Genomic DNA, 288,358 nt, shown 5'->3' on the forward strand with positions numbered 1-288,358 from the left:
AGATGAGATGCCTAAATTATGTGGTGGAGTTGGGGAGGTGGAGGGATATCGAAACAACTGTTGTCAGAGCAGGGTGAGTAGCTGCTTATATGCTTTGGATGTAATTGAAAGATTGGGGTTCCCTCCTCGAGATTATATTTGAGTTTCACTAATTGAAAGATTAATGGGTTCACTCCTCCCGAAATTACGTTGTGAACTTCACTAAATTACACAAATATACTTTATGTATTTAATCTTACTTTATTAACCATTGTCTTTACTGCTGACCTTCAATGATCTAATTCAACCATACTAATAAGCAGAAATAAAAGTTTTGAACTTTCTTCTCCTGTATACTATTCTTCTTTGATCCAGAATGTCAGCAGAGCTGAAAGGTTTGTTTGAGCTGCGCCCTCTACTGTACAGGCGTAAATATGCATTTCCTTCAACCTGTGACTTATTCATTTCACTTTTGGTGTGAAAGGGCCTTTACATTTGACAAAAATAGAACTTTTTGTTGTTATTAAAAAAACAAACAAGCAAGCCCAGCCCAGGTGAGAAAAAGTAACACAAAAGTAACGTAACACATTACTTGTCATAAAAAGTAACACAATTACTTTTTAGGGACTAATGCAATATTGTAATGCATTACTTTTAGTAACGTTCCCCACACTGACAATAAGTGTCTACACTTACAAAACGTACCAGGGTAACCAAAGGGATCAACATCAACCAGGTATCAACAGTTATAATATTTAACATTCATACATAGTCTACATGTTCATTAATCAGTGTCACAGTGGACTTTATGTTGTACCTGTGCAATTATTTTAGCAGCTCGCATTAATCAGTTCAAATAAGAGAGACGATTGTAGAATTTCATCTGTTTTATTGTCAAGGCTAAACAGCCTTCAGTCAAATTGAGAAAATGACAATAGTTGTGTACAGTACATTACAGCAAGCGAGAAGTCGTGAGGCACTGGAGTAAATATTGAGATGTGCAATGGAAGCTATGAGCAGATTCCTCTCTGATTGGCTAATGCCTCTGACATCATAAATGGATGGATCCGAACTGGAAATAAACAGTTTGATCAGACATTGAAAGTTTAAGTCAGTAATCAATGAGAAAGAACAGCTCTGGAGAAGCGATGATTAAAAGTGTTCTGAGAACGCGGAGATCTTTCAGTGGTTAGTGAGTTGTGTCGGCTGGTGTGCTTATCATGCATTTCATCTACCTGCGAAATTCCCCTCTGGAACAAAGAACAAACAAAATAAATATTGTTATGATTACAATCGAAACTGCTGTATAATCATGACATTTCATTTTACAATACATTTAACAAGATTAAATTAGTCTATGGCTGCATCCAAAATCACATACAGTACTTCCTTAACATATACTGTAGTAGGCGAAAAACGGTATGTGACAAAATAAATAGGTCCAAATTCACAGTACTCATAAAAGAGTAGGCAAAAAGTACTCGATGGACACTTAAAGGGTTCACACAAAAATGGAAATTCTGTAATTAATTACTCACCCTCATGTTGTTCCACACCCATAAGACATTGTTAAATAAAGTCGACGAGACTACAGTGGTTCAACCTTAATTTTATGAAGCGACGAGAATACTTTTTGTGCGCAAAAAAACAAAAACAAAAATAACAACTTTATCTTCTCTTCTATGTCAGTCTTGTACACTCTTTATGTTCTGCGCTTTCAGGTTCCACGTCCTACCTTTCTGGATCTTGAAATTGGTTGTTAAATTGCTGTCTATGGAGGAGTCATATACCTCTCGGATTTCATCAAAATAGATCTTAATGTGTGTTCTGAAGATTAACGAAGGTCTTACGGGTGTGTAACGACATGAGGGTGAGTATGGCAGAATTTTCATTTTTGGGTGAACTAACCCTTTAATTGATGCTGTAATGACATCATGGCGAATGTAGTACGTATTCGCCAGTATTGCATTTGTACTATTTAGAACATGCGCGGTCGTTATGGCTGTTTCTCAATTCCAAGAACGCAGAGAACGGACTTGCGTTCTCGTGGAGTGCGGTCTTGCCAGGCGACCTTGAAAGAACGATCTCGGAAGGACGCGAGGACAGAGAACGCATCATTTGAGAATTGAGATGTGCTGCGATCTGCTCAACTGACCAACTGACCGTTCCAGCATATTATAAGTGGCTAATGCAGAGTAAATACAACATAACATCACAAACAAATGTCATAACCTGTTCAAAAAAATATTTCATATAATTATAGACATTGTTTTCATATAATTATCTTTTTATTTCACCGCGTGTATTTATGAAAATGAGTTGGCTGTTATGCTTTGTCAATGTCAATAAAAATACTGCAGGCTTTCTTCAGGTTATCATTTTATTAAAATTAAGCAAAACAAACGGTTTACTTTCACGAGATGTCACGTATTTGCGAACTTGTAGCTGGAATCTCACGAGAACTTCAAAGCTTAAAGGCTTCCGTACGTCGACCGCCGCAGCGTCTTCTGGGATTTTTAACGGTTCGATTCCCTCAAGTTTGCATTCGATGCATCCTCGATATCAAGAACACATCCGGGTACTTTCATGCGTCCTCCGTTCTTGCGTTCTTGCGTTCTTGAGTATTGGAATGAACTTCGACGGTTGATGATGACGTAAAGCAAGAACACAAGGACGCAAGATCGCTGAAGAACGTATATTGAGAAACAGCCATTATGTAATTTCTTATTCAAAATAAGTACCTACTCAAGTGAGTAGGGGATTTCTGACGCAGCCAATAATTGATCTAGTACCTGTTTGTCGGGGCGTGGTCAAAAGCGGAGTCTATCCTCGGCTATTGGGAAGACGACCCACGCCAATCCGGTCAATCGGAACGCTGACTCGTCGTCGCGGCAATTCAACCGCCTTCCTGCAGACATAACGAAAATAACCGACATTTCCTTCAGATTACTGACTATTTGGTCACTCACAGTCGTGGATTGCCGTTTTCTTCCCGTTTTCTTCACATAGGCTACTGCCGAGTTGAAACACACATCAGCCTTTAGAAATGAAGCTAAGGTGAGTATCGTAATGAATGGAAATTACGGAAGCCTATTTCCGCAAAATAAGAAAAAAAAAAACATGATTTGGTAAATCATAAAGTTGAGACATACCAAGTGATAGGTCACCGTGATTTTGCCAAGTAAGACATCCTGGATGAACATATTTTGTTGATCCTGGAACAACATTCCAGTCTGAAAATTTAGTCTTAACCCTATTCCTACCCATAACTTATCCCTAAAATCAGAGGGGAAAGATAGGTGAATTACATTGATGTAGAAGCACCTAACCCTGGTTGTAAACCTAAACTTGACATAAACAGTAAACTTGTCCCTCAAATCTGATTGGTTGATTGGAATATTGTTCCAGGATCAACAAAGATGTCCATGAGCGCGGAAAGACCATGGTAAAGAGTTTCCATTAACTTACAGATTTGCGCAAATCTTTTGCGATATTTTCTAAATATTGATAAAAAACCTTATGAAATGAAGGTGTTTTCATTAACCCATGTTATGCGACTAAAACGTCTTTTTTCCCTCTTGTGATAAGTCATTCCAAAAACCATGGCAACCGATGTTGGTAGGTAGCCAATATTTTTAATCAAAGGAGACATGCATGTTATCCAACCATTTTTGGCAAGGAAAGCTCCTTATAAGTACTTGGGAGCAGCCACCTATCAGGTATTTCTGGGTGTTTCTCCCTCCTATTTGCTTCGAGGTCTTGATAAATTCAAATTGTGGCATTTCTTTGTTGTTTAAATCCAGTAGTCCTGTAAGACTTTTGTCTTTTATGAGCTTAATGAAGAACTCTTGTCTTTTGTCCAAACATACCGCTTTCTTTAAAGAATAATTGACTTTTACATACAACAGGTGACCTGTGCATGCGAATTGCCTGAGAACCCACCTCATGGGAGTGTAAAACCTTTTTTGCAATATTTGGGAGTTTTTGCGAAATTGACATGTTTCCATTGGGCATATTTTCAATTCGCAATTTCAATTTGCGCAATTTAAAGGGTAATGGATGTTTTTGTTGATCCTGGAACAACATTCCTATCCAAAAAAATAGTCCTAACCCTATCCTCAACTTTACCCTAAAATCAGAGGGGAATGATAGGTGTGTAGAAGCACCTAACCTGGGGTGCGTTTCCCAAAGCGAACTATGGTCGCAAGTTCCATCGTTACCAATAGAGTTTAATGGGACTTACGACCATAGTTCACCAGTGATACTTTGACATAAACGGTAAACTTGTCCTCAAATCTGGTTAGTTGATTGGAATGTTGTTCCAGGATCAACAAAGATATTGATACAGGAACTTATTGTACATGGTGAAATCATGTTCGCCCTATTAAGTCATAGTGACTTAGTATGTCATAATTATGATTTACTAGAGCATTTTTTTTCTTATGTGGCAGAAATGGGCTTCCATACAAAATAGAAATTTTACAAGTTGTATGTTAATATGCTGTGGTATATAAAATGTACACTATGCACATTTTACAAATGTTCTGTACACCGGAATGACCTAGCCTACTACATTACATTTGCTAAAATGAGAATTGGGCCTATATGACTGCATGAAATACTGTATCACACACAAAGCAATGGACAACTTAAAATGCACTCATGCACTCAACTTGACTTTCCATTTCCAATGTGATGAATGAACTGGAATTTCTGGGATGATTTTTAACATCTTTTTTCACCATTATTTCTATGGAGGACCAGGGGTGCCACTTAAAAATAAAAAGAAGAATCAATTAATTAATTTAATAATTCAAACATAAAAATGTATATAAATGATTCACTTTTTATATCGGCAAATTAATAGACATATTTAAAGTTGTTTATTTAATTCCTGTTTTTAAATGTAGTTTAATAAAACAATACATTTTAAAAATCTTTTTTGAATGTATAAATAAATAGACAAATTTGAAATGGGATATTTAATTCAGTTTTTAAAACGTAGATCAATAAAACAATAAAAAGTTCATTAGTAAATCATTTTAAATGCGCATTTAAATCGCTTTTTTAAAAAGAATTTGGCAAACGCTTTTCTTTCTCTATTTGTCAATCGAGTTGTAAAATGCCATTGGACCGTACACACGTGGGAGCAACCAATCAAATTTCACCTCAATTTGAAGAGCCAATCCTCTCTCACTTGTAACACTCACTGTCATTGGACAGTTAGTACGGTGACCGGGAGGGGACATGTTCGGTTCATTTAGCTTTGTCGTGGCCGCAACATATAAATTCGTGGAAACGTGATAATATGTCGTGGGTTACTTAATTAATTAATATTATTTTTATTGAATTAATTAATATTAATTCGTGGGAACGGCCACGAGATCGTTTTGTCGAGGAAACGACATCCTTATGTGGTATCACGCCATATAAAGTCGTGGCCTCGATATCATAGGTGAGGGAACGATTTATTTTTCTCATGGCCACGAGTTAAATGTGTAAACAACCTGCGTGACCATCGCAACCTGGAATTATCACAAATGGACAATGCCATAATATTTTTAATTAAGAAAAAGAACGGAATTAAGAAATTATATTAACGTGCATATTATTATTATATGAAGTTTATAAATCAATGTTTAAATGTTGTACATTTTAATCCCACCGAACAGTGTTTTAAATCCATTCACTTATCGTTTATTTTTTATTTAATATTTGTATATTATTAGTTACATCTGTATATTCAGGCTGCGATGTGTGAAAAAAAAACACCTTTTTTTTTGTTTTTTTGTTCGTTCGTTAAAAACCACAGTAGAGCTAAACTATTTTTGGCAGCTGTTACAGAAGCATTTTTACAAAAAAAATCTGATTTAACTTTGAGATTTGAAGTATTAGATGGCCTATAGCTTAGATATTTGCAGCACTACAATGATTTCTTTAGATGGAATATAAGCAGTCATGTTAATTTTTCTGAGTTTTAACAACAACGAAGTCGGAACGCTCGTCTGTGTTTTTTTACTGGTTGAGTTGAATGATGTTAGTAAAACTCAGAAAAATTAACACGACTGTCCAATCAGCCGTTATACTGTGCTCGTGGCGCGCACTAAAGAATTGCATGAGCAAATGCGCCGGCGCACGCTGCATAATTACTTTATTATAGCTTAAATAAAGCGCAAAAGAAACTATGAGCAATGACCTTCGGTGTTCTGTTAAGTCATGAAATTACCAAACATGCGATTAAAGCTGTCTCAAAACTGTGCATGCATGTATTTGTTGACATGGTTTTAAAGCTATTATCCAATTTGTTGGCCTTTAAACGTCTTAAAAATGTACACCAGGGAAATCTAAATTTTCTCGGTCGAGCATGCCCGACATCCTTATGTGATACCACATAAGGATGTCGTTTCCTCGACAAAACGATCTCGTGGCCGTTCCCACGAATTAATATCTTGTGGCCACGACATATTATCACGTTTCCACGAGTTTATATGTTGCGGCCACGACAAAGCTAAATGAACCGAACATGTCCCCTCCCGGTCACCGTACTAACTGTCCAATGACAGTGAGTGTTACAAGTGAGAGAGGATTGGCTCTTCAAATTGAGGCGAAAGTTGATTGGTTGCTCACACGTGTGTACTGTCCAATGGCATTTTACCACTCGATTGACAAATCGATAAAGAAAAGCGTTTGGCAAACCGACAAAGAAAAGCAACTGGTAAATAGAGAAAGAAAAGCATTTGCCAAATTCTTTTTAAAAAAGCGATTTAAATGCGCATTTAAAATGATTTACTAATGAACTTTTTTATTGATCTACGTTTTAAAAACTGAATTGAATATCCCATTTCAAATTTGTCTATTTATTTATACATTCAAAAAAGATTTTTAAAATGTATTGTTTTATTGTTTTATTAAACTACATTTAAAAACAGGAATTAAATAAACAACTTTAAATATGTCTATTAATTTGCCCATATAAAAAGTGAATCATTTATATACATTTTATGTTTGAATTATTAAAGTAATTAATTGATTCTTCTTTTTATTTTTAAGTGACACCCCTGGTCCTCCATATATTTCATCTGACTGATGATTATGACAAAAATAAAAAGTTGGAAATTTTTACACCGCAATGAAATGATGAGGTGTAGCATTCTACTGTTTCACTTACTATTTAAAAAAAAAACACTGAATACAGAGTATACTGAAGTATTCAGTAAGCTAGTTTTTCAGCACTATTAGTAATAGCTTATTACTCATAAGGTCAATCTATGTTTGATCAATGGATATTATCTCAAATTTCGCAGCTTATGATTTTCCTGTAAAATGGAATCATACTGTATGATCTCACACTTTCTTTAGAAAATGTCAAAGTCTAGTTACAGAATCCAACATTTGCTTTCAAGATGAATATCTTTACTGAGGATCCATGGAACAGTCACATTATGGAGGGCTTTGTGAGATTTCATCGTGTTTATCAGGCTCATGAGAGATGGATTCGGGTGTAGAGATTTGATAATGCATGGTGTGGTGCTTTCTCTGCTGTTCTTGGCTTCTGTCCTGATCTTATCAAGTGCTGAAGATCATTTAGATAGAGCCTTGTCAGAGCCTCAGGCCATGCTGAGTTACACTGCGTGTTCCGTCCGGCAGGAAGATCAAATCATTCACAGAGATAAAACAGTTTTGATCATTGACTGGAAGTCCGATGCTACAGTCATCAGCACAGTTGGACTGTCCGTTCCCGTAAGCCAGTATCAGGCACTTATTATGTCATACAAAACCTCAATCCACCACACTACAGTGACTCCACCCAAGAAATAGAAGTAACTTTAACTGTGGGCTACAGACAAAACATTAATTGCACTTAGTGAACTGTTAAAACACAAACACGCTCACACAAAACTATCAAGCTGTGAATGACAGACTTCAGCCAATAAAAACTGTACGTGTTTGAGTCATGGCCAATCAAAGCTACTTATGGTTCATCATCTGTTCGGGATCACAGCAAAAAATCTAAACTGTGTTTTGTACATTTTTCAGACTTAAAATCACAAAAATTCAGTGATTTAGTTCATTTAGACAATGATATGATGATAATATTAAAAAACAACAATTTTTACCAAACACCAATAAAGAATCAAGGTGTCAGTTTACAAATGTATTTGAAAATGTTATTTCTATTATTATAAAAATAAAATTCATTTGAAATATTTTAATCATAATATTTTATTATTTATTCCTCTTATAAAAGTTTACTCTTGTTCCCTACCTTTGCTTGTTGCTTTTGGGATCCATGGTGCTGATTGACAGGCGGTCAAGAGGCGTGTTGGATCCGGGGAAGCTCCGTTTCCTCTTGGTCTCGATGACATCGTTCTCCAGTCGGACCAGCTGGTCGTGCAGGAGGTGTTTAGCGTTCACGGCTCCTGAGGTCTTCTGCTCGGTTTGGCCTTGCTGGACACCGCGGCCCTCCACCACAGATGATTCCACATACTAGATCAAAAAAGGTGAAAATACATAGTAATATTCAGTTTTCAAAATTGTCAGTAAAATCACTGTCTCACCAAAAAAATGTTCTTTTCCAACTCATTTAACACCATTTTAAGGTGGTAAAGAGCTTGTACACCTTAGAGACCAACTCAAAACTTTTAAGATGCAACTTGGTTCCTTCTATGTCATATTGAGAAACGGGCAGAGTGCCAGACTGGGTGACCCAGTGGTTCAGGCCTCAGACGGGCAGACAGGTAGCTCATGTTCATAAGGAGCCTCCTGTGGTGGCTCTCTAGGGGAAACCCCACTGTATTTATAGAGCACTCAGACTGATGACAGTTTATCATCTGTCACTTGTACCAGTTAATCACATCATGCTGTGTGTGTCTGAAGACAGGCAAGAGTGAAGTTCCCTCACAAAACACATACTGTAATCTAACCTTATTCTCTCTCTCTCTCTCTCTCTCTCTCTCTCTCTTTATATCAGCGAGCGCGACCTGGACTTACCTCTGGTCTTTCTTGGGGTATGTGAAGACTTTCCACACTGCAGTGGAACAAGGTCAGTGTCAGCAGACCAGAGAGCAGCACACATCCACAGCCTAGCATCTACAATACAATATTAACAATTTGATTACTGACAATCATATACAGTACATGTATACTCCCATTTAAATGTTTGGGAAAGGTCAGATTTTTTTTATGTTGAAAAGAAGTCACCAAGGTTGCATTTATTTAATTAAAAATACAGTAAAACACTGATATTGTGAAATAGTATTACGATTTAAAATAACAGTTTTTAATATATTTTAAAATGTAATTTATTCCTGTGATTCAAAGCTGAATTTTCAGCATCGTTACTCCAGTCTTCAGTGTCACATGATCCTTCAGAAATCATTCTAATATTATGATTTGCTGCTCAATAAAAAATCATTTTTATTATCAATTTTGAAAACAGCTGCTTAATATTTGTGTGGAAATCAGGATACATTTATTTTTAGGATTATTTGATTAAATAACAGCATTTATCTGAAATAGATATATTTTGTAACATTATAAATGTCTTTACTATTTATTTTTGATAAATGTAATGCATCTTTGCTGAATACTAATTTAGTATTAAAGTATTGATTTCTTTTTCAAAAAAACTGACTGACTCCAAACTTTTGAACGATAGCGTATATGTATAGAAAAATGCATAGTAAATAATCTATAATTTAATAGGTCCTTTTCATCGACATTAAAGTGAAATAACATACGAGCTTGATAAAAATGCTCATTTTAGAAGAAAATTTCAGATGGCACTTAGAGGCTTTTGCATCTGAAGTCTTCATATAGCAACATAATTGCAGTGATTAAAGATTTTATGTCAGTGCATTGTCAGTTGAGCGTGCACACACACACTCCAGCTTCAGCACCGTGTTGAATTACTGTGATACAGGGCGGTGTTTACATTCATCCAGACTCCATCTGTGAAAATACACTCTGACTGGGCGGTCCAGCAGCCGCGAGAGTGTGAGAATGCTTCTAACACACACCCTCTACACAAACACATGAACTCAGCCCAAACACACACTCTGACCTGCACCCCTACCTGTGTGTCCCCAAAACACACTCTTAACCAAACTCGCAAAAAAAAAAAAACCATCCTCATGACGGGATTTCACATTACTGTCATTTCGTATTACTTGAGCAAATGTTTTATAGTGCTGATAAATTTTTACAGTAAATATTATATTTAAGAGAACACCATTATGTTATCTCTTTCTTGTTTTTTTTATTATTTTTCCAAAACCACCTTATTCAGATTATGATGATGCACTGTATCCTACATTTTGACTGCCGTCTGCTGGCAGTTGTGTTGAATTGCAGTGCACCAGCACCATTAGAAATTGCATTAATCTTTATGAAACTTTCTTTTAAACATAATTTATTTTTAAAGTACCTTTAAAAATATATAAATTAAATAAATGCCACTGACTGATAAAAAAAAAAAAAAAACCTCTATCACAGCTCTACCATAAACAGGTTACAGATAGATAGAGAAAAATATAAACAAAGCTAGATGTTACATGTGAAATTCTGACATTGAATCATATAATCCATTATTTTATTTTGCCCTTTTATTTATTGTCAGATGTCATTTTTAAAGGAGTATAACACATTTTCTCACCAAATATGAACACCTGACGCTTTTCTTCCTAGACATTATTCAAAACTTTTTGGCAGGATTGTATAGTATCTTTCTGAAATGCAAAAATAATGCATTTTCACTTCTTATTTGACCCAGAGTGTCCCGTCCTCAGTGTTTCAGGTCTGGTGCACTGAGCAATGGACCAGATGCGGCGCCTCTCCTGCCCCACGACTGGGGAAATGCATTGTCCAGCAACATGGGCTAACTTTAGCATTTTCCGTCCCCAAAAATAAACAACTCCAGCCATCTCCCATTGCCCACCCTGCATGCACACACACACTCACTCTCTCAAAGACACTCTCAACGGTTCTCTGGTATCAAACATGATTTCACACCTCTGTGTCACAATTGCAGCAATGCAACATCAACAGGATGTTTCCGATACTGGTTCATCTATAACCCTGGAGCTCAAACAAATTCACAGTTGCTTATCAAACAGCAGATTCTCTACCAACTAACCAGCATTATTCTACAGCAACCCCTAACAAATGTCTTTAAATACATCTTCGACACCTGTCTGCTCACCTTTCCACCCACACACACACACACACACAGCCCTGTAGGAACATGAAGCTTGGTCTTTCTCCAAGGCTCCTTACCCTTAATCTGATTTGGTTTCAGTCACACAGGGACGGACAGATGGACACTGTGCAGTTCCTGGAATTTCTCACGTTCTCTGCCTTTGCTGGTTCCTGCTGTTGTCTTTCCCGGTTTTATAGGCTCTCGTCGGGAATCTCCACTCCAATCGGTGGTCGCGATTGCTGTGACATCATTTCTGCAGGTTTTCCACTGTGGCTCGCCCTGAAGCCGCTCTCCCCAACTCTCTCATCCTCATTACGATTACAAACTAATAGCAACCCAAGGGAGCAGCTGGACACGTATGAATGTGCATGTACGTGCCACTTCTGTCTCTTTCTGTCCTTCTTTCTTGGCTTACACGCTCATATGACGGCCAAAAGTGCCTGGAAGGTCAGCTTCTAACTGAGAACCTGCTGTGTTTCCACAGGTTTCAAAGTGTGTGTGTGTTGTAGTTCAGTATGTGTAGGTGGTTTATCTCTCTCTGGCGTACAATCTAATCTCTTGTGTATAAACTATACTGTATCTGGCCACATGAGTGTATTGTGTCTTGATGGTCGTTGATGACCTGCATCTTGTAATTTACTCACCTAGTCTTAACTGGGGAAAAGTGCTCAGATCTCTCTCGGTCTGAGAAAGTTAGGTGGCGTTAGGTTGTGAAGAGTTCCCCAGCAGACTGCCTGTTCTCACACTATATTTATCTGCACTCACAGAGCTCATCTCTCTTTACTCCCACTGTTAAATAAAGAGCAGACCAGGCAGGCCTGTCTACCACACCAAAATTTCCACAGAGACCCTACAACGATCCCCCTCTCTCTTTCTCACTCTCTCCCTCACTAAGATGTTTTGGAAAATCAGAGGACACCAAAGAGGGAAAGCCAGGAGACGTGTGTGTGTGTGTGTGTGTGTGTGTGTGTACAGATAGAATCAGAAGGTCTGTGCCTGTACCGGAGAATAATTGTATTTCTCTTTCATAGCTCAAGGGACTCAATAAGTTAAGCCTTTTTTCCCCAATAATTCCTTATGATGTAATTAGACAATAGACAAATGAACAACAATTGTCATTTGACAACATACAGTACAGAGCTAAAATGAAAGTGGATTGCATGGCTATGATTATTTGGGCTTGGAATAATTTGGTGAAAAATGCTTGAGCTGGCACTGAAATTGACTTTTGATTGCAGACTTGTATCAAATCTGTGCATACTTTGAATAAAATCTGAAGGAGGTACTTTTGAGATTATTGGGAAAAATCTGAGAAGCAGCAGGCTTAAAGTTGCAATGTAAGGGAAGGAGCAACAAATCTTTTGATCCGTATTTTGCCATACATCCAAAATGGGATATCGAAAATAATATAAAAATGACGGTTGTTGATTGGGTGGAGGCAGATCTGTATACGAGTCGATTGTAAGAAAAGGCAGAGGTTTAAGTCGACTAAATGGTTGCAGAAGTCCAGCAAAAAAATCAACAGAGAGAAGTCTGTCATTTTCACTGGGAGATCCGGACATTTTGATGAAAAATTCCAAGGTAATTAAAAAAAAAAAACATATGCATGGATGAATCATTTACAATAAGATCAATAAAATGAATTTAGAAAATAGAGGATTTTCCATTTCATGCTAACTTTAGGCAAATGTGTACATTAGGAATCAGATCTTGAATCACTTGATTCATGATGATTCATTTGTGATCTGGTTTCAGGGTGTAACAGCTCACTGGTGGTGAAGATTTTCAGGTAGTAAACAACTTCAATTCTGGTATGTTCACATCACAAAGCTATATCATACGGCTTTATTATTTTTATGATAATTTCATAGTGCTTTTTGAAAGCTCCTATCTCCAACAGCAATTGAAAGAGCAAACACCACATTATTCAAAATGTTTCCTTTTGTGTTTTACAGAAGTAAAAAAGTCTTGGAATGCTTTTTTGAATAACATGGCGGTGAGTAAAAGAATACATTATTTTCATTATGGGCGAACTGTTCCATTAAGATCTCATTTATTTATTTTTGTCCAATAGGCATTAAACAGAAAATGAACAAGATGAAGAGCAAAATGCATTATGGCATGAGAAAAGCAAGAGATTGAATGAAAGAAACTGGATGAAATGAGAGAACGAGAGAGAGGAAACCTGTTTCTACACTTATTGAGATGTGGATCTGCAGTGTTCCGTTACCCAAAATCCTTAGGGTGAGCCCAGATCTGTGTGTATAGCGACCAGACTCAACACAACCCCATTTAACTATAATCAGACATGAAGATATGTGTGTGCGTGAGATCGTATCTGTGTTTTTGATCACTTATCTTTAAGTCCATCGATTGGCAAGCTTCTGTCCGGGATTCTTACATCCAGGTGGATGTGAAATGAACAACATCTCTTTAATTGCACGCATTTGCTGTTGCGTGTGTGTGTGCAACCGAATATCTCTTGCAACTCTGCCATTTAACGTTGTGTGGTGTCGGAAGCGTCTCCATGACGATGCTCTTTTAAAAGAGGAAGACCGTCATGTCTGGCCCAAGCTCTCAGGATCCCCATGCTCTCTTGAACATGATAGCTTTCACAGTGATCCAGGCGTCGCATGAGAGTGCAAGTCATTTTGGGAGTTTTGAAAGATAATTCTTGGGTGCGCAAATGTACGCAAGCGTTCATTTCGTCAATTAAGTTACTAACAAAAATGTTAAGATGAGAGATGAGACTGAAAATGTGCATCATGACCTTAATGAAAACATACCTTTGACGAAAATAAGAAAAAAATAATAATAACAATGTCTTTTGAAGAAGAAACATCTAAAAAGAATATGACTGTTTCATATAATCCAATGAGAGTTAATAAAGGATTTTGTTGTATCTTGATACATGTTTAAAAAGTTTGAATATTTGATTTAATTTTGCACTTTTTGTCAACTAAATTTGACTAAGAATGAATGAATATGACATTGACTATATAAAGGATGATTAAATATAAAGGAGATCAAAAATGTATACACATTATGTGTCATAATGAAGAAGAGACCAAAAAAAAATAGTGAAAACACACTCAAAAAAATAACTCTTTGAACGAACATAAAAAAATCATGGAAAGGATTTCCACATGATTAAGTTGCTTTATTTCAGCATTATGCAATTCTGTTATTCCAATTTAATATACTTATGTTGGGTCAACTTAATTTATTTACCATTTACCATGTTTACCATGGTTGGGCACAGCTTAATTTAATAGTGTCAGCCCAACTAATTTGCAATGTTTTGGAAAATAAATAAAAAACAATAAATAAATAAATAATAAATTGTTTTACTATACATTGATTTTTACAATTAATTCTTCGTTTAATTTTGTGATTTATATAACTTTTGTGATGTTCTGTGTTAGAAATCTAGACGTGATACTGGATTCATCCTAAATTGTCTTAACCAAAAACATTGTAAAGCCTAAATTGATCATCCTAAATTGAAGTCCATTGGTAGCAATGGTTATATAATTAACATAGGCTTACAATGTTTTTGGAAAATGCAACCCAGAGCATTACCACAGTGATGATTTACTTATTAAAGTCATTTGAAAGTTTGTTAGCAGGTCCTCAACCCAAGCACAAGTGCAACAATTCACCACAATGGTAACCTTAAAACTATCAATTAACAGAAACTTTTAAATACCAACATAATAGAACAGTAAACATTAAAAAGTTTTTCATTTTCTCATCTTCCTAAAAACTGCTTAAAATAACACTTTATTTCAACATTTACACTCCCAGTTCAGCCCCTTTGCAAAGCATGATGGGAAGTGAAAATCCTGTTTGAGTCCTGGTTGGGTTTACTTGATTGAAACATGTTATTCCAATATGAAAACATCAAGTTAAGTCAAAGAGTAATCGTTTCAAGTCAATTTAACATGAATCAATCACATTTAAACCAGAAACCTGATACAATGGTGTTGAATCAAAATAAATTTTAAAATCTTTTTTTTGGGTGCATACTGTTGATGAATATGAATATGAAGAGTATGATTGTTTCATATTATTCAATCATAGTCAATAAGGTTTAGACTTTGTTACATGTTGATACGTGTTTAAAATAATATGAAATTGTATGAATATTTGGTTTAATTTTGGGGATTATCATTAACTAAAGTTTACTAAAACATATCAAATATTATTATTATTATTACATATCACAAAGACTATGACTAAAACACAAAATTGTTTGAAAATGCAAATTTTTTGTCTGTGTATTTTAGATGTTGCATTCATGAACTCAGTTTGACTTTTGTAGGTTCATGGCACGTGTGCGTGTGAGAAGACTCTCGTGTCGGCTATCCGGCGCCCTGTCCCATCTCAATCTTGGCCCACATAGTGTCTATTCAGAGCAACAGAGGGTTTGCTCACTGTAAAAACACACCTGGCCTAATAATGACACTACTAATACAACAATAATGTGGGAGTAATGTCAGAATAATGTCGGAAAAAACAGCCAATCCCCCTGCTCGTCATTAATGGGACCCTCTACGCTGGTGATGTCATCTGTCCCACCTGCCGTAGCGAAGGAAGCACTTCTATGTGCTCCAAGGAAACGGGGGTCACAGGGTCAATCACTTAGCAATCGCGTGAAAGGAAGGCTAAGAGTAGCCAAGCTAGTCGCCGGAGTGACGTTCCCGCACACAAACACACTCACGGTAGCCCGAACTGGAAAAAGTGAGCGTGTGCCTGTGTGTTGCTAAGCGTGTAAAGGTGGCTTTCTCTCTCAGCTTCTGCCTCCCGGCTCTTTGCTGTGTTGTTTTAGTGGTCTGATCCTAATCTCCTTTGAAATGTCAATTTTCACGTAATCAAAACACCATCTATATTTAGTTTCCTGCAGGCGGGCCATTATGTTTTATGTGCTATGCTTGATAGCCTAGCCGGACACACTCATTCTGACATAACCTCAGCTTTAAAAACTATTAAGAGCCCGTCACTTGGATGCACTCTTTAGCGACCTTGTAAGAAAGGCCTCAGTGGTATATTTGAGTCACTTTCAGGGTGAATTTCTTTCAAAGTTCACTCTGTAATTGTAGAAACTGACAGGATGTTAGTGCTAATGCAACTAACTAGTTTCTATGGTTATTCCGCCCAAGTGTTTACAATCACAGAGATTTTTTTCCCTTGACTTCAATTGGTGTTTTTTTTTTTTAAATCCTAAATCTTTCTTAAATATGCACCATGTTTTCCTGGCGATTGTTTAAAATACAGATGATAGAGGTGTGTGTGCGAAAGAGACTGAGCGAGAGGTGGATTAAAAGAAGTGTGCAGCTGTGCGGAGCGTCTCTGGGAGGGAAACCTGATCGGATGAGAAGTCCGGACAGAAGACGAAACAGGGTGTAAGGGTGCCGAAAATGAGAGAAAGAAGGCTCTTTTTTCAGTCCGCAGATACAGCGAGATAGTTTTCTCAGGCTGTTGTTTTAGCCACTGAGAGAAAAACCATGTGTGTGTTTTTCCATTTTTGTGTGAGAAGACCCTGAGAAGCAAAGAAATTCCCACTCTCTACTTAATACCTTTGTATGATGGGACTTGTCATTTGGCCGGCTGCAAAGTTCAGTGCACCTGTCAGAAGCTTAAGATATAAGAAAACGTCATGCTGTAGAGCAATTGTTCTCAACTGGTGGCACGCAGGTCTCTTGTGAAAGGGTCATGGACAGAAGAATAAAAACAATGTTCAACTATATATATTAAACATGACATCAAATTAAAAGTGGGGAGAATACATTTATCATTTCGTTTGTTGACATTAAAGGTGTTGCTTCCAATCATCAAACTCTATTCAAAATCATTCAACTCATCTGTCACTTACTAGCTAAAATTAAGCATTTGCCAATTTGGACAGGCTGTGTGTGGCTTGTACTCCTCCTCAAAAACCATGAACAAAACTATACAAGATAAAAGAAAATACAACCCAGATTAAATATGCCTTCACCTGAAGTGAAGTTAAACATATTTTGTGCCAAAGGCAATGTATTTTCTGCTGTCAATTATTTGGTTGACGAGAGCAAAAAACAACAACAAAAAAAAAATAAAAAAAATAAAATAAAAAAAATGGAATTCAAGGAACATTTAGAAAGCAAATAATGCAAAATAAACAAAAAAGAAACAAAAAACAAAACAACAATAACTATTTTCTTATTCATTTTGCATTATACAAAAAAATCTGTGATAATGTTTAATGTGTTAATATATGATACCATTTAAAAGTTTCAGGCCAGTAAGTTTTTTCTTTCTTTAAATTAACACTTAGGCTATATACAAAAGGATGCATTAAGTTGATATGTGACAGTAAAGAGATATATAATATTACAAAAGCTCCGAATAAGATTTCTTTCAAAAACTAGAAAAAAAAATCTTACCGACCCCAAAACTTTGAACGCTAGAGTAGATCTAGGAACGGAAATACAATTTTATTTACAGTGGGTACGGAAAGTATTCAGACCCCCTTAAATGTTTCACTCTTTGTTATATTGCAGCCATTTGCTAAAATCATTTAAGTTAATTTTTTTTTCCTCATTAATGTACACACAGCACCCCATATTGACAGAAAAACAGAATTGTTGACATTTTTGCAGATTTATTAAAAAAGAAAAACTGAAATATCACATGGTCCTAAGTATTCATACCCTTTTCTCAGTATTTAGTAGAAGCACCCTTTTGATCTAATACAGCCATGAGTCTTTTTGGGAAAGATGCAACAAGTTTTCCACACCTGGATTTGGGGATCCTCTGCCATTCCTCCTTGCAGATCCTCTCCATTTCTTTCAGGTTGGATGGTAAACGTTGGTGGACAGCCATTTTTAGGTCTCTCCAGAGATGCTCAATTGGGTTTAAGTCAGGGCTCTGGCTGGGCCATTCAAGAACAGTTGTTGTGAAGCCACTCCTTCGTTATTTTAGCTGTGTGCTTAGGGTCATTGTCTTGTTGGAAAGGTAAACCTTCGGCCCAGTCTGAGGTCCTGAGCACTTTGGAGAAGGTTTTCCTCCAGGATATCCCTGTACTTGGTCGCATTCATCTTTCTCTCGATTGCAACCAGTCGTCCTGTCCCTGCAGCTGAAAAACACCCCCACATCATGATGCTGCCACCACCATGCTTCACTGTTGGGTTATTGGACAGGTGATGACCAGTGCCTGGTTTTCTCCACACATACCGCTTAGAATTAAGGCCAAAAACTTCTATTTTGGTCTCATCAGACCAGAGAATCTTATTTCTCACCATCTTGGCAAACTACATGCGGGCTTTCATGTGTCCTGCACTGAGGATAGGCTTCCGTCGGGTCACTCTGCCATAAAGCCCCGACTGGTGGAGGGCTGCAGTGCTGGTTGACTTTCTACAACTTTCTCCCATCTCCTGACTGCATCTCTGGAGCTCAGCCACAGTGATCTTTGGGTTCTTCTTTACCTCTCTCACCAAGGCTCTTCTCCCTGATAGCTCAGTTTGGCCGGACGGCCAGTTCTAGGAAGGGTTTTGGTCGTCCCAAACATCTCTCGTTTAAAGGATTATGGTGGCCACTGTGGTCTTAGGAACCTTAAGTGCAGCAGAAATTTTTTTGTAAGCTTGGCCAGATCTGTGCCTTGCCACAATTCTGTCTCTGAGCTCTTCAGGCAGTTCCTTTGACCTCATGATTCTCATTTGCTCTGACATGCAAGCTGCAAGGTCTTATATAGACATGTGTGTGGCTTTCCTAATCAAGTCCAATCAGTATAATCAAACACAGCTCAAATGAAGGTGTAGAACCATCTCAAGGATGATCAGAAGAAATGGACAGCACCTGAGTTAAATATATGAGTGTCACAGCAAAGGGTCTGAATACTTAGGACCATGTGATATTTCAGTTTTTCTTTTTTAATAAATCTGCAAAAATGTCAACAATTCTGTGTTTTTCTGTCAATATGGGGTGCTTTGTGTACATTAATGAGGAAAAAAATGAACAAATGATTTCAGCAAATGGCTGCAATATAACAAAAAGTGAAAATTTTAAGGGGGTCTGAATACTTTCTGTACCCTCTGTATTTATTTTTTTTGCATATTATTGGATTTCCAGCTCAATATTAATAAAAATGACAATTATCGAGAACATTTTGGTTTACTTTATGACTAACACTATATCGCCTTGCTACTTGATTTCCAATGTATATATCTGACTTCTAAAGCAAAATCGATTAGTGTTAGTATGTAGATCAAGATGCTTGGAAAAAATATATAAATACATAGTACAGTCATGAAACTCTAGATGGCATATGCTGATGGGTCCTTAAACCAAGCTGATGATAATTACAGCTTTAACTACTTGGCTCAAGCTCAAGCATGTCACATCTGCAGCCAATGAGCTTGTTGCTCATACATTTAAACAGCTGGTTACATTCAATTTAGCAGTTTGCAGCGCGCTTCAGAGTTCATTTAAAACCCTTCCCCTTCCCCAGCTCCACCTGTATAGGTCTGCTATGGGTTATTGATATATGCTATTTGTGCAGCAGCACTATGTCTTTCTCGTAGCAGCGTGTCAGCATATGTATTGGCAGTAGCAAGTTCCTGTACTTGCTCTGCAGCAGCAGAAATAATCTACAACAACATCAATAATCTACAGCAGCAGCAATTCAGCGGCAGCGTAGCAGATCAAATACATTAACATTGTCATATCCAGCATGCTAAAAATCTTCATAGAGCTGTGAATTGAAATCACATTACCATCATTTAGGCATATTGATGTCTACACTAATTGGTTTTGCTTTAGGAGCCAGGTTTTACATTGGAAATCAATCTAAATTGGAAAGCTGCAGATCAATCATTTAGCATTATTTATTGCACAGGAGAAATACCGATACTGATGCGTGTCTTGTTACTATTATAAAGGACAGAAAAAGGAAAATAGAGAGTTGAGACAATGTCATCAATAAGGCAGAAAGCAGCAGAAAGAGAAGGTTTGTCATACCATTTCAGAAGGATAGACGAAGTAAGGGAGAAGCCATGTGACATTGCTAGAAAGGGAGAAAAAAAAGCAAGCGATTACCGTGACACACTTTTTCCCAATCTGAACTCATAATCACTTGCTCCATACCACTGGGGACTAAGTCCACCTCACAGACAGAGAGAAACAGAATGAAAGAGCAAGAGAAATGATGATGACGCTCATCACCCTGGAAACGGGCAGTGGTTACCCCAGTTTAAGGTAAACTTCCCATCCACCCACCTCCCAGCTCCATCTCTCTGCTTCTCTGGGAGGAAATTGGGGTTACGCTCTTACCAGAGGGCCAAATCTAAAGTTTCCCCACATTTATTCTGAGGGGAAACAAAGCCAGAACAGTGCCTCGGGTTACGGCCCAGACTGAGAGAAAGACACACACAGAGAGGTAATGATGGAGTGAAGGGTGTCAAAGGGTGAAGAAGGGATAGAAAGAGGATGGAAAAATGTGAGGGTTGTTCTATAAAACGTATGCCATTTGTGTCCTTCATATAAATATGGGTAAAAATTATATTAACAATAATTAGTTTTGCAATTTATTCATAGAGACATTTCTCTTGTCTTGAAAATGCCTATTCTTCCAAGTTTTGATGAAAGCAAAATCTGGAAATTAAATGTAAATGCATGTCCGTTCAAAAGTTTGGGGTTGATGCTTTTAATGTTTTTTTTTTTGTTTTTTTTTTTTAAAGAAGTCTCTTATGCTCACCAAAGCTGCATTTATTTGACCAAAAATAAAGTAAAACATCAATATTGTGAAATATCATAACTATTTAAATGTGCTATCGAACGTTTTTTTTTTTTACAAGATGTAATATGTCTAAGGTGGCCCCTGAATGTGTCTGTGAAGTTGCAGATCAAAATACCCCATAGATTTTTTTAAATCAATTTTTTAACTGCCTATTTTGAGGCATAATTAGAAATGCGCTGATTCAGGCTGTGGCCCCTTTAATTGCTTGCGCTCTCCGCCCCCTCCCGAGCTCTCGACTCTATCACTGTATAAACAAAGTTCACACAGCTAATATAACCCTCAAAATGGATCTTTACAAAGTGTTCGTCATGCAGCATGTCTAATCGCGTAAGTGTAGTATTTATTTGGATGTTTACTTTTGATTCTGAATGAGTTTGAGGCTATGCTCCATGGCTAACGGCTAATGCTACACTGTTGGAGAGATTTATAAAAAATTAAGATGTGTTTATGCATTATACAGACTGCAAGTGTTTAATAATGAAAATAGCGATGGGTCTTGTCTCCGTGAATACAGTAAGAAACGATGGTAACTTTAACCACATTTAACAGTACATTAGCAACATGCTAATGAAATATTTAGAAAGACAATTTACAAATATCACTAAAAATATCATGATATCATGGATCATGTCAGTTATTATTGCTCCATCTGCCATTTTTCACTATTGTCCTTGCTTGCTTACCTAGTCTGATGATTCAGCTGTGCACATGGGCTCCTGCCCTTGTCTAATGCCTTGAACATGGGCTGGCATATGCAAATATTTGGAGCGTACATATTAATGATCCCGACTGTTACGTAACAGTCGGTGTTATGTTGAGATTTGCCTGTTCTTCTGAGGTCTTTTAAACAAATGAGATTTATATAAAAGGAGGAAACAATGGAGTTTGAGACTCAATGTATGTCATTTCCATGTACTGAACTCTTGTTATTCAACTATGCCGAGGTAAATTCAATTTTCAGTTCAATGGCACCTTTTAAAATAACTATTTCTATGTGAATATATTTTAAAATGTAATTTATTCCTGTGAAGCTAAGATGAATTTTCATCTCCAGTCTTCAGTGTCACGTGATGCTTCACAAAACATTCTAATATGATGATTTGCTGCTCAATAAACATTTCTTATTATTATCATTGTTGAAAACAGTTGTGCTGCTTAATATTTTTGTGGAAACCGTAATAATTGTTTTTCGGGATTCTTTGATGAATAGAAAGTTCATATGAACAGCATTTATTTGAAACAGAAATCTTTTGTAACATCCCAGTATATATTAAAATACATTACTTTAGCTTGAGGTGTCAAAATGCAGTTTGTTACTTATCTGACAGAATGTTTAAACTCTTACAGATTAAAATCAACTTGAAAAGTACTCTTTTATAATTGAAAGAAATGAGAAAGAGAGGGGGCTAAAGGTACAGTCAAGGTCCTGAGGTTCGTAGAGCCACTGAGGCATGTGATTGCGCTCGTTGAGTAAACATCGGCTGACAAGGAAAACAGTAATGCTTCCTCTTTCCCAGAAACCCACTAGGACTCCTCAAAAACACTGATGGACCACAGCGTGTGGCTAGAGCCAATCAGATAACTCCCAATGTGTGAGGGGAATTTTGAGTAGAATTTCAGTATTAAGATGTGCACATGATTGACGGTGGGCCTGAGTAAGAAGAAAAAACAAAATCCCACAAGAGGTGGGAAAGAAGCCTCTCCTAAAGCCCAGGCACAAAAAAGCCCATCTAGAGTTTGCCAGGGCCCATGATGACAAAGATGAAGACTACTGGGTCTCTATACTCTGGAGTGATGACACCAAGATAAATGTTATTGGTACTGATGGCTTCAAAACTGTATGGTGTCACAAGGGTGAAGAATACAAAGAAAAATGCATGGTGCCTACAGTGAAACATGGTGGTGTCAGTGTCCTTATGTGGGGCTGCATGAATGCTGCTGGTGTCGGGAGCTGCATTTCATTGATGGCATCATGAATTCACAGATGTACTGCTCTATACTGAAAGAGAAGATGCTACCATCACTCCGTGCCCTTGGTCGTCATGCACTTTTCCAACATGACAATGATCCTAAATGCACATCTAAGATCCTAAACGCACATCTAAGGCCACTGTTGGATTTCTGAAGAAGAACAGGGTGAAAGTGATTCAGTGGCTCCTGATCTGATCCCATTCGAACACCTATGGGGAATTCTGAAGAGAAAAGTTGAGCATCACTCTCCATCCAGCATCCAGTCTCTAAAAGAGCTCATTCTTGAAGAATGGAAAAAGATAGATGTTGCAAAATGTTGCCAACTTGTTCATTCCATGCCTAGAAGATTCGGTGCTGTCATTAAAAATCATGGAGGCCATACAAAGTACTACATGTAGAAATTTTTGTTGTGGGGTGTACTCATTTTTGCATCACCCTAATTTGAGTAAAACTGAAAAATGTGTAATCTAAGTTATATTATTAACCTTACTTTCATGTTATAAGTTAAACAGATGTTATATTAAACTTAGTCTTGTCAACATTTTGGAAATTGTTTTTGTGTTCATTGAGATATTGTTTAAAATGTTTTTTAAAGAGGGTGTACTCATTTACGCTGAGCACTGTATCATAGAAAGCTGAGGGATCTTTTAACTTTGGCCAGTTAACTATCACCCAAAACACCCTAACAACAAACTAGCATTCACCTAAAATGTCCAAATTGCATATAAATGAGCTAAAACAAAAACGCAGAACACCTTTGCAGCCACACATCAATACTACATCCATATATTACATGGCAACCATATATTACATTCTATATTGTGGGCATTTTATTTAACAAATGTAAAAGATTAGTTTTGTGAATGTGACTATGAGTGTGCCTCTGTCTAAAGGCCAGGCAGGAGTTTATATGTGTGTGTGTTCATTAGCATGTGCCTTAAATCAACATGTGCATCAGCTTTAGATTAGCCGGCTATTTAGCCGGCTTCCTGTTGGCTTTTTACTGGTGGGACTGATTTGCATTGCAAACAGTAAGAGGCTGCAGGGCAGCTCTCTGAATCACAGCCACAATCAGTTGTAAACAGCTTTACTGACACACGTTATAATTTATGAAGTGTGTTCAAACCCTCAGCGCTGCCAATCATTCTTACAGAGTCTCACTCACACGCAAGACACACTAAAATACATGTCCAAATACACCTTTACATTGCTGTTTTGTTCAATATGTTCAATAGGAGTTGTTTAGAGACCTATTTTAACCAGATTTTGTGGTAAATTCATTACAAAAAGAAAAAGAACATAAGCACACCAAGAAGGTTATTGCTGCAAGTCAACAGCAATGTCCTGAATGTCCTAAAGTTTTCGATTAGTTAATTACAAATCATTATGAAACAAGCAGGTTTGTAAATATAACCTAGGGGTGTCCAATCCTGCTCATGGAGGGCAGAGTTTAGCTTCAACTTGCCTCAACACACCTGTCTGGAAACAATAATAAAAAAACCAAAACAATAGAACTTCATCACAGAAGTTCTAATGATTTCCTCTAAATACTTTACAAACCATCAAGCATTAACCATTAAAACCATCACAAAATGGTTTCAGTAGCAGTGTTGCCAATTTTGCGGCTTTCCTGCAGAATTTTAAATACTTGTAAACTTTTGCTTTGTGTTGTTCTCAAGATTCATAAAGGTACTAAAAACATATTTAAATCGGTTCATTTGAGTACAGTGGTTCAATATTAATATTATAAAGCCAATATATAATATTAATATTTTTTTGGAGCAGCAAAAAAAACGAAATAACGAGTTATTTAGTGATGGCCGACTTCAGGAAGCATCGGAGCACAAATGAATCAGTGTATCGAATCTGCTGTTCGGAGCGCCAAAGTCACGTGATTTCAGCCGTTGGCAGTTTGACACGCGATCTGAATCATGATTCGATACACTGATTCATTTGTGCTCCGAATCTTCATGAAGCAGTGTTTTGAAATCGGCCATCACTAAATAAATAGATATTTTGTTTTCTTTTGGCGCACCAAAAATATTCTCGTCGCTTTATAATATTAATATTGAACCACTGTACTCACATGAACCGATTTAAATATGTTTTTAGTACATTAATGGATCTTAAGAGAGGAAGTGTCATTGTTCCCTATGGAGGCCTCACGGGGCCATCGGATTTCAACAAAAATATCTTAATTTCTGTTTCGAAGATGAACGAAGGTCTTACGGGTGTGAAACGGAATGAGGGTGAGTAATAAATGACAGAATTTTAATTTTTGGGTGAACTAACCCTTTAAAGGTTTGACAGATAATTGTAATTCACTGAAATGCATGTATTGAAATATTGTACATTCTACCAATGATAAAATTGTGCTAGATTATGAGTTTTGTGAGAAAGGGACCTTTGAGCTCCATTATGAAAACGGACTGTTTTACCAGTGATTACCAGTGATGTTCAAGATGAAATTATGTATACTGCTGCAAAGTGACTGTAAAATATGTATTTTAGGTATGAGAGTGGCATGTGTTGAGTTTTTATATTTGTATAGAGACACTGGGCTTGTTTTGGACTATTTTTGATTTGGTTTTGTTCCACAGACCTGGCAACCCTGTCCTGTATTGTGTTTTTGGGCAATATTCCATTAGAATTTTATGGTTTTAACATGCCACCAATAGAAGGCAACAAATTACCAGTCGAGACCCATAGGGACCATTACAGTTTCCCTTAAAACCATTAGAAATTATATAAGGGTTTCTATTGTTTTTTCCCCAGCAGGGTCTAGTATGCCTTGTAAGACCTTGATAAGCTGGTTCAGGGGCCAGTTACATAAACATAGACATTATATTAAGACAGTGTCTTAAAATTTCGTATGACCTTCTAGTGTGTCTGGTATGTTTAATTGGAGCTGGAGCTAAACTCTGCAGGACTGTGGCCCTCCAAGAGTAGGACTGGACACCCCTGACCTAAACGCACTGCAATTCATTGGTCATGTTAGAAAATGGCTTTGGCGCCCTCTAATGGTTACAACTATAACACAGTTTATATATTCAGGGGATTGAAATTTGTCAAAATGTGTGAATTATTGTGGCAAAAATCAACCTAACTCAATCTAAATCTTATTAAATAAAGAAAATATTTTTCCATATGTAGGTATACAACAATGTGATGAATAGTACTTTTGTTAGGTTGGTGTCCAATAGAGATCCCAAGTGCTCGAGCACCCTTGAGGTTACTTAGGTGAACATGACTTCTGTTCGCTGGATCTTTGTAGTGTGCTCTTACTAGTTAGCCTATATTAATTTCTTACTTATGAAACATACAGCTAAGTTGTAAAAAAATTTGACAGCCCAACATGCATGAGGGTTTAAACTTAAACTAGGGGGTTTATATCCCACAAACCTATGGCGTTATTTTAATGACTTAAGTCAAGAGTGACGCGAGAGCACATCCATGTAATGCTCAAGTGTGAATCTCTCCGGTTGAAATTTAAAATACAGCTGTTCGTTACTTCACAGTGCATTAACTAATGTTAACAAATACAACTTCTAATTTTAATAATATATTAGTAAATGCTGAAATGAAATTAACATTAAAAAAGATTAATAAATGCTGTAGAAGCAGTTCATTATCAGTTCATGTTAACGTTAACTAATGAAACCATATTGTAAAAATATCTGATTTAAGACAGAACTAGATCAGGGTCAGATCATCATTCCCTAAATGCATAAAATGTGGATATCAAATATACCAGTGAATTTCTTTTGAGGTCTGGTATAAAAAATGTTGTGATCTTAGTCAAATGACAACGATTCGTTATGTCTATTAAACCTTTGAAATTACGATCATACCAGAATATTTAAATCTGCTTTTGCATTGCCGCTTGTAAGCTATATGTAAACAGCTTCACAAAGTGTTTTCAACAGCACACTATTGCTACTTCTGTGTTGCAAACATTTAATAATAACGCAAGTATTGCAATAACAATTTATAGTCCTAATGTACACCAATGTTGTGACAGCATTCAAAACGAGTAAACGACCTTTGAAACTAATGTTATTACACTGTTCTGCCAGTAGGTGGTGACCAGTGGCTGTTAAAATGTATTTTATTAAAAAAAATCATTCATTTTAGAGATTTGTTCAAAAACACTGGATGAAAAAAGTCTTCATTGATTTCAAACGATTTTGTAAGGAATTAATTTAATTCATGTGCAGTTCACTCTCAGCCAATAAGATTCCATGTAGCATTTTCATGGATCAGTCGTTTATTCTGATTGGTTGATAACTTTTTAATCCAGAAGTTGATTTTTTTTTTTTTTTTTTTTTTTGTGAAAGAGAACGGAGAGATTTGCGAGCACGCAGGACACAGTTTAAACGCCAGCATGCAATATCTGAGTGAGAGGAGAGGCAGTTGATAAGAGAGCACTGTATATTTGAGAGCGGGCCTCCAGTTTTGTGCGATCGAGAGCAAAGGAAATCCACACGCGAGAGGAGAGATTCGTGCTCGCGCATTACATGGATGTGCTCTCGCGTCACAATAATGTGCTCTCGACTTTGTCATTAAAATAACGCCATACAAATTCGTTAATTAAAATACATACTACTGAAATGTGGCAACCGCATGAGGAAAGTATTCTCTTTCTATGCTAACATATATTGGCACAATCTATTGATATCCTCGATATAAGGACTACTAAACTGCAACAGACATTTATTGAAGTAGGCTATTCTCTTATTTTGTCAGGTATTTGGCTGCAGAACCTTTTCCCACCAGCAGATGGCGCCATATCATTGCTACCTCATATTAATGGCATTTCATTCATGTTAGGTAAGTGAGTGTACTCGTGCATGTGTCGGGAACGTTTCCCATAAGGTTTGTAAAAGGCTTGTAATTTCTGGATTGGTTCCTTTTTCCTCCTTTGAATCTTTTTTGTCCTTCTCTTTCTCATTTCACCCCTTCAGGCTTGGCCCCTGTCCAGATCTAACCCTTTTAAAATGCACACACACACACACACACACACACACACACACACACACACACACACACAAATGTTAGGGTCCAAGCCCTGTAAAAACAAACATACACACAAACACACTATAAGGTTAAAATTCTAGCACATAACGTACACATACATAGGCTACTATTGTTCAAGTTCGACTACACAAATACATACAAACACACACTTTGTCACTTGCACATTTGTGAAACTACCATTATAGTGTATATAGTGTATAAGTTGAAACAATAAAGCAGAGTAAGCCACTGTAATTGAACTAACTACTCTGAAAACTATGCTATGTGAATGTTAAACTAAATTTAAGATATTTAAGATGTTATTATTGCAAGTTTAGGCCTGATTGTTTTAAAGATGTTGCGAATTGGGACTCATCATGGCAGATTTGAGGAAGCCCAACAGCGTAAAGCTCTAATCTTCATTTGGAAGAGGGATGGTTGAGATTTGGACTGGTTTTGGGTTTCATTATGGACTGGAGAGGGGGTTATTTCTTGGTGTAATGGGGGTGTACCTGGGGTCCATGCCAGGGCCCCCTCAAAGAAAGAAGTGCACAACAATCAGGAGCTCTGATTGGACAATAGAGTCATCATCCGAGCAAAGCTTACAACCGGCGAAGAGCCACATGCAAACTCTTTCTTTCTTTCTTTCTTTCTTTCTTTCTTTCTTTCTTTCTTTCTTTCTTTCTTTCTTTCTTTCTTTCTTTCAATCATAAACAAGATTTATTTAACTGCACATTTCCATACGCAATATAAATTTGCTTAAAACGTATTACATAGCTGAGAATTAAAAACATTGTTTTTATTTTATCTGTGTAAGGACATTTAGGATTCTTCAAGAGATAAATTCTCGCTCTCTCTCTCTCTCGCTCTCTCTCACACACACACACACACACACATACACATTTATGTTGGGTTTCCATGTTTTATGGGGACATTCCATAGACGTAAGGGTTTTTATGCTGCACAAACTGAATATTCTATCCTGTTACACTAACACTACCCCTGAACCATCACAGAAAACTTTATACTATTTTAGATTTTCAAGAAAGATTATTCTGTATTATTTATAAGCTTGTTTCCTCAAGGGGACCAAAAAAAAATGTCCTCTCAAGGTCCAAATTTACTATGCTAGTGGGGACATAATGTAGGGCAGGGTTTCCGCGGGGTCTTAAAAAGTCTTAAAAAGTCTAAAATTCTGAACTTTAAATTTAAGGCCTTAAAAAGTCTTAAAAACGGCCAGATTTTCATCAGAGGTCTTAAATTTCATTTAGTCAGGTCTTAAATTTCTTTACCCATTTCCAGAAACGCTACCTGCTGAAAGTTATTACAAAGTAGCAAAAAAGTAGCGAGTCGTAGTTCTTTCTGGGGTATATTGGTGTTGGTATACGCGGTGATAAAACTACAAATCCCGTGATAAATGTAATACCTGCCCGCGAAATACGTCTGCGTCTCCTCAGAGTTTGTTAAAGTTCGGCTACGTGTGGAAAATGGGAAAGTGTACTTTCAACGAGACATGGCTAGATCACAGCGATTTCTGCTGTTGGTTACAAGCGGTACCCAGCTCCAGGTACGAGGCTCACTGCAAACTTTGCAAAAAAAAAAAAAAAAACATCAGTTAGAGAGTCTGGGTGTGAAGCGGTGTAAAGGCGCTGGAGTCACACGACAGAGCGGAGAAACACAAGCTAGCCGCAAAATCCCTTCAGCGGACTCAGCCAATTAGCCTCACCACTGCCGTCGTCCTCCTCAATGCCTGGTCCCTCCGGTCTCCAGCGCAATATCATCACAGCTCCGTCGAACAACCTTCGGGGTACTTTTGGAGCGACTGACACATCGAAAGCCGAGGTGCTTTGGATACTACACACGGTGACTAAACAAACACCACTCATTTAATAGCAACAGTGAGATTAGCGATCTCTTCCAAGTGATGTTCCCCAATTCAGTAATCGCGAAGCCGTTCTCTTGCGGGCCCAACAAGATCGCTTACGGCGAGATTTGGATTGGGGGAGTTTATAAAGAGGGAATTGATTCGTACTCTTACCGGGCCGTATGTCGTAACGTTCAATGAAAGCCAAAATCAGACCAACAGGACCATTGTTCTGGAACAATGAAATAGTTTAGTCGAGGTACCTGGGCTCACAGTTCATGGGACAGTGCGGGACACACACACATACATACATATATCAGATAATCCATGTTAGATAGATACTCTAATTATCCCGAGGTAAGTATCTATCTATCTAAAATAGATTATCTGGTGTGTGTGTGTGTGCTACATTGGTTGTTACATGGGTTGGAGTAGCCTGTTCAATCTTTATTAGGCTATTAATATGCTGTTTTGTAATGTAAATAAATAATGAAATGAAATCTATTCTATTTGAGGGCAAGTTTGTTTTAGCCTATTTTCATTTTGGGCCTAAGGTTTTGGGCATTTGGCACATTGATGTGTGTGGAAGGTTACTAATGTGATTGCTTTATCTGTAAATTAAATAAATGCTTTTTCAATGACTGAATTCATTGAAATAAAATGATTTTTTCAGAATTTCTTTGATTTGAATATTTTTTGGTAATGCGTCATGTAGGTCTTAAATTTCAGTCTTTATGGTCTTAAAATGTCTTAAAAAGGTCTTAAATTTGACTTACTGAAACCTGCATAAACCCTGGTAGGGAATACAAGGACCACTCACACACTAGAAACAAAAAATAGAAATAAGAAATTTTAGGGAAAACCATAATCACAACTACATAGGGTGACCAGACGTCCCAATTTCCCTGAGACAGTTCCGTATTTCAGCTCTATTTTTAGTGTCACGTTTTCCATCTTTTCTAAAATTTCGTTGCTAATTAGGTGATCATCGAACGAGTAGTAGTAGGCCTATTAGTGTTCTGTCATGCAAGAACAGCCCAATCAATTCATTGTACAAACCCGATTCCAAAAAAGTTGGGACACTACAAATTGTGAATAAAAAAGGAATGCAATAATTTACAAATCTCATAAACTTATATTTTATTCACAATAGAATATAGATAACATATCAGATGTTGAAAGTGAGACATTTTGAAATGTCATGCCAAATATTGGCTCATTTTGGATTTCATGACAGCTACACATTCCAAAAAATTTGGGACAGGTAGCAATAAGAGGCCGGAAACGTTAAATGTACATATAAATTGGAGGACCAATTTGCAACTTATTAGGTCAATTGGCAACATGATTGGGTATAAAAAAGAGCCTCTTAGAGTGGTAGTGTCTCTCAGAAGTTAAGATGGGCAGAGGATCACCAATTCCCCCAATGCTGCGGCAAAAAATAGTGGAGCAATTTTAGAAAGGAGTTTCTCAGATAAAAAATTGCAAAGAGTTTGAAGTTATCTACAGCGCATAACATCATCCAAAGATTCAGAGAATCTGGAACAATCTCTGTGCGTAAGGGTCAAGGCCGGAAAACCATAGTGGATGCCCGTGATCTTCGGGCCCTTAGACGGCACTGCATCACATACAGGAATGCTACTGTAATGGTAATCACAACATGGGCTCAGGAATGCTTTCAGAAAACATTGTCGGTGAACACAATCCACCGTGCCATTTGCCACTGCCGGCTAAAACTCTATAGGTCAAAAAAGAAGCCATATCTAAACATTTCCTTGCATTTCCTTAAAAGACCTTGCATTTTCCAACATGACAATGTCAGACCACATACTGCATCAATTACAACATCATGACTGCGTAGAAGAAGGATCCGGGTACTGAAATGGCCAGCCTGCAGTCCAGATCTTTCACCCATAGAAAACATTTGGTGCATCATAAAGAGGAAGATGCGACAAAGAAGACCTAAGACAGTTGAGCAACTAGAAGCCTGTATTAGACAAGAATGGGACAATATTCCTATTCCTAAACTTGAGCAACTTGTCTACTCAGTCCCCAGATGTTTGTAGACTGTTTTAAAAAGAAGAGGGGATGCCACACAGTGGTAAACATGGCCGTGTCCCAACTTTTTTGAGATGTGTTGATGCCATGAAATTTAAAATCAACTCATTTTTCCCTTAAAATGGTACATTTTCTCAGTTTAAACATTTGATATGTCAACTATGTTGTATTCTGAATAAAATATTAAAATTTGAAACTTCCACATCATTGCATTCTGTTTTTATTCACAATTTGTACAGTGTCCCAACTTTTTTGGAATTGAGTTTGTAGAACAAAATTACCATCCATTCACAATTCGTTATTGATTAGTAAAGGCGGGATAGGTGGAATAACGCTGAATGACACTGAATGAAGCGCTACCTCTCTCGCGCACTCTCTTTCATTGCGCGCGATCAGTTCTCCTTGCACCTGAATGGTAAAATGCAAGTTGTCAAAATGTCCATCGTGACAGATACTCCTCACGTAAATACAGTCGGTTATCTCTTAAGTGGACATAAACAGGTGTGTGAAAACAGGATATTTTTTCATGAATTTGGTCTTAAAGGGACAGTAGCCTAATTAAATATTTTCCTGCCATTAATGTTAATAAAACTGAATCTGAAAAACATGTTTATTTAATTTGCAACGTATTTGTTGTATTGTTTGTTAATTTCTTTTTTATATAACAAAATTTATATACATATATCAAAAAAAAACGTGGTCGTATTGCCCACCCCTTGCTCAAACTTGTAGGGTGACCAGATTTCTCATGGTGGAATACATCCCATATTCCACCATGAGAAATCTGGTCACCCTACAAATACAAAATTTCTGTTTGTGTGTTTTCAGACAAAAGGGGTATAACCTCCTCAAAAGACCCCCAAAAGATTGAACTCTCTCAGCTTTCCTTTTTACTTTCTAACACACACACATTCGGTTTTCATGTTTTATGGGGACATTCCATAGACAGAAAACTTTCTGCATTTTTACATTTTCAAAAAACAACTTAGTATGGTTTATTAGCTGTTTTCCTTATGGGGGAAAAATCCCCACCAGGACATGTATTCTGAATATTGCTATTGGCTATATTCAAAATACTTGCCATCTTAATGGGGACGTTTTGTCCCCATAGGGTATACCTGAACAACACACACACACACACACACACACACACACACACACACACACACACACACAAACAACTATAACGTGAGGTCACCTGAGGTCAGTAGAGCAGAAATGATCCATCCACATCCAACAGAGCAACTACTAACACACATAACAATCATATATGAACATACTTTAAGTAAAAATGGCATAATTTAATAGTGAATAATAGTGTATATATAAATGTGACGTCACATGGCAATGCTGTGCCTCAATTGAGTTCCTTAATTATATTATTATATGTACAATACATTTTAAAATTTATATTCATTAAAGAATCCTGAAAAACTTTCTTAAACATTAAATCATCATATTAGAATGATTACTGAAGGATCATGTGACATTGAAGACTGGAGTAATGATGTTGAAAATACAGCTTTGCCATCACAAGAATAAATTACATTTTAAAATACGTTAGAAAAGAAAAGAGTAATTGTAAATTGTAATAATACTGTTTTTATTAAATTTTGATCAAATAAATGCAGAGATGTTTTTCAAAACATCAGAGATGTTTTTCAAAAGTGTTTATAGTAATATAACTAGCGTACAATTATGAATTGTATTTCATGTGTTCAGAATGCATGTGTATTTCATGTGTTCTATTCAGATGCAGTTAAATTCTAAAGGGAAGATATTCAATGGTTAGAAAAGAGGCTTATGTCCCTACAATACCTCACCTACATGAACTTTATCTTTCTCTCTCAATAAAAGAGGCCACTATTCATTATAAGTCATCTGAATTCTCAAGTTAGTCTGATATTACATCTCATGTTTGAGCAAAACTAGTTAAACTAAAGTCTATTAAACTTAGAACCATTTAGAACATAATTTAGATAACTTTTGAAACAATATTAATCCTGTGCTTTGTTTCAAACCTTTTGCATCTCAAAACATTATTATGTTATGTCAACAAATCATTGAAACATATGATCCATAAAAGGTGTAACCTAACACGTGAGAATTAGTTTTATATTTCAAACATCAGGGTGGAGTCCTTACAGAATTATAGAGTTGACGTTGTTCGAAAGCCAAGTGTGAAACCTCAGTTCCAGTTCTCCAGCATAGCATTTAGCATTCAGAGGGTTCAGAGTTTAGAAGAGGATGGAGAAGAGAGAGAAAGAGGGTCAGGTGAGCCAAGAGGGATGCTGATGGAAGATTAGAAAGATGAGACAGTTAAACCCTCATCCTCCCCCTGTCAAGACACATTCTGCATCATTTGTTTTGCTTTAATGTTCAGTGTAAAGTACGAGTCCAGTGTTGTGTGTGGGATTTACAAGCTATCAATTATGTGATCATGTTTTCTCCAAGACTTTCAATACATGCAGTCTGAAATCTTTTGTTATGTCAGATTATCTGATTGAAAGTTTTCTCTGTCATTAGGTCTAGGAGACACTCCTAGCGATCAGATAAATGACAGGAGATCAAATGCATCTCAAGTGCTCACATCCCAAATGTGTATGACCATTCAGGAAAAACAGACTCTTCAACAAGTTGTTCAAATGGCAAGGGTTGTTAAAAGGATAACTGCAATAAAACAAACCTCAGCACCAGTGCAAGTCCTTCCCATTGGGGTGAAAAGGTTATTCTTTTAAGTTGAGACAGTTTATTGCTTATCTGACATTGCTGATAAAAATAAAAGGGAGCCTGAATCTCAAAGTCATTTTATTCAAGCCACAGACATATTTGCAGACTAAAATAATCAATAAAAATCAGACTCTTAGACAAAAAGACAAGCCCATACCGAAAGCGTGAATTCTGAACCAGTTATGCTATTTTTTGAACTAATAAGTAACTAGATAAGATGGTTTGGGGTGTGAGTGTGTGCAATTTACATGTAGAACAAAATGTCAAAGTATCGTCAAGTTATGTTTACTACAGGCTTTATTTTACACATAAATTGAAAACCCCCATTATAAAACCCTATAGGAAAATCTTGAAGGAACCAGCGGCAAATTAGGCTGTGTCCGAAAACTTAGGCAGGTGACTTGTTACCTCACTTCCTTATCAGGCGATAACTTTTTAGGCTGCGTTTCGCACGAAGGTACCTCACAAAACTGGTTTACAGTTTAAAAATCCAGAGCCAAACAGAATACGCTTTGGTGATACACTCTAAAAAATGCTGGGTTAAAAACAACCCAAGTTGGGTTGAAAATGGACAAACCCAGCAATTGGGTTGTTTTAACCCAGCGGTAGGGTTAAATGTTTGCCCAACCTGCTGGGTAGTTTTATTTAACTCAACTATTGTTTAAAAATTACTGTATTGCTTAATTAAAATTAACCCAGAGTATGTTGGAAATTAACATTTATTAATGTTCAATGAATAATTATTAAACAAACATTTATTAAATTTCTTATTAATAAATTCATATTAATAAACTATTAAATTTATATTAATAAAATATTAAAGCTTATTAATAAACATTCACCTTTTGTCTATTATTGTTGTCTCTAATTGCATCTGGTTTTTTAATTTCCCAACTATTTTGGGTTCATTTTAAGCTAGCCATATAGCAATTTTTAAACAATAGTTGGTTTAAATAAAACTACCCAGCAGGTTGGGCAAACATTTATCCCAACCACTGGGTTAAAACAACCCAATTGCTGGGTTTGTCCATTTTCAACCCAACTTGGGTTGTTTTTAACCCAGCATTGTGTAACTAAGCAAATTACTACAATAGTATTTAATTACTACAGTAGTAATTTCTCACTAGAAATGGCATCAGTGATCATCTATGATGCCTTCAAAAATTGATCAGATGAAGGTATCTCAGGAGACAGGAAGTGAAGCTAACATTGGATTTGGACTTGCCTTTTTCCTTCCTACCTTGGAATGCATCCTCCGAAGGCAGTATTTTTAAGGTTTCGGATGCAGCATTAAGGCCAATTTATACTTCTGCGCCGAGTGTATGCCATAGTTTACATTGTAGGCTATGCACGTATAGTAGCTGACACTGTCATGGGCATTTATACTTCTGTGTTCTGTCTGCGCTTACACCGCCGAAACGCTAGTTGGCAGTGGGGTTTCTATGTTCCACTGAGTTGTTTCTTCACTACTGTTTTGAGTTTAGGCTACTACAAACAATGGCAACTGAAACTGAGTAGATCATGTTGGAGTTAGAGCTGATCTATGTTGAAAAACAGTTACTTTTAGTTTACAGTTACTCAAATTACTAAAACTAAAATGCAGAAACGACAGAATGTGATAGTAGGAGATGATATGTACAACCTGTGAACTGGTTGAGGCAGAAGGAGGCTGAATTTTCTGTGCTTGTCCGGCCACTGAGAGACATGGACAAGAAAATGCATTTCAGATATGCCGGAAATGCATAGGAGGAAATGTGATGCTACCATTCCGACCAATCATAGATCTTGCGGTCTGCGACTTGTAGTTACATTTCTGGGGAGGTGTGCATCAGGGTGCAGCATATATACAGCAACTATGTGTAGGCTACACCATACCTACCGCGTACACGCAACGCAGAAGTATAAATTGGGTTTTAGTTTTCTGGCTTCTGATGTCATATCTGCACCCCTCTATTACTTTAGTCAGAATAGCGGATACAAAACACGTGAGATGTCAGAACGTTGCTATGATTACAGTGTCAATCATTGCAGTTTCAAGAGTGAATTCTGTTCCTTACATGGAATGATAACTTGAAATTTTACAGTGTGTATGTGGCCATTGTCTTCAGCTTTGTGTAGGAAACTTTATTGTGTTTGAATTATTGGAACATTTATTCAAATAATCACAAGCTTCTGCCTAAATAGGTGTATTTTGTTGGCATGGTGATCTAACAGCTAGGTCATAGCCTGACCTGTTGTCGGTTGCAACGACAAACTCATTGTCTTGTTCAGCATCACTCTATGCTCAACCCTAAAGTGAGCAACTGTTGTTTCACTTTTGTCTTTCTTGTGTCAAACATTCACCTCTGTTCTGGTCTCAGTACAGTTCACCTCAGTAGAACTTAAGGTGTTTGATAAACAACTAAAAAAATAAGATTTTTTTAAATGTTTTTGAAAAAAGTCTCTTTATAAAAATACATTTTAATGCATTTTAAAATGTAGTTTATTCCTGTGATGGCAAAACTGTATTTTCAGCAGCCATTACTCCAGTCTTCAGTGTCATGTGATCCTTTAGAATCAATGAAATCAATGTTGAAAAGAGTGTTGCTTAATATTCTGTGATATATATATATTTAAGGGTTCTTTGATGAATAAAAAGTTCAAAAGAACAGCCTTTATTTGAAATACAAATCTCTTGTAACATTATAAATGTCTTTACCTTCACGTCTGATCAATTTAATGCATGCTTGCTGAAATATATTCATTTCTTTGAGAAAAACTGTACTGACTTTTGTAGTATTTTACAAGGTAGTATTGTGATGTATTTGGGGTCAACTTTACATGAACATCCAGACAGAACTACTACATCAACTTAGGACATCTCAAAATACAGCCAGTTGTGTTTGATAATTTGACTTTCTTGGATCTGTAAATCACTAAGTCAACTCAGGTTTACTAAAAATATCTTAAGACCACTAAATAATAAGAGATTTGTGCGCAGATTTATACGTTTTTTAGATTCTTTTTGGGATTAGAGTAGCATGATTTTTATGAAGCCCTACAGAGAACCAGAACAACTGAGATAATAAATCAATAAAAACATAAAACCTTAAATCTGGCGAATTACGTGGTCTGCCATACAAATGCATACTGTATGTCATGCATTTAACTGCACTGAATTCAGCTGTATGCCCTTTCTGCGAAATAAAACATTGTCTAACATTGTCTCGTCAAAAAAAAAAGTCTCATCATCATTACAGCTGTTTTGTTTTTACGATAATAAACTGCCATGAAAAAATCATTTTAATTTTTTTGGCCTAGATGTTTATCTTATGTTAGAGGTTTTCAGCTTTGCTTGGCATTCTGATACAGTTTCCACAGGTGCACCTACATAAAGTATAACAATGACTCTGCTATCACATCTTATAAATAAAGCATATAGAACTGTCCTACTCCAGTCGTGATTGCGAATCATTTCCTGGTTGATCCACTAATTGAAGGCCTCAATTGAACAGGCATGTTAAAGGGTTAGTTCACCCATAAATCAAGCCATCCTAGGTGTGTATGACTTCTTCTTTCAGATTAACACATTCAGAGAAATATTAATAAATATCCTGGCTCTTCCAAGCTTTACAATGGCATTGAAAAGGGGCTCCGATTTTGAAGCAAAAAAAAGTGCACCCATCCATCCATCCATCAGAAAAGTACTCCACACGGCTCTGGGGGATTCATAAAGGCCTTCAAAAGCGAAGTCAATTTGCACAGCATGCATACAGTCGTCTGCCGTAAGCTAGTTCTTTTATATTATACAGTTTTAAATATGGATATTTTACTAACAAAAACCCATCGGTTCACTCCAGAAGGCCTTTATTAACCCTCTGGAGCCGTGTGGAGTACTCTTACAATAGATGGATGTACAGTACAGTCCAAAAGTTTGGAACCACTAAGATTTTTAATGTTTTTAAAAGAAGTTTGGTCTGCTCACCAAGGCTACATTTATTTAATTAAAAATACAGTAAAAAAACAGTAATATTGTGAAATATTATTACAATTTAAAATAACTGTGTACTATTTAAATATATTTGACAAAGTAATTTATTTCTGTGATGGTAAACCTGTATTTTCAGCATCATTACTCCAGTCTTCAGTGTCACATGATCCTTCAGAAATCATTCTAATATGCTGATTTGCTGCTCAGGAAACATTTATGATTATTTTCAATGTTGAAAACAGTTGTGTACTTTTTTTTTTTTTTCAGGATTCCTCGATGAATAGAAAGTTCAAAAGAACAGTATTTATCTGAAATACAAAGCTTCTGTAGCATTTTACACTACCGTTCAAAAGTTTGGGGTCAGTAAGAATTTTTTATTTTTATTTTTTTGAAAAGAAATTAAAGAAATGAATACTTTTATTATGCAAGGATGCATTAAATCAATCAAAAGTGGCAGTAAAGACATTTATAATGTTACAAAAGATTAGATTTCAGATAAACACTGTTCTTTTGAACTTTCTGTTCATCAAATAATCCTGAAAAAAAATATTGTACAATTGTACAATTGTACACATTAAATGTTTCTTGAGCAGCAAATCAGCATATTAGAATGATTTCTGAAGGATCATGTGACACTGAAGACTGGAATAATGATGCTGAAAATTCAGCTTTGATCACAGGAATAAATTACTTTGTGAAATATATTCAAATAGAAAACCTTGAGGGTGAGTAAATCATGGTAATTTTCATTAGGGTTAGTGTGATTTTCAGTTTTGGGTGAACCATCCCTTTACATAACATGCAAGTTCCACTGAGGCTTTCAGCACCTAATAAACTGCAGTGTGTTTGCAGCTGAAGTGATATCAGCTGAATGTGTGATATCGCTCATATTTCAAACTGACCTGCCAGTCAGTTTTCCTCCGGTGTTTTTAAACAGTGAGAACATTATGCCCCTTCTTTTTTTCGTATTATATCTTTGGCTGACTTACATCCACATATTTTTTACTAAATGCCCAGGCAAATGACCCTAGAAGAGGAACACCGTAACCTAAACGCACACACACTGAACACACCCTCAGCAGTGTATTAAAGACAAAGACATCACTCCGGTCGTGCTCTGCTGCCTTTTAAGTCCTCCAGGAACTTTTCAATTCCTCACGCTCTGCTGCTCCTGTAGAACACTTCGTCTAGCAAAAAATTCAACCTGCAACTTTCCTCTCTTTACTACATCATATGATCTGCCCAGCAGCCAATCAGAGGCCTAGGAGGGGATTAGGTTATGGTTAGGCGGCCGGTCCATTGTGTTCGAGGGGAACTAAGTGGGCGAGTGGAGGTGTTGTCAGGCGCTGAGTGTCACCTGAGATCAGGTGTGTTCTCTGTGAAGTTTATGTTGTAGGTGCCAAACTGGGGGAAGGTATTAGGCATTCCACCGTAATCTGTCTTTTCATTGATCATATAATAGTTTCATTCGAATAAAGAGAAGAAATGAAACACAAGCACATAATCAGAGGCAGTGCACAGGGGCGGATTGCGTTTCGGTAATGCTCACATTCCACACTTAAACACCCTGTCTACACACATCTATACCTGCCAGAGGCCAACAGCAATTGCGTTATGCAAGAAAGAAAGGTGAAGTGAGTTGTTAAAAGTGGGTTAGAAATATATATTTTTTAAGTTTACCAGAGACATGCTCTGAGAAAAAAAAATGCTTTTGATTGTACATTGCATTATGTCTATACAGTACGGTTCAAAATTTAAGATACGTTCAAAAGGAAAGATTTCTTAATATTTTATAGATGTCTCGGTAGCACTTTATTTTACAGTCCTGTTCCCCATGTACATACTGTGTACTTATTATAGTAAGTGCAATAACTGGGTAATAACTAGGTACTAACCCTGAACCTACCCTTAAATTAACCCTAACGCAGGTAGTTACCTTATATTACCCAGTACTTTCTTAGATAGATGTAAGTGCACGTACTGTAAAATAAAGTGCAACCGATGTCTCTTATGCTTAACAGTAATATTGTGAAATATTATTACAATTTAAAATAAATTTAAAAAAATTAAATAGTGTATATCTTGTTTGAGATTAGTAATTTGACTCTTTAAGGCTAAACGTGTTTAATTGACATGCTTCGACCTCATTGTCTGTATAATGCGTTTAACCTTTTGTAAATGCATTGTACAAGTCAATATATTATTCGGCACCAGCAAAACAAGTTTGTCTGTTGAAATGGATTGGTTACTCAGATAGAATAAAGATTCCAGATTCCAATTTATGAATAATTTTATTTCAGATGTTATGTCAAAAGACAGTTATGCAAAAGTGGCACAAGGTTTCTAACATACCCTTAGAAATTACATAATGGCATTTTTCAGTTATAAGCTTTAATTTTAAGAGATGATATGAAAATGAAAATTTAACCTGATATATATGGTGCATTAGATACTGTACTTTTGCAGAGATTTACACAAAAAATCCAGAAAATGCACAGAATAAATAGAAAACTAACACTAACAACAAGTAACTCTGGTATTGTGGTTTAAATTCAAAAAGTAACATTACTTTTCTTGTTACTACAGTACTTTTGCAACTTCATGGAAGCTACATTGGAGCTTTTATAAATGGGATTTCTGCTCATCTTCTGGACTGGTTAAAACAATTAAACTGGCACCAACTTCGGCACAAATCTAAGAGGCACTTAATAATGGAAGGAGGTGCAAGTGACTGGAAATACTAAAGATGAAATCAGGCCTGGCAGTGGGAAAAGAGGGGGGACCATTAAACGGATGTTAGCGAGGCAAAGGGACGCTGCAGCACAGACACCGTCGGCGGTACTTTCATCTGTGCTGCGTCAGGTTCGGCCTGTGAGGGGGTCTGTATATATCCTGCCGAAACCAATATGGCTTTGCTCATGCCACACAAAAGGACCCCTGCTTAGGGCTGTCCTACATGTGCCTGTAGTGAAGAAAGGGGCGTTCGAGATCGGGCCGGAACATGGGCAGCCGCGGCGGGCGGGGATGCAGGAGAGAGCCCTGGGCTTAATTGGCAGCGTGTGCTCTGCTGGAGACCATTGTTCAGGTAAAAGAGGCTTAGCATCGCAGCACGCTAACAGTGCACAGAGTCTGCTTTGACACGTGTATGGAGCTTAATCTCATTGGAAGGGGGGCAATTTTCTCGATGGAGGGGGCTGGTAATAATGAGATAGGGTGAAGCAGGGAGGGGATGGAGGACCCCCATGAAGAAGTCAATGGCTCTGTTGACTTTGTTTTGACTTTACATCGACATGTGATTCTCAGTTAATTGGCCCGTCAGTGTTCCAGAGGCACTGCTCTTACTTACTGTGCAGCGAGTTTTATATCACAACACTACTTTACAAACTAGTTGATTTCGATCTCATTGGAAAGAAAAATTGTGAAACCTTTTAAATGTCTCAATTGTTTCTTCTAGACAGCAATGAGATTAAATAGAGTGCAAATGGAGATCTGTTAAACTGCTTCCTGTTTCATAGTTATTCTTCTGAAAACATAAAAGCACAGATATATCTTATCTAGAGTTCAAAAAAACATCTCAATGATATCATAAACAAAAGAAAGATGTTAGAACTGTTTTCAACATTGATAATATTGAGAAATGTTTCTTGCGCAGCAAATCAGTGCAACAGTCTTAGTCTGTTTAATTTCATTGTGTTCTCTGTCTTTATCCAGTTCTGTTTGCTACTCTGATCCCTTGGTTACTGATTACCTTCACCTGTTGTTCACTTAGTTACCTTTGTTATCTCTGTATATTTAAGCCGTCAGTTTCTTATATGCTATATTCTCAGATCGTTGTGTGCTCATTACAGCCACCACACATTACAGAACGCAGAACTTTTTTTGCTGCATTTTTCTTTTCTTTTTTGCCCACAATGTACTTACCAGCTGTCCAGTTGCTCTGTTTGGAGCAAGTAGATCGCTCACTTGAGGACCACACAAGGGACTTTTTATATCTGGCATGCCTCACTTACTATTTGGACTGCTCGATTTACATATTTTTCCACACCAGCCTCAGTGAGCAGTCCAAGGCATGCCTGCCCACGAATGGTCCTCGGGGGGGATTTCGCCACATTTGTGGAGTGGGTGCTGGTGAACAACGGACCAGCGTTTTATTATCTGCCCCACTTCAGATCCAGCCAGCCGCCTCCCACACACTGCATGGAGCCTACGCCAGAGCTCACCCCAGACAAAAAACTTGAGCATGCCGCGATGCCAACACCAGAGTGGATGGCTAAGACTATCATCGCCCCAGAATGAAAAGTCTGACCAGGCATAGGGCGGCGTCTGTCATTTTTGATGAGGATTTGAAAGAAGATTTTCCCCTTAGTCTAGTATCTCTGCTGATCCCACCCAGCTCCAAGTCTCCCCACTTTTCTACCAAAGCAAGCCAGTCCTCTGGTCCCACCTCTGCTGGTTCCCTTCAGTTTCTCGGCTCCTCCACTGTTTACTCCACTCTGCTCTGTGTGGAACTTCCTCAGGTCGTTCTGTCTCCAGTTATGCCTTGGCACTGGGATCACCTGGCTCTACCTCCAGCTTCCAAACTCCGTCACTCTACCTCAGCTCGAGCCTTGAGCCTTGGTCCTCAGTCACGTCGGCTCTACTTCAGTCCTCTGGCACCCTTTCTCCACCTCGTCGCTGTGGCTCCACCTTGGTCTCCAGATCGATCGCCCGGTCTCATCAGCTCTTCGGCTTCACCTGGGTCTTCACCTCCATCAGCTCCATGTCAGTCTGTCACCTGGGTCCACCTGCCAAGTCTCCACAATAGACTTTATTTTATGCCAAGTCTCCACAATAGACTTTATTCTAGCGCCATAACAGGTATGAAGGCGAGGCTGTGAAGGATAGACTTGGTGTGTTTTCAATTGCATCTACTGTAAAAAAGCTGTATAAAGCTACTAGATCACTTATAATTTTCCACAGCTCATGTTGTGTGGAGTTTTATGTCTACTGAAGTTTCTCGGAAAGATGATTTTGCAGTGTTTCGTCAACAGAACAATCCAAAAAACACTAAATAATAGTATAATCCACTGAAGACATGTACTGTATGTCTATCGCTTTCCTCTTTCTATCTATCTATCTATCTATCTATCTATCTATCTATCTATCTATCTATCTATCTATATATCTCTTCCTGCTTTCGTCTCCTTGCACCATTATCACCACCCTGGTTTCGCCCACCAGCCCCTCATCCTCCTCCAAAGCCCCCTCCCACCCTCCCTCCCTCCTCAGTTGGACTCTTATTGGCACGAGGATGTGTCTCTTAGTTCGAATATATACAAATGTCATTTACATATTTTAGTTTGTCGGGAGATTTTAAGCACCGTTTTTGAAGAGTATGCATGTGTGTACGTGCTCGAGAAAAATGAGAATTAGTCATCAGATGCCACGTCCGTAATTTATAGCAAAAAAAAAAAAAAAATGCATTAATTCATGCCCTGAATTAATTTTTTATCAGACAGGTGTTTCGTCCACACGGATCCTGCGTTTTCGAAAGGTGAAACCGCTATTTTTTGAAACCGGGTCCCAGAGTGGATAAATTTGAAAACGCCGTCTTTGCGTTTTTGTGTGGACGGGGCAATCCGTATGTTTTCTGAAACAATGATGTCATCACCCCACGTGTCGACCCTAGTCAGACACGTTAACACCACAAAACAGCACCAAAAACAGCAATAGCAGACTCTACATGCTTGTGTTCATGCTGCAGAAGCTACTGAACCAAAATAAAGTGTTATTTCTAAGCTTTGCTAAAGTTTGTATTCAGCGCGCAAGGTTTATGCGCATGCTCCAAGTCTTCTTCGTTGCTTTAAGTGCATTTCTGTGACAGAATTACAGCGCCACATAATGGTCTGGCATGTATATTACATCATTTTAAGTCGTTTCAGTGGTTTCGTTTTCGCAGATATTGTTTGAGACGGGGAAAAAAAAGATCGGTTTAGGGTAAGCTCCGGCTTCGTGTGGACGTAGCTTTAAACTCAAACAGATTCATTTAAAGAAGTTATTACTCCAGCACCTGCGTGACATCATCAAGTGGCTGAACGACAGGTTTGCGACTGTTTCGGGAAACAGTCATGACTAGCTAGTTGATTTGTTCATTGATGCATGGTACTATGGTAGTGAAGCAGCGAGTTACATTGTTGTATGGGAATGCACCCCAGACCCCTAAGTTACTGGTTACATTCACCTGTTGTTTATTTAGTTATTTTGTTAGTATATTTAAGCCCTCAGTTTCTTGTGTTGATTGTTCCTTGTCATATTAGTATTACGTGGTTGTGTTTTATTATTACTCCTGATTTTCTAAAGTGTGTCCCTTTTGGATTTATTAAAGTCTCTTAAATATTAAAATAGAAAACGAGTTATTGTAGTAATATTTCACATTATTACTGTTTTTACTGTATTTTTAATCAAGATTTGTCTTGGTAAGCATAAGAGACTATAAAAAAAAGATTATGACAAACTTTTGAAAGTTAGAATATACATTTTGAAAATACACAAAGAATGTATCAAAATGTGCTCAGATTAGCCATCTTACCAAAGTTTCCAACCAAATCTCATTATGAATTCAAATATTTCTTATGGATTTCATCCAAGACCAGTTTTAGGAAAAACATCTGAGACAAAGTCTCCTGCATGAAACCAAAACCTGATCAAAAAACTTTTCCTTTGGGATGATATTTTGATGCTTAACATATACATACATAGTTTTATACCATGGTATTTACTTCAAAGACTATGGTACATGTACAAAATACTATGTTTTCTTTACAGATTTATGTCTTGTTATCATCTTGCACACATATAACTGCTTAATGAGCTTTTTATAATTTATCTTGGTGAGTTTCAAGACTTTACCTTCATGTATGTGGGTCCCAACACTCACAAACAAATGCACACACACACACACACACACACACACACACACACACACACACACACACACACACACACAAACATTTAGCCTTTAACTAGTTTAGCGACCGCTTAACATATCTAACAGGTTGCAAGCCCCCATGTGTCCAGTTTGTTGGCCAACAAATCCTGAGCAGCAGTGGCTGGTTATTAGAGCACTCGGTGGGGAGCTGCACAAGAAAAAAGGGCCGGGACTCAGAGACAGCTGGGCCGGGGGCAGAGGGGTTAGACGCCCAGGTATCTCCACCTGTACCATCATCACTGGCCCTGAGAGAAGGCAATTAATTCTCCAACTGCTGAAAGAGGGAGGGAGAGAGTGGTGTCTATGGTGGTGGGGGTCAGATGGTGTGTGTGTGTGAATGAAAAGAGGATGAATTATTATATTTGAGTGTTTAGTGAAGTGCATATCAATTCATACCAGTTCTGTATAAACTTAAGGGACTTGGGATATGTCTAAATGAGCCACAACGGGTTTTGTATGTCGTGGTGAAGACTTTTGATTTCTTAAGCCCCCTGACCCTCCTCTTCACTCCCACTGTCTGTGCTGTGTCAGCAGGGGTCATACACACCCACACACACACACTCTTTGTTCCTATACATTCTCCTCTTATACATTAACATTCATTTAGCCGACACATTTATTCAAAACAATATGAAATGGGAAATGCAACAACAAACATTCAGACAGTATAATCCATCATGGAATCAATACAAACCTCCATAGCTAGTACTTGACATAACAATTTAACATGTCCATCAAAAACCATATTACACCATATTAGTTGACAGATTACATTGTATGTTTGTACTTTCAAAAACAGCAGTTTTTTCTTTTAAGAATAATTCAGATGCTAGTTTGTGAGTTGAGTCAAATGATCATAAGTTTCATATATATATATATATATATATATATATATATATATATATATATATATATATATATATATAATATGAAACTTATGATCATTTGACTCAACTATATAATATATATATATATATATATATATGAGTGTGTGTGTGTGTGTATGTGTGTGTGTATATAGTGATAATTTGTCATAGTTAAATGCAGAAAGTTACTTTTAAAAGTAATGCCTTACAATATTGCATTACTCCCTAAAAAATTAACTAATTGTGTACAGTTGCTTTTTATGAAAAGTAATGCATTACGTTACTTTTGCGTTACTTTTTCTCACATGGGCTGGGCTTGCTTGTTTGTTTTTTAATAACAACAAAAAAGCTATATTTTTTGGCAAATGTTAAGGCCCTTTCACAACAAAAATGAAATGACTTAGCATAAAGTGCAAGGAAATGTACATTTACGCCTGTACAGTAGAGGGCGCAGCTCAAACAATCCTTTCAGCTGTGCTGCCATTCTGGATTATAGAAGAATATGATACAGAAGTAAGTTCAACTCTCTTTTTTCTAAATCTAATTTAAAGTCATTTTTGCTTATTAGTATGGTTGAATTAGATCACTGAAGGTCAGCAGTAAAGACGTTGGTTAATAAAGTGAGATTAAATACATAAAGTATATTTCTGTAATTTAATATAGTTAATTATTACAGGTTTGCGTAAAATTCTGAGTTTGCATTTCACTGTTTTTATTCATTTTGAGGACTACAGGATTTTTTTGTGCAAGTGAGATGAGTAAAAACATGTTCATGTTTAGCCTAGAACTACAATAACCATCATGTTCACACAGCGCACACAACGTCTCTGCACTTTATGTCTCTCAACATGGTGACAGGAGAGCTGTCAGTCAGTTTTTTGTTTAATACTTCATATGCTTTTACACAAGTTACATAAGCCTGATTCACACACTTACAAAAGTGAAAGCATTTTCTCTTTCATTCACTGCTTCAGCATAGTTGATATTTAGCTCATCAGACATAATTCATGCTAAGGAATCAGTGTTCATTCATCTAAAAAAAGATAGCTGTAAAACCAGACCTGTCAACAGACAGAATGTTAGGCCTGCAAATGTCAGCTCTGCCAGCAGACAGATTGATAAACAGTCAAAGCAGCTGACAGCAAAGGACAGAGGCTGTTTAATAGAGGTAGGTGGAGAGTGACAAACTGCCATTCATGTCATAATGAGGCACCTGACAACAGCTCCGCTCTTAATTACCCAAGCTGCCACCTCTGAGTTTAGTTAGCACATAGAGGGGTGCACGAACACACACACCCATTTCACACTCTTCAAAAGCGGGCTTTCTTCAATAGACTCCCGCATTTTCTACCAGACACACTTAAAGTAATATATTCTATGGTTTGTGTTCTTTATATATGTATTGAAGAGTGCCTTTTCCAAGTCATGGGTTCATTAAATACACACACAAAGTGTGTACATTGACTGGACCTCATCACTTTATAGGATGTTACATAACCTCAAAGTTCACGTCCTGAAGCAGCATTCATGTGAAAGATTATCAAAATGATCATCCGTCATTCTGATGAAGCTTCACTGTACTTACAGTACCTAAAGTTTGGGGTTGGTAAGATTTTTTCTATGTTTTTGAAAGTTTCTTATGCTCACCAATGCTGAATTTATTTGAAAATACAGTAAAATTGTGATATATTATTATAATTTTTAAATGTTTTCTATTTAAAATGAAATGTATTCCTGTGATGCAAAGCTGAATTTTCAGCATCATTACTCCAGTCTTCAGTGTCACATGATCCTTCAGAAATCCTTCTAAAATGCTGATTTTGTGCTCAAGAAACATTTCGTATTATTATCAATGTTGAAAACAGTTGTGCTGGTTAATATTTTTGTGGAAACCATGATACATCCAAAGAATTGTATTATTTTCTGACATTATGAATGTGTTTGCTGCCACTTTTGATCAATTTAATGCTGCATCCTTGCTGAATAAAAGTATTAATTTCAAAATAAAAACGTATTAACAGAAATGTATTGCTCGCGTTTGCAGGTTATGACAAGAAACATCAGCAATGTTTCAGAAAAAAAAAAAAAAAGATAAGCTGTGACATCAATATATCACTCAGGTTGCCTGTTACTCATACATAAGATTGGTGAATTGTTTTCCATTTCTCCAATGCTTCATTTGAGTTCACCCCAACTGTTACTGGGTTTCTATATCACTGGAATCAGGTGAGAGAGGACTAGGAGAGAAAGACAGAGAGTGCGAGTGATCCTGGACAGAGGTTTCAGGTGAAATGACCTGTTTAATTGGCAGTTATAGTGTATTTGAATAAACACTATCACCATATCCGTCCTCTCCTACCTCCGCCTCTCAGCTCCTTTCTACAGACAAGCAAAGCTGCTCCCGAAACCTACACAAAGTCATTTTAAAACCCTGCAATTAGTGCCCACAGGCCCCATATATCCAAATTGGGACACATACATACCATAGACTCCATAAAGACACTATAGACTAAACCAAACCCAAATCTCTACTTCTAAAAGAAAACATTTTGCATTTACAGAATTAAATACATTTTTATGAATTATTTTTTACAATTAGACACATTCTCGGACGTCCCAAAATTAAGTTTTGTTATATTTTTGCAAATTAAGACCATTTGTATCCAAATTATAGCATAAAGACAGCAGCAGCCTACCTTCTTTCTAACTGTAAAAGTCCTTAGTTAATCTTCAATGTGTTTTTTAAAAATGCAATTACCCAATAAACACTGCATTTAAATACATTTTGCAACCCAATTACACTAATTTAGTCTAGCAAAATAAGGTTTCACCCTAAAGTCAATCAGTGCTGTGTAACTGAAATGTCAAAATATAAGAATGCTTTCAACTATCAAAGAACTCGTTACTATTCTGTTCAATTAGTTTTTCTTTCTTATTAAACAAAATGTTTAATTTTGACATAATTTTAAGAGAAATATTCACCATTAAAATGAACACTTGCACCAATCACATAGTAAATGAACTTTAAGTTCAAAATATTCTTATAAATCGTCAACATGTCAAAATGTTCTGCTCATCATCACATTAATAATGCCTTTAAAAAGTGAGTCCATGCAGCATTCTGACAGCATGTTAGGAAAAATACCCCCATAGCAGCACTTATATGTATTTATTCACATATCACCCCTTAATTAAGTTAATTTCTGACATCTGACCTGTATAAAGTTAATATTTGGGCTATTTACTTTGATATATCAGCAAGTTTCATCAGCAAATCTATTTCTAGACAGCTGCCTTTGGTGATGTCTTCCAAATGAAGTGCAAAGTACAAAAAGCCAGGTGAGTATTAAAATTACAATCTTTCAGTTCTTTGGGGGAAAAACACAGACTGACAGAAATGACAAAAGTATGTTAATGTGTCACTCTGTGGTATGCACCTTTCATTTAACTCTGAGAGGGGGTCATGAGCATGTCCTTTAGCTCGTTTGGTTAAATTAATTCATCATGCTTCTAAACTATCAGTTGAGGAATTATACATTAACCCACCGGACAGCGCACAGCACCCAGATGCTCAGAGGAACCATCTACCTCTCCATCCTAAAGCGATAAAACCTTGTGCGTGTTGCATTACATACTACAATCACGCCTCTTGAGGTGAACAAATCACGCGCATTGCCTTCTGCTCGAGCACTCGCTCATTGCGCATCTGCGATCCAACAGTTGAAAGTGTCACGTCACTAATCTGACAGCTTCACGCCGAATCAGGTTGCTGCTGCGCTCTGGAGAGCCGCGCTTGAGCGAGCTTCAAAGCAGTTTGAATGAAGTTTAGAGCACTTGCTTCTCTAGGTCTTTGGAGAGCTCGCACCTACCCGTGTCACCCTGCCCCAAGAGTTGGTAAGTGTTTCTAATACTAAATATTCTGATTATTGGGTAACCAAATATTTCTGTCACCTGTTATTTTAAAACATTTTATTACTTGAGGATCCTCATGGTGAGCTGGCTTTACGCGCACCTGTCAGTTGGTGTTTTATCAGGTCTCCATGTGCATCTTGATGTTTAGATGTGTCTGATAAATTGACAGTTATTTGACGTGCTTAATTAGCACACAAAAGCAATGCCAGCGCCAATAATGAAGCAATAGAGTAGCCTAGTTTGTTGCAGTGAGCGCAACACGTGGGTACTGTGAGGGCATAATGATTGTCAATTTCAATAAATTATTGAATGATGGCGCAGAAGATGGAAAGTCTTGCTCTGGTTTAGTTGAGGTTTTTGCCTCTGTTTTTAAGTGCAATGAACTTTTCACTGCAGGCTGTACATTTGGCACCAGTTGAAAGGTATGGTGTAAAAACAAGTAACCTATATGATACATAATAACAGCGTTTTTTTTTTTGGTGTTGGTGTCTTTTTTTAAAGTGGTCGCGACATGATTAAATATGCAAATAAATAATTGTCGTCTCTGTTATGATGGATTTTGTAGAGCACCATGCTGTCCTGCCAAGATCTGAGCTTTGCAGGAGGGCAGCGCTATGAGTACTCCGCCTCGACGTCAGCTGATGGTAATGTTGACGTTTCCACAGCGACGCTCGTCTCCCTCTGGGACGCCGGTCCCCTGGACAACGCTGCCCGCCAGCACGAGCCGCCGCGGCGGGGTAAGTCCTGCAATATGCCGGGATCAGCGGCGCGAGAGGCTTCCCGCCTTGGGAAACTGGAATTTTTCCATCTCGGACCTTTTTTTTTTTTTTTTTTTTTTTTTTTTTTTTGTGCTTTGTTAGAGTAGCAATGGACTGTGGAGTATCTGGCCACCTCCAAAGTGTTAGTTCTTTTGGGATCCTTCTTTTGTTTAAGTTTAAGTATTATTTATTTAATTTATTTTATTTTTTTATTATTATTATTATTTATTTTTTTTTCACTTTTCAGGTTGCAATTATCCCTAGACTATTACTAATCAAGATAATGACATTTATTTCAAATGTACCATAGATTCACTGCCTGTGTCTGAGCATGGATTGGGACATCAACCCACCTGGCCTGATCAACTGTCACCTCAACTTCAACGAAACAAGCAGGTATTTAAAAAGATCATATTCTAATTACTCAACCAAAGCTGTTGACATACTGTTAATGATAGTAAAAACATTCCCCCCTCACCCCACCCCACCATAAAGCTCCAAGACACCCTAATGCAAAGAGAAGAAGAGCTGGCAAGACTTCAAGACGAGAACAACAAGCTCAAAGAGTTTTTAAACTCATCATATGTGAAGTCTTTGGAGGAAAAAACTAAGGTAAGAAATCTCACAACACTGAATTATCACAGTTCAGGGTTGCCAGGTCTGCACAACAAAACCCACCCAAGCATGGCCAAAACTAGTGTTCCGGGAGATAAAAATCTTGTTCTGGGGGGAAAATCGCTTCAACTCATGGACTAAAAAAACAGCACACGGCAACAGTGTAAAAGTGGCCCGTTTTCGTTGGAAAACCGCAGACCTGGCAACACTGTCATAGTTGGATCTGTAAACTAAGGTGATGTGTGTGATTTTTTTTTCCCCATATTGAAATATTTCTCCTAATCCAATTGAAACAAAGAAGGGTCATCTACAAAACTAATATATATATATATATATATATATATATATATATATATATATATATGTTTTCTTTGTGTGCTTAAAGGGTTCGTTCACCCAAAAATAAAAATTCTGTCATTTATTACTCACCCTCATGCTGTTCCACACCCGTAAGACTTTCGTTCATCTTCGGAACACAAATTAAGATTTTTTTTTTTTTTTAAATCCGATAGCTCCGTGAGGCCTCCATAGCCAGCAATGACATTTCCTCTCTCAAGATCCATTAATGTACTAAAAACATATTTAAATCAGTTCATGTGAGTACAGTGGCTCAATATTAATATTATAAAGCGACAAGAATATTTTTGGTGCGGCAAAAAAACAAAATAACGACTTATTTAGTGATAGCCGATTTCAAAACACTGCTTCATAAGCTTGTGAGCGTTATGAATCTTTTGTGTCGAATCATGATTCGGATCGCGTGTCAAACTGCTGAAATCACGTGACTTTGACGCTCCGAACCGCTGATTCGACACGCTGATTCACAATGATCTAAAGCTTCCTGAAGCAGTGTTTTGAAATCGGCTATCACTATATAAGTCGTTATTTAGTTTTTTTTGGTGCACAAAAAATATTCTTGTCGCTTTATAATATTAATATTAACCCAATGTACTCACATGAACTGATTTAAATATGTTTTTAGTACCTTTATGGATCTTGTGAGAGGAAATGTCATTGCTGGCTATGGAGGCCTCACTGAGCTATCGGATTTCAACAAAAATATCTTAATTTGTGTTCTAAAGATTAACGAAGGTCTTACGAGTGTGGAACGTTATGAAGGTGAGTAATAAATGACACTATTTTATTTTTGGATGAACTAACCCTTTAAGTGTCCTTAGGCTATGAAAAGCAAATTAAAAATAAAGCTCAAGCATTTAAAGCGACAAATGAAATAACAATGCATGTTTACAATACGCTTTGGTTTGACTATCTTTATAGTTGTGGCTCTTGGTGTGAATGGCCCTTTACTGTCGCTCATGTCAGATCTTTCCTCAAAATACATGTACAAACAACTTCTTTCACATTAATTTTACCGCTTTCTCCCTTCTTCAAACTGCAGAAACTTATTTCTAACCACAAGGTTCCAGATGGGTCAAGACACCGGAAAAGAACACATGGTGATTTCCAGAACCTGAGCCAGTTGCTTCACAGCGGCGAGGGGAAACGGACCTGCCGCAATCTCTCTTTGGAGTTTTGTTCTGCAGAAGAGCTGGCGGCCACCCCACCTCTAGACTCATGGATACTAGAGACTCTCGGTCTGCAAGACGAGAACACCGTCGACCCAGCCCGAAGTTTCAACACTCCTTCTTTCATCTGTCCGCTTCCTACAGAAGATCATTACAGTACGGCAAATGTTGACATTGGCTTCAGCCCTAATGCAGAGACACGCTGCGACTACAGCAGCATCATAGACTCATCCAGCAACTGCAGTCTTGACACCTCCAGTGGCTATAGCACCTCCCAGAGCTTGGGTTCAGATTATTCAACTGTTGACCCCACAGCTCTGTACACCATCACATCTACAGGGTCGCTAGTCAGCTCTCCACCAGCGATGACCACAGCTCAACACTTCACGCCACCACGAGCTGCCTCCACTCCATATCGGCCCCAGGATATAAGCCCTGGTCCATACTTCAACACACCAGGCTGTGGTTCCTCCAGTCCACCAGGGGGCGACGGTCAACTTTTCTCCACACCTCGTATGTCACGTTGCAGGACAGATTTAGCATTTAGCATGTCACTAAGTCCACAAAACAGTGTAAAGACGCACAGTTTCCCTCAAGGACAAGCTTTCACACGCAGAGATGCACAAGGGGGGTGGAACTTCACCTGGGTGCCTAAACAATGTTCCTAGAGACATTTTTGAGGATTTTGGGAGAACAACAGACTTTTTAGCCATTTTTGAGGACTGATAACCCAATACGCCCCATAAGTGCAACTACTCTTCATTTTTTTTTTTTTTAATTTACGGGTTTTATATATACATATATTTTATCATTTTATAGATTTGTGATTTTATTATGTCATTTATGAATTTGTATATAATGTTTTTATTCATTGTGATTGAAAGACTTTGATGTTAAATGCAGGATCATGACTGAATTCATTAAAATCACATGTTTTTCCGTAATTATTTTTTTTTGTTACTTTCAAATTTTACAAGAAAACATTTAAGATTCGTCCAATTAAATTAAGATTGTCACCACACACCTTGATGTTACAAAGCTAAGTAATACACAAACACAGCATATGTCACTAACTCTAAGACACCTGGAACAAAAACAGTTCACATATGTCTTCCATTGAAAATACTAGCTCACCTTAACAGAACAATTGTCTCTTTAATTGTGAACTGATGCATTGTAAGTATCAATGTTGTGATTCCCAAATTTCCTTGCGCTACACTGTTAGCCCTAACCTGTCATTCTCACAGCTGTCCCGCTTCCCTTCCCTCCTTCCCCTATCACTTTCCCTCCCTCTGTTTCTCTCCGGTACGTCTTCTCCTTTCTCCCGCCTCTGTGAGACAAAAGAGAGGGCCGGCTGGTCTCGAGGGAGACTTCCTCCCCGACCCGCCTTGCAGGTCTGAGACCCCCATGGGGGTCCAACATGGGATACTTACACCCCTCCATCCCTCCCCTCTGCCCAGCCTCTCACTCTCTGCTTTGCCCTAAGGGAGCTGGGGACGGCAGGGAAAGTTTGGGCCTTGAGTTAGCCATGGAGAAGCCAGGGTGAGTGGTCTATCTCTAATGACACGGTTAAGCCCCCTGCAGATGGCCTCCAGATTGAGGGGTTGACAGGAAAGAGCACCTTGAGAGGTACAGGAGTCTGGAAAATAACGGTTACAGGTGAAAGAACAAGGAAAAGGAGATGATACATGGTTGGGGGTGACGGAAAGGGAATTTGTCAGGATGTGTTAAACAATCAACAGGTTAAAAGAATTACAATGACATAATTCAGAGATTGTCAGTCTGCAATTCAATATTTTACTTTCAACTTTAGGTCTTATATATTTGGTCTCAGATTAAATGATAGCCTCCCATTCAACCCGAATGCTCAATTTTTTGAAGTTCAATGGGAAATAAAGCACTGCAGGGATGATGTATTTTTGTAGGCCAAAACCTGCAAACGATTTTTTAGTACTTCTGTTTCCATCCTCTTGAAGGGTTTTTTTGAATGGATTTTTGGTTAATGCCTGAAATCCTTAAACAAACTCTACAGATCAAATGAGTCAGAGACGCGGTCCACGTTCGTGAAGGCGGAGCCTCAGCGCACACCTCCTGTTACGCTATCGTCACTGACCAATGGTAGTACGAAGATGTTTTGGTGCTGGAACGAACTTTTCCTGAAAGTTCGCTTTGGCAAGCCGTTTCGAACTTCCAAAAAGAACACAAAACGAACTTTGTTTTGGCCTGATTTTGTTTGACACATGACATCACATCACATCACATCAGTTCTTTTTTCGATTTCGTTTGAAGTATACCGGGGCCTTAAGGCCTGTGGTGAACACAAGCTCAAGATATTTTTACATTACTTGTCTTGGAAAAGGGGGTTGCTATCAAGTCAAGTGGCAAATTGGGACATTAAACGTCATCAATTGTAAAGGTGAAGTCATCTACTTACTAGTCCGTTTTTACAGCCTCGTTGTGCTCTTGCAAACTCAAACTCTCAATTTGTTTAGCTTTTTACATCTGCCTACTGTGTGTTTATTTGTGAAGATCATCATGATGAACAAAAAGTGTAAAAATCATGAACTTTTATTGGTCACAGAGCTTATTTTATGCAATAATCCAAAAGCCAATGGAAATATTCTGTTGGGTTTTTGTCGAAGGAACCAGGGTGATGCTAACTTCCAAGTTGGGCTACAAAAATAAGTCATCACTGCAGTACTCAATACAATGGATATGAAAAACACTACAAGCCAACTGGTACTGATTGTCTAGGGTCTTGGTAACTTCACAATTTATTTGCAAAGACGGGGTGGATAAAGGTGTGTTTGCGGTTTGAAAAAAATCATTCAAGCATTAGAGTATGGAAACTAAAAGATGGCCTGTTTTTGAATGTCATACAATTTGTAGTTGTTTGGCATCATTTCATTACAACACGATCAGCTCAACCAGGCCAATTAAAGCGTACGTCATTATTAATAGTAATTTTAAATGGATTTTTTAACAAATTCCTGAAGACAGCCTCTGGTTAACTATGTAGACAGAAAAGTGTAACATTAACAGCAGGTCTCCATAAAATTTACACATAAATACAGAAGAACAGGCATTAAAATAAAACACACTAAGACTTGCCCAAACCCTATACCTATATGAAGACTTTCACACTTTTCTGAATAAAACATTATTTTATGATAACTTTATTTGTTATATTTAGCTAACTTCTGGGGGCAATTCAAATACCCCCAAAAGATAGCGAGGTCAACCACACACACGCTGACTATCGATGGTTATTCATTATCTGCAGGCTCCCGGCTGTTCCTTGCACCATTTCTGTTATAACAAGAACACCATTTACACTTCAACAGCCATAATACAAAAAGTACTCAATAATTCTACTTCAGATTATGCTGTCAAACTAATATGAGTTTCCCTGACAGAATAGAACTAAAATGTTCTAAGACTCCTAGAATCACTCAGCTATTGAGAGGCAAACTAATTCAGAAGCAACAGCTATGCTTAAATGTTTGAGCATAGGCAAATAATAAATCATAACTGTATCTATACAATGTTAAAGTAAATGTAGGTGTTAGACATTAGAAGAATACTCAACAGAGATAAAGTTAACGTTTAAACAGGCCGTGTGTGCCTCTCTAATTAAGGAAGCCCTGTTATCTTGATCTCTAATAGGTCTGCAGTAATACATGATGTATAAGGTAGAGAGAGTATGCCGGAATGCCGCTCTGCCTGGTGCGATAGTTAATGTGTGTCTATGACTGTGAAGCTTGAGTAACTGTACACTGTAAACTGTAGCTTCAGCTGTAAAATCTCTTCAAATATTACTGTGATTTTTCTCTCATTAAGGTCTCGTTGGATACGTTTCAAAATTTCCTTAGTAAATACAGGCTTGGCTCTTACTAAGAATAGTAAGTGAAACAGTAGACATCAAGTTAAACAGTTAAATATTACTTCATTGAGATTTATGAAAAATAAAGTTATTCAGATCATTGCAAATTGTAGGACTAGAGTGCAACATTGCCCACCCCCCTTTTTCAGCAGCAGACTGTGAACTTGAGGAAAAGAACTACAGCCCCATGAAGCATTGCAAACAGTGTAATCAAATTAAAAATGGTGGAGAAATATAAAACTACTCATTTACAAAATGTGGATTATATACACCAATCCGGCATAACATTATGACTATTGACTTATTTACTTACGCCTATTATCCCTACTGTGGCATAGGCCGCCGACAAGGGTTCTCCAGGCTTCCAGGTCCTGGGCCAGTCTCTCCAGCTGTCCCCAAGTGCAGGCTGTACTCTTGACATCAGCGTCCAGGTCTTGGCACCAACTGTTTCGAGGTTGGCCACTGACAGGTGAAGTGAATAACACTGATTATCTCATCATCACAGCACCTGTTAGGCAATTGAACATTTTGTCCTCAAAGTTGATGTGTTAGAAGCAGGAAAAATGGGCAAGCATAAGCATTTGAGCGAGTTTGACAAGGGCCAAATTGTGATGGCTAGACAACTGGGTCAGAGCATCTCCAAAACTGCAGCTCTTGTGGGGTGTTCCCGGTCTGCAGTGGTCAGTTTCTATCAAAAGTGGTCCAAGGAAGGAACAGTGCTGAACCGGTGACCGGGTCATGGGCGGCCAAGGCTCAATGATGCACGTGGGGAGCGAAGGCTGGCCCGTGTGGTTCGATCCAACAGACGAGCTACTGTAGCTCAAATTGCTCAAGAAGTTAATGCTGGTTCTGATAGAAAAGTGTCAGATTACACAGTGCATCACAGTATGATGCGTATGGGGCTGCAGAGCAGTCAGGGTGCACATGCTGACCCCTGTCCACCGCCAAAAGCAAAAACAGTGGGCACGTGAGCATCAGAACTGGACCACGGAGCAATAGAAGAAGGTGGCCTGGTCTGATGAATCACATTTTCTTTTACATCACCTGGATGGCTGGGTGTGTGCATCGCTTACCTGGGGAACACATGGCACCAGGATGCACTATGGGAAGAAGGCAAGCCGGCGGAGGCAGTGTGATGCTTTGGGCAATGTTCTGCTGGGAAACCTTGGGTCCTGCCATCCATGTTGATGTTACTTTGACACGTACCACCTACCTAAGCAGACCATGTACATCCTTTCATGGAAACGCTATTCCCTGGTTGCTGTGGCCTCTTTCAGCAGGAGCGCATTATCAAATGCCACAAAGCAGAAATGGATCAGGAATGGCTTAAGGAGAACAAGAACTAGTTTGAGGTGTTGACTTGGCCTCCAAAATTCCCTGTCATGGGTTAAGTTTGACCTAGTCCAGCTCCACCTCTGTGGATCTAAAGGGTGGAGGGATATAGTTATGGGTAAGGTTAGGGTGTGGTTGGACCTTCTAGCTCCACCCATTACACCAAAATTACATCCATAGAGGGGGAGCTGGACTTCAAGCTCCACCCATTTTGGCACGTTGCTTTTTATGACACTCTCATTGGTGTAATTTTCTGTACAGCATCATGGGTATTGTAGATTTTCACCAATTCACAAATCAGTTTCCCTATTGAGAAAATGAATGTAGTCCAGAACCCATTTGCTGCACATTTTCAGTTGTTTGATATATGGAAATTTGTATGTACATGTTATCTGTACATATTTAACATTTGATTGAACTTAGTATTTAATATATATATATATATATATATATATATATATATATATATATATATATATTTTTTTTTTTTTTTTTTGACATTTGTATTGAAAGATGCATATTTTATATTTATGTTCTTATATATGTTCTGCTCATTTCTAACATTTAAGTTTCTATCTTGTTTTGCCTCATTTGTTGTGTATTCATAAATAAATGCTATTAAAATACATACTATATCAGCAATACAATAATATATGACATTCTGAGCATCAAAATTTGAGTGTCCAGCTCAGAACTCCACCTACTGGACACAGCTGCACACATACTATTAGCAAAACAATCTGAAACGACGCGATCCTGATCCAAGTAACTACTACAGAACAGCACTTAGATTAGGAGAGGCCGAGATGAGGAAGTGAGAAATAAAGACATAGCGTTGGTGGAAGATGGAGGCGTTTAGCTGACAACACAAAACAGACAAGAGGTGTAGCTGTAATATAATGAAACGAACAGGGACAGCGTGACAGAGAACAGTTAAACTATTGTGTGTGTCGGGGGGTGTATGTTGTGTTCCGCTCGGAGGATCGTGTTGCTGCTGACGCGTGGCAAGTGAGTCTGGAATGTGATGTGACCACATTACTCAAACCATCACGCTGCTGGAGAGCTTACTCAAATTAACACATATTCACAAATACAAATATTGCAATTGCATGAATATTACATAAAAAAAAGAAGAACAAAAAAGTGGCATTGTGCAACTGAGGCCTTCATCATTGTAGTCAATGATTGGCTGTTGCAGAAAGACATTTGCAGCCTTGATCATCAGTCCTTAACCATTCAGCTGTCAATCAAATCGTTCATCCTTAACTGCCACAGAGTCTATTGCACAATAGTGGCAGCTTATAATATCAACTATCAACCTTAAGCAAACACCACACAGACCACACACACTTACTACATATAGACAAAAACACAAATATGAAAAGATAAACTCACACTTGCACAAGCCCAAATGCACCTTTGATCCTGAGAAAGTCCCTTAAAGGTGCCCTAGATTCAAAAAATGAATTTACCTCGGCATAGTTAAATAAAAAGTGTTCAGTACATGGAAATGACATACAGTGAGTCTCAAACTCCATTGTTTCCTCCTTCTTATATAAATCTCATTTGTTTAAAAGACCTTCGAAGAACAGGCGAATCTCAACATAACACCGACTGTTACGTAACAGTTGGGGTGTACACCCCCAATATTTGCATATGCCAGCCCATGTTCCCAACATTATAAAAAAAATTCACTGAGATATATTTTCATTTTTAAACACTTGCAGTCTGTATAATGCATAAACACAACTTCATTCTTTATAAATCTCTCCAATAGAGCTTGGCAAACTACGTCACTGCGCGTTGCATTCTGGGAAGTCGCCGCCATGTTTTAGGTCACGCTCAGGAGCGTACAATGACAATAAATACAACTCACCAGATAAAAAAACGACTGTAATTACGTTATTTTTTTAAAGAGCTGCTTGTACTTGCTGAGAATAAATGGACTAATATTTGAATCTCTTGTGTTCTTTCGATCGCTCAGTCGTGTGGCCAGGACACGATATAGACACACATAGAAATCATACTGACGCCTTCTATCAGACCACACACAGGACAAAAGAGATTTCTCTATTTCAGTTTTTAATAACTAAGTGTCACCGATATATCTGCCAGATAAAATAATAAACAAAATATAGATTGATCTCAGCCAGCATATCATCATATCGCCCTGATTTCTTCATGTTAAAGCATTAAGGGATAGCATGATCCTCTGTAATGCAGCTCTGAAATGAATTATATTGTGGAGTCGCTACACCAAGTAAGTTTTACTGGACCTAAATGGAATAAATACATGATTTCTTAGCTTAACCATGAATCAAAGATGTGCTGCTTTATGAACACGGAGAGTGATCGCAATGAGCTATTTCACAAATAACATTTCTAAACGTGTTTTCGTACATTATTAATGGTGTGAGCACGTACATATTCAAACAGATCAGAAGTTATGAATCTGTAATAAATACAAATGACAAAGCCACATTTTGGTCAAGTTTATTTTCATTGAGTTTCACTTTCACCATTGTGTCGTTTCTAAGCTGAAAGGCAGAAAATGAGGGACATTATAGCATGCTTAACGTGGCTTAATTTACCAAGACAAACAAAACTTAGTATTCTTTATTAGTTTGGCGTTTACTACAGAAAAGCAGATGAGCCCAGAATATGAACGCAACACATTTAACACAAGCATTTTCCTCTCATAAAGAAAACACTTAATGGACAGTGACTTAACGTGTAATAAGACGGGTTCTGTTCATATTCTGGGCTCATCTGCTTTGCTGTACATGGTTTCTATGGGAGGAGAACGTTTAACGTGAAATTAAACGCGTTGCGTTCAAATTCTGGGCTATTAGTATGATGTTTACTTACATTATGCCAGCATTACGCCACGTTAAGCTTTTTATAATGTCCCGAAAATGGGACAAAATGGCGCTTCATTTCACATCCGTTTTCCACGCTGGTCAGTATATGCAGATAGTTCATAACACAGCCAGCGTTCACCATTCTAATATGTTTTTAACTGTATAATATAAATTTTAACATCTTCCTCCACTATTTCCCAGTCTCTACTGTACTGTCCGTGACCTAAAGTCCCAGAATGCAATGCGTTGTTGACGTCACGTTCCCAGACTCTATAGTGTAGCATTAGCCGTTAGCCACAGAGCATAGTCTCAAACTCATTCAGAATCAATGTAAACATCAAAATAAACACTGTACTTACGCGATTAGACATGCTGCATGACGAACACTTTGTAAAGATCCATTTTGAGGGTTATATTAGCTGTTTGAACTTTTTTATGTTGTTTAAAGCAAACGCCAGCTCTTGGGGCGTGGAGCACCAGATTTAAAGGGCCACACACACTGAATTGGCTCATTTGTAATGATGCCCCAAAATAGGCAGTTAAAAAAATGAATTAAAAAAAAATATATGGGGTATTTTGAGCTGAAACTTCACAGACACATTCAGGGGACACCTTCGACTTATATTACATCTTTTTAAAAAAAGTAAAACTTGAATTTACCTTGGCATAGTTGAATAACAAGAGTTCAGTACATGGAAATGACATACAGTGAGTCTAAAACTCCATTGTTTCCTTCTTCATATGTAAATTTGATTTGTTTAAAAGACCTCCGAAGAACAGGCGAATCTCAACATAACACCGACTGTTACGTAACAGTCGGGATCATTAATATGTACAACCCCAATATTTGCATATGAAAGCCCATGTTCAAAGCATTAGACAAGGGCAGCCAGTATTAATGTCTGGATGTGCACAGCTGAATCATCAGACTAGGCAAGCAAGGACAATAGCAAAAAATGGTAGATGGAGCAATAATAACTGACATGATCCATGATATCATGATATTTTTAGTGAAATTTGTAAATTGTCTTTCTAAATGTTTCGTTAGCATGTTGCTAATGTACTGTTAAATGTGGTTAAAGTTACCATTGTTTCTTACTGTATCCATGGAGACAAGAGCCGTCGCTATTTTCATTATTAAACACTTGCAGTCTGTATAATTAATAAACACAACTTCATTCTTTATAAATCTCTCCAACAGTGTGTAATGTTAGCCTGTTAGCCACAGAGCACTATCAAACTCATTCAGAATGAAATGTAAACATCCAAATAAATACTATACTTACGCGATTAGACATGCTGCATGACGAACACTTTGTGAAGATCCATTTTGAGGGTTATATTAGCTGTGTGAACTTTATGCAATGTATTAGAGTCGTGAGTTTGTGGGCGGGGAGCACAAGGATTTAAAGGGGAAGCAGCCTGAATCGGCGCATATTTAATGATGCCCCAAAATAGGCAGTTAAAAAAATGTATTAAAAAAATCTATGGGGTATTTTGAGCTGAAACTTCACAGGCACATTCAGTGGACACCTTATATATCCATATTACATCTTGTAAAAAAGCATTCTAGGGCACCTTTGACAATTTTAAGATATGCTAAGTTACTTAATCAATCTACAAACAATGTCCAACAGTGGATTTACATTTGCAAGCACAGAAGTCAGCTTTTCTCCCTGGGCTGTTATGAACAAATATCTCAATTAACTTTTCGTTTTGTAGTTGAAATTATATTTTAAACATTTTTTTGAATAATGAATGATCCCTTTTTTTGCTAATGCTAATTTCACTGTTGGCACTTTATGTGTCTAAAATGTGTGTCAGATTTATATGTCTTTATATCACTGTTTGCTTGGATTATCTTTAAAAAAAAGATTGAAAAAAAGGGTGTGGCAATTCTATACATTAAAAAGTAGCAGAAATAAAAGCTTACATAGTAAAAAGTTTCCAAAACTTGTTAATGTGATCTTTAGATAACAAAAAGTGACATACAGTGACTGTAGTTGAAGAAACACAGATACATCTCACTGACATTCAGTGGTTTTATAAATCCTGGATGTTATCTTCTTCAGTGTACCGCTAATAGTTTAGATGAGTCACCGCCATTCATTCAGCCGTCAAATTTTACTGTACCTAAAGGACACGCTCATAAATCTGTACTGAGAGTCCCATGGGATAAATGTTACAGAGATCATGATGGGACAAAGCTGTTGGTATTTGCATAGGCACACACACACACACACACACACACACACACACACACACACACACACACACACACACACAATACCTCAATAAACATTTATAGGTTGTGATTGACAGAGAGGAAGTGGAGGAGAGGAAACGGATGCAAACCAAGAGCCTCAGGAAAAAAAGGCATTTTGAATAATCTGAGCGATGATAAGACATGCATTGATCTAAGTATTTGTGTGTGTGTGTGTGTATTTTGTGACCCTTCCCAGAGTAACCTGACCAATGCCCATACAAAGATATATCTTATAGCACTTTTTGTTTGTTTTGCCAAAAATGTCAGTATTTAAAATCACAAAAACAGAAAGTTGTAGGGTTTTGAAAAATGTAATACAAAGAAATGTTATGACATAATAGAATAAGAAGTATTTTATATTCTGCACTATTTCAAGGTATTAATCAAATTAAGTCATCTTTACACAGCCGAGTTAAGGCTGATCTGCTCAAAATTCTGTCTAAAGACGCAATGCAGTTAATAGCCAGACTAATTTATGCCTGCTCTGACCCACATAAGCTCCTTGTTAAAAAAAAAAAAAAAAAAAAAACTTACACCTGTCATATACAACACGTACTGTATGCATCCCTTCTATCTGCTCATCCTCATTTGGTAACACTTTACAATAACAGTACATGAATAACCATGAACTAATACCTGAGTTAATAGTTACTTCAACATGAACTCATGATTAGTTGAGATATGAACTAATGAAGAGTGATCCTTAACTACGACAGGAGTCATAGGGATTCATGCATGAAAACAGAAGCCTTAACTATGCGTTAATACATGTTTGATAATTAATGCATTAATTAACATTTAGGGTAAACTAAATCAAACAGTCTCTATAAGAAGGAATAATACATATTTGGACTTTGAAATAAATTTAAACAATTTATTATTGTCAGAATTTAAACTACTGACATCAGCAGCTTCATTATAAACATTACTGAAAGGCACAGGATTAGTTTGCCATTATTTTCACTTATCCTCATCAAACATATAAAATACTAAATACACTATTTATCTTAAAAGGTCTTAACATTTTTTTGTGATATTCTTTCCTATCAAACTAAACTACTGTGACTTACATCAGTTCCTGAGGAATCGGTTCCCAAAAAAATAACCAAACAGGAAACATGAACTAAGGTCAGGGAGTGTTTGCTGGGATCAGATTCAGAAGTTCACTCTCCATCCAGACGCAGGCCGTGATCATACTGTACCTCCATTCTCTGACTTTTTGAAAAGTCACACAACATAACTTAACTGGGCTGAATACTTATATAGTTGTGTTAGTACAAGTGTATTTGATAGTAAGTTAATGATAATCATGAGCTGAATTTGGTAAGTTGTTAACAGTGAGTTAATTATGATTGTGCCCCCTCAAGTAAAGTCATGACATAAGTATACATTAACAAACCATTAGTTGATGTTAGTATATGCTTAGTTAATAATGAGTTAATTATGATTGTGCCCCCTCAAGTAAAGTCATGACATGATGCACATATCACACATCATTAACTAATATATGAATTAACACTATAGAGTGCCATCCTTATTCCTTTACACCCCGGTACAAAAAAACTAAAATAAAAAGTATTTGTATTTTATTTTTATTTATATAATTAAACATATATGGACTTGAAAGCAAGCCATAAACATACCTGTAAAGACACACATAAGGCACATTTACATCTAAAATAGCGCGCGTCCACAAGCTAATGCTAATCAAAGCATATACATTTAAACGACAAAAATACAAATACAGTTAATAACTGCACATAACCTCCTGAAAACCCCAATAAAACATACATGTAAATATGTCTTTAATTATTAATTCGGCTTACCAAAGCAGTCAACATTTATTAGTTTAAAATGCCAGCAACACAACAAACGCGCCAAGAGAAGAGAACACCTAGTGTGCGCCACTAATGAGTGTCCCGCCAGAAACAAACCCTACATACTTTAGATCCGGGAATAAACTAGGCCTATGTCTATTTTAGCTATGACTAAATGTAAATGAACTATAAAAATCAGAAAACAGTTTAGATCAAATTAAATTTAATAGTGGTAGTTAGTCTATTTTCCTCATTTGATTAGACAGATCTATGTAATTAATGGCTAAATAATCATGTGCCATTGCAATTATTTGTCACAAAGCTGCAGATGGCAGATTATGATATTACAGTGTAAATTATGACAGTATTAAATCACGTTTAATTCAAATTCAGAGTACTTCTTGTTTACTCTTATGGAGGCTGATTTATTTAGTTTACCCCTAAATGTTAATTAATGCATTAATTATCAAACATGTATTAACGCGTTAAGGCTGCTGTTTTCATGCATGAATCCCTATGACTCCTGTCGTAGTTAAGGATCACTCTTCATTAGTTCATATCTTAACTAATCATGAGTTCATGTTGAAGTAACTATTAATTTATGTATTAGTTCATGGTTATTCATGTACTGTTATTGTAAAGAGTTACCCCTCATTTACACAGCCTATCATCCTGATCCTTTTCAACCAATAAACCTCACAGAGTGTGTTATCCTCAATAATGTCTAATGTTACACCTAGGTTCAAATGACTCCATAATTTACTGAGATCTTAATTAGAAATATCAGCGTCACATATAAATGATTACTAATTGTATAGAACTATCGTCTTTACAGTTTATGGTCAAGTTAGAGTGAGGTTCCTCTTACGTAAGATAGAAGTGAAGCTTTAAAACTCTTAATATTTGATAAACATCTCCCTCTAGTGGAATTATATGTAATTGCTTCAAATTCATTGAATGTCAATGAAATGATACAGACTGCAAAAATGATTAAGGAGTGCCTAAAGAAGTTTGTTTTCTTCAGTATGTGCACCTGTACTGTCTATATGTATTAGAAAAGAGAAATACACAGTCATGTACCGCATAATACATAACACAATAATACAATTCAATTCCCTTTCCTGACATCCCAACTTAATGTAGGTTGTGGACAGTTTAATCTAAGCAGTCTTTAATTTTACGTATGTTTTAATCTTAGGTCGTTTCACTTTCGATTTTCTCAATTTAAAGTGTTGGTTTTTTTTTTTTTTTTTTTTTTTTTTTTTTTTGGAAGGGGTGCGGGGTAGGGGGAACAAAGAGATGAGGTGAAACTTTTCTGACGGGATGTGGCACCAGGTGACAGCAGATATCACTGCACCGTTCCACAGCGGGACTAGAGAAAACTAAGGACATTTAGGCAGCAGGTAAGTATTTTTATTATTATTATTTTTTTTAATTTTTCAAACGTATGTTTGGTTTGTGACGGGTATAATTTTGGGTAGTGTTTAATCATCGTGATTCCATAAAACAATACTTTCGCTACGGTTGCCATTGCCAACTTCTGCCAGGAAAACGTTATCCCGTTTTGCACAAATGCATTTTTTTTTTTTTTTTTTGCCTGTTGACAAACAGCTTTGTTATACATGATCTGTAATGTAAACACCATTACACACATATCAGTTTAGCTTTTACATACACAAATTGATAGCTTGCAATGTAGTTTGTATTTCCAGTAAAGATAGCTATAATAATCCAGAAAAGTAAAAAAATGTAATAATAAAATTTTAATAAACAGTTAAGTGCAGTAATATCTAGCTAGCTACAGTCCTTTCTTGATACATCCTTCCCAATGTGAGGACTCTCATACAACTCGCACCTTGTCCATGTTTCACATCCATCTCCTGATTTGTCTGTGGCTTTGTAGCATGAAGAAGAATGTGGAAATCTGACAGTGTTTAGCCTGAACTACAATCACTGGTGAAAACCAAAGGTGATGATCAGAGTGGAGTCAATTTATCAGTCATACAAAATTAAGCTCAGTGCAAAGATGCATGATCAATGTCTTTACATGTTCATACATGCAAGGATCATTTCAATACAGAAGAATAACAAAAGCTTATTTCTTTAAAAACTGGGTTTCTAACAATGATATGATTAATATTGTAGCGTTTGCAGTTGTAGTTTTTGCAGTGTAAAGTTTGGGTCATCCTTCAGAACAGACAACAGCTGTTTTCCTGAATCTCCGAGGTTGTTCATGTACAGATCCAGCTCTCTCAGGTGTGAGGGGTTTGATCTTAGAGCTGATGCCAGAACAGCACAACTTTCATCTGTGAGACCACAATGTTCCAAACTGCAAATACGAAATAAATAAATAAATAATAAAACCCCTGAAGCTTCAGAATTGATTGTAGTCTAAGTGTTGGTTCACCCAAAAATGAAAATTCTGTCATTAAATACTCACACTCATGGCGTTCTACAACTGTAAGACCTTCTTTTATCTTCAAAACACAAATTAAGATATTTTTGATGAAATCCAATGGCTCAGTGAGTCCTCCATCGCCAGCAAGATCATCAACACTTTCAATGCCCAGAAAGCTACTAAAAACATATTTAAAACAGTTCATGTGACTACAGTGGTTCAACCTTAATGTTACGAAGCGACTAGAATACTTTTTGTGTGTCAAAAAAACAACAACTAAATAATGGCTTTTCAACAATATCTAGTGATGAACAATTTCAAAACACTGCTTTGAATCTTTTGTTTCAAATAAAAGGTTCAGAGCGCCAAAGTCATGTGATTTCAGCAGTTTGACTGGCGAACCACTGATTCAAAACTAAAGATTTAAAGCAGTGTTTTGAAATCAGCCATCAATAGATATTGTTGAAAAGTCATAATTTTGTTTTTTGGTGCACAAAAAGTATCCTCATCGCTTTATAATATTAAGGTTGAACCACTGTAGTCACATGAACTGTTTTAAATATGTTTTTAGTAGCTTTCTGGCCATCTGAATGTGTTAATTATCTTGCTGTCAATAGAGGCCTCACTGAGCCATCGGATTTGATCAAAAATATCTTAATTTGTGTTCCGAAGATGAATGAAGGTCTTACAGGTGTGGAATAACATGGGTGAGTAATAAATGACAGAATTGTAATTTTTGGGTGAACTAACCCTTTAATGAGACACCCTATCTGAGAAGGTGCAGACTAAAAATGTCTTACCGCAGTATCTCCAGATAACAGTCAGGCTTTTCCAGAGCGGTACAGAGCATTTTCACCCCTAAGGTTCTCAGTTTATTTTGAGAAAGATCCAGCTCTCTCAGGTGTGAGGGGTTTGATTTCAGTGTTGAAGCCAGAGCATCACAACCTTCCTCTGCAATGTTGCAATCTCTCAGTCTGTAAAGAATAAAGAACAAAATCCTAATGATGTTGTGAAAAACTATATAAATGTACAGTGGGGACCAATGTCTAGGATGACATTGAAAATCTTGATTGTTTTTTTATTTAAACGTGAAAATGTTTTAAGATTTTAAAAGAATTTAACAAATTGAAATTGTACAAAAGGTCACATTTCTCTTGAATTGTCTTCAGTTGTAATACAAAAAAAAAAAATGCAACTTAATATATTGAATATATAGAAACAATACTATAGAAAAAATGACATGAATTTAAAAGATACCGGTATCTATTCTGAAAACTCAGAAAATAATCAGACTTTTTGTTAATGCGATGACTGGTAGTGAAACCTTACTTACCGCAGAACTTTCAATTTACAGTTTGGATTTTCCAATGCAGCAAAAAGTGGCTGCACACCTGAGTCACCCAGTTTATTCCACCCTAGATCCAGCTCTCTCAGGCTTATAGGATGTGATTTCAAAACTTCGGCCAGAGCAGCGCAGCCCTCACTAGTGACATCACAATTGTTTAACCTGCTGAGAGAATGACACATTCATTTCTGTCCATAGCTTTCTCACACAAAACTTATTTGACAAAAGTGGTGACTGCTGATCTTGCCCGAGTATCTCAAGATTGCAGTCTGAATTTTCCAGTTCATCAGAGAGCCTCTTTACGCCAGTGTTTCTGAGTTTATTCCCAGACAAATCCAGTTCCTTCAGATGTGAGGGGTTTGATCTTAGGGCTGAAGCCAGTGCTACACAACCTTCATCTGTGATACCACAGTCTCTCAACCTGCAGAAAAAAAACAAAAAAAACAATGTTATATAATATTTACTGTGTCATTTATTACTTCTGTGACATACAGTAACCTTACCTCAGTATCTCCAGCTTACAGTGAGGATTCTCTAGTCCATCAGCTAGGTTTTTCATTCCCAAATCTCCCAGTTTATTTCCAGATAGATTCAGTCCTCTTAGATGTGAGGGGTTTGATTTCAGAAACAAAGCCAGGGAATCACAACCTTCTTCTGTGACACCACAAAGTCTCATCCTACAGAGAAAATGGCAGCAGATATAGGTTAAAGGACACACAATTCCTAAATTACAAATAATAAAAAAAAAATCTAAATATAGTATGCATTCCTTAGCTAAAGGTACAGTAGGGTAATATCAAGATGTTTTAGTGAGGATAATTAGAGAAGTAATCTCACCACAGTTTTTCTAGTTTACAGAGAGGATTCTGCAATTCAGCAGAAAGAATCTTCAATCCAGAGTTACTGATTTTATTTCCGCACAGATCCAGCTCTTTCAAATGTGAGGGGTTTGATCTCAGAGCCAAAGCCAGAGAAGTGCAACCTTTATCAGAAACACCACAAGACTCCAGTCTACGTAAAAAAAAAAAGAAGTTTGCTCATTTAATACTTTAAGACTTCTAGTTTTGCAAAACATTCTTTAAGATTATATAGGGGCCTTAAAACAAGCTAAATTGACATGAGATGCAACTTTTTCATAAACTGTATCCTAACTGAATTTTCGTCTAATTTCTAATTTGCTTTAAAGATAAAATACATGTACAACTAAAATATTTCTTTTTTTTTCTATAAACAGATGAATAAACCAAATGTAGTCAAATAAAGAAAGAAAAGAAGAAAATAAAAACAAAAAGATGAATTTACCTCAGCCTCTCCAAATGACATTGAGGATTTCCCAGTCCAGCACAGAGTAGCTTTAGTCCTAAATCATTTACTTTACTCCTAGACAGGTTCAACTCTTTCAGGCATGAAGTCTTTGAGGTGAGAACAGAACCTAAGCTGGTATAACTTTTCCTCGTCAGGTTATGCTCACAAAGCCTGCAAAGAAAAAAAATGTTTTTTTTTCCTTAGCATATGTATGTATAAACATGTGGAATTACACTAATCTTTTAGATTACACTGTTTTCATTAAAATAATCGAAATACTTCAAGATTCATTTAAATAGATTAGTGCAAGAATAATCTTGTGCCATATTTAACACAAGAAAAAAATACAATTCCACTGTATTATATAATTTTTTGAAATTATATATTATTAAAGGGTTAGTTCACCAAAAAATGAAAATAATGTCATTAATTACTTACCCTCATGCCGTTCCACACCCGTAAGACCTTCGTTAATCTTCAGAACACAAATTAAGATATTTTATTTGAAATCCGTTTGAAATTGCTCCATAGGGAGCAATGACATTTCCTCTCTCAATATCTCTCTTCAATATTAATATTATAAAGCGACGAGAATATTTTTGGAGCGCCAAAAAAAAAACAAAATAACGACTTATATAGTGATGGCCGATTTCAAAACACTGCTTCAGGAAGCTCTGGAGCATAAATGTCAAACCGCCAAACTGCAGAAATCACGTGACTTTGGCGCTTTGAACAGCAGATTCAATACACAGATTCACTCTGCTCCGATGCTTCCTGAAGCAGTGTTTTGAAATTGGCTATCACTATATAAGTCGCTATTTAGTTTTTTTTTTGGCCACCAAAAATATTCTCGTCGCTTTATAATATTAATATTGAACCACTGTACGCACATGAACTGATTTAAATATGTTTTTAGTACCTTTATGGATTTTGAGAGAGGAAATGTCATTGCTCCCTATGGAGGCCTCACGGAGCTATCGGATTTCAACAAAAAATCTTACTTTGTGTTCTGAAGATTAATGAAGGTCTTACGGGTGTGGAACGGCATGAGGGTGAGTAATAAATGACAGAATTTTCATTTTTGGTTGAACTAACCCTTTAACTTAATTAGTACTAGCATGACATACATTGCAGTTCTGGATGCTTCAAGCACTGGCTGCAGCCTTTGAAGACATTCATCTGGCAAGACTTGTGTCCCGATGTATTCATTTAAATCAAACACATCTAGCTTTTGTCCTGAGGTCAGCAATACAAAGACCATTGCTGACCACTGCGAGGCTGTCAGTGTGGTTTTTATTCTTGACCCTGATTTTAGATAATGCTGTATTTCCTCCACTAGGGAATTATCATTCAGTTCGTTCAGACAGTGGAACAGATTAATTAATTTCTCTGGAGAAAGATTTTCTTTGATCTTCCCCTTTATGAACGTAACTATTCGTTCTTTGTTGTCAGAGCTGTCTTCCGTCTTTGACAATAGGCCTTGTAAGAGAATCTGATTGGACTCCAGTGATAAGCCCAGAAGGAAGCGAAGGAAGAGGTCCAGATGTCCACTGGTACTCTGCAGAGCTTTCTTCACAGCTTTCTGATGGAGGTCAAATATTGAACTTTGTGCAACACAAAGTGGAACTTTTGGTAGAAGACTTGGTTGGTCTAATTCATTTGTGTTTTGATTCACAAAGGAGAGGTACACATATAAAGCTGCTAGATGTTCCTGAACGCTCAGATGAACAAAAGAGTAAACTTTCTCCTGAAACAGCCCTGATTCTTCTCTGAAGATCTGAGTGCACAATCCTGAGTACACAGCTGCTTCTTGCACGTCAATGCCAAATTCTCTAAGATCTTCCTCATAAAAGATCAGATTCTGTTTCTCCAGCTGCTGAAAAGCCAGTTTCCCCAGTTTGAGAACCATGTCTTTGGCTTTCACTTTCTTCTCATAGTCCTTCTCACGTATGAAGTTAATCTGAAGGATCAGGAAGTGTGTGTACATTTGAGTGAGAGTCTTGGGAATCTCTCCACAATCTTCTCCATGAATCATCTTCTCTAGGACAGTGGCTGAGATCCAGCAGAACACTGGGATGTGGCACATGATGTAGAGGCTCCTCGAGGACTTCAGGTGTGAGATGATTTTATTGGCTAGACTCTGATCTCTGATTCTCTTCCTGAAGTATTCCTCCTTCTGTGGGTCGTTGAAGCCTCGTACCTCTGTCACTCGATCAACACACTCAGAGGGGACAAGATCAGCTGCTGCTGGTCTGGAGGTGATCCAGATGAGAGCAGAGGGAAGCAGATTCCTCACAATGAGGTTCGTCAGCAGTACATCCACTGAAGCTGATTGAGTCACATCACACAACCTCTTGTTGTTCTGAAAATCCAGAGACAGACGACACTCATCCAAACCATCAAAGATGAAAATGATTTTGCATTCATTTGGAGAGATTTCCAGTTGTTTTGTGCCCATGAAAAACTCTAGAAGATCTTTAAGACTGAATGTTTGGTCCTTCAGCAAATTGAGCTCTCTGAAAGGAAGTGGGAATATGAGGTGAACATCCTGATTCGCTTTCCCTTCAGCCCAGTCCAGAATGAACTTCTGCACAGACACTGTTTTTCCGATGCCAGCGACTCCTTTAGTCAGCACAGTTCTGATGGGTTGGTTTTGTCCATGTAAAGGTTTGAAAACGTCATTCAGCTTGATTTGAGTATCTTCTCTCATTCCTCTCCTAAATGCAGTTTCAATCCATCTGATCTCATGTTCATTATTGATCTCTCCACTTCCACCTTCCGTGATGTAGAGCTCAGTGTAGATCTCATTGAGAGGTATGGGGGCACTGTTTGTTGATTTCCCCTCATGAAAACACTGAGAACTGCTCCTCAGATTTGACTGGACTTCTTCTCGAATTTTATCAAGGGGTGAGGCATTACTGAAAATCCAAAATACAACCCGTTATTCTTTAAATACATTTTAAACCATTACTCACAGAACGTCTTTTTTTTTTTTTTTTTTTGGCTCTCATGGTAGAACAAAAGACTGAAAAGTTATATAAAAGAGAGTTTAATCTTTTACCTGGATTCTTTTAAATCCATCGGTTCATCCTTTGAATGATAACTCCTCATTGACTCATGGCTGGGACATGGAGAACATCTCCCCATCTGTACTGAGCTTCATAGGAAAAGAGATATTACACCATTAATTCAGTGGAGTTTCCTCTCATGTGAGAGAAAGAGTCAATATTAATAAAATAAATGTGAAATTGCAATATAAAATTTAAATGTAATAATAATTTAAAAGCTAAAAAGTGAAGGAAGGAGGATTTAATTTTATAACATAAAACTAAAAACCCAAATCTTTAAAACTAGCTAAAATGGGTTTTGATCATGATCATTTATCTGGACTCAAGAAAAGTCTTTTTAACCTTGAGTTGATCCATTAAATGATTACTTTTAATGACCAAATATTAAAGGGTTCACCTAAAAAAGAAAAAATGTCAATTACTCACCCTAATGTCATTCCAAACCTGTAAGACTTTCATCTTTTTGATGAAATCTGAGAGATTTCTGTCGCATTGTTGACAGCTAAGCAACTGACACTCACGCTTCATAAACTTCATAAAGAGATTGTAAAACTAATCCAAATAAATTGAGTGGTTTAGTCCAAATGTTCTAAAGAGACACAATCACTTTATACACTGAATAAATAGTTTTACAATTTCTTTATTAACTTTTTGAGGCATCAAAAGTGGTAGTCGCATAGCTGTCTATGGAGTTTCATCAAAAACATCTAAATTTGTGTTTCAAAGATGAACATAAGTCTTATAGGTAAGTCTTAAGTCTTATAGAATATGTCTGCACATAACATTATCATTTTTGCATGGAACTAAAGACTGAAAAGTTATATAAAGGAGGGTTTAATCTTGCTGATCTTTTACCTGGATTCTTTTAAATCCAATGGTTTATTCATTGACAGATCACTCCTCATGGATTCATGGCTGGGAGTTGGAGATGCTGATCTCCCCATCTGTACTGAGCTTCAGAGAAAAAGAGACATTACAACATTCACTCAGTGGAGCTTCATGTCATCCAAGTATGGCACAATTAAGTAGGTGCAATTGTGAGATAAAGAGTCAATATTAATAAAATAAATGTGCAATTGTGAGATATAAAATAACATAATTTAAAAAATAAAAAGTAAAGGAATTTTCTTTAATTTATTACATAAAACTGAATCATGCTCTTTTACCTGGGCTCAAGAAGAGTCTTTTTAACCTCGAGTTGATCCATTGAATGATTACTCCAAATGATCGGGTCTTGTTAAATCAGATCTCCCCTGTTAGATAGTGCTTCAGTGAAATAGAAATGGTGGTAACATTATATTAAGTTACCAGACATAAAGTAAGAAACAAATTTCGCAGCCTCTATGATAGATTAATAGTGTATTTAGTTGCCAACCTGCGTACAGTAAGCCAAGATTTTATTTTTAGCCAGCAAATAAAGTATCAGTTACCTTTTTTTTAATAATAAAATAAAAACACTTACTAGTTGGCCACAGTATTAGTGGAGCATTTGGTTGCAACATTTTCAGAACTCATTCCAGCTATAATGACTCTGCAAATAAGCCAAACAATAGTCATAGTAATAAGTGAACAATATAAAAATGTGGCTAGAAAGTTACCTAATTCATTTGAGACACTATGAAACACCAAATATAAATGCAAAAAGGCTATAAATGCAATACAAAATACTAGACAGTAGTCACGTAGTGTAAACATTTGTATTGTTTTTTTGTTTTAACCAATCTATTGATCTCTCAAAACAACAGTTGTTTTTGTCACAGTACAAGGCAAACATGTCACCAAACTACTTCATGGTATTTACCTTATTCTTTCAGTCAGGAGAACTGATCATGAGACTGCTTTCAAATTCCAAATTCAAATCTAAAAGTAAAATAAAAAACAACCAAAAATCATTGTATCATTCAAATAAACAAAATTGAATGTACACCTACTTTATAGTGTTAACAAATGTAGTTTGGTTGAACCAACTCTTTTTGCTTTTGTAGGTTTTTGAGGAAATTACAGATGCAAATTATATTCAAAAGAATTTGACAATTAAAAAGCTGATAAGTGAAAAATGTTTCATAACAAGCTAATAATAAAAAAGAACTGCTACAAAAATAATTATTGTAAAAATAATTTAACAATATTATAACATTAACAAGTTTGTTTATACTCACTTTGGCATCTTTGTTAATGAGAGCATTATCTTTAGGAACAGAACTTCATTCTTTACCTTGATTTAGTATAAAACAGATATATTCTCTAGCCCAGATGGCAACAACCCCGCAAATCAGTCACCTACGATTTTTTTAGGCAATTTCTAACTTTCATTTCTGTTCACTGGTCTGACAGCTCTTAGAGCACCACACCCACCCTCATCCCCAAGATCACTAGAGTATGCAGGTCAACAACTGGCAGAAATACAAGACAGACCACTTTCTGGTAGAAACATTGAAAGCCTGGAGTGGTTTGACTGGTCACGGATCGCTTTGATTGGAAGAGGAAAAATACCTGTGGCTCCGCTCAACTCATTCCAGGCCAGCTTTTGTTTGCTTTGCAACAGTTACTGAAACTACTAAAACACAAAACTACAAAACACATTAATAAATGCATAAAACTAAAAAATAACCACAGCCTAAATTTTCTAGACCTTCTTCCTGAGCACAATGTTTTCTTTCTCTCTTTCTTTAACTTTCTGATTGCTATAGATACAGCTTTTCATTCAAATGTCAGCTCAGTGGGCGTACACTATTATACCTGCCACATAAAAGGCAGTACAAACCATAGCAACATTAAAACAAACCAGAGTCCTTGAGAGAAGAATACAAAGTTAATGTTAAAAATGATGGTAAATCTTCTCTTTAATTCACATAATTTGAATTGCCAGAAAAACAGCAGATTTTTTTCCTTCAAAAATGTCTTGTTTATGCACAAATATTTTAATGGTAATATATATATATATATATATATATATATATATATATATATATATATATATATATATATACATATATAATTTAGATAAATTGACAACAATTGGAATTAACTGCACATTGCAGCTTTATACCAATCTGCAACATTTACAATATAATTACAATATAAAATAAGCACAAAACCTATTTTTAATGCATAAATAACTAAATGGTAAAGATCATTTAACCCTCAAGGAAATTTCATAGAGAACATTAATGTTTACATATTTATAATGAGAATATCGCCATCTGCTGGAGAGAATCTAAAACATTCAGAAAATAGTTCCATCACCACCACAATGTGTTGGACAGACTTTATCAAAATAATCATCAAAACCAACTTAATTTCAGCTCAAAATGAATGGGTCTTCATGTACTTTGGAAAGTAAGTTGTGAAAATGAATGAAGAATTAAAACGCTGTGTATCAGTCACTGGTACAGCTTTACTGCAGCAACAAATCCACTTCATCAGTTCACCACTTCTTAGCTGGACTCTTCAAATGAAGCTTAAAAGAAAAAAAAAGTTTTCATTTCGGATAAAAGTATATTTCTCCTGTATGTTGAATACATTATTCTCCCAACGTTTAAAGCAACAATTTTCCCTTAGTTAATGAAAATCGAGTTTAAAAACAAAAACTCAAACTTACTGTAATTTCTCCAGTTTATAGTGTGGATTGAACTTTATTGCAGTGAGCAGGTCAGTGCCTGTCCCTGTGAGTTTATTATTAGTCAGATCCAGCTCTTTCATGTGTGAGGGATTTGATGTCAGAGCTGAAGCCAGAGCAGCACAACCTTCATCTGTTATATCACACTCCCTCAGCCTTAAGACAGAAAAAGTACACAGTATTTACACTCTCATTTCGGATATACACTTCACTTTTCCTTAGTAGGATTACCAATCCTAAATAATGATCTTACCACAATATATCCAGGTTACAAAGAGGATTCCTGAGTCCATCAGAGAGAAATTGTATGCCTGCATCTCCCAATTCATTCTCGGACAGATCCAGCTCTCTCAGGTGTGAGGGGTTTGATCTCAGAGCTGACATCAGAGCTGCACAACCTTCATTTGACAAGTTACACAATCTCAGTCTGCAGAAATAACAATGGGACATTCATTAAAAGATACATAAAATACACAGTTTCGGCCAATCTCATGTTAATCTTGAGTACCTATAGAGTAGTATATCATCCTTCTTATATCCGAAAAGTGATGTAAGTACATAGTAATTAAGGCCGCTTAATATAAAGTGGGACACAAGTTAATGTGCTGATATTCCTGGTAAACCATCAAAACTAAATGGATTTCTCTATATATGCTAATTTCTCTATATATGCTAATGTAATATTACTTTGTTAGCAGACAGTGATGACTCTTAGAACATCTACTTTTTTGACTAGCTTCCTAACTGGACTAATTACATATTTTACCAACATCAGACCATTTAATCGTCTTTTTTTTTTTTTTTTTTTGTAGGTCTTGAAGAACTTACTTCAGTGTCTCCAGTATGCACTGAGGACTTTTTAGTGCATCAGAGAAAAGTTTCATGCCTTGATCTCCTAGGTTATTCTCAGACAGATCCAGCTGTCTCAGATGTGAGGGGTTTGAATTCAGGGCAAAAGCCAGAGCAGCACAACCTTCATCTGTGATATCACACCGCCACAACCTGCGGACAAATAAAGAACACTTCTTAATTCCAGGAATACAGCGCAATATGCAGTATAAAAATACTAATAAAACTTCAAGGATGATTATAAAACTTCAGACAAACATTTTATACTGTGCAGATTGTGTTAGTAGTTCAGATAATATATGAAGGACAGCTGAAGTGTTAGCAATATTGTTTATAATAAGATCTCATGCTATTAAAAAATAAAGAGAGTTAAAATAAGTCTAAAAAAGTTTTACCACAGTGTTTCCAGTTTGCAGTGAGGACTTTGCAGTCCAGCACAAAGTAACTTCATGCCTGAACTCTTCAGATGATTGAAGTTTAAGTTCAGTTCTCTCAAACATGAGAATTCTGAGCCGAGAACTGAAGCCAGATCAGTACAGCAATTCTCTGAGAGACTACAACAACCAAGCCTGAAAATAAAATAAGATCATTTTTGTGCATTCATTATTCAGTTTATGCAAAAATACTCTGAACCTGCAGTTTTTCAATAAAATATCAATACCTTGATGGCACCAGGAAATACAATTTAATGCTTTTATTAATGAGTTCTAGTCAAATGCACACATCTGTACAAACACATATAAGCACAAATAAAAATATGCACAAATCTAAATATGAGATTATACATTATTATTAAAATATAAATTATAAATATGCTTTTAAAATGTCCAAACTTGTTTAAGACAAAGTATAGCAAGTCATTCTGCAGGGCATTACTTCATGTAAACATATACAACCCATATACACGTAGACTGTCAATCACACATCCATGTGGTTTAGAAGCTCTATAAACACTTGACTTCACGTATTTTTAGCACAAAATGCAGATTTACTTCATTATTGTGTTCATAATGTGAAAGAGCCATTCACTTACTGAGCTGATCTGGATGCTTCAACCACAGGCAGTAGATTATGGAGAACTTGATCCTGTGTGATGTTTATTTGGTTGAACTCATCCCTGATGTATTCCTTTAATTCAAACTCTTCCAGCTGCTCTGAAGTAAGCAACACAAAAACTAGAGCTGACCACTGCGACGGAGACAGAATGGCATCTTTTATCGTCCCTGAGCTCAGATACTCTTGGATTTCATTTTCCAGAGTATGATCACCTAGTTCATTCAGACAGTGAAACAGATTGATGGATTTATCTGGATAAAGATTTTCTCTAATCTTCTTCTTGACATACTGTATAATGTCCTCTGTATTGTGAGTCATTCCTCCTGTTTGTGTTAGTAGGCACTTAAAAAGAGTTTGATTGGACTCTAACGAGAGACCCAGAAGGAAGCGAAGGAAGAGGTCAAGATGGCCATTCTTACTTTGCAAAGCCTCTTCAACAGCCCTCTCATAGATTGTGAAGCATGCTGGGGACTGAACATTGTATTTTAAGCACTGGTATTCACTGAGAACATCTACATTTTTCAAACTGAATGAAAACAACACATACAGAGCTGCGAGATGTTCCTGAATGCTGAGGTGAACAAAGCAGTAAACTTTCCTCTGACACAGACCAGACTCCTCTCTGAAGATCTGAGTGCACAATCCAGAGTACACTGATGCTTCTGTCACATCAATGCCACACTCTCTCAGATCTTCTTCATAGAAGATCACATTGTGTTTCAAAAGCTCTTGAAAAGCCAGTTTCCCCAGTTTGAGGATCATATCTTCATCTGTCAATTTCTTCTCATAGTCCTTCTCATGTTTGATGTTGGTCTGAAGGATCATGAAGTGTGTGTACATTTGAGTGAGAGTCTTGGGAATCTCTCCACTCTCTGCTCCACACAACATCTTCTCTAGAACAGTGGCTGAGATCCAGCAGAACACTGGGATGTGGCACATGATGTAGAGGCTCCTCGAAGACTTCAGGTGTGAGATGATTTTATTGGCCAGACTCTGATCTCTGATTCTCTTCCTGAAGTATTCCTCCTTCTGTGGGTCACTGAAGCCTCGTACCTCTGTCACTCGATCAACACACTCAGAGGGGATGAGATCAGCTGCTGCTGGTCTGGAGGTGATCCAGATGAGAGCAGAGGGAAGCAGATTCCCCACAATGAGGTTCGTCAGCAGCATATCCACTGAAGCTGATTCAGTCACATCACACAACCTCATGTTGTTCTGAAAATCCAGAGACAGACGACACTCATCCAAACCATCAAAGATGAAAATGGTTTTACATTTATTTGGAGAGATTTCCAGTTGTTTTGTGCCCATGAAAAACTCTAGAAGACCTTTAAGACTGAATGTTTGGTCCTTCAGCAAATTGAGCTCTCTGAAAGGAAGTGGAAATATGAGGTGGACATCCTGATTCGCTTTCCCTTCAGCCCAGTCCAGAATGAACTTCTGCACAGACACTGTTTTTCCAATGCCAGCGACTCCTTTAGTCAGCACAGTTCTGATGGGTTGGTTTTGTCCATGTAAAGGTTTGAAAACGTCATTCAGCTTGATTGGGGTGTCCTCCGCTGAAGCTTTCCTGGAAGCTTTTTCAACCCAGCTGATCTCATGTTCATTATTGATCTCTCCACCTCCACCTTCTGTGATGTAGAGCTCAGTATAAATCTCATTAAGGAATGTTGGGGTACCTTGCTTTTCTATTCCCTCATAAAAACACTGAAACTTTGTCTTCAGGTATAATTTCAGCTTGTCGCGGACTTCAGCATTTTGACAGTCAGAGCTTCAACATACATTAGAAAACACAATATTAGCAAATAAGCAAGCACAGATTTATACACTCAAATATAACTTGATTTGACTATATCAAAGTAAATGTTATAAAACTTAGCAATATTTATTTGATTTTTTTACAGTGGCTTCAATTTACTTATTTAAATACCTGAACTCTGTACTGATCTCATGTAGTGTTGGGTTTCTCCTCTCCAAACTCTGATCCCGTTTTCTCACATGTGACTGGAGCATTTTACAGACTTCAGCATGTTGACAGTCATTACTATGAGTAATTATGACACAGACAAAGCTTTAATATTCAGGCTTTACATTTTATAAATGCCTCCAATGTTTTCCATCTTCATTTTTAAACATACCCGTGTTCAGAGGTGTATCCATCCTTAAAGAACACTGGATGCTCTATTGACTGGCCACTGTTTATGGACACACAGCTGGGAGCTGGTTAGTCTGGTTTCTTAACCTTCATTGAACTTTAACAAAACAAATTAATGAATATTTTGTTCAGAACTGATTTTATCATGAAATGTTCTTTTATTCAGATAAGACTTTATCAATAAATATGCAATGTTCAAAAGTGACCTCATCTGTCTTTAAATTTACAGATTTCCTAAAGCATTTCTGTTGTACCTGTTATCTTTAAAGCATGAGCCATGTTTGCTTGACCAGCACCTTTTTAGGGACCCACAGCTTGGCTCTGATGACTCAGGTCTCTCTGGCTCCATTGATCTGTAAACGAACTAATAAAGCACTTTGCATGTAAAATTTTCCTTTCAAAGTTGTTATTTTGACAATATTTATATCAAAATTTATAAATGCGTTTCATCTCAATATTGACGTGTGTTCGAGACTACACTGAATTTAAATATCTAATTCTTCGTTTACTTATTCTAATCTTACGATGACTAAATGCAAATAAGTAACTTCTTAGTATTTATTATATGCTGGTGTTACTTGAGAAAAATAAAGTGTCTATTTGTTAGTAGTAAGATTTGTAGACAAGTTTATTTCTATAGCAGCAAAGCAGCTTTACAGAAATATATACATACATACATATATGTATATTTATTATTTATTATCTTGCGATAGATCTGTGCCACTTTTAATAAACAGAACTGCATTAAATTATTTAAATCATGTTTTACTAGCACCGTGTAGTAAACTGATATAGTATACAGTAGCCATTTTGACTAGGCATTACATAGAAAAAAAGTGTAATATAATACACTCTCTCGACAATAACCTGGGCTTCATTCTGTAACCTAAGATCAACACTGTGTTGTGAATGAGGTGGGAGTCGGTCCTGTACAGAATGTTTGTGTGATCGTGCCAGTTTACTTACCTGTGTCAGGTGGATCTCGCTCCGTTTCGATTGTTTGTCTATCCAGCACACCGGCGTCAGTACAGTTCAAGTTAAGTTACAATGTATAGGAGTGGTGAAACAACATCAAACAACTCCATTAAAGACAAAACTTAATTAAAGTTGGCCGCATATTCTTAGATTCGAATTTCCCAGATCAATAACTCGAGTACTAAACGCTGTTGCTACACAAATAACACTTCTTTTCAATCGCAGTAACGTAGAGAAGCAGCTACAACCTAATTTTCCTCAAAATCAGCTTTCCTCCGCAGTGGACAAAATACATGGATCTCTATGCGCAGACGGCTGAGAGACAGATCCGAAGGGACCGTCTGCAAAGTGCAAAACCCGAAAAGCAACAAAACAGTCATCTTAAAGTCCCCTTATTGTAATTTTTTCCACCTTAAAACTCATGATCACCAAAATGACATATTTCTTCATGCCTTAAAATAGCTTGTCTCATTTAATACACGGATCAGTGAATATGTAAATTAGCCCCGCCTCCACTCGCTCAGCCGTTTTCCTCTGTGAACAATGGATGTTTGACAGTTTCGTTGCTTTTAGTTTTCAGATTTAAAAAAAAATTCAGATGAAATCTTGCAGGCGCCCGTGCCTTCTCCTTACATGAAACAAATGCACATCCTTGAATAAGCGCGGATTTCCAGCGTATTTACTTGAACTTATCAGGTAGGCTAATATCTATAGTTTGATCCATTCCAGAGGTGGCCGAAATCAGAATTTATAATGGACTGAATAGCCAAACGTGCGAGGACACACTGACTGAATATGCACACGAATCACAGTCACACGCACACGCTTAGAGCAATATTGTTTTAACTATGTGTAACACAGTTCGTATATACGGGAAGAAGGAGGCGGGAACTGGCGAACATTCAACAAAACTTTAATCTCAAAATAAACAAACAAAACGAAAGTAATGCCGGCAGACCCTCGCGGACGTCTGCCGGCCACACAAACATAATAAAACATAATGTAAAGTCCAGGTCTGGTCCTCTCTCGTCCTTCACTGACGTCGCTCCTCCTTTTATGCTCCCGGAGCTCCTCCGTGAGAGACTCAAGGCCGGTGCGCCTCCCAGGTGTAGCTCGTTAACTCTCGCGCCACCGCGGCTCTCACCCGCCCTGGTCGCCACACTATGTTAGCTATATAGTATTAAAATATTTCGAAGGACAAAATCATGAACTTTATTGGCTTTACTTCAAGTCAGCTGTCACTTTACTTTTTGCGCGAGCCCCTATGCGCTCATACACTTGGTACAGCCCCTGCGACAGTTCTGTCATTCATTAATATGAATTAATATAATTAGCCTTTTGCTTGACTATGTTATCAAACAGCTAATAATGTGTTGCTAATGTTACACAAACCATGTTCCCGTTCTTCATCTCAGACAGGGTCAGACAGCTGCCTTCTAACAATCAGTATCCTTACAAACGCTTTGAACAACTCAGAACATCAGTGGAGAAAGGCATATAGTTCATCATAACATCGTAATAGACTGGCTATATTGCTAAATCTACACAATTGTTCATATCAACAGAAAATTTACCAGGATAATCTGGCTTCTCTCGAGACTTTCCTGCTTCAGAGCGCTCATAGTTAATGATATGCTAAAGCCTGCAGGCACGTTGTTGTGATTGGTTACAAGGTAGACTGTGACGTCACAAACACCACCGATTTCAAACCGCGGGTTTTTGGTTTACTGCAGTTTTAAACATAAAATACTCAGCAATGGTGCTGACTTATGAATTTGCACATGGTTTGTCTTAAAGCATATTAAAAACTACATAGACATATTAACAACATTAAAAACTTGATTTTCACCACAGGGGGTCTTTAAATGTTACACACTGTAGTGTCACCAAATTCAGTTCACACATCAATGCAGTCCTGATAGTTATACTACTACACTTATTTTGGAAAAAATTTGCATAATTTTTATGATTTTTTTATAATAAAAAATATTCAATAACTTATGGTTATTTAAGTTATTTGATTATATTCACTATAAAAAAATCATAAAAATTATACAAAAAGACATTTTTCCAAAATAAGTGTTGTAGCATAACCATCAGGACAGCAGTGATGTGTGAACAATGTTTGGAGACACTACAGTTTTTTAGTAACGCTTTTCGGGTTTTGCACTTTGCAGACGGTCCCTTCGAATCTGTCTCTTAGCCGTCCGCGCATAGAGATCCATGTATTTTGTCCACTGCGGAGGAAAGCTGGTTTTGAGGAAAATGAGGTTGTAGCTGTTTATCTTTACTACGATTGAAAAGAGGTGTTATTGTGTACCAACAGCATTTAGCTCACGAGTTATTGATCCGGGAAATTCGAATCTGTGAATATGCGGCCAGCTTTAATTAAGTTGAAAACTTTCACTATCCCAAGTCTGAAGAAATGCACCTGTGCACTCGATTTCAGGTAGCTTAAGTTACGTAATCAGACTTCACCGGTTCGCCAGTCCTATCTCTAACCTTTAATCTCAATAAAAGACACATTTCTGAAAAGTGCACACCTTGACACACCACAAAGTTAAAGTTTAAATATAATCTGCCTAATGAGGTTTGATAAGTTGAAAAGAACATAACGAATCTGAAAGTAAAATAATAGGTCTGACTTTGAAAATAAGCTAAATAATAACAGCATTCACATTCAGCATGCACTGAGACCATAAACATAAAATAAGTAGTTTTAACAAAATTTGAATGTTTTAACCTGCTCCAAATCTATTTTGTGTATAATGTATTTTAATTAAGAAAAATAGGAAATGGTGCATTTTACTAGCTTACTCCTGTGCAGATACTGGTGGCTTCACTGTTGGCTAGGCACATGGATCTAAAATTGTTTCATTTGCTGAACAAAATTTGAAATTTACCAAATTTTAGTCTACCCTGTAATAAAATAAAACATTTATTGAACATTGACAAACGTATGTGACATAGCTTTTGTAGTATATGAAAAAGTTGAGGTTTGAATGTTAATATTTGTTTCCAGCGGAACATTTTCCCGCAATACAACTATTACTAAAAAGAGAAAATGCAATCTGTATGCAAACATTTGTACCCAAGTTATTGAATACATGAGTAAACAACCCTAGTGAAAAAAAGTATACTTTATTGTATTTTAAATATATTCCCTTTTTCTATAGTACACTGCAAATATACTAACAAAAAATGTACTATCATTAAATATATAAAAAGTATATTGCTATCATATTTTCACAATACAACTTTTAACACACTTTAAAATAATTGTACTTTAGTATATTTTCTAAAAAATATATATTTTAGAAAAATATACTTGAAGTGTAAGTTGTTTATTTTTTAAAAGTGTATTTATTTGGACTTTATAAAATATATATTTGAGGTATATTTTAACTGTGTGCTGAAAATGATCATTGTAACAATGCACTGAAAGTATTTTTAAAAAATACATTATTTAATATCCTGAAGTTGTAGTGTATCTAAAGTTAAATTTTCAGTATATATTTTTAAGTTTACTTATTCATCCTTGGAATTCATTATATTACTTGTGCTTATTTATTTCAGTATGAATGCATTACAAGCCCATTTAGTATATGCAGTGTAGCCTATACAATTTCCAAATATGTGTAAATGTTTATTAAGTTTACACTGGCAGAATCATTTTACAATCGAACACACAAATCTATATTAAACAACACACCAGCAGCACAAGTAACGTTACATGCGAAAACATGTTGAGTGGTTAAACTTATCGGAATTCAAATGTCTCTTCAGCTTGGTCTGTGACCAATCAGATTTTGTTGCTCACTGCCTTTAGCCAATCAGAATTGCTGACGTCACGGTCGTCGTCTGAATCCCCTCGCTCAGTCACTCAGGTGAAGTATAATGTCGCAATGTATAATTTATTTAATAAAACACTGAAAGCGCAATACATCGCTCAATCTTGGGGATTCTGACCAGTTCAATCAAGTGACATCGCAGACTGACCGTGATGGCGACGACAACCGGCTAATCTAATTGCCTACGCGATCCTGAAAGAACCGAAGAAAAGTGCTGCTATTTGGAGGTAAGCTGTAGTCTACCAGTTAACAAACTTTATTTTATTTTCTTTAACAAACGGAGAGCGATATTTCGGCTTGATATCTCCTTTTTGAGTTTTTGTGTGGTGGTTTATGGCACGTATGCAGCACCAAAACATTCATATGATTGGTCAAATCAGCCTGTATTCTGGACGATATTAATTCATAAAGTGTTGAATGCTTGACTGTGTACCGAAAATATCGACATGCCATTCTGATACAGTTCCCTGCTGCTAATCACTTGGGTAGGCTAAAGTTGGTTTTATATTCGCACATTCGGATATCCGTATTCAATAGCCTTGTTAATCACACTACATTGGACATTCAGTGGACATTCACAAGTAAAAATGCCATTAAAACAATACTTGCCTATTTTGATCGACTGTGAAAAATGTTGTAAGTTGACAATCGTTGGTTGTCAATATCATGTCGCTGCTTAAAATTTGCAAACATTAATTTATTGCACATTTATTGGAAAGTCTGAATTTATCAGAAGTCCGAATGTGCGAATATAAAACCAACTTTACCCAAGTCTGCTAATCCTCATTTACTGTTCAAAAATAGTATTGGTTCAATGTAGGATTTAGACAGACTATTGTAAACGTGAATAAAGAGTTGAACATTGTGTTATATCTTTGGCATATTCTGTCAACAGATGCTGTTCTTCACGAGTCTCTGCGGTCATCATTGTGCCATCAGACACAATGAGAAGCTCATCAGAAAATGGAATATAATGTGTAATTTGTATTTGTGTATAGAGGGTCACCATGGTCCAATATTTTTTTTTCTTTAATGAAAAACATGGTAAGTTTTGCTGAATCTTATGTTAAGTTTAAATAAAAACTATTGGATTTGTTAATGGAATATGTGTCAGGGTTGGAAGGAGCGAGGACTCAATTGCAGGGAAGAGGGCTTTTATTAATAATAAAAAAAAATAAAACAAAACACAACAAAAACTACCCCATGGGGAAAAAACAGACTTAACAAAACAGGACTCGACTCGACTCGACTTGCACTCGACTTGCACTTGACTTGCACTTGACTTGCACTTGACTTGCACTTGACTTGCACTTGACTTGCACTTGACTTGACACACAAGGGAAAATACGGCAGAAAATACAACAACGAACCAGCACAGGACTGCAAACACAAGGAGAATAAATAGGAGAGCAAACAAGGCAGGTAATGAGGGAGGACAGGTGGGGCAAATCAACCAATAATCAGGTAACAAGGTGGGCGGGGTCAAGACAATAGACGAGAGCACATGGCACAAAGAAACACGACAAGCCATGTGCTCACACCAAACAAAACAAAGACACAAGCACATGGCCAATGAAGACAAATCACAAGCCATGTGCTTACACAAGACGAGACATGAACACGCAACTATGAGAACTCATAAGAACGCACGCTCCCAACATGAAACAAGGCACGCAGACAAGAGAGCGCACGGCTCGAGAACACTCGAGACCGTACGCTCACACAAAACAGGACAAGAACGGGAGTGTCAGAGCTCTGTCACGAGACCGAGAAATAAACTAGACAGAAGTGACAGAACCCTGACAATATGTCTCTTCATTAGTGATGTTCTTATATTTAATTTAATTTAGTGGCCTTGAAAACAAATGCATTCAACTTTGGGAAAATGTGTTAAACTGTAACTTTAAATAGTAGCACAACTGTATTGTGTGAGATTATGTAATTCAAAGTACAGTAGTCAACATTTGAAGTGGATCAAAAAAGTTAGGACAACTTTATTATACAAAGTATAAGTAATAACAAAGTGTATTGTTATTGACTGCAAAGTGTGTAATGTTTAATATTTGGAATAAGCCAAAGGTACTGAGCATAGTATATACTATAATATATTCAGTGTATATTGCTTGTGTTTTCTGAAGACACTCGTAATTATTTTGTAATGTACTTAAATCACAAATAAAGTGTACTTATAACACAAAGTGTACTCATAACAGAAATAAAGTATACTTATAACACAAATAAAAGTAAACTTATGACAGAAATAAAGTATACTTATAATACAACGTATATTATAACAAAAAAATATACTTATAACACAAATAAAGTACACTTATAACACAAATTAAGTACACTTTAATATCACTAATCAAGCATGTAATTAGTCCCTACACAGACATATACTTAAAGTGTACTAAGTATACTTGAAGTTGTTCCAATTTAGCACACAAAAGTATACTAAATATACTTAAAGTTGTATTTTAATACTGCTTAATTTCAACTTGAATATACTTAGTACAAAATTAGTTGTTTCAAAATAGCACACTTTAAATGAACTAATCATTAACACACTTGAAATATACTAATAATTAGTCTTGCTGCAAGTATACTTAGCATACTTTTTTTTCCACTAGGGAACACTCTGTTCTGCACTGTATGTACAGACCTAAACAGCTCATGAAAGACAAGAATTTAATAAGGTTATTATATTATTGGAAATCATACCAGAACAACAATTCTTCACAAATGTTGACTGTAACTACAACAATAATAATAATAGTAAAATAAATCCAATAAAGTTTAGACAGTGTTAGACTGGTTGGGTATCTTTATCTGAATTAGGTTCTCCATCAGACTCAAGAGACTCCAATCCAGAGCAGATCAAAATGCAGGCAGATCAAAAACATTGAATATCAAGTTGAATGTCAAGTGTCCCCAACTAAGCAAGCCAGAGGCAACCCTGGTGAAAAAATAAGTACTTTATTGTATTTCAAATATATTCCCTTTTCAGTAGTACTTTGCAAATATACTAACAAAAAAGTGTACCGTCTTTAAATATACAAAAAGTATATTAGCATCATACTTTTACCTATTTTCACAATACAACTTTTAACATACTTTAAAATAATAATATATTATCAAAAATATATTTTAGAAAAATATACTTAAAATGAACGTTCTGTGTATTTTTTTAAAGTGTATTTATTTGATCATTACTTTAAAATATATTTTAAACTGTATGCTCAAAATAGTAATTGTAACAATGCACTGAAAGTATATTTAAAAAGTACATTATTTAAAGGCGCTCTAAGCGATCTCACGCATTTTTAGCCCAAAAAATTTTTTTGTCACATACAGCAAACATCTCCTCACTATCCGCTAGCTGCCTGTCCCCTGAACACACTGTAAAAAAACGCGGTCTCTGTAGTCGCCACAAGCTGCAAAAACGGACACAAAAGCAAACTGGTGCAGCCTGGACCACTGAACACAATAAACAGCGCCAAGCAGAGTCAATACACAAGCTACTTACATTTTAAATGCGCGTTCATGACTGTTTCAGGAAGCACGGAGGGGAGGGGCAGGAGGAGTAGGAGGGAGGGTCTAGCTAGCCTCTGTTTTGTTTGACAACACTTCGAACGTCAACAGGAAGTTACTCCGCTCAGGATCGCTTAGAGAACCTTTAATATCCTGAAGTTGTAGTGTATTTAAAGTTAAATTTGAGTATAATTTTTAAGTTTACTTATTCATGCTTGGAATTCATTTCATTACTTGTGCATATTTCTTTCAGAAAGTGTTAAAATGTATGACTGATGTGCTAAATATATGCAGTAGCCTACAATTTTCAAATATGTGTAAATATGTTTAACAAGTTTACACTGGCAGAAAAGAATCATGTTACAATCGTACACACAAATCTATATTAAACAATTCAATTCAATTCACATTTATTTGTATAGCGCTTTTCACGATACATATCATTTCAAAGCAGCTTTACAGAGAATGCATGTCAACATCACAATTTAAAGAATGCAGTTAGCAAATAATGTAATAATTTAGGCAATTAATTTTACAATGACTGTTAGCAGTTTAACTGAACGTAGAAGCAATGAGCTCCTGGAAAAATGAATTACATTAACAATAATTAGGATATAGAAATTGTGCAATGTGCATGTTGATCCAGATGATTGCGTCTTCTGAAATCCTCGCAGGAGTTGGCGCCATCTCTTCATAGGTGTTGGTCATCTGAGGCCTTCTTAAGAGGCTGGATCCAAACTGAAGCTGATGTCCTCTCTAGTCACCTCGGGACGAGTGTCCCGAGGTAAAACAGAAAAGAAAATGGAGAATAATTAGCGTAGCTGCTGTTCATAACATTAAGCAAAGATAGTCATGTGCAATTGATCTGATATGAGATGCATTATGTGAATGCTTGGCTAAAGAGATGCGTCTTTAATCTAGATTTGAACACCAGCAGCACAAGTGCATGCAAGAAAATTGAGTTGAGTGGTTTATTGGAATTTAAACGTCTCTTCAACTTGGTCTGCTGGTGCATTCAAGTCATGTCGGAAAGATCGTATTGTACTGAGTGCACATGAACACCACCACAATGTCGTAAATATGAGTGGGGAGCTCAGGATTTTCTTTAAGCCCCAATCTGAACGAGTTGGGGCGTGTCATTGAGAAAAATTTCGAAATACCACAATACTTATAGGTACATTGTCAGGCTTTTCTATTTACAATGAAGTAAACTGATTCCCAGCAAAAAATATGATAGCATCATAATATAGCAATATAATATGTAACGATAAAGTTTACAATGGCTTCATAAATTAATTAAAAACATAAAAAAGCAACATACAACCAATGCACATTCTTTGCTCTACATTTTCTAGAATTAGAAGTGTTGATATTTTGTGTAATTAATTTAGAGAAGGCACACCACCATCATACTCCAACGAAAGTGACTTGTCTGGGAAGTTCGTATTTACGAGGTGGGAAGTCGTGTTTACGACGGTAGGTGCGTTCAACTTGAACTTGAACGCACCTACCATCATAAACATGACTTCCCACCTCGTAAATACGAACTTCCCAGGAGGACTTGAACGCATCATGTGACCAATCAGATTTTGTTGTTCACTGCCTTCAGCTAATCAGAGCTGCTGACGTCACAGTACTCGACTGAATCCCCCTCGCTCACTCACAGGAGGAGGCTTGCAGGTGAAGTACAATGTCGCAATGCTTTATTTATTTAATAAAACACTGAAAGAGCAATACATCGCTCAATCTTGGGAATTCGGACCAGTTCAATCAACATCACAGCCTGACCTTAATGGCGACGACTACAGCTAGGAAAAAAATGGCCTACGCGATCCCAGAAAGAACTGGAGAAAAAGAGTTAAATTGTAGTCTACCAGTTATTTCTGATCACTAAATTATTCTTCTCAGTCTCACAAACGAAAAACTGACGATGCTTAGTTTTCACTTTAACAAACGGAAAAGGAGGTTTTGGCTTGATAGGCTATCTCCTTTTTGAGTATGTGCTTGGTGGTTTATGGCACATGCATGCAGCACCAAAACGGCCCATTCATATGATTGGTCAAATCATCTCGTATTTTGTACGATATTAATTCATAAAGAGTCATATATTGCTATATACTTGACTATGTACTGGAAACAATATCGACATACCATACTGTTACAGTTCCCTGCTGCTAATCCTCATCTACTGTTCAAAAATAGTATTGGTTCAATGTAGGATTTAGACAGACTATTGTAAACGTGAATAAAAGGTTGAACATGCTGTCTGACCATACATCTTTTGTATATTCTGTTAACAGATGCTGTTCTTCACAAGTTTCTGCAGTCAGCTGCCTCTGTGTAAGCGGCCATCAGACGCAATAATGAAGCTCATCAGAAAATGGAATATAATGTGTCATTTGTATTTGTGTATAGAGGGTCAGTATGGCCATTGGTCCAATAACGTTTTTTTTTCCTTTAATGAAAAACATGGTAATTTTTGCTGAAACCATGTGACGTTTAAATAAAAACCATTGGACTTGTTAATGAAATATGTCTCTTCATTAGTGATGTTGTTACATTTTATTTATTTTAATGGCCTTGAAAACAAATGCTTTCAACTTTAGGAAAATGTTTCCTAAGTAATTCATTAAAACTGTAGTTAAATTGTAGCATGATTATAATACTGTATTGTGTGCGATTATGTAATTCAAAGTACAGTAGTCAACATTTGAAGTGGATCAAAAAAGTTAATCAAAGTTGTCATAAGAAGAAGTTTTGATGAAAAGTTTTGATTCACTTCAAATGTTGACTATATATTGTACAAAGTATAAGTAATAACAAAGTGTATTGTTATTGACTACAAAGTGTGTTTTTAGTATCTGGAATAAGCAAATGAGCATACAGTATACTATTACCTGTGAAATAATATATTCATAGTATATTTCTTGTGTTTTCAGAAGACACTTGTTATTCATTTGTAATGTACTTAAATTACAAATAAAGTCTACTTTTTAACACAAATAAAATGTACTTATAACACAAAGTATATTTATAACACAAAGTATAATAACACAAATTAAGTATGATTATTACACAAATTAAGTACAATTTATTATCACTAATCAAAGCATGCAATTAGCCCCTACAGGTATATACTTAAAGTGTACTAACTTGAAGTTGTTCCAATTTAGCACACAAATGTACAGTAAATATACTTAAAGTTATGTTTCAATACAACTTTATTACAACTAAAATATACTTAGTACAAAATAAGTGCTTCAAAATAGCAAGTTAACTAATCATTAACACATTAAGTATACATTAACACAATATACATTAAGTATATTGATAATTAGTCTGGCTGCAAGTATAATTAGCATACTGTTTTTCACCAAGGAACAGCGGCAAGGAACTCCATCAGGTGAAAAAAAAAAACCTTGGGAGAAACCAGGCTCAGTCTAGTTCAGGGGTTCCCAAACTTTTCAGCCCACAACCCCCAAAATAACGATGCCAGTGACTTGCGACCCCCAATATCCTCGGAGGTGGTTAAAGTATACAAACGTTGTGCGCAATGGCGCACACGTACTAACGCCTGTTTCACACATACTTTGTTTGCAGTGCGATTTTTTTTTCTGTGCCTATATCAACGGATAAAGCCGCGCACACACTTAACGACTGTAAGGCCGATTATGAATGTAAATTGATACTTATGACTGATCGCGCTCAAACACGTCCAGTCAGAGCCAGTTGCGTTCAGTCGGCGATTACAGTCTCGCGATCCCTCCCTCGCTGTCTCGCGACCCCCACTTTGGGAACCACTGGTCTAGTTCATAAAGACATCCTCTGTTTCCTGCCACAATCTCCTCGATCTCCAGCAGTTCTGTGACTTGAGATCCATCACCCCAGTTCTTATTGTTGAGAACATGATTTCTTGTGTCTCTTAACCAGAACCAGTCAAGTTCAACAATCATGTGATCACATATTTTGGGACCATGACAGGGAGCATGCTCCTCCACAGCCCTTCTGTACACTTCAGTGAAAGAAACGTCCACTTGTATGACATTTATTATTTCCTTAGGCTTGTATGTATGCAGTTTAAGCACTTTAATTGTAACTGTTCTATATGTACAGATCTAAACAGGTAATGAAAGATATATAAACTTATTAAATGAAGGAAACTGTTCTTATAATCAGAATGAGAAAAGAAAAGAATCATGCAATAAAGTTTAGACAGTGTTAGACTGCACATGTATCTTCATCTGAGTCAGGTTCTCCATCAAACTCAGGAATAGAGCCAAGAGACTCCACTCCAGAGCTCCTTTTTGAACTTGACATGAAATGCTTCTCTTTAGGTGTTTCTTGTGATCTCTGGGACACACATGCTGAACTGATCCCTGAGGAAGGACTGCATCCTTCAGCAGCTGGAAGGAAATAAATAAACACATCATACAAACGTTTAAATATTGCACAATATGCAAAAAAAAAAAAGGAAAAAAGAACAACTTACGATTTAGTGGATCATCCATGCTCTGCGCTCTTTTAATGGGTACAGCAGCTGTTCTTTCAACTCTCTCTAAAATCTCTTCATCTAGTTTACAAAGACATCCTCTGTTTCCTGCCACCATCTCCTCGATCTTCTCCAGCAGTTCTGTGACCTGGGATCCATCACCCCAGTTCTTATTGTTGAGAACATGATATCTTTTCCCACATTTCTCAATGAGCCACTGCAGAGCATCTCCTTCACTTGCTATGAATAACTCTATAGGAGTGTCTCCTAGTTCATCTCCAACAGCGAACACAACCAGTGAGTGATTCCAGACATTTTCACCAAGAGGCTCCATGATTTTCTCTAGTGCGCACTTCTCTTCATCCGCAAAGGAAGACTCAACACTCCAGACTAAAATGAAAGCATGTATTCCTGAAGAATCTTCTATTACACTTCTCAAAATGTTGAGTTTAGCATCCTCAAGTCCTTTTCCAATAAGATAATCTTTCTCAAAACCTGGAGTATAAACCACGGTGAGATTCCATCCAGACACTTCCCCATTTTCTTTTAAATTCTCTTCTATTCTTCTGTCAAATGCTTTTCTTCCCAAAATTGTGTTCCCTGTTGAACTCTTGCCAGAATAGTGTGGTCCAAGTAACACCAACCTCATTTCAAAAAGTTCAGCACCTCCTTTAAAAAGACAGAGCACAGACCATAAATATTTTCCATTACTTCACCAATAAAATAAAAACTATGTTTCCACTGTTTGCTCACCTGATGTTGAATGTCTCAATTCATTTCTTTTTTGCACTTCATCTCGCATCTGTTTTGCTCTTTTCACTACTTTGCTCCTTCTGTTTTTCACCTCTTTTAAAATCTGCTTGTTTCTCTGAAAACAGCTTCCTTTGTTTCCTGCGACCATCTTATCAATCTTTTCAAACAGCTCAATCACTTGATTATCATCTTCTGTGTTCTTGTTGTTGAAGACATGATATCTGTTTCCACATTTGTCTATTATCCACTGAAGAGCTTCTCCTTCACTCTCAATGAACAGCTCAATGCTTGTGTCTCTCAACCAGTCGCCAAAGGTAAAGAGAACAATCATGTGATTCCAGACATTTACACCAAGATAGGCAATATGTTGCTCTACTGCCCTTCTGCACACTTCAGTGAAAGAAACACCTGAGATCCATCACCCCAATTTTTAATATTTAGCTTATGATACCTGTTCCCACATTTCTCGATGAGCCACTGGAGGGTTTCATTCTCCAACACTTGAGTTGTTTTATCTCCAGGATGATCTGTATAGGTGAACAACACTGTTGTGTGCTTCCATACTTCATCCCCAAAGCATCTAATATTATCACACAGAACATCATTTTGTTGAAATAATGTGTCTACATTTAAGACCAGAAGCAGGACATGAGGTCCTGGAGGACATTTAGTCACACTCAGAACAATTTCCTGTTTGTACAGTTCAGGATTTTCCTCAAAGGGTAAATTTCTCCACCAGCCTGGAGTATCAACCACAGTGATCTTCGTGCCAGCTATTTCACTGTGTATCTTCTTACAGTGCAAAGTCTTCTTCAAGTCAAACTCCTTTTTGCCCAGGATAGTGTTTCCTGCCGAACTTTTCTCAGCTTTTTTGGTCCAAAAAGGACAATCCTCAGCTCTGTTAAGAAAGAATCAGGGCAGAGGTATGAGCATGTACTATAAAAAGTCATAAAACATATAAACTGTTTAATAACATCAAGCTGTTTATGTTAATATTGCATTACTATAGGGTTGGACAATTAATTAACAAAAATGCCATTACAATAATGGCTGCAGCGATTAACTAATCATGAAAAGTGTTGATTATAACATTCTATTTCAATCTACACCAATTGCTTCAATCGTTTTTTTGCAGCAGTGTTGAACATTGTAGCCAATCATAAACATGTCTGTTGAACATATGAATGCAATCGATAACCATAGACTTTTAAGTCACAGGCGCCAAACAAATCCACACAAAACCAAAAAATAAATGCTATAGTTTTCTTCACTAAGTTCTTCACTCTGGTGAATGCTCTCAGTATAAGGTTTGCAGGCATAAATGTAAATATGAGATTCATTGTGCAATAAACTAATCAGTTCTCTGCTTATTTTGGACACGTACCCTATAGCTAAAGTATTTAAACATAATCAAGAGCAATAATCGATTATAAGCGGACAGCCATAATTTCTAGAGTAAAATTTGATTAAAATGACTAAAACAGATCAAAGTGTGCAATAATCAATATTTATCACACTCACCCGAGGAGCTATGTGAACTGCTTGGATTCATGACGACACTCAAATCCCTCTTCTTCCTCTTTTCCAAAATTCTTTATTAAAGGGTAAAAATTAGCTCTAGTCCTTTAAAATAATGCATCAACTGCAGTTATATTCAGTTAGTACTACAAGCATTGTCAGAGACACAGTTGTGTTGCACAGTACAACTTGTTTACAGAGAACAGCAGAACTTTGCACCCTTATTACTGTTTTATTGAGCCATATATTTTACACAAAGGACAAAGATCAGTCAGGTGTGTTGATTCCACAAGAATATATCCATAATAAAGGTATCAATATGCAAAATACAACATGTAATCAACAACTGGTAATAATAATAATTTTTAAAAAATGATTTATTCACTTTATTTTTTACTTACGATTACTTGCCGCTATTTGACTATAAGTTAATGAGAAGAATAAATTGTTGTAAATGGTAAAATATTTAGCACTTCAAACCAGTGTTTAAGATTATGATTTTTTTTTTTAATAAAATGATAATAAGAAAGTTTGCAATATCAAGCAACATGACAGTTTTTGTAGAGCTAAAATAAATGGAAGCGGATAAGACTGGAAATCGTACTTGGTAACGAACGTAACCTCGGTTCCCTGAGATACGGAACCAGTACTGCGTATGGGGAAAAGCTCCTTTTTCCTCGATGCTGAAGCCTTTTTCTATAGCGCAGTGTAACTGCACGGCCATTGGTTCAAACTGGAGAACTTTTTGAACCAATGACGGCGCGGCAGAGCTGCGCGAGCCTATGACGATGCAGCGCGCCAAAGCCCGTCAAAATGGGTGGGGCGTATGGCTATATAAGCGGGCATTTTTCCATATGATTTCAGGTCATTCGACTGAAGCAACGACACTGAAGCTGCAGCCTCGTGGCATGGCACAGAATGCAGTACTTGTTCTGTATCTCAGGGAACCTATGTTACGTTTGTAACTGATTATGTACCCTTTTGATACTTCACTCATACTGCGTATGGGGAACGAATTCAACCGTGCTGTGCACGGCAGGGAACGACTAGACTTTTCTTGGGCGCCTTGGGGCCCAGAGGACAAGTGAGAGGGCCGGAGCCGTCGAACCCTTTATGTTACACTGGAGAGGGAGGTAGCTCCCTAGAAGTGGCATGATGACGGAGCTCGACAGAGGCCGTCGCATCACACCGAGAGGACCCAAGCATGCAAGGTCGGGATGTCCAAGTTATAAGATCTGACAAAAGTGGATGGCAAAGACCAGCCGGCCGCCTCACAGATGTCTTGATAGAGACACACTAGACCAGGCCCATGAAGAGGCCATCCCTCTAGTGAAGTGGGCTCTCACTCCAATGGGGCAATGAAGGCCCATAGAGGAGTAACACAGAGCGATAGCATCGACTATCCAACGTGAGAGTCGTTGCTTTGAGACCGGAGACCCTTTGGTGCGGCCGCCAAAGCAGACAGAAAGCTGGTCAGATTGCCGGATTGGCTGTGACCGTTCAATGTAGGTCCTCAATGCCCTTACTGGGCAGAGTAATTCCAGCTCTGAGGGAGGCAGCGCTGAGAGGAAAATGACCTGTGCTCTGAATGGGGTGAAGAGCACTTAGGGATGTAGCCATGCCTGGGTTTTAAAGTGACCTTTGAGTCATTGGGCCCAAACTCAAGGCATGCAGGGCTCACAGAGAGGGCCTGCAGGTCGCCAATATGCTTGGCCGAAGGTCAGCTGACTCCAGCGGCTCAAAGGGAGGCCCTTTGAGTACTCTGAGGACTGTGGAAAGGTCCCAGGTGGGAAGAGTGAGAGGACGTGGGGATTCAACCGCCTAGAACCTCTCAGGAAACGCACAATGAGGCTGTTTCGTCCCACTGATTGGTCAGCAATGGGAGCGTGGAACGCTGCGATGGCTGCTACGTACACGTTGAGCATGGAGGGGATGAGGCCCTTGTGCAGATGCTCCTGGCGGAATGACAGTATCGGAGATACGTCACAGTTAACAGGGTCTACGTTTCGTGCAGAGCACCAGTCAATGAAGACCGACCACTTCTGGGCGTAGAGGCCTCTCGTAGACGGGGTTCTCGCCTGAGAAATGGTGTGTAGCACGTCCTGGGGAGGCTTAAAGGCTCCCATCGAGGGACCATAGGTGCAGAGCCCAGAGTTCTTGCTGGGCAAGTTCTTGCTAGTTCTTGTCCTGTTCGCCTGAGAGAGGAGGTCCCGTCTCAGGGGGATCTGCCATGGGGCTTCCGTGGAAGGCCTGAATAACTCCGAGGACCAAACTTCGCTCCTGATTTGTCTGATGACCTGAGGGATCAGAGCGATTGGGGGAAAGCGTAAAGGACGAGTTGTGGGCCAGCGCGTCCATATCCTTCAAGAAATAAGTTGGGCAATGAGAGTTGTCTTCTGAAGCGAAGAGGTCGACCTCTGCCTTCCCGAAGATCTCTCAGGTTCTGAGAACCATCTGGGGGTGGAGCATTCACTTGTCCGAGGGAACATTGCTCCGAGATAGCATGTCTGCTCCCAGGTTCGTTCTGCCAGGTATGTGCGTCGCCTTGAGCGATCATAGCCTGGGTAATGCCCATTCCAAAAGGCGCTTTGCCAGTGGACAGAGGCGGCTGGACGAAAGGCCGCCTTGGTGATTTATGTAGGACACCACTGTCAGGCTGTCCGATTGGACTAAGACGTGGCGCCCCTTGAGTGGTTTCATTTTCCGAATAGAAGGAATAATGGCACTCACCATGGGACGAGGAGGTCGTGTAGGGCATGCAGAGATCACATGCCCGGGCGTGCCACAGTACAAACAGAGGTTCAGGGTCAGCCGACGTTGGCGCTCAGAAGGAGTAAGACGGGAGTTTTCTACTTCCATGGGTTCGTTGGCTGGTTCTGGGGAGCTGACGGGTTCGGACCGGCAGAGGAGTGAGTTGGAAAGTGACTGGCCCTGGTGTTCTTGAAGACACGCATGCATACGAGTGGCGCAGCGGATGGAAAGCTGGATGAATTTCTCTAAGCCGATGGAATCCTCGTATGCAGCGAGATGCAGCCGCACCCGAGGCTCCAATCCTTGGCGGTAGGTGGTAATCAAAGCTTGTTCATTCCATCCACTGACAGCAGCAAGCGTTCTGAATTGCAAAGCATAATCATAAATAGACATTGATTCTTGTTTAAGATTATAGAGTTTCTCACCAGCAGACGAATCAGAGATCAGTTTCCCAAATACCTCCCGGAAATGGGAAATAAAGGCAGAATACGACTGAGTGACAGCACCGTGTTGAGACCAGATGGAGTCCGCCCAGGACCAGTTCACACTGCAGGAGAAATCCGCTGCAGTCCTCTGCCGATCCTGAGTAGGACGCTGGCTTGGCCATGGGACTGGTGTAGACAGGTGGAGAAGGGGAGATGACCGTGTTGACGGTGGTAACTGCTGGTGCCGGTGAAGGAGAGGTGACTGTTGGTGACGGTGATGGTGGATTGTCGGTGAGAGTGCGGTGTAGTGCATCCACAAGTGCTTGGAAGGGATCCGGTTGGCTCATACTGGTTTTGCGGTATTGGTCCAGTCTTCTGTTACGTTACAGAGGGGTCGGACACAGAGGATCACAGGTAGGTGTTGTTTATTAAAACCAGTGAGCATAAACAGCAGTGCAGGAGTGAAGGAATGGTAAATATGATGTTTATGATGAAGCGTAGAGATAGTTACAGTCCTTTCTGTTTTCAGATGAATGAGTCTTTGGAATCGCTGGAGCTGGAGATCGCTGGAGACAAAGGAGCACTCACACATAGACGCAGGAACACACGGGGAGAACAGGACACACTGGAGACTGGTAAGTAGAGAGCAGGGAGTCCTTGAGGTAAGCATACACGTAAGTATCTGCGAACGAGACCGGACATGGAGTGCTGTGTGTGAGTGCTCTTTGTAGTGGTGCTGATGAGCGTGTTAATGACGTGCAGGTGGCGGTGATCAGTATTCCGGTGATTGAGTGCGTTGTGATTGGTGGATGGTGGAGCCTGACGTGTCTGTGACACAAAGAGCTACACATATTTTTTGAACAAATAAACAACAAATAAATTTGCTTTAAAAACAATCTGAAACCAGTATCAGAATCGGTCAATTTGCTTCTATTGGCCATGAAAAATCAAAATAGGTGCATCACTAATAATTAAATAAATAAATAAAGGATTATTTAAAAAATCTAATATTTTTTTCTTTGCTGTTTATATGGTTAATATTAATGCAGCTATCAGTGCACTAAGGTTAAATATTAGTATAAACATATTTATACTAGGGATAGTTCACATAAAATGATCATATGTTTTTTCCAAACCTGTAAAATGTGGTGGTGGAGAGATGAAAAGAACTGTAGGAGTCACCTTTGAATATAGGCCTTCTCTCGAGATTATTGGGTAGATCATTTCATTTCATTTCATTTTCTTGATATACATTCTTAATGTTACAAACTTTGTTAATAAAACAATTTAAACCACTGTGTCAATTCGACTCTATACACCTATAAAACAACCTTTATTATTAACAATATTTTATTGTTATTAGTAGAGTATCATATACACTGTGTCAGAATAATGATTTATTACCCTAATTTATGGCTTAATTTATGACCCAAATTTCTGTGTGTTGTCAGTCAAGCTGACTGGACAGTGGATGTCAAATATGTTTTATGAGGGGTGTGAGCCTTGATTGGCAGGTCAGTGGTTGTCAATGGTTATTTTTTATGGCTGAATTTATGGCTGTTGCCCCCTGATTGGCAGGTCAAGAGTGTCAATGAGATATAGGGTGAGTTGGATTTATAGTTAGATATATGGGTAAATTTATGGAGGTTGTATCTCAGCCCAGATTTGGCATTTTTATGACATTTTGGTGAATCCTGGGTATCTGGCTCCTTTCAGTCTGTTGGGAACTGATGGTTGCCATGTTTTTCCTTTGATTGTGGGATGGAAGTCACCCTAGCAAATTTCACACCTCAGTGTTAAAATCAGTGCTGTTTGGGGTCAGTGGTGTATATGTTAATTGAGTCAGAATATCTGAGTCAAGACATTAAGGATGTATTACCCCTACACCACACTGGCTATATTTATTTAAAATTACATGTCTGGGCATGTTCTTTTAGAACAACTGTGTGTGTGTGCGTGTTGGCACCATAGGATGATCAGTAATACCAAAACTATAGATTAATGTTAGTTCCTAAGACAAAGAATCAGGAATATTCATCAAGCCAAAGAGTCCTCATTAACCACACAGCCCCAGAATAGGTGTTGTTTGGAAATGTTCTTTCTGGAGCATCTGTATCTGTGTTTCCAAACTCACCGATATGATCTATGTTAAAAAGACAAAAGAATGAAAAACATTTATTTAACTCACAGTGAAGGTGATTCTGAGTCAACCCGGTGGGGGGATCCTCTGTGTTTGTGTTAATGGTTTTACGACATTGCTTAGATGTCTTCATCAAAACCTTTCTGGTGATTCGCTGGGCTCTCACACAAAAACATCTTATGCTGATTTAGTCTACATAACATTATTCAATTCAATTCACATTTATTTGTATAGTGCTTTTCACAATATGCATTGTTTCAAAGCAGCTTTACAGGGAGTGCATGTCAACGTTTCAATAATCTGGTAACAGAGTGTGCAAGTTGTGCAATTTCAGAAATGTATATACAAATCATCCAGTTAGCTAAAAATTTATTAATTTAAACAATGTATTAAATTATGGCAGAAACAATGTGCTCACTGAAGTTATGAGAATATGTTAACAAATAATTAGGATATATAGAAAAATTTAGCACTGGTGCATGTTGATCCAGAGTTTGGGGGTCCTTGCAGGGGGTTGGGGTCATATATCCACAGGGGTTGAGGCATCTGAAGTCTTCTTCAGATCTGAATGTGTCTTTACTTTTGATACATTTGAAATGTTTTAGTTTTAATAGTTAGTGTGTGTGTGTGTGCGCGCGTCTGTGTGTTGCAAAAGAACAAATACATACAAATACAGTAAAATAAGACACACAATTTTAAACGTTTAAATATTTATACATTTGTTTGCCACAAAAGCAAGACATGTTGTCTATTTTCTTTAAACTTTTTACTTTTATTTTATTCTTTAATTTCTTTTAAAACAGTCTGATGACCAGCATTTTTATAACTAATGTAGCTGAGTGGTTTCCTCACACGAGCAAAAACTAATCTAGGTGTTATCTTTGTGAGGGCAGAACACAGAAGTTTGTGTTGAGTGATCAAGATTCATACTAAAAGAAAACTGAGTATGCTTAAACATGTAATTATACAATATTCTCAATTATACAACATTTTCAATAGGAATATTATGTTTTCATGTTGTCAAGTTTAGTTTGTTTGTTTTTTACTATCACTTTTTTAACTTCAACATACAGCACAAAATTAAAGAGATGAGTGTAGAATGTTTCAACTATTACCATCGTCTTTGACCCCAAATAAACAGGTGTTTTTCTCTATATATATGTGTGTGTGTGTGTGTGTGTGTGTGTGTGTGTGTGTATGTGCGTGCATGCATGCATATGTGCGTGTGTGTGTTGCAAAAGAACAAATACACATTTACTTCAAATTTCTGAGTTAAATAAGACATAAGTGATTTTAATCATTTAAACATTTATACAACTGTTTGTCATTAAAAGCAAGGCATGTTTAAACAAAACTTTTACTTTATTTTATTCTTTAATTTCTTTTAAAACAGTCTGATGACCAGCATTTTTATTACTAATGTAGCCGACTGGTTTCCTCACACGAGTAAAAACTCTTTATATTTGTTTGTGACAAATACATAATTCCCACTTAGAAAACTTTTTTAAATGTATGGATGAACCTTTTTTCTTTTGACAAAACTACATTTAAAATTATTTACCTGAGGTGTTTAACAACCACAAGGGAATCGTGTTGATCATTAAGTTTTAAGCATATAGTACAAACTTGCAAGGCTCAAGAAAACTAATCTAGGTGTGATCTTTTTGAGGTCAGAACACAAAACTTTGTGTTGGGTGATCCAGACAAAGCTTTATACTAAAAGAAAATACTATGGAAGTCATTTTCAAAAAACTGAAAGTATGCTTCAACATGTAATTATATAACTCAATTATACAACATTTTCAATAGGGATATTATGGTTTCATATTGCTTTTAAAGTTTAGTTTGTTTGTTTTTTACTAACACTTTTTAACTTCAACATCCAGCACAAAATAAAGAAAGTAGCTTAGTATGTTTGAGCTATTTCCATTTTCTTTGACCCTCAAATAAACAGGTAATGGAATGTTCAATGAAAGTGACAATATATAGTTAGATATTTTTCTGTGTGTGTAAATAGTTGTGCTAAAATCTATGTGTGTATTTTTACACATGGACATATTTTATCAGGGCTATGTCACACCGCTGTGATGCAAAGTTCCACACTTTTGCAAAAGCTATAGATAATTTTCAAACATAATCTTTATATAGAATTATGTGTATCCAAAACACCAAAAAAGAGGAAATCACTAATACAGGGTACAGCACACATTGAAAAGTATAGTTATAATAAAAATACAAAAACACATTCGTGAGCAGTTGTGAAAATTTGTAAATGTAGTTTTGCAAATTTTTATTACTCTCCTAGTTTTAGTCATCTTGTTCAGATAGCAGATGACACTGTTCACATTATGTTTGTTAGACTGTGTTTTGTTTTTTTGCTGTCAACATTCAGAATAGGAATAAAAATGAAGAATTTAAGTGATAATCTTTCTGCTTGAGAGTGAGAATTAAATTGATGTTTCTTTTAGTGCAACTTTCCAGCTATCTATGATATGGGATCACATGAAGCATCAACACGAAAAGTAAGTCTTGCTGTTTTAAACTTAAGTACACTATCACTTACACTAAGCAACGCCCTGAAATCAAAAATCAAAAACCTGATTTCACACTCTGGTAAAACTCAAAGATAAAATTAAAAAATATATGCACAAATCACCATGTAAATTCAAGTGTCAAATCACTAAGAAAAGGGTACAACATACAAGAGAAGCACCATTTATAATAAATACAGAAAACAGAAAAAGCCAAATGACGTTTTTATTACTCCACTAAATTTAGTCATCTTGTTCAGATAGCAGATGACACTATTCACATTGTATTGGTTGGGATGTGTTTTTGTTTTAGGTGAAGACAAACCAGTGTAAGTGCTTTTCCTCACATGAGAAAGCATGTGTGATGAAACTTTTTAAATATATGACTGAACTTTTTATTTGACAAACCAGCATTTCAAATTATTTTCCTAAGTTGTTTAATGTCTGCAGAATAATTTCTTTCAACATCCCGCTTGAGGTGAAAGATTATAGTATGTTTTCGAGTATTATCACCATCTTCTCTGTCTCAAATAAAGCTATTGTATGTGCTAAAAATCTTTGTACATTTTTGCTCTTCTGTCAAATTTGTTAGAGGGACTATGCTGCAAACACATTAAGAACCATAAAGTCACATGTCCTTGTAAAGGCTATATATAAAATCAAACAATCTTTGTACAGGTATTATATTTGCATAAAAGTACATTCAAGAGACTAATTTACTATGAACTTGTGTAAGGCATATAGGAAAAAAACAATTAGCTATAAAGAATACAGAAATCCTCTCTCCTGGTCTATTGTGAAAGTTTATGTTGTTTTGTAAATGACATTTTTCCACTAGTCGATGATGTTGTTTACATTTTGTTTCTTTGTTTTTGTATGTTTGTACAGTTTGTAAAGACTACTCTCAGAACATGGTCAAACATGTTCACAGGAGTTAATGAAAACACTATCGAATACAGCATAAAGAGAATTAAACGGCTTCTTCTAGTTCTTTGACATGACACTGCTTAAGACTAAACAAATGATATTTCTTTTAGGTCATCTTTCTGGTCTGTCTACGATGTGGGATCACAAGACACAACGCCTCAACATGAAAAGTGAGTCTTGCTGTTTTTCTGTTATACAGCTATTACACTTCAAACTTTTCTAACTATTACACTTAAAGCTGTCAGTTTCATGGCACAGTCATAGATACACCGTTCTTTTGTGTTTGTCTTTAAGTAAATTAATTACACTTGATAAGTAGTAGTTTTAAGTGAAAGGTGGGATAATTCAAGCCCTTTTTTATTCTGTTAACACCAATAATTTGACACACGTGTTTTTTTGGTGTCTGTCCTTTAGATCTGATCCAGAAATCAGACGTTGTGTTCTATGTCTATACCATTTGTTATTCTTTTTACGAAAACGTGATAAGCAGTTTTTGTCCTCAGCACCAAATTACTAAAATGTTCTAACATATCGTAAATGTTAATAGTTATAACTAGCAAATGCAAGTGAACTGTTTTTACTGAGATAATTTACAGTTATATGTGAAACAAACTCAGTCTCAGTCAGTTGGATTCTTGTTTCTGTTGAACATTGTTATTGTACCGCATGTTTAACAATGCTGGTGTTCTCGGCCTCATCAAACTTCACACAAGTCACAAGGTTTTTCCCAGCAGTCAATTGACTCTGAAACCACCTCAAATATTAGGATGTAACAGTTTGGAGACATTTGTGTTTATTATGCTTCTTCAATTTGTTTGCACTTTTCCTGAAACACACTGCTTTCAAAATGGTTTACCAATTTTTAATATCAACATTTTCAGCGTATTGCTGTGTGCTTGTATTGTTTGTGTGTGTGTGTGTGTGTGTGTGTTTGTGTGTGTGTGTGTGTGTGTGTGTGTGTGTCTGCTTTCCTTACACATGGCAAAACAACTTTGAAAAACAATTTTTTTCCTTGAATCTGGTGTAATATTAGTGAACTCTAGGTGTTCTTAGCTTGTTTGTCCATGTACGTTCCCCATGAATTTGCTTGACTTAATAAAATAATGGTTAAATCTTCGTCTTCGTCATCCGAGTTTTTAAATAGCGCTGAAATAGATTTTTTGGGGCGGTATGTGGATACTGAATATAGCACAAGGAACTCTGAAATATGTTATCTTGTAAAACACCTAAGTATTGTTTTTAAAAACGCTGTAAAACAATGGTATGAAGACCTCTTTCTATCAGCGACCCCTGACTGCTGAAGGTGTCACATCCTTGGAGCATTACATCCTTGGATGTTTCACACCTATACAGGCCCTATCTCCTGAATTTGGCATTTAAATAAGGTTTAAGATAAAGTAACTAAAACACAGAGACATTCTACAGCTCTAGCATTACAACGGCTACTCCAAAAACTCTTGAAACATCTGTGATGTCTGTAACACCGACAAGAAGTTCTGTTGAAACGGATCAGTTTCATATAGATGTCCCAATCTCTGTGTTCATTGCTATATGTTTGTTTTTGTTTAATAAAACTGTGATCGGATCTAATGTCCCTGACTTCTAAGAATCTCTGTGTTATAGAAATAATAATGGTTTATTCAGATTGCAGAATACTGTTTAAAAGTGTTTGTATATTTTGAAAAACACTAAAATTACCAATATGTAGTGTTATATTCAATATGTACAGTGCATTTTAATTTTTCTCAAAACAATTTAATATGACAATGTTACTAAAAGTCTTAAACTGAACATCTTACCATTATCTTCAGTATAGATGTTAACTTAAAGTTGCCATAGAATGAAATTCCATCCTATCTACATGTTATGGATCTTATTGTGAACAATTCATAAGCGCTTGTTTTGTTTGTTTTGTTTGTTTTGTTTTGATCATTTTATTTTGTTTTTTAATCAAAATATCATAAGTAGATTGAATGAGTGTGTAAACTTCTCTCTGGTGATGTATGCAGGACTTTTACATTTTGCTATTTCTGTTGCACATTGTGTCGTAAATTTTATATCATTATTTATGACTTCCTGACGACAAACCCCCATACACCCTGCACAACAGGGGGCAAGGGCGGTCCCCAATCGGCTGTCCTGATAAGTTCTACAGAGAGCTCAGTTATCGCAAGAAATCTGGGTTTCCTAACCGATCTGTGTATGGGAGCTGGTTCTGCAACCTATAGACAACTGTACCAACGTGGACTGCTGTGCTACTGCAAACATCTCTTTGAGCAAAATTTGAGGGAACATTGTCTGGTTGTTACATGGACCGCCAAAATCAGTTTCAACATTCCTGCTTGTCTGAGCCTGACGCTTCTTCGACTCACAATTTGGGGGATCAGACCCAAAAACCTAAACTTCAAACTGTGAATGCAGAAGACCTACGTTTAAGGACTGACTCACAGGAAATTCCAGGAACTATTAGAATCTTTCAGCATCGAATAGGGGACAAAGTTTATACCATCCACCAAGTTGAGTTCTGAAAAATCCATCTTCAATGCAGAGGATTTCTGAAATGTCTACGCAAAAGCTGATGGAGAACGACCCACTTTTGAGTTCTGATGAGGCTGTGCACCGACACCCAGCGTGCCAGTGTGCCACGGGCAATGAGTGCCCTCTAAAAGGGATCTTGGACTGTATGTTTAAAGATTATTTCAGAGGACAGATGGTTAGCTTGATGCACCAGATCATCGATGCTGCATTTGATTTGAATAAGGACTGTGAGGGGGATACCAAACGTGTAACAAATCTCAAAAATGAGATGGATGTAGTAAGAGACCTGGCAAATTCATGGTATTCTGATGTGACGAGCATGTGTGTTTACACCAAAGAGCCAATCTGTGTAATAATAAGAAAAGTTCTGGATGTGATGTCTGGATGTACTGAAGAGTTAGGAGTTACTGTGATTCTCTGTATGTGTACAATTGTTACAGATGTTTGTGTCTCACTGCGTTCAGACAATGCTGTTGATACTACCATCGGCGAAATTGTCGAGACGCTGGTCAATTACACCCTAGACCGAAACATGATAGCCTGCCGAGATTTTCTTTTATGGTTAGACCACTTGTAATTTCATGATTACGGTTTTACTTATGTATGTAATGTCATTCTTCAAACTTCAATGTATATTCAACAATGTTGAAATAAAAGTTTGAATCACTTGTTATTTTATGACCATGTCTGAGCTCATTAAAAAAGAGTATTACACAACTTGCAATCCTGATTCTATATGTGGTAAAAAACAAAATAAAATGATCAAAACAAAACAAACAAAACAAGCGCTTATGAATTGTTCACAATAAGATCCATAACATGTAGATAGGATGGAATTTCATTCTATGGCAACTTTAAGTTAACATCTATACTGAAGATAATGGTAAGATGTTCAGTTTAAGACTTTTAGTAACATTGTCATATTAAATTGTTTTGAGAAAAATTAAAATGCACTGTACATATTGAATATAACACTACATATTGGTAATTTTAGTGTTTTTCAAAATATACAAACACTTTTAAACAGTATTCTGCAATCTGAATAAACCATTATTATTTCTATAACACAGAGATTCTTAGAAGTCAGGGACATTAGATCCGATCACAGTTTTATTAAACAAAAACAAACATATAGCAATGAACACAGAGATTGGGACATCTATATGAAACTGATCCGTTTCAACAGAACTTCTTGTCGGTGTTACAGACATCACAGATGTTTCAAGAGTTTTTGGAGTAGCCGTTGTAATGCTAGAGCTGTAGAATGTCTCTGTGTTTTAGTTACTTTATCTTAAACCTTATTTAAATGCCAAATTCAGGAGATAGGGCCTGTATAGGTGTGAAACATCCAAGGATGTAATGCTCCAAGGATGTGACACCTTCAGCAGTCAGGGGTCGCTGATAGAAAGAGGTCTTCATACCATTGTTTTACAGCGTTTTTAAAAACAATACTTAGGTGTTTTACAAGATAACATATTTCAGAGTTCCTTGTGCTATATTCAGTATCCACATACCGCCCCAAAAAATCTATTTCAGCGCTATTTAAAAACTCGGATGACGAAGACGAAGATTTAACCATTATTTTATTAAGTCAAGCAAATTCATGGGGAACGTACATGGACAAACAAGCTAAGAACACCTAGAGTTCACTAATATTACACCAGATTCAAGGAAAAAAATTGTTTTTCAAAGTTGTTTTGCCATGTGTAAGGAAAGCAGACACACACACACACACACACACACACACACAAACACACACACACACACACACACAAACAATACAAGCACACAGCAATACGCTGAAAATGTTGATATTAAAAATTGGTAAACCATTTTGAAAGCAGTGTGTTTCAGGAAAAGTGCAAACAAATTGAAGAAGCATAATAAACACAAATGTCTCCAAACTGTTACATCCTAATATTTGAGGTGGTTTCAGAGTCAATTGACTGCTGGGAAAAACCTTGTGACTTGTGTGAAGTTTGATGAGGCCGAGAACACCAGCATTGTTAAACATGCGGTACAATAACAATGTTCAACAGAAACAAGAATCCAACTGACTGAGACTGAGTTTGTTTCACATATAACTGTAAATTATCTCAGTAAAAACAGTTCACTTGCATTTGCTAGTTATAACTATTAACATTTACGATATGTTAGAACATTTTAGTAATTTGGTGCTGAGGACAAAAACTGCTTATCACGTTTTCGTAAAAAGAATAACAAATGGTATAGACATAGAACACAACGTCTGATTTCTGGATCAGATCTAAAGGACAGACACCAAAAAACACGTGTGTCAAATTATTGGTGTTAACAGAATAAAAAAGGGCTTGAATTATCCCACCTTTCACTTAAAACTACTACTTATCAAGTGTAATTAATTTACTTAAAGACAAACACAAAAGAACGGTGTATCTATGACTGTGCCATGAAACTGACAGCTTTAAGTGTAATAGTTAGAAAAGTTTGAAGTGTAATAGCTGTATAACAGAAAAACAGCAAGACTCACTTTTCATGTTGAGGCGTTGTGTCTTGTGATCCCACATCGTAGACAGACCAGAAAGATGACCTAAAAGAAATATCATTTGTTTAGTCTTAAGCAGTGTCATGTCAAAGAACTAGAAGAAGCCGTTTAATTCTCTTTATGCTGTATTCGATAGTGTTTTCATTAACTCCTGTGAACATGTTTGACCATGTTCTGAGAGTAGTCTTTACAAACTGTACAAACATACAAAAACAAAGAAACAAAATGTAAACAACATCATCGACTAGTGGAAAAATGTCATTTACAAAACAACATAAACTTTCACAATAGACCAGGAGAGAGGATTTCTGTATTCTTTATAGCTAATTGTTTTTTTCCTATATGCCTTACACAAGTTCATAGTAAATTAGTCTCTTGAATGTACTTTTATGCAAATATAATACCTGTACAAAGATTGTTTGATTTTATATATAGCCTTTACAAGGACATGTGACTTTATGGTTCTTAATGTGTTTGCAGCATAGTCCCTCTAACAAATTTGACAGAAGAGCAAAAATGTACAAAGATTTTTAGCACATACAATAGCTTTATTTGAGACAGAGAAGATGGTGATAATACTCGAAAACATACTATAATCTTTCACCTCAAGCGGGATGTTGAAAGAAATTATTCTGCAGACATTAAACAACTTAGGAAAATAATTTGAAATGCTGGTTTGTCAAATAAAAAAGTTCAGTCATATATTTAAAAAGTTTCATCACACATGCTTTCTCATGTGAGGAAAAGCACTTACACTGGTTTGTCTTCACCTAAAACAAAAACACATCCCAACCAATACAATGTGAATAGTGTCATCTGCTATCTGAACAAGATGACTAAATTTAGTGGAGTAATAAAAACGTCATTTGGCTTTTTCTGTTTTCTGTATTTATTATAAATGGTGCTTCTCTTGTATGTTGTACCCTTTTCTTAGTGATTTGACACTTGAATTTACATGGTGATTTGTGCATATATTTTTTAATTTTATCTTTGAGTTTTACCAGAGTGTGAAATCAGGTTTTTGATTTTTGATTTCAGGGCGTTGCTTAGTGTAAGTGATAGTGTACTTAAGTTTAAAACAGCAAGACTTACTTTTCGTGTTGATGCTTCATGTGATCCCATATCATAGATAGCTGGAAAGTTGCACTAAAAGAAACATCAATTTAATTCTCACTCTCAAGCAGAAAGATTATCACTTAAATTCTTCATTTTTATTCCTATTCTGAATGTTGACAGCAAAAAAACAAAACACAGTCTAACAAACATAATGTGAACAGTGTCATCTGCTATCTGAACAAGATGACTAAAACTAGGAGAGTAATAAAAATTTGCAAAACTACATTTACAAATTTTCACAACTGCTCACGAATGTGTTTTTGTATTTTTATTATAACTATACTTTTCAATGTGTGCTGTACCCTGTATTAGTGATTTCCTCTTTTTTGGTGTTTTGGATACACATAATTCTATATAAAGATTATGTTTGAAAATTATCTATAGCTTTTGCAAAAGTGTGGAACTTTGCATCACAGCGGTGTGACATAGCCCTGATAAAATATGTCCATGTGTAAAAATACACACATAGATTTTAGCACAACTATTTACACACACAGAAAAATATCTAACTATATATTGTCACTTTCATTGAACATTCCATTACCTGTTTATTTGAGGGTCAAAGAAAATGGAAATAGCTCAAACATACTAAGCTACTTTCTTTATTTTGTGCTGGATGTTGAAGTTAAAAAGTGTTAGTAAAAAACAAACAAACTAAACTTTAAAAGCAATATGAAACCATAATATCCCTATTGAAAATGTTGTATAATTGAGTTATATAATTACATGTTGAAGCATACTTTCAGTTTTTTGAAAATGACTTCCATAGTATTTTCTTTTAGTATAAAGCTTTGTCTGGATCACCCAACACAAAGTTTTGTGTTCTGACCTCAAAAAGATCACACCTAGATTAGTTTTCTTGAGCCTTGCAAGTTTGTACTATATGCTTAAAACTTAATGATCAACACGATTCCCTTGTGGTTGTTAAACACCTCAGGTAAATAATTTTAAATGTAGTTTTGTCAAAAGAAAAAAGGTTCATCCATACATTTAAAAAAGTTTTCTAAGTGGGAATTATGTATTTGTCACAAACAAATATAAAGAGTTTTTACTCGTGTGAGGAAACCAGTCGGCTACATTAGTAATAAAAATGCTGGTCATCAGACTGTTTTAAAAGAAATTAAAGAATAAAATAAAGTAAAAGTTTTGTTTAAACATGCCTTGCTTTTAATGACAAACAGTTGTATAAATGTTTAAATGATTAAAATCACTTATGTCTTATTTAACTCAGAAATTTGAAGTAAATGTGTATTTGTTCTTTTGCAACACACACACGCACATATGCATGCATGCACGCACATACACACACACACACACACACACACACACACACACACATATATATAGAGAAAAACACCTGTTTATTTGGGGTCAAAGACGATGGTAATAGTTGAAACATTCTACACTCATCTCTTTAATTTTGTGCTGTATGTTGAAGTTAAAAAAGTGATAGTAAAAAACAAACAAACTAAACTTGACAACATGAAAACATAATATTCCTATTGAAAATGTTGTATAATTGAGAATATTGTATAATTACATGTTTAAGCATACTCACAGTTTTCTTTTAGTATGAATCTTGATCACTCAACACAAACTTCTGTGTTCTGCCCTCACAAAGATAACACCTAGATTAGTTTTTGCTCGTGTGAGGAAACCACTCAGCTACATTAGTTATAAAAATGCTGGTCATCAGACTGTTTTAAAAGAAATTAAAGAATAAAATAAAAGTAAAAAGTTTAAAGAAAATAGACAACATGTCTTGCTTTTGTGGCAAACAAATGTATAAATATTTAAACGTTTAAAATTGTGTGTCTTATTTTACTGTATTTGTATGTATTTGTTCTTTTGCAACACACAGACGCGCGCACACACACACACACTAACTATTAAAACTAAAACATTTCAAATGTATCAAAAGTAAAGACACATTCAGATCTGAAGAAGACTTCAGATGCCTCAACCCCTGTGGATATATGACCCCAACCCCCTGCAAGGACCCCCAAACTCTGGATCAACATGCACCAGTGCTAAATTTTTCTATATATCCTAATTATTTGTTAACATATTCTCATAACTTCAGTGAGCACATTGTTTCTGCCATAATTTAATACATTGTTTAAATTAATAAATTTTTAGCTAACTGGATGATTTGTATATACATTTCTGAAATTGCACAACTTGCACACTCTGTTACCAGATTATTGAAACGTTGACATGCACTCCCTGTAAAGCTGCTTTGAAACAATGCATATTGTGAAAAGCACTATACAAATAAATGTGAATTGAATTGAATAATGTTATGTAGACTAAATCAGCATAAGATGTTTTTGTGTGAGAGCCCAGCGAATCACCAGAAAGGTTTTGATGAAGACATCTAAGCAATGTCGTAAAACCATTAACACAAACACAGAGGATCCCCCCACCGGGTTGACTCAGAATCACCTTCACTGTGAGTTAAATAAATGTTTTTCATTCTTTTGTCTTTTTAACATAGATCATATCGGTGAGTTTGGAAACACAGATACAGATGCTCCAGAAAGAACATTTCCAAACAACACCTATTCTGGGGCTGTGTGGTTAATGAGGACTCTTTGGCTTGATGAATATTCCTGATTCTTTGTCTTAGGAACTAACATTAATCTATAGTTTTGGTATTACTGATCATCCTATGGTGCCAACACGCACACACACACAGTTGTTCTAAAAAAGAACATGCCCAGACATGTAATTTTAAATAAATATAGCCAGTGTGGTGTAGGGGTAATACATCCTTAATGTCTTGACTCAGATATTCTGACTCAATTAACATATACACCACTGACCCCAAACAGCACTGATTTTAACACTGAGGTGTGAAATTTGCTAGGGTGACTTCCATCCCACAATCAAAGGAAAAACATGGCAACCATCAGTTCCCAACAGACTGAAAGGAGCCAGATACCCAGGATTCACCAAAATGTCATAAAAATGCCAAATCTGGGCTGAGATACAACCTCCATAAATTTACCCATATATCTAACTATAAATCCAACTCACCCTATATCTCATTGACACTCTTGACCTGCCAATCAGGGGGCAACAGCCATAAATTCAGCCATAAAAAATAACCATTGACAACCACTGACCTGCCAATCAAGGCTCACACCCCTCATAAAACATATTTGACATCCACTGTCCAGTCAGCTTGACTGACAACACACAGAAATTTGGGTCATAAATTAAGCCATAAATTAGGGTAATAAATCATTATTCTGACACAGTGTATATGATACTCTACTAATAACAATAAAATATTGTTAATAATAAAGGTTGTTTTATAGGTGTATAGAGTCGAATTGACACAGTGGTTTAAATTGTTTTATTAACAAAGTTTGTAACATTAAGAATGTATATCAAGAAAATGAAATGAAATGAAATGATCTACCCAATAATCTCGAGAGAAGGCCTATATTCAAAGGTGACTCCTACAGTTCTTTTCATCTCTCCACCACCACATTTTACAGGTTTGGAAAAAACATATGATCATTTTATGTGAACTATCCCTAGTATAAATATGTTTATACTAATATTTAACCTTAGTGCACTGATAGCTGCATTAATATTAACCATATAAACAGCAAAGAAAAAAAATATTAGATTTTTTAAATAATCCTTTATTTATTTATTTAATTATTAGTGATGCACCTATTTTGATTTTTCATGGCCAATAGAAGCAAATTGACCGATTCTGATACTGGTTTCAGATTGTTTTTAAAGCAAATTTATTTGTTGTTTATTTGTTCAAAAAATATGTGTAGCTCTTTGTGTCACAGACACGTCAGGCTCCACCATCCACCAATCACAACGCACTCAATCACCGGAATACTGATCACCGCCACCTGCACGTCATTAACACGCTCATCAGCACCACTACAAAGAGCACTCACACACAGCACTCCATGTCCGGTCTCGTTCGCAGATACTTACGTGTATGCTTACCTCAAGGACTCCCTGCTCTCTACTTACCAGTCTCCAGTGTGTCCTGTTCTCCCCGTGTGTTCCTGCGTCTATGTGTGAGTGCTCCTTTGTCTCCAGCGATCTCCAGCTCCAGCGATTCCAAAGACTCATTCATCTGAAAACAGAAAGGACTGTAACTATCTCTACGCTTCATCATAAACATCATATTTACCATTCCTTCACTCCTGCACTGCTGTTTATGCTCACTGGTTTTAATAAACAACACCTACCTGTGATCCTCTGTGTCCGACCCCTCTGTAACGTAACAGAAGACTGGACCAATACCGCAAAACCAGTATGAGCCAACCGGATCCCTTCCAAGCACTTGTGGATGCACTACACCGCACTCTCACCGACAATCCACCATCACCGTCACCAACAGTCACCTCTCCTTCACCGGCACCAGCAGTTACCACCGTCAACACGGTCATCTCCCCTTCTCCACCTGTCTACACCAGTCCCATGGCCAAGCCAGCGTCCTACTCAGGATCGGCAGAGGACTGCAGCGGATTTCTCCTGCAGTGTGAACTGGTCCTGGGCGGACTCCATCTGGTCTCAACACGGTGCTGTCACTCAGTCGTATTCTGCCTTTATTTCCCATTTCCGGGAGGTATTTGGGAAACTGATCTCTGATTCGTCTGCTGGTGAGAAACTCTATAATCTTAAACAAGAATCAATGTCTATTTATGATTATGCTTTGCAATTCAGAACGCTTGCTGCTGTCAGTGGATGGAATGAACAAGCTTTGATTACCACCTACCGCCAAGGATTGGAGCCTCGGGTGCGGCTGCATCTCGCTGCATACGAGGATTCCATCGGCTTAGAGAAATTCATCCAGCTTTCCATCCGCTGCGCCACTCGTATGCATGCGTGTCTTCAAGAACACCAGGGCCAGTCACTTTCCAACTCACTCCTCTGCCGGTCCGAACCCGTCAGCTCCCCAGAACCAGCCAACGAACCCATGGAAGTAGAAAACTCCCGTCTTACTCCTTCTGAGCGCCAACGTCGGCTGACCCTGAACCTCTGTTTGTACTGTGGCACGCCCGGGCATGTGATCTCTGCATGCCCTACACGACCTCCTCGTCCCATGGTGAGTGCCATTATTCCTTCTATTCGGAAAATGAAACCACTCAAGGGGCGCCACGTCTTAGTCCAATCGGACAGCCTGACAGTGGTGTCCTACATAAATCACCAAGGCGGCCTTTCGTCCAGCCGCCTCTGTCCACTGGCAAAGCGCCTTTTGGAATGGGCATTACCCAGGCTATGATCGCTCAAGGCGACGCACATACCTGGCAGAACGAACCTGGGAGCAGACATGCTATCTCGGAGCAATGTTCCCTCGGACAAGTGAATGCTCCACCCCCAGATGGTTCTCAGAACCTGAGAGATCTTCGGGAAGGCAGAGGTCGACCTCTTCGCTTCAGAAGACAACTCTCATTGCCCAACTTATTTCTTGAAGGATATGGACGCGCTGGCCCACAACTCGTCCTTTACGCTTTCCCCCAATCGCTCTGATCCCTCAGGTCATCAGACAAATCAGGAGCGAAGTTTGGTCCTCGGAGTTATTCAGGCCTTCCACGGAAGCCCCATGGCAGATCCCCCTGAGACGGGACCTCCTCTCTCAGGCGAACAGGACAAGAACTAGCAAGAACTTGCCCAGCAAGAACTCTGGGCTCTGCACCTATGGTCCCTCGATGGGAGCCTTTAAGCCTCCCCAGGACGTGCTACACACCATTTCTCAGGCGAGAACCCCGTCTACGAGAGGCCTCTACGCCCAGAAGTGGTCGGTCTTCATTGACTGGTGCTCTGCACGAAACGTAGACCCTGTTAACTGTGACGTATCTCCGATACTGTCATTCCGCCAGGAGCATCTGCACAAGGGCCTCATCCCCTCCATGCTCAACGTGTACGTAGCAGCCATCGCAGCGTTCCACGCTCCCATTGCTGACCAATCAGTGGGACGAAACAGCCTCATTGTGCGTTTCCTGAGAGGTTCTAGGCGGTTGAATCCCCCACGTCCTCTCACTCTTCCCACCTGGGACCTTTCCACAGTCCTCAGAGTACTCAAAGGGCCTCCCTTTGAGCCGCTGGAGTCAGCTGACCTTCGGCCAAGCATATTGGCGACCTGCAGGCCCTCTCTGTGAGCCCTGCATGCCTTGAGTTTGGGCCCAATGACTCAAAGGTCACTTTAAAACCCAGGCATGGCTACATCCCTAAGTGCTCTTCACCCCATTCAGAGCACAGGTCATTTTCCTCTCAGCGCTGCCTCCCTCAGAGCTGGAATTACTCTGCCCAGTAAGGGCATTGAGGACCTACATTGAACGGTCACAGCCAATCCGGCAATCTGACCAGCTTTCTGTCTGCTTTGGCGGCCGCACCAAAGGGTCTCCGGTCTCAAAGCAACGACTCTCACGTTGGATAGTCGATGCTATCGCTCTGTGTTACTCCTCTATGGGCCTTCATTGCCCCATTGGAGTGAGAGCCCACTTCACTAGAGGGATGGCCTCTTCATGGGCCTGGTCTAGTGTGTCTCTATCAAGACATCTGTGAGGCGGCCGGCTGGTCTTTGCCATCCACTTTTGTCAGATCTTATAACTTGGACATCCCGACCTTGCATGCTTGGGTCCTCTCGGTGTGATGCGACGGCCTCTGTCGAGCTCCGTCATCATGCCACTTCTAGGGAGCTACCTCCCTCTCCAGTGTAACATAAAGGGTTCGACGGCTCCGGCCCTCTCACTTGTCCTCTGGGCCCCAAGGCGCCCAAGAAAAGTCTAGTCGTTCCCTGCCGTGCACAGCACGGTTGAATTCGTTCCCCATACGCAGTATGAGTGAAGTATCGAAAGGGAACATACTCGGTTACGAACGTAACCTCGGTTCCCTGAGATACGGAACGAGTACTGCATTCTATGCCGTGCTACGAGGCTGCAGCTTCAGTGTCGTTGCTTCAGTTGAATGACCTGAAATCCTATGGCGAAATGCCCGCTTATATAGCCATACGCCCCACCCATTTTGACGGGCTTTGGCGCGCTGCATCGTCATAGGCTCGCGCAGCTCTGCCGCGCCGTCATTGGTTCAAAAAGTTCTCCAGTTTGAACCAATGGCCGTGCAGTTACACTGCGCTATAGAAAAAGGCTTCAGCATCGAGGAAAAAGGAGCTTTTCCCCATACGCAGTACTGGTTCCGTATCTCAGGGAACCGAGGTTACGTTCGTTACCAAGTACGATTTCCAGTCTTATCCGCTTCCATTTATTTTAGCTCTACAAAAACTGTCATGTTGCTTGATATTGCAAACTTTCTTATTATCATTTTATTAAAAAAAAAAAAAATCATAATCTTAAACACTGGTTTGAAGTGCTAAATATTTTACCATTTACAACAATTTATTCTTCTCATTAACTTATAGTCAAATAGCGGCAAGTAATCGTAAGTAAAAAATAAAGTGAATAAATCATTTTTTAAAAATTATTATTATTACCAGTTGTTGATTACATGTTGTATTTTGCATATTGATACCTTTATTATGGATATATTCTTGTGGAATCAACACACCTGACTGATCTTTGTCCTTTGTGTAAAATATATGGCTCAATAAAACAGTAATAAGGGTGCAAAGTTCTGCTGTTCTCTGTAAACAAGTTGTACTGTGCAACACAACTGTGTCTCTGACAATGCTTGTAGTACTAACTGAATATAACTGCAGTTGATGCATTATTTTAAAGGACTAGAGCTAATTTTTACCCTTTAATAAAGAATTTTGGAAAAGAGGAAGAAGAGGGATTTGAGTGTCGTCATGAATCCAAGCAGTTCACATAGCTCCTCGGGTGAGTGTGATAAATATTGATTATTGCACACTTTGATCTGTTTTAGTCATTTTAATCAAATTTTACTCTAGAAATTATGGCTGTCCGCTTATAATCGATTATTGCTCTTGATTATGTTTAAATACTTTAGCTATAGGGTACGTGTCCAAAATAAGCAGAGAACTGATTAGTTTATTGCACAATGAATCTCATATTTACATTTATGCCTGCAAACCTTATACTGAGAGCATTCACCAGAGTGAAGAACTTAGTGAAGAAAACTATAGCATTTATTTTTTGGTTTTGTGTGGATTTGTTTGGCGCCTGTGACTTAAAAGTCTATGGTTATCCATTGCATTCATATGCTCAAAAGTCATGTTTGTGATTGGCTACAATGTTCAACACTGCTGCAAAAAAACGATTGAAGCAATTGGTGTAGATTGAAATAGAATGTTATATTCAACACTTTTCGTGATTAGTTAATCGCTGCAGCCATTATTGTAATTGTAATTTTTTTTTTTTTTTTTTATTAATTGTCCAACCCTACTAGTAATTCAATATTAACATAAACAGCTTGATGTTATTAAACAGTTTATATGTTTTATGACTTTTTATAGTACATGCTCATACCTCTGCCCTGATTCTTTCTTAACAGAGCTGAGGATTGTCCTTTTTGGACCAAAAAAAGCTGAGAAAAGTTCGGCAGGAAACACTATCCTGGGCAAAAAGGAGTTTGACTTGAAGAAGACTTTGCACTGTAAGAAGATACACAGTGAAATAGCTGGCACGAAGATCACTGTGGTTGATACTCCAGGCTGGTGGAGAAATTTACCCTTTGAGGAAAATCCTGAACTGTACAAACAGGAAATTGTTCTGAGTGTGACTAAATGTCCTCCAGGACCTCATGTCCTGCTTCTGGTCTTAAATGTAGACACATTATTTCAACAAAATGATGTTCTGTGTGATAATATTAGATGCTTTGGGGATGAAGTATGGAAGCACACAACAGTGTTGTTCACCTATACAGATCATCCTGGAGATAAAACAACTCAAGTGTTGGAGAATGAAACCCTCCAGTGGCTCATCGAGAAATGTGGGAACAGGTATCATAAGCTAAATATTAAAAATTGGGGTGATGGATCTCAGGTGTTTCTTTCACTGAAGTGTGCAGAAGGGCAGTAGAGCAACATATTGCCTATCTTGGTGTAAATGTCTGGAATCACATGATTGTTCTCTTTACCTTTGGCGACTGGTTGAGAGACACAAGCATTGAGCTGTTCATTGAGAGTGAAGGAGAAGCTCTTCAGTGGATAATAGACAAATGTGGAAACAGATATCATGTCTTCAACAACAAGAACACAGAAGATGATAATCAAGTGATTGAGCTGTTTGAAAAGATTGATAAGATGGTCGCAGTAAACAAAGGAATCTGTTTTGAGATAAACAATCAGAATGTAAAAGAGGTGAAAAACAGAAGAAGGAAAGTAGTGGAAAGAGCAAAACAGATGCAAGATGTAGTGCAAAAAATAAATGAATTGAGACATTCAACATCAGGTGAGTAAACAGTGCAAACATTTTATTGGTGAAGTAATGGAAAATATTTATGGTCTGTGATCTGTCTTTTTAAAGGAGGTGCTGAACTTTTTGAAATGAGGTTGGTGTTACTTGGACCACACTATTCTGACACACTATTCCGCTGGATGATGGCCCTCTTGAGATCGTTGAAGTCCAGGAGGCTCCGCACCGGAAGCTGCTGTGCCGCTACCTGGGACTCCCCGGAGAGCAATGGGACCAGGCGCATCGGCTACTGGTCCCGAGGCCATCCACAGATCTCGGCCGATGTCTCAAACAGATCGAGGAATGCCTCCGGGTCGTCCTCAGGCCCCATTTTGTTGAGTGGGATGTGGGCGGGCACAGCGTGTTGGTCCGTGGCTTCCGGCCGAACCTCCCGGTCCATCCAGCTCCGGAACCTCTCGCGGTCTTCCTGCTGGGCTTGGAGGACGGCCTGGAACCACCTCTCCTGATCTTGTCGTAAGTCCAGCAGGGCCTGGTGTTGATCATGTTGCATGACCACGAGGGATGTAATAAGCTCCGCAAATGGCGCAGCGGAGGACTCTGGCATGGCGGCGGCATCCATCTTCCCTCCCGGGTTTCGGCACCAGTGTAACAAAGTTCAGATATAAGGAGGGAAGAGGACAGGGTCGGCAGGTGACTACTGGCTGTTTATTTCACCAAAAACAATAATACAACAGAACAGTGTGCAGGCAGGCACAAAAACAGTCAAAGTAATTCAGAATTAACTCCAACGCGAACAAGCAGACATCCAGGAGTGGGGAACAGCCAGTAGTCCTTCTCTCTCTCGCAGGCTCCTGTTTCTCCTGGCGTTAAATACTCTCTCCACGCCAATTACTGAAACAAGAGACAGGTGTTTATTATTTGTACCTAATCCACTCAGTCACAGCGCGTCTCCTCCTTCTCTCTCCCGTTGCAGATTCCGCTGAACCACGCCCCCCTTGCCACAATAGGTTATGTCTAATAAATTGCAGATATATATTTTGTAACTGATGTTAAAAATACAATTTAGTGGAAAACCAAATCTTGGTGGGTAGAGGTCATTTTTATTTACAGGTTGTAAACTTAAAACATAACATCAAGTTAATATGGTCATTTGTGTTAAGTATTTCAAAGTATTCCAAAGTATTTAGATTAAGTTACTAAACTTGAGTAATGTAACGAAATACGTTACAGATTACTTTTTAAAGCATGTATTTTGTAATCTGTAGTGAAATACATTCTAAAAGTAACCTTCCCAACCCATAGAGAAATTTCATAGAGAACACTCATCTTTATATTTATAATGAGCATGTCGCCATCTATTGGAGAGAATCTAAAACATTCATAAAATAGTTCCATCAATTCCACAATGTGTTGGGCAGACTTTAGATCAAAAGAACCATCAAAGCCAAGTTAATTTCAACACAAAACTAACAGATCATGTACACTGAAAAGTAAATTGTTAAAGTCTCTGGTTCAGCTTTACTGCAGCAACAAATTCACTGAGCTGCCCGTCGGCCACTTCTTAGCTGGACTCTTCAAAGCTTTTTTTTTTTTTTTTTTTAACAAACAAACAAAAACTCAAACTTACTGTAATTTCTCCAGTTTATAGTGTGGATTGAACTTTATTGCAGTGAGCAGGTCAGTGCTCATCTCTGTGAGTTTATTTTTAGTCAGATCCAGCTCTTTCATGTGTGAGGGATTTAGTAAGTACGTAAAGTTTATTTATATAGCACATTTATCACAGCAAAGCTGACCAAAGTGCTGAACAAAGTCAAAGATAAACATAAAATAAAACAAAACAGATGGTACAATAAAACAATGGAACATAGATAAAATCCAATTTACAGTTTTTCTTAAATGCTAAAACACAAAAGCCAATCCTCTAAACCAAATGACCAGTTGTCTAAACACATTTACTAAATCTAGCCATCATTTTCCAATATCATAAACACATTTCACATGAAGACACAATTCACAAAACACAATCCTCCGTTCTCATAAATCTTAACACATTTTTCTTTGCTAAAACACAAGTTGCAAAAGAACTCTGCTCATATTCTCAAATGAAAGCTCGTGTGATGCAAAATGCTTGCCACAGTCAGCAATATTTGAACACAATGAACACACTTAATAAAAGCATTAAAGACACTTGTTGCTAATGCTGTGACCACATGTATAAAAGCAAGTTCAGAGTGCACAGTTTGCTGAAGATTCCAAACAAACACAATGGATGAAGGCAGAGTCAGGGGAAGAGGAATTCGAGTCAGAGGAGGGAGAAGAGCTGGCCATGGAAGAAGAGGAGCAGGCCAACGAGGAAGAGGAGTTCAAATCAGAGGAGGAAGAGGAGCAGGCCAACGAGGAAGAGGAGTTAAAATCAGAGGAGGAAGAGGAGCAGGCCAATGAGGAAGAGGAGTTCAAATCAGAGGAGGAAGAGGAGCAGGCCAACAAGGGAGAGGAGAAGGTCCAGGAGGGAGAGCAAGACAACCTCGCACCATCATTACGGATGAGATGCGAGCAACAGTCATTGACCATGTCATTGTCCATGGCATGACAATGACTGAAGCAGGACTACGAGTCCGTCCAAACCTGAGTAGGTTCACCGTGGCCACCATTATCAGGGCATTCAGACAACACAACAGGTATTGTACTCTATTGCTTTCTTTGTCACAATACAATTTTACAAGCCTGTGAAAGTAGTCTATTGGTTTCAAATCAGTTGTTACTGTATTGTAAAACATGTCAATTGACAACACATGTTTCTTTCTTTAGAGTTGAAAGAATGCCACATAGAGGTGGGAGGGTTGCCATATTTACAGCGGCACAAGAAACCCTCAACCTCATTAGACTCCGGGAGATCAGAGACAAAGTCATTGCCGATAATGTCAACTTTGAGAGCATTGATGATGTCAGCTTGGCCACAATAGACCGAGTTCTCCGGCGCCAAAAGATGCGGATGAAACAGGTCTATAGGGTTCCCTTTGAGTGCAACTCTGCGCGACACAAAGACCTACGTTACGAGTATGTGCAAGTAAGTATACATCCATGTTCACAGTACAGTTAGTGGACATACTGTGTTGCTCAGTGGCCTACATTACTTCTGGACAATACTGTGCTACCTGATTGACTGTTGTTCTGAACACCTGTGCACTTTCACATTTTCACAGAGGATATTACAGTTGGACGCGATGGCCAGACCTCATGAGTACCTCTTCCTGGATGAGGCTGGCTTCAACCTGCAGAAACGAAGGCAAAGAGGCCTCACTGAGGTTCCTGGCCAACGGGGGGGTAATATTACTCTTTGTGCGGCCATGGGTTTGGAGGGGCTTGTCCACCGGCATGCTGTCCTTGGGTCTTACAACACCCAACGTCTCCTCACCTTCCTAGAGGAGCTAAAAGACATCCTCCTGGACCGCCAACAACACCATCCTGGGCCCGCACATCACATTTATGTGATCATTTGACAGACAACCATACACTAGAGAGAACCTCCTAAGGGCAATGGAGCTGGCCTGTGTTGACATCCCAGTGGAGGCCTTCCAAGGATGGATTTGCCATTCCAGGGCGTTTTTCCCGCGGTGCCTGGCAAGAGACAATATAGCCTGCAATGTGGATGAGGTGATGTGGCCCGATGCAGCTCAGCGACATGATGCCGCACAGTGATTGTGGTGTGTGTGTGGTGTGAATAAAGTAAATAAAAAAACTTCACACCCTGATCATGTTTTCAATAGTACTGTTGTGTGCAATAGATTCTGTTTTTGCATTGAGTTGTGTTACAGTAGTGTACATGCAGAATTTACTATAGATTTATACTTTTCATATGAAACTCACAAATCTAAATGCCTAATCCTCTGCAGAGATCTAAGAACATCCATTACTGTAAAGTTTCTAAAAAATATGCATTGGCAGTTATGAAACAAAGAACCTTCTCACAAATTGAGCATTGTGTTTTCAATTGTTTTGCTGTAGTGTGTAATGATGTGTATAGTGTTTACATTTTTGAAAGCTTCGAGCTGCTCTTTTGGTGTGAAAGTTTGAGTTTTGAAGTGAGAAGGTGTGGTTGTGTTTATGTAGCTTTAGAAAAGGGTGTTGTGTTTAGACATTGGGGAACATGGAGGAAACGTTTGTGAAATGTGTTTTAGCATTTGAGAAAAACTGTAAAATACCTGGGAATAAAGATATGTTTTCAACTTGTAAGGCCCGCCCACTCGGTCCAACGGCGGTTTCCCACAGGACGGGGAAGGTTTCTTGCGCGTTCGGTCTTTTCAGTGTGGCAAAGTTTAATTCCAAGTAAACTTTTATCTGACTCCATTTTATTATGACCTTGAATTTAGTTTAGAATGTCTACTGATTATTGGTCATTTGTATAACAATTTAGCTATACATTTGATTATTCTATTTAACTCTTTACTCTTATTGTACTCGTTCATTCGGATTCCTATAACGCTGTGAGTCTTGCACCGGCCGGGCATACAATCTCATACGCACAATCTCGTCAGTCTTGGTCATTAGACAGAGGCGATGACTAATATTCTAGAGGCCATACCCACTTTGCTCATTCTAGAATACGTTTATTTAGTCCCCATAGATCGAAACACATCGAATTAAGGTAAGATTACTTTTAACTAGGGGCCATGACCATTACCATAAAATCAAGCTGACCAATTTAGCTTCCTCTAGTGGTAACTTTACATAATCACGCAGCGGTTTACCCACAGACACTTAGAATAATCTCACCATAACCAGAGGTTGAGGCCCACCCTGTTTAGATTGACCTAGCAACACTCTGTTGCTCTAAAAGGAAAAAACCCATTATTAGCCTACACAGTCTAAGTATACTTAACTAATGCCAATGTGTTAGTCGGAGCTCTAAAATATCAGTTGGTGTGCCCCACTGCTCCACCTAAACTGTACTTTAGTCCGTTACTAACCTGAGCGTAGATTTGTGGGGTTATGGACTTAACGTAATCTACTAGAGCCAATAATTTCAGAGTAAGTCAGAATCAAGTCAAATGTAACAATTTATTAGTCAGGTAAATGTATCATGCCAATTACATAATCATCTCAAAGATGATCAATACAAACATCAAATGCTCAGAAACAGAGTAAAAGATGAATACCTGACATTAGAAAAATGCACATTGCTGAGGTGTGATCGACTCAGTGTGATTGCGTCTTGAATGGGGATGCTAATTTTGCAAGAGAGAGTTCAAATGTTAATTTCTTTTGTTTTCTCAAAGAGTGGCCCTTTCTTGGTCCAGGCACTCTGGCATCAGTCTTACAAACTTCATTTTAAAAGTTGTAACAGAAGGAGCAAGGCGAATGTCCAGTGGAAGTTGGTTCCAGAGACGGGGGGCCGCAATAGAAAAAGCCCTATCAACCTTCGTTTTTAAGCGTGAATGAGGGACAACTAAGAGAGCTCTATCAGAAGATCTTAGAGATCTGGAGGATGAAAAAGGAATAAGATGATCTGAGAGATGGGGCTTGATCATTAAGAGCTTTAAAAACAAACAACAAAAATTTAAATTGAATTCTAAAATAGACAGGAAGCCAATGAAGAGAGGCTAAAATTGGTGTAATGTGATCTGTCCTCTTTGCCCCGGTCAACAGTCTTGCAGCAGCATTATGTACCATCTGTAAGCGTGCAATGGATGACTGGGGAAGACCCAGATATAATGAATTACAGTAGTCAAGGCTGGAGGTAATAAAAGCATGAAGAGTTAAAAGAGAGAATTAAAATAGAGTTAAAATAAGTCTAAAAAAGTCTTACCACAGTGTTTCCAGTTTGCAGTGAGGACTTCGCAGTCCAGCACAAAGTAACTTCACGCCTGAACTCTTCAGATGATTGTAGTTTAAGTTCAGTTCTCTCAAACATAAGAATTCTGAGGCGAGAACTGAAGCCAGATCAGTACAGCAATTCTCCGAGAGACTGCAACAACCAAGCCTGAAAATAAAACAAGATCACTTTTATGCATTCATTATTCAATTTATGCAAAAATACTCTGAACCTGCAGCTTTTCAATAAAATATCAATGCTTTAATGGCACCAGGAAATACAATTTAATGCTTTTATTAATGAATTCTAGTCAAATGCACACATCTGTACAAACACATATAAGCACAAAGAATCTAAACATGAGATTATACATTATTATTAAAATATAAATTATAAATATGCTTTTAAAATGTCCACACTTGTTTTAGACAAAGTATAGCAAGTCATTCTGCAGGGCATTGCTTCATGTAAACATATACAACCCATATACACGTAGACTGTCAATCACACATACATGTGGTTTAAAAGCTCTATAAACACTTGACTTCACGTATTTTTAGCACAAAATGCAGATTTACTTCATTATTGTGTTCATAATGTGAAAGAGCCATTCACTTACTGAGCTGATCTGGATGCTTCAACCACAGGCAGTAGAATATTAAGAACTTGATCCTGTGTGATGTTTATTTGGTTGAACTCATCCCTGATGTATTCCTTTAATTCAAACATTTCCAGCTGCTCTGAAGTAAGCAACACAAAAACCAGAGCTGACCATTGTGACGGAGACAGAATGGCATCTTTTATCGTCCCTGAGCTCAGATAGTCTTGGATTTCATTTTCCAGAGTATGATCACCTAGTTCATTCAGACAGTGAAACAGATTGATTAATTTATCTGGATAAAGATTTTCTCTAATCTTCTTCTTGACATACTGGATAATTTAAATTGAACACAACTTAAAGTTTTTCATGGCAGAATTTTTTTCAAACAGCCGATTTTTCGTTCTGAAATTTTAGACTGCAAATATCCAGTTTTTAAAAATACAGCTTCAAGATGAAGAAGAAATTCAGAACATCAAATTCAATATTGTAAATTCAAAGCACAGAAGTTGCAACCCGATCTCAGGGAAATTCGTACATATTTTACGAGGTGGCTAATTCGTACAAATTCATGCGACCTCACTCCTATGAATTCATACGTTTTTTACTAAATCGTACGTATTTTACAGGTTGACAAATTCGTATGAATTCATATGACCTACCCCAAACCCCGCCCCTAAACCTACCCGTCACTGGGGTTTAGACAAATCGTACGAATTCGTACGAGTGAGGTCGTGTGTATCAAGGTGCGTTCACGCTAGGGTGACCATATTTTGATTACCGAAAACCAGGACACTCGGCCCAGCAATGAGATACTCAAATGATATTCGAAGTTTACTCAATGATGCCTTATAATTTCAATACATATAAAGTATGCCTCCTCTGTATGGATACAAAATTGTTATATTACAAAATACTATAGTTAAATAGTAAAATACTAAAATAAATACAATCTCATTGCCAGGCTGAGTGTCCTGGTTTTCGGTAATCAAAATATGGTCACCCTAATTATGATGGGATAAAAGCCAACATAAATTTATACAAAAAAAAAAAAAAAAAGAATAAGTCTGATGCCTTTTGTTCTGAGGTAGTTTCGTCTGATGCCTATATGGTACGCTAGCACAGCATATGTTTTTAATGATACTGAGTGCAAAACGTCTTGAATGCTTTTATTTTATGTTTCGCTGTAGGCGATATGTTTTTATTTATAGTTTGGGTGTATTTCATTATTTTTATTTGGATTTTTGTTCATGTTCTGCATGTTTTTCAAAATAAATGAATTGAATTCATTTTGAGCTCTACATTCATTGTTCAAAGCTGTTGGAATAGCCTTTAAATTAGTTTGGGCAAATGAGGACATAAATTAGGTTAAACTACTGCATGTCCGCCCATAGAAAAATAAATATAAAAATTACCAACTGATTACCAATACACAACCAATGATACACAACGTTGCCACGACGTCGCAGTTACTAACTGGCAACGTCACAAAGTTACGTTGTGGCAACGTATCCGGGAATTTCACTTTTCCGGTTGCCACAACGTAACTAGTTACGTCGCCACGACGAAAGTTTGGTCACCAAATTACGTTGAAGTTACGTAACAGTCACGTATTTTGGTTAGCTGGGTAGTTGAATGAGACCTGACACCTGACGTAATTTTTCCTGAGACCTGAAGCCTTTCAGTCTAAAGCCCAGGATACACTGCACGATATTTGCAGTCCTTTCAGATCATTACAAATCGCACTCTGCCACATGGATCTATTGAACTTGGGTACGACATGCATGCAGACTGTACGATGATGACACCTATTGACTCGTAGGCTACATTGCAAGTCTTTATAGAAGAATAAAACGTCATCAACATGCGCTAGTGGTAAACAAAACCATGCTGAATCACACTTTGGCAGTTGTAGTTTTTATGTGTACTGAAAATAAAAAGGAAGCGGCAAAATAATAATAAAAAAAGCAGTTTTAAGTTTTAGCACCATGTTGTGTTGATTTCTTGTCACATTTTTATTGGCTGGTCAGTAGACATAGGTCGTAGCAGCAAACACACTGTGCGATGACCATGCTGAATTTCTGACACTGTCAGAAAATGATCGTAGGCTATCTTTGTTCGCAAGACTAGGAAAACGGCTGTCTTTGTATGGAATTACATTTGTTCCAAAAATAATGAACGTAACTTTTCAAAAAAAAACTAATAAATATATAAATTGAAACTGAATAAAATGTCTTTGAAACTTAAAAAAATAAATCACAGGCAAAATGTTTGACTTTGTTTTTAATACACTGCATGTTTTGCTAACAGTTTCTTTTCTTTCTTTCACTGATCTTTACTTACAAAAGCATTTCCAGAGTTTTCATTTATGCTTCTGAAGTTTTCGTTTACGATCCCAGAGTTTTCATTCGTCTTTCTGGCACAAATCTCTCGCGGGGGCGGGGCCAGCAGTGGTGTGTTCTCATTGGCTACTGAGTTTTTGATTGACAGCTTCTACTTGACCTGGAAGTGAAGACGTCAGTGTTGCGTTTACATGTGTGGAGGTGAGCGTCTGTAAGCGGCTTCTTATTTCATTTTAGTGATGTAAAGATAGGCGTTTTTATTATTTTATCTGTAGCTGCTGCTACTATAGTGAGATGATTTCTTAGGCCTAGCACAGACGAATGATATAATCATCATTATCATCAATCATCGTCGTTATCTGGATACTCGCGGTAAGTCAGTATTTTTTACGTTTACAAAATCAATATAAGTAACATTACTTGCTTTTGCTTTTTCAGATGGAGAGGTATTTTAGAGCTCATTTAGAGCCCACTTTATACAGCAGTGTTGTCTTGATTTAACCCAATAATTACAGGATCTGGTTATGTACTGTATACAGCCTTGGATTAGATCATATTTAAAGGGGAAAAGGTAGTCTTTAATAATAATACATATAAAGTACTGTGCAAAAGTCTTAGGACACCATTAGTTGTTGTTTTAGCAATGGTATAGTGACCATATAATTTTTTTTCAGACTTATTAGAATATGACCAGGAAATACTTTAAATTTGTAAGCATTATTAAAAAAAACAGGAAAAAAAAAAAAAAAGACTACAGGCTAAAGTGGCAAGTATTTAGTGACCTCTCCTTACACTTGAGTAATAGTGAGAACCTGGCTCTCTCAAACCTAAATGGAATGGAAAATGACTGGAAGGCCAATAAAACTTTCAAAATCTGTTCAGAAGTTTCTCCTTTGAAAAAAACTGGAAGTCTAGGAGGTCACATTAATACTGATTTTTGCTTATAGAATCCATTTTGTTCTGATTTTTTTGTGTGCATATTTCCTGTATTTTCTGTTTGCATTGTAATAAAGACCAAAAAAATAAACATGGGTGGTCATTAAAACATTGCTAAAACAACAAAGCTAAGACTTTTGCACAGTACTGTATGGCCAAATGCAAAACCTAATACATGAAAGTAATTATGGCTGAAATCATAGGCGTAATTTGCGGGTGGGACATGTCCCCACCACTTTTTGAAAGGGTCGATATTGTCCCCACCACTTTCTGAAACATCTCGCGGCATCTCGCGGATATCAAATACAAAAGAAACACCTCTAGTTGATTATCAATTTGTGTTAATAATAGGCGATCTGGCGCTGGGATGTGTTGTTTTTGAAATCATGTTGAGTGCTCGTTGTCGCTGTTATCAGAGGCGCAACAGTGTTCTCTTGGCGCTCGTGCACGCTGAGCAGTGTTCACACGGACGAGTGCTTCAATCTATCGCTTAACTGTTGCAGAGACTCTCTATTCGTTACGTTGAATCACAAAACAAAATACAAATAAACGTGTCCCTGCTCTTGATATACAATCACTGACGAACATCTTTGGTTTTAATGAGAGAAAAAAAAAATCATACATGGTTGGATTCGAACCCAGAATCTCTTGCATGCTAAACGAAAATATTACCTCCAGTCCATTAGGACAATCTATTTTCAACAGTGGATCCACATATTTATTAACTAATATACATACTTTCGAGACATATTGTATTAGCAGATGTAAGGAAGAAACTATCATATTAATTTTAATATCATATTATTATTATTATTGTAATAATACAATTACCACACCCCCCGCCCCCCCCACATACACATTCCTGTCCCACCCACTTTTTAAAACAAAGTTACGCCACTGGCTGAAATTATATATAATTTGTTTGAAATAAATATTTTAAGTCTGCATAATTTGTTATGTGGGAATTCAAAGCAGTTTGTATTGTTAGATTATAATACATTTCCTCTCTCATTTTCCAGGGAGTGGAGCAACTTTTCCATAAACAAAATTCTGATGCTGACACAGAGGATGGAGTGGTAGCCCCAGAGATCCACTGTCCCCATCAGACAAGAATCTTATTTTGTTCAGACACATCACCTTTGACTGACTGGGATCTTGATCTTCAGACACCTGATATTATGCAAATATTAAATAAATTTTTTTGGAGCTCTAGATTAAAACAAGACACAGTTCACAAACACACAAGAGGTTGTACTTTATTCTTATTAGTCCATACTGATCTTGGATTAGCATACCAACAACATATGAATGTTAAAGTGATTAACATTCTCATATATTTTACTCACCCTCATGCCGTCCAAGATGCATATTACTTTCTTTCTACAGATAAACATGAATTAGGATTTTTAGGAAAATAATACATGTCTTCGAGTCCTAAAGACACAGTAATCCATGCGACCCCAATGTCTTCTAAAGTGAAACAATAGATGAGAAAAATGCTAATAATTTAAATTGTTTTAATTATTAACAATCGTTTCCCACCAACCATCATACATGTATGGGTTACAGTCCACTTATGGGCTCACAGAGATGGACTATTTTCTTAAAGATATTTGTGCTTATGTGGAGAATGAAAGTCATACAGTCAAACCAAAATGTATTCAGACAACATGAACATTTCATTCCATTCATTAATACAGTTTATTCACTATATTTTGAAAAAATGGTAATAAAATGAATTTTATGAATTTTACACATGTATTCTGTAATAGGTGCTTGTGCATTTTTATAGTAATGTTAACAACATAATTGCATCCAACACTTTCACTTTGATACCTGTGTGTATGCTGTAGTGACAATAAAGAATTTAAATTTATTTGAATTGATTCATATTTTCATTTACATTTATTCAACTGTTGTTGTTTTTTTAAGTCACAATTGAAACTGTTGATGATTGGTTGATGATTGTACTTTTATATGTTAGATGATAATGTTAACTAAATAAAATTATTAGAATGATAAAAAATGGCAACAAGATCATTCTTTGTGTGGAGTACTGAAATGCCCTTTGAGGTCTATACCGTCTTACAGCAAGCCACAACTGTTATTTTCATATTGTTTGAATCCTTCAGAATTGAGAGATCATGATGGTGTATGTGCATATGCTAACAATGGGTAGAGTGATGGCCATGGTTGCCAACCTTGATTACCTGGTTGGAGTGAGACTTTCTTGACGGCTGAATATATACATGTATATGATACTAGTATTCTCTTTAAATTGTAACAGCACAACCTAATCAGACCCAACAATAGAGAAGAATCATCAGAAATAATCAAATATTCTCCAAAAACATTGGACATTATGCAATATCTTCAGTATTATAACCTTTAATGTACAATTAAACCTCAAGACATTCATTTTCTCTCGCGTTTGATCTCTCACGCTCCTAAAAGTTTATGTCGACAAAGTAGAAGCCGCAGATAAATACAGATAAAATTCAAAAACAAAACTCATATCTTTAAATGAAATACGAAGCCGCTTACAGACGCTCACCTCCACACATGTAATTGTAAACACAACGCTGACGTCTTCACTTCCAGGTCAAGAAGAAGCTGTCAATCAAAAACTCAGTAGCCAATGAGAACACACCATTGCTGGCCCCGCCCCCGCGAGAGATTTGTGCCAGAAAGACGAACGAAAACTCTGGGATCGTAAACGAAAACTTCAGAAGCATAAATGAAAACTCTGGAAATGCTTTTGTAGGTAAAGATCAGTGAAAGAAAGAAAAGAAACTGTTAGCAAAACATGCAGTGTATTAAAAACAAAGTCAAACATTTTGCCTGTGATTTATTTTTTTAAGTTTCAAAGACATTTTATTCAGTTTCAATTTATATTTTTATTAGTTTTTTTGAAAAGTTACGTTCATTATTTTTGGATCAAATGTAATTCCATAGTCTGCGGCCGGTGTACCGATGCACCCTGTGAAGACTTCTCCTGAGAGAGAGAGACCAGCGAATTAATACCATCATATGAAATTAAAATAAGGACATGCATCAGAAAAATATATAACAGAATATATCATCTTAACAGTAAACTGTTTTTGCAGTGTTGTCTTAGATTAATGTCCATTAAAGCAAGACTTTGTAAACAAAAAACAGCCACTGTGTCTAAAAGTGGCAATTATGGGATAACAGCAAGATCATTATGTTTGTAGCGTGATCCAGGGGATTAAAACATATTTCACCTAGTGGAATTTGCTAGGCCTATTACAATATTACTCCACTAGGTCTGCCTATATGTTTTAATCCCCAGGGTCACGCTACAAACATGATGATCTTAACTTTTTTAATTATTAATTTATTAATTTACTATTAATAGTAAATATGTAAAGTTGCATAAAATGGAAATAATAAATGGCTAACTACGTTACCTCAGATGTGTACGTTAATGGATGGATTCCATCTGATAACAATACAACATTTACTGTAGGTGTCATAAAATGTACTGAATTTGAGAAATTTTCTATTGCGTTTCTGATTTGGATGTGAGATTCACTCATTTTGGGTGTGTATATGTGATGGATTCTATTGTCCAGTTGGCATTTTCACCCAAAAATGGCTGCCACGCTACCGAAGCGCCACTTCGTGGCTGTTACCCAAAAAGCATCAGAGTTTCGCTTCTTGGGTTCTATACTCTTTGACTGAGGTCGGAGGACGTCCTAAAATGAACACCGCACTAGTGGATCTCACTCCGTCTCGACTGTTTGTCTATCCAGGACACCGGCGTCAGTACAGTTCAGGTTAGGTTACAATGTATAGGGGTGGTGAAACAACATCAAGAAACATGTCCATTCTTGTGAAAAGTAATCCCAGATCGACAAGGGAGACACCACGAGACTCTCACTATCTCAAGTCTTAAGAAATGCACCTGCGCACTCGATTTCAGGTTGCCTAAGTTACGTAATCAGACCGGTTCGCCGGCACTGTCCCTAACCTTTAATCTCAATAAAAGATGCCTTTCTTTAAAGTGCAGACTTTCTTTGTGACACACCACAAAGTTAAAGTTTCAATATAATCTGCGAATATGAGGTTTGATAAGTTAAGAACATAAAAAATCTGAAAGGAAAATAATAGGTCTGACTTTGAAAACAGACCACAAACATAAAAAAGTAGTTTTAAAAAAACATTAAGGTAAATAGCACATTTTAATGTTTTAACCTGCTCCAAATCTATTTTGTGTATAATGTATTTTAATTAAGAAGAATAGGAAATGGTGCATTTTACCAGCTTACTCCTGTGCAGATACTGCTACCTTAACTGGTGACTAGACACCTGGCTCTAAAAAATGTTTCATTTGCTGAAGAAAAAATTAAATTGACCAAATTTTAGACTACCCTGTAATAAAATCATTTATTGAATATTGACAAATGTAGTAGACCTAAAGTAACACTATTATTATTTTATTATTATTATTATTATTATTATTATTATTTTTTACAGTGATGGAGCCTTACTACTGAATTTGGAAAAACATCTCAGTAACCGAACAAAGAATTCTTGCAATTTAATGATGGAATGTGGTTAGACGTACAGAGAGCAAAAGAACACTCCCAGTGCAACAGAATAAATAGGCATTAACCTTACAATTGTGTCCATATCCATATATAACTTCTCGTACAGATTCTAAAACAAATTGGGACAGTAACAAACTAAATATATTTAGTCTTACTAACGAAGCAGAATAAGGCATCTTACAATCTGGATAACAGTTTATATATATATATATATATATATATATATATATATATATATATATATATAAAATGATAAATGAAAAGTTTGTAAAAAGATGAAAGTGCATAAACAATTAAATATTCTCAAATATATCATTTTTAGAGTTACACTTAAAGTGCTTAAACTGCATACATACACTACCAAGGAAATAATAAATGAATAAATAAGCAAGTAAATAAATAGCACTGTAACATATTATAATTTCAATTTAATTGTGCAGTTACTATATTGTACACACAGTCGTGCAGCTATACAGGGCATATAAAATTAGAAGGAAAAAAAAAAAACAAAGTTCAGACAGTGTTAGAATTGTTGAGTGTCTTTATCTGATTCAGGTTCTCCATCAGATTCATGAAACTCCAATCCAGAGGTCATTTCTGAACACAATGAAACAGTGAGACGGCTCTCTTCAGGCGCTTCTTGGGATCTCAGGGACACATATGCTGAACTTGTCACCAAGGAAGGATTCTTTCCTTCAGCAACTGCAAAGGAAGCAATTATGATATCAGACAAACCTTTCAATATTGCACAGTTTACAGATAAAAAGGACAACTTACTATTTAATGGAAATTCCATACTTTGTGCTCTCGTAATTGATGCAGGGACTTCTCTTTCAACCCTCTCTAAAGTCTCTTTATCTAGTTCATAAAGACATCCACTGTTTCTTGCCACCATCTCCTCGATCTTCTCCAACAGTTCTGTGACTTGAGATCCATCACCCCAGTTCTTATTGTTGAGAACATGATATCTGTTTCCACATTTCTCAATGAGCCACTGGAGAGCATCACCTTCACTTGCTATGAATAACTCTATGGGTGTGTCTTCTGGTTCATCTCCAACAGTGAACACAACCATTGTGTGATTCCAGACATTTTCACCAAGAGGCTCCATGATTTTCTCTAGTCCACCCTTCTCTTCTTCCGCAAAGGAAGAGTCAACACTCTGGACTAAAATGAAAGCATGTATTCCTGAAGAATCATCTGTTACACTTCTCAAGATGTTGAGTGTAGCATCTTTAAGTCTTTTTCCAATAAGGTAATCTTTCTCAAAACCTGGGGTATAAACCACAGTAAGATTCCTTCCAGACACTTCACCAATTTCTTTTAAATTATCTTCTATTCTTCTGTCAAATGCTTGCCTTCCCAAAATTGTGTTCCCTGTTGAACTCTTGCCAGAATAGTGTGGTCCAAGCAACACCAACCTCATTTGAGAAAGTTCTGTATCTCCTTAAAAGAACAAATTAGAACAAACATTAGTTGATGACCATTCAATGCAATTATGTAAGAAAACAATAATCAATATTTTTACTGTTTACTCACCTGAACGTCTCAATTCATTTATTTTTTGTACTTCATCTTGCATCTGTTTTGCTCTTTCCTCTACTTTCATCCTCCTTTCTTTCACCTCTTGTAAATTCTGATGGTCTATGACAAAACAGCTTCCTTTGTTTCCTGCAACCATCTTATCAATCTTTTCAAACAGCCCAGTCACTTGATTGCCATCATCTGTGTTCTTGTTGTTGAAGACATGATATCTGTTTCCACATTTGTCTATTATCCACTGAAGAGCTTCTCCTTCACTCTCAATGAACAGCTCAATGCTTGTATCTCTCAACCAGTCGCCAAAGGTAAAGAGAACAATCATGTGATTCCAGACATTTACACCAAGATAGGCAACATGTTGCTCTACTGCCCTTCTGTACACTTCAGTGAAAGAAACATCCACTCGTATGACCAGCAGAAAAACATGAGGTCCTGGAGGACAGTGAGATGGACTCAACACAACCTCATCTTTATAGAGTTTGGGGGTGTATTTTGAACAGTAATGTCTTTTTCGGCCTGGAGTGTCAACCACAGTGATGTGTCTTCCAGCAACATCTCCTTCTTGAATCACAGATGTAAGTGATCTTTTGCAATCAAATGCTGATTTGCCCAGGATGATGTTCCCTGCCGATCTCTTCCCAGCACCATGGTAACCCAGCAGCACCATCCTCAGTTCTGAGAGGAGAATTTCATCTCCTGTTGGTCACACATGAACATGAATGTTTTATAATGGTATAATCCCTCTTTCTGTTTGTGCAGTAGCTTTGTGTATATTTATATCCAATAATATAAAGCCATCTCTGTCTGTGTGTGTATACTCAGACATATTTAAGTACATGGTAAAAGAAAATTGGTTCTTTACTACAAATAACACTGAAATGTATTCTAAGACTGATTTAGTTTATACATGTGCATTCTGGAATATACAAAAAAAGACTTTATTAGCTGTTATATTTAAAAGGGACTTCCATTCTTATAGGCGCTGTTATGAGTGTTACAATTTCTCTCATTCATTGTAATATAGTGGTCATGCCCCTTATACTTTCTCTGGTTAAACAATAACAATAGAGTACCAAAAAAAAAAAAAAAAAAAAAAAAAAAAAATTACCAGTTGTGCTTGTCTCGTCTTTCAGTTGCTGATTCTTCATTATTCTTTCCTCTGCTCTCTTTTCCTGTTCTCTCCTCTTCTCTTCCTCATGCTGTAAAGTCTTTGTGTCTATTTCATAATAACCGCCTCCGTTTTCTTCCACCATCTCTTGTATTTTCTTAAGCAGTTCTGTGACCTGAGATCCATCACCCAAGTTTTTAGTATTGAGCTCATGATATCTGTTTCCACATTTCTCAATGAGCCACTGAAGGGTATCATTTTCTTTCTCAATAAACTGTTGTGTTGTTATACCTCCAGGTTGATCTGTACAGGTAAACAACACTATTGTGTGCCTCCATACTTCCTCACCAAAGCATCTAATATTATCACACAGAATGTCTTTTTCATTTTGTTTAAACGGTGTGTCCACATTCAAGACCAGAAGCAGGACATGAGGTCCTGGAGGACATTTAGTCACACTCAGGACAATTTCCTGTTTGTACAGTTTAGGATTTTCTTCAAAGGGTAAATTTCCCCACCAGCCTGGAGTATCAACCACAGTGATCTTCGTGCCAGCTATTTCACTGTGTATCTTCATACAGTGCAAAGTCCTTTTTAAGTCAAACTCCTTTTTGCCCAGGATAGTATTTCCTGCCGAACTTTTCTCAGCATTTTTTGGACCCAAAAGGACAATCCTCAGCTCTGTTAGAGAGAATCAGGAACAGAGGAATGAAGTAATACTTGCTAAGAAACAGTCTACAGGCAAACACCAAGCTGAACACTCTCTCATATTCATCTGATTTTTTTTTTAAATGTTAATAGAGTATTTCTAGAAAACGTCTCAGGTTACGTATGTTACCATAGTTCCCTGAGAACAGGGAACAAGACTCTGCATTTGATCACACTATGGGGAACGTCACACGTGAGCTGATGTCTGAAAGCCAAGTATCAAAAAACTCCAATCCTATTGGCCGGCGACAGCCTATGATGCCAAATGGAGCGACCTAGAAGTATATAAGGAGTGCCTAGAGAAACAGTCAGTATCTTATCGTCTTGAGGGACTGTTCAGGAGGCAGCCCCAAAGCATGGCATGGCAAAGCAGAGTCTCGTTCCCTGTTCTCAGGGAACTATGGTTACATACGTAACCTGAGACGTTCCCTTTCGAAGGGAACTTCAACTCTGCATTTGATCACACTACGGGGAATGATATACCCACGCCGCCATGCTTAAGGAGAGTGCATGCCAAAAATGGCTAAGACAAACGTCAAGCAGTTTCGAAGGAAACTTCAGAAGCAACTCACCCTCGGGTCACACAAGGCTGTCAGTGACAGCATTCCCTATGGCCAACAGCCCAAGCTGAGCCTCAAAGAGGCCTTCTGTAGAAAGCCTACCAAGGCCGCTCAAAGGCTTCTGGGACCAAATCTTCAGAGGAAAGAAGGTTCCTTTAAGGGAATGTGGCCAGGGAACCGAAAAGAACCCCGGCCAGCCACTATAAGGGGAACGTATATCACCTTAATTCCACCAGGGAGGCTGACCTGGTCTGATGAAGGACAAACTTAGTCTTAGCCAACCCTGTCTGAATACAGAATCTCAACAACACATTCTTCAGAGAAGAGAGCAAGTAAGAGGGACTGCAGAAGGGGCAGTAAGCAACTCAAACCCACGTGTAGAGACGGCATCCTGGAGAGCAGAACTCAGCTGAATGCTATAAACCCTCTTATTGAGGGGAGTAAACTCTGCTCAATCCTAGGATTTACTCAGTGCTTAATTATTTGCACTGGGGAGGCTGTGTGCTGAGAAACCCTGCTACAGGGGAGCACAAACCAGCCTGGGGCTGACCCTAAACGGGAGGCCTCATGGGAGCCTTCAACCAATGATCAGTTTAGGCTAATAGAGCTAAGCACTATTACAAAAACAACCCTAGCAGGGGAGTACAAAGCTCAACCTAACAGATAGACCATACTGTAGGCACATAATCATGGAGGCCAGAAAGGGGCCTACAACATGACAAAAGTTCTGCATAGAGAACTACATATCACACTAGTATACTTAGTCATATAGTGGGAAGTCCAAAAGCAGCCTGACAAGGCCGCACACTTGAACATCTAACTTGTTGGAAGCAAGAACAAACCACATGACTTCAGTAACAGCAGATAAGACTGTGAGTGCCCACATAACAGTCCATCCAACACAATCCAGCGAGCAGTGCACTCGGTAAAGAACCTTTTACTCTTTAAAGCAAGAGGAGTACAACATACGCCTCTTGCTTTAAAGCCCCAAAACGGGCCTATAACCTCAGTCAGACATGTGGCGTCAGCCCGTGGCAGTGTTTCAAGCTCAAGGAGGGACAAATAACCGAAATACAAGGAGGTTAATAAGTCACCTGGGGCCCTGGCCAACCAACAACATATTCAGAAAAGCATCTCTAACTGACCTAGGGCCTACTCTTAGTTAGAGATGTGGCCAGTGGCAGTGTACGGTAACCACACAGAGCTGTGCCAACATGTAATATGAAAGGAGGCCTAGTGGGGCCTTCAACTTCAACAACACGTGGCGTCAGCTAGTGGACATTCTGACCCAACCAGCCAGCAAGCCATGTACTCAGTAAAAACACCCTTTACTCTTAAAACAAGAGGAGTACACACTCCGCCACAGTACTCTATGAGAGGCCTGACCTAGGGCCTACTCTTAGAGGATTAGTTCACTTTTAAATAAACTTTTGCTGATAATTTACTCACCCCCATGTCATCCAAGATGTCCATGTCTTTCTTTCTTCAGTCGAAAAGAAATGAAGGTTTTTGATGAAAACATTCCAGGACTTTTCTCCATATAATGGACTTCAATGGGCACCAAACGGTTCAAGGTCCAAATGACAGTTTCAGTGCAGCTTCAAAGGGCTTTAAATGATACCAGACGATGAATAAGGGTCTTATCTAGCGAAACGATCGGTCATTTAAAAAAAAAATAAAAAAATTTGAGTTTTATAAGCACAAATGCTCGCCTTGCTCTGTTCTGCGATGCGTGTTCGTGACGTCACGTGTACGCAATTATGTTGAAAAGGTCACACTTGACGTAGGCGGAAGTACCGAGTCAGTGTTTACGAGTTGAACGTGTAAATACTAAGTCAAACGCCATTTACAAAAAAAAAGGTAAAACAATGTTGGACGATTTTGAACTTCGAGGAGAAGATGAGTTTTTCGCCCTGCCCTACCTTTTTGAACCGGAATACACAGAGGAAGAAATTAGGCAGATGGAAGAGACTGCTACGGCGACACACACCTCTCAAGCATCGGGCAAACAAAGATCTAACGAGACGTGGTGGTGCACATGTGGCAAATGCCAACCACTGCCAACAGAGGAAGAATCTCAATGCTGCCACGACTGGACCATTTCAATCCCGCCATTAGAATCAGTCGGTGAGTCCCTGTTTCCATCTCGCTGCATTACCGGACAAAATGGATTTCCACCGTTACACACAGCGTCGCACACCGGACGTGAAGCTCAGCACCGCGCCACGTCTTTAAAATTCAAACGCATTGTTTTCTATGACTGTACACACACTGGCGGCGACATTTGACGCCTACAAGGGAGGCCTACAAGGCCTACAACCTCAAACAGACATAAGCATAAACCTGTGGCAGTGCTAAACTACTCAATCATATAATCATATACCATATATAATCATATGTAATCATATACCAGCAACGCTTGTAAACAAGCTGCAAACTAGAAGGAGGCTAAATCCAATAGAGCCTACAACTCCTACAGTTATATGCAATATAGCTGTTGTGGCAATGATCAATTAGCGGGAGCTAACAGAGACCAAACTGAAAGTAAGACTCTCTACACTCAACCTGAGTGTGCAATCCAACAGGTGATGCACTCAGTAAAAACACACAAACCCTAACCGGGGAGTACAATAGTCACCACACTCTTAAATAGAGGCTAACACAAGCCTACTATTATGAGAACAGGTGCTAACCTGTGGCAGCACTAGAGTAAAGCTCATATACATGTAGGGCAACAGTTAGAACTCGAAGTAAAAAAGAATACTTTGTAAATACATGCCATCTTAAAGAGGATAAATGCTCTCACCAAACAGAATTATAGATCTGTACTGAACCCTAGAGGACGGAAGCTAAAAAGCTAGCACCGTAACTCAAACTTGAATGTAAATTCAAGGGGCTCAGGGGAAAGACAAATTCATAGCATGAATAAAGTTCTAGATAGTGGGGCCTAGCATACACTGCATACACTTATCTACGCAAAGATAAGGGCCTACCACCTGAGAAAACAGCACCAGGGAGGCTAATAACGGCCTGCTACCTTAGCTGTTAACCTCAGCCATTGCACCTACATAAACAAGGGGGAATGGGCATATGGCCTAACAACTCCCTCAGGAGGAGGCCAGAACTAGGAACTATACAACCTAACAAGGGATAGTAATACAAAGGGTGGTTTATAACAATAAACACCTAAACCTAGTCCTAGCCTGGGCCGCTAAGCTGTGGGCCTATGGGGCCACATGCATAGCAACGCCTGGGCTTCACCTCTGAATCTCCATAGATAAGAGGAAATAAAGTGAAGTTCAACAAGCAAACAATGTCAGGCAGCCGATTAAGGCCGACCTAAACATAGATACTAACTGAAGTGACGAGTGCTAACTCAAACTACTCTAGCAAACAGCAGATGAGAAGCTACTCTAAACAACAGGTGGCTAAGAGGCGGCCATTTTGTGGCCTGCACAATATATCGTTCTAGCCAACCTATCAAACTTCAGTTTGCCCAAAAACCCCTCTTATCTTTTCAGATTACATACTCTGGAAAAATTATACAGGAACACAAGGTCAACATATTTAGACATATAAATAGATCCAGCTCACTTTCCTGCGGCTCGAAGACCAAAGACTCCTCTTTCCCTTTTCTTTAACAAGGAAGGATGGAATCTAGGGTTCTTTAAAGCCTAAAAGAGCCTCTTCCACTATCAAGCCAGAAGGCGGGCCTTTAGAAAAATATTATCAAAGGCCCAGCCTTCAGCCTGACTGTAAAAGAAACGCCTGAGTATGTTAATGAAACCAAAAACCCAGGAGGCGGAGGAAGAAGGGGCGAAGGCAAATGGAAAATCGCAACGAGAGGGAATTGATTACCGATCACCTCCCTTAAAACCTGCCTCCTCCTCGAGTCCAGCCGTCTCTGTGCCTTGCTCCAAAAAGGAGGAGGCACCCGGTGGCCATACTGGACCTCTGGCCCTGTCTCTGAGCCTCAGCTCGAGACGGACTGGCCTCCTGGCTATCTACATGCTCAGAAAAAACTATACAGGAAAAACAAGGTCGTCATATTTTAAAACATAGAGCGCTGCCGGATGCGATGGCGTCGAACACGGATGTCATCGTCATCCAACAACTAAACCTTGTCAGCCCCGGGGGAGCTGAGAGAGAATACAACTCTCTCAAACTTCCCAACGAGCTCACCTGCAAGCCCCATGATTGCAGCCGCCATTTTGCCTCAGCACAAACGGGGCCAGAATCACCAGGCGCAGATGTGGACACCTCTTCCCTCGAGAAGAGTGCCAAACGAGAACAGAGCATCCCGATAGGGAGACGCTCACAGTAAATAACAGAAAACATACAGACAGTGCCCTCAAGCACTGTCCATGCGCGCTCCTCTCCAGACAGAAAACGCCCAGAAATGTGTATATCAAGTGTCAAAACCTGGAAACGGATGAACACACTCTCTTGAAACGTTTGTAAGGCATAATATAGATTCTCTTACCGGATTCGATACAATCGCGATCAGACAGAACAGTCCCAAAAGATGAAAAGATACTGACTGTTTCTCTAGGTGCTCCTTATATACTTCCAAGTCACGCCATATGACGTCATAGGCTGTCGGATTGGCCAATAGGATTGGAGTTTTTTGATACTTGGCTTTCAGACATCAGCTCACGTGTGACATTCCCCATAGCGTGATCAAACGCAGAGTTGAAGTTCCCTTTGAAAGGGAAATAGAATAGCGGATGTAGAAGTCTGGAGACATCACTTAAAGGGACAGTTCACCCAAAAATTCTGTCATCATTTACTCACCCTTGTTCCAGTCAATAGATCAACTGTTTGGTTACCCATATTTTTCAAAATATCTTCTTTTTGAAATAAGAAACTTATACAGGTTTGGAACAACTTGAGGGTGGGCAAATGATGACAGAATTTTCATTTTTGGGTGAACTACCCCTTTAAGCACTATGGGATTAATTTCCTGTCTAAAGTATTGTGGTCACATATCAAAACATAATAAGCGTGAATAAAAACTTTAAAATCACAGGTAAAAATACAGTATCTCACAGAAGTGAGTACACCCCTCACATTTTATTTTATCTTTTCATGTGAAAACAGAGAAGAAATGACACTTTGCTAAAATAGAAAGTAGTGAGTGTACAGCTTGTATAACAGTGTAAATATGCTGTCCCCTCAAAATAACTCAACACACAGCCATTAATGTCTAAAGCGCTGGCCACAAAAGTGAATACACCCTTAAGTGAAAATGTCCAAACTGGGCCCAATTAGCCAATTTCTCTCCCCGGTGTCATGTGACTCGTTAGTGTTACAAGGTCTCAGGTGTGAATGGGGAGCAGGTGTGTTAAATTTGGTGTTATCACTCTCACTCTCTCATACTTGTCATTGGAAGTTCAACATGGCACCTCATGGGAGAGAACTCTCTGAGGATCTGAAAAAAGAATTGTTGCTCTACATAAAGATGGCGTAGGCTATAAGAAGATTGCCAAGACCCTGAAACTGAGCTGCAGCACGGTGGCCATACAGCGGTTTAACAGGACCATACAGCGGTTTAACAGGACAGGTTCCACTCAGAACAGGCCTCGCCATGGTCAACCAAAGAAGTTGAGTGCATGTGCTCAGCATCATATCCACAGGTTGTGTTTTGGAAATAGACTTATGAGTGCTGCCAGCATTGCTGCAGAGGTTGAAGGGGTGGGGGGGTGGAGCCTGTCAGTGCTCAGACCATACGCCGCACACTGTATCAAATTGGTCTGCATGGCTGTCATCCCAGAAGGAAGCCTCCTCAAAAGATGATGCACCAGAAAGCCCACAAACAGTTTGCTGAAGACAAGCAGACTAAGGACATGGATAACTAGAACCATGAGTAATATAACCAAGGAAAATGTTGACATTTTGTGTGTGATTCTGAAAAATTTCCATTCATGTTTCAGTTTTGTGCCATATAAGTTTAAATGTGTTTAAAGTTTTGATTCATGCTTGTTATTTTTTTTAAGATGTTTTTTAATTTTTTTAATTCACACTTATTTTTCATCCGTGAACATGTTTGCTATTATGATAATTTGGCATTCGTTTTTCAATTTTCATTTTCGGAAAACTGGGACGCAGGGCAGTATTGCAACATGATAACGACCCCAAACACACCTCCAAGATGACCACTGCCTTGCTAAAGAAGCTGAGGGTACAGGTGATGGACTGGCCAAGCATGTCTCCAGACCTAAACCCTATTGAGCATCTGTGGGGCATCCTCAAATGGAAGGTGGAGGAGCGCAAGGTCTCTAACATCCACCATGACGACAGCTCTGTGATGTCGTCATGGAGGAGTGGAAGAGGACTCCAGTGGCAACCTGTGAAACTCTGGTGAACTTCATGCTCAAGAGGGTTAAGGCAGTGCTGGAAAATAATGGTGGCCACACAAAATATTGACACTTTGGGCCCAGATTGGACATTTTCACTTAGGGGTGTACCCACTTTTGTGGCCAGCGGTTTAGACTTTAATGGCTGTGTGTTGAGTTATTTTGAGGGGACAGCAAATTTACATTGTTATACAAGCTGTACACTCACTACTTTACATTGTAGCAAAGTGTCATTTCTTCAGTGTTGTCAGATGAAAAGATATAATAAAATATTTACAAAAATTCTGTGAGATACTTTATATTGAATAAAACTGAAAAACGAATGCAAAAGTATCACAATAGCAAACATGTTCATGGATAAAAAAAATAAGCATGAATCAAAACTTTACATTGCGTTCCAAATTATTATGCAAGTGACATATCAGTAAGATTTCAGTAGAATAAACATTTAGATTTTAGTTTTTCTAAGAAAATGTTTGTTTGTTTATTTATCCATGTCTTTTTAGATAACTGGTATCAATCTCAGACAAAATAATTTGCCAGGTCTATGGAAACCCTACTTAGAGGTTGTTCCACATTAATTAAGCAAGTCACAGTTCTCATGCAATATGGGGAGGAAGAAAGATCTTTCTGAAGATGAAAAGCATGAAATGGTGCAATGTTGTGCAAAAGGCATGAAAACAACTAATATTTTGTGAAAACTGAATGGAGATTATCAAATTATCATAAGATTTGTGAGTGATTTAGAGCACAGCAGAACTTGGTCAGATAAAGGCTTATTAATGAAAGTTCCTGTCAAAAAAATTAATTGTATTAAAAGGGCAGTTATAAAAAAGCCAGTGTTGAGCAGCAAACTGGTATTTGAAGCTCCTGGTGTCTCTGGAGACTTGAGAACACCTTCCATGCAGGCTGGCAGTTGTGCGTAAAGATGCATTTGAGACACCACTAACCAAACCTCACAAAGAGAAACATTTACAGTGGATTTAGAAATACATGAAGAATAATTTTTTTTAAATAGTTTTATTCACTGACTAATGCTGTACTACATTAGATGGTCTAAATGGATGGATTTCTGGATGGTTGGTGAATGGCCACCACGTTCCAACAAGACTGCGATGTCAGCAAGGAGCTGGCGGGTGATGATTTGGGCTGGAATATTGGGAAGTGAGATGGAAGGTCCCTTTAGGGTCTTTGAGGGTATTAAAATGACTTTTGCAAGATATGTGAAGTTCATAACTGGCCATTTTCAGCTATGATTTAAAAAGGAGGATACTGCCTTCTGAAATACAATGCACTATGCACTATCCCATGCTGCAAAAAAACCCCACAGCAATAAAACTGTTTGAAAATGTATTTCTACACCCACTGTAATTTTTTTTCTTTGTGAGGTTTGGTTAGTGATGGCTGAAATGCATCTTTACGCACAACTGCCAGCCTGCATAGAGAGCATCTTGAGACTCCAGAGACACCAGCAGCTTCAAATACCTGCTGCTCAACACTGGCTTTTTAATAGCTGCCCTTTTAATACAATTAATTTTTTTGACAGGAACTTTCATTAATAAGCCTTTATCTGACCGAGTTCTGCTGTGCTCTAAATCACTCAGAAATCTTATGATAATTTGATAATCTCCATTCAGTTTCACAAAATATTAGTTGTTTTCATGCCTTTTGCACAACATTGCACCATTTCATGCTTTTCATCTTCAGAAAGATCTTTCTTCCTTTCCATATTGCATGAGAACTGTGACTTGCTTAATAATGTGGAACAACCTCTAAGTAGGGTTTCCATAGACCTAAGTAGACCTGGCAAATTATTTTGTCTGAGATTGATACCAGTTATCTAAAAAGACATGGATAAATAAACAAACATACATTTTCTTAGAAAAACTAAAACCTGAATGTTTATTCTACTGAAATCTTACTGATATGTCACTTGCATAATAATTTGGAACGCGGTGTAAACACATTTAAACTTATATTGCACAAAACTGAAACATGAATGGAGAATTTTGAATTTCTGAATCACACACAAAATGTCAACATTTTCCTTGGTTATATTACTCTGTTTTTTGTATTCTTGGACATTTTATGCTCATATTTTCATCTTTTGTATGCTTATGCTGTTTTTCCAATTGCTCGTTTCCACATTCTGTGCTTGCTTTTCCAAACGTTGCAGTTTCATGTAAATCAGGGCGGGCTTAAGCGTCATCATTGGTCCACTAGTTATAGATTGACAGCTCCTCCTCTAGCCAATCAATCGAAGAGGATAGTTGACATGAGTCCAATGCGACTCATGGCTGCTGATGCTACAGATGTCAAACTATCAGATGGCAAATCCCGAACTGGTGTAAAATCCTTCCATTGCAGGACACTGTTAAGTTAAATTAAGTTTAGAAGAAAGTACCATTGGACCTGTTCAATTGCTTAGGATGTGGACCTGTCACAGTTATATAAGCCTACCTGATGATCCTTTACCATTAAATGAGCCATCCTCGCATCATGAAACCATTAAAACACCACGGCACTAATGATTTTAAATATTAAACATGCATTTTAGTAATACAGGTGCTGGTCATATAATTAGAATATCGTGAAAAAGTTCATTTTTTTATTGTAAATTATTTTTAAAAATGAAACTTTCATATATTCTAGATTCCCTACATGTAAAGTAAAACAATTCAAAAGTTTTTTTTTATTTTTATTTTGATGATTAGAGCATACAGCTCATGAAAGTCCAAAATCCAGTATCTCAAAATATTAGAATATTTCCTAAGATCAATCAAAAAATGGATTTTCAAAACAGAAAAGTTCAAGTTTTTTAAAGTATGTTCATTTGTACACTCAATACTTGGTCGGCAGCACATATTACAGCAAATGACTTGCTCCTAGCACAAATTACAGCATCAGTGAAGTGTGGCATGGAAGTGATCAGCCTGTGGCACTGCTGTGGCACTGCTGAGGCACTATTGAGCCTTCAGATCATCTGTATATTGTTGGATCGACTGTTTCTCATCTTTCTCTTGAAAATATCCCATAGATTCAGGGGTCAGGCATGTTGGCTGGCCAATAAAACACAGTAATATCATGGTCAGCAAACCACTTGGAAGTGGTTTTTGCACTGTGGGCAGGTGCTAAAGTCCTGCTGGAAAAGGAAATCAGCATCTTCATAAAGCTTGTCAGCAGATGGAAGCATAAAATGCTCCAAAATCTCCTGGAAGATGGCTGCATTGACTTTGCACTTGATAAAACACAATGGACCAACACCAGCAGATGTCACGGCCCCCCAAATCATTACTAACTTCAGAAACTTCCCACTAGACTTCAAACAGCTTGGATTCTGTGCCTCTCCAGTCTTCCTTCAGACTCTGGGACCATGATTTCAACATAAAATGCAAAATTTACTTTTATCTGAAAAGAGGACTTTCGACCACTGTTCACTGTCCAGTTCTTTTTCTCCTTAGCCCAGGTAAGATGCTTCTGACGTTGTTTCTGTTTCAGAAGTGGCTTGGTAGTCCTTTTCCTGAAGATGTCTGAGTGTGGTGACTCTTGATGCGCTGCCTCCGGCTTCATTTGACTCATTGTGAAGCTCTCCCAAGTGTCTGAATCGGCTTTACTTGACAGTATTCTCAAGCTTGTGGTCATCCCTGTTGCTTGTGCACCTTTGCCTACCCAATTTCTTCCTTCTAGTCAACTTTGCATTTAATATGCTTTGATACATCACTCTGTAAACAGCCACCCCATTCAGTAATGACCTTCTGTGACTTACTCTCTTTGTGGAGGGTGTCAATGATTGTCTCCTGGACCATTGCCAAGTCAGCAGTCTTCCCCATTAGTGTGGTTTCAAAGAACAAGAGATACCTTGAATTTATACTGTAGGGATGGTCATTTAATGAAACTCAAATGTAAATATTCTAATATTTTGAGATACTGGATTTTGGACTTTCATTAGCTGTACACTCTAATCAATAAATAAAAAAATAAAAAAAATAAAAAACTTTTGAAATGTTTTACTTTACATGTAGCTTTCTGTGAAAAATGTACTTCATTAATGTCTAATTATGTACATTAAATAAAAATTGTCTAAAATCATCATGGCTTCTCTGAATTTAATAAAATATGCTAAGGTACCTCATCCTCCGCAACACCACTCTCACTTACCGCAACAATTTAAGGCCAGTTGCAGTAGAGAGAACTTCTGTTTTGGTAATGAGAATTTGATCATACAGGCTATTTTTAAATATATACAAAGTTCTGGCATGAAACTCTAGATGGCGCAGACTAATAGGTCCTTTAACACAACCTGCTAATTATCACATCATTATCTATAGGTCACAGATGATTGGTTCCTGCTGTATTAGTAGCCAATGAGCTTGCGTGCTTAATCTTTAAATACATGAGTTAGCATTGCTTAGTAGCGCAGCGTGCTTCAGAAACCATCCACCTTCCCCAGCTCCACCTGTTGTGTATGTGTATGTATTGGCAGTAGCAAGTCCTGTACTTGCTCTGCAGCAGCAGCAGCAGCAATAAAGCAGCAGCAGCGTAGCAGATCTATTCCGCCAAGACCAAATATATCTACATTGTCATATCCATTACCATGCCAAACACTCCGAGAGTTGTCATGACAGAAATATTATGAGGTATTAAGTTAAATATTATTTACTAACTGTTGGAAAACTTTTGCAAAGGCTAGGGTGACAAATTTCAGAGAAAAGGTTTACAAAAAAAATCCTACAGCAAGTCAAAACACATCTTACAGACTTCCAGTGTTTTTATATCAGATTAGTGATATTATGTCCTAAGATGACACCTAACCCTCACAGAAAGCTGTGCAAATCATTAGATTTAAATATAAACATGATTTGGCCAATTTATGAGCATTTTAAAGTAGTGAGCAGGTGTGGACTTTAACCAATAAGTGAGGTAAGCGGCTGCTTAGAGCCCCGGGGAATCAGGGGGGCCTTATGATGGCAAAACATTTTTGGCAAATGCTCCAGTGGGTATTTGTGTTTGAGCTTTGGAAAGTATGGCCCTTTCAAGGCCTTTTCACACAGGACGCGACAACGGCACCACTGCGCTATGAAACCCATTTATTTCACTGGCTTGTGCCACGGTTAAAGTTCCGCTGCGCTCTGTGACGATTACCCGCGTGGCCAATAGAAACAGGGCATCAAATAACTAGAAATATAGATCTCCTGCTAACAGTATAAAAAAACTCCACCTACTTTGCTCTGGCCAGCAAAATAGTTTTGCATCTAAAGGCTGGAATACACTACACGACTTTTGCCCCGATTTTCCCCCCGATTTACAGTCTGAACAAGTTGATGCTAGTTGACAAAAGTCAGAGCCAGTCTGCAGATTTGAGCCGACAGATTCCATGGAAAATCGCGTAGTATATGATGGTCACAGACTCCGATTTTTTAGCTTCAGATTTTTATTCCATCCAGTCGGAGGATATCAAACCTGTTTGATATTTTGAGCCGATTTTAGAACACATATCAGTGTACTATATGTGTTGTTGCTAATAAATACAGTAACATTACACGGTACAGTCATACGCTGCCCAAGCAATTCATATCAAGGGTGCAAAGTCACAAAGATTGAGAAAAAAAAATGAGACTATTGTACAAGATCGGGTAATAAGGAAAAACTTACCGTCATTCAGCTCACGAATCACAAGCTTGGCGCTTGATGAGTAATCATGTTGAGACACTAAAATATAACGCTTACAGCCGCTAGATGGAGCCGCGAGCTCGCGCACAACATGCATGAAATAAATGAGAAAACGCAGATTCTGACATTTGTTTAGTAATTGTTTGCAGCAGTTTCGTCACGCAGTCGGGTCAATACAGCTCACGTCGCTCTCAGGTTGAAACATACGGAAATTCTTTCTCATATACAGAAAAAAATCTGACTGACTGTGTCTACCCACCCCTGTCTATCTACAAATGCATTTGGCCCGCATCTTTTACTACTGCGGGTCATCTCATCTCCTTCATTTGTTTCGCCTGTCGATCATGCGTCTCCTAGCAACCAGGCGCGCGTTTCTGTTTGTGTTCGGAGCAATTTTAAAGCAAAGACTATAGAATAACACAAGATGTGTCACTCATATTGTTTTGAATGGGAGAAAGTGTAACGCGCAATATGGCGGAATAAGTCCCGCCTTCTAAACAAGAGCCAATCGCCGACTGGTAAAGTCATCGCGTCACTTCAGCAGCCGTTAGAATCACCGGTTTCTATAGAAACAGTCAGAGGCACGCCTCCGAAGAGACGCGCATTTAGGTCTGCGCATGCGCATTAGCTTGATCCAGCCTGAAAAATACAGTTTTTTTTTGTCATGATTCGAGCATTTAGAAACTAAATTTATGAGCCGGTTGTTGTTAGATTTCATTGGTGATTTCAAATATGAAATTTAGTCGTAAGATTGAAGAACAGTTTTGGAGAATTTGATGTTTCCCCATTCAAAGAGATAGGAGCTGCATGACGCCCAGGATGCCCGAGAGGCGTTTCAAAGATGGCCGCCGAGTGAAATGACTTGTCTTAAAGGGACTTTGTTTAAGGTCTGGTAGTGTATGATCCTCAGTCATGTATGTATGATGCTCTGTAAATATTTACAAAGTCGGCAAGTGTATGATGCCTAGTGTTTTAAAAAATCTGTTTTAGACTTTAAAAGTCGTGTAGTGTATTCCAGCCTTAAAGTGCTGTGCTGAACTCAGCGGTGAGCGCAGCGCATTCCACGTCCTGTGTGAAAGGGCCTTTCACATATCATGTCTTTTGCATGCGCAAATTCGTTATTACAAATGTAGGTGTGCGGCGTCGCTTCTATTATGGGCGCACGTTTTTTCCACTCGCTCATATGCTGTGGCGAGATGAAAACATCTCAACTTTTCAGAATGCCATAAGCGCACCACAGGGCATGTTACAAGAACCAACTGATCAGCTTCGCCCTTTCCACAACATCAAAAGCTCAGCCGAACAGCTGATCATACCTGTACAGGGCCGGTTTTTATTTTTTCATCTCCATAACTGCAAGGGCTAGAAATCAATTAATCCTTTGCTGATACTTCCTCGTCATCATGGAGAGCGCAGTTCATGGTTTGCATAGCAACAACAGATGCCACGGGAGCACAAGTGCTTAAGGAGGAAAAAGACTTGGTTTTACACGCAATATGTGAACAAGCCCCTTACAATGCATTTTGCTGCATTGAGCTCAGTATAGCTACAGACATATCTGTTCCTTTCTTGAGCGCAATGGCCAATCAGAGGTGTTTAAGTTAGAATCCACTCACCACTTGAAAAGCAGGTTTTTTGTTCAGAGTTGAGTTCCGTGTGCTCACGATGTGAAATTTTAACTTAATTCACATTTATTTGTATAGCGCTTGTCACAATACCAATCGTTTCAAATCAGCTTTACAGAAAATGCATGCGTCTACATTACAATTTAATTATTCAGAATTGTAATAAATGCCTTGTTTTTCATGCTGGTGAGAGGATTGATGAGGACTGAATTACATGCTGCAAAGTGTTGGTAATGACATCCCCATATTAATGCGGAATGTTTGAGCTCTTTAAATTTGGTCAAATCTGATTGGTTATCAATGTTTGTTGTTCATCAGCTGGAAGAAAATTGTTTCTGTTATGGGTTTAGATGCCGCAGAGAGGATGCAGAATCGGACATCAGCAAATCAAGGCTTTATTAACAAGGACACAGAACAACTAAACACTAAGGCAAACTATAAAACAGACCAGGAGTGCAGGGAGTGAGTCCATTATAAAGGGAGTGCAGATGATGGAGATCAGGTGCGGGAAATCCGTGATGATGGGGAGTTGATTAGGAAGTGCGTGCAGGTGTGGAACATGGAGGATGCTGGGAAATGGAGTCATGATGGAACAACCGGGGAGGGGGGGGTTGGGCGCCCTGGAGACCTACATGTGGGTGAGGGAGGTGCAGGCAGGTACAGAGGTCTCCAGGGCGGATCTAGGACCTCGGGCGGCCATGGCGGGTCAGGAGTGTCGGGGCTGACACGTGGAGAATTGGAGAGACCGGTTCACTCCAAAAAATCAATGAGCCAGTGGTCCCTGTCGTTCTGTGGCTCTGGTGAGGCAGCAGCCATCCTCCCTGGTGGCCTGGGCTTTGCAGCGGCCATCTTCATGGGAGGTTTGGGCTTTGGGACAGGCAGGACAAAATGGGGAGACCCACTGGGGGGATACGTGGAGGAAACAGGCGGCTGGTGAACTGACCAGGCTGCATGTGTCTCTGATGGGACTGGACGAGGAAGATATGATTTTTCTTGAACCTCTTCAATTTCGAAATCAGAACCATTTAGAAAGAGAATCAGATTAATAGACTCGACTAGGGAAAAGAAACAGGCAGGTTCAATATAACGGATCGTATCCTCATCCAGGCCCTTCAGAAAGCATGCATTATGCGGTGCATCTGGCCAGTTCACCATGCAAGAAAGCTCAACAAATTCCTCCACGTACCTCTCCAGCGGGCGACCGTCCTGCTTGAGGGTCCACAGACGGTCCTCCGTTGAGACTTTGGGTCTGTGGATCCTTGGGGGAATCGGGACCAGAAAAATCCCCATGTAGCTTCTGATGTCCTCACGGTTGTGGTCTGTTCTTCTGTTACGGGTTTAGATGCAGCAGAGAGGATGCGGAATCGGACATCAGCAAATCAAGGCTTTATTAACAAGAACACAGAACAATTAAATACTAAGGCAAACAATAGAACAGACCAGGAGTGCAGGGAGGGAGTCCATTATAAAGGGAGTGCAGATGATGGAGATCAGGTGCGGGAAATCCGTGATGATGGGGAGTTGATTAGGAAGTGTGCAGGTGCAGGTGTGGAACATGGAGGATGCTGGGAAATGGAGTCAGGGACAGAAGGGAACTGTGACAGTTTCGAAAGTGATCCCAGCAATATTGTTTTTCTTTGCCATTATCGTTATAGTGTGGACTCTACCATTCTCTTAAAATTTTTTATAGTATTTTTTAAAACTAATCTAGTAAATGGGTGGTGTATGTGGTATTGTTAAAGCACATTTTTAGCCTATGTAAGCCTATATTTTTGAAGCACTGCAAAATCAAACTGATTAAACTTAAATCCATGATTGTGCCAATATTACCTAATTTCTTTTCTACATTAAAGTTTATTTTTAAACTATTTAAACTATATTTATACCTCATTCTTAGCATAATTATTATCATTACCGAAATCAGCAACCTCATTTCCGTAAGCTATATCATTACCACAACAAGTGTTTCTTTAATATTTATTTAATAGATGGAAAATAATAGTTTGCTTTTAAATGCATGTGCAGAATATATACAATATGTTCTTTCAGGTTTGCCACATCATTTTGAAAATATGTCAGGTTTTATTGAGATATATTATATATATATATATATATATATATATATAATAAAAAGGTTGTAAATTGTGGAAGATGTTGCGGTAATGAGAGAAATCAATCAAAATAAAAAAATAAAAAAATATATTATTTCAGAATTTCAAGTAACTCTCCATGACTGTTAATAATCCATGTTTATAAATGTGAAAATGTATTTGCTTTTCTAACAGTGTTGATGTTTTCAAACTGTTGCGGTAATGAGAAATTTTTAGGACTTGTTTTGGAAATTGTGTTCAAAAAGGTCTTAAATTGTAAGTAAATGTTTTTAAATTTATGTTTACAAATACTCCAGACTTTGTTTCTAATGTCTGAAAAAAGCAGTTAAATAAAGCAGCAAGTTTTTGTGAGAATCACCCAGGTAGCAGCAAGTTACTGTCTTTACGAGTGAGTCATTAAATCATTCATTTAAACTATTTGTTCAAACGGCTGATTCATTCAAGAAATAAGTGAATCATTTCACTCAACCAATTCATTCAAATCGGGGATTAATTTAGTAAGGAACACTCTTCTGCTGTGGCTTTGTTTGCTATTTCTTCGAAATAGAGCAAAGAGAAAATATTCACAGTATTGTGTTTAAAACCCACTCAAAATTAACTTCTTGTTATATTGATTTTATACACAGTTCAATATACATTTAGAATCGTGCTGGTATTCAGGGAAAACAATCTTGATCGTTTAATTAACTGTATCATTTTATAATCTCACAGTAACACAAAATGTGATAAATCTTATAAAACCAACACCTTTGTTATCAATGAAATACTGTATATGAAAGACAAAGCTACAATCTTTGATTTGTAAACAAAATACATGACAAAGTATAAAGACAATTTACAATTTCAGCAGTATACAATGTTCTAAACATAATTATGTCTGTCATATCTTACTCTTAGTTGAACTGTAGTGCATGAGGAAATATAGCAGTGAGCTCGGCTTTATATTGTTTTATATTTATATTCAAAAACGAGGAACTGCAGAGGCAACAAAGCATATTATTATAATGTATGAATACTTTGTAAAAAAAACAAAAAAACAAAAACAAAACAAAAAAAAGACAAGTTGACAAAGACACTCATAGACAAGTTGTTGAACCAATGACGGCGCGGCATAGCTGCGCGGCCTATGGCGAGAAAGCGCGCGAACTTTCCCGCCGAAAGGGGCATGGTAAAGGGCTATATAAGTAGGCGTTTCGCCATAGGATTCAGGTCAATCGACTGAAGCGACGACTCTGAGCCACAGCCTCGTGGCACGGCAAGTAACGCAGTACTCGTTCCGTATCTCAGGGAACCGAGGTTACGTTAGTAACCGAGTACGTTCCCTTTCGATACTTCACTCGTACTGCGTATGGGGAACGAATTCAACCGCGCCGTGCCACGGCAGGGAATGACATGGCTTGTTCTGGACACCGGAAGGGGACCAAGAAAACAAGTAAGAAGGCAAAGCCGCCGTATCCCCTGTTACACTACAACGGAATTAATTCCTGTAATAGCATGAGGCGGAACTCGTGAGAGGCCGCCCATCACACTGAAAGAACCCGAGCTTGCAAGGTCGGGACATCAAGATGATAAAACCTAACAAAAGTGGACGGCGAAGACCAGCCGGCCGCTTCACAGATGTCCTTAATGGAAACTCCATTGGACCAAGCCCATGAGGAAGCCATTCCTCTAGTGGAATGGGCTCTGACTCCTATGGGGCATTCAACGCCCAGAGAGGAGTAACATAGGTTAATGGCGTCGACTATCCAACGTGAGAGACGCTGTTTTGAGACCGGAGACCCTTTGGTGCGGCCGCCAAAACAAACAAAGAGCTGATCTGACTGCCTGAAAGGCTGTGATCGCTGCACATAGGTCCTCAATGCCCTGAAAGGGCAGAGTAACTCCAGCTCTCGATCATCCGTAGAAGGAGGAAGAGCAGAAAGCGAGATGACCTGTGCTCTCAACGGGGTTGAGAGCACTTTGGGAACGTAGCCATGCCTGGGTTTCAGAATGACCTTAGAATCATTAGGCCCTAATTCGAGGCATGCAGGGCTCACAGAGAGAGCCTGCAAGTCGCCAACACGCTTGACCGATGCTAAAGCAAGAAGCAGAGCGGTCTTCAGCGTTAGGGGCCCGAGGTCGGCTGAACGCAGCGGCTCAAAGGGGTTACCCTTTAGGGCCCTAAGGACCAGAGAAAGGTCCCAGGTGGGAACAGTGAGGGGACGAGGTGGATTTAATCGCCTAGAACCCCTCAAGAAACAGACCACAAGGCCGTTCCGACCCACTGATTGGCCAGCAACAGGAGCATGAAACGCTGCGATGGCTACTACATACACTTTAAGCGTAGAAGGGGTACGTCCCATATCTAAACGCTCTTGGAGGAAAGACAGCATGGAAGATACGTCACTCTCCACAGGGTCTATGTTGCGCGAAGAGCACCAATCAACAAAGACCGACCATTTCTGGGCGTAGAGGCGTCTCATGGATGGGGCTCTCGCTTGAGATATGGTATTCAGAACGTCCCCGGGGAGATCAGCCGGCTCCCATCAAGGGACCAGAGGTGTAGAGCCCAGAGTTCTGGCTGTGGGTGCCAAATCGTTCTGTTTGCCTGAGAAAGGAGGTTCCGTCTCAGGGGAATCGGCCAAGGGGCTCTCGTGGAGAGCTTGAACAGCTCCGAGGACCAAACTTGGCTCCTCCAGAGCGGGGCAACCAGAAGGACTCTGTGTTGATCCTCCCTGATGCGCCTGATGACCTGGGGGATCAGTGCGATCGGGGGAAAAGCATAAAGGAGTGTGCTGGGCCATGTGTGGGCCAGAGCATCCACGTCCTTCGAGAAAAATGTTGGGCAATGAGAGTTGTCTTCTGAGGCGAAGAGGTCTACCTCTGCCCTCCCGAAGAGCTCCCAAATCATGAGAACCGTCTGGGGGTGGAGCATCCACTCGTCTAAGGGGATGTTGCTCCGCGACAACATGTCTGCCCCCAGATTGGTCTTGCCAGGAATATGAGTCGCTCTGAGCGACTGAAGTCTCGGCAGAGCCCATTCCAGAAGGCGTTTTGCCAGAGCGCATAAGCGGCTGGACGAAAGACCGCCCTGGTGGTTTATGTACGACACCACTGTCATGCTGTCTGATTGGACTAAGACATGGCGTCCTGTCAAGTGGGCCTGAAAGGATAGAAGGGCTTTCATCACTGCTAGCATCTCGAGGCAGTTGATGTGTAGACGGCTCTCCTCGTGAGTCCACGAGCCGAAGGCCGGTCTGCCCTCGCACACAGCGCCCCAACCTGAGTTGGAGGCGTCCGTTGAGAGCACCGTCCGTCGTGAGACCGCCTGCAGGGGTACTCCAAGACTGAACCAAGCAGGGTTCAACCAAGGTTTCAGGGCCAGAAGACAGGCCTGATTGACCTTGAGATAAAAGCGGCCGTGCCGCCAGGCGCTTGGAGGAACCCGGAACTTCAACCAGTACTGAAGAGGCCGCATTCGAAGAAGGCCGAGCTGCAGCACCGGGGAGGCGGAAGCCATCAACCCTAATAACCTCTGGAAAAGCTTCAGAGGGAGATAGGCTTTGTTCTTGACTGAGGCTGCGAGCTGCTGAATCGCCAGAGCGCGTTCCGGCGAGACTACTGCCGTCATACGGACTGAGTCGAACACTGCTCCCAGAAACGAGATTTTTTGGCTGGGGCACAGCGAGCTCTTGGCTAAGTTGACCCTGAGACCCAGACATTGTAAATGGCTGAGGAGCACGGATCTGTGGTGTTCCAGCTCGGCTCGCGAACAGGCTAGAATCAGCCAGTCGTCGAGATAATTTAGAACCCGGATTCCCATTTGTCTCAGAGCCGCGTTCATGAACTTGGTGAAAGTGTGAGGAGCTAGAGACAGCCCGAAGGGCAGGACCGTATATTGGTACGCCACCCCCTCGAATGCGAATCTCAAGAATCGTCTGTGATGGGGGGCTATCTGGATGTGAAAATACGCATCCTTCAGGTCCAGCGAGCAGAACCAGTCCTCGGGGCAAATGTGCGCGAGGATTTGCTTCAGCGTCAGCATTTTGAACTTCCATCTCATGAGGGAGCGATTCAAAAGCCTGAGATCTAGGATGGGTCTGAGACCGCCATCCTTCTTGGGGACCAGAAAGTAGCGGCTGTAAAAGCCTGACTCGCTCTCTGCAGGGGAAACTATTTCCACAGCTCCCTTCCTTAGCATCGTCATAACTTCGGTTCGGAGGACGTGAGCGTCGTCCGGATTCACTGAAGTTTGCAGCACCCCGCCGAAGCGAGGGGGCCGTCGTGCAAATTGGAGCGAGTAGCCCTGCGTTATGATCCCCAGGATCCAGTCTGACACATCGGGGATGGCTTGCCAAGCCTTGGCCCGAGTGACAAGGGGTTGTATAACGTCGGATGACAGGCCGCCGGTGAGGGGGCCGTACACCGAGAGAGGAGGAAGAGGAAATTTGCTCTCTTTTTGATGAAGTGAAATAGTGTTCGCTGTGAAAACGGCGGTTTGTGTGGGCGCAACAGGTGTGGGCCCAGTTACAACTTGTGGCATGTTTCCCACGCCCGGAATTAAACGAGGCGGAGGGGAAACTGCACGCAGGAGCTTTTGGGGTGGTCCGGTCGCAACGAGACAATCCCCCATCCTCTTCCTTCCTGACAGATCAGGACGTCTTCGGAGTCACCGGGTCCAGCACAATCTTGGGCCGGGGTCCCTGGCGTCTCGGGAAGGATGGGCGCTTCGTAGGGCGCGAGCACTGGCGGTGCCCCTTAGAAGGCGCTGCCTGGGAGGCGGGCGGAGCTGGCTTGTTCTGCTGAGCCGGCGCAGTCCTGGGGCGGCTGGAAGCAGAAGCCGAGCTGGAGCGCTTGGGCAAGAAGTGTCTCATGGCCTGAGACGACTTCTCCGCCGCGGTGAAGCACTCGGTAAAGCCATCCACTGCTGGCCCAAAGAGACCGGAGCGTCCAGGAAGGCCGTCTTGTCCAGGTCCTTAATCTCCGTTAAGTTGAGCCATAGGTGGCGCTCCAAAACGACCAGGCTGGCCATTGAACGACCAATGGCTTGGGCCGTAGCCTTTGTGGCTCGCAGGGCTAGGTCGGTGGCGCTGCGCAGGTCCTTGAAGGCTGGTGCGTCTATTCCAGACTCGTCCAACGAGCGGAGGAGTTTGGCCTGGAAGACCTGGAATATGGCCATTGTATGGAGCGCGGAGGCAGCCTGGCCCGCCGAAATGTAAGCTCGTCCTGCCAGAGTAGATGTAGTCCGGCAGAGTTTGGAAGGAAGGGCCCTCTTAGTTTTCCATCCCACGGCCGCAGGAGGACATAGGTGAGCTGCCACTGCTTCATCCAGGGGCGGCAAATGCTCGTATCCCTTCTCTTCGGCGCCATCAACGGCGGTGAGGGCAGAGCGATGCGTCGTATGGAGGCGGGCGGAGTACGGAGCGCGTAGTCAGCTCTTCGTGGACCTCGGGGAAGAATGGAGCTGAGCGCTGACGAGGCGCTTGGCGGCGGCCTGGCAGGAACCATTCGTCCAGGCGGCTGCGTGATGGCTCCTCTGGAGGGGCCCACTCAAGGTCCAGTTCTTCCACAGCTCTAGACAGGATGCGGAAGAGTTCGGCATCCATGCCTTGGCCGTGTTCTATGGGCTCCAAAGTAGGTGGGGGAGCGGGATCTTCCGGCTCACCAGCCCACGGAGGCTGCTTCGGAGGCCACAAGAGACATGGAGTCATCTGCTTCTTCGTCCGATCCTCCAAACGAGACGAGGTCACTGGCATCGGCGGAGGGACGCTGCTCGGGTCTGGAGAACAGGACGGGAGAGTGTTCCCTTGGAGGAGAGGGCGAGGCATGCGGGGGCTGAGCCGGCGTGAGCTCGCTCAACTCCGGGCGCTGAATCGCTCTACCCCGCTGTCTCTTCCTAGCCGGCTCGCGGGAGGAAGGAGACGGGAGGGCGCGAGCGGTGAGATCGCCCTCCGTGAAGAAGGCGACCCGCGAGCGCAGGGAACCGAGACTCATGCTCTCGCAGTGCGGGCATGAGGCTCCAGCAAGCGCGCCGTCAGCGTGGGACTTGCCCAGGTAAGCGACGCACTCGCTGTGTCCGTCGTCGTCGTGCAGAGGGGCTCTGCACGTGCCACATGAGTGGCGCGGCATTTGCACAAACGCCGCCGCCATGATAACGGCGATTGGGGGGCTCTTTAAGAGCGGCGAGGGCCGCGGAAGCTCTAAGGAGCGGTGAAAACCGCTGTTGTGCTCTTTTAGAGCGGCAATAAGCCGCGAAGAAGCCCTTCAGAAGGCGCGCTGGATGGCGGCAGGAGACACGCTGTGAAACGGCCGGAGCGGGATGCGGGAGGCGGCGACTCGAAGACGGCGTGCAGTCAGCGAGGGCGCCGGCGCTGTCTCAGACCGGCGAGTCCAGCTGAGTCCGCTGCGGGAGCCTCTTCAGACGGCGGCGAGAGCTTCAAGGCGGCGAGCTTCTTCGGCTTCAGGCGGAGATCAGCGAGGAGAAGTAGAAGTCGTCGCTGAAGGAGAAAGAACTGAATCCTATGGCAAAACGCCTGCTTATATAGCCCTTTACCACGCCCCTTTCGGCGGGAAAGTTCGCGCGGTTTCTCGCCATAGGCCACGCAGCTATGCCGCGCCGTCACTGGTTCAACAACTTGTCTATGAGTGAACCAATGACGGTGCAGTTACACTGCGTTATTGAAAAAGGCTTCAGTGACAGGGAAAAAGGGAGACTTTTTTCCCATACGCAGTACGAGTGAAGTATCGAAAGGGAACAGGACTATTGGCAGGTATAGGCGAGCCAGGTACACATAACAGTGATGTCACAAGGCCGGTGCATATGGTGCCAGCTGCCTGTTACAGTCATATGGTGCGATAAGTTGAGTTACGGAAGCCTTTAAAGGGATAGTTCACCCAAAAATGAAAATTTGATGTTTATCTGCTTACCCCCAGGGCATCCAAGATGTAGGTGACTTTGTTTCTTCAGTAGAACACAAATGATGATTTTTAACTCCAACCGTTGCCGTCTGTCAGCCGTATAATGGGTGTCAATGGTAACACAATTTATAAGAGTCAAAAATTATGCATAGACAAATCCAAATTAAACCCTGCGGCTCATGACGGCACATTGATGTCCTAAGACACGAAACGATCGGTTTGTGCGAGAAACCGAACAGTATTTATATATTTTTTTACCTCTAATACACCACTATGTCCAACTGCGTTCAGCACTCGCTTAGTGAGGTCTGATCCTGCTCTGACAACAAAAGTGATCTCTCGCGCTTATACTTCAATGAGTGCTATACATCACTTCTGTTGTCAGAGCAGGATCAGACCACACTAAGCGAATGCTGAACGCAGTTGGACATAGTGGTGTTTTAGAGCTAAAAAATGATATAAATACTGTTCGGTTTCTCGCACAAACCGATCATTTCGTGTCTTAGGACATCAATGTGCCGTCATGTTGTGTTTAGAGTTTTCATTCATCCTTGTTATTTTTTATGTGTTTTTAATTTTTTGATTCACACTTTTTTATTTTTTGATCCATGATAATGTTGTTTGCTATTCTGATAAGTTTTGTGCAATATATTTTTAAAGTTTTGATTTACGGTTACTATTTTTTGATCTGTGACCGCAATACTTTTGATGGGAAATTAATCTCATACACTAGCGTTTTAAAGCAAATTACTTCTGTTGGCCATTCGTTATTATGATATGCCATGCATTTTTTATTTCAATTTAATTTCTATCACGTATGTATGGCAAATTATAAAACATTTACCTCACATAAAACAAACCGTGAAAATAAGTGATAACTTTGGTTTCCACAACGGGATTGAGCTTTTGCTCAATGAGCTGCAGGGTTTAATTTGGATTTGTGTATGCATATTTTTTTGACTCTTATAAATTGTGTTACCATTGACACCCATTATACAGCTGACAGACGGCAACGGTTGGAGTTAAAAATCATCATTTGTGTTCTACTGAAGAAACAAAGTCACCTACATCTTGGATGCCCTGGGGGTAAGCAGATAAACATCAAATTTTCATTTTTGGGTGAACTATCCCTTTAACAGTGACAGGTTGAGTGGTTGGCGTATGTAACAGTGACTGGTTGTGAGGCAGGTGAATATAATGGCAACAGATAGGCAGCACATATAACTCTGACAGGTCACTAGGATGGTACATTTAATGACAACGGATCAGTAGGTAGGCGTATATAGTGAGACAGGTCCAGTGGCAGTCACCTTTAGTGGTGACGGGTTGAGTGGTAGCCTCATATAACGGTGTCCTGCCACAAAAGGATTTTACCCCAGTTTGGGATTTTCCAGCTGATGGTTTTCCGTAGCATCTGCAGCAATGAGTTGCATTGGAGTGACATCAACTCCTATCTTCGATTGACTGGCTAGAGGAAAAGCTGTCAGTCTAGATCTAGTGGGCAATGGTAACGCTTAAAGGTGCAGTGCGCAATTTCTCAAAATCGTTGTTGAGCATTGCTGATATTTGAATTCAGCCCAAACAAATGAGAAATAAATGGCAATGAAGAACAAAAAATGAACATACAATACACAAGAGTATATACAAGCAAGAGTTTGTTGTTAGTCCGCAGCAACAAACCAGTATTACTCACATACGGAGCAGAAACTTCCTCGGTGTCCATTTTCAGGCCTACCCACTTAGGTCTCTACAGAGTGGGAAAGCTTTTCTAATATTAACATGGGTCCTAAAGCTCTTGCCTGATCATTGCCCTCTTGCTCAGCTCACTCTCTCCTATAACCTTGCATCATGAGTGGACACGCCCCCTGCTGATTGGCTACAAGTTTGTTGTGGTGGTGCTCGGTCCAATCCACTTTCAACAGCATTTTTCAAAATTCGCTTAATCACCTTTAAGCCCACACTGATTTACATGATGAAACTCTAACTGCAACGTTTGGAAAAGCAAGCGTAGAACATGCCACAAGGGTGAAGGGGGGAAAAAGTACAAGCGTACAAAAAATGAATGTGCAGCAATATGAGCAGAAAATGTCAGAGAACACAAAAACAACAACAACAACAACAACAACAACAACAGAGAACTATAACCAAGGAAAATGTCATTTTGTGTGTGATTCGGATAATTTTGCATTTATGTTTCAGTTTTGTGCAATATAAGTTTGTGTTTAGAGTTTTAATTTATCCTTGTTATTTTTTATGCGTTTTTAATTTTTTGATTCACACTTTTTTATTTTTTGATCCATGACAATGTTGTTTGCTATTCTGATAATTTTGCATTCGTTTTTCAGTTTTGTACGGAAGCCCTAAACGGCCATGGATTTTTTTTTTTTTTTTCTATCTTGTTTTCTCGTGATCACGACTTATTTTCTCGTGATCTCGAGATAACAAAAGTTGTTTTCTCGTGATCACGACTTATTTTTCTCGTGATCTCAAGATAACAAAAGTTGTTTTCTTGTGATCACGATTTATTTTTCTCGTGATCTCGAGATAACAAAAGTTGTTTTCTCGTGATCACGACTTAATATTTTCTCGTGATCTCGAGATAACAAAAGTTGTTTTTTCGTGATCACGACTTATTTTTCTCGTGATCTCGAGAAAACAAAAGTTGTTTTGTTGTGATCACGACTTAATCTCTGCTCTAAATTACACAAATGTGCCAACAGGTGGCAGTATATTACCAAATATAACTGGTGATGCGCTGTAAATATCCACTTTACTGTATTAGTTCATATTGGCTCAGATTGTGAGTTTCGGACAGAGAGAGTTTTCGTGATCGCTTTATTTTGTGCAGTATTGTGTGCCTTAAACGATTAACTTAACTGTTAAATGACTGATTATAATTATTTTGCTTGAAAGTGTATCTGTTATCGTAGTTGCCTCACCACAGTTTCACGACTGCAATAGTTCGATGTGATACTAAACTTATTGCTTATTAAAACTAATTTTGATGTCACTGTATAGTATTCTGTTTGAACCTTATTGTGTATCTTTAAGACGCTATTTTAATCATCGCAGTTTCAGTGTTCGTTTACCTCACTATGTCACTCAATGTATATAAGAAATATGATTTATAGCCTATGTCATTTAATTCAGTGATAGTGTGTAACCTATTGTATTTTCTACATTTCTTTGTAGGAAACAACACACATACACATAAACACGCTTCTCAAACAGCATCCCAAAATTGTTTTAGCCTATATCAGCTGGATTAAAGTGTAAAATCCTTGGAAATCTGGAGTACTGCACCTCTTTTTAATGGAAGAGGAGGAAGACAGTTAACGCACATCACAGCCTATCCTACATGACGAATAAAAATAACAAACACATTATGTAACACACACATATATATATATATATATATATATATATATATATATTAAATGAGTATGGAAAATAAAGTTGGTTTAATCTAAAAGGTTTTAGAATTATAGAATAATCTGGCATCTTTCCGAATTGCACTCTGCCTGCGCTTGAGATGCTCTGTTAAATATTATGTTAATTACACAAACAAAATGTTAAGCGTACATTTATTGAACAGTGATTGATTAGCCTATATGTATTTATTTATTGTAAACTTTATTATTAAGTGAAGTAAACATTTAGCTGAAATATCCGCAAGATATAAGAGCGCATGATTTATCCATTGATCAGATGCGCGTCAAAATTGTGTTCGTTACTATAGCAACAGTAGAATCCGGGTACAGTGTGTTTCAGAATCAATCACTGTAAAAATAACTTTTATGTCATGATCACGACAAAACAACTTTTGTTATCTCGAGATCACGAGAAAATTAAGTCGTGATCACGAGAAAACAACTTTTGTTATCTCAAGATCACGAGAAAAATAAGTCGCAATACTTTTGATGGGAAATTAATCTCATACACTAGCGTTTTAAAGTAAATTACTTCTGTTGGCCATTCGTTATTATGATATGCCATGCATTTTTTATTTCAATTTAATTTCTATCACGTATGTATGGTAAATTATAAAACATTTACCTCACATAAAACAAACCGTGAAAATGAGTGATAACTTTGGTTTCCACAACGGGATTGAGCTTTTGCTAGAAGCCAAAAATGGGTACGAAATAGAAATGAAATGAATTCAGGCAGGCTACGAATCAGAAATCAGTGAACAGAATGCGACACATCACTGGCAATTGTATCTTGATCTATTGAAGAGGCTTCTCCAGGGCTCTCAAGTCTCACGCATTGGGCGTGAGACACACGCATTTCAACCCGTTCACACGCTCACACGCCACACCTTACATTTCTCACGCAGAGAAATCTCCAGGATAACGCACAACAAGTTGTGCCGCTATTAGAGGAATCAAGCGAGTTCCCCATAGAGTTCAGAAGGCCCTGCCACGCACCAGTTAATCTAATAAAAAATATAGCTACCGAACAGCCAATCAGAAAATAGAATTGCTGTATCCGGGTAAGATTTAGATATTCCCGCCACAACAACGTTTACGTTCTGATTCCAACGACACATTCTGTGATTCACGGGCTCGCTCACTGATTCAGATGCTCGCTGAAGTAGTTAGCTACAGAAGAGGACATCTGTCAGTCACATTTGATTCACATCTGGCTACAGACTGATCGTGATCGATGTGGGATCATATCCTATTACCCCCTTTCCACCAGCACGAACCAGGTGCTAGTTCAGAGCTAGTGCTAGTGCCAGTTCGAAGTTGGTTCAACTGACGAGCCTTCTAAGAACCAGTTTGCCTTTCCACAGGCTAGAGAGCCACCACAGAGCCAGGTCTTGCGTCACTGTATACGTCTCATATTTCACAGCAAAGCTAGCGCCGCAGCACCAAACACAAATACACCAGGCTCGTTTGAGATGCATCGGCTTCTCGCAAAGCGATCGGCGCATGACATCAAAGCTCCGCGAGAACGATCCAAAAGTACAAGGAGTCGTATGCTCTACAAACGCTCCCGCGGACCCGCGGCACCCGCCGAATCAGTCCGCGCTGCTCCAATGCATCTCGAACAAGCCTTCTATCAACAATCGCGGATGTTTCACTATTGTTGATGCTCATGGCTTTGCGAACCTACATCGGCATCCAAACACGGCTCGCCGTAATTTGTATATGGACGGAGATTACGATCGAGCTATTAGCTCGATTAGCTGCTACTTCAAAAATGGCGGTCACAAGTTTCTTGTTGGTCACGGTAACCCCACCCCCAGCCCCTGACGCAAGCGGTTCTTAGTTCTAGCCCAGCAATGTTTTGGTGCTACTTACGAACCACTTTTTCTGGTTCGGAGCTGGTGCTTTGTGTGTCGAAAGACAACCCAGATAGCAACTTTGTGTCGGCCCAAATCCGGCCCACATCTGGCACATGCGGAATGATGATCTGGCCCACATGTGGCGGGAATGATGGCACTTGGGCGGACCGCTCCTGTTTGCCAGATCTGGACCACAAGCAGGCCATAGAAATGCCAAATGTCAGCCAAGAGCAAAGAACTGGACCTTATCTGATCCACAAAATATTTATATATTATTTATAGAGTCATCTCAGCATTAACAATCCTGTTATCAAGCAGAATCACTGAAGGAAAGAAGGAAGCAGAAAAAAAGAGATGAGCAGAAACACAAGAACTACAACTGACTTCAGTCACAGCCTTAGAGGAAATCAACTAAAGATAAAAGACATGAAATCTCTGAAGATCTGATTAAACAACTCCACAAACAGCATTACCAGTTTCACTTATTACTAACCAGACTGACTTTATTTCTGTCACATGTCTACAGAAGTTCCTACTGAGAATTAACTCTCATGTTTGTTTCATTGATGTTTCCATTAGTTGGCCTCTTAACTTTTAACATATATATTTGTTTTCTCTGGCTGCTGTGGTAGTGTTTATGTCAAACACATTAGCAGTAGCAAAGAAAACTGAAGCATGATCATGTGATCATTGTTAAGTCTTGATGATTTTGTAATCATCATGTAACCTGTGAACAACACTGTGTCCAACAATTAGCTATCAAATAGCCTGCTTCACTGAAGTCATAATAATTGAATATAAATGTTACTGCAAAATGAAATCCAGATGTTTTGCAGAAATCAGTTAGAAGATGAAAATAAATAAAAACACAAGAAGGAAAACTATGTTGACAAACACAGATATCAGTAATCAGCATATGAATCTCAATGATGGTGACAATAAACAAAATATTTAGACAATCAGATCAGCTGCATAATGCTCTGATGCATTCTGGGAGTTTTGTACTATAGTACCCAGCATGCATTGCGGCTACATGATGCTTTTGATTGTCACCATAGTTGAGATTCATGTGCTGATTCTTGATGTCTTAGTGTGTCATCTCAAAGTACCTTTTTAAAAAAAAAAAATTATTTCTGCAATACAGCTCAAGCTCATGTCACAGAAACACAGGGTTTGTAATGTTAGTGTATTAATTTTTTTTTTTCATCTAAACAACATCATTGATTAGTTAAATCACCAACGGCTAACAGCCACTACTAATGTGTTTGATAAACACACCATCGCAGCAGTCAGAAAAGACAGTTATATATGTATAAAGTTAAGAGGCCAACTAATGGAAATATCAATCACCATCATGGTAACCTCAAATGAAACAAATGAGTTAAACCTGTTAATTCTCAATAAGAGCTTCTGTAGACGTGTGACAGAAATAAAGTCAGTCTGGTTAGTAATAAGTGAAGCTGGTAATGCTGTTTGTGGAGTTGTTTAATCAGATCTTCAGAGATTTAATGTCTTTTATCTTTAGTTGATTTCCTCTAAGGCTGTGACTGAAGTCAGTTGTAGTTCTTGTGTTTCTGCTCATCTCTTTTTTTCTGTTTCCTTCTTTCCTTCAGTGATTCTGCTTGAAAACAGGCTTGTTAATGTTGAAATGACTCTATAAATAATACATAAGATTTTGTGGATCAGATAAGGTCCAGTTCTTTGCTCTTGGCTGACATTTGGCATTTTTGTGGCCTGCTTGTGGTCCAGATCTGGCAAACAGGAGTGGTCCGCCCAAGTGCCATCATTCCTGCCACATGTGGGCCAGATCATCATTCCGCATGTGCCAGATGTGGGCCGGATTTGGGCCGACACAGTGTTGCTATCTGGGAAAGAACTGATTTGAAACTAGGCTCTGGCTCCGAACCAGCACTCAAACTGCTTTGGTGGAAAAGGGGTATATGAGTACAGTAGGCCTAAGTCATCTTATCAAATTGCTGGGGAATATTTGTGTCCAGGCAGCTGGTAGGTTAGTTAACAGTTTGACCAGAGTACGTTACGTGAACTAGCCTAGCTAGTAGGGATGGGCATTTTTCCAAAATATTGTATTCGAATATTTGGGCTAATAAAAAATCTAATATTCGTGTATAAATGACGTTATTTTGAGAAAATGAGAGAGACGTTTTTTTTTTTTTTTTTTTTCTAGTTGTCGTCACCATTTCTGAACAAACTTATGATTAGGTAATACACAACAAGCTTACGTTTTATCTTAAGGTTTTTATTCAGTTTAAAACATTAAACAATATGTGTAAACAAAAAATATAGGCCTAAAGAACAAAAGCATTATAAGCTCAAGCAGAGAGCGGGAAAAAACACTAGTAAAGCAGAGCGCGCCAGTTATCATGCAGAACGTAACGTACATATCGTACACTAGAGTCGGAATATGGTTACCATGTTTATATTGTTTCACATTATAATTAATGTTGAGGAAAAACAACAATATAATGTGTATGATTATATTACCATTATATCTCTCTCTCTCTCTCTCACACACACACACACACACACTCACTCACATACACACTAAAATGCTGAATTAAATAAATATTTTTTTATTTGTACGAATTTGTGCCATTTTTCATATCAGACCCCCCCTCCCCACCCAAACCCCCGTCGCTGCCGCTGCAGCCGAAATCTCACTCTGAACTCAGTTCAAAACTTGAGAGCCCTGCTTCTCTGACATTTTCGAGACCCGACATTACTTATCAACGATTATTAACTGTGCAATAACATTTAAAATGCAAGGCAGAATTGAATAGACCAGCTGTTAGGTTGTTTTTCCCAGAGCTGAAATCGAAAGTGTAACAGGTCGCGTGACATTACCTACGCTGAATTATCATATATATATATATATATATATATATATATATATATATATATATATATATATATATATCAGTAATTAATATTGTTTTCTCACCTGAGGAGCCGTGTGAACTGCTTAGATTCATAATGACGCAGAACTGGCACTTCTGTTCCAAAACTTCTCTTTACGCCTCCTTGACAGCAAAATCAGAACCTTGATATTTAAGCATAACTTTAGTTATGCAATAGAATTAGTGATTTTGAAGAAGGTGATAATGTTTTTTTTTTAAATAACGTTAGTAGGCTATAAATTGTTTACAAAGCAATAGCCTACCCGGAAGCTAATTAGTAAATTGTGCTGTATTTACAGTCGTGTTTATTGAAAAAACGCATTTATCAACACAATTTTCAACGACAACAACGACAACAACAAAAACTATTTATACTAATAATTATGTAAAGTGAAAAAACACCGAGTGAAAATCAGCCTTACCTGTTGTGCCTCAAAAGTGACGCCTATAAAGCGCTTCCTGATGCAACCATAAAAAATTATTTGACTTTGTACCATCCGATCAGACAGTGACACCCATCGTTCCCTTACTGAACTGCTAGTTTTAGTGAACCTAAGTCAAACACCATGTGTTGATTCAAATAGAATAGATCCCCAGAAACAAATGAATGAATTGAAGATAAATTGATGAATTGAAACACATTCAGAGATTTATTCAATGAATCCTTAGACAATCGTGATGATTGCACTGTTACATGAATATGAATTTTGTATTTAAAATGGTTGAGATTTGATTGTTATGTTACCAGCTAGACATAATACAACTACTAGTGCAAAGAGCATGACACACTTTTGTACCCTAATTATTGAACACAAGTTACCTTTTCATTACTTCTCTGTTCTACATGCACTCTTAGAATAAAAGGTTCTATGTAGAACCCCAAAGAACCTTTTTTTCAAAGAGTGTGTACAGTTCCAAACAGGTAATGAAAGAGATAAGCTTCCCAGCAAGCAATAGCCGTCATTTCACCGTCTCGGTTAACTATAGACCCGATATAGTCCGGCTATGTGTAACCCACATTTAGCCAAAATAATCTTTCATTTGGTTACATGTCGTTTTTGCCAAAATAACTTGCGAGGTGTATGATATTGCATCATGTAAGTGAAGTCAACAGTGATTACAAGGTGTTTGGTTTCACATCTTTGACATGTTATATTGTGTAGGCTGTGCGTAGCCGCGATTTAGCTCGTAGTAAGACCGGCTATTTGTAGCCCCCATATAGTCAATCCTGATTTATTGTAGTTTTTGGACAGGAAGTGCATGAGATGGTTGATATCTCATCATGTTCGCAATGTCAATGATTTCTACAGGATTTAAGTGGCATTTCATGACATGGTCTATATGTAGTCACGATTTAGCTCTGAATTGGATAGGCTATGTGTAGTCTGCTTTTAGTCCACCCGGCGAAATCGAGGCAATTTATAGTCTAGTTTTTACGGCTTGGCTATAGCCCTGATTCAGACCAGCAATGAGTGTAACCAAAATAGTGTTTATTTTCGACCACAAAGCTTGTGGGATTCTTGATATGCTTGCATTTATACATATATATATATATATATATATATATATATATATATATATATATATATATATATATATATATATATATATATATATATATATCAGGGTATAGCCAAACCATAATTTAATTATAATTATATACCACACACATATATGACTGTATTTAATTTTAAGTTAATTAAAAATTTACAATTCTCAACCGCTAGATGGCAACTGTGGCTCTACTGAGACATGACCACTGGCAACGCGAGACTTGAACGTTAGCTCTGGATCACTGTTGCCAGATCTCGCGATAAACATTTCCGCATTTTACAACCGTTGGAGACGGAGAGCAAGCAACAGCAAATGTTAAAGCAAATTCTTTACTGCTTTTGGTCATGTAAGTATCTGTGTTTTTCATTTTGACATGTGTTTATTATTTATGTACATTATGTGTAGGAACCGTGACATTTTAGCGGGTAATAGTGCAGACAGTAAAACGTGGTTAGATTAACATACATACACATGTACTGTAGTGTTTCCTTGTGCCCTGAAACTCTGTAATTATCTAAATACAAGGGGGTAAACATGAAACCTGTGCACCCTACTATTATTTGTTATGGAAGCCTTGTATATCTTTTAATCTTTTGATCATTATGGCATAAAAATATTTGATTTGGCAAGGCAAGTTTATTTTGTATAGCACATTTCAACAACAATGTTCAAGGTAATTCAAAGTGCTTTACATAAAACATGGAATTTATGGAACTAAAAATTAATCAGGTTGTTTTATAAACCAAAAAATATTGTTAACATTTTTTATTTAACTTTTTTTTTTGTCAATGTTTTATATTTTTATTATGTTACACTTTGTAATTTTCTTGTAATGTTTATTTGTATTGTATTTGTAAAATTTAATTTATTATTTTTTTATCATTGTGTATTATCTTGAGTTCTTTTTCTAAATAAAACCTTTTATATTTAATTTGTTTGGACGGATTGTCATTTATGAGAACCTGTTATATTTAAGTGAAAAGAATCCTTTAGCCATTATTTTGTTGTCTATTGTATGTATAGATGTAATCATTCATTAATAGTGTATTTGTTGACTAGTCTATTTTTGGGTTATGGTTAGACGTCTATTAGATTTTCACTGACAGCCAAAATTCAGCCTTATTTTAGCCTAGACCCGTATTAACCGTCTATTAGACATAAATATGTAGTTGTCTAATAATCGTCTAATTGATGACTAGTCTACTCTTGGGTTATGGTTAGACGTCTATTAGATTTTCACTGACAGCCCAAATTCAGCCTTATTTTAGCCTAGACCCATATTCACCGTCTATTAGACATATATATGTAGTCGTCTAATAATCGTCTAATTGATGACTAGTCTATTTTTGGGTTATGGTTAGACGTCTATTAGATTTTCACTGACAGCCCAAATTTTGCCTTGTTTTAGCCTAGACGGCCGGGCTATGTTTTGACGGCTATTAGACGTCTAATAGACATAAAATTGCTTGCTGGGTTATTAAATCTAGGAAACTGATATTAGAATCCAGAATGGAATTTGTTCATCCTTCAGTGTCAATCTGTAACTAGACAGGAAATCAATAAAGTTTAGACAGTTTTAGACTGCACATCTTTATCTGAATCAGGTTCTCCATCAAACTCAGGAATAGAACCAAGAGACTCCACTCCAGAGCTCCTATTTGAACTTGACATGAAATGCTTCTCTTCAGATGCTTCTTGGGATCTCTGGGACAAATAGGCTGAACTGATCCCTGAGGAAGGACTACATTGTTCAGGAACTGGAAGGAAACAAACCTTTAAATATTGCATGATATGCTCAGAATAAAGAACAACTTACGATTTAGTGGATTATCCATGCTCTGCGCTCTTCTAATGGGTACGGCAACTGTTCTTTCAACTCTCTCTAAAATCTCTTTATCTAGTTCATAAAGACATCCTCTGTTTCTTGCCACCATCTCTTCGATCTTCTCCAGCAGTTCTGTGACCTGAGATCCATCACACCAGTTCTTATTGTTGAGAACATGATATCTGTTTCCACATTTCTCAATGAGCCACTGCAGTGCATCACCTTCACTTGCTATGAATAACTCTATGGGAGTGTCTCCTAGTTCATCTCCAACAGTGAACACAACCAGCGAGTGATTCCAGACATTTTCACAGAGAGGCTCCATGATTTTCTCTAGTGTGCACTTCTCTTCATCCGCAAAGGAAGACTCAACACTCCAGACTAAAATGAAAGCATGCATTCCTGAGGACCGTTCTGTTACACATCTTAAGATGTTGAGTTTAGCATTCTCAAGTCCTTTTCCAATAAAGTAATCTTTTTTTAAAACCTGGTGTGTAAACAACAGTGAGATTCCATCTGGACGCTTCCCCGTTTTCTTTTAAATTCCCTTCTATTCTTCTGTCAAATGCTTTTCTTCCCAAAATTGTGTTCCCTGTTGAACTCTTGTCAGAATAGTGTGGTCCAAGTAACACCAACCTCATTTCAAAAAGTTCAGAACCTCCTTAAAAAAAGACAGAGCACAGACCATAAATATTTTTCATTACTTCACCAAAAAACTGTTTCCACTGTTTACTCACCTGATGTTGAATGTCTCAATTCATTTCTTTTTTGCACTTCATCTTGCATCTGTTTTGCTATTTCCTTTACTATCATCCTTCTTTTTTACACCTCTTGTAAATTCCAATGATCTATCACAGAACAGCGTCCTTTGTTTCCTGTGGCCATCTTATCAATCTTTTCAAACAGCCCAGTCATGACTTGATTGCCATCATCTGTGTTCTTGTTGTTGAAGACATGATATCTGTTTCCACATTTGTCTATTATCCACTGAAGAGCTTCTCCTTCAATCTCAATGAACAGCTCAATGCTTGTGTCTCTCAACCAGTCACCAAAGGTAAAGAGAACAATCATGTGATTCCAGACATTTACACCAAGATAGGCAATATGTTGCTCTACTGCCCTTCTGTACACTTCAGTGAAAGAAACATCCGTTCTTATGACCAGGAGAAAGACTGAGTTTCTGTTGAGAAGGAACATCATTGTGTCATAAATAGAGTAGGCTATAAAAAATAAATAAAGAGGTTAAAGTCCCTTGAAGTCAAGTCAGTCCACTTCCGTAGATGGCCATCTTGGTAATGTTTTCAGGCAGCCTAATGAAATAATTTTGTTTAAGCAGATAGCAGCTTTACTTAAATAGTAAATTTAACAATAATATTTCAAATGAGGAAATAACTATGAAAACAATGATAAAATATATAGTTTGAAGTCTGAGTGTTCTAGAGTGAGCTCTATCAGAAAGAGGTCCGTCAACTTAAAAGTGTGACTTTCATTTTTAGAGAGCCATTTTGAGTGTTACAGTTACACTTGTTCATTCATTACAAGGGGCCAAATGCTTTCCCCCCTTAAACTGTCTCTGGTTAAACGCAACATCAATATACATAAAAATCTCACCACTTGCTCTTGTCTTGTCTTTTAGATGCTGATTATTTATCCTTCTTTCCCCTGCTCTCTTTCCTGTTCTCTCTTCTTCTCCTCCACACGGTGCAAAATCTCTCTGTTTATTTCATAATGGCTGCCTCTGTTTTCTTCCACCATCTCCTGTATTTTCTTAAGCAGTTCTGTGACCTGAGATCCATCACCCCAATTTTTAATATTTAGCTTATGATACCTGTTCCCACATTTCTCAATGAGCCACTGGAGGGTTTCATTCTCCAACACTTGAGTTGTTTTATCTCCAGGATGATCTGTACTGGTGAACAACACTATTGTGTGCTTCCATACTTCATCCCCAAAGCATCTAATATTATCACACAGAATGTCTTTTTCATTTTGTTGAAATAATGTGTCCACATTTAAGACCAGAAGCAGGACATGAGGTCCTGGAGGACATTTAGTCACACTCAGGACAATTTCCTGTTTGTACAGTTCAGGATTTTCTTCAAAGGGTAAATTTCCCCACCAGCCTGGAGTATCAACCACAGTGATCTTTGTGCCAGATATTTCACTGTGTATCTTCTTACAGTGCAAAGTCTTCTTCAAGTCAAACTCCTTTTTGCCCAGGATAGTATTTCCTGTCAAACTTTTCTCAGCGTTTTTTGGTCCAAAAAGGACAATCCTCAGCTCTGTTAAGAAAGAATCAGGGCAGAGGTATGAGCATGTACTATAAAAAGTCATAAAACATATAAACATATAAACTGTTTAATAACATCAAGCTGTTTATGTTAATATTGCATTACTAGTAGGGTTGGACAATTAATAAAAAAAAAAAAATTACAATTACAATAATGGCTGCAGCGATTAACTAATCATGAAAAGTGTTGATTATAACATTCTATTTCAATCTACACCCATAGCTTCAATCGTTTCTATTTACAAAGTGTTTTTTGCAGCAGTGTTGAACATTGTAGCCAATCACAAACATGACTTTTGAGCATATTTTTTTTTGAGCAGACTTTTAAGTCACAGGCGCCAAACAAATCCACACACCAAAAAATAAATGCTATAGTTTTCTTCACTAAGTTCTTCACTCTGGTGAATGCTCTCAGTATAAGGTTTGCAGGCATAAATGTAAATATGAGATTCATTGTGCAGTGTAGTCAGTTTCATTGTTTATAACAGGAGACTTCAAAGGTAGTGTTTAGAGCTCAGAGAGCTGAACAACCTTAGTGATAGACGATGTGATAAAGGGAGCATTCTCTGTAGATTTCTGTATATAATTTATTCAGTCTGAATAATAGTTTTGTTTTTCTTGTTAAGTTGACTGTTTGGTCACTGTCTGGATGTGCTGAGACATAAAAAAGCAATAAACTAATCAGTTCTCTGCTTATTTTGGACGTGTACCCTATAGCTAAAGTATTTAAACATAATCAAGAGCAATAATCGATTATAAGCGGACATCCATAATTTCTAGAGTAAAATTTGATTAAACAAAATGACTAAAATGACTCAAAGTGTGCAATAATCAATATTTATCACACTCACCCGAGGAGTTATGTGAACTGGTTGGATTCATGACGACACTCAAATCCCTCTTCTCAGGTTCCAAAATTCTTTATTAAAGGGTAAAAATTTGCTCTAGTCCTTTAAAATAATGCATCAACTGCAGTTATATTAGTTAGTACTACAACCATTGTCAGAGACACGGTTGTGTTTCACAGTACAACCTGTTTACAGAGAACAGCAGAACTTTGCACCCTACTGTTTTATTGAGCCATATATTTTACACAAAGGACAAAGTTCAGTCAGTTGTGTTGATTCCACCAGAATACATCCATAACAAAGGTATCAATATGCAAAATACAACATGTAATCAACAACTGGTAATAATAATAATAATAATAATAATAATAAAGATTTATTCACTTTATTTTTTACTTATGATTACTTGCCGCTATTAGACTATAAGTTATTAATGAGAAGAATAACAAAATGCTGTAAATAGTAAAATATTTAGCACTTCAAACCAGTGTTTAAGATTATGATTTTTTTTTTTTTTTAAATAAAATGATAATAAGAAAGTTTGCAATATCAAGCAGCATGACATAAAATGAATGGAAGCGAATAAGACCGGAAATCTCAACACAATCAAGTTAGAATGGCTGCATCCGCTCTACATTACAGTAAAAATAAGGCAAATAGCTCCACAATGAGCCACAGTTTAATAAAATTAATTAATGAATTGTATACATATATGGTAAAAGTGCACAAAAAAGTGCAAAAAATACAAATGTTCTCATTTGTCAGTCATAAATTAATCATAAATTAAAGCCCAACCTTAAATGTTCACAGAATACTTTAGCAAGGTCCACTCATTTTGAGATTAATAGCCACTAAAGATGTAGAACTGCTCAGATTCTCTCAAATCTGTAATTAGTGCTTGTCTTCATGAAACAATCAGTCTTCAGTCTTCAGATTCAGATGTTTTAATGATTTTCATGTGACTTCAGTACGGGTATCAAAACATCCCCCGGGTATCCCCTGGTTTCACAGATAAGGCTTAAGCTAGTCCTGGACTAAAAAGCATGTTTAAGCTGTTTTAAGTAACTTGCAGTGACATTGTCAGGTTTGTGGCTTTGCTTTAACTGCTTTCAGCTCCACCCTGCTTCATACAGTGGCGTGAATAAATCTTTAATACATTAACTCATCCATAAACATTCTAATCGGATTGTGTGATTGTGTGACAGTGTCATTTTTTTTAAGAAGTTTGAAATTGTCTATTATCTGACCTTCTGTTGGAGGAAACTTAAAAAAACAAACAAACAAAAAAAAACATGAGTATTGTCACTTAATGACATTTTAATGACAAGTTCAATTTGTACCACTGTAGTTGAGGTCAAGATACATATTCATGACACTATTATAATGGCCTCATGACAGCCATTGTCAAAACCAACCACATGAAAATTTAATGTAATGTTAACCCATAAAGCTAAATGATGTCAAGTTGTCATGACAAAGACACTGACAGGTTATGATGTATTGGTTTATGTCAAGTTGTCGTAACAAAGACATCTCAAACAATGTCATCTTTGCATTAAAAATGACATAATTAAGCGAATGACACTTAATGACAGTTGTCATAAACATTCATAAAACCTCCTTCATATTCATGACATGTGTCATGTCATGATTATGAAGGTGTCATGTCAGTCTTACGCACACCCCTTCAAGTAAAGTGTTACCAAATATTTTATATTTTATGTGAGTGGCATATTTTGAGTTTTGATATTTGGGATATTGTCATTGGGCTACTTTTGAGATATTTTTGATTGGCCACTGGGCTATGTTAAAAATTTAATTTTTAAATTGTTCAGCTTCTGCAACAAAACACTATTGCCCAGTTTCATAGGTGAGACTTAAGCTTATTCTCAGACTAAAATGGATGTTTGAGATGTTTTAACTGAAACTTAACATGTGAATGAGATTAACCAGAACCCAGGATTTTTTTTTAAACAAAACATTCTGATAAATCTCATTCACAATCACATCAGTGTCAACTGAGTTCAAGAATGAATACAAATTTATAGAACATATGTGGTATATGAATTCTAAAAAAGGATGAATTGCTTGCATAACTTTAGTAAATTCAGGAATACCAAAAGCAGTCTGTAAGAGTTCTCCTAGTTCTTCCCTGCTGAACATGTTTGATCAACACTTTGAACAAATGCTATACATTACCTGCTTTTACACATGTGAAACTATTAAACTTCACATAGTGTACTGTTCTTTTAAAAAAAAAATCCCATAACAACCCTTAACATATACAGGCTACATTTGTTAAAAAAAAATATGTTAGTGACTGAGGTGTTAGATGCTTCATTGTCTGGTCAAGGACTGGTTTATCAAATAATAATATTTATTGTAGGGAACAAAATACTACTACTACTTGATTTATGCTTACAGTTCTCACAGAGCTTTATATATATATATATATATATATAAAGCTCACAGAGCTTTGAGATTACTCCTGTGCAGATACTGCTGTCTTCACTGGGGACTAGACACATGGCTCTAAAAATGTTTTATTTGCTAAACAAAATTTGAAATTTGCCAAATTTTAGACTACCCTGTAATAAAATTAAACATTTATTGAATATTGACAAACGTAGTAGGCCTAAACTTACAGTATTTTTTTTTTTTTACAATGATGGGGCCCTTTCAACTGAATTTGGAAAACATCTCAGCAACCAAACAAATAATTCTTGTAATTAATGTTGGAATGTTGTTGGAATGTGGTTCTCAGAGAGAAAAAGAATGCACAGAATAAATAGGCATTAACCTTATGTTAAGGCTGCCTGTTTCCCCTGTTGTGGCAAAATAAAAACTGACTCTTACTGCATAAGAGATAAACACGTCCAATTGTCTTTCGAAAGTTTTATTTCTTGCAAGAAAGGTCAGACAGTCATACAGAAACACAAGTAGCTGCAGAGTATAAGACAAAGGATGAAAGCTTCCCCTCACTTTTAAGGCCTCTGGCCTTTTACCATATTAGGAACCATATGATTACCACTTCAGTGTGTTTCCACCTGTCACCCAAAGAATGCATACTTAAGCACTTCTGAGAAAAACAAAATCATTTAACCATAAGCATGAGTAAAATCATATGGAAATTATATAGAAGCTCAAAATTTCTTCCACAATTCCCCCCTTTTTATCATTCATTGATAACTAATCACTACATCTATTACAATGCTTCACTAAGGTAAAAATCTTCTAAAAAAAATATGAAAACAATCAAATTTAAGTTATTACATCCAGTGTTGTGCATGAACGCGTTCAATGAACGACGTTCACTGAACGCGTTCATATTTTCGCCGAACGCTGAACTGAACGAGTCACTTTTCATTCAATGAACGTGAACGAGAGCGGCGCTCACTCTGGCAGGAATGAGCAGCATGCGCAGTTCACGTTCACGCTCATTTGAAAACTCAGGTTTTACGACACGACTGTTTACAGCAAACACCTTGATGGTGCAGCATCATGACTAGTGCTAGTACTAGTTCACGTGATTCAAACTTAGCTACAGCTGAAGCCAGTTTTGAAGAGCACTTAGCAGAGTTTTATGTACAAACAAAGGAAGACTCAGACGGAAAAAACCTCACGTTTTTGTGCAAACTGTGCCCACCGGGACTAAACAAACAAGTACGTACGTCAGCCACATCGAGTTCAAATTTGAAACGACACATCGAGTTACGCCATCCGAGCTATCTTGGCAAATATCTGATTACACATTATTTAAGGGGTAAATATTATTTTTCTCCTGGCTATAATAATTGTCTCTTGTTTATTGGTACAATAATTTTGATTAGTTTTGGAGTTGCAGTGATTTGCAGCTGGTAATGGATGGTAAAGAGGTTCTATTGAGTAAGATAGTGGCCTATCTTAAAAAGAATTTAACAAATGAACGTGAACTAGTTCATTTTTAGATATGTGAACTTAGTTCATTTAAAAAAAAAAAGAACTATGAACATGAACTAGTTCATTATCATCTGTGTGAACTGAACTTTGAGCTAGTTCTCTTTAGGTATGAACTGGCACAACACTGATTACATCACATTTATACTCTTCATCTCTAATTTTCATATAAACGATCACTCTTCTTAAATTTGTGTAGGGAGTAAGAAAAAACTCTTTTTTTAGGCTTTTTTTGTTTGGACAGACCCTAATATAATCAAGCAAAATATAAGTACAGATATCTGTTTAATATAAGTACAAATATCTGTTTATAAAGGAAAAATAGCATCAGAAAAGATAGCAAGGGTCAGACGTCACGGGTGCAGATGGCAAAGTCTTTCTTGGTAGTGCAGAGACTGCAATGGGCAAACCAGTCCTCCGACAAGAATCCAATAGGTAATCCAAAACTGCCTCAACGTGGAATATCCAGAACAGGAACAAGGCCAGAGAGGCTCAAACACAGCCAGAACTAACACTGCACGAACACACCAATGATCTGACAACAAGAGGCAAAATGCACAGACATTAAATAGCGGCACTGGCGCTGATCAGCTCATCAGCAGCAACACACACTCACAGAAAGTCAGAGGGCCTGTCCACACGGAGACGAGTTTAGCTGTATATGCAAAAAATTTGTATCACATAGGTTTTTTGTCCAAACAGATCTGTCCAGACATACTGGTCTGGCATGTATACTACATCGTTTTAAGTTGGTTTCAGTGGTTTTGTGTGTACACAGATATATAATTGAGACTAGAAAAAACAAAACAAATCAGAAGAGTAAGCTCTGGCTTCGTGTGGATGTAGCCAGAGTGAACCAGTGAACCACGACACATTTGACCTGCATGTTTGCCACAAAAAGTTTACCACATTCTAAAATGACACTCATTGTGTAGTCACTTCATTAATCTGTTATTTTCCATCGTTAATGGATGAACTATTTGAATCTTAGAAATAATACATTCTTAGAAAACATAAAATAAATTTGATTAAAATTACTGTAAATGTAATTAATGTAAATGTAAACACCCATAGATTGAAATGATAATTACCCTATTACCACATAGATATAATGCAGCACAGGTATGGTATGTAATGTACAAACAAATAAAAAAATATCCATTTTGTCAAAACACTTTTTTTTCTTTTTTTGTGACGTACAATTACAATCCCTTCACACAAGTCCAAACAGACATACTGTAATGGGGGAGAGGGGAACAAAAGCACACAAGTGCTGAGTAACCAAAAACAATACAATTTGAAGATAAAACTATGCATCACAGGTATCTTATGTAAATGTATATTTGCCTTACATTTATTATTTATTTATTTGTTTATTTCGAGCAATTACAAAAAAAAAAAAATACATTTAATAAAATAAGTTGCATGTATCCAAATATATAGATATCTTACATCAAACCAAATAGTCACCAACTCCAAAAAAATAAAGATAAATAAAATAAAAAAATAATAAAATAATAAATAAAAAATTGAGAATAAATTGAGCTATATGCATACATACACATGCATACACACAACAATGTTACCACAAGAACAAAATAATTTTTTATCTTACATTTATCTTACATTAGGATACATATTGCAATACTATCACATACCAACAAAAATACATGACTGTACTATGACATGAAGCCATTTAGGCCCCACCCTCCCTGTATTGTGACCAGACAAACTGTTTATAAAGTGACTTAAATCTGTGAATATTTGGACATTTGCTTATGTTGAAGATCCAGACCGTTCCACATTTTCATCCCACATACAGACACACAAAAACTCTTTTGAGTAGTTCTGATCTTTGGTAATGTAAAATTTCCATATCCTCTCAAACTATGAGCTCTCTCTTTGACTGTAAAAAACTTTTGTAAATTGCTTGGTAACAACTTATTAAATGCTTTGAATAAAATTTGTATTGTGTAATATTTTATAAGGTCATGGATTTTTAACAGTTTTGACTGAATAAATAAATTATTAGTGTGTTCTAAAAATCCAACCTTATGTATGATCCGTACTGCTCGCTTTTGTAATATAACTAGAGGATGTATTGAACCTTGATAATTGTTTCCCCACACTTCAACACAATAGGTGAAGTAGGGGAGTACCAAGGAGCAGTATAATGTGCGGAGAGCATTTTGATCAAGGAATTGTTTAGCTTTATTAATAATTGAGAGGATTTTGGAAGTTTTTGTTCTTATATGTCTGATGTGGGCTTTACACGATAATTTGTTGTCAATTATTACTCCTAGAAATTTGAATATTGACTATACTTAAAATCCATTTAGATGTTAGTGCTAATTTGTGCATTTATATTAAGTGCACTTAAGTACCACAGTTGGCAAAATGTATAACTAGTACATTAAATTAAATTTAAATTTAGTGTTACTATATAAAAGGCGACTGAACTAATTTTAGAGCATTCAACGGACACTTTTAAGAAATACACTACTTAAACCTCTGTTTTTGTGGTAGTATACTTTATTTCAATGCACTAAAAATCTATTTATGTGCTAATTAGTGCATTTATATTAAGCACACTTAAGTACCACAGTTGGCAAAATGTATTTATAACTAGTACATTACTAATATATTTTTTAATAAAATCAATTTAATTTAAACTAAGGATTGCTAAAAAAAAAAAAAAAAAAAAAAAAAAAGTCTACTAAGATTAATTTTAAAAACTAACTAATTTTAAAGCATTCAAGTATACATTTTCTTTTTTCACCTGGGCAGCTTCAGCCAATACTGAGCCACTGTTCGGATGTAAACACAGAAGTACTGCACTGTGTTCACTATGTCAACAGCACATGAGACTGACAGGGAAGAGAAGAAATTGTTGAATAAAGTCGTCGTTTTTGTTTTGTTTTTGTGCACAAAAAGTATTTTCGTCGCTTCATAACATTAAGGTTGAACCACTGTAGTCACATGGACTACTTTAACAATGTCTTTGCTACCTTTCTGGACCTCAAAAGGTGCAATGACTTTGTGATATGTGTGGTTCAGAAACCCTTGGATTTTATCAAAAATAATATCTTAATTTGTGTTCTGGAGATGAACTAAGGTATTGCGGGACGACATAAGGATGAGTACTTAATGACAGAAATTTCATTTTTAGGTGAACTAACCCTTTAAGAAGACTTGGAATAAAGCTCATTGGTTGTATGAACTACTTATGGGTTATTTTTTTAATGTTTTTGAGCTTTTTTGAGCATGACTAACCATCTGTAATTGTACAGAAATTAGCAACTTGGACATTCTTTAAAATAACTTATTTTGTGATGCATGGGGGATAAAGATTATTTTGAATTACATGAGGTTGAATAAATGATAAAATGTTTTTTTTTTCATCCCATTGAAACTCACTTGACTTTGTTCAGTTTATTATCGGAATGAGCCTGAAGAGCTGAGAGTTGCTCCATTGTTGACTCTCCTATTTCATTCCCAGACAGATCCAGCTTACTTAAGGGAGAGGGGTTTGATGTCAGAGCAGAAATCAGAGCAGCACAACCTTCATCTCTGACACCACAATCATTCAACCTGCAGAGGCAACAAAGACACATATTATTTGTTCAGGATACGCAACACATAGACACATTTGTGATTTCTGAGTTTGAGTGACTCTACCCTAGTGTCTCTAGTTTACAGTCAGCACTCTCCAGTGCAGCAGACAGCCTCTTCAGCCCAGAGTCTCCTATGACGTTGTTAGACAGATTCAGCTCTTTCAGCTGTGAGAGGTTTGATGTCAGAGCTGAAGCCAAAGCAGCACAACCTTCATGAGTGATACCACAAGCAATCAGCCTGCACAGAGAAAAATAACACTATTAATCAGTGTAGCAAATAGACCTTATGCATCTATAATTGTTGAGGGTGCGCCAGTAACAATTCTGTGTAAGAATGGTGGTATGATTATTTCCATTTAATGTGAATTGGGATCCTGTTTAAAATTCCAACCTAATATATTAATTTCTGGTAACTATTTTACAGTGTCCTTGTTACACGGTAATTAGTAATAACTATAATTTATGCTTAATTATACTAACCCTAAATCCAACCCTAATTCTAACCCTACTAAGTACATGCATTTAATTAATATTACTCAGTACATAAATGTATAATTAATTACACCACAATAAGGACACCTTAAAAAAAGTGTAACCTGATATTTTATTTGCTGTTTATTTCTAATAATAATATTATAACAATTAAATACAATGTTTAAAAAATATTCATTATTCAATCTATGACCCAGGAATGTTTTCTTACCACAGTTCTTCAAGTCCGAGAGTAGGACACTTTGGTTTATTAGCAAGAAAATTAATTCCGGAATTTCCCAGTTTATTCTCCGACAGATCCAGCTCTCTCAGGTGTGAGGGGTTTGATTTCAGACCTGAAGCCAGAGCAGCACAACCTTCATCTGTGATATCACAAGCCCTCAGCCTTAAGACAGAACAATGGCACTTATTTGTATATAGGTGTACTGAGGATAGACTAAAGTATTCCAGATATTAGCAAAAATCATACTTAAGTTTCTGTATTCTACAGAGAGAATTAGACAGATACGTCACTCCTTTATTTCCTAGTTTATTCAAAGACAAATCCAGATGTTTCAGGTGTGAGGGGTTTAATCTCAAAGCTAAAGCCAGAGAAGCACAACCTTCATTTGTGACACCACAATTTTTCAGCCTGAAGAGAGAATAATAAATAATTAAATCTCAGTTTGACGACACAGCAAAGGCTTCTTCATAAAATGGTAACCACAACCTACATACATTTAAATATGTGCTTTGATTAGGGATGAAATGGTTATCGGTTTCACAATAAACCACAATAAACCTCGGTAAACCACCTAGTGGGTGATGTAGAAAAGAATCCAAGCCCTGAAAGAGGAAAGTGGGGAGTCTCAGATACAATGTTCAGGTCGGAGAGAACAACCTCAACAGACAACACTCTTTGGAGCAATGGCTGGCTCTGAACCAAAAGAATTACACACACTCACACAAATGGAGTCCCTTTAAAACTAAGTTATGGATTTAACAGAGCTTGTTGAAAAGTGTGTAGAGACAGCTGAGAGACTTGAGCATAAAAATGATAAACTTTGGGAAAGGCATGATTGCATGAAAAATCAGAACAGACACGGAAACATGGGAGGAGAGTTTGAAAAAGGTGCTGGATCAAGTTACCAAATATCTTGATCTAGGAAGAGCCAAAAGCGATGTGGAACTCCTGATTGAAAGAGATCACCGGGTTGGGAAGAGATCATCTGGGAGAGCACGCTTGGTGGTGTTCTGTTTCACCAGGTTTAGGACAAGGAAGAGATTTTACAGAAGGGATGTGAACAAAGCAGCAGTATAGATGATGGATCAAATGGCTGAATTCGGGTGTCAGAGGACTTCAATACTTGCGGGTGCGGGAGAAAGCTGGTTAATTACATACAAACTCTCCATCAAAATCTGAGTCCATTGAGTCTGAGTCTGTGATTGAAATTGGACTGAATAATGAAGGAACATTGTAGGGCCAAACTCAGACTCTGGTCTCTGGAACAACAGCAACTCAGCCACAAAGTCGTAGGCTATGTAAAATCACAGAGCGGGTTCAACGCATACTGAGGCACACAGTGTGCAGAAGTCGCCAACTTTCTGCAGAGTCAATAGCTACAGACCTCCAAACACTGTGTGGCCTTCAGATTAGCTCAAGAACAGTGTGTAGAGAGCTTCATGGAATGGGTTACTATGGCCGAGCAGCTGCATCCAAGCCTTGGACTCTGTGGAGGGGGGTGAAGACGTGTTCTCTGGAGTGAAGAATCGCACTTCTCTGTCTGGCAATCCGATGGACAAATCTGAGTTTGGCGGTTGCCAGGAGAACAGTACTTGCTGGACTGCATTTTGCCAAGTGTAAGGTTGTTTTTCAGGGTTTGGGCTTGGCCCTTAGTTCCAGTGAAAGGAACTCTTAATGCTTCAGTATACCAAGACATTTTGGACAATTTCATGCTCTTTGTGGGAAAAGTTTGGTCATAGCCTCTTCCTGTTCCAACATGACTGTGCACCAGTACACAAAGCAAGGTCCAACCCGACCTCAACCTGATAGAACACCTTTGGGATGAATTAAAGTGGAGACTATGAGCAAGCTCCGCCCCACTCTGTGAGTATATAAGGAGCAGCGCGAGCAACTCGCATTCAAGTCTTCGCTGAGGAGCCGAGCAAAGTGGCAATTGTGGCAAAGGGACGTAACATCTCCGTTCCCTCCTTCAGGGAACGAGGGTTACATACGTAACCTAGACATTCCCTTTCAGTCGGTCACTTCGACGTTACATCAGAGACTGACGAAATGGGGACCACAATAGCTGTCTTCCATTGAGACATAAGTAATAGCACCTTGCCGCGAAGCACATAAAAGGTACTACACAAACACAGAATGCACTGGGTAGCATATTCCAACAGGAATACGCTAACAGATTGCCTACACATGGAAGTCTTACAGAAGTACCAGCAGAGAGGTGATAAACTGAGGTAACCAACCCGCAGGGTGGAATTACATGTCAGAGATAGCAAGTGGCTTGCCAGGGGAAGACACATGTTCCCAAGGAGACTTAAAGTGGAATACACACGTGGCATTACCCAGAGGGGAATCACAACACATGGAGGCACCTAGTCCAACACAAGGGCTGACCGAAGGAGCATGCACGCAAGTGTAGACATCGACAGTGCTGGAGGAACCCAGGGTTCTGATAAGGAACTTACTGAGAGAGAACGCACGCATCCAATCCGTAGAGTGGAATGGCACAGCAAGCGAATGACACCGAGCAGATCCAGCTACTGGCCCGAAGGGGCGAGTATACGAGAGGATAACGGCTCTACACGGAGCTGGTCTGAAGTCCTGAAGCACTGAGTTCTGTCTTAAGTAAGTGCGGAGCACGTACTGGACAGAACAGCCCCAGGGCTGGGTCTGCCTCCTCCAGGGGCAGCGCTTGCAAGTTCACCACCTAATCCCTGAACGGAGTGGTGGGAACTTTGGGCACGTATCCGAGCCGGGGTCTCAAGATAACGTGAGAGTCATCCGGCCCGAATTCTAGGCACGCTTCGTCAACAGCGACCAGGTCGTGCTTACCCAAGGACTTACCTTTAACAAGGCCGTGGTGGGCAGCGATAGTGGCCACATAAACCTTAAGGGTGGAAGGAGACAGCCTTCGATCCAACCCTTCTTGGGGAAAGAAGCACAGACCCGACTGGCATGTTACCAAGGGTTCTCAACTTAGAAGAACACCAAGTGACGAAGAGGTTCAAGGCTTATAGACCTTTCAGTAGACAAGGCTCAGGCTGAAGTGAGGGTAGCTGCAACTCAGTCAGTGATGGTAGTCAGCAACTCGAGGCAACTGACATGCCACTGAAGTTGGGGTCCTGTCCAGGAGCATGACAGTTGCACACGGCACCCCAACCCGTAGCACAGGCATCGGTTAACACAACAACATGCCTGGACACTGGTTCTAAGGGAACTCCAGCCTGAAGAAAAGCCAGGTCCCGCCACGGGGAGAGAGTCAAACGACAAGCTGGGGTGATGGTCACCCGAAGCGTGCCCTGTTGCCATGCCCATCTCGGGACTCGGACGTTAAGCCAATGCTGAAGCGGTCTCATATGGAGCAACCCCAGCGGGATAACTGCCGCTGTGGAAGCCATATGCCCCAGGAGCCTCTGAAAAAGTTGCAGTGGGACCGCTGTCTTGCCGTTGAACTGATTCAGGCCATTCAGCAGAGACTGTGCACGCTCGCTTGTAAGCTGCGCGTACATGGCGACCGAGTCTATTTCCATACAGAGAAAAGAGATCCTCTGCACTGGGCAGAGTTTGCTCTTCTCCCAGTTGACCCGAAAACCCAGACGGGCGAGGTGTCTGAGCACTAGATCTCTGTGCTCGCACAGCCGGTCTCGAGAGTGCGCTAGAATCAGCCAGTCATTGAGGTAGTTGAGAATACGGACACCCTGGACCCTGAGAGGAGCAAGAGCTCCCTCCGCAATCTTTGTGAAGACACGGGGAGACAGGGCCAGCCCGAAAGGGAGGACCTTGTACTGAAATGCCTGCCCCTCGAAAGCAAACCGAAGAAACAGTCTGTGTCGAGGAAGAATGGAGACATGAAAGTACGCGTCCTTCAGGTCTATCGCTGCAAACCAATCTAGTGGATGAACGCACTCGAAGATGTGTTTGGGCGTTAACATCTTGAACGGGAGTTTGTGTAGAGCCCGGTTCAAAGCCCGAAGGTCCAGGATTGGCCGTAACCCACCTGTTTTCTTGGGTACAATGAAGTATGGGCTGAAAAAAACGACTTCATCTCGGCTGGAGGGACCGGCTCGATCGCGCCCTTTGCCAGAAGGGTAGCAATCTCCGAACGCATGACAGGGGCATCTTTGCCCACCATCGTACCGCGGATCCCCCGAAACCTGGGGGGACGCTGAGCGAACTGAATCGCATAGCCAAGCCATGATCATTCGAATGAGCCAGCGGGACAGGTTGGGTAGCTCTAGCCAGGCTCCCAGAAACCGTGCCAGCGGGGTCAAAGGAACCACAGGTGCACCCTTGGTGGGGCAGCGAGACGGAACAGCCGGCCCTGGTATGGGAGGCATAGCATCCTGTAATAAGGGTTGCGTCTGAAACCGTGGAGTGACAGAGGGGGCTCCGTGAGAAGGCAAAGCGTTCTCGGGCCGGCTCTGAAGGGAAAGAGGGGAGGGGGGAAGAGAGTGTTGCAGAACAACAGAGCACACTGTCAACCGTGCCCTCTTGGGACCCAGAGGTAGAGTGAGGATATAGGTACCACTGGCAGAGCCAGTGGTGAGGATGGAAGGGTTCTCCCCCGGCCCTCCTGTGGGGGAAGGAGCGGCCCTGCTGCCCAGCTGTCGTCTCCAACTCCGGGTCGCCCATCTCAGGAACGCCACTTCTTAGCCTGACGCTTGGCAGGTAGAGGGGCGGAGATGGGCTGCGCCACCTTCCCACGGCTGTCTCCTCGCTGCGGCTGGGGTGGAGGCTGCTGCTGTGGCCGAGCGGGAGTCACCTGAGACACCTGAGCCGGCGGCGGTGTAGGAGCAGCAGCTGGCTGCCGGGGCAGGATATGGCTGATCGCCTCAGACTGTCTCTGAGCGGCCGAGAATTGCTGGAACACAAACTCAGCCGCATCGCCGAAAAGGCCGGCCTGAGAGACAGGGGAGTTTAGGAGCTGAGTACGGTCCGACTCGAACCTCCTGAAGGGCTGCTTGGTCAGCACCCACCTCGTGCAAGCCTTTGAGCACCTTAGCCTGATAGACCTGCAAGGCGGCCATGGCGTGCAGGGCGGAAGCGGCCTGACCTGCAGCTCTGTAAGCCTTGGCCACAAGCGTGGACGAGAACTTACAGGCCTTGGACGGGAGCTTGGGATCACCGCGCCACGTAGAAGCGCTCGGAGGACACAACTGCATCGCAACCGAGCGCTCCACAGGGGGTACCCCAACATACCCTCTAGCCGCCCCGCCATCGAGGGAGGTGAAGGCGGAGGAAGCACCAGAACGGTTTTGGGCAGTTAAAGGTGCCCTCCATGAACTGGTAACCTCCTCATGCACTTCCAGGAAGAAAGGAACCGGTGGGGGGCCCTGGCGTTCACCAGAGCGTGCAGCCCCCAGGAACCAATCATCCAGCCTCGAGTGTTCCAGACGGGGTGGAGGATTCCACTCCAACCCAATGCTCTCAGCTGCCCGGGCAAGCATGGCCGTCAGCTCGGGATCTGACTCGGACAACGCTGCTCTCCCAGAGGGAGGCACCGCAGCTGAATCTTCATCTCCCGAGGACTCAAACCCGCCTTGAGATGCAGCGATCGACATACGATCATCCTCCGGAGCCCCGAATGAGACGCTGGGTCCCCCAGAAGGGGAGGCAGCAGGCCCACCCGGAAGCTCCACCGGCTGAGATGCCTGGGAGGGGGGCGTGGCCCGAGGAGGCTGACTCGTCGGGTTGTTCCACACCATCACCCTAAGATCACCCTGGCCACCAGCCGAAGATCGGGGTGTGGCAAAGGGGACTCGATACTGTTTAAGGTAATCGAGTCTCGATCTAAGCATCTTGATGGTCATGTTCCCACAATGAGAACATGAGCCATCCACAAAAGCCGCCTCAGCGTGCTGGAAACCCAAACACGTGAGACAGCGATTAGGGCCATCAAGAGGCGCCATATATAGCGACCGCACCCAGAAACACATGGGCGGTACAACATCTTTAAAAAGACGCGACCTTAAAACCTGTAAACTCTTTTAGGAAATGCTCTTTTAGTAATGAAGCGCTCAGGGGAAACAGGCAAGGCAGGAACACTGGAATCCGCTGAAACGCGGTCACACCAGTACTGCAGAGACTCGTCCTGTAGAACACTCCGGTGAAGGCAACGATGTGCTCGGCTCTGAAGCGAAAGCTTGAATGCGAGTTGCTCGCACTGCTCCTTATATACCCACAGAGTGGGGCGGAGCTTGCGCATGCAAATTCCGCAGACCAAGATACTCTTCGTATCATTGGCTTGTTTTGTTAACACTCGAAGGTGATTGGGCTCTCGGGCGAGACCCCATTTCGCCAGTCTCTGACGTAACGTCAAAGTGACCGACTGAAAGGGAACCATGATAATATTGATAATCATGATAACTTTGGTCACTATAATCGTGATATGAAATTTTCATCCTGTTTCATCCCTAGCTTTAGTATTACAATATTGAATGTAAATGAGACATGAAGGCCGGTCTGTGCTTAGTTTGGGACTAAAATTAGATGAAGATTTTTGTCTGGATTTGACTATAAAAAGATAACTATAAATATATGTTTATGAATATGAATACATGGTTTATATTATAATTATATTGTAAATATATTTGTACAGTTAGACTGACTATTATATAGATATTTTTGAGACCTTAACCCTCTGGAGTCTGAGGCTGATTTGGGGCCCTGGAGAAGTTTTGACATGCCCTGACATGTGCTTTATTCAGTTGTTCATAAACATATTAATGGAAAAGGTGTCATTACACTATATTCAGCACAAACTAGTCTACCATAATATGTGAGGAACATGTATGTACATGTTTGTATTTTTGAAGGAATAACGTTTATGCGTGGTTATTGAAAAAAAAAAAAAAAACTTAAGTCACTGAAATAAGGCCAGAAAACATATTAAATATGTGTTCACACAACTTGTGGGTATTGGAGGTTGTAGACTAGAATTTTTGCTTTAAAATGATTTAAAAATTATCCTACCTACTCATTCATATAAACTTTATATTGATTTAAATTTTGCAAGACACTTTTTGTCAAGACACACAGTATGCATGGAGGCGTGAATCTTAATGAATAATGCTGTGATTTACACCTGAGAAGACAAAGACCCACATAATGACCTGCATAATGACCCGCATAATCAGCCCTTTCAGTCAGGTAGGTTATGTGAAAAACCCTCTGTGATCATGTTGATAACATTATTAACGTCAATATAATGATTTTTGTAATCTCACACATGCACGTATTATTGCACATTGTTACGTTCCATGTATGTTTTGTTTTGTATTTTGTTTTGTTTTTTGCTCCCTCTCTTTTGTTATCTATCGAGTTATTTAGGTAGATCTTATTGGACGGGAAAACCAGCAATCATCCTGGTGATGTCATGACATTCTGACATCATGACCAGTGTTCTGCCAATCTGCGGGTTGCTGATCGTTTAAAGGGCTTTGACGCCGTTCCACCTGGAGTGAGCTTTTGGGCTTCGGACCTCACTCACCTTTGTTGAGCCAGAAGCAGCCAATCTGCTAACATGTCTTTGAACTGTTCATTTAGTCTGTGGTTTACTGAGACAGCATTTCTGTGACTTGTTTGATGTACTCATGTAGTAGTTAACCTGATGGAGTTAGAGCAGGCTACAAGTTTCACATGTTCATTGTATGTGTGCATTCGTATGCTGGTGTGAACGTCGTTATCTGTTAACCACTTGATTCGGTCTTGATTGGCAAATAATGATCCCTTTCATATGTACAGCCCTACTCAGCGGTAATCTCAACCTCACTGACAACTGTTAAATCCGTAGTGCGTAACGGCTTGAACTGATAGCTAGTACTTTATGTTAATTAGCGCGTGGGTGTTCGCCTCCATTGTATTTTTGGTTATTTATGTAGTAAAGTTTAGTTAAGGCATCGCATATGCCGAAGATTTCGGTATTGTTTCTACATTTTATTTTTGGTACTTAGTTTAGGGGCGTGGGCGCTAGTTAATGGGTTTTGTTTTGATTATTTCTTTTGTTTGGCGACACCCTCATTTTTTTCTTACTTTTATTGAGTTAATGTTTTTCTTGTATTGTCTAATTTTTCCCTGTGTCAATAAACATCAGGTTATTTTTGCAACCCTTGTTGTCTGGTCTGTTCTCCCTCACACTGCAACAGCTGCATCTCACCTAAATGTTGCATTCATTCCACTTAACATCTTTAAGCACTTAACACACATCATGTGAAGAAAATTTTGTATAGGCCTATTATAGTTTAAATTACAGTGCCAGTCAAAAGACTGGACGCATTATTAATATATGTTTTAAGAGAAGTCTCATGCTCATCATGCTGTATATCAAACACACAGAAAAAAACAGCAATACTGTGAAATATTATTACACTTTAAAATAATGGTTTTCTGTTTTAATATACTTTAAAATTTAATGTAATTCTGTGATGCAAAGCGTCTGAACATTCATGTTACCTCTATGGCATTTCATATAGGCTTTTAGCTTAAAAGCATGCACATTTGGAGAAATGTTTATGGATTCTCATATGTTAATGTCAATTTTCTATACAGAGTAATACTAATTCAATATTTATTGTCATCACTATGAGCGCTGGATACTGTTTTCAATTCATACTTGCAGCCGGAGGGCGCTCTGTGCACATTAGTCTACAAATGACATGTAGTGAAGGACAGGCATACCATGTGACATTCCAGGAACTAACAGAGGCATCCATAGATCGCTATAACCATGGCAATAACATGCAGATAGACTCTTTTGAAGATAATAAATACATGATTGCGATGATGTATACATGTATTGCCTCAGAATTTGCCTCTGAATAGCGCTCACTCCGTGGGCGTAGCCGCATTAGCAGATAATAAACTGACACACGGATGTCTGACATGTCTCTTTTTTCATACAGATTACATAAACAGAGAATTTTTGTTTTCGATTTGACTTACAAGACTTAAGACCTGACATTTCAAAGTTTCTTTAGATATAAGTCTCATTTTTTTGTGATTAGAGTTCACTAAGTGTACATTTTCTGAGAACTATCAGATTGGACTTCGTTCAGAGGGAGACGAGAGATCACGCATCATGTTAGTTTTCTTTATTTTGCAAAAAGCACAACATTTTGTTTTTACTCTGAGTGTACACAAATAAAAGAAGACATTTTATAGTTTCAATTGATATATTATTTCTGTCTCTCTGACAAAAAAAATGTAGTATTTTAAGTCTGTTTTGCTGCAATGTGAAAATAATCCTGCAAAACATACTGTAGCGTTTCTTGACTCCAGAGGGTTAAACACACCCTACCCAAAAAATATACCGGTAAATAGATGACAATAATTTTAGATAAAATAATAGCAGGGGTCTCCAATCCTGCTCCTAGAGAGATACCTTATTGAAGACTTAATTTTCAACCCTGCTCAAATAGATTATCTGGTTCAGGTGTGTTTGTTTAGGGTTAGAGTTGAACTGCAGGATTGTAGCAATCCAGGCACATGGATGGAATACATATATTAGGCATAAGCATCATATTAATAATTAATAATTACTAACACAAACCATTACCTCAGTATCTCTAGTGTGCAATGAGAACTTCCCAGCATGACAGAGAGCAATTTCACTCCTGCATCCCGTAGTTTATTTCCATTCAGATTCATTTCCTTTGCACATGAATACTCAGAGGTGAGAGCTACAGCCAGAGGAGCACAGCACTTTTCTTTCACTTCACAAGGATCTCTACATTTGAGATAAAGCTGAATTTGTTCCACTAGTTCACTGTCACCCAGATCATGGAGGCAGTGGAACAGATTAATGAATTTCTCTGGAGTTGGATCTTCCTCTATCTTCTTCTTGATGTAATTGACTGTTTCCTCTAAACTGTGGTTTCTCCTTTCTGTCTGTGCCAGAAGAGCTTTTAAGAGAGTCTGATTGGACTCCAGTGAGAAGCCCAGAAGAAAGCGAAGAAATAGTCCCAGGTGTCCAGTTTTACTTTCTAAGGTTTTATCGACAGCTTTCTGGTGCAGGTCAGATATTGGAACATGTGTATGTGTTGATTTAGTCATTTGGACAAACACATTGATATTCTGGGTTATAAAAGTATGATGCACATACAGAGCAGCCAGATGTTCCTGAATGCTCAGATGAACAAAACAGACTTTCCTCTGACACAGACTGAACTCCTCTCCAATATGAGCACAAAGTCCTGAGTACACAACTGCCTCTTTCACATCAATGCCACACTCTTTCAGATCTTCTTCTTTGAAGATCACATTGTGTTTCATAAGCTCTTGAAAAGCCAGTTTCCCCAATTTGAGGATCAATTCTTCATCGCTTACTTTCTCCACATAGTCCTTCTCATGTTTGATGTTGGTCTGAAGGATCAGGAAGTGTGTGTACATTTGATTGAGAGTCTTGGGAATCTCTCCACTATCTGCTCCACTCAACATCTTCTCTAGGACTGTGGCTGAGATCCAGCAGAACACTGGGATTTGGCACATGATGTAGAGGCTCATTGATGACTTCAGGTGTGAGACAATTCTGTCAGCCAGACTCTGATCTCTGATTCTCTTCCTGAAGTATTCCTCCTTCTGTGGGTCGTTGAAGCCTTGTACCTCTGTCACTCGATCAACAAACTCAGAGGGGATGAGATCAGCTGCTGCTGGTCTGGAGGTGATCCAGATGAGAGCAAAGGGAAGCAGATTCCCCATAATAAGGTTTGTCAGCAGCACATCCACTGAAGCTGATTCAGTCACATCACACAACCTCATGTTGTTCTGAAAATCCAGAGACAGATGACACTCATCCAAACCATCAAAGATGAAAATGATTTTATCTTCATTTGGAGAGATTTCCAGATGTTTTGTGTCCATGAAAAACTGTAGAAGATCTTTAAGACTGAATGTTTCATCCTTCAGCAAATTGAGCTCTCTGAAAGGAAGTGAAAATATGATGTGGATGTCTTGATTTTTTTTCCCTTCAGCCCAGTCCAGAATGAACTTCTGCACAGAGACTGTTTTTCCAATGCCAGCAACTCCTTTAGTCAACACAGATCTGATGCGCTTGTTTTGTCCTGGTAATTCTTTGAAGATGTCATTGCAGTTGATTGGTCTGTCCTCTGTTACTGCTGTTTCAATCGGTCTGATCTCATATTCATCAATATGCTCTCTATCTTCTGTGATGGAGAGCTCAGTGTAGATCTCATTGAAGACTATTGGGTTTCCTTGCTTTGTTATTGGCTCATGCAGATGTTGAAACTTCTTCTGCAGCTTTGTTTTAAGTTTAATGCTGTAAAATTAGGAAATAGTCACACATATCACTGGAAAATGTTCACATAAATCTTAATACAGATTCAGATATTATTTTAATGCAAGTTAAGACTTAGGGTAAGATTTACTATAAAGGGGCAAATTAGCATGAGAGCAGAATTCCACAAATGCGCCGATGGGAGTGGCAAGTTTTGCGTGTGATCTACTGCTGACGTACTGCAATTGCAGCCTTGTCGCAAAATGGGTTAAAACATGCCTTTTTTTGAGCATTAAATAAATACAAATACAAGTAAATTGACTAGCGTAAACATTAGTAAATTGTGTTGCATGATTCATTTAAATACTCTCCTCTTAAACTCCTAAAATGCATATGCAATAAGATCAGCTGCAAAAACAACTCAGGCCACACCTTTTCAGTGCTAATTTTTCAATGCGTGTCTTTAGTAATTCCCGACATTAGTTTTTTTAACGTCAAAAGCGGGTTTGCATTGGAGCAAGCTGTTAGTAAATCTGGCCCTTAAAGTACAAAATAAAGCTGTATAAAAAAATTGCCAATAAATATATTTATCATTACAAATTAGTTGCACCTAAAATGATTAATCAGAGAAGATAACTATGTTGTTGTATCTTTGAAATCATATCACCTGTAGTTAGTATTATAATATTTTTTATCAGGTATTGATTAAATGCTGTGCATTTATTTACTGATTGTTTATGATTGTTGATTGTTTCCCTTTATTTGTTACAAACAAATGAAGGGAAACTTTCTTTAAAATATCTTGTGTTCCACAAACACAAATGATGACAAGTTTTAATTTTTGGGTAAACTATCCCTTTAATACAGATTCAGGTGTGATTTGTATAAATGTACATAAAAATGTAATTTAATTTTTAATTTAAAGTCTAAAAACACTAATAAATATATAATTCCCATAATAAATAAATAAATAAATATATATATATATATATATATATATATATATATATATATATGACTGCAAATTGTAATATTATATCTGATTAACACTAAATATGATGAATTACAGAAACAATTAATTTGTTAATTTTAAGTGATTCACACAGACCTGCTTACTTTATCAATTTGGACATGTGTCTTCACAAAACTAGTGTTTTAGATTTTATATATATATATAGTGACGTGCAGTGGTGTTCTGAAATCGAGGCAAACAATGACCTCAGTTTATTTATTTTTTAATTTTTATAAATCACATGTAAATTCATGTCCACTACTTTTAACATTGCCACATTTTCCTTGTTAATTGAACATTACTTTACATTACATCAAACAAGAAAAAAAGAAACCAAATACAATTCTATTTTCTATTTTTTTACTTTAACAATGTAATTAATGTTGTATTTATTAAAACCATGTCAATCTTATCAAGTTAGTGTTTTAAGAATTTTTACATATTACAAAAAAAAATAACTCAAGGCATTAACATTTTAAACAATATTTGTGTATTGATTTCAGCTGTTCTTTTTAATAGTCAAGTCAAATCAAGTCATCTTCATTTAGCGCTTTTTACAATACAGCTTGTTTCAAAGCAGCTTCACAGTGATAATAGTAAAATTAATGGACAGATTGTTTTGGCTTCAGGAAAAAGCTCGAGGAAAAAGCAATTACTGAGCTAAAGTAAGTTTTTGCTTACTTTTTTACATCTCATATCTTCAACCTGCTCAAATGTTCCTATAAATATATTTCCCTTAAATGTGCATTCTGAATAATAAATAAATGTTTTTTCCAACTAACCTGCCACAGTCCAGTGTTCGTCTTTTTATTAACAGTATTTGTCTCTTAACCATGTTTTTTTTATTGAAAAAATGTAGTACCATGTTTTTTTCGTGGGTTGATTACCACTTGTATTACCTCAGTTTTACTACAAATACCATGGTTGATTTGTGGTTACCATGTGTAACTATTAACATTGTTTTTTGGTTGTACTTGTAGTAAAACCATGGTTAATTTTTGTAAGAGCAGTATTTAAAAAGATAAATGAATGTGCCTTAACTCCCTTAAAGGGGACCTATTATGCAAAATTCAGGATTGGATGTAAATATCCGTTGGCAGTGTGTGTACTAGAGGTCTACAAAGAGTACCTGAGACCCGAGGACCCGGAACCCAACCCGGGACCCGTATGGGTTCAGGTCTATATTTGAAATGTTCAGCCAGGTCTGGGTCGGTTCCCAATCTATTACTTTGGTTCCTGGGTCTGTTTAACTCGGAGATCACCCGGCTGTGTTCAGAGTCAGTCAGCACTGTGCGTGTGTTTTGTAACTTGCAAAGAGTGGTAACACTTTAGATTACAGCCCGGAAAATACTGCAACTAATTACAATGAATTTACAGCATAACTTTCAATATATAGTGTACCTATAAATGAAGTACGTGTAAGTATAGGGGAACAATATGTAAAGTGTTGGGAATAAAGGGGTAACAACCAGGAAAATAACATATTATTTGTACTGTAAGCATTTTAGAACTAAGGGGTACTTATACTATTATGATAGACAACAATCTTACGCTTGGGAGCAATTTAGCGAGAAAGTGCACTGATTAAGTTGTTTCAAGGCAAATAGAAAGTACTAATGCAATCTTTTTTTAATACATGGGGAAATATACTTTTGTTTCATGTAGTTACAGGGTAAGTATGACACTGCAGGCTGTAAATGAAAGTGGTGCTTGTTACACTCTTGTTTCATGTATTTACAGGGTAAGTAATAATAATAAAAAAAAACCCTGCAAACAATCTGATATCACTGACTCCAAAACCTTTATTTGAAAAACAACTTAAAGGTGCAATATGTAATATATTAAAATATCCAAAAACCACTAGGCCAGTGTTATATATTTTGTTCACTTGAGTACTTACAATATCCCAAATGCTTCCAATTATTTGTAAATCGTGAGAAAATTGCAATTTTAACCAAGGTTTACGATTTTATTTTGTAGAAACCATGGAAACACCAAAGACGCTTTAATATAATACACATTTTAATAGACAAGGGAATAACTGTTGATATATTAGACAGAAAACTAATTATTGTTATATAGCTCAACACATTTAGTCTTATTGTTTAAATCAGTTTTCTTGATTTTTTGCGAGTACCGTGCTTTACCATGCCTCAAAAAATTTAAAATGAGTTGCATGCCATTTATCAACACAACCCATCCAATATTTAATATGATATTCTAAAATCGATCTAGCTTACTGCAGTGTCTCTCAAACAAGTGTCTCATAGCAGCCGCCAAGCAAACGCACAGAGTAACGTTATAACATCATTTTCAGCCCTTAAATGTATCTAATACGATAAACAAAGCTGCGTTACCTCATACTCATGACCGGAAAAGCGGAAGCAGCGCTGGCAACCGTGGAATAATAAAAGTTTGCGGCGTGTGTTGAGCAATCGCTCCAGCGGCCTCGTTCATCTCCCACAACACTCGGTCCTGCTCTGCTTCATACTACAATAACGTTAATAATCACATCCATGAACATGATTTCTTCCCGAGTCCTATCCCTGTCCTTTTGCACTGTCCGTTGAGGTGAAGACCACATGTCCCAAGATTCCACTCTCAAACTTGGCGTCATCAAGCTATGCCTTTGTTTTGAATAGGCCTCTAGCGACCTCTAGCGACAAAATTATTAAATACTGCATCTTTAATTAAAAACAGGTCTAAAACACTTATTATTCATTAATTCATTTTTTTTTTTTAAATCAACTCTTCATTTCAAATTCTAAAGTCCAGACAGAAAGTAACACGTTTTGTCCCTTTGATGTTGTTGTTGTTTCTCTCTTGGCTTCCTCCTCTTGTTTCTCAACTGATGAATCTTAAGAAGGAATCCCATTAAAAGAAAATACAATAGGCTACATCCAGAAATTTTCTCATGGTTTAGGCTATTCATCTTTTCGCTTTCAACCAACTGTCACCAGCGTCTGCGTGAGAGTCAACTTTGTGTTTGACGAAGCATATTGTAATGAGCAACGTGAAGCTTTCATGACGTTCTTGCAGGAGATTCATGTGAAAAACTTGCACGAGAACTGCCGTCTCTGTTATTCTGTCTTGTTTGTTTCTCATTATCATTATCTGTTATTCTGTGTATTTTGTTGTGAGCATTAATAAAAAAAATTAAAAAATAAACTGACGCCATCCGACATCCGCGTGACTTTTTGCGTGAGTTTCTCGGCACGCTTACATCACGCTTCAAGTTACGTCAAGCATGAACTCTCAACCCTCTCATGCACACACAGGTGACAGTTGGTCCAAAGTAAAAGTTTTTTAAAAATATATATATTTTTTTTTAAATGTAATTTTTTTTTTAATATTTGTATTTGTAAATATATATATATATATATATATATATATATATATATATATATATTTTTTTTTTTTTTTTACAAATACGTATCATTTCACTTCAGAAGACATTGATTGATCCATTGGGGTCATATGGAAGAAGAGGAACAAGAGGAGGAAACCAAGCAAAAGAAACGAATAAGAAGTGTTGTAACTTTAAATCTGTTTTTCAAATAAAGTTTTCGGAGTCAGTGATATCAAATTTTTTGTATTTTTTAATTTTTTTTATTACTTACCCTGTAACTACATGAAACAAGAGTGTAGCAAGCACCACCTAAATTTACGGCCCACAATGTGATACTCACCATATAACTATATGAAACAAAGGTATATTTCCCCATCTATTGAAAAAAAGATTGCAATAGTTCTTTCTACTTGCCTTGAAACGACCTAATCAGTGCACTTTCTCACTAAATTGCTCCCAAACGTAAGATTGTAGATCTATCTATCAAAATAGTATAAGTACCCCTTAGTTCTAAAATACTCATGAGTGACCCTAGCCAACAGAAGCAGAGCGGGCGGAGATGCAAGCGAACGGTGATCATCGATAGTTTTCACGTGTTGTCATGCCCTGGCGGGCAAAACAAGGCTTTACTCCATTGACCGCCAGTCGTTTTTACCAGGTTTGTAGTAAGATTTAATGTAGTAAGACAGTAAGTACTTTAAAGGTGCCCTAGAATCTCCATTTCACAAGATGTAATATAAGTCTAAGGTGTCCCCTGAATGTGTCTGTGAAGTTTCAGCAGAAAATACCCCATAGATTTTTTTTATTATATCATGTTTTAACTGCCTATTTTGGGGTGGGATTAAAAATGCTCCGATTTGTGTGTACACCTTTAAATGTTCGTGCTCCCCACCCCTCAATAACTTTAAATTTAACAGTACATTAGCAACATGCCAACAAAACATTTACAAATGAAGAGTTTGGTTCCAAAACGCAATAACTCCATTTTGATTCATTTGAGTAAAAAGGTGTTCCCTTTCGAAGGGAACTTCAACTCTGCGTTGAAACGCTTTGGGGAACGTCACACGTGACCCGGTGTCTGAAACCCAACTATCCAACAACTCCAATCCCTCTTGGCCGGCGATAGCCTATGACGTAATATGGCATGACCCGGAAGTATAAAAGGAGCGCCTGGAGAAACAAATTATATCTATAATATATAATATGCCTTACAAATGTTCAAGAGAGTGTGTTCATCCGTGTCCCAGCTTTTGACACTTGATATACACATTTCTAGGTGTTTTCTGTCTGGGAGAGGAGTGCGCATAGACAGCGCTTGAGGGCGCTGTCTGTGTGTTTTTCCGTTATTTACTGTGAGCGTCTCCCTATCGGGACGCCCTCGTTCTCGTTTGGCACTCTTCTCGAGGGAAGAGGTATCTGCATCTGTGCCTGGTGATTCTGGCCCCGTTTGTGCTGAGGCAAAACAGCGGCTGCAATCATAGGGCTTGCAAGTGAGCTCGTTGGGAAGTTTGAGAAAGTTGTATTCTCTCTCAACTCCCCCGGGGCTGACGAGGATGAGTTGTTGGATGACGATGGTGTCCGTGTTTGACGTCATCACGTCCGGCAGTGCGCGCCCGCTGGCTGCTGTGCATGCGGAGTTGCTGGTGTTTTTGCGACGCATTTTTCGGCAGGCTGCAGCTGCTGTGAGAGCGCGTTAAGAAAGGGGCCGCGCGCGGACGGCTCGACGAGCGGTTCCTTTCTGTCCATGAATGCTGCAGCTCCCATAAACTTTCCATTCCTTCCTGATCTCCTTGTTTGAGATCGGGAGGGCATGGAAAAACCCCTAGCCATTCAGATTTGTATCTGAGCCCAGAGAGACTGGAGGGGGAAGAAGCGAGAGTGAGATGGGTGATCGGTTGTAAACACTGTTGCGTTTGTAATCAATATATATGTGTGTGTGTGTATATGTATGTTTATTTATATGCATGTATATATATTTTATAGACATATATCATGCTCAGATGCTTCTTATGGTCAGACTGATGGCTGGGCCCATAGTGATTTTTCTGTCGGCCCGCTTTTTCGGTTTAATTATGAGAGGATCTTTTAGGCTTTAATGAACCCTAGATTTTATCCTTTCATGTGGAGAAAAAGGAGTATTAGGAGTCTTTGGTCTTTGAGCCACAGGAGGGTCTATATTTTATGTTTTTAAAATTAGACCTTGTTTTCCTGTATAGTTTTTCTGGGCATGTAGTCAGAAAAGGTAAGGGGTTTTGGGGCAAACTGAAGTTGATAGGTTGGCTAGAAAGATATATTGTGCAGACCACAAAATGGCCGCCTCTTAGCCACCAGTTGTTAAGAGTAGCTTCTCATCTGCTGTTTTCTAGAGTAGTTTGAGTTAGCACTCGTCACTTCAGTTAGTATGTATGTTTAGGTTGGCCTTAATCGGCCGCCTGACATTGTTTGCTTGTGAGCTTTGCTTTCTTTCTCTTATCCATGAGATTTGGAGGTGAAGCCCAGGCTTCACTGGGCTTGTGGCCCTGTAAGAAGGCCTGTAGCTTTGTGGCTAGGCTAGAGCTAGGTTAGGTGTGTTATATGTTAACCCTATGTATACTATCCCTTGTCAGGAGGTATAGTTCCTAGTTCTGGCCTCCTCCCGAGGGAGTTGTTAGGCCGTATGCCCATTGTCCCCTTGTTTATGTAGGTGCAATTGGTGAGTTAACAGCTAAGGTTGTAGGCTGTTTTTAGACTCCCTGGTGCTGTTTTTCTCAGGTGGTAGGCCCTTATCTTTGCGTAGATAAGTTATCAGTGTATGCTAGGCCCCACTTTCATACTTTAGAACTTTTCATGCTATGAATTTTTTTTTTCCTCTGAGCCACTAGATTTTCCATTCAAGTTTGAGTTGACAGTGCTAGCTTTTTAGCCTCCGTCCTCTAGAGCTCAGTACAGATTTGCGAATCTGTTTGGAGAGAACGTTTATCCTATTAGGATAGCATGTATTTCAAAGCATTGTGTTTTGCTTTGAGTTCTAGCCTTTTGCCCTACATTTGTATGTGAGCTTACTTATGCTGCCACAGGTTAGCACCTGTTCTCATAATAGCAGGCCTTTTTTGATATTAGCCTCTATTTAGAGAGATTGGTGACTATTTTAATATTCCCCATAGCTCAGGTTGTAGTTAGCTTCCCACAGCTTTGCTGGGTTACAGCTGTTTCCCTGTAAGCTTGGTTCCCTTATATTCACGAGCTGGCGCCACGTGTCACTGAAATGGTAGGCCCTAATGAGGCCTCCTTTTAGTTTACACATTGGCACAGTTTGTGTTTATATGGACAAACGGGCTGAACGCCACATGTTGCTGAACTTGAAGGCCCCATAAGGCCTCCTTTTTAGCTGACATGCTGGCAGGATGCTTGTGAATCCAATACCACCATCGGCCACGCCCCACCTCTGTTGAGTAGGCCTTAAGCAGGCCTCTTGTGGAGTATGGTGGCTTAATATGCATTCCTTCTCTCAATATGATGCGTGAAAGGTTTTCCACTGAATGCATGGCCTGTTGGTTGGTATGGTCTTGGACTGGCTGATGCCACGTGTTTATTAGGGTAGGCCCTAATAAGGCCTCCTTTTATTTTACATGTTGGCACAGTTTGTGTTTATATGGACAAACGGGCTGAACGCCACATGTTGCTGAACTTGAAGACCCCATAAGGCCTCCTTTTTAGCTGACATGTTGGCAGGATGCTTGTGATTCCAGTACCACCATCGGCCCTGCCCCACCTCTGCTTTGAGTAGGCCTTAGGCAGGCCTCTCGTGGAGTATGGTGGCAGGATATGCATTTCTTTTTTTAGAAACTAAATTGCTGAATGCATGGCCTGATGGTTGGTATGGTTATGGTCGCCACTAGCTGATACCACATGTTTACTAGGGTAGGCCCTATGGGTCTCCCGTGCAGCATGTTGTAGTTCAGTTATGTACTCCTATCACTTTGAGAGTAAAAAGGTGCTTTTGAGTTTTTGTGGTAAAACCTTACTGAGGTTTGGTTTTAACTACATCAGCCTCCTTGAGTCTGGGTTTCTACTCTAGTTGAGCTAAATATCTACCTAGTATCTAGGATGGTTCTATTTTCGCTCCTAGAACCCTAATGGCCACTATACTAATGCCGTATGTCTTAAAGGTTTTAGGCCCTCTCGGCCGCCTTTTTTGAACATACTAGCGTATTGTATGTATTATATTGTAGTGTAATCCTTCTGGTTGGCCAGGGCCCCAGGTGATTATTTAACCTCCTTATGGTTCAGTTATTTATCCTTCCTGGTGCTTTAAACACTGCCACGAGCTGATGCCACATGTCTGCTGAGGTCATAGGCCCGTCAAAGGCCTTCCTTAGTGCGTGTTTGCGTACGTTGTATTCCTCTTGCTTTCAAAGGGTAAAAAGGTTCTTTTACCAAGTACACTGCTCGTTGGATTGTGTTAGGTAGATTGTCATGTGGGCACTTTACAATTCAACTACTGTTACTAAGTCATATGTTCTGCTCCCAGCAAGACAGGTGTTCAAGGTGGCCCACACAGGCCACCATTGAATATTCTTCTAATATGGCAAAATGCTTTTCGTACATGAGTCATGCTCCATATAAAGCTATTATCATGATGTAGGCCCCATTCTGGCCTCCATGATTATGTGCCCACAGTATGGTCTACCTGTTATGTTGAGCTGTGTACTTCCCTGCTAGGGTTGTCTGTGTAATAGTGCTTAGCTCCCTAAGCTCCATGAGGCCTCCCATTGAGGATCAGCCCTAGGCTGGTTTGTGCTCCCCTGTATCAGGGTTCTCTAGCACACAGCCTCCTCAGTGCAAATAACCAGGTGCTGAGTAGATCCTAGGATGAGTGGATTATACTCCCCTCAATACGAGGGTTTATAGCACTTAGCTGAGTTCTGCTCTCCAGGATGCCCATCTCTACGTGTGGGTTTGAGTTGCTTACTGCCCCTCTCGCAGTCGCTCTTACTTGCTCTCTTCTCTGAAGAATGCGTTATAGAGATTCTGTATTCAGACAGGGTTGGCCAAGACTAAGTTTGTCCTTTATCAAACCAGGTCGGCCTCCCTGGTGGCATTGGGGGTGACTTCGTTCCCCTCTAGTGACTGGCTGGGGCTCCTTTCGGTTCCCTGGCCACATTCCTTTTAACCCTTTAAGGTCTGAAGGCTTTTTTAGAGGTTTTTTTTCTGAGCAACACACACAAACGTAAAGACTCATAACTCCAAAACTGTAGCAAGGAGAGTCAAAAGGTAGGTATCATTTGATAGAACATTTTTTAAATTTTAAGAAAATATAAATTACATTACATTTGGACATTTTCTTGCTGAGAAACAGCTGATAAAAGACAAAAAATATATATCATTTTTAAAAAAAAATTTGTCTTTTTTTTTATTTCACACGGAATAACTCAGGAACGCAATAAGATCGGATAAAAAAAATCTTTTTTGGAGATGATCTCCTACATTTGAGCTGCATCTGGTTCAAATTTCGTGGTGATAGCATAAAGTATAGTTTAATAAATTGTTATTCATTTTTTTCTGCAGCCTGGTGGCGCCAACGGGCAGTAAACTCCGGTATAGAGGCGCTTCTCAGCACTCGTTTTTTCAAAATGGTTAGGTGCATTAAAAAGATGAGATTCTAAGCTTTAAAATCTATTTTGTGTCATTCCATGTCATTCATTTTAATCTTGAGAATCTGCTTTAAATATTGATGTGCCATTTTCTATGATCTGTGCATTTTTCATGAAGTTATGAGCACATGAAATATACATATTTGTATTCAGTTAGCGGCTGTGCTATTTTTGTTGTAAACGCATATTACTCAGACTCATTAGAGGGTGAAAACAACGCAACAGAAGCATGTTGGAGGCTTGATATGAAGGTTTAAAGTCTCTGGTTTTGTATGCAAAAATAATTTTTGTGCTACCTATATGGATTAAATTTTTATCGGCTCTTAAAGAGAGACATGCAAATGGGAACGCCAACGCTCCATCCGGTCTTAAAGGGTTAAGGGACCACTTTTCCTTGGAAAATTTGGTCCCAGAAGCCTTGAGCAGCCTTGGTAGGCTTTCTACGGAAGGCCTCTTTGAGGGTCAGCTTGGGCTGTTGGCCGTAGGGAATGCTGTCACTGACAGCCTTTGTGTGACCCGAGGGTGAGTTGCTATCTGGCATTTCCTTCGAAACTGCTTGACGTTTGTCTAGCCATCTTTTGGCATGCACTCTCCTTAAGCATGGCGGCATGGTTATATCATTCCCCAAAGCATTTCAATGCAGAGTTGAAGTTCCCTTCGAAAGGGAACGTCTCATGTTACATATGTAACCATAGTTCCCTGAGAACCAGGGAACAAGACTCTGCGTTTCCTTGCCATGCTTCAGGCTGCCTGCAGAACAGTCCCTCAAGGCGAAAGATACTGTCTGTTTCTCCAGGTGCTCCTTTTATACTTCCGGGTCACGCCATATTACGTCATAGGTTGTCGCCGGCCAATAAGGATTGGAGTTGTTGGATAGTTGGCTTTCAGACACCGGGTCACGTGTGACGTTCCCCAAAGCGTTTCAACACAGAGTCTCATTCCCTGATTCTCAGGGAACTATGGTTACATACGTAACCTGAGACGTTTACTTTACCAAGAAAATGGCACGATGAAAACGTCTCAGGTTACGTATGTAACCCTGGTTCTCTGAATAGGGAACTAGACGCTGCGTCGATACGCAATGGGAACACCTCTGCGTGATTGCGTCTTGAAGCACTTGTGAAATCTAACCAATAACGTGACGAGACGTCAGAAACGGGTGACATCACGGACCAGGAAACTATAAAGCGTACCCAGACCAAAGAACGCTAGCTTCTGAAGCAAGACGCTCACAGGTACGCCGGGTGTATGGCTAAGCAATGCAGCATCTCGTTCCCTATTCAGGGAACCAGGGTTACATACGTAACCTGAGATGTTCCCTTTCATGGGAACTGTCGATGCTGCGTTGATATGCAATGGCAACGCTGTCCCAACTATACCGTAGTGCCAAGTACCTGTCTGTTATCACTGAGACAGCACAGCTGACCCCAGAGTGGAGCCGACATCAAGGTTATAAAAACTAATAAATGTATGCTGGGAGGACCACCCAGCCGCATCAATATGTCGTGGATGGAAACTCCCGACATCAGAGCCTTTGAGGCCGCCATACCCCTGGTAGAATGGGCGCGGACAGCTAAAGGAGATGGCTGTTCGGCCGCTTCATAAGCAAGTGAGATGGCCTCAACCACCCACTTGCTCCTGATCCGAATTTAAAAAAGGAGGAGGACAGAAAGCCTGAAGTACAATAGGCCCTGGGACAAAGTCATCTTGTTAATGTTATAAATGAATTATGTCTCCGTTTGTCATTACCGATTAAAGAGAATGTGGCGCCAACACAAGGTTAAAATAAACACATTTGCCGAGTACATTGGTATTAAAAACGGCTTTTAAAAACTGTCCATGATTCAGTTTTGGGGACCGTGACAGAAGTTTGATGTTGTTGTGAAAAAAGCAACAGTCTGCATTTTTCCTGCCTCATCTTCTTAATCTCCTCACGAATCATGCCGTCAAAATTATTAATTTTTCTGTTTTTGTTGATCACAAAGTACAAAGCAGATAAGGAAAACTAGGATGCCGGATGTATTCAGAGCGCCGCCATTACTGTTTACAGTGCGCGGAATGGTGCGCTATGATTGGTTGAGCAGATATATCACATTCTGCAGAGAAGGGAGACTGGTGTTTGTCGCGTTTTGGAAATAAAGGGAGAAAACATGACAGAATAACATGAGGGAAATCGCATTTTGTGCAAAATTACTAAATATATAATGATATCATGATCATGAACAGTTATTATGGATCCATCTGCCATTTTCGTTATTGTCCTTGCTTGCTTACCTGCAGAACATCTGATGATTCGGCTGTGTAGATGTTAATAGGGGTTTAACAAGGGGTTCTTAAATAAATTTTGGACAAAGCAATCATCAAAATATCTCTTCTCCTGTCTCTGAAAATGTCCGGATTTTGAAATTATCCCACGGATGCTTATTTTAAGAGGCGTTCATTCAACTAGGTGTTAACATCACACTGAAAATATACATAACTGGAAGAATAGATGCACTGCTTCTACAAGCACTTCCGGTAATCAATTCAGCTGTGATAAAGGTCTATTACGAGCTCTACGAGGACGTGAGCACTTTTTACGAGCCAGAATCTCATAGTTACAGTTATTATGATGGTGTGAATGCACCTTCAGACTGACGGGCAGAAAGTGCACAAATAAGAGGCGGGATTTATAGCACAAACCAATCATATCCAATCATAACTGAACATATCCAATCATTGTGCGATGGAGGCATTACCTCCTCTCACGTGACTTTATTCCATTCATTCTCAATTACCCCTCACAAAACCCACTGCACACTTTAGGGGGTCTATTGATTTTCTATGAGCTCAAGGGAAGCACCAGAGATACAGAGATTTTTTTAAAGTGTTTAAGTTATTTTGGCCTTTAGTTTGACAGGACAAGTCAATGAGAGGTTATAGTATTGATTATAATAGGTTTCCTTTTATCAGTGACACAAAATGACTGTCCTATCCATAAATTTACCTGTCCTCAGAAGTGTGGTCACATTTTATTCCAGCATCACTCTTCATTGGCACACAGCTGTGCTCTGGTGAGCCTGATATTTTCTGCCTGTAACAGTGCAATTTTTACTTTACTAAAATAAAAACAACAACAATTACAAACAACAACTTTTAGGAACATTTAAGAAAAGTGCACATTTGCAGTATAACTTATAGCAGCCATTTGCAGTTATGTCATGAGTAATTTTGATTATGAACACATGATTGTCCTGTCTATAAATTTACCTGTCTTTGAAATTGCTGTCACTTTTAAAATGTAATGGTACATTCATTGAATTGTCACTCTTTATGGATAAAATGCTGGGCTCTGGTGAGTCCGATCTACTACATATGCAACTGTATAATAATAATAATAATAATAAAATCTGTTACAATTACACATCACTTGCATTGTAAGCTTAATACAGATTCAGATGATTTACATGTGTCACTCCACGTCAATTCAAATCATGCATTCAAAGATTTGCAGACATACCTGCAAACTTTAACCCTTTCGAGCGTGAGTTTAAAATATAGGTTGTTTGCATATGAGCAGTACGAATGAGTCTGGAGGGCAGGAAGTGATTTTTCTATATAGGAATCCTATCAAAAACTCAAAATTCGTATGTTTGCAGGGAAGAGAAGCTATTTTATCCCATAGAATGATAATTTGGTGTTTTCACTTCAGTTTTGTAGTATTTCGTTCACAATGTTGATCTGGTTTCCAAATAAATAAATGTTTAACAAGCTGACAGAAGTCGATTCAACAACAAAGACAACACTTTCAAAAACACTCAGCTATGTGATTATTTTTTTGAGTGATAGGGAGTGGGTTAAATAAGTCACATTATTAGATTTGATATACAACGTCTTCCCGTCACCTCCTCAACCAGCTTCCCTTAGTGTGTTTTTACACGTATAAAAAAAAACACCGTCCAGTTTTTTCTTTGAACGATGATGTGAACTCCTGTTGTAATTCTCGATTCAGCAAATGACCTACAATGGCGACATTTTTCACAATCACGACAGAAAATCAAAATACTGCCCTAACTTCACTAGCAGGAAGGCAGCATGATATAAACAAACCAAACTAGAACTGAATGCAGCTTTACATCCTCTATATCTACCTCCTCAATGGCAATCAAGTCTTTCAATTCAGTGGAAAAATAGCTCCTCTTCATAACATAAGGATCACGTCAAACATATGTTGTGATTTTCTGTTTATACCTTTCTAAACCAGCACAGAAAGGACTTTTCTCCATCTCTTCCATTCTAATTTTCACTGCTTGCCCTCCACCGGTATTTCGCGCGTCACCAGAACGTGATTGCAAAACGACTGTTATTTTAGAACGTTTGCCCTTATTGTTTCCATGGCAACACGTCTTGCATGTCACGAGCGCTGAACGCAGCCACAATAAGGGGCCGTTCACACAGAACGCGTCTTTGCGTCTAAAAACGCGAGACGCGGCGCTCAGGAGTGGTTTTAAAAAAAGCGCAGTGTAGAACGCGAGGGTCTCGAGACGCGCTTTTGAGACGTGAGGCAATAACGACAATAACGGAAATAATAGAAATAGGCAAACAGCAGAATTGACAGATACAAGTTTTGACATGGAAAAAAAGAAAATAAGATAATAATGAGCGCCCCCTCCGCCATGTTGCCGTCATATAAAACAGTTGTCATGCCAACTTGCTACTGTAAACAGAAGCTCGCAACGCTTGCCCCGCCTCCGAGTTCTTCTGATTGGTCCACTGTTTTGGAACTGACATTGATGAGCGGCGCTGCGTGTAAAAGTTGAAATTCTTTTAACTTGACACGGCGTCTTAAAAACGCGGTGCTCATGTGAGAGGCGCTGCAAAAGACGCGAAACGCCAGCGTAAGGGGCCGTTCACACAGAACGCGTTTTTCTATTCCAATGCGCTACTTTCCCATTGTTTTTCTATGTAAACGCGCTTGACGGACGTGCATGACCGTTACGCTCGCGTCTCGCGTCTTTTGCAGCGCCTCACACATGAGCGCCGCGTTTTTAAGACGCCGTGTCAAGTTAAAAGAATTTCAACTTTTACACGCAGCGCAGCTCATCAATGTCAGTTCCAAAACAGTGGACCAATCAGAAGAACTTGGAGGCGGGGCAAGCGTTGCGAGTTGGCATGACAACTGTTTTATATAATGGCAACATGGTGGAGGAGGCGCTCATTATTATCTTATTTTCTTTTTTTCCATGTCAAAACTTGTATCTGTAAATTCTGCAGTTTGCCTATTTCTATTATTTCCGTTATTGTCGTTATTGCATCACGTCTCAAAGGCGCGTCTCGAGACTCTCGCGTTCTATGCTGCGCTTTTTTTAAAACCACTCCTGAGCGCTGCGTCTCGCGTTTTTAGACGCAAAGACGCGTTCTGTGTGAACGGCCCCTAACGGTCATGCACGTCCGTCAAGCGCGTGTTTACATAGAAAAACAATGGGAAAGTAGCGCATTGGAATAGAAAAACGCGTTCTGTGTGAACGGCCCCTAACACTGTATGACAGATGGATCACTATTATTTTGTTTTTCCTTTTTTATTTAAAATATTCGCAAAATTGCTTACCATATCATCAACTATATGATATTCCGATTCTCAAATATGTGTAAAGGATGGAATACACTACATGTTTTTTAAAATCTGAACAGATTTTTAAAACACTAGGCATCATACACTTGCCGACTTTGTAAATGGTTACAGAGAAAAGCTGGGCATCATACACTACCAGACTTTACAATCGTTCGGAACACAAACAGAAACACGTGCCTGGTTGCTAGGAGACGCATGACAGACAGGCGAAACAAACCCAGGAGATTCATGCATGTCGTGCGCGAGCTCGTGGCTCCATCTAGCGGCTGTAAGCGGCATATAATAGTGTCTCAACATGATTACTCTTCAAGCGCCGTGATTCGTGAGCTGAATGAGGTAAGTTTTTCCTTATTACCCAATCTTAGTAGTCTCATTTTTTTTTTCTCGATCTTTGTGACTTCGCACCCTTGATTTGCATTGCTTGGGCAGCGTATGACTGTACTGTGTAACGTTATACTGTATTTATTAGCAACACATATTGTTCACTGATATGTGTTCTAAAATCGGCTCAAAATATCAAACAGGTTTGATATCCTCCGACTGGATGGAATCAAAATCTGAAGCTAAAAAATCTATGACCATCATACTACGCGATTTTCCATGGAATCTGTCGGCTCAAATCTGCAGACTGGCTCTATATATTATGATGGTTTGGTAATACTTATGTTCCACTATGGTACAATGTTGCCTGAGGGCAACAGCTGGATATAAAATGTTACTTTTTATTAAATATGAAACTTTTAATACATTAAAAACTAGAGAAATTAGTTTGTTTAAGTGTCTAGTTAAAGAAATTGATGTTTTCAATAAATACATTTCTTTTTTCTACATGAAAATGCCAAATGTTTAAATTTTTCCATTGTGGTACAATGTTGCCTCGAGGCAACAAACTTATAAAAATTAAATAAATTAAAAAATTATGAAAATGTTTATTGATATTGTTAAAGTGTCCAATTTTAAGCAGGAAAAACAACACAAATAATTTTTCCTCATTGATATCATATTGCGCACCATAGAGGGTTAAGTGAGTGTGATTTGTCGTTTTAAAAACTTTATAAATGATCTTTATCTTGATCTATAATGCGAGATGGGCGCCGCCATCTTAGTTTGCGCTGCAGTTCACAGAGTCCTGTCAGTCGGATTTACAGCAGGTGAATTCATCAGTTTCTCCCAAAATATATGCAAGTAAGTGGCTGGTAAACTGGAAGAATAATAGAGTAAACTTTATAGTACTTAGGCCCATTATGTGTGTCTGATATGAATAAATGTCGGCAAATTATATTCAAATTCATTGTCATTGCTGTTTCCACTGATGTCTGACATCAGTGTGTATTTTATAAACTCTAAATGTATTGTTTTAATGGTGCTTATGCGTATTTAAATGTCTGAAACCTTAAAAGAAACATTATGTGGCTGAAAACACTGCATAGTTGTGATATATGACAAGCGCTGCGCGCGTCCGTCTCGCAGCCAAAGCGCGAAAGCAGTTTGAATCTGGCAGTTATGTGATGTCACTGAATGTTCGAAATCCCATATGTGGGACCGTACGCCCAGGGGCACAGAAATAAAAATCCCACATGTGGGACCGTACCGCTCAAAGGGTTAAAGTGGTGATAAAGGTGACATGATTACAAAGTAAATAGTAGTAGGGGGGTCTGAGGGCATCCTCCCACAGTAGAATTTTGTGATTTAACATGTAAACCAAGCATTCTGGTGCACTCTAACAAGAAAATAACTGAAAAAACCAAAACAACAACATTTGCTTCAAGTAAAAAAAAAAAATTGACCCTATAGGGCTGGGCATTGATACAAATTTCACAATTGGATTAGATTTTGATTCAGAAGCTTGTGATTTGATTTTGATTTGATTACCTTCAATTCAATAATGATTAATTTGGGGCCTATCAGGTATAACACATGGCAGAAAAATATTTCTCAACTACTGCTGTAAACTATATAGGGAACCACAGCTGGTACATCATTATAATATTAAAGGTTAAAATTAATTTGCAAACTACTTACAAAAAGTAGTTTACATGAAGTTTTTATAATAACGTTATAACATTTTAAAGACAATTATGTTTCTACTTGTTTTTAATATCGGCTTAAACATTTAAACGTGGCCGTCATAAAACAGTTTTATACATTCAGTATTGAAGCACATGTTAAGTACATGAATATGAAATGGCCTTTATATAGTCACAGTGGATATATATCAAAATGCTCCTCTCTAAGTTCATTTTTGTAGCTGACTAACAAGTTTTGACACTGAATGGCTTTTCTCAGGTAAGCTTTATGGTAAATGTGACATTTTTACAAGGTATTTTTTTGGTGTTTTCTGCTGTTAAAACAATGATTGATCGATTAACATTACATATGACATGATACGGATTTCAGTAAGTTGTGCTTTATCTTTGGTATTCATTTATCCTACATCCATTCATGTTTATTTTGTGTTGTAAAGCGGAAGAGATGACATCTGGTTAACGCACGCTCTGCCAGTTCACAGTTCACAGAGGTCATTTGATTTTCTGAGAGAAATATTGCAAAGATTGTGCAAATGTATCTGTAACTTTAATCAGTGACACAAAATGATCATCCCAATCTACAGTATAAATTTACCTGTCTTCAGAAGTGCAGTCACCTTTGAATTCATCATGTATTTGCTTTGATGCATTACTCCTCATGGACACACAGCTGCACATTGGTGAGTCTGATGTTTTCTGCCTATAACAGTGCAAATTTGACTTAATTTACAACAATAAAAACAAAAACAACAGCAACAATCTGTTCAGAATAAACTTAATGATTAACAAAAATAAAACTTTGTTGGGCCTACTTGATTGCTCAAATCTATATTGTTTTTTACATTTATTTCTTGTTTTCTTCTCCAATTTGTATGCTTACTTGAGTGCAGGGGTTTCACTTTGTAGTGAAGGATCCATTGCTGTTTATTCCTTGGTTCTGTAAATCACATCCACTGTGTTACTGGGTTACATATAAAATAAGAATTTCAATTAGAAAAATATATTTTATATACAACAGGAATTCAAAATACATCAATAAAATATCTAAATTATTAAAATAATGTGTATGATAAAACAATGAATATGAGACAAACAATGAACAATATTTCTACAGCATTTCTTAAGCTTTGTGTCATGATCTCCAGTTGGAGTACCCTGGTTGGCCACCAGAGGGCACTCCAGCATGGACTACTTCTCACCAGTTTTCACTTCATTTCCCATAATTCACCTCCTGGACGTATTAGCCTCATGTCATTGCACTCAGGTGTTTTGTGTTTGCTCATTAGTTCTGTCTATTTAGTCTCAGTGTTTTTTGCCTTTGTTTGTGGTTCGTTGTTTTCTGTTTCATGCACTTCGTTTCTGGTTTCTGTTTTTGTGGACTGTTTATGCCTTGGATTTACCTCATTAAACTGCGCATGGATCTTATCATCTCGTGTCTGTGCATTCCGTGACAGAACGAACCACCAATAAAGATCCAGCAGCATGAGGACTATTCTGTCAGACACTTGCAGCGTGTGGCACTGCTTGGGACAGTGATGGCTCTACGCCAGGAGGGAGAAGAGGTAGGATGCTTCGCCAAGGTCTTTTGGACGATGGCGGTGGGGCTGAGGTACAACGATGCGGCGCTGAAGGATGTTTTTAATTGTTGCCTTGATGATCCTCTACCTCAGTGTGAGATGGAAGGGCTACAGGACTTGGATTTCTGGAGATTCGCCGCCTATCTCCGCCATCGGATAGAATGGGTCTCACCAAGTCAACCATGCAGTGTGCATGCTCCAGACCATGAATCCGTCTCTGAAGTCACAGGGGAGGTGGGCACTGAGCCTCAGCTTCACCCCGGTAAAGGGAGGAGGAGGAGAAGGAAGAAGGTTTCCTTCAGACTTCAAGGCCCGGAGGCCGCTCCAGCCAGTGAGTCCACTCCAGAACCCGCTCCAGCCAGTGAGTCCATTTCTGAGCCCGCTCCAGTCAGTGAGTCCACTCCAGAGCCCGCTCCAGCCAGTGAGTCCACTCCAGAGCCCGCTCCAGCCAGTGAGTCCACTCCAGAGCCCGTTCCAGTCAGTGAGTTTACTCCAGTCAGTGAGTCCACTCCAGAGCCCGCTCCAGTCAGTGAGTCCACTCCAGAGCCCGCTCCAGTCAGTGAGTCCACTCCAGAGCCCGCTCCAGTCAGTGAGTCCACTCCAGAGCTTGCTTTAGTCAGTGAGTCCAGTCCAGAGCCCACTCCAGCCAGTGAGTCCACTCCAGAGCTCGCTTTAGTCAGTGAGTCCAGTCCAGTCCAGAGCCCGCTCCAGCCAGTGAGTCCACTCCAGAGCTCGCTTTAGCCAGTGAGTCCACTCCAGAGCCCGCTCCAGCCAGTGAGTCCACTCCAGAGCCCGCTCCAGCCAGTGAGTCCACTCCAGAGCCCGCTCCAGCCAGTGAGTCCACTCCAGAGCCCGCTCCAGCCAGTGAGTCCACTCCAGAGCCCGCTCCAGCCAGTGAGTCCACTCCAGAGCCCGCTCCAGCCAGTGAGTCCACTCCAGAGCCCGCTCCAGCCAGTGAGTTCACTCCAGAGCCCGCTCCAGCCAGTGAGTCCACTCCAGTTCTGCATGCTCTCCCTATCAGTCCGGTGATGGCCAAGAGGATTCTTTTCAAGTTTTATGTTTTGGCGGTCTTGCGTGCCTGGAGTATGCACTTAGAGCAGCCCGAGCCCGCTGCCGTCCCGGAGCAGCCCGAGCCCGCTGCCGTCCCGGAGCAGCCCGAGCCCGCTGCCGTCCCGGAGCAGCCCGAGCCCGCTGCCGTCCCGGAGCAGCCCGAGCCCGCTGCCGTCCCGGAGCAGCCCGAGCCCGCTGCCGTCCCGGAGCAGCCCGAGCCCGCTGCCGTCCCGGAGCAGCCCGAGCCCGCTGCCGTCCCGGAGCAGCCCGCTCTCCCTGATACGGCCACGGAGGCCGTCCCGGAGCAGCCCGCTCTCCCTGATACGGCCACGGAGGCCGTCCCGGAGCAGCCCGCTCTCCCTGATACGGCCACGGAGGCCGTCCCGGAGCAGCCCGCTCTCCCTGATACGGCCACGGAGGCCGTCCCCGAGCTGCCCGCTCTCCCTGATACGGCCACGGAGGCCGTCACCGAGCTGCCCGCTCTCCCTGATACGGCCACGGAGGCCGTCACCGAGCTGCCCGCTCTCCCTGATACGGCCACGGAGCACCCTTGGTCAGTCCTGCCGCCGCCGCCGCCATCCAAGCCTTCTGCCCTGCCGGCGCCACCTGAGCAGTCCGAGCCTGCTGCCGTCCCTGAGCAGCCCGAGCCCGCTGCCGTCCCAGAGCTGCCCGCTCTTCCCGATATGGCCACGGAGCACCCTCGATCGGTCCTGCCGCCGCTGCCCAGATCTTCTGCCCTGCCGCCGCCATCCAGGCCTTCTGTCCTGCCGCCACTGCCCAGGCCGTCTGAACCGCTGGAATCTGCTTGGTCAGTTCCTCCAGCACCACCCTGGCAAACAGCTAGGACTCCAGACCTGCCAGTGCCCGCCTGGTTGGTTCCTCCAGCACCGCCCTGGCTTTCAGTGGGAGCACGTTGGATCTGGCCCGCCATCCCTCCCCCTGATCCTCCTCCTATCCACCTCCCTCCTGAGTTTTGTTTTGTTCGGTTAAGTGGAGCGTCTGGTATCCGCTCCGTAGGGAGGGGGTAATGTCATGATCTCCAGTTGGAGTACCCTGGTTGGCCACCAGAGGGCACTCCAGCACGGACTACTTCTCACCAGTTTTCACTTCATTTCCCATAATTCACCTCCTGGACTTATTAGCCTCATGTCATTGCAGGTGTTTTGTGTTTGCTCATTAGTTCTGTCTATTTAGTCTCAGTGTTTTTTGCCTTTGTTTGTGGTTCGTTGTTTTCTGTTTCATGCACTTCGTTTCTGGTTTCTGTTTTTGTGGACTGTTTATGCCTTGGATTTACCTCATTAAACTGCGCATGGATCTTATCATCTCGTGTCTGTGCATTCCGTGACACTTTGTTAATGTTAATTTCAACATTTAATAGCCTAACTAATACGTTGTTAAAAGTAAATGTTGTATTTGTTAACGTTAATGCACTGTGAACTAACATGAACAATGAACAGCTGTATTTTTAAATAAAGTTAACAAAGATTGACAAATGCAGTAACAAATGTTTTGCTCATTGTTAGTACATGTAAGTTAATACATCAACTAATGTTAACAAATGAACCTTATTGTAAAGTGTTACCAAGAAAAGATAGCAGCAAAGCGAATGAAGACATGGACTTGGATGCAGCAATGATAAGAGCTCTATTAGGTTTGTATTCAGCAAGCATATTCAAATTTTGTTTCACACACACACACACACACACACACACACCTCCACACACACACACACACACGTTAACATCTTACAAATTTATTAGTTAACAGTTAACATGAACTAAGAATAAAAAATACTTTTACAGCATTTATTAATATTGCTTAATGTTAATTTCAACATTTACCAATACATTATTAAAATCAAAATATTCTATTTGTTAACATATGTTGATGCACTGTGAACTAACATGAACAAACAATAAACAATTGTAATTTTAAATAACGATAACAAAGATGAACAAATACAGTAAAACAATTTTATTGCTTATTGCTAGTTAATTGCTAATGTTAAGAAATGAAACCATTACTGTAAAGTGTTACCATTATTATTATTACTATTATTATTCCTTTACCTTAAAAACAACTTTAAAAGACTGCTGCGCCATTCATCCGTTTACTTGTTCTGGATTATTACCAATGGCTTTTTACCAATTTGAATAGCCTGTCGCACTACCAGTTGAACAGGTTTAAAACAAAAAGCTCCAACCTTTACAAACACACCCTAGTTACAATTGTGTAACCGCAGTTTTTACCTTGAATATTGACATGCTATTTTTGTATATTGATGCTTTCAGTTTTATTTTATAAGCCCAAATAGGCTATTACAAAATAGACAAGATATATTGTAGTGATACAGACATTTTGTGTTCCCTTGTATTTGTTGGATGCCCATTCCAAGCAAAATCAACGTATCTTCTAAAAGCATTTTAACAAACATTTCACTTTTAAACTTTTATTCTCTAAATATTCTCAAAGGTATTTAGAATGTAATAAAATGAACAAACTTACAGTTCAAACACCAAGCCTCACACTGTCCAAATGAAATTAAAGTAAACGTTCTCTCAGATCTTTAACACCCATAAAGGTAGAAGATGTTCCCGTGGCTGAGATCCTGCCTTACTGGATGTGCAGCTTTAAATTTGGAGACACCCTCATGAATGAAGCTGACGTATGAGCACAGGACAGGAGATGAAATGTAAATGTCAACATTTATTTCTAATGAGAGCTTTAGAAAACAAAATCTTAAGCTTTCTTCATTCAAGTAGGATACATTCAATTACTGAACACAGAAAAGAAATGGGTTACTAAAATCGTTCCATTTTAAAAGCAACCTCTGTTTCTAGAATCTTTTACACAATAAATAACAAATATTATTTTATTAAATATATCAAATCACATAAGTGTCACAGTTCTGTTCTGTCCTGGACTCCATATCCCATCATCCTCCTTGTGTCCACACCTGCACTCACTTCCTCGTCAACTTCCCATCACCATGGATTACCTGCACCTGCTCCTCATCAGCACTCCCAATGGACTCACTCCCTGCACTCATTGGCCCTGTCCCAAATTGCACACTCCGGCCTTGTGGACTTCCTCAGAGTCCACACTTTGGTGACGTCATGTAGTGCAGACCTATAGGGCCCTTGGCGCGAGTCCACGAGGGTGCATTGAGAGGTATTTTTGGGACAGACTCGATCGTCACGCCGGAAATAATGGTCTGGTTGTTTTTTGACAGGAGCTGCAGGTTCGGGGAATGCTGCCTATTGTTGTTGTATATCACAAATATCTTATACAAATATTATAATATTTAGCATCGAGAACAGGTTTCTTTTCTTTTGCAAAATATTATCTCCATGTCAACTACTCAGCCTGCTTTTGCTTATGCCACCTGGGCATTAGACAATATATACATGCTTATTTAAATAATGTATACAGTTGTAATAATACGTAATGTTCCATTTTGAATTAAGATTACAATGTTAACACATAATAAACATGTGCGTGAGTTTCAGATGAATTTACAGGTTTAAATATAAATACTAGGTTTACATATGACTCAGTAAAGCCCTGACATTCGGTTCTATTTATTTAATGAATAACATAATGCGAACATAATGCAATATTATTATTCAACAAGCTATTATTATATTTGAGATATCAACCACTGGTCGATGACCATAATGTTTGTATAAACTGTAGGTAACAACTGGTAAAATGTACACCTAGGTCATAAAAACCGTAATGATACCTACACTTAAATATTTTCATCTCAGCCATGTCATCAATTGCTCTTGAGCGAAATCTCCTCCCATCTGTTGTCTGATTGGCATTTCGCAAGGATTCCTGGGTAGTTAAAGTGTGTGAAGCCTGCATCTATGCGGGCACAAGGGGGCACTACTGAGCACACTTCAGAGCGTTAAAATTCTGAATGGGACGGCCTACGGACTCGTAGACTCGGCGAGCATGCGCAATTTAAGTCCACGAGACTGAAAGTCCACATGAAGTGTGCCATTTGGGACAGGGTCACTGTCTGTTCTGTTGTTTGCTAAGTGTGTTTGGTTGCATTTCTGCTCCTTTGTTTAATAAATATCCCATTTTTGTAGAAGTCCGTTTAAAGCCGAGTTCAGACTGCACGATTTTAGCCCCGATTTTGGCTCGCCGACAGGTTTTGAGAAATCGCCGACAAATGCCCGAAATCACAGGCAAATCGGTGCTCGTTCACGCGAGTGACAATCACGCAGTGTGAATGAGCAAAGACGCGATCTGAGAGAATCGCCGACAAGTCGCCGACGCCCGTGAGATATTTGGCATGCTAAATATCTGGACCTGTCGGCGATTCAAAATCCTGCTGTGTGAAAAGTGTTCTGACTGAAAACTACATCGGCGATGACCGACAGCCAATGAGAGAGCAAGATCCAGAGCAGCGGGGAGTTCGGGGAGGAGTTATAGACCACAATATCAGCAAGCATGGCTTCGTACACATAAACATTACAATTCTATCAAACAGAAACAAAGCACAAATATTTGCTTGACCATCTGCAACAGCAGCACATTGAAACGATATGTATTTAGCTCCAACTGTCGTTGCAGAACACACAATCCTTGTTCTTTGCGTCTCCCCAAACATTTCCTCCTTCATTTTCTTCTTTTCTTTATGTTGTTTTCGCTGCAAATCAGCGCACAGGCAATTTATATTTCAAGCTTCTTGCGGGAAACTATTTATAATAATAATCCCACCGTGTGTCTCAATCAGCTCCCTAGTTCAGTAGTCAGGGCACTGATCAGGGTATCAGCCACATTTACTTTCATTACATACTGATTCACGACCTAGGGAGCTAGCTGATTGAGACGCAGGGCCAGTCTCACGTGAGAACTCCGGTCTTGAATGCGTGATATCGCGTTGTTTCCTTGTCATGTCTCGCGTATTGTCATTTCAATACAAGCATCGGTATAGTGTGTCATACACACACGCGAGATGTGACAAGGAAAAAAAAAAAAAGACCGGCGTTATCATTATTAAAAACGGTAGCCCGCAAGAAGCTTGCAATACGAATTGCCTGTGCGCTGATTTGCAGCGAAAACAAGAAAAAGAAAAGAAGAATATGGAGGAGGAAATGGTTGGGGAGACTCTGGATTGTGTGTTCTGCAACGAAAGTTGGAGGTAAATACATAACTTTTCAATGTGCTGCTGTTGCTGATGGTCAAACAAATGTTTGTGCTTTGGTTCTGTTTGATAGAATTGTAATGTGTATGTGTACGAAGCTGATATTGTGGTCTATAACTCCTCCCTGAACTCCACGCTGTTCTGTATCTTGCTCTCTCATTGGCTTTGTCGGTCATCGGCGATTTAGCATGCCAAATATCTCACGGGCGTCGGCGACTCGTCGGCGATTCTCTCAGATCGCGTCTTTGCTCATTCACACTGCGTGATTGTCACTCGCGTGAACGAGCACCGATTTGCCTGTGATTTCGGGCATTTGTCGGCGATTTCTCAACCTGTCGGTGAGCCAAAATCGGGGCTAAAATCGTGCAGTCTGAACTCGGCTTACGCCTGGCTCACACTACAGGAGTTTTAAAATCCTATCCGATTGTAAAATCTGGTTGCAGCACACACTTCAGGAGAATCTTTGCAGATTTTCTTCCCTCAAATCTTAAACATGCTCACACTACAATCTTATTAAGATAATCTTATTAAGATTATCTGCCAGAGGAAGCGCGTCACGTGACCTGTGCAGCAGATCGAAAGCGGATGTAAACAAAATGGATACTGAAACACGGAAACTTGCTGTAGCAATAATAATCGTTTTTTGTGAGAAAACACAAAAGCGGAAGAATAAATGAGTGTGGATGAAAAAATGGTTGAGGAGACGGGCTCAACGTGGATTGTCAGTTCTTCAGCGAGAAATGGAGGTAAAATTGACCTTTTATTACTATCGTAGTGTGCTAGAATGTTTACCGTTATAATATTGCCTGCCTAGTTCAAAAGCTAGCCTAGCGCGAAAACAACTATACTCACCTGGTACGTTTAAAACCGGTGCGTTCTCTCCCCAGCTCTTCTCTTTATCGGAGCAGTTATGGTACTCTTTCGATGAAACGTTGTATAAGCAATTGTATTCTTGCCACATTTCGACAAGGCGCTCCTCCATCTCTGAGGTCCAACAAATCCTTGATCTTGGTTTCACGGTCGCCATTTCGAAATGTCTGTCACTTCCATCGCGTCGTCTACTTGTTTCCTATTGGCTATTGTGACAGTACTGACGTTATTACAATCTTGCACATCCCGATAAATATCAAACATGTTTGATATGATCGGGGTGAGCACGATTAGTGTGAGATCAGATTGGGAGGTGCAAGATTTTATCTGTGAACGTCTCACATTACCAGATAATCTGCGCCGAACATCGTAACCCATCGAGGTCGTGGACAAGATTTTTTCTCCGATTCTCGGGAGGGGAAAATCGGGCATAAATCGGCCTAAAACTCCTGTAGTGTGAGCCAGGCATAAAGCCTCATCTCTGCTGCAAGCACCACCGTAACAAGTCCTATAGGTAGTGATGGGAAACCGAGGCTTTCTGAAACGTTTGAGGCTTTCATCAAATTGTGCCGAAAAATGGTTCATTACTCAAAGCATTTAACACAGTGCGCATTAGTGACATCTGGTGGTCAGACTTGTTTTCTTCACCATATCTAAATCATCGCAGAGCAGATCTACGGTTTGAAAAAGCACATGACTAAAGCTTCAAGTCCGTGCCATACGGAATCACTCTTGTCTTGAATCAGTTTTTATCTAATCTGATGTAATCTCATCTAAATTAATTTGTGACAATGAGACAACAACTCGGGTCATGTGTAACGGATTCACATATTGATCAATAATAAAATAATCAATAATAAAATATACAATGATGTGATCATAACTGACATGAGTAGTTATGTAGCCTACTGTTTAACCTTTCTGTTTAGGGTCTCTGAGACCCCAGCAATAAAACATGATTAAATGCATTTTCATTTATGCATCAGCTGAAGCGCCAATGTTTTCAAACCAGCTGTCTCGACTTTCCGATACTGCATGCTTCAAACGTCATTAATCATGTGGTATTGTCATTTCAATTCAAGCATCGGTACAGTGTGTGATACAAATTACAATAGTGCTTTGAAAACTGCGTCGGAGCATCGGAGCCCCGGTATCAACCGTCCCATCACTACTTTTAGGTTTTATTTTCTATAGGGGTATGAAGAGAAAACGTTTGGATCTCAGAGCTGATCTCAAAGCTTGACCTTCATTTGTGATGCCACAATCATACAGCCTTCATTAAAAAAATAATATAATAAAGTGATTAAAAATAGTGTATATTTTATTAATAAAAATGTGGTTCAGTGTTGCGTAGAAAATACTGAGAACATTTCACTAATAAAATTAAGAGATACATTTTCCTGTTTTTTTTTTTTTAAGGAAAGGTACACAGTTTTGAGGCTTGAATTAAAGGTGCTAAAGAGGATGTTTTGTTTTATACATTTTTGCACTGAAAGGAATAATATTAATATACATCATCTGTGCACGAGGTAGGGCCTTAAAGGTGCCCTAGAATTAAAAAATGAATTTATCTTGACATAGTTGAATAACAAGAGTTCAGTACATGGAAATGACATACAGTGAGTCTCAAACTCCATTGTTTCCTCCTTCTTATATAAATCTCATTTGTTTAAAAGACCTCCGAAGAACAGGCGAATCTCAACATAACACCGACTGTTACGTAACAGTCAGGATCATTAAAATGTACGCCCCCAATATTTGCATATGCCAGCCCATGATCAATGCAATAGACAAGGGCAGCCAGTATTAACGTCTGGATCTGTGCACAGCTGAATCATCAGACTAGGCAAGCAAGCAAGGACAATAGCGAAAAATGGCAGATGGAGCAATAATAACTGACATGATCCATGATAACATGATATTTTTAGTGATATTTGTAAACTGTCTTTCTAAATGTTTTGTTAGCATGTTGCTAATGTACTGTTAAATGTGGTTAAAGTTACCATCCTTTCTTACTGTATTCATGGAGACAAGACTGTCGTTATTTTCATTTTTAAACACTTGCAGTCTGTATAATTCATAAACACAACTTCATTCTTTATAAATCTCTCCAACAGTGTAGCATTAGCCGTTAGCCACGGAGCATAGCCTCAAACTCATTCAGAATCTAATGTAAACATCCAAATAAATACAATACTCACATAATCCGATGTATGCATGCAGCATGCATGACGAACACTTTGTAAAGATCCATTTTGAGGGTTATATTAGCTGTGTGAACCAGGGGCGTTTCCAGCATTGAAGGACACCCGGGGCTTAGCCCAGACCATTTCATGTAAATACAGGGATCACTTGAAGAGTTCTTTTTTTTTTAAATTACAGTAACTATTTATTTTCAGTCAATACATCTTTAACATTATGCACACACACATACTCTCTCTCTCTCTCTCTCTCTCTCTCTCAACACACACACACACACACCGCACACACAAACACCCTCTCCACGAAGAGGAGTTTTTTAGTCAAGTTTGTTAACTGGTAGACTACAACTTAACTTACCTACAAATAGGAGCACTTTTTCCGGTTATTTCAGGATCACGTAGGCCATTCAATTCCTAGCCGTTTATCGTCGCCATCAAGGTCAGTCTGCGATGTCACTTGAAAGAACTGGTCAGAATTCCCAAGATTGAGCGATGTATTACGCTTTCAGTGTTTTATTAAATAAATTATACATTGCGACATTATACTTCACCTGAGTGACTGCGCGAGGGGTTTCAGATGAGGACCGTGACGTCAGCAATTCTGATTGGCCGAAGGCAGTGAGCAACAAAATCTGATTGGTCACAGACCAAGTTGAAGAGACATTTGAAATCTGAACGAAGTCTCAAGTTCAACCAAACAACATATTTTTTTGCATGTAATGTTACTTGTGCTGCTGGTGTGTTGTTTAATATAGATTTGTGTGTACAATTGTGAAATGATTCTGCCAGTGTAAACTTAATAAGCATTTACACATATTTGGAAATTGTATAGGCTACACTGCATATACTAAATGGGCTTTTAATGCATTCGTCATACTGAAATAAATATAAGCAATAAAAAATTAATATAAGTAATAAAATGAATTCCAACGATGAATAAGTAAACTTAAAAAATATACTCAAATTTAAGTTTAGATACACTGCAACTTCAGGATATTAAATAATGTATTTTTTAAATATACTTTCAGTGCATTGTTACAATGATCATTTTAAGCACACAGTTACAATATTCCTCAAATATATTTTTATAAAGTGCAAATAAATACACTTTTTAAAAAATAAACTAAACTTACACTTCAAGTATATTTTTCTAAAATATATTTTTTAGAAAATATACTAAAGTACAATTATTTTAAAGTGTGTTAAAAGTTGTATTGTGAAAATATGATACTAATATACATTTATATATTTAAAGATTTTTTGTTAGTATATTTACAATGTACTACAGAAAAAGGGAATATATTTCAAATACAATAAAGTATACTTTTTTTTCACTAGGGTTGTGAGAGATGTGCGCGGCTGCACGCTCCAGTAACTTTCCACACTCCACAGGCGCCACATGCAATGTTTTTGTCAGGAGACAGGAGTAACAACTGCAGATTATGAGTTACCTGCGGTAAGTCCGACATAATGAATCCACTAACACGACACAGTGAATGCCGGTGGTAAACAAACACTTGTGTTCTAATACTCGTGCACGAGTTTTGGGAGGTGTTCCCTCGAAATGTGCTGTGAAGGAGGGGGGTTGTTCTTACGAATGCGCTCATTTCAAAAACTCACTAACAGTCTTTGGTTTCTCAGTCGACGAAAAGATCCTCTGTATCACCTTTAAGGAACTGATTAAGCTAAAAAAAATTAAGAAGTATACCTATTTAATTTAAGAGAATTAGCTCAATTATGTGGTTTTATTTAGACATCATTGTAAGCTCCCAGCAAGCTTTGCATATGGTTGGAAATGGAGAGTAAATATTTAAATTAAGCATTATTTTATGTGTTTTTGAGTGAAGGGAAATATCTGCTGATGTTTAATGTTCAGTCATCTTGACATTTAAAAGATCATCTGTTATGCTGAAGTTTTGATCGTTACCATTGTGCAGAAGAGTAGAGCTCATGGTTAGGTTGAGGATAACCGCATGAACTAACACTTCATAACATGTTGCTTTGTTCAATGAGCAATAACTTTGCTATTACTGGTGCATTAACAAGTTTGTACCTACTTGTGCTGTGGTAACAGAATACAAACTTTTAATTGTACATCATAACTCAAAGTCAAATATAAACAGGTAATTTCCATTTACTCTAAATCACACACTTTTGAGAGTCAACTTCAAATAAAAAAGCAAATTTCACTGAAAATATTAAATTAATTGTGTCATACACTAAATAATTTAGGAGATTTTACATGATTTATTCAAGTAGATTCCCTTAAAGAAATCCAACCTTAAAAACTACTCAAAAATATTATGTGTAATATTGTTACCATACTTTTTTGTTTTTGTTTTAAGTAAACAGCACATAACATTTCAATGATTCAACAATTCAACTTACTACATTTCAACAATTCAATCATGAAAATGTAGTAAGTTGATGAAAGACACAATAGAATAAAAAATAAGTACAAAAGCCATAAACCCTTATGAAAAAGCAATATTAGTATATAAGAAAGTATACTTTGAGTCACTTTTTATATACACTTCTCAGAAATATACTTAAAATTGTACTTAAACAGTCTGTCAGTAAGTCAGGTATACTTAAGTAGGCCACTCAATCTTTTGACTGAGATATACTTAAAAGAGTAATATACTTGGCTTATAGTCAGGGACGTGCACAGGAATTTTGAGGGGCAGTTGCTCTGACCTAAAAAAAAAAAAGGGCACTCCCCTACCAACCAGAAGGGCATATGGGCAGTTGCCCGGGCAACCTGAGCAAACCCCCTGTGCACGTCCCTGCTAGTTATCTTTTGATTGAGCAGCCTATTGAATACTTTTTTCACATAGTTTTACATCCTGTCTTATAAACTTACATTGTTATAAAATATTGATTTATAAAGAAAACAGTTACACAATTTTTGTGTAGGCTAGTCCACTTGTAGTGTACATAGAAAATCTACTCTTTTCCCTGCCATTGACTGAATTTTCAGGCTATCAGTGTTTTCACTGTTATACGATAGGGGGCGCTATTACATATCTTCTGAAAAAGCACAGAATCTCCAGATCAAAATTGATATTAGTATACTTACTACATAAAGTATGCTTAAAAATATACTTGAGCATTACTTAGAACATAAAATAAACTTGAAGTATACTTCTTTTTAATAAGGTTACCTAGTCTACTCTAGTGACTTTTTGAAAAGACTGTTTTCTTTGTGAATTACCTAGGAAGCTACAGTTTATCACACTACATGATAGGGCATAAATTATTTGTGATGCGAGTTTAAAAGCTGAGAGATTTTTCTTTGTGCTAATAGTGTTTCTCCATAAACAAGTCTTTGCTAATGCTGAATAATATGCATTATAAACATGACATATTTTTTAAAAAGTAGTAGTTTAAGTATGATTTTTCAGTGCCCTTTTATACTCTTTCACCCCTGCCTTGGCTTAAAGGCTCAGCTTTAATTTTATTTTCACTTTCAATATAATGAGCACATTTGTGATTCTCTAGGCAAACTTACCAAAGTGTATCCAGTACACATTTAATCCCTGAGTCACTTAGAGGATTTCTAGACAGATCCAGAAATCTCAGGTGTGAGGGGTTTGATGTCAGAGCAGAAGCTAGAGCTGCACAACCTTCATCTGTGATGCTACAATCATCAAGCCTGCAGAAATCGATTAAACTCTTCATTCTCAAGTTCAAGACATGGATATAATTTCAGACCAATGTTATATAAACTCTCTGATCATTTTACCTCAGTGTGTAAATTTTACAGTCTGGATTTTCCATGGCACCAGAGAGCAGGTTTACACCCAAGTCTGATATTATTCCTAGACAGATACAGAGATCACAGGTGTGAGGGGTTTGATGTCAGATCAGAAGCTAGAGCTGCACAACCTTCATCTGTGATATCACAATCCTTCAGCCTGTATAAAGATGTGAAAGTAGATGTGTTGATAATTTTCAAGCTGCACACTGGACAAATGATTCATCCGGCTTTTGAATCAGATTCATCCGGCTTTCCGAATTCAGAAAGAAGCTTTAAAGGGTTAGTTCACCCAAAAATGAAAATAATGTCATTTATTAGTCACCCTCATGTCGTTCTACACCCCAAGACCTTCGTTCATCTTCATGTGGCGGTTCACACGAACAAACGTAAACAAAGCAGCAGCATCAAAGAATGTTGTCCCACATATGGCAAGCCGTTTTGACTTTTATTCACATCTCAGGATATGAATTATTGATATCAACAATTCAATTGTTGATAGCAGGAATTACATTTCTACTAGTAACAATGTTACTTCTTGATATCAACAATTCAATTATTGATATCAACAATTCAATTGTTGATATCAGGAATTACATTTCCACTAGTAACGATGTTAATTCTTGATATCAACATTTGAATTTCCACTAGTAAAAACTAGAATTCTTGATATCTGTAATTGTATTTTCACTAGTGAAATGTCACCATAGGCTGCCATTCAAATTCAATTGTTGATATCAAGAATTGATTTCTTACTTACTCTTGAAATTTCAATTTCACATATCAGAAATACAGTTCTTACTAGTAAAAATTGTAATTTTGATATCAATAATTACATTGTTACTAGTAAAATGCAAATTTTTGATATCAAGAATTCAATTGTCGCTAGTTGAAATGTCAGTTCTTGATATCAACAATTGAATTGCTACTAGTAAAAATGTTCATTTTTGATATCTGTAAATGTATTTCTGATATCAATATAAGTTCAGATATCTAAAATGGCTTTCTTACTAGTAACAATCACATGATATCAGATTATTATGTTGTGTCTGAGCACATGGCTTTGTCTGTGTTTGTGTTTGCCATGTGCTCCTCTGTTTCCACCTCCTTGTTTGCTGTCACCACAGCCTCTTGTTTAGTCATTGTTCAGTCCTTATTTGTTATTACTGTTCTCCCTGTTCCCTGCTCCCTTTCTTGTTGCGTCCTCGTTAGTCTAAGTGTTGTCACCTGTTCCTCATGTTCTTTGCCTCCTTTATATTGTGCACTCTTTCCCTCGTGTCTTTGCCAGTTCGTTAAACTTCGTTCCTGTATATTAGTCTTTTGTTCACCTAAGCTCACCTAAGCATTTGTGTAGGAGTTTCTTGTATCCATTTAGTCATCGTTGTCCTTCCTTGTTCCAAACCATCTAACCACCTGTCTTGTCAAGTCCTCGTTCTGTGTCTCTGGTCTCCCCCTGTCCTGTCCTGCAGACTGAGGATCCCTGTGGCCGCTCTCTCTCTCTCTGCCAAGCAGCAAGACCGGTTCGTGTCACATGGATCTAACTACTTGAGCTGTTTGACCCTGTCTGGCTCCTGCTACATCTTTGGGGCCTCATACTGCACACCTGCCAATGCTCACCGGCCTGCTTACAACCTGGGCTGATCTCAGTGGCCGTTCCCTCAGCGTGCTTGTCTTTGTGCCTCACCCCTTCCTATTGTATGGACTGTGTTCACCACCTCACCCTCTATATCCCAAGTCTTGTCAATAAACCTGTAAAACTCTTCCTGCATTTGAGTCCTCCCTCACAGATCCCTGACAGAACGAACTGGCCAGCATAAGACTCAGCAGGATGAGCATCAGAATCCGGCCACCTGCTAACGCCCAGGAGAGAGTGGCTCGTCATCAAGGTTTGACTGGCCTTCACCAACGGGGTTGGGAGATAGGAACATTCACCCAGTTTTTATGGACTATGTCTAGGGGTCTAGATTATAATGACGCTGTTCTCAAAGACCTCTTTAACGCCTGCTTGGATGATCCCCTACCTGCATGGGAGATGGATTCTCTCGGAGTTCTGGATTTCTGGGGTTTCTCCTGTTATCTTTGTCATCGCAGTCCATGGAGAGTGCCAAGTTGACTAGTATCTGCCTGCAGCAATTCTCCCGCTCATCCTCGTCTGTCACGTTAAGTTGTTGATCCTCCTCTGTCTTCTACCATGAAGATAAGGTTCAGAAAGCGGGTGACTGAGTCCACCACATCTACCTTAGAGACCGTTCCAATCACCTCTGAGCCAGTCAAGTCTACCACTGTCATCTCCCAAGCAATCAAGTCTGTTCCAGTCATTTCTGAGTTAACTAAATCCGATTCTACCATTCCTGAATCAGCCACATCCACTTCTGTTATTCAGGAGCCAGTCAAGTCAAGCACAGTCATCTCTCAATACATCAGGTCAGTTCCAGTATCTCCCCAATCTGAGTCAACCCCTGTTGTTCAAGAAACCGTAACATCCACTTCTGCTGCCCAAGAGCCAGAGAAGTCTACCACTGTCATCTCTGTCTAAGTTTGTTTCTGTCACTTCTGAGCCTACTGTATCCATTTTTGTCACTGCTGAGTCGATGGGGTCAACTGCTATGCTGTCTGTGTTGGCCGAGTCAGTTACAGATACTACAGAGGTGGTCAAGCACATAACACCGACCCATCAAGAGCAGAGGAGCGGAAAGGCCTTCGCTGTTCAGTCTAATACCCTTCCTTCAAAAGCCCCAAGCACAGCAGTTTCTGAAGCATCTAGTCCAGTGGAATCAATTTGAAGACCGCTTGGCATTCTTGTCACACCAGAAGTGGGTGTTCTAGCCAGCCATGTCCTGTCCATGGACATCCCTTGTGTTACTCCAGAGCCCGTCAAATCAAGTGGTGTCCCTCAGTCAAATAAGCCTGTTCTTACTACAGAGTTTGCTGAGTCAGCTTCATTCATTGCTGAGTCAACAGAGGTCACTGCTGTTCCGCCTGAGGTGGCCAAGTTAGCTGCAGATACTACAGAGGCGGTCAGGCACACACCATCGACCCATCGCAAACGGAAAAGAAAGACCCATGCAAGGCAGTCTACTATCCTCCAATCTCAAGCCTCAAGTCCAGTGGTCCAAGAATTCCCAAGTCTGAGTGCCCAGAACTGTGAGGTCCTAGAGGACCCTATTCTGATGGTCTTAAATCCAGTGGTTCCTCAGGTATCAAGTCCAGTGACTTTTTCTAAGCCACCTGCCAGTCAATTCATGCCCTCCGAGACCATTTCTACCAGTGCAGTCATGTTTACAGAGGCCTCTTGTGAGTCAGTGCCTGCTATTATGGCCAAGGAAGCCATTCCCAAACTGCCTGTTGTCATTGCTGCAGAGGCCTTTTATGAATGTCTTACAAGTCTCATGTCCATAGTAAAGATTCCTGTCAGTCCTGTCTTATCCACAGTAGAGATTCCTGTCGTGTCCACAAAGGATGAAATTCCTGGAAGAATTCCAGAGTCTGCTCCTGAGAGAGCAGTCCCAACGCCCGCTCTGTTGAGAGCTATTCCCCAGCCTGCTTCAGATGAGGGTTTTCCTGAGCTCGCTGCAAGGAGAGCTGTTCCCAAGTCCGTTGCTGTGAGGGCTGTTATTTAACCCGTTTCAGTGGAAGATGCAGTCCCAGAGCCCACTCCTGAGAGAGCCAGCTCCAGAGAGAACGTTCACCGAGCCCGCTCCAGCTCCAGAGAGAGCGTTCACTGAGCCCGCTCCTGCTCCAGAAAGAGCGTTCATCGAACCCGCTCCAAAGAGCGTTCACCGAGCCTGCTCCAGAGAAAGTGTTCACCAAGCCCACTGCAGAGAGAGTGTTCACCCAGCCCACTCCAGAGAAAGTGTTCACCGAGCTCGCTCCAGCTCCAGAGAGAGCATTCACAGAGCCTGCTCCAGCTCCAGAGAGAGCAATCACAGTGCCCGTTACAGCTCCAGAGAGAGCGTTCACAGAGCCCGCTCCAGCTCCAGAGAAAGCAATCACAGTGCCCATTACAGCTCCAGAGAGAGCGTTCACAGAGCCAGCTCCAGCTCTTGAGAGAGTAGTCACAGAGCTTACTCTAGCCCCTGAGCATGCTCCTGTCGGGGTTCTGCCCTGACAGCCTTGTCTGTTTTGTCTTTGTTTAATGTGTCTCTGTTTATGTTGTGTCTGAGCACATGGCTTTGTCTGTGTTTGCCATGTGCTGCTCTGTTCCCACCTCCTTATTTCCCTTTCTTGTTGCGTCCTCGTTAGTCTAAGTGTCACCTGTTCCTCGTGTTCTTTTGCCTCCTTTATATTGTGCACTCTTTCCCTCATGTCTTTGCCAGTTTGTTAAACTTCGTTCCTGTATACTAGTCTTTTGTTCACCTAAGCTCATAGCGTTTGTGTAGGAGTTTCTTGTATTCATTTAGTCATCGTTGTCCTTCCTTGTTCCAAACCATCTAACCACCTGTCTTGTCAAGTCCTCGTTCTGTGTCTCTGGTCTCCCCCTGTCCTGTCCTGCAGACTGAGGATCCCTGTGGCTGCTCTCTCTCTCCCTGCCAAGCAGCAAGACCGGTTCAGTGCCTGATCATGTCACATGGATCTAACTACTTGAGCTGTTTGATCCTGTCTGGCTCCCGCTACATCTTTGGGGCCTCATACTGCACACCTGCCAATGCTCACCGGCCTGCTTACAACCTGGGCTGATCTCAGTGGCCGTTCCCTCAGCGTGCTTGTCTTTGTGCCTCACCCCTTCCTATTGTATGGACTGTGTTCACCACCTCACCCTCTATAGGCCAAGTCTTGTCAATAAACCTGTAAAACTCTTCCTGCATTTGAGTCCTCCCTCACAGATCCCTGACAGTACGAAGGTGTTTTGCAGCTGGAGTGAACTTTTCCTGAAAGTTCGCTTTGGCAAGCCGTTTCAAACTTCCAAAAAGAACACAAAATGAACTTCGTTTTGGCCTGATTTTGTTTGAAATGTCACATCAGTTCGTTCTTCGATTTCGTTTGAAGTATACCGGGGCCTTAATGCTCACTAGTTAGCAAACACATACCTGAGAGATGGAAAGAGCCAAAAACCGGAATGGGTGGGCCTCGGGCAGTGATGCACAGCGGTGAGCAAACACACAATAGTGCTTTAACACTCTGAGGTCTGAAGGTATCGCCGGCGATACCACCGTGGTTTTTTTCTTATCAGTGTGAAAGAGACTCAAAATACTCCATCAATGTTGCACATACAATTAAGAGTTATACACCATTTTAATCTGTGGAATATCTTCTTTCATTTGTGTACACTCAGAGTAAAAACAAAATGTTGTGCTTTTTGTAAAATAAAGAAAACTAACATGATGCGTGATCTCTCGTCTCCCTCTGAACGAACTCCAATCTGATAGTTCTTAGAAAATGAACTGTAACTTAGTGAATACTAATGACAAAAAAATTACACTTATGTCTAAAAAAACGTTAAGATGTGAGGTTTTAAAACATATAAGTCAAATCGAAAACAAACCTTCTGTGTTTATGTAATCTGTATGAAAAGAGAGCCATGTCAGAAGTCTGTGATTCAGCTCATTATCCGCTAATGCGGCCACGCCCACGGAGTCAGCGCTATTCAGACGCAAATTCAGTCAATACATGCATTCGTCATCTCAATCGTGTATTTATTGTCTTCAAAAGTGTTTTGAATAGCCATAGTTAGCGATCTCTTGCCTCTGTTAGTTCCTTGATTGTCACATGATATGCCTCTTCTTTTACTGAGGCATTTGTGGACAAAAGGGGCAAGAGCGCCCTCCGGCTCAAGTATGAATTAAAAACACAGCATCCAGCGCTCATGATGATGACAATAAATATAGAATAATAAATATTACTTCTCTGTATAGAAAATTGATATAAACATATGAGAATCCATCAATATTTCTCCAAATGTGTATGCTTTTAAGCATATTAAGAAATTATGGTCAATATAAGATTTTAAGAGTCAAAATGTGAAGCTTGAGTCTTAGATCTTTTTAATGATGTATAGTTTGTCAACTGTACATTAACATTTAGGCTCTATAATATAACAAATATAGTAGCCTATATGAAATGCCCTAGAGGTAGGAATGTTCAGACGCGTTGCATCACAGAAATACATTATATTTTAAAGTATATTAAAATAGAAAACCATTATTTGGTTAGAGACTTGAGACTTCTTTTAAAAACATTATAATGGCAATGTGTTCAATCTTTTGACTGGTAGTGTAATTTAACATAGGCCTATACAAAATTTTCTTCATATCATGTGCAATAATACGTGCATGCATGAGATCACAAAAATCATGTTTTTTTTTTTGTCCTGAGTGGACTTTAATCCTGTTATCAGCATGATCACAGAGGGTTTTTTCACAGCCTACCTGACTGAAAGGCCTCATTAATATGCAAGTCATTTCAGGTCATTATTATTCAATTCTTTTGTCTTCTCAGGTGAGAATCACCCATTATACATGAGGATTCACGCCTCCATGCATACTGTGTTTCTTGACCAAAAGTGTCTTAGAAAATTTAAATCTCTCTATTGTTTTATATGAAGGAGTAGGCAGCATAATTTTTACATAATTCTGAAGCAAAAACTCTAGTCTACAACCTCCAATACCCAGAAGTCTTATGAACACAGATGTAATATACTTTTTTTGGCCTTATTTCAGTGACTTAAGTTTTTTGTTTTTTCAATAACCACGCATAAACATTATTCCTTCAAAAATACAAACATGTACGTACATGTTCCTCACATATTATTGTAGCCTAGTTTGTGCTGAATACAGTGTAATGACACTTTTGTCATTTATATGTTTATGAACAACTGAAAAAAGCACAAATGTCAGGGCATGTCAAAACTTCTCCAAGCCCCAAATCAGCCTCAGACTCCAGAGGGTGAAAAGTCCCCTTTTATGTAGCCGTGAGAGTATATGATTGGACAACTCATGCACTTGTGGCCAATTTAAAGAATGCATGCATTTCAGCCCACTACATTCAGAACACAAATTAAGATTTTTGATTAAATCCAATGGCTCAGCAAGGCCTGCAAGAAAAAAAAAAATAGACTTTTTAACAATATCTACAGATGGCCAATTTCAAAACACTGCTTTGGAGCGTTATCAATCTTTTGAGTCGAATCAGTGATTCAGATCGCGTATCAAACTGCAAAAACTGCTGAAATCATGTGACTTTGTCGCTCCGAATCATGGATTTGATTCGGAAAGCTCCAAAGCTTCATGAATATGGAATAAAAAGGCTGTCATTAATAACACGTGCATAAATGAAACTCCTGACATCAAAAACTGTCAAAATTATCTGAGTGTAATCATGAGTTTATGATGGTACGGTTCCAGAATCTATGACATTTGCCACGTTTGTTTGAGTACGACTCCAAAAATTACGACTGGTGTACTTTACACACACGAAACATAGTTTTACGATTGCTGAGTTATGAGTACAAAGTCTTGTTTACGAGTACGAATCATGAAGCGACAATCTACTGTCAAAATTACGTCACCGCTGTCACAGGCATTAATATACGAGTGAGAGATACATCGATCACACAGAGTGCGTGCGCACCCTGATCCTGTCACTCACCTAAAGGAACCCAGCTTTTTTTCGCACCACTGCTAAAATGGCTGGTCAAGGGAGTTCCCACACGCCACCTCAGGTAAGTTATTTTGTTTTTCCCTCATTGAAACATTGTATGTCATTAAACATGTTACTTTATTGGACTCAGTAATGTCCGCTGTCGCTGTTTTTTCAGATATATTGGTCGAGTCATATTTAACGATAATGTGTCGTGAATTCCATCACAGTCATAACAGGTGTAACGTTAGTGAGTGAGTGCAGTTTCTCTGAGAAATACTTGTTAAAATGAATGAATAGATTATACTACTGCTTTATTAATTCATGATGCAATAGTGCTGTTTTTAATGTCAGATTTCACTTGCACTTAATTTTGCTTAATAAAATAATGCTTTAAACATAATCAATGCATCTCATGCCCAACAACTATAGCATGTAATTTATTGCTTAAGTTTTCATTGATTAAAAAAATACTGTTTCCAGGTTCAAGACTCTATTCTGTTTTAAGTGTTAAACAGCAGTTCAGCAGTTCATTATTTATTTATAGGGTAACACTTTACTTGAAGGGGTGTGCATAAGACTGACATGACACCTTCATAATCTTGACATGACACATGTCAAGAATAGGAAGGAGGTTTTATGAATGTTTATGACAACTGTCATTAAGTGTCATTCGCTCAGTTATGTCATTTTTAATGCAAAGATGACATTGTTTGAGATGTCCGAGTTATGACAACTTGACATAAACCAATGCATCATAACCTGTCAGTGTCTTTGTCATGACAACTTGACATTATTTAGCTTTATGTGTTAACATTACATTAAACTGTCATGTGGTTGGTTTTGACATTGGCTGTCATGAGGCCATTATAATAGTGTCATGAATATGTATCATGAGCTCAAGTAAAGTGGTACAAATTGAACTTGTCATTAAGTGACAATACTCTGACAAATAATTTTATAACAGCGTCATGACTATTTTTCATTTCATGTTTTTTTTGTTTTTTGTTTTTTTAAGTTTCCACCAACAGAAGGTCAGATAATAAACAATTTCAAATTTCTTAAAAAAGATGACACTGTTATAAAATAATGGTAACACTTTATTTTAGAGTCTTTTAACTAGTTGCTTATTACTATTAGCATTCATATGGCTAAAATATTGGCTATTTATTAGTACTTATAAAGCACATATTAATGCCTTATTCTGCATGACCTTATTCTACATTCTTAATCCTACCCAATACCTAAACATAACAATTAACTATAATAAGCAGTAAATTAAGAGTTTATTGAGGGAAAAGTCATAGTTAATCATTTTTATATGTGTTCCCTATACTGAAGTGTTCCCAAAATAATGTAATGTAATGTTAACCCATAAAGCTAAGTAGTTTTTTAAGTTTGATAATTAATCTGCTATGTCATGTTTATGACAGGTTATGATGTTTTGCTAATGTCAAGTTGTCATGACAAAGACACTGACAGGTTATGATGTATTGGTTTATGTCAAGTTGTCATAACAAAGACATCTCAAACAATGTCATCTTTGCATTAAAAATGACATAACTGAGCGAATGACACTTAATGACAGTTGTCATAAACATGCATAAACCCTCCTTCATATTCATGACACGTGTCATGTCATGATTATGAAGGTGTCATGTCAGTCTTATGCACACCCCTTCAAGTAAAGTGTTACCATTTATAGCAAACCTTTTAAACAAAGCTTTTAAAAAGTTTCACTGTACTCTGCAGTCTCCAGGGTCTTGGACAGTAATATTTTAACATATTGAATTCTTATCTGTCTTTCATAGGAACCACTGATTACACAAATATTAGAACGCCTCAGGTCAATAGTAAATACTGTTGTAAATGGGCATCAGCTGGACCTTGACTTTTTTGACTACATCCTAAATCAGGAAGTCTTTATTTTGACATCTGCCTCCACAATTTTTGAAGTGCCTCATGATATTTGGAGACCCTTATGACTCTACAAAGAAAAGTTCATACAGCTCTTGAACAAGAGGCCTCCCCAATTCTAATAACATAATCTGCTGGTGGACGAGGCCGGCCTAAGTACATTGTTTCTGAAGAACTGCTGTCCCGTCTCATTGACATGTCTTTGCCCATTTCTTGCATTGCAAATATTTGCAAATAAGTCAGCCAGTCAACCATCTTCCGCCGAATGTGTGAATTAGGTCTTTCTACAAAAAATACTTATAGTATCCTTACTTACCTGGAATATGTCATTGTGGCCATCAAAAGAAGAGTACCAAATGCAGGATATAGGATGGTAAAAGGTTGCCTGCAAGAACACAGTATGTGGCTACAAGTTTATAAAGTATTTTCAAAGATATAGTGTTATCTAGTTGTTTACAGATATAGGTGGAAACCGAAAGCTATTGCTCAGTTTGTCAACAGCAGCATTTGGGTCATTCTACAGAAATGTCCACTTTTCTGTCCCTAGACTTTACAGAAATATTACACTTGAAAAACACTTTAGGATTATAATGTTTTTATATTTTAATATGAAACAATATGTTATTTGAACAATTACACCTTCTTGAGCCATCAATGCGGCAACATTTGTTTTTTAATTAATTATAAAAATTCCAAGCGCCACAGAAGTGCTCATCCCCATAGTCATGTACAGATGGAAAGTGCTTTATTTTGAGCTCAGAAACAGGTTTTTCTACCATTTTAAATACAATAATGTATACATTCATTCAACTATCAAATATATGATGTAAATGACATAATCAAACCAAATGCTGAATAAATATTATAGAATATATAATGAATGTAGTGGTCCCCTGGAGTTGTGTCACTGGTGTTACCTTTAAAAAAAATATCTAATTTTGAAAGAAAAAATCACACTGATGACATCATTTGACTTCCTTCTTCCTATTTCCTGAAGATCAATGAAGAAAGGCCAATGGAAAGTCCACCATCTCTTTTCAGTTATCAGAAATTTTAATTAGAAAATCACAATTTCATATGAAGCTTTTAGTTGAAGTCACTGGTGTGACCTACTTTATTGCTAGGGAATTATAAAAAAACTAGAGTACAAATAGATTAAACTACTTGATTCAATGAATATATCATGATTGACAATATGTGGATTGACACCTTGCAGCAGCCATTTTGTAAAATGCATTTTTCATGAAAAATGTCACTGGTGTTACCTTTTTATGAAATTGTCACTGTTGTTACCGTCACTGGTGTTACCTGTTTATAGATAAACTTTATTTAAAGCTATTCATTAAGTTCGTTTGCATAAATTAGCACTAAGATTACGTGATTCTAACTTTTCTTTTTCATTGTTAATCCTCCTTTGGTCAGGTATGGCTAAATTAAGGGTATATGGCTAAATTCAGTGCAGCGACTTTACAGACAGCGTATTTTACAGACATTTTTAAAATGTTGTTTATGATCTTTTACTGACTGCTTCCACTAAGTGTCAATGATAGTCTTTTATTGTACACCAAATGTAAAAATTTAGTCCCATCCACTTAATTATAGTTGAAAAATTAAGGATCTTTGGTCTTATGTATACATCACTGGTGATTCATTTTGTCACTGGTGTTACTGTTTTTTGTCTGTCACATTAAAAAAATGTGCCATGTGTGACATGATAATAATTTTACATCCATTGAATTCTGCTACAGTCAAGAATTAAGATTTAAAGGATTGCATCATTACTTGTTTATAACTGTTTTTCAAATATTTTCATTGTTATAGCAAATCGTCTCAGGTTACAGATGTAACCCTGGTTCCCTGAGTAGGGAACGAGACGCTGCGTGGTAATGCATTGGGAACCTTCTGCGTGATGTCGTCACTGAAGCACTCATGTATCTAACCAATCGCGTAGCGAGACGTCAGAGACGGGTGACGTCACGGACCAGGAAACTATAAAGCACACCCGGATGCAGAGCACGCTAGCTTCTGAATAAGTCTGAAGCAAGCACTCGCAAGTGTGCAGGGGTACGGCTAGAGACGCAGCGTCTCGTTCCCTACTCAGGGAACCAGGGTTACATCTGTAACCTGAGACGTTCCCTTTCGTGGGAACTATCGACACTGCGTGGTAACGCATTGGGAACGCAATCCCAACTGAGCCGTAGCTCAAACACTTGTCAAAGTTATCTTGACAAAACGGAGGACCCCGGAGTGGAGCCGATATCAAGGTTATAACACTTAATAAATGTGTGCTGGCATGACCATCCAGCTGCATCACATATATCACCCATGGAAACTCCTGACATCAAAGCTTTTGATGCCGCCATACCCCTAGTCGAATGGGCGCGAACATACAAAGGAGAAGGCTGTCCGGCCGCTTCATAGGCAAGTGAGATGGCCTCGACCACCCACTTGCTCATTCTCTGCTTCGATGCTGAGCCCCCTTTTTTTAGGGGACCCATAACAGACAAACAATTGATCTGACTTACGCCACAGGGCAGCTCTGTGGACATAAGCATCCAAAGCCCTTACTGGGCACAGCAGATTCAATTTTTCCTGATCCGCAGATTAAAATGGAGGAGGATAGAAGGCCTGAAGCACAATGGGGCCTGGGACATTGGTAGGGACCTTTGGGACATAACCCGGTCTAGGATACAGGAATGCTTTCACCATTCCTGGAGCAAATTCAAGAAAAGAAGGAGCAACAGAAAGTGCTTGTAAGTCTCCTATCCACTTCAGAGAAGTGATAGCCAATAAAAGAATCGTTTTAAGAGTGAGGAACCTCTCAGGAACCTCTTCTAGTGGTTCAAAGGGAGCCTCAGCTAACCCCTGTAAGACCACGGCCAAGTCCCAGGCCGGAACCCTTGTGCGCACTGGAGGCCTCAACCTCAGTGTGCCACGGAGGAAGCATGTGACGAGGGGGTCTCGACCTACCGAGATATTCCCCTCAAGAGGAGCATGATATGCTGAAATTGCTGCAACGTAAACCTTCAAGGTTGAGTGAGATAGGCCCTCCGAGAGTTTTTCCTGGAGGAATTTTAGCACACAGCTAATAGAAGAAAGGACAGGGTCCGTATTATTGTGTCTACACCAGGTAGAAAACAAATTCCATTTGTAGGCATACAACTTCCTCGTGGCGGCAGCATGGGTCCCTGGGACAGGAACCAAGGCTTTTTCCACATGACCCGAGCACGAAGGCATCGCCATGTGACTTTGATCATGCGAAAAGGATTTCCCCTCAGGGAAAACCCTTTGGTCCTGTGCCACCACTGTAAGAGTCTCATGTGCAGAAGGCCAAAAGGTATGACGTTGGACGCAGCTGCCATCAGACCCAACAGTTTCTGGAACTGTTTTACAGTGAGTGACTGGCCTAACTTCACCCCTTTCACGGCTGCGAGAATGGAACTCACACGAGCAGGAGACAAATGTGCCTGCATCGTGGTGGAGTCCCAAACTACACCTAGATAAGTGGTAGTCTGAGCCGGAACTAGCACACTCTTTTTGGCATTGAGCCTCAGCCCAAGCCTTTTCATGTGGGACAGAACAGCATCTCGATGCTGAACTGCTAGTTGCTCTGATTGAGCTAGAATCACTTTCTATGTAATTCAGTACGCGGATGCCCTGGAGTCTCAGTGGAGCCAGCACTGCATCCACACACTTCGTGAATGTGCGGGGTGATAATAACAGGCCGAAAGGAAGAACCCTGTATTGGTAAGTTTTGCCCCCGAAAGCAAACCTGAGGAACTTCCTATGGGAAGGATGGATGGACACCTGAAAGTACGCCTCTCTCAGGTCTATCGCCACAAACCAGTCCTCGGACCTGATCTGTGGGATAATCTGTTTAAGTGTAAGCATCTTGAATTTGAGCTTTCATATTGAGTGATTTAACACATGTAAATCTATGATAGGACATATCCTTCTTTGGAACAATGAAGTAGCAGCTGTAGAAGCCTGACAGCTTGCTGGGAGGAGGAACCCTTTCTATAGCTCCTTTTCGCAAGAGTGTCATAACCTCTTGTTCCATAACCAGAGACTGCTCGGGGGTCACCACTATGGGAAAGACCCCATTGAATCTGGGCGGGCGAGACCCTGTAACCCTTTTCTATGATGAGCAGCACCCATTTTGATATATTCGGTAGAAGTTTCCATTCTGCCATAAAATCTACTAAGGGAACCAGTCTCTCGAGACTGGCCTCTGGTGTTTTTGAGCACTTGATTCGACGTTCTGGAGCGGAGCACCGGCAAAAAACAGACAAATCAAGTCATGACCGGCTCTCCTCGGAGGGTCGGTGGAGGCCGCTGCGCCCTGACGCACACTGGGTGGCAGGGTTAGCATAACAGCCCCCTGAGGGCGCCAAAGGGGGATGGGTGTCAGATATTCTAACACAGGACCCCCTCCGGAGGGGCTGCCCTCATGGATCCTGGCCCACAGATGTCAGGACCTCTTTGAAGCCTTCTTAGTGATAACAACAGTCCGCAGATCTGTCTTACTTCACAAAGACTTAAGCTGTGTCACCTGTCCCAGTTCCCAAGCTTTCTGTGGGGGAGCAAGGGTGGTGACACCCTTTTCCTTTAAATTCCTCAGAATTTAATGTATTCAATATTTCATTTAATCCTTAAATTAAATGCAGCCCAAAACAGTCAAAAATGACAGGCTGAATATATTAGAATACAAAGAGAATTATAGCTCGTAATAGTTTGCAAGGTATTATAGGGAAAGAGAGAAAGGGAAACTCCCGTCTGCTCAGTTCCCTCCAGATATAAACACATTATATACAATATATACTACGTGCACGCAATCTATGCGCAGCCTCTGCAAACGCAAGATCCGAGCGAGCCGTATATTTTTTGTTGCACACTTAATCTACGCGCTGCCTCGGCAAACGCGAGATTCGAGCTACATATTCCTTATTGCAGGCTTAATCCACGCGCTGCCTCGGCAAACACGAGATCTAAGCCTCGTGTTAGACTTTTATTCCCTCGAGAATAAAGCCAACAGGAGTGGAGATAAAAACTCCCGCTAGTGCATTTATTTCTTTACACTCCGGGACATTTTTATGAATGAACCGTCAGCTGCTTTGTTTTTGAACTGACGTGCATGCTCCACTCCCTAACACGATGTGTGTGAGGTGGCGAGTCCTCAGATATCACAATATCCACCTCAGAGCTGGACATGTGAAATACCGGTGCCTCAACCCGGGGAAGAAACCGCAGAGCGTGCTTCCACCTGGGAGATGGCACTGAACCTGGCAGGTAAGGGCAGAGAAAGGGCAGCGCCCGTCTCTAACCCCTCTGTCAGATCCATTTGTGAACCCCACGAATGGCTTCTTTTTCACGATCCGCGGGGAACACTGGAACACAGTATTCTGAGAGCGAGTATCTTTTTTTTTTTTTTTTTTTTACAGTGCACACAGACGGCTCCCTCGAGAGCTGCCCAGGCTTACTCAACTCCCATTCAACTGCTGTGTCTCGCTACGCGATTGGTTAGATACATGAGTGCTTCAGTGACGACATCACGCAGAAGGTTCCCAATGCGTTACCACGCAGCGTCGATAGTTCCCACGAAAGGGAAACATGGTTGTGCAATTGAATTATCATCATTCAATCACACTTTTAACTAACCTGATTAAAATAACACAATCTCCTTATTTTTTGCATTATCATTATTATTCTGTAACTCTGACTGCATGTGTTGAAAAAAAAGAGAAATAATATTTCATAAAAATGTTTAAAAATGCCAGAGAAGTAAGATAACACCAGTGACAAAAAATGGGTACATGCAGTCTTTAAATAAATGCAAATAATAATAATAATAATAATAATAATAATAATAATTAAGCTGTCATTTATGCGTATTCATAAAGTCAAAGTGTAATATAATAATGTGGTCTAAGTTTAAATGTTAGAAAAAAATACATTTTAAGACATTTTGTCATATCAAAAGTGAACGTTTCTGTAGAATGACCCATTTACAGTCGTGCTTATGAGAAAACATGTTTAGTTATTTTATCAATACAGTTATGAACAAAAAAATGTATAGGCTATGTTATTTGCCTATGTAACATGTAAAGTAAAAAGCAGTCTTACCAGTTTCTGACGCGCCTCAAATGAAAGTGAAAGTAACACAAAAGCCTTTGTAGTTAGAGCTGCAAATAACACGTGACACCACCGTGTCAACAGTCAAACATAAGTGTTTATTCCAAACATAGATCAATAGACACATTTTAATATGCACTTTCAAAGTCTGCAATCATATTTTACAGAAGAATTGTCTTGCCTGCAGAAACGACATGCGCAAAAATAAAGCCATAAGACATGGAAAAAAAAACAAAGTCAACAAAGCAGTATAAATAACACACTAAAAGAGTAGCCTAGCTGGCAAGATCCGCAGATTTCACTATAATATATTATTTGCAACATTTTGCTTATTTGTGCAGTGATTGTTACTGTGCAGACAGTTGTGAATATCAGGTTATAAAACGGGCAAATATTGTTTCATAAAAGCAAAGAAAAGTAAGCAACATGTTATAATCAAAACAATAAAATTAGCAAATGAATATAGTGAAATGACACTACTGAATTTTGTCACAGCATTGCACACAATTAATAATAATAATAATAATAATAAAAAGATGAACTCTGATCGGTTGAGATATGATTGATGATATGCTGGCTAAACTTATCAATTTTCTAGCAATAAATTAATTACTGCAAAGAGCATTTTGATTACATGGTAACCTTTTTCATTAAGTTACTGGTGCAAAGAGCATGACAATTTTTTGCAAACATTTGTACCCAAGTTTAGGAATACATGAGTAACCTTTTCGTTACTTCTTTGTTCTATAAACAAGTAATGAAATATAAAAGCTTATTAAATGAAGGAAACTTATATTAGAATCAGGATTAAATTAATTTACCATCCAGTGTCAATCTGCAACTAAAACAACAACAACAAAAATAGACATTGTTAGGCTGCACATGTATCTTAATCTGATTGAAGTTCTCAATCAAACTCAGGAATAGAACCAAGAGACTCAACTCCAGAGCTCCTTTTTGAACTTGACATGTAATGCCTATCCTTCTTGTGATCTCTGGGACACACATGCTGAACTGATCCCTGAGGAAGGACTGCATCCTTCAGCAACTGCAAGGAAAGTAATTAATACATCAGAAAAATGTTTTCATATTGCACAATATGCAAAAAATAAAGAACAACTTACGATTTAGTGGATCATCCATGCTCTGTGCTCTTTTAATGGGAATGGCCACTATTCTTTGAACCCTCTTTAAAGTCTCTTTATCTAGTTCATAAAGACATCCTCTGTTTCCTGCCACCATCTCGTTGATCTTCTCTAGCCGTTCTTTGACCTGAGATCCATTACCCCAGTTCTTATTGTTGAGAACATGATATATTTTCCCACATTTCTCAATGAGCCACTGCAGAGCATCTCCTTCACTTGCTATGAATAACTCTATGGGACTGTCTCCTAGTTCATCTCCAACAGCAAACACAACCAGCATGTGATTCCAGACATTTTCACAGAGAGGCTCCATGATTTTCTCTAGTGCGCTCTTCTCTTCCACAGCAAAGGAAGAGTCGACACTCTGGACTAAAATGAAAGCATGTGTTCCATAGGACCATTCTGTTACACTTCTTTAGATGTTGAGCTTAGCATCCTCAAGTCTTTTTCCAAATAGGTAATCTTTCTCAAAACCTGGAGTGTAAACCACAGTGAGATTCCTTTCTGCCACTTCCCCATTTTCTTTCAAATTCTCTTCCGATTCTCTTCTTGTATCAAATGCTTTTCTGCCCAAAATTGTGTTCCCTGTTGAACTATTGCCAGAACAATGTGGCCCAAGCAACACCAACCTCATTTCAGAAAGTTCAGCATCTCCTTAAAAAAAAATAAAGAAAAATAAAGAATAAACATTACTTGACTACTTTTTTAATGTGCAACCTCTACAGTGAATTTGTTTCACTTATTACTCGTTTAATCAATGCTTACTTCCTCTTAAAAATGGCTGAAATTAAAAGCAAATTGACTCATGTTTACCTGCATACCTATGGTATGTCACAGTAAAGCAAATAACGTGTGAAAAGAGATAAATTATTGCTTATTCTACAAAGATAATCTAAAATGGCTTTGGCTGCATTTCTCAAAAGCTTCGTCAGTCTAAGATCAAAGAGCCATTGAAATTAATGGTCTTTATACGATAGACTTGGCTCACAATGCTTTTGAGGAATGCAGTCCTGGACAGATTTGTTGGTACCACTAGAAAAGATGATAAATACATGGATCATAGTGGTATTTCAAATAAACTGCTTTCTTTAATTAATTTCACACGACTTCAATCTTGTAATCAGTTATTCAGCCTATTTAAATGGAGAAAAGTATTGTGTGCATCGCTGAACTTGGACCAGAGAAAGGAAAGGGGAGCATTGTCTGAGATCAGAAACAAAAATACAGAAAAGTATTGAAGGTAATGACTATATGACGATCTCCAACAGTTTGTCTCAGTAAAAGAAAACCAGGAGGATGCCATTGTTGAAAGAAAAACATAAAAAAGCCAGGAAGAGTGGGCTGAACCACCTGTTTACAGGTGCAGAAGTTTCACTGAAAGCTACAGAAATTGCATGTTTGCAGTGATTTTGATTACATATAGAATAAACAATGATGAACGTTTATTATTTTTGTTAGTTTCAAGTTATTTTAGAGAAAATTGTGGGTTATTTTTCCGTATAAGCGTACCAACTAATTTGTCCATGTCAGTACGCCTTTACCAACAGTTACAGAGTTAAAGGGTTAGTTCACCCAAAAATTAAAATTCTATCATTAATTACTCACCCTCATGTTGTTTCACATACACATATAATTAGGTAAAGTAATGTGTATTTGGCGTGCTGTCTAGGGGAGGGCTCCGTGCTCGGAAATTTGGCCCGAACCCAGAGTACTCCTTCCGGATGTGGTAATAATAGATAGAACTAGAAGTGAGGAGATGGGGCGGTGGAGGGATGGTAATAAACTGCCAATGAACAGAGGTAAGTCTGCAGTATATATACCTCTTGTTGTTGGTTGATTAGCTGAATGCTTTCCACTGAATGCTAATTAGGTTAATAATCTGCACCTGCTCCTCCCGAATTTTGTTCATAAAACATTTCACACCTGTAAGACCTTTGTTCATCTTCAAAACAGAAAAAAAATCTGATGGCTCAGTGAGAACTGCATTGCCAGCAAGACAATTAACACTTTCAACAGGAAAACAAGAATACTTTTTGTGCGCCAAAAAAACAAAATATGACAATATCTAGTAATGGGCGATTTCAAAACACTGCTTCATGAATCTTCGAAACTTTATGAATCTTTTGTTTCGAATCAGTGGTTCGGAGCGTGTATCAAACTGCCAAAGTCACGCCTCCTAGTGGTGAACCATTGAAATTTCAAAACACTTATTACTTAATGAATCCTCGTTTACTGAAATCACTTGACTTTGGCGCTCCGATTTTTGGGTGAACTAACCCTTTAACTTGTTTGGTAGCTCACCTGGTACAGCATTGCACTTGCGATGCAGAGCACTCAGGTACAAGTCATATGAAGTACAATTTACAGTAAAAGAGCTCAAAGACTTCTAGAAACAAGCTACAATTAAAATAACATAATATTGAACATGCTTTTGACGTCACTCACTTAACATTTCACTTTGAAAGCACTGAGAAACGTGCAAGAATCTACGTAATTATTTAGCAAAAAACATTTCCAGTGAACCAGGGTTGTTTACTGTATGTATGTAAGCAACATTAAACCATGTTTTTACTGTTTACTCACCTGATGTTGAATGTCTCAATTCATTTCTTTCTTGCACTTCATCTCGCATCTGTTTTGCTCTTTCCTCTACTTTCATCCTTCTGTTTTTCACCTCTTGTAAATTCTGATTGTTTCTCTCAAAGCAGCTTCCTTTGTTTCCTGCGACCATCTCTTCGATCTTTTCCAACAGCTCAGTCACTTGATTATTATCATCTTTGTTCTTGTTATTGAAGACATGATATCTGTTCCCACATTTGTCTATTATCGACTGAAGAGCTTCTCCTTCACTCTCAATGAACAGCTCAATGCTTGTGTCTCTCAACCAGTCACCAAAGGTAAAGAGAACAATGATATGATCCCAGACATCTGCACCAATAAAGGCAACATGTTCCTCCACTGCCCTTCTGTACACTTCAGTGAAAGAAACATCCGTTCGTATGACCAGGAGAAAGACATGAGGTCCTGGAGGACAGTGAGATGGACTCAACACAACCTCATCTTTATAGAGTCTGGGGGTGTATTTTGTGTGGTAATTTCTTCTTCGGCCTGGAGTATCAACCACAGTGATGTGTCTTCCTGAAACATCTCCTTCTTGAATCACAGATGTAAGTGATCTTTTGCAATCAAAAGCAGATTTGCCTAGGATGGTGTTTCCTGTTGAACTCTTCCCAGATCCATTATAACCCAGCAGCACCATCCTCAGCTCTGAGAGTGGATGTTCATCTCCTGCTGGTCACATGCAGACATAAATGTTTAGAATTCTAAGTCAGCATTCTGTTACTGTTTGTGCCCAGTTTTAAAAACAATACAATACTTTTTTTTTTTTTTTTTTAAAGCACAAATTCATGCTAAAAACTACTTTTGAATCAAAAGCATTCCAGAGTAAAGGGTGGGACTCACATTGTCAAAGCCAAGATTTTGAATGTTTTACAATTTCTCTCATTATTTTAATATAAGGGGTCTCCCCCCTTACAGAATAACAACAAATAAAGCTCACCAGTTGTTCTTGTCTTTTCTTTCAGTTGCTGATTTTTCATTCTTCTCTCCACTGCTTTCTTTTCCTGTTCTCTCTTCTTCTCCTCCACATCTTGCAAAATCTCTCTGTTTATTTCATAATAACCACCTCTGTTTCCTTCCACTGTATCCTGTATTTTCTTAAGCAGTTCTGTGACCTGAGATCCATCACCCCAGTTTTTAGTATTGAGAACAAGATACCTGTTCCCACATTTCTTAATGAGCCACTGGAGGGTTTCATTCCCAAACAGTTGATTTGTTATACCTCCGGGCTGATCTTCACTGGTGAACAACACTATTGTGTGCCTCCATACTTCCTCACCCAAGCATCTAATATTATCACACAGAACATCTTTTTCATTTTGTTTAAACGGTGTGTCCACATTTAAAACCAGAAGCAGGACATGAGGTCCCGGAGGACATTTAGTCACACTCAGGACAATTTCCTGTTTGTACAGTTCTGGATTTTCTTCAAAGGGTAAATTTCCCCACCAGCCTGGAGTATCAACCACAGTGATCTTCATGCCAGCTATTTCACGGTGTATCTTCTTACAGTGCAAAGTCTTCAAATCAAACTCCTTTTTTCCCAGGATAGTGTTTCCTGCTGAACTTTTCTCTGCATTTTTTGGACCCAAAAGTAGAATCCGCAGCTCTGTTAGAAAGAATTGTGAATATGTACTTTATAAAGAAAGAGTCTAGATGCAACAGATAAACAAATCTGAATATTTTCCCTTTAATAATATGTTTATGTTAATAGGTCATTTCTAGTATGGCTGCATGTGTAATTAAAAAAATATATATGATAATGATTAGCTCTGATTAGCACTAAATGACTGACTGTCCACACTATGTTCAACACCTATTTGTAACCCAGACTAATTAGGGGTTAAATAAATATATTAATATAAATGTATGAGGTTTAAAAAAGTAAATAATTGAAGATTGGCAATATTAATGAATACTTAAGATAAAATAAATTATGTGATAAAAATAATTTGTAATATTTAAACAAATTATAGTTTCATCCAATCAGAGTTCTGTTGCTATGGACCGCCCACTTGCTGACACGGCAGATTGCGCAAGACCTGAGAAGGGAGAAGACGGGAAAGAAATTCGTTAAATTTAGCTATCAAGAAATTAAAAAATAACTGAGTTAAACTTTGAAAATAGTGCTACCAGATCATACCTAGAAGGATTGAAAGAAATTGCGAAACTCAGTGGGGCAAATTTTGAAGCAATGTTGAGTGAAATGCTGACAGAAATGAGTGCTGTAGTTCTTCCTGCAGGCTCTACATCTGAAGCTGTTGACGAAAACCCTATTAGACCATCCTGTCAAGAGCCGCTTGAATGCAAAGCAACTCCAGTTATCGCTCAGCCTTGCCAAGAAGGAACCCAGCAGACCCAGCCTCCTGCTTCTTATGTGGCTGACACCGCAGTTCTTACCTCTCCCACGATACTTAACCCACCTGAAGTTCAGAGGTTAGTTGTTGAACATGTGGTGAGGAGTGGAGAAGCTGTTGCTCAGGTGCATGCTCCCATGCGACTCAGGTTATTTTCTGGGAGGAAACCTAGACCTGCCAACGAGACAGATTATGATGCATGGCGTTCTAGTGTGGATCTAATTCTGAAAGATCCTGCAATATCTGATCTGCATGGGTCACGAAAGATCCTGGAAAGTCTTTTGCCCCCGGCTGCTGATGTTATTAAACACTTGAGTCCTGAAGCATCCCCATCAGCTTACCTGCAGTTACTCGATTCTGCTTTCGGCACGGTAGAAGATGGTGATGAACTCTTTGCTAAATTTATGAATACTTTGCAGGATGCAGGGGAGAGACCTTCAGCTTACCTGTCTAGGCTTCAGGCAGCCTTGAGTGTAACGATTAAGCGTGGTGGGGTTTCGCCCAGTGAAGCAGACTGACATCTCTTGAAGCAATTCTGCCGGGGCTGCTGGGATGATGGGTTGATCGCTGACCTGCGATTGATGCAAAAACGTGATGATCCTCCACATTTCGCACAGCTGTTACTGATGCTACGTACTGAGGAGGATAAACATGCTGCAAAAACCATGCGCATGAAACAACATCTAGGTGGTACCAAGCAGCGCGCACTGATGCATACCCACAGAACCTGGGTATCTGATGAAACTGAACAAGCTGCAGCCTCCAATGTGCTGTCATTGGCAACAAAGCTCATTGTCAATGTGCTGTCATTGGCAAGAAGCTAAAGAGCTAAGAAAACAGATAGCAACTCTTCAGAGTCAACTAGCAAAGCTCACCTCTAAAGCTGATGTCCCAAAGAAATCTGCATTGCAGTCAGTGGGTCAGAAATCCTCTATCACAGAGAAAAGATCAAGCAAACAGAGCACCGTGACCACAGTACCTGCAAATGGTAAACAAACTGACAAACCCAGGCCATGGTATTGTTTTAAATGTGGGGAAGATGGTCATATTGCCTCCTCCTGTGAATCAGAGCCCAACCCAACACTGGTGGCTGAAAAGCGTAAACTTTTGAGGGAGAAACAATCCCAGTGGGAGTCTCAAAACAACAACACAAAACGCGCTTTAAACTAGAGCCAGTTCCTGTTGTGGGACAACCAGGGACTGAAATATTGAAGTGTCCCCCTAAAACCAAAACCTCCACACAAAGCCATTGTTCCAAGATGGAAATTACAAAATTGCCTAAGGGTTTGATTGGTGAAAAATGTATTGCACAAGTTACTATTTCAGGGCAGGAATGCAACTGCTTGATAGACACCGGCTCACAAGTTACCACTATTCCTTTGTCTTTTTATGAGCAGTGTCTTTCAGAATGTCCTATCAATTCCCTTTCTGATTTGTTGGAAGTTGAAGGCGCAAATGGTCTTTCTGTGCCCTACATTGGTTACATAGAGTTGAATGTGACCTTTCCTGCAGAGTTCATTGGTACAAGCGTTGAAGTACCCACTCTTGCTTTGGTGGTTCCAGATCCAAAGCCCTATGCCATGCCTTTAGTCCTGATAGGGACAAACACTTTGGACACTCTTTATGAGGAACACTTGAAAGTGAGTTCTACAACTTTCCAACCTTCTTTGTTTGGCTACAGGGCTGTTCTGAACACCCTCAGATTGCGACACAAATATGGAACAACTGGTGTTCTCGGTCGTGTTAGGTTGAGAGGCAGGGTGCCTGAAGTCATGGCTGCTGGCCAAACCGTCATTTTAGAAGGCATTGTCCATGTGATTGGGGTTCCAACTGATAAGTGGGTTGTAGTGGAGCACCCCTCCATATCTTCTTTACCTGGAGGAGTTGTCGTAAAAAACTGCTTACTTACCCTTCCTTCCAAGCAAACTAGCCATCTTCCGGTAGTTCTCACAAATGAAACTGATCATGACATCACTATTCCACAGCAGTGTGTGATAGCAGAAATCCATGCCTTGGAGTCAGTGCTTTCTTCTGGCAATGCTGTGTCTGAATCAGCTTCCCAATGTAGTGAGCCCACAGTGAGCAAAGAGGAAAAGTTCATCTGAATTTCGGTGATTCTCCACTATCACAGGAGTGGAAGGACCGAATAACCAAGAAACTTCGTGAGATGCCAGAAGTCTTTGCTCAACACGATCTGGATTTTGGACATACACAGAAAGTGAAACATTGCATCAAATTACATGATGACACCCCGTTTAAGCATCGCACCAGACCGATCCATCCACGTGACATCGGAGCAGTAAGAAAACACCTCCAAGAGCTTCTTTCAAGCGGAGTCATACGTGAGTCAGAATCCCCTTTCTCATCGCCAATAGTGGTAGTCAGGAAGAAAAATGGCGACGTACGACTCTGTATAGATTACCGGAAGCTAAATCTTCAGACGGTCAAGGACGCATATGCTTTGCCGAACCTTGAAGAAACATTTTCAGCTTTAAATGGTTCGAAGTGGTTCACTGTTCTGGACTTAAAATCTGGGTATTACCAGATTGAAGTTGCGGAAGTAGACAAGCCCAAAACAGCTTTTGTGTGTCCATTGGGGTTTTGGGAATTTAACCGTATGCCACAGGGGGTGACCAATGCACCAAGCACTTTCCAAAGGCTGATGGAAAGGTGTATGGGAGACATCAATCTAAAAGAAGTGCTTGTGTTTTTGAATGATTTGATTGTGTTTTCCAAAACCCTAGAGGAACATGAGAGACGGCTGTTGCAAGTCCTAACTCGCCTAAAGGAATATGGTCTAAAACTTTCGCCGGAGAAGTGCCGTTTTTTTCAGACTTCCGTCAGATACTTGGGGCATATAGTATCTGAGCGTGGGGTGGAAACGGATCCGGAAAAGATTGAGGCTATAAAAACCTGGCCATGTCCAAGAAACCTTAAGGAGTTAAGGTCGTTCTTAGGTTTTTCAGGTTATTATCGTAGGTTCATTAAGGACTACTCACAGATAGTGAAACCCCTGAATGACCTGACTTCTGGTTATCCACCATTGAGGAAAGGTTGTAAGAAGGTTGAGAAAGAATGTCAGTATTACGATCCCAAAGAGCCTTTTGGTGGTCGTTGGACGACTGTTTGCCAAGAAGCATTCGAGACCCTTGTTGATAAGCTTTCTACCGCTCCCGTCTTGGGTTTTGCGGACCCTAAGCTCCCTTATGTTGTTCATACAGATGCCAGCACCACAGGGCTGGGAGCTGCGCTGTACCAAGAACAGGATGGGCAACAACGTGTGATTGCATTTGCTAGCAGAGGCTTATCGCGTAGTGAGTCGCGTTATCCGGCTCATTAACTTGAGTTTCTTGCCCTTAAATGGGCTGTAACGGAGAAATTTCAGGATTATCTTTATGGCAGCACATTTACTGTCATAACAGACAGTAATCCCTTGACTTACCTTCTGTCAACCGCTAAGATGGATGCAACTAGCTACCGGTGGCTTGCTGCACTTTCTACATTCTCATTTAAACTGCAGTATCGAGCTGGTAAACAAAACATTGATGCAGACAGCTTGTCAAGGCGACCACACGAAGAGCTGGCAGAGGATCAATTGTCGTCAAAAGAGTATGAGAGGATCCAGAAGTTTGTGCAATACCATACAATGGGTGCTGACAAATCGCACACCACTGATAAAGAGGTATTCAGAGCCATCTGTGAGAAACATTCTGTCCAACAGGCTGATAATTCTGGCATTACCTTGGTTGAATCCCTTGCGCTTCATCCTGAAGCAGTGCCAGAATATTATGAGCAAGAAGAGAACTTAAGTGGGTTACCTGCTATACCTCACTTGATGAAGGAAGATTTAGTTGAAAAGCAGAGATCTGATCCGGTTATTCGTGAAGTGATAATGTGTCTGGAATCAGGTGAGAAACCTCCACCTGCATTAAGGAAGGAATATTCAGATCTTCCCTTTTATTTACGAGAATGGGACCATCTTGAGTTGGTGGATGGAGTTCTGTATAGGCGACGACGAGATGGAGATGCTGTGAATCACCAATTGGTTTTGCCCGAAGATCTCAGAAGTTTTGCTGTGAGCAGCTTACATGATCAAATGGGTCATATGGGAATGGAAAGGACGCTGGATCTGGTCCGTTCCAGATTCTATTGGCCAAGGATGGGTGCTGAAGTAGAGCAAAAAGTGAAGACCTGTAGTCGTTGTGTCCGCAGAAAATCTTTGCCACAGAAAAGTGCACCTTTAGTGAACATCCAAGCCACAAGACCCTTACAGCTCGTTTGTATGGATTTTCTTTCTCTTGAACCTGACAAGAGCAACACTCGTGATATCTTGGTGATTACTGATTTCTTTACCAAGTATGCTGTGGCCATACCAACGCCAAATCAAAAAGCAAGAACTGTTGCAAAGTGTCTATGGGATCAATTCATTGTGCATTACGGTTTCCCTGAGCGGTTACATAGTGACCAAGGACCGGACTTTGAGTCACATACCATCAAGGAGCTCTGTGCAATTGTAGGAATCTAAAAAATCAGAACCACACCATATCATCCTCGGGGGAATCCTGTGGAGCGGTTTAACAGGACCTTGTTAAACATGCTTGGAACGTTAGAAGAAAAGGACAAAAGCCATTGGAAGGATTTTGTTAAACCTTTGGTCCATGCATATAATTGCACCAAGCATGAAGCCACAGGATTTTCCCCGTATGAACTGATGTTTGGCCGTCAACCTCGGTTGCCGCTTGATCTTGCTTTTGGATTACCTGGTAAAGACAGTTCACCTGTATCTCATTCGCAGTATGTTCAACATCTTAAGTCTCACTTAAAGGAGAGTTATGAGGTTGCTTCACAAAATGCACAGAAAATTGCTGAAAAGAACAAAATCCGTTACGACAAACATGTGACCAATTCTTCTTTGGAGGTTGGTGATCGTGTATTAGTAAGGAATGTCCGTATCCGCGGGAAGCATAAGTTAGCAGACAGATGGGAATCTGAAATCTATGTCGTTGTTAAACAAGCTGCTGACCTACCAGTTTACACTGTCCGTCCGGAGACAAAGGATGGTCCGCTTTGCACTCTTCATAGAGATCTTCTGCTTCCTTGTGGGTTCCTACCCGTTTCTGAGACCTCAGACCCAGTTGTGAGTAAACCTATGACAAGGCGCAGGACTCGGCTGAATCCTGATTCACAAAGCCCTGATGGTCTGGATTCTGCTCTTGAGACAGACGATGAAATTCCTGATCCAATATGTAGTACATATCCTGTCAGTGAAACCAGGTTTACTACTGTCCACAAAGTTCTTAGGCCAAATGATCCGAAGGAAGACTCCCTTAATTTCGAGATCGTTCATTCACCTTCAGCAGAAGATGCAGCTCTGAGGGATCAGAGTAATGACTTACCTGCAGATGTTCCAGAGCAAGCTTTATCGACTGGAGCTGTAGGAGAACACTTACCTGTTGAAGTTCCAATGGAATACTTACCTGATGTTCCGGAAAATCTTGAGGCAAGTCATCTTCCTGATGCAACATCAGTTAATGACCAAGAAAAAGCTGAAGATGAATGTAGTGAACACAACCAAATTTCTGACGTGGAGGAAAATGAGCTTTCAGGAGACTTACCCAGACGATCTGTTCGACGAAGAAAGAGACCTAAAATACTTACCTATCCACAGCTTGGAAATCCTTTGATACATGTAGTGCAGTCCTTGTTTCAAGGTTTAAACACTGCTTTTGTTAATGCATTGGGTGGCAGTGAAAGCCTGAATGGTTTACCTGAGATATCCACCGTACATGATGTGTAAAATGTTGAGTCACTCTAAATTGTGTCACGAGACGTGCACAGTTAGGAGGGGAGGATGTAACCCAGACTAATTAGGGGTTAAATAAATATATTAATATAAATGTATGAGGTTTAAAAAAGTAAATAATTGAAGATTGGCAATATTAATGAATACTTAAGATAAAATAAATTATGTGATAAAAATAATTTGTAATATTTAAACAAATTATAGTTTCATCCAATCAGAGTTCTGTTGCTATGGACCGCCCACTTGCTGACACGGCAGATTGCGCAAGACCTGAGAAGGGAGAAGACGGGAAAGAAATTCGTTAAATTTAGCTATCAAGAAATTAAAAAATAACTGAGTTAAACTTTGAAAATAGTGTTCAAATCTCTTCAAGTCAGTTGAAAGAGGAGGATATTGAGTGGATTCAGTTGTTATTTTACTCCTGTGACGATCGATGGGTGAATTACATCGTTGTATTACTGGGAAGTGAATATCTGGATGTGGTCAGGTTTTTTTTTTCCTGAGGGGAGATTGATTTTCTTTGATGGCGAGCCAACCTATTCGGACACTGGAAAAAAGAAGAAGATTCATCCTATAGGACCAGGAGAGTATCGTGATTTCATTTTTTTTTCCTTGCTCAAGGTAAAACTATTCCTGCATAGAGACTGTGTTTTCTCCATATGGGACTGATAACTGTCTGAGATAAATAGAAGAAGGAACTGTTATCAGTTATTGAACATTTGGAAATTGAACTGATCGTCGACGTGTGCGTGATATCACAAAATGGTTGTCATTCTATCGTTTTTTATTGTATTCATACTATTCTAGTGTGAAACCAACAGTGATTTGCTCTAAGTGATTTGTGCTTTTATTTCTTTTTGTTGAATTGATGTAACTTACTTTGAATTGTTTTTCATTTATTTTATTGTTTGATTTCAAAAAGGGGAAAGGCCGGCATTTAAGGGAATACTTGTAAAAAAAATCTATATACTTACCTTAATTGTGGTCTCCTGTCGTTCCTTCAGCAATTACCCTCTACCTCCATAGTCGAACATACAAATCTTCTGATTTTCTTAATTGGTCCATAAAAGTGAAGAACTAAATTATAAGTAATATAACCCGTTACATATTCATATTCAATTTATGTGCCCTGTGGCACACTTTCCTTCTCCAGAATATTTGCATTGGTTTCTATGGCACTGATGTTGCATTGCATTTGTACTAGTCTCGCGTAGCCAGACCTTCAGATTGATGGCAGAAGATCTGGACTCTATCGCAGCTTTCATTGGGTAAGGACCGCCCAAGAGGACGTTTGACTGAAATGTAAAGCAACCAATCAGAGTTTGTTTTGTTCTGCGTCAGGTTTAGGGGCGTGAAAATGAAAGTCGATGTACCTACAATACCTGGACTACATCTTATGAGGCAGCGGCTGAAACGTACAGTATGAGACTGGCATGCATGGCTTCAAATTCAAACAAGTTCAAAATTCAAAATGTTTCCTACAATGTCTGACATGATCACGTCTTATGTGCCATGACAAAGTGACAGGCATACACCAAAAAAAAAAAAAAAAAAAAAAAAAAAAAAAAATTGACAAAATCCAATAAGAGTGGTCATGAAATATATTTCCAGAAATGTTTTGAAAAGGATCTCAAACCACATATGAATGTAGCTTGAAACAGATTTGTAAAAATCATAATTCATGATATTTATTAACGTACACACTTGCTAAATATGATCAGAATTAAGTCTAATATGCACAAAAAAATCAGATTTGGACTGACAGCCTAAAGAAGGCTTTGTTCGCACCAATCTCTCACGGAATTATTTAGAGCAGTTTCTCGGTCAGTAAAACAGCATTGATATCACAGAGAACAATTAAGGTGCTGGATGAAAAGATATTTACCTACAATAATTTGAAACAAAGGCTGCTTAGAGGCACTGTTGGGAAAAATGGAACTTTTCTAAAATTGCAAATGTTTTAATGAAAGTCTAATCTATTAAATTCTATAGGTTATTAAATACAATTAAAGTTCAGCCCCAATCTCAATCAAGCACACCTGAAGCAGCTACTCAATGTGTTCAGTTATTTGAAAATTAGAGCAGGGTTTGAACTAGTCAGCATGAAGGTAGCTCTCAAGGAACAGGGTTTTCTGAAACCAACTTTGAGAAACCTCAACTAGTCCCGTATCAATAATATTCACATTGAAAGTGTTTTTGTTGTCCGCTCATGCGGCCATGTCTATAAATCTTTTTCAGTTGTTTTGTCAACATGGAGTGCCCAATCCTGTTCTTGGAGATTTATGTTCCTGCAAAGTTCAAACCTCAAACCCTGATTAATAACACCTCAACCAGCTAATTTAAGATCTTCAGAAACACTTTATAGCTACAAGAATGTAAGAAAGGTTGGAACTAACCACATTAGACTGTCCTGCTCTTGATGAATGTCTTTGTCCACTGGAATGTTTCATAGTTTATTACCCTCACAGAAGTGATGCATTTTTAGACACTTTGTCAATTTACAAAGAACTCCAATTGTTAAAAACATGTCAACCTGTTCCTGGAGATCTACTTTCCTGCGGAGTTCAATGCCAACCCCTTCTCATCTATCTATAATTATCAAGTGTTCCTGAAGATCTTCATTAGCTGATTCAGGTGCATTTGATTAGGGTTGGAGCAGGAAGGTAGAGTTCTAGGAACTGAATTAGGCAGCCTTTTTTTTAACTGAAGTTAAAAGAATGCTATATACTCAAGAAAATTAAAAATGCTTTTTATCATGGCTGAACTGAATGCTTTGGTGTTTTTTTTTTTCTTTCTTTCTTTTTTTTTTCAGAAATGTTTCCTTGGAGGAGCATACCCTTAGACCCCACTGCACAGTAACAGTTCTTTAAATTTTTATTAGGTTTCTATACGTACCCTCAGGTGAAACCCTGCAGGCACCCTTGGGCTCTAGTGAGTCTGATGTGTTCCACCTGTAATAGAAAATATATAATTATGACAGAAATGTTCAGGTTATATAAATTATAAATTTATATATAAATTATATAAATTACTTTATTCACAGTCACACAGTGATACCCTTTTTAATACAGAAGCCCATTTCTGCCAAAAAATTGAATGCTTTTGTAAATAATAATTATGAAAAAGTAAAATGTTATGACATACTAAGCCAAATTTATGATGAAAAGTCACAACTGACACACTAAATCAATTGCATTATTACATAAAATTTTACTTAAAAATTCACAAATTATGACAAAGTCAATTTTGGCCTTTTAAACTCATAATTATGACTTAGTGGCCTGGTTTCACAGACAGGGCTTAGAATTGGGCCTTAGTGTGCAAGTTACTTTCAGTTAAAACAGCTCAAACATGCATTTTAGTCTAGGACTAGCTTAAGCCTTGTCTATGAAACCAGGGGTCTAAATGGCCTAATTGTGACTTAGTATGTCATAATTTCGACCCATCTAATATTTCAACTTTTTATCTCATAATTTCTTTTAATTTTAAGTCATTATGTCATAAGATTTATCAATGATAGTCATCTAAACTGAGTTTCTGCAGTGTGCAAGTGTTTTTATATCGGTATAGCAGTAACAAAACTGTTTGTTGAGCTTCGCTGTTTAATGTAGAACTGTTTTCTTTCAATTTTTTTTTTTTTTTTTTTGCTTACTTGAGTGCAGAAGAAGCTCCACCTTCTTCATGCAGTGGAGGATCCATTGTCTGTTTACTTAAAACACTCCTTGGTTCTGGAAAATCTCATCCAATGAGTTACAGTAAACACAATCACATCAGTCACCAGCTGCACTTCTGTGCTTCAGGTTAAAAATAAGAACAATTTTATTGTAAAATACAAATTTATTGTGTAACTTTAGTAAATTCAGGAAAGATACAAATAATAAAAGCACTGTCTGTTAGAGCTCCTCTCTTCTCCTCCCTGCTGATTTGATCAACACTTACTTGCTATATATAACCTGCTTTTACACTTATGGAACTATTAAAATATAGTATGTATTGTTTATTGATTTATTATTATTATTATTATTTTAAAGGAAAAATCCCACAAAAACCCTATACAGGCTACATTTTTAACAAGATGACATGCTAGTGACTGAGGAGTTACATGTTTCTTTGTGTCATCAAGGTTTTTTTTTTTTTTTTTTTTTTTTTAATTATTTAACAAAATTACCAAACAAACTAAATTATTCTGTCAATATATTGTAATTTGAATCATACTTACAGTTTTCCCAGAGCTGCATGCTGTGTCTGCCAGTCTAAGTAAAAATGAAAGCTCAGATTAAAGTTTCTCATAAGAGAGTTTATACCCACATACCTCATATCCTGCTTTTCTCGCTTTTCACAGCTTCATAAAGGAAATATTTATATGTAAACACACAAGACTTTTTTTTTTTTTTTTTGAAAACGGTGACCTTGATGTTTTCAAAAGCACCTTAATTGTTATGTTACTATTTTTAATCTGTATATATGAATACAGATTAAATATATACAGATGAATAACATGTTATGTAAATATTGTTTTACTTTCATACATTTTGAAAAACAGTTTTCCAGTAAAAAAAAAAAAAAATATGCTTAAAACAAGAAAAAAATATCTGTCAGTGGAGTCATTGGCAGATATTATTTTTTCAAGCATAAACTCACTTAATGCTGATGTATTTTTCAGAAAACAAGACATATCTCAAGACATTTTCCTTCTCAAGTAAATCTTAAGTGATTTAAGAATGTTTAGGTATTTGTATTGAAAAACAAGACAAAAATAAGTAAAAAAGAAAATAATTATTTTTTGGAAACAAAGGGATTCTTATACATTGACCTTGCTGCACTCAACTTGACCCTAATACATTCAATGGAAATATTTAAACTGTATAAACTGATCCATGATTCATATTTGAAAACAGAAAATGTGTCCATCCTGTAAATGTATTTAAACATACTCACAATCTTTCAAGTTATAACACAATAGTCACACTCCTTTCATTCTCACTATGGAAGTCAATGGGTGCTGTCAACTTTCTGGTTACCAACATTGTTTAAAATATCACATCTTTTGTGTGAAGACAGAAGAACAGAAGAAAGAAACTCATACAGGTTTGGAACAATTTGAGTGGAAGTAATGACAAAATTTTCATTTTTGGGTGAACCATCCCTTTATAGCTAGGGTAGGCAATTTCGGGGAGGCTAGCACAAGATCCCACCCTCCCTTCAGAGCTCTCTTCAAAGCCACACTTCCTCAGCCAAAGCACAGCCAGAGCAGTCTGCAAAGCATCACAAGACAATGTTTAATTACCTAATGTCTCGCTCAAAGCACATAACATTACAATAATAATGAATGTAAAAAAAATTACAGAGCTTTTTCTTGTACCACCTGACTAGTGCAATTTCAGGGTTGATTGTGTTGCCATAGAAATCCATAAATCCTAGCGTATAAACCACAGTGAACTTCCATGCGGCCACATCCCCATCTTTTAAATTCTCTTCTACAGGATTGAGCAATTCATAGAAAATGCAGGGTTTTTCTTGGTCAACTGAGCTAAGAGGCTACATTTCTTTGACATTTTCGAGACCTTTGTCACTTCCTACCTAGAATTATTCTGCAATAGCATTTAAAATATATATTATACAAGGCAGATTTGACAATGCTAGACCAGTGGTTATGTTGCTTTATCCTGGAGCAGAAGGCCTTTATTAACCCTCTGGACTTGTATGGATCTTTTTTTTTTTTTTGAATTTGGGTTCCCATATTCTCAACCGTTATCAACCTTGGAGGACTAAGGATATTTTCAATATATCTCTGATTGTGTTCATATGAAAGAGATGGTCATATACACCTAGGATGGCTTGAGGGTGAGTAAATCATGGGATAATTTTCATTTTTGGGTTAACTAACCCTTTAATCATCAAACAGGAACTAGGAAAACGCAGAAGAAAGCCACAAACGAGAACCGACAAAGTCTGAGGGAGAACACAGGATATATACACATGAGACAAACAAAGGACCTTTACAAGATAATTAACAAAACACAGGTGAGGAAAATGATTACTAATTACACAGGCTACTGGGGAAAACTAGGTCACAGGGAAACTAACCAAAAACACAATGAAACATAGGAAAATAAAAACAAACGCAAACCGTGACAATACCTTTAAGAAATAATAAACAACCAATTAATCATGAGCAGCTAGGCTACCAACATTTTGTTCACCATAAACTTTCAGTTGTGAGAGGTTTGATTTCATAAAGCCAGAGCAGCACAACCGTTATCTGTGACCCCACAATCATTCAGCCCGTTTATATAACACATTTAAATAGTATGCTACTTGCCAAGTGTCAAGGAAATAGCATATGACAACAAAACCTTGTACTAATGACTTTTAAAACTCTAAAGGGGGCAAATCAGATACTCAGTAAAAACAGAAGATGAAAAGAAAAAAAAAAAAAAAAAAAAAAAAAAAAATTTAGTGACATAGCCTACACTGCCTTTCACTGTGTATGAAGTGTAGGCTATGTCAAATGACAGGGGTGTTTCATAGGCTACTCTTAATTTTAAGAGAACAACCAAATAGATCATACTTCAGATTTTCTAGCTTACAATGATGACTCTGTAGTGCATTACAAACCATATTGGTATATTGGTTTGTGAATCTCGTTGATCAGCGTGAATATTGAATTAGGGCGTGCAGAAGCGCGTTGAGACGTAGCACGTCCATGACGTGACGTACTTAATATTCATGAGCCCCACATCTCGCCCGCAGGCCGCAGCTTCACCTCAGAACCGCTGCTTTGATTCAGTTTCTCAGTTTCAGTTTTATTTCAGCCAGATCATCCGATTCTTCCTGAAGTAAGAAAGTCATTTTCATCTTATTTACTGACTGAGTCGATCGCTGAGGATTTATAAAAAAAAGTAAGACTTGTTTCCTGTTCACTTTCACTTTCTAAGGAAGCAAAGGAGTTAGTGGAAATGATTTCATCGCTTTCAGTGTGACGTTCTGAAACGCTTAATGTAGCTAACGTTACTAAGACAGTGATTTTAAAAAACCAAATTCAGTAAACACTAGGCTATAATAAAGCATACTAAGTGCAGATGCAGCAGATGAGCGCAGCAGAATATGAACATGTTTAATTACAGGTTAAGCATTTTCTTTGTAACGGTTTTATTTGGGAAACGCTTGTAATTAAATTGCGTTCATATTCTGCGCTCATCTGCTTATCTGCATATAGTATGCCTTATTAATAAGTTGTGTATTACAGTTTTTCTCAGTGGAATTGGAACATTTCTCAGATCACAATTCTCAAAACTACTTGTTGAACCTCCACATCACCATCATCTAGTCACTTTTGCACATCATAAAAGAAATGCATTTACAAGTTGTAAATGCTTTGGTACATACAAGCTATTGATTATGTACTTGCTCAAAATGTATTATACTGGTTCCCTGTTAGTCGTACCCTTCAAAAAATGTAAGTTAGTTCATCACATAAGCTGTTAAATGCAAAATGGTTGAACTAGTTATTGTAAACTGTCAAGCACATTACAGTTTTTTTTTTTTTTTATGCTAACAAGCATTGGTCAATACTGAAGCCACATTTTCAAAACTCTTCACACATTTAGTGAAACTAATGTCTAAACTGTGCATAATTTTTCATTGCTTTTGTAACAACCCCAGAAATAATAGGAGGATTGCACAGGTTTTCTACTGGACCTACATTTTATTTGGGCTCAATAACCAAGAAAACACTCAAGTACCACAGTATTAGTCAAATACAAATGTAACAAATTTATTTTTTTACAATCATAATATTAAAACCCAGGGTGACCTACCATTCAACTGACCATGTATTTGAAATTAATAATAATCAGCAAAATTAACTCAGGAAAGAATACAACATCAACGATCAAGGCAACATATTCAGCACGGGGTTTCAAAGGTTGTTGGTGTTAGATATGACAATAGATGAAACAAAAGAACTGCCACCTATGATCAGGATCCAGTTAAAGAGACTTTTGTGTACATCCCAATTTTGGATATATAGTCTAAAATTTATGTTTTGCAACACAGATATTTGTAAGCATTTTGAATCGGGATTTGACATCAGTCCTGATGTATACAAAGACTTTAGTGATGGAAGTTACTGCAGAGGCCACCCAATGTTTTCAAAACACAGTTCCTTACAGATACAACTGTATTATGATGATTTCGAGACCTGCACTCCCCTGGGGTCAAAACATGGGATTCACAAGACTGGCTGTCTTTATTTTATTCTGAGAAATCTTCCACCGAAGTTCAACTCTGCTGTACTGAACATCCACTTAGTTTCTCTCTTTCACTCTGAAGATGTTAAAAGTATGGATTTGATGCCATTTTAGCTCCTTTGATAAATGTTGTTAAAATTCTTGAGAATGAGGGGATTTATTTGCCCATTTCTTCTGAAAAGGTTTATGGTTCAATTTGTCAGGTTGTATAGAGAACTTGGCAATGCATGCTCTTCTTGGTTTTACTGAGTCTTTTAACAGTAATTACTATTGTAACTGAAAAATCTGATGCCCAGAATGTTTATAGTGAGGATGACCTAAGGGTAGTGGTCCGTGATAAAGCCAGCTTTGAGATGCACTGCAGGGACATTCAGTCAGATACACAGTTGAACTCTGTATATGGGGTTAAAAGAGACTCTTCGTTGAACACTTTACTGTATGTTTCATGTTTGTTCCAATTATTCCTTTGATATAATGCATGATATACTAGAGGGTGTCGCTCAGTATGAGCTGAAACTTTTATTTGGATACATGACTGAAAATTTCATATCAAAAAATGATCTCCTTTTAAGGATTTATTCTTTTGACTTTGGTTACACAGAGTGCAGAAACCGCCTGACAAATATCACCTTGGAACATTGTGGAAATTCCATTGGATTGAATTCTATACAGACACTCTGTTTGGTGCAAAACACACCCTTACTTTTTGGTGACCTTGTGCCTCCAGGAAATCCAAACTGGAACATGTTGCTCATCTTACTGCACATTACTAATATTGTCTTTTCGCCTGTGTTAATTATGGCATGACTGTTTTTTTTAAACACTTGATCAGTGAGCATCAGCTTTTCAAATTGGTGTACCCTCAGAATAGGTTAATACCGAAGCATCATTTTATGGTCCATTATCCTTTGTGCATAAGGAAAATAGGACCTCTTTTGCACTTTTGGAGCTTGCGATATGAGGCCAAAAACAAACTTTTCAAAAACATGCTTTTTGCAAGTTTTAAGAACATCACAAATCCGCTTGCGAAAAAACATCAAATGGCAATAGGAAGTCACTGGGAAACGCTCAGTTTACAGCGGAAAGAATTTGGACCAATGAACTATTTCTCTCTAAGTGACTATGAAAATGGTGAAGACTTGGCAAATGCTTTGCAAATCACAGTACAGACATACATTTACTCAGTTGGACTAAACTTGATGGCACTGAATATAGACCTGGTCTTGCTATATGCACAGAGATAAAAGATGAGCTGCCAGTATTCTGTAAAATCACCAAAATTCTTGTTTTGGGTGAAAATGTTTATTTTGTGGTTGAAAAACTTGTTACAGAGCTCTTCATTGAGCATTGTTATGCATGCAGAGTTGATGATGGAAATGAGTTTGATGCTGTTGTGAAAGCTGATGATCTTAAGCATTATAAACCCTATAACAATCAAAATGCAAAATGCACACAGTACTATCCATCCATCCATCCATCCATCCATAAGTGCTCGTTCTGTAGGGTCGAGGCTGGAGCCTTTCTTGGATCATATAGGCAGGAAAACACCCTGACAGATGGCTGGTCCATCACAGGGACAACACACACACATGCACATATTCACACTCACACCTACAGGCAAACTTACAATCCCCAATTCACCTGTCCTAAATGTCTTTGGACTGTGGGGGAAACCCAGAGGAACACGATGACAACATATAAACTCCACACAGAAAGGCCTCCTGACTTAGCTGCGACTCCAATAATGCTAGACATGGTTTTGATGTCTTTTTTAAAAATTTTTTATTTTTGGTTGGTTGGTTGTTGTTGTTTTTTGTAATCATTATCGCTTCCGGATTTTTTTGTTGTTTCAACTTTTTATTTTTTTGCATGTAAAAAAAAAAAATGCTGCATTTTTCATTCATTATTTATGCTGTAATACAGGCAGTAAAATGAAAAAAAATTTATTCTTATCCTATAATGAAATGATGAAAAAGCATTCAGACTTTAAAGATCAAAGTTGATCATTTATGTAATGATCTCTGTTTTTTATGGTTTTTATGGTCAATGTTTCATGAATGACATGTATGCTTTCTGAATAAGAATTGTTGCCAGAGTTGTGGTAGAACAAGCTTATTTTGAGACATCTGAGTGAGTTTTAGAGTTGAGATTAACTGTTTGGCCAAGATTAGTGTTGGTAATGCAGACTGTATGAATAGTTTTGAAAATGTGGCTTCAGTATAGAACAATGCTTGTTAGCAACCAAAAAACAAAACAAAAACAAACAAACAAACAAACAAACAAAAACATAACTATACATTCTGAGTAAGTTATAGGCTTCTACAGGTAATCCAATGTTTGTTTCAAGAAATGCACTTACTGGTTTGCAAATGTTCAGGATGATTCAAGACCAAAGCGACTGAGAAAAACTGTAAGCTACACTAAACGTTTTAAGTCATTTTTGCTTATTAGTATGGTTGAATTAGATCACTGAAGGTCAGCAGCAAAAACATTGGTTAATAAAGTGAGATTAAATACATGACACACGAAGTATATTTGTGTAATTTAATATAGTTAATTATTACAGGTTTGTGTTAAATTCTGAGATTGACATTTAGTCTAGAACTACAATAACCATCATGTTTACACAGTGCACACAACACCTCTGCACTTTCTCTCAAAAATATTGTTGTAAACTGAAAAAGTAATGCATTACTTTACTAGTTACTTGAAAAGTAATCTGGTTATGTAACTCAAGTTACTTGTAATGCGTTGCTGTTTACGATATTACTGTACTGATACACAATTTTATACAGCAGCTCTTTATCTTGCAGCAAATTATATGGAATATAATTGAGGTTATGTGCAAACAGACACACGTTACATGAAATATAATGTGCAGTAAATGCTGATATGTTCTCACAGAGCATCAGTATGAGGAGGCGCTGTGGTCTTGTGTCTCACAAAAATGTGCCAGGTATAAGTTCTCCACTCCCTCCTGTTAATTACAGCTTTAATTGTTTATATTCGCTATGATGTTTAATTCTTAATTACAGCAGTAGGTGCAGATCTTCTAATGTATGTGTTTCTCTCAGTTCCTCTGAAGAGCATCTCAGTGCAGCTGCAGGTTCGGGATCATGTGGCCTCTGTCAGCTCCAGTCTGCAGTATGTCAATGAGGAGGAGCATCCGCTGGAGGCTGTGTTCGTCTTCCCACTGCCCATGGATGCTGCCGTCTGCCACTTCAGTGCCAAGATTGGAGAGCAGGAGATTGTGGCGGAGGTGTAAGACAAACAGAGCGTGAGTCTAAACACCAGCGGTAATGTGTTTTATCTGTGAGAGGTGTTTGATCCCTGCTCAGTCTGACCTTAATCAAACACACCTGTGTGCATCCGTAAACTGAGAAATGCTGCCTCCGCAGGCAGGATATATGATATCCCATAATCCTGTGCGTTTCATTCCATGACACAAAACACAGTAGTTGTGATTAATTAAAAATGTGGAATGTTCAGATCAGAAAGAAACGAGCAGGGATTTTCTTCCTTGTGTCCATATCTTTTTCTTATTATAAATTCTGTGTCAGCTGGAATAAAAGTGGCTATGGGTGTATTTGTCTCTTCCAGGCGCTGGATCAGTATGATGATGCTGTGAGTTCGGGTCAGCAGGCGTTTCTGTTGGAAGGGAGCGATGAAAGTTCGGGTGTCTTCAAACTCAGTGTCGGCTGTTTGTCTCCGGGTCAGAACGCCTCCATCACCATCATCTATGTGATCGAGCTCAGCGTTCAGGCCGACCACGCGCTGCACTTCTGTCTGCCAGCTGTACTCAACCCCAGATACACACCCGCAGGTGCTGCTTACCTGATTTCACAAAAGACCTCAAGATCATCATCATCATATACAAACGTTTTCCATTGTGTCTTTCTACATGATTCTACAAAATCAGTTACATCTGATTTAAAGCAGCAAAGGTTTGAAAACCAAACAAAACAAGAAATCTTTTTATGAAACTTTTCTTCTCAGATATAGTTAAACCTCTTACAGTCACTTACGGCACTAGCCAAAAGTTTGGAATAATCAAGATTTTTTAAAGGTTTTTGAGTCTCTTCTGCTTAGCAAAGCTGCATTTATTTGATCAAAAATATAGTAAAAAATTGAAAGATTTTGGCAAAAATTAAAAAAAATATTGTATATGTAAATATATAGTAAAATGTAATTTATTCCTGTGATCAAAGCTGGATATTCTGCATCATTACTCCAGTCTTCAGTGTCACATGATCCTTCAGAAATCGTTCTAATATTGCTGCTCAAGAAACATTTCTGATTATTATCAATGTTGAAAATAGTTTATATTTTTGTGGAAACCATGATACACTACAATTTAAAAGTTTGGGATAATCAGTAATATTAAAAATATACTTTATTCGTCAAGGACAAATTAAATTAATTAAAAGTGACCTAAACCAACCAGGGGCACAGGTCGGTTCTGGTTATGTGGTTTGGCTCTATATTGACTGGTGTTATACAGTATCTCTGTTTGTCCATGTGACTGTCTCAGCTTCATCTGCTGGTGTTCCAGAAATTTCCTCAACATGTGTTATTCCGTACACACTGTCTCTGAGTGTCGATGTGAGATCATCAGACCGCATCTCCAGACTGGAGTCCAGCTGCCCTCTGGATCCTCTGGTGTTCCTCAGCTCTGACCACACTCACGCCACGGTACTGTGCATCTCTGTGTCAATTTTTATGCACTTAACCCCACAGTTTCAAGAAGCCTGTAATGGTGTGTGTAGGTGAATCTGAGTGCTGGTCACCGGTTTGATAAGGATGTTGAGCTGCTTCTGTACTATGAGAATACCCATCAGCCCACTGCTGTCGTGGAGGCTGGAGCGGCCACAGCTCAGCCAGGTATATGGTTTTGCTTGTGCACAAATTCAGTACTTCTAATATGTGAGTTATAGCCAGTACAGACTGTATGGATTTTACTGTCCTTTACAATTGTTGCTTATACAATGTGATACCAGTGAGATCATGGCACACTGCGACTATTTATTTCTCTGTCAGACTGCAGGATACACATCCAGTGGTGTGCGGTGGTGTTTTTATCCTCAAATTTTTTATATAATGTATATCAAATGCAAATGTATGTACTATATTCTTAATTTTCCTGGTTAAATAAACATTACATAAAAAAGAGAGACCAAATACAGTTCTATTTTGTATTTTTTTCTAATAACTATGTAATGTTCTATTTATAAAACCAAGTATAAATTTCATCAAGTTAGTTTTTTACATTTATTCCAAAATAATAACTAAAGGCAGTAACAGTTTAAAGCTGCAGTCTGTAATGTTTGCCGCTCTAGCGTTAATAAATAATAAGTTAATAATAGGGCTGTCAAACGATTAATCACGATTAATCGCATACAAAATAAAAGTTTGAGTTTGCCTAATATATGTGGGTGTACTGTGTGTAATTATTATGTATATATAAATACAAACACATCCATGTATATATTTGAGAAATATTTACAAGTATATGTATTTATTTATATTTTTATATAATTTATATATAAATACATTTTTAAATAACATATTTCTCGTAAATATATACATTAATTTGTGTGTATTTATATATACATATTATTTACACACATTACTCACACATATATTATGCAAACTCAAACTTTTATTTTGTATGCGATTAATCGCGATTAATCGTTTGACAGCCCGCATGCGTCTTGCGGAAGAACACTGTACAGGCACTGTGCTACTCTGCAGTGGTACCACCCGAACCGGTTCAAAATAGTCCGAAATGAAACACTTATTATAGGTGTACCGTCGTGATTCAGGACAAGACAAAAACACGGTTTGGAAAATGGATTCATGATGTGCTCACTCATTTTGTAATTTTTGTAAATTTTGAATAAAAAAACTTACGGACAGCAGCTTTAAACAATATATTATTTGTGAACTAATGTTTAGCTTTTCATTTTAATAGTCAACTTATTTTCAGCTGTCCTCAAGATTCTGGTCACAGACACAGATACGAAGATTTACCTTTAATTTCCCCAAGCTGATTGCGCACTAAAAACCTCCACAGTCATCATGTTTTCAGGCCATTTTAAGTTTGGTTTTGACGTGATATAAAGCGGTGAAATGGCTGAGTTGTTTACTTACTTTTTAATTAGTCTTCCCATTAACGCCATCTTTAGGCCAATGAGAATGCACACGTAAAAAGGGGTGGGATTTATCACATAAGCTAGTCATATCCAATCATAACCGGTCATATCCAATCAAAGCACGATGGAGGCATTGCCTCTTCTCATGCAACTTTCCCCCTTTCATTTTCGATTACCCCCCACTAAACCCACCGTACACTTTAGGGTGTCTGTTTTAACTCATTTGGGACTGAGGAGGCAAGCCTCCCACTGTAACTTTACTTGGGGTGTCACTGTTGGACACTGTTACTTTATAAAAGTGATAATGTCACTTTTTTTTTTCATGTCACATTTTGTAATATTTGCATTTTATCTTTTGTAATATCAATTCTTTTCTCATCCAGTTTTTTGAGGAGATACTGCCTCCCTTGCCTCCTCGGAGGAAATCCCCTTGTACACATTATAGGCAAGATGGCTGTTCCACTGATGCTCAGGGGAGCTTCACACTCATGATTGCAATAGGGCTGGGTCAATAAACCAATGCGCCGCAATTCTCCAAATAATTCTGGATCAATTTTGAGATTTTCAGTATGCATACTGTGGTTAAAAACTAGCCTAGAGCACCGTTAAAAACTGAGCCCAGAATCGATTGGAGAGAATTGTGATGCACACTGAAAGCATCAGAATTGATCCAGAATCAACTGGAGAATCGCGATGTATCAGTTTCACAAGATAGTAAAGTAGTATGCATATATCACATACTGTCCGAGGGGAGGGCTCTGAGCTTGGTATTTTGGCCCAAAGCCAGAGTACTCCCCCCGTATTTGTGGTTAGGAAAGTAACCAGGCGAGTGTGAGGAGACGGGGTGATGGAGGGATGCTGAAAACTGTCCAGAAACATAGGTGAGTCGACTGCATATGTAGGCCTCCACTCATGCTGATTGGGTAGACATGTTGATTGCTGATTGCCGACAGCTGGTTGGAATGACGTGATGATTGGATAAATCTTTGCTAATAAAACATAATTTATTGTCCCAGCCCTAGACTGCAATGTAAAATATCAGACATTGCCAGAATTTCCTCATGAAGACAATTATCTGACCACTGGTGTTCATGTCTCACTAAGCAATTAAAGTGATTTTACCTTACAATCAGTGCTTGAAGTGGAAAAATAAAAGTGCCGGTACTCCCGATGCTCAGTTCATAAAGCATTCCTGAAGAAGGGAGGGCTTGGTGGGCTTCCATACATGCAACATGTCAGAAGGGCTGGTACACAACTGGCGGTACGCTAATGGTAAAAATAATGGCATACCGGCTCATTTCAAGAACTGCCTACAATGAAAAATCGTTCATGATCTTTTGCATAGTTTTCCTTTAAGCCTAAATAAACATATCTGCCTGTGATTTGCAAGTAATCCTCAATGCTTTACTACGTCCCAGTTTTCCTACTTGTGCCCTAAAAGTATATACTATGGAAAATGTGCATGCAAAGTAAGTGCAAGAAAGTGTGTAGCAGACAAGAATGAAAGTTTTGGGTCAAACTAGGCCGTGATTAAAGCATATTCAAAGGCATTGTCTGGAGTCTGTCTGGTTATTGCTGTGCAGCAGGTTAGTGGAACACTAGAGACCTTATTACCAAGTGATAGTGTTAATAGATACAGATCGTTGTACAGCATAACACAGTGCTGAATTTAGACCATTTACACCGTGTTACCCTGTTTACACTGTCTCTGTTTCAGGCTCTCTGATGGGCGACCCGGTGCTCATGATCAGTTTGTACCCAGAGTTCCCTGCAGACCTGATGGCATCATTGGAATCTCAAGGCGAGTTTGTTTTTGTGGTGGACAGATCAGGCAGTATGCGCTGCAAAATGCATCGTGGGAAAGGCGCACGGATGCGCATCAAAAGTGCAAGGGTAAGATTTATAATATGTCACATTTATTGAGATTTCACGAGTTCACACATGCATATGATTAAGTAGAGTAGAGGTTATGCGTATTTGGCGTGCTGTCTGGGGAGAGGGCTCTGAGCTCGGATTTTTGGCTCGAACCCAGAGTACCCACCCCCTGGTTGTGATAAGAATAGTTAGGACTAGAAGTGAGGAGTGAGGAGAACTCAATTGTTAATTGAGTTGATTAACTGCTTGCGTGTTAATTAGGTTAATTATCTGAACGTGCTCCTCCCGAACTTTGTTAACATCGTTTATTGAGTCTCATCTGTGCATGTTTCTCTCTAGGACACGCTGCTGCTGCTGTTGAAGAGTCTGCCCATGGGATGCTACTTCAACATCTATGGATTCGGCTCTCACTTTGAGTCCTTCTTCCCGTTAGTAACCAGATGTTAGTTGTTCTTCAGGAATGACCTCATGCTGTTTAGCGGTGGTTTTGTGAGAGACTGTGGTGTGTGTCATTGCAGTCAGAGTGTCGTGTACAGTGAGGACACAATGGAGGAGGCTCTAAAGAGAGTGGAGAACATGAAGGCAGACATGGGCGGCACAGAGATCCTACAACCTCTGAAACACATCTATAGTCAGCCCTGTTACCCTGATCACCCCCGACAGGTACAGCCAAATGTATTAATCATTGAACACTCTTTCTGAACATTGGTGAGGTGTTTTTCTCAGCCTGACACTGATTCTCTCTCAGCTGTTCATCTTCACTGATGGAGAGGTGCATAACATTAAAGAGGTACTGGATCTGGTGAAAAGTCACGCCTACTCTCACAGGTGGGCGCACTCGTCTCACTCCTCCTCTTTTGCTGATATCACAGCATTCAGTTCATGTCAGGTGATTAGTGTTTTTGTGTCTTCAGGTGTTTCTCCTTCGGGATTGGCAAGAGTGCGAGTGCAGCTCTCATCAAAGGAATGGCCAGAAAAAGTTCTGGTCATGCTCAGTTCATCAGAGGCACTAAACGCATGCAGCCCAAAGTAAGATATGCTGTAGAAACAGACTGGACAATCAGTTTAAGTATTTACCGCTTTTTCTCCTGGTCTTCTCTGTCAGGTGATGCAGTCGCTCAGGTTTGCTCTCCAGCCGGCTGTGGATAGTATCTTTGTGCACTGGACCGTTCCCGAAGGCGTTACAGTGGACATGCTGTCCCCACCCATCAGTTCCCTGTTTCAGGGTCAGAGGGCGCTCATCTATGCTCAGCTGAAAGGACAGGTCAAACTTTCAATGGTTTAATTGTAAAGGATTTTTTAAGACTGTTAGCCTGCTCTCAGAAGGCCTCACAGCCTGTCCTAACTGTCACAACACTGGCCCTGAAGAAAGTAGTCGAAGAGTGTAAAATCATCAAATGCTTATGTTATGTTCTGTTTCTTCCTTGTCATAGAGTTCAGGAAAGACAGAAGGAGCAGTAATTCTGAAATACAGGCTGAAAGATCAACCAGTGACTAACCAGCTTCAGTTTACTCTCAAACCAACAGAAGACACAGGGTAATACACACACACACATACACACACACACACACACAGTAGATGCGTTTCAGAGGCTATATGATTTATAAGCCTGTATCCTCATGAGGACCTCAATTTAGGTCCCCACGGCCATGAGACTATGTGTATTCAGGTCCACACCGGAATAGAAAAACATGTAGACATAGTACACACACACACACACACTCATGAGTCATTAAGTCAGTTTTCCACATGTTCGAACTTGTTCACACCAGTGCAGGATGAAGTAAAGTACAGAAACCCTAATAAATGATCACTCCAGTTTTCATTTTCAATTTTACTTGTAAAAGTGCAAACATTCTTGATTATTGATGTATTCAAGTATTAAAAGTAAAAAAATACTGATTGATGAACAATGTTTATTATTATTATTATTATTGCCAGCACTAGTCAGACTTATCATTAGTCAGCATTAAAACCAATTAGTGCAGAAATTTAAAATGCATTGATCTGAAAATAAGCAAACTTTTTATTTTATTAAAAATTAAAAACATTAATCTTCAATATACGGTAGCAAATTAGCTCAAAGGGGAAATATTAATAATTAATTATAACTTGATAGAATTAATTATAAATATTTATATCATCTTTAGAATTAACTGTAGCAGAATTAATTTTACAATCGACTGTTCTGTTTGTCCACCTGTTTGTTGATCTTTTCTCAATTCAAAGAAAGACTATTCTATTCCAAGCAGGATAATACTGTTAAAGGTGCCCAAGAACATGTTTTCAAAAGATGTAATATAAGTCTTAGGTGTCCCCTGAATGTGTCTGTGAAGTTTCAGCTCAAAATACCCCATAGTTTTTTTTTTTATTAATTTTTTTAACTGCCTATTTTGGGGCATCATTATAAACGTGCTCTCCGTCCACGGAGCTCGTGCTTGCCTTAAACAGCTATAAACAAAGTTCACACAGCTAATATAACCCTCAAAATGGATCTTTACAAAGTGTTCGTCATGCAGCATGTCTAATCGCGTAAGTAGAGTATTTAATTGGATGTTTACATTAGATTCTGAATGAGTTTGAGGCTATGCTCCGTGGCTAACGGCTAATGCTACACTGTTGGAGAGATTTATAAAGAATGAAGTTGTGTTTATGCATTATACAGACTGCAAGTGTTTAAAAAATGAAAATAATGACAGTCTTGTCTCTGTGAATACAGTAAGAAACGATGGTAACTTTAATCACATTTAACAGTACATTAGCAACATGCTAAAGAAACATTTAGAAAGACAATTTACAAATATCACTAAAAATATCATGATATCATGGATCATGTCAGTTATTATTGCTCCATCTGCCATTTTTCGCTATTGTCCTTGCTTGCTTACTTAGTCTGATGATTCGGCTGTGTACATCCAGACGTTTATACTGGCTGCCCTTGTCTAATGCCTTTCATAATGTTGGGAACATGGGCTGGCATATGCAAATATTGGGGACGTACATATTAATGATCCTGACTGTTACGTAACAGTCGGTATTATGTTGAGATTCTCCTGTTCTTCGGAGGTCTTTTAAACAAATGAGATTTATATAAGAAGGAGGAAACAATGGAGTTTGAGACTCACTGTATGTCATTTCCATGTACTGAACTCTTGTTATTCAACTATGCCGAGGTAAATTCAATTTTTGAATCTAGGGCACCTTTAATACTAAACAGCATAAGAGCATGTAACAAAATTGCATGTTAAAGTGACCTTGATTCATGAGCAGTGAACACAGAGACAATCAAGACAATCAAGATACAATGAAAATTTAATAAATGGGACTAGATATATGTCAGGGTTCTGTGTTTGTTTCCTGTGTCACATGTCCCTCATTCTCAGTTTTCCCGCCACTAGTTTGTTCCCTTAGTTACCCTCATTAGAGTTAATTTGTCCCAGTTATGTCTTGTTCATTAGCCTCCTTTGCCCCTTTGTTTGACACGTGTATATATTCCCTGTGTTCTCCCTCAGTCTTTGTCGGTTCTCGTCTGTATTTTACGTTTATGGTTACGGTTGGTTTGGCAAGGAACCAAAACCACCTTTTTAAATAGGGGCTAATCTTAACATAACATGTCTAACACTTAATAGAAAGGTTACTTGCATTAGTTTTGAAGCGGAATGAGGGTCGGTAGAAAACAAGGAAGACTGAGTTCAAACGGAGAGTGCTGGAGTTGATGCTAGCGAGTCTTCCGGGGAGAGGTTGGTCTGCGGGTAATTCAAACAAAGTTAATTTGTGAGTGAAGTGCCAGAAAGAGGTATGAAACAGCTTCAGTCTTTTCAACTACACAGTTTTGTTATTTTGTGTTACAAATATTCAAATGATCATTGGAATAAAAGTTTCAGTGTTTCCCACTGGGCATGCATACATATTCTTCTGTCCCTCACATAAAGCTATGGAATGGCTTTAGATGACTTTGAATATAGTGCACGGAAATTTAATTGGTGCTAGTCTATTTCTTTTGCTCTATGACTCCCATTTTTGCCGTATAAAAGAGCGCAATTATCATTCTGTTATTTAAAATATCGCGACAGGCCTACTTTGAGACTGTGGCGGGACAAATTAGAATGTGGCGGGCCACCACAGTCTAGTTAATGTATGGGAAACACTGAGTTTATAGTTCGGATATAAACACTGATGTCTATGGTATTGATCAAAATAGAGTAAATGCCCATTCACACCAAGAACTATAACTATAAAGATAACAATAAAGATATATCTAAATATAAAAGAATAGCACTGTCCACACCACAGCTATAATGATAACGATATAGAGAAACAATATTGTTAGGATCACAATGATTTTTTTTTTTCCAGCTGTTGAATGATAAAATAATTGACAGCCAATCAGAATCCATTCTAATTCAAGGCCTCGTGCATTTAAAATGGCAGACGACACTGTGGAGAAGTTAATCGTCGAGGTCCAGAAAAAGCCACCAATGTTTTACAAGTCAAACCCCCTTTTCAAGGATACTTGAAAATGGATATATGGAAAACCAATCAAGTCAAAAACAATCAGTCATACCCTTTGGAATAAATGATGAGAAGTATTAAAGATGAGATCATAATGCCAGGCTAGTGGCATTATGATCATTACACAGTTTATAGTCAGGTACCTCAGGTATCTGGCACTAGCTTCGACAACATTGTCTTGCTTCCTTTATAGTTGCAGTGAAAAAAGACTAGGCATTGTTTTTATTCCACTATATATATTGACTTCACCAGGTAAATTCACTGTTAGATTAGATCGATTACACTAGCTATTCACTCGAAACATAGCATGATGAGGACATCTGCTGGTTAAAGCCGTGTAAATGCAACAAGAACAGCAAAAGCACACTTTAAAACTGCAGCGTGTGAGCTTAGAATAAACAGACCATTATCATTCATTGGTGTGGAGGAAAATATAGTTACTGTTATAGTTATCTTTGAAGTTATCGTACTTGGTGTGAACAGGCCTTAAAGGTGCCCTAGAACACCATTTCACAAGATGTAATATAAGTCTAAGGTGTCCCCAGAATGTGTCTTTGAAGTTTCAACTTAAAATACCCCATAGATTTTTTTTATTATACCATGTTTTAACTGCCTATTTTGGGGTGTAATTCAAAATGCGCCGATTCAGTACGTGTACATCTTTAAATGCTCGTGCTCCCCGCCCCCAAGCATGCAAGAGTCGTAACTCTATAATACATTGCATAAATAATAGAATGAGTTCACACAGCTAATATAACTCTCAAAATGAGTAAATAAAAATGATCCCCACTGTTGCGTCACAGTCTGTGTTGAGATTCAACTGTTTTTCAGTGGTGTTTTTCATGCACGAGATTTACATATGAAGGAGGAAACAATGATGTTTGAGACTCACTGTATGTCATTTCCATGTATAGAAGTCTTATTATTCAACTATGCCAAGGTAAATTAAATTTTAAATTCTAGGACACCTTTAAGTCACTATTTGAACGTAGCGTCGCTTCAAATAATGCATTTATCGATTACATTGTTTTGCCAATAGGTGGCGACAAATGACTGTGAAAAATGTCATTGAATCATTCATGCAAGAGATTTGTTTAAAAACACTGATTCATCCAGTATTGAATAAAGTGAAGAAGTTATTAGTAAGTCATTGAATCATTCATTAAAACATACATTTTTTTTTTTAATATTATTCAAAATAAACATTTTAAATAGACTGCAGCAATTAATATTTTGTTAGAACTTCTAGTAAACTACATATTATTCTGTTTAGATGTTGTCCAGAATTGTGGGATAATCATGATCTCTCTTTGAAAAGAAAGAAAGAAAGAAACAAACAAACAAAAAACATGGGGCCTCACTTATAAAGAGTGTGATCGCACAGAGTTGATCTTAGAGTGTGTGTGTACACATAAATCCTGAAAGAGAGGCGTACATGCGTTTTCTGTGCGTGAATGCTGTGCTTTTTACAAGCTAGAATCTCGTAACTACAGGAATTACGAGGTGGCGTGAACGCACCTTTACTCTCTCTTTTAGCATGTTTTTACTATTGCAGCTCTAAGGTTAACTAATCGTGAAATTGTGTTGCATTACATTTAGATCTATGGCTTTAGATTGTGGCATGAAAGGTTGCAGAGATGAACAATGTAACCGATCACAGACATGTTGAGCTCAGAAAAACAGTGATCTCATCGTTGCAACTCAATTTCTGTACACTAACAAATGCTTTCATCTTCACTAACAGTGCAAACTTGATATAACTTAGAGATTCATTGAATAAAACGCTTTCATTTTATAATTTAATCACTGTTAAATAACAGATTATTTTCATCCTACTAAGAGAAACAACGCGAGTTGATGTTTAGTCACTGGTTTGATTTACTGACACACAGACAAAGAACATCTGACTGTACATGAATCATTACATATCAGATCAGGCATTAGAATTAACACAGTTACTGGCATGTTGCATTACTGTTGAGTCCAGGCACTGCACAATATTTTGCAATCCTCAACAGCATGTTTATAGCTTGAGAGCTCGATCTGGTTAGGCCACGTAGGCCTATGTTACTTAGGCGACCTATTCTATTGCATGTCATGCGTGAATCGGTGAGCGGGGCTAAACAGGCAGTGATGAAGTAGGCGGTGCTTGCTGCCCTTTGACGTCATAGATCCCCACTTTGAAAATCCTGTCATTTGTTGGGTCTGGTGTCAATAAAAGCTTTTATTGGACTAACAAGGAAGCTTTCAACTCTGAAACTTTACAGGATATTCTTATAGTATGATGACCGCTTATATGTCAAAAGCTCAAGGAAAATTAGATTTTTCAGTTCATCACCCATTTAAGTTACGAATAATATAAGTGAGCAAACAAGCGGGGAAGATGCATGAGCATTAATTAGTGTTATTTTAGCTAAAATATCTGTCTGCACATTCAAGCTCCGATAATATCTTGGATCACTGAATCACTGAGTTGTTGTCTTAAGAATCAACTTGGACATCACTCTTGATCTTCCATTGCCTTTTATGTTGGCAGATAAAACTCTCTCTTTTATTCAGGAGCAGCTGGAGTAGATTTGAGGTTTTACTTACTTTTACAAACGAAACGACCTTATCTCATGTTTGCGTTGATATTAGTGCTGTATCAGAGCGCTGGGCCGCGTCTCTGTCATGTAGTGAATTCCAGGGCCCAGTTTACGGCCGGGCCCCTCTCTGTCCGTAACAGTGGACAAAGGTTTGCTACATTTTGATTGGATCTTGGTGGACTAACACAAACAAACTGTCCAACGCCATCAGATAAAGATGTAAGGACAACATCCAGACCTCTCTTAGAGGGCAAGAAAAAAACCTCTTGTACCAAGCCTGACAAGGACAGGACTTCTCATTGGTCCACAGGCGGTTACTGCCCTTCACCCATCTAGGCACTACTTCCTAAGGTTGGCCAGAGACTGCCATAAAAATTCCTCTGGACCTTAGTAGCAATGGGTGAAACAAAGAGAGATCACAAAGATCCATCCGAATCCATTCAAAACTATGTTTGAAAACCTTAGAACTGATGCAAACTACACATCCATTTAATACTTATTCACAGAAATAAGTATTCTCAGTGACAGCTATTTGTAGTGCAACCTCTGATGCAAATTCAGCTGTTAATGTACAATTGAATGACAGTTCAATCTTTTTCCATCATGTTTAGTCTCTATTTGTTTAGAATATTGCCAAAGGTATTCTGGTGGTGGTTTGGAAAGTGAGTAATGCATTGGTAAACTTTAAAGACACTGTAAAGACTTCCAACTTTGTGCTTTATGCAAATGAGTTCCACAGGGGAGAGAAGGGTGGGTCACACTCTGTGTGTCCCTTCTGATGCCAGCAGCCAATCACAGCACTCGAATGGAGAAGCACCAAATTGCAATCTCCTCCTCATCGGAAAGGGATAAAGGTACCCTTTCAACAGACACTCCTTGTTCTGAGTCTGCCCTTCAAACAGGGAAAGACATAACAGATATTGTTCTGAGTCCCGGCTTGCAAAGCTGAGACACAACAGATACACCGTTCTGAGTCTGTCCTGCACGGGAACAGATATTAACAGATGCAACACCGTTCTGAGCCTCTGGTCCATCCAGAGAGACAACAACAGATCCCATGATCTGAGTCTACAGCTTGTGAGGCAGCAACAGAGACGACCACGTTCTAAGCCTCCAGCTTTTGAGGAAAGAGACGTTAACCAACACTACGTTCAAAGTTTCCGTCCAGCGAGACAGTGACGACATCTGCAACAAGGTTAAGCTCAGGAGAGCAAACCTTCACTTCAAGGTACCTTCGTCTGCGTGTTCCAGATTGTTAAGGACCTTCTGCACCTACACCAGGGCCTCATCTGCGTGTTCCAGATTTCAGGACCCTTTGGTGCTCCAGGAGATCAGCATTCCACAGAGCTTCGTGTTCAAGACTGTTGAAACTGGCTCTGGCTCCTCTCCCCACTGCATTGTCACCCAGCACAACCAGTGGAAGACGTCACCGTCATCGGACTCAACCAAATGGAACGTAAATATCACTTAACCAAACCTCTTTCCAGACACCTTGGCATTGTTGTATATTATCAGTATATAGTTTCCTAATTTCCATTAGATGTAATATAGCTGATGTTAGTTAATAACAAATAATCTTTTGTTTATTTGTTTGTTGCATAATAAGGTTCTCCACCTTATTATTTTCAGAGAAACAGTTTATCTTTCCATAAGATAATGTAACTCTTCCATAGCCACACTCAACTTAATCACTTGTATTCTATGTATCTTATGCACTTTATTCCTTTATCATTCATGGTATTCATTTAGTAGTTGTGTTAGTTATTCTTGTTTATCTTTTTGTTAATAAAATTTATTTTATTTTATTACACTTGTGTCTTCCTTGTGCTGATAATACAGAAAAGGTTCTACAAGTTAGCAATATCACCAATCTTTTAGATAAATCAGCTGACCACTTAACATTAATTCTAAATGAATGAAAGCCCCTGTTGGGAGTGTTCTCATACTGCCAAGGTAACAGACCTTGACTGGTGCCCTGAACTAGGGAAAAAGGGGGAAGTGGTCATCTGATGTACTCATAACCACACCTTAAGAGACGTGTGTCCAAAAATCACAACGTCAGCGGTGACTTGAGTACCAATCCCTATTTTACTTTGTGTCCTAGGATGGACAAAGTAAAAATCACTACAGTCATTAAAGGCTGTTTTTACAGGTTTGTGTTCATTGCAGACGGACGATCCACCAGTTGGCAGCCCGGTCTGTGATCCGCTCTCTGGAGCGGGCCAGAGGAGCAGATGCAGAGGCCGTCAGGAGCAGGATCGTGGAACTCAGTGTTCTGGCAGGAGTTAGCAGTGTTCATACAGCCTTCATCTGCGTCAATAAAGATAGCAAACAGACCATCCGAGGGCCACTGCTGCAGAGGAGAGTGCCAGTATGCTGTGAGTTCACTGATTGCTATGTGCGTTTACAGCAGTCCTGATCCTGTAGTGACACTCTGGTCCTGGACCAGATCAACTCTGCTGGACCTCCAGGATCAGGATTGTTTAGAAGTGTGATTTCATAAGCAGTTTCCTTTCACATAAAAGTGAAATTAAATTCTTTATCAGATAGATTCCAGAACTTTCCAGTGATGTATTGCTGTAAGAGAAAGCGCGGTAAGAAATTATCCTAATTATTTTGAGTGATGAACTCTGGTGATGCAAAACCACTAGCTTTTATTTATTTTACTTAGTTTAACCACAGTTTCTGTTTGTGTCACGACACACAACACATTTGGGTTATATGAATGTTTAGGTTTACAGCTCAGAATAGTCGTATATGGTACATGTATATTATCTTATCATTTTGGGACTGAATGTCCCTGGTGGGGGACAAAAATAACACATTTTCATAGATGCAAGTCCTCATAGATTTTAAAATTTGTGTTATTTGTTAGCTCATTTTGCTATTACATTACATCTGTACATTTCTCAAAGAACAAGTAAAGCTTTTCCCCATATTTCTACCAGCTTTATATCTGTAAGCAGCAGAATCTCATACTCAATCTTATTAAAGCAGAACACACTCATAGAGGATTTAAATGTGTGCAAATATCAGCTTTCTATCTAGTCCAGTGATAACCAATCCCAAAGTGAGGGGTATTTAAAAGAAATTGCACACTTTTACAGTCATGAAAAGGATGGGGTATTTAGAACAGAGCCATACCGCCAAATGTACATTTAGCAAAACATGCCAATAAAAGTTGACTTAAAGGTGCAATATGTAAGAATTTTGCAGTAAAATGTCCAAAAACCACTAAGCCATATATTTTGTTCACTTGAGTACTTACAATATCCCAAATGTTTGCAACTATTTGTAAATCGTGAGAAAATTGCAATTTTAATAAAGGCTCTGGGACGTGTAAGTCGCCTGTCAATTGCATTACCCTCGGTTTCCGGTTTTATTTTATAGAAACCATGGAAACACCAAAGACGCCTTAATATTTACATGTTTAATAGACAAGGGAACAATTGTTTTGATTATATTTAAAGACAGAAAACAAATTATTGTTACATAGCTCAACAAGTTTAGTCTTGTTTAAATCTAATTTTCTTGATTTTTTGCTTTACCATGCCTCAGAGAAAAACACTATTTTGTCAAGTAGCTAACATAGCATAATCAGATGCAGCTTTATTTTTAGTAACAGTAATACAGTATTTTCTCCATCATACAATGTGTTTTAAAATGAATTTAATGCCATTTATCAACACAAACCATCCAGCATTTAATATGTTATTCTAAAATCGATCTATCTTACTACAGTGTGTCTCAAACAAGTGTCTCACAGCAGCCGCCGAGCGAACGCACAGAGTAGCGTTATAACATCATTTTCAACACACACAAATGTATCTAATATGATAAACAGAGCTGTGTTACCTCATACTCATGACTGGAAAAGCGGAAGCGGCGCCGGCGCCTGTGTCATAATAAAAGTTCTGCTGCTCGTGAGGCGTGTTGCATAATCACTCCAGCGGCCTCGTTCAGCTCCCACAACTCTCGGTCCTGCTCTGCTTCATACTACAGTAACGTTGATAATCGCATCCATGAACATGATTTCTTCACGAGTCCTATCACAATTCTTCTCCACCGGCTGTGAGGTGAAGACCACATGTCCCACGATTCCGCACTCAAACTTAGCATCATCAAGCTACGCCTTTGTTTTGAATAGGCCAATAGCGGACAGAAAATATTACATATTGCACCTTCAAAAGTTTGACTTTAGTATTTTTGAGTTAAAACACCTGAATGAAAGGTATTAAAGTGTCTGTTATTCTTTTGTGCTTTTCACTCTGTATCTTTAGAATCGGTGGCTCCTGTGGTATATGTTGCAAGGAGGAGAGGTAGACCACCAACTGGTATTTTTATCTAAATATCTTTTTTCTCCAATATCTGAATGTCACTGTTTGATAGATTGTTTTAGATCGCTAACAGGCATGTCACTCAACTTGTTTTGTTCTTTTTTGAATGTGTTTTTTCTTATTGTCTTTTTCTCCATATCTGAATGTCACTGTTTGAATGATTGTTTTAGTATATTTTAGCATATGCCCTTAACAGTTTCTCTGTATTCCTCAAACAGCGGCTCCTCTAATGGCTCCTCCAAAGTGTAAGACAAGATAATTCACTAAGTTGTTCTTTCTTTATATGAATCTAAATGTCTTTTTCTTAATGTCTTTGATTTTATCATGTGCATGTGGCTGAAAAGTGTACAACATTTCTTATCACACCCACCGTGTCTGTCATTTGCTCCTCCTGCCACACTGCCCTAAACAATAGAGCTAATAGTAATGACTTATGAGTAAATGTTGATTCCTGGTGTGTAGCACTCTTTAAATACTCTTAAATATCTCGGATATTTAGACGTTGCCAATTGGAAGACCAACAAATGGCCAACAAATGAAGGTCTGCTTGTGGAAATTAAATATATTTATGAAGGGTTTTTGTGCTTTTGCTTTAAACACTTTAAGTTTAAATAGTGCAAAAACACTGCTTGAAGATCATTTCAGAATTAGAAATTTTATTAATGGAATTGGAACATTTTTTTTTTTTCTTTTTCGGAGGTATGTTATTACGTACAGTAGCAGCCTGTATTGATTCACCATACTTAAATTTTTTTTTTTTTTTTTGCGCATTTTGCCATGTACAGTTGAACTGATGACATCGTGATGACATCATCACTACATTTGTCTGGTGATGTAATCGTCATTATCACAGCTGTTTTGTCTGTGTATTTCAGATGAACTCGAGCCCCAGACAGACCCTTTGCTCCAGCTAGTCTCTCTTCAGAAGGCCGCGGGATGCTGGGAACTGAACGCAGCGCTGGCCGACGTGTTTGGGAAGACTGAGGGCGAGGTGGCCAATCACAGACCGGTGCAGGTGGGGCATATGATGTCATATCCTCAGATGTGTCACGATTGGTTCAGTGTTTGTGACGTGTGGTTTTGTGTTCCAGGTGGACGGGTCAGTGTGGGCCACCGTTCTGGCTTTGATCTGGTTATACTCGTGTAGATCAAATGACCAGGTTGAGTGGCAGTTTGTGGCCATGAAGGCGGCCTCGTGGATATGCTCTCAGAAACGTGAGACAGTTTTTGTTCAGCAGTCAGTGCTTCCTGTACATGTTCTTGCAGAGTGGTGATTGAGTTTGGAGGTGTGTGTTTTTCAGCGGATGGCCTGTCGCAGTGTGTGTGTGATGGGAACGTCCTGTTGGGATGTCATGTGACTGAAGACGTGCTGGGAATCTGAAGACTGCAGATTAAATTACTCTTACTCTTTATCATAAATGAGTGTCTATTTGTTTTCAGAGGCAGAGGGATTTTTTTTTAGTTTATGTACGTTTTAGGGCCCGTCCCAATTTCAAATCATTGTTTTAAATGTGATTCTGTGATTCTATAAGTGCTTCTTAAGATAATCTTAAAAACATCTCAGTGTACTTAACTGTTCTATTTTGAGACACCATGAATATGAACTAAAATTTAACATACTATCTCTGTATTAAAAAAAATTTATTTAGTTACCACTTGTAGTATACTAGTAGTAAAACTAGTTAGTTATTAAAACTAACCTAACCAACTTAACCCTTTAAGACCTGAAGGCTTTTTTAGAGTTTTTTTTTCTGAGCGACACACACAAAAGTAAAGACTCATAACTCCAAAACTCTAGCAAGGAGAGTCAAAAGGTAGGTATCATTTGATAGAAAACATTTTAAATTTTAAGAAAATATAAATTACATTACATTTAGACATTTTTTTGCTGAGAAACAGCTGATAAAAGACAAAAAATATATATAATTTTTTAAAAATAATTTTTCTTTTTTTTTATTTGACATGGAATAACTCAGGAACACAATAAGATCGCTAAAAAATTCTTTTTTTGGTGATGCTCTCCTATATGTGAGCTGCATCTGGTTCAAATTTCGTGGTGATAGCATAAAGAATAGTTTGAAAAATTGTTGTTCATTTTTTCCGCAGCCAGGTGGCGCCAACGGGAGGTAAACTCCGGTTTAGAGGTGCTTCTCAGCACTCGTTAGGAGTTTTTCAAAATGGTTAGATGCATTAAAAAGATGAGATTCTAAGCTTTAAAATGATATCTATTTTATGTTATTCCACGTTGGAAAAAGAACATGGATGGGTCTGGGAACATTGGATACACACTGCATCCCGGAGAGATGAGAGACATGTTTTTAGCCAAGTATGTTAAATCATTCCGTGAGTAATATCTTGTGATCACCGCAATATATTATGTTGATTTTGGATTCATTTTAATCTTGAGAATCTGCTTTAAATATTGATGTCATTTTTTATGATCTGTGCATTTTTCATGAAGTTATGAGCACGTGAAATATACATACTTGTATTCAGTTAGCGGCTGTGCTATTTTTGTTGTAAACGCATATTACTCAGACTCATTAGAGGGTGAAAACAATGCAACAGAAGCATGTTGGAGGCTTGATATAAAAGTGTAAAGTCTCTGGTTTTGTATGCAAAAAGAATTTTTGTGCTACCTATATGGATTCAATTTTTATTGGCTTTTAAAGAGAGACGCGCAAATGTGAGCGCCGACGCTCCATCCGGTCTTAAGGGGTTAAAGGTGCAGTATGTAAGATTTCTGTCCGCTAGAGGCCTATTCAAAACAAAGGCGTAGCTTGTTGACGCCAAGTTTGAGAGCGGAATCTTGGGACATGTGGTCTCCACCTCAGCGGACGGTGCAAAAGAATAGGGATAGAACTCGGGAAGAAATCATGTTCATAGATGCGATTATTAACGTTACTGTAGTACAAACTAGGCATGTGACGGTATCAAATTTTCAAGTTGTGATTAATTGCTGAAGCTTTTATCACAGTATACGGTATTATCACAATATTGAAATAAGTTGCAAAAAAAGTGTTGTCATACTATAACAGGTTTAAGAACTCTTTTTGTAATAAAAAAAAAGAACTCTGAATGTTTAAATAGCCTACAATAATACAATACACAAATATATAAAGTGAAATTTTCAAAAAGATTAAAGTGCAAAAGAATTAGGCAATAAAGAACAACAGGTAACACTTTACAATAAGGTCTCATTATTTAATGCATTAACTAAGATAGAAAGTATTACAGAAAGTATTATTTTTGTTATTGTTAAGAAATACAACTGATCATTGTTAGTTTTATCTCATGTCCAATAAATAAGTTCTTTTGATTTTAGTAATGTTATTAAACAGTAACTAAGAAATTAACATTAACCAAGAATAATTAATGCTTTATACGTATTTTTCATTGTCATTTTCATTTGCGGTATTTTGAAGTGCCCACAATAACAATATCGTGCATATTCATTATCGTGATATATCGCATTACCAAATATCGGCACATGTCTAGTACAAACCCGATTCCAAAAAAGTTGGGACACTATACAAATTGTGAATAAAAAAGGAATGCAATAATTTACAAATCTCATAAACTTATATTTTATGCACAATAGAATATAGATAACATATCAAATGTTGAAAGTGAGACATTTTGAAATGTCATATCAAATATTGGCTCATTTTGGATTTTATGAGAGCTACACATTCCAAAAAAGTTGGGACAGGTAGCAATAAGAGGCCGGAAAAGTTAAATGTACATATAAAGAACAGCCGGAGGACCAATTTGCAACTTATTAGGTCAATTGGCAACATGATTGGGTATAAAAAGAGCCTCTCTGAGTGGCAGTGTCTCTCAGAAGTCAAGATGGGCAGAGGATCACCAATTCCCCCAATGCTGCGGCGAAAAATAGTGGAGCAATATCAGAAAGGAGTTTCTCAGAGAAAAATTGCAAAGAGTTTGAAGTTATCATCATCATTATCATAATGTCATCCAAAGATTCAGAGAATCTGGAACAAATCTCTGTGCGTAAGGGTCAAGGCCGGAAAACCATACTGGATGCCCGTGATCTTTGGGCCCTTAGACGGCACTGCATCACATACAGGAATGCTACTGTAAAGGAAATCACAACATGGGCTCAGGAATACTTCCAGAAAACGGTGAACACAATCCACCGTGCCATTCGCCGTTGCCGGCTAAAACTCTATAGGTCAAAAAAGCATTTTCTCTGGGCCAAGGCTCATTTAAAATGGACTGTGGCAAAGTCGAAAACTGTTCTGTGGTCAGACAAATCTGACCACAGAACAGTGCACACCGCGCCTCAATGAGAACGAGTCTTGGAAGTGGTATAAAGATATTTTTAATTCTGAATATAATTTTGTCAGCGTGTTAATGTCGACCCGAGAAGCGATTGCTACTTTTGTAGCGAATTAACTCAAAGGGGAAATATTAATAATTATTAATAACTCAATATGATTTATTAATTATGATTAATTATGAATATGTAAATCTGTTAATCAGATTTACTGGATATAGCTACATTAATCTTAATATTACAATCAATTAACCTGTTGTCCAGGCAACACTTAGTGTTGATTGTTTAATAATTCTAAGAAATGTTCATTTCCAGGTTATGGAAAAATAACATTCTTATCGCACCGTGCTACTTAGCCCTCAGGGGTCTGAGGATTTTTGGGACCCTGGAGAAGTTTTGACATGCCCTGACATTTGTGCTTTTTTCAGTTGTTCATAAACATATTAATGGAAAAAGTGTCATTACACTGTATTCAGCACAAACTAGGCTACAATAATATGTGAGGAACATGTATGTACATGTTTGTGTTTTTGAAGGAATAACGTTATGCGTGGTTATTGAAAAAACAAAAAACTTAAGTCACTGAAATAAAGCCAAAAAATATATATTAAATCTTTGTTCACAAGACTTCTGAGTATTTGAGGTTGTAGACTAGAGTTTTTGCTTCAAAATGAAGTAAAAATTATGCTGCCTGCTTGTTCATATAAAACAATAGAGAGATTTAAATTTTCTAAAACATCTTTGGTCAAGAAACACAGTATGTGTGGAGGCGTGAATCCTCATGTATAATGGGTGATTCTCACCTGAGAAGACAAAAGAATCACATAATAATGACCTGAAATGGCTTGCATATTAATGAGGCCTTTCAGTCAGGTAGGCTGTGAAAAAACCCTCTGTGATCATGATTCAAATCTCATATTGGTGTAAATCAAACATACAGAAAAAAAC

The 288,358-nt window shown here is 38.7% G+C and overlaps 7 protein-coding genes, 1 long non-coding RNA gene and 3 pseudogenes across 12 annotated transcripts; 4 read left to right on the plus strand and 7 right to left on the minus strand.

Annotated features, from left to right (window-relative positions):
* Window positions 1-925: 925 nt before the first annotated feature.
* Window positions 926-11,420, minus strand: ostn (osteocrin). Of its 3 annotated transcripts, XM_067366203.1 has the most exons (6): window positions 10,634-10,740; window positions 8,971-9,069; window positions 8,246-8,466; window positions 2,772-2,887; window positions 1,215-1,229; window positions 960-1,051 (listed from the first exon to the last, which is right to left on the minus strand). In XM_067366203.1, the coding sequence occupies exons 1-4, from the start codon at window positions 10,667-10,669 to the stop codon at window positions 2,803-2,805; spliced, it is 441 nt and encodes a 146-aa protein (XP_067222304.1). In that variant the 5' UTR covers window positions 10,670-10,740; the 3' UTR covers window positions 960-1,051; window positions 1,215-1,229; window positions 2,772-2,802. The 3 variants fall into 3 exon arrangements, with proteins under 3 accessions (XP_067222305.1, XP_067222303.1, XP_067222304.1); XM_067366204.1 differs by lacking the exon at window positions 10,634-10,740 and adding an exon at window positions 11,254-11,420 and having other exon boundaries at window positions 926-1,229; XM_067366202.1 differs by having other exon boundaries at window positions 926-1,229.
* Window positions 11,421-50,876: 39,456 nt separating this feature from the next.
* gmnc (geminin coiled-coil domain containing) lies at window positions 50,877-53,872 on the plus strand. The gene is made up of 4 exons (XM_067366429.1): window positions 50,877-51,042; window positions 51,374-51,459; window positions 51,559-51,675; window positions 53,078-53,872. The coding sequence occupies exons 1-4, from the start codon at window positions 50,877-50,879 to the stop codon at window positions 53,870-53,872; spliced, it is 1,164 nt and encodes a 387-aa protein (XP_067222530.1).
* A 12,964-nt stretch (window positions 53,873-66,836) lies between these two features.
* Window positions 66,837-82,449, minus strand: LOC137004201 (NACHT, LRR and PYD domains-containing protein 5-like). Its single transcript, XM_067364396.1, has 20 exons — window positions 82,125-82,449; window positions 81,455-81,522; window positions 81,142-81,255; window positions 80,934-81,047; window positions 78,981-80,774; window positions 78,343-78,516; window positions 77,927-78,100; window positions 77,352-77,525; window positions 77,081-77,254; window positions 74,646-74,696; window positions 74,335-74,433; window positions 73,473-73,568; window positions 71,539-73,329; window positions 70,409-70,582; window positions 69,944-70,117; window positions 69,610-69,783; window positions 69,354-69,527; window positions 69,095-69,268; window positions 68,562-68,735; window positions 66,837-67,692 (listed from the first exon to the last, which is right to left on the minus strand). The coding sequence occupies exons 4-20, from the start codon at window positions 81,014-81,016 to the stop codon at window positions 67,497-67,499; spliced, it is 5,850 nt and encodes a 1,949-aa protein (XP_067220497.1). The 5' UTR covers window positions 81,017-81,047; window positions 81,142-81,255; window positions 81,455-81,522; window positions 82,125-82,449; the 3' UTR covers window positions 66,837-67,496.
* A 10,170-nt stretch (window positions 82,450-92,619) lies between these two features.
* On the minus strand, window positions 92,620-96,309 carry LOC137004105 (GTPase IMAP family member 8-like; annotated as a pseudogene).
* A 22,585-nt stretch (window positions 96,310-118,894) lies between these two features.
* LOC137004106 (uncharacterized) lies at window positions 118,895-120,855 on the plus strand. Its single transcript, XR_010892110.1, has 3 exons — window positions 118,895-119,047; window positions 119,682-120,580; window positions 120,656-120,855. It is a non-coding gene; the product is annotated as an uncharacterized lncRNA (long non-coding RNA).
* A 2,195-nt stretch (window positions 120,856-123,050) lies between these two features.
* LOC137004104 (uncharacterized) lies at window positions 123,051-124,728 on the plus strand. 2 transcript variants are annotated; one of them, XM_067364289.1, is made up of 3 exons: window positions 123,051-123,222; window positions 123,353-123,611; window positions 123,748-124,728. In XM_067364289.1, the coding sequence occupies exons 1-3, from the start codon at window positions 123,092-123,094 to the stop codon at window positions 124,042-124,044; spliced, it is 687 nt and encodes a 228-aa protein (XP_067220390.1). In that variant the 5' UTR covers window positions 123,051-123,091; the 3' UTR covers window positions 124,045-124,728. The 2 variants fall into 2 exon arrangements, with proteins under 2 accessions (XP_067220390.1, XP_067220391.1); XM_067364290.1 differs by having other exon boundaries at window positions 123,353-123,601.
* Window positions 124,729-135,149: 10,421 nt separating this feature from the next.
* LOC137004103 (GTPase IMAP family member 8-like) lies at window positions 135,150-169,855 on the minus strand. 2 transcript variants are annotated; one of them, XM_067364288.1, is made up of 5 exons: window positions 169,636-169,855; window positions 137,457-138,137; window positions 136,346-137,044; window positions 135,605-136,252; window positions 135,150-135,508 (listed from the first exon to the last, which is right to left on the minus strand). In XM_067364288.1, the coding sequence occupies exons 1-5, from the start codon at window positions 169,664-169,666 to the stop codon at window positions 135,330-135,332; spliced, it is 2,238 nt and encodes a 745-aa protein (XP_067220389.1). In that variant the 5' UTR covers window positions 169,667-169,855; the 3' UTR covers window positions 135,150-135,329. The 2 variants fall into 2 exon arrangements, with proteins under 2 accessions (XP_067220389.1, XP_067220388.1); XM_067364287.1 differs by having other exon boundaries at window positions 135,584-136,252.
* A 1,407-nt stretch (window positions 169,856-171,262) lies between these two features.
* LOC137004202 (GTPase IMAP family member 8-like) lies at window positions 171,263-176,286 on the minus strand (annotated as a pseudogene).
* A 3,993-nt stretch (window positions 176,287-180,279) lies between these two features.
* Window positions 180,280-224,560, minus strand: LOC137004203 (NLR family CARD domain-containing protein 3-like). The gene is made up of 9 exons (XM_067364397.1): window positions 224,450-224,560; window positions 214,113-214,193; window positions 213,828-213,932; window positions 193,924-195,642; window positions 184,620-184,781; window positions 184,362-184,535; window positions 183,723-183,896; window positions 183,462-183,635; window positions 180,280-180,579 (listed from the first exon to the last, which is right to left on the minus strand). The coding sequence occupies exons 2-9, from the start codon at window positions 214,148-214,150 to the stop codon at window positions 180,537-180,539; spliced, it is 2,589 nt and encodes an 862-aa protein (XP_067220498.1). The 5' UTR covers window positions 214,151-214,193; window positions 224,450-224,560; the 3' UTR covers window positions 180,280-180,536.
* A 19,388-nt stretch (window positions 224,561-243,948) lies between these two features.
* On the minus strand, window positions 243,949-249,377 carry LOC137004204 (GTPase IMAP family member 8-like; annotated as a pseudogene).
* Window positions 249,378-266,561: 17,184 nt separating this feature from the next.
* On the plus strand, window positions 266,562-284,752 carry LOC137004205 (von Willebrand factor A domain-containing protein 5A-like). Its single transcript, XM_067364398.1, has 19 exons — window positions 266,562-266,604; window positions 266,723-266,909; window positions 267,209-267,471; window positions 268,180-268,340; window positions 268,415-268,529; window positions 271,518-271,693; window positions 272,015-272,103; window positions 272,194-272,338; window positions 272,424-272,503; window positions 272,590-272,704; window positions 272,781-272,939; window positions 273,109-273,212; window positions 280,943-281,151; window positions 281,320-281,367; window positions 283,054-283,107; window positions 283,329-283,355; window positions 283,986-284,125; window positions 284,202-284,325; window positions 284,412-284,752. The coding sequence occupies exons 1-19, from the start codon at window positions 266,562-266,564 to the stop codon at window positions 284,489-284,491; spliced, it is 2,319 nt and encodes a 772-aa protein (XP_067220499.1). The 3' UTR covers window positions 284,492-284,752.
* Window positions 284,753-288,358: the final 3,606 nt, after the last annotated feature.

This window comes from Chanodichthys erythropterus, chromosome 17, assembly GCF_024489055.1.
Source record: "Chanodichthys erythropterus isolate Z2021 chromosome 17, ASM2448905v1, whole genome shotgun sequence".
Classification (NCBI taxonomy): Eukaryota; Metazoa; Chordata; class Actinopteri; order Cypriniformes; family Xenocyprididae; genus Chanodichthys; species Chanodichthys erythropterus.

Bases quoted from the DNA above. Each gene is read 5' to 3' on its own strand.
- LOC137004104 (XM_067364289.1), top strand. From the start codon at position 123,092: ATGCGAGCAACAGTCATTGACCATGTCATTGTCCATGGCATGACAATG. The intron at 123,223-123,352 runs GTATTGTACTCT...TTCTTTCTTTAG, and splicing joins GCATTCAGACAACACAACAG to AGTTGAAAGAATGCCACATA. The intron at 123,612-123,747 runs GTAAGTATACAT...ACATTTTCACAG, and splicing joins TACGTTACGAGTATGTGCAA to AGGATATTACAGTTGGACGC.
- LOC137004201 (XM_067364396.1), bottom strand. From the start codon at position 81,016: ATGCTCCAGTCACATGTGAGAAAACGGGATCAGAGTTTGGAGAGGAGA. The intron at 73,569-74,334 runs GTAAAAGATCAG...TTTCCTATGAAG, and splicing joins TTGGATTTAAAAGAATCCAG to CTCAGTACAGATGGGGAGAT. The intron at 70,583-71,538 runs GTATGTCATGCT...TTTTCTTTGCAG, and splicing joins GAAGCATCCAGAACTGCAAT to GCTTTGTGAGCATAACCTGA.
- LOC137004205 (XM_067364398.1), top strand. From the start codon at position 266,562: ATGAGGAGGCGCTGTGGTCTTGTGTCTCACAAAAATGTGCCAG. The intron at 273,213-280,942 runs GTAATACACACA...TGTTCATTGCAG, and splicing joins AAACCAACAGAAGACACAGG to ACGGACGATCCACCAGTTGG. The intron at 281,368-283,053 runs GTAAGAAATTAT...CTGTATCTTTAG, and splicing joins TTGCTGTAAGAGAAAGCGCG to AATCGGTGGCTCCTGTGGTA.
- gmnc (XM_067366429.1), top strand. From the start codon at position 50,877: ATGCTGTCCTGCCAAGATCTGAGCTTTGCAGGAGGGCAGCGCTATGAG. The intron at 51,043-51,373 runs GTAAGTCCTGCA...AATGTACCATAG, and splicing joins GCACGAGCCGCCGCGGCGGG to ATTCACTGCCTGTGTCTGAG. The intron at 51,676-53,077 runs GTAAGAAATCTC...TTCAAACTGCAG, and splicing joins CTTTGGAGGAAAAAACTAAG to AAACTTATTTCTAACCACAA.
- LOC137004103 (XM_067364287.1), bottom strand. From the start codon at position 169,666: ATGAATCTAAGCAGTTCACACGGCTCCTCAG. The intron at 136,253-136,345 runs GTGAGTAAACAG...TGTTCTTTTAAG, and splicing joins AAATGAATTGAGACGTTCAG to GAGATACAGAACTTTCTCAA. The intron at 135,509-135,583 runs GTAAGTTGTCCT...CTTCCTTTGCAG, and splicing joins TATGGAATTTCCATTAAATA to TTGCTGAAGGAAAGAATCCT.
- ostn (XM_067366202.1), bottom strand. From the start codon at position 10,669: ATGTCTAGGAAGAAAAGCGTCAGGTGTTCATATTTG. The intron at 9,070-10,633 runs GTGAGAAAATGT...ATTGTATTGTAG, and splicing joins GCGTCAGGTGTTCATATTTG to ATGCTAGGCTGTGGATGTGT. The intron at 8,467-8,970 runs GTAAGTCCAGGT...TTTTTGATCTAG, and splicing joins TACCCCAAGAAAGACCAGAG to TATGTGGAATCATCTGTGGT.
- LOC137004203 (XM_067364397.1), bottom strand. From the start codon at position 214,150: ATGGATCCTTCACTACAAAGTGAAACCCCTGCACTCAA. The intron at 183,897-184,361 runs GTAAGAAAACAT...TTCTCTGTGCAG, and splicing joins CTCGGACTTGAAGAACTGTG to GCTGATTGCTTGTGGTATCA. The intron at 183,636-183,722 runs GTAGAGTCACTC...TTGCCTCTGCAG, and splicing joins TGTAAACTAGAGACACTAGG to GTTGAATGATTGTGGTGTCA.